General features: G+C 39.3%; 8 protein-coding genes across 25 annotated transcripts; 3 read left to right on the top strand and 5 right to left on the bottom strand.

The window, feature by feature from the left end:
• Window positions 1-18703: 18703 nt before the first annotated feature.
• On the bottom strand, window positions 18704-42312 carry VSX2 (visual system homeobox 2). Its single transcript, XM_063293580.1, has 6 exons — window positions 42279-42312; window positions 41859-42197; window positions 40617-40701; window positions 36490-36613; window positions 20942-21122; window positions 18704-19036 (listed from the first exon to the last, which is right to left on the bottom strand). The coding sequence occupies exons 1-6, from the start codon at window positions 42310-42312 to the stop codon at window positions 18705-18707; spliced, it is 1095 nt and encodes a 364-aa protein (XP_063149650.1). The 3' UTR covers window position 18704.
• A 61456-nt stretch (window positions 42313-103768) lies between these two features.
• LIN52 (lin-52 DREAM MuvB core complex component) lies at window positions 103769-158245 on the bottom strand. Its single transcript, XM_063290094.1, has 6 exons — window positions 158104-158245; window positions 156510-156584; window positions 154525-154562; window positions 152300-152366; window positions 149767-149850; window positions 103769-106557 (listed from the first exon to the last, which is right to left on the bottom strand). Exons 1-6 carry the CDS (start codon window positions 158120-158122, stop codon window positions 106502-106504), a joined length of 339 nt encoding a protein of 112 aa, XP_063146164.1. The 5' UTR covers window positions 158123-158245; the 3' UTR covers window positions 103769-106501.
• Window positions 158246-158465: 220 nt separating this feature from the next.
• On the top strand, window positions 158466-174764 carry ALDH6A1 (aldehyde dehydrogenase 6 family member A1). 2 transcript variants are annotated; one of them, XM_063290092.1, is made up of 12 exons: window positions 158466-158575; window positions 160795-160854; window positions 161347-161421; window positions 163151-163312; window positions 163684-163762; window positions 165556-165858; window positions 166758-166879; window positions 167772-167961; window positions 168999-169180; window positions 171603-171782; window positions 173180-173278; window positions 173474-174764. In XM_063290092.1, exons 1-12 carry the CDS (start codon window positions 158519-158521, stop codon window positions 173576-173578), a joined length of 1614 nt encoding a protein of 537 aa, XP_063146162.1. In that variant the 5' UTR covers window positions 158466-158518; the 3' UTR covers window positions 173579-174764. The 2 variants fall into 2 exon arrangements, with proteins under 2 accessions (XP_063146162.1, XP_063146163.1); XM_063290093.1 differs by lacking the exon at window positions 158466-158575 and adding an exon at window positions 160173-160267.
• Window positions 174765-179040: 4276 nt separating this feature from the next.
• BBOF1 (basal body orientation factor 1) lies at window positions 179041-194291 on the bottom strand. Its single transcript, XM_063288946.1, has 11 exons — window positions 194248-194291; window positions 193892-194141; window positions 192675-192740; window positions 191916-192059; window positions 191128-191208; window positions 190957-191027; window positions 190355-190499; window positions 185446-185939; window positions 182949-183053; window positions 180930-180992; window positions 179041-179438 (listed from the first exon to the last, which is right to left on the bottom strand). The coding sequence occupies exons 1-11, from the start codon at window positions 194289-194291 to the stop codon at window positions 179330-179332; spliced, it is 1572 nt and encodes a 523-aa protein (XP_063145016.1). The 3' UTR covers window positions 179041-179329.
• A 92-nt stretch (window positions 194292-194383) lies between these two features.
• On the top strand, window positions 194384-217828 carry ENTPD5 (ectonucleoside triphosphate diphosphohydrolase 5 (inactive)). 6 transcript variants are annotated; one of them, XM_063290086.1, is made up of 15 exons: window positions 194384-194470; window positions 195749-195859; window positions 197659-197780; window positions 198525-198802; window positions 201479-201558; window positions 202110-202253; window positions 203152-203227; window positions 205125-205160; window positions 205346-205434; window positions 208953-209032; window positions 209252-209313; window positions 212239-212337; window positions 212498-212638; window positions 214410-214466; window positions 215232-217828. In XM_063290086.1, the coding sequence occupies exons 4-15, from the start codon at window positions 198586-198588 to the stop codon at window positions 215501-215503; spliced, it is 1353 nt and encodes a 450-aa protein (XP_063146156.1). In that variant the 5' UTR covers window positions 194384-194470; window positions 195749-195859; window positions 197659-197780; window positions 198525-198585; the 3' UTR covers window positions 215504-217828. The 6 variants fall into 6 exon arrangements, with proteins under 6 accessions (XP_063146156.1, XP_063146155.1, XP_063146160.1 ...); XM_063290089.1 differs by lacking the exon at window positions 197659-197780 and having other exon boundaries at window positions 194385-194470; window positions 215232-215347; window positions 215997-217828; XM_063290085.1 differs by lacking the exon at window positions 197659-197780.
• Window positions 203129-231274, bottom strand: COQ6 (coenzyme Q6, monooxygenase). Of its 4 annotated transcripts, XM_063290079.1 has the most exons (13): window positions 231074-231274; window positions 229806-229940; window positions 228530-228588; window positions 227131-227254; window positions 226718-226848; window positions 226056-226163; window positions 225902-225964; window positions 225524-225631; window positions 223380-223582; window positions 221944-222059; window positions 220039-220205; window positions 218663-218711; window positions 203129-203234 (listed from the first exon to the last, which is right to left on the bottom strand). In XM_063290079.1, the coding sequence occupies exons 1-12, from the start codon at window positions 231267-231269 to the stop codon at window positions 218682-218684; spliced, it is 1440 nt and encodes a 479-aa protein (XP_063146149.1). In that variant the 5' UTR covers window positions 231270-231274; the 3' UTR covers window positions 203129-203234; window positions 218663-218681. The 4 variants fall into 4 exon arrangements, with proteins under 4 accessions (XP_063146149.1, XP_063146153.1, XP_063146150.1 ...); XM_063290080.1 differs by lacking the exon at window positions 203129-203234 and having other exon boundaries at window positions 218584-218711; XM_063290083.1 differs by lacking the exons at window positions 227131-227254; window positions 231074-231274 and having other exon boundaries at window positions 229806-229939.
• A 146-nt stretch (window positions 231275-231420) lies between these two features.
• FAM161B (FAM161 centrosomal protein B) lies at window positions 231421-250297 on the top strand. The gene is made up of 9 exons (XM_063288933.1): window positions 231421-231582; window positions 232076-232395; window positions 234280-234833; window positions 239920-240251; window positions 244866-244993; window positions 245433-245600; window positions 248049-248148; window positions 248344-248480; window positions 249112-250297. The coding sequence occupies exons 1-9, from the start codon at window positions 231421-231423 to the stop codon at window positions 249194-249196; spliced, it is 1986 nt and encodes a 661-aa protein (XP_063145003.1). The 3' UTR covers window positions 249197-250297.
• On the bottom strand, window positions 250296-271146 carry ZNF410 (zinc finger protein 410). 9 transcript variants are annotated; one of them, XR_010066912.1, is made up of 15 exons: window positions 271016-271146; window positions 268994-269182; window positions 267248-267383; window positions 265747-265956; window positions 265340-265531; window positions 264867-265026; window positions 262754-262935; window positions 261140-261229; window positions 260662-260787; window positions 258570-258707; window positions 255442-255574; window positions 253264-253334; window positions 251998-252073; window positions 251725-251846; window positions 250296-250979 (listed from the first exon to the last, which is right to left on the bottom strand). XR_010066912.1 is itself a non-coding variant. In XM_063290084.1 (12 exons), the coding sequence occupies exons 2-11, from the start codon at window positions 269024-269026 to the stop codon at window positions 255450-255452; spliced, it is 1392 nt and encodes a 463-aa protein (XP_063146154.1). In that variant the 5' UTR covers window positions 269027-269182; window positions 271016-271145; the 3' UTR covers window positions 250296-250979; window positions 255442-255449. The 9 variants fall into 9 exon arrangements, 1 of the variants encoding a protein (XP_063146154.1); XR_010066913.1 differs by lacking the exon at window positions 251725-251846 and having other exon boundaries at window positions 251998-252097; XR_010066911.1 differs by lacking the exon at window positions 251725-251846.
• Window positions 271147-272813: the final 1667 nt, after the last annotated feature.

The following is a 272813-nucleotide window of genomic DNA, read 5'->3' as shown; positions in this document are numbered from 1 at the left end:
GCTAAACTTATATAAAGAGAGCCAGTTTGGTGTGGTGTTAAGGCACCAGGCTGGAAACCAGGAGACCGTGAGTTCTAGTCCTGCCTTAAACGTGAAGCCAGCTGGGTGACCTTGGGCCAGTCACTCTCTCAGCTCTACGAAGCAGGCAATGGCAAACCGCTCTGAAATCTTGCCAAGAAAACTGCAGGGACTTGTCCAGGCAGTCACCAGGACTCAACACTGACTCGAAGGCACCCCCCCACACACAAAAAATACCCCTATATAGGCTTTTTCTGTTTCAGATCCTGTTACTCATTAGCAATACAGGCATTACGTTGGGAGAACTGTGGAAACCAAAAGGGGTAAATATTTGTGTCTGTCCGAAGAACCCTCCTTATCTTACTTTCTCTAACCTGCACGTGTGATAATGCAGTAATAGTATCTGAGCTTCATGTTATCTGTATCTGTATCTGTATCTATCTACGGTGCAGTAGTATGTAATACAGTAGTGGGGCAGTAGTGCAGATTAATTAGACTGCATATCAGAACAAAGCATTTGAGCTGCAGCCACCCACTATTTTTGGCTTCTAAAATGTGAAGCCAAAAGCATACTTGGACAGAAAGAAAGATGTGTTAAAATCCTGCTTTGCTTTGCAGGATGCAAGCTTTTAATTTTTAAATGTTTTTAATCGGTCAGGCAGCAAGAGAGATTCCCAGGCTTAATGCTATATCTGTACTCAACCAATTGTTAACAAAATAATGCAGCATAGTGTGTGAACTGGTTCTAACTATACCTGCCAAATGTGCAGGTGGATTTCCCTAATCTGTGTAATGCAGAGCTTGATCCCTCAGGTCACATTCAGACTCCTTTCACATACACCCCTATGTTTTATTTTATAATCAAATTCACAAAGTAGAACATAGAGTTCAAAGGGGCCATATGAGTCGAACCTCCTGCAAGCATCCAAATTACAGCATCCCATTTTTGAAGACAGGGATATTGGCTTTCCTTCAGTCATTTGGCATTTGATCTGTTTTCCGGGAATTTTCAAATATATTAACTAGTTTCTTTTATATGCTAAAATGCAATTATTCTAACCCTGGAATTTTAAATTCATTGTAAATAGGTATTCTCTTTCGTGTCTCTAACAGTTTCAAGGTTCAGCCCTGTATTTTTATCCTGCTTTTTAAAATTCCTTGGTAGAATAGATAAGAATTTGGTGCTGAATCTGGTGTAGCCCCGTCTAGCTCAGCATTTGGTTTCTTACAGTGGCCCATCAAATGCTTCTGGAGTGCTGTCTGCAAAAGATGAAGACATACGCTCTTCCACTGTACCTCTCCTGCAACTTGTATTTGAAGGCATGCTTCCCCAATCCCAGAAATAACACTGAGTCTTTAAGATAAATAGATTTTGATAGACTTGTCCATGAATTCATCTAATCCATTTTTAAAGCCATCCAATTTAGTGGCCATCATGTCTTGAGGTAATGAAGTCCATAGGTTAATTATGTGCTGTGTGAAAAAAACCTTTCCTTTATTTTGAATTCCCTTCCAGTGAGCTTCATTGGATGATCCCTGGTCCTAATGTTTTCAGAGAAGGAGAAAAAACAATTCCCTGTTCACCTTCTCCATGCCATGCATGATGTTATATATCTCAACCATGTCCACCCTTAATCACCCTTTTTCTCAGGTAAAGAGTCCCAAATGTTCCAACCTTTCTCATAAGAAATCTGTTTCAACCTGATCATTGGTTCCCTCTTCTGCATGTTTTCCAGCTTTTATATCCTTTTCAGTTGAGACCAGAACTGCATATAGTGGTCTAGATACAGACAGCTTGCTAGATGCAGATAAATTGCTGATACTGCAATGACCTGAGACAATTTAGTATCTCAGGTCATTGTAGTATCAGCAATTTCAGTTTCAGTCCCTTTTCTGATGATCCCTAGCAAGGAATTCATCTTGAACAGCTGCCACACCTTGAGTTGACACCTTCACTGAACTATCTACCATAACCCCATATGATTTATTTACGAACAATGAAAGACTCCATCAGTGTTTATGTGAAATCCAGTTACATTATGTCAGAAGGGCCATCTTCATTCACATGCCTGTTGACAATGTTAAAAACCTTCAGAAGCAGTAAATAAATATATCTAAAATAAGGAAAAATAAAAACTCAATTAAACCAATCTAAATAATCTTTAATGTGTTTATGCATGTAAATGTATATCTGTGTGTGTCTGCGCATGTATGCAAGAGTGTCTGCAGGTATGCATTTTTCTCTCTCATTTATAACAATAGCTATGGAACAAAACTTGGCAATCCTTACAAAGATTTCTGGATATAGTCCTCACCTGACTTACCAATGCAATTGAACAAGGGAACATTATTAAGTTTGCATGCCAGGCCATATAGAATAGGCAGCACAGTTACTGTCTCAATTTTTTCCCTAGCCATGGGCAAAAATGCTCATACATTTTTGATGTCATATCTCCCTTCCATTAACATGAATGGCTGAGCATTAATCTAGCCTAAGAGAAGGATCTCTGGTGAAGGAAACACAATATATTATCAGAAGTGAAAGGTCTTTGGGACAAACCATTAGCTGGGGGTTCTACTCAGTTCTTTCTGATGATTACTATCAAACACACATTGCCTTGACTCCCTCTTGCTTTCCTGAAGTCCACAGTATCTTAGATCAAATTCAATCCCTTTCTTCCAAGACAATAGAAAACTATTCCAAAATCTGAAAGAGGAAAGGGATACATCAATAGAAATCAATTTTAGCCAAAAATTTTAGTTGACAAAGCAGTATACGAGCCTCTCGAGAAGCTGCTCCAGATTCCTAGTGCAATAATGAGATGGACACATTCCAAGAAACTTGGAATACAGTTCTTGGAAATTTAGATCATATTGCTTTTAGAGGTCTTAGGTCTTTATAATTGCAAATCAGCAAGCCAAACAGCATGTGACTGATCACCTTAGCTTTAAAAAAATAGCAGTAATGTAATTACTGCCTCTGCTACTAGCAAAATGAGGAATAGCATTAACATTGGTGGGCTGGGCTCTTTCAGTAAAAGCTCTCACTTGTCCTTTCCAAACAGCAAAAGACTGAAAAGTAACTCCCCAATATTTAAATGCCTTAATTTATTCCTGTTATGTTCACTGTTTCAACGTGCACTGTACATCGTAACGTTTCACATGCCATGGTGCTGACGCACGTTTCTGTTGGGAGGGAGCTGCTGGGAAACCTTGTGCCAAGCTCTGTATCTACGTTCATTTCAATGGAATGTGTTTGGGTTATGGGCTCTGCTCAAGGACGTTTCCCACGGACCAGCAGAGGCCGTTAGGAGCACCTGGGATTGTGAGCCTGGGAAGATTCTGCGGGGGGAGGGATCTCGTTTGTACCGAGGGGTTTTTAGTTTGCATTTGGCGCACTTTTTCCATTCCCAGCTTTCTTTGTGATCCTGCATACTATTCTTTAATAAATCAGATATCTTTATGAACCTGTTCATGAGTCTGATGGTGTTTTAGGATAGACAATCATTACATAAAGCTGAGAATCATCAAAGTTGTACCGTTAGCTGCTGCCAAGATTAGTTTCTTGTGAGGGAAAACAGTTAACGATGGCCAAAGCCAAACCCACGACCGGGAGACTCGAGGAGCTGACTAGCTTGATGCCCGAGTCAACGGTCAGGAGCGAAGAACAGAGCCTCACCCCAGAACCTTCAGCCTCATGGCAGCATTCAAGTTCCAGCCCGGAGGGAGAGGGATCCGAAGAGGGGAGAGCACCAAAGCAACTGGCACCCAGCGAATCACCCGCAGAGTTGATCACCTGGGATGAAATGGGAGAACCCTAGCCAGGGATGTCTCAGGCATCCTGGAAGGAGGAATCTCAAACCCCTGAAAGGCTAAGAGTGGTAGAGGCCGAATTAGAATCGATGGAGTTCATGCTAAAAGCCCTGTCTCTGTCGTGGGGGGGTGGGGGGGGGGCAGCCAAGGCATGAAGGAGATTCCAGCTCCACGCAATCATCCTCCATCCCCTCACCCGGACCACCGGCAGAGCGGGGCCAGAGACAAAGCCGGGATGAATCTCCACCCCGCAGAGCCCGTCCATCAGTGTCCCCACCCCGAGACAGGAGAACTACTGTAACCTGGGGCCCAACCACTCAAACAGCCGCTAATTCAGCTCCAACAGGAGTGGGGGTGAAAGACTTTTCTGTCAAGTTTGATGGGGATCCAACTAAGTTGTCTTTCTTCTTCACTAATGCAAAAAATTATATGAAACAGTTTGGACCCTGTTTCCCTTCCGAAGAGGCTAAAATAACTGCTATTACCACCAAGCTGAAGGGACGAGTGGCTGATTGGTATGTCCAATTAAGCGAGGCTAGCTCCCCTGAGCTTGAGGATTTTGAGGAATTTATGTGGGCGTTAAAGCTGCACTTTGAAGATCCGCTAGCCAAAGCCAGGGCTAAAAGGGCACTGAAGGATCTTAGCCAGGGCCAACTGTCTGTAGCTGATTATGCCCTGGAGTTTAAGGCTTTAGCTGGGAAGATTACCGACTGGTCCCAGTCTACTGTAATAGAACGATTTAAAGAGGGACTCAATAGGGACGTCCTGCGGTGGGCGTTGTGCAGAGACGACCCAGAGACATTGTACGAATGGATCTGTCTGGCCGGCAAGGCTGAGCATGCCCAGCATACCTACATGCAAACCAAACAACCTGAAAGGCAACCAGCCACCATGAGTGGACCCCAAAGTGCCGCAACTGCTGCCCGGCCAGGCTACAGAGCCTGGGAAGAGGAGAGAGATCGGCGCTATGCGAAGGGTCAGTGTCTCCGATGCAGAAAGGAAGGACACCGAGCAGCTGATTGCCCAAAAGTCAAGGCTGGAGACCAGGCGGGCAAACTGCCGGCCAAATCACCGCCCTCATCACAGCGGATGACGGCAGCCAAGCGGGCAGCCGACGCTGAAGAAGTACCCTACTTCTCAGGAGAGGTTGAAGATGACTCTAAGGAACTGGCGGAAAACGCCAGCCACCTGCCTTGAAAAGCGCCTGCAGGCAGGTGGAGGAGGATGGGCGGGAAGATGCTGTGGTGAGTGCTGACTGTCCAACTCTAGCAGTAAAAGTGAAATTGGGCTCCCGCACAAAGACTACAAAGGTCTGGGCTTTAGTTGACTCTGGGAGTTCCAGGTGTCTGATTCACCCTGATCTGGTTGCTGCTCTGGACCTGCCTAGCTTTCCCCTCCAGCAGCCTTTGATCTTCACACGGTTGGATGGTTCCCGGCAACCCATTTCACTGGAACTGTTGCAATGCAAATGGGCAGCCACCGTGAATCTTTGTAGTGGTACCTGTTGGCAATCCCTTGGTAATTCTAGGGATTCCCTGGTTGGCCTATCGAAACCCATATATAAACTGGGAACACAGAACTCTGACTTTTAAGGATGGGTTTTACCAAGCCCCTACAGCGGACAGAGCTTCACGTGTGGGGGTTGGAAGGGCTGCAATGGCCACACCGTGCCTTAGCTTGACACATTTAGAAGGCTTGCCAGATCGATACCAAGGCTTTGCAGACATCTTTGGGGAAATGGAAGCGGATCAGCTACCCCCCCATTGAAAAACTGACTGTGCAATAGAGTTGGTTCCCAACGGTCAATTGCCCAAGCCAAAAATTTATCCAATGACTCAGAAAGAGCTTGAGGCATTGCGAGACTTTATTGACAAAAACCTGTCAAGGGGGTTTATTGAACCTGCAAATTCCCCAGTTGGGGCCCCTGTGCTTTCCGGGAAAAGAAGGATGGCATGCTTAGACTTTGTATGGACTATCAGGGGTTAAATTCCATCTCAGTCTGCAACAAATATCCTCTGCCACTAATGAAAGACATGTTAGCCCATTTGTCCAAGGGCAAAATTTTTTCCAAGCTTGACCTTCGTGAAGCCTATTTTCGCATCTGCATCCGAGATGGAGACGAATGGAAAACTGCTTTTAATTGCCCATTGGGTTCATTTCAGTACAAAGTCCTCCCTTTTGGGTTAGCAGGGGTGCCTGGGGTCTTCATGCAATTGATTAATGAAGTGTTACATGATCATTTGTTTAAAGGGGTCCTGGTTTATTTAGACGATGTTCTCATTTACACTGAAACTGAGGAGGAACACGAACGCATCCTCAAACAGGTGTTAAGCAAGCTTAGAGATGCCAGACTCTATGCCAAGCTTTCCAAATGTGAATTTCACAAAACCCAACTTGACTATCTAGGCTATAGGGTATCTGACAAAGGCATTGAGATGGACCCTGAAAAAATTCAGGCGATTTTAAGTTGGGAACGCCCCCGCACCCGGAGGCAATTACAAAGTTTCTTAGGGTTCAGTAATTACTATCGGCAGTTTGTCCAGGGATTTGCTGAGATTGCTTTGCCCCTTACTGACTTACTACATACCAAGGGTTTGGGAGAGACACGCAAGGTGAAAAATCCTGGGGCAGTGCTGAATTGGACACCTGAATGCCAGGCAGCATTCAAAAAGTTAAAAGCCCTTTTCACTGCTGAGCCTATTTGACAGCACCCCAATCCTGACCACCCCTTTGTGGTCCAAGTTGATGCTTCTGACTTCTCAATTGGGGCTATATTGTTACAGAAAGATTCTGAAAATCACTTAAAACCCTGCACTTATCTGTCCAGAAAATTTTCTGAAACGGAACACTGGTGGGATGTTTGGGAAAAGGAGGCTTTTGCTGTAAAAGCCGCTTTGGAAGCCTGGCGTCACCTCCTGGAAGGCGCTAAATGCCCTTTCGAGGTTTGGACCGATCACAGGAATTTGAAAGCCCTCTGCACCCCCCGGCGTCTCAGTCCTAAACAAATTCGCTGGGCTCAATTTTTCAGTCGCTTTAACTTCCAGTTAAAATTTATTCCGGGAAAGAAGAACTTTCTGGCCGATGCTTTGTCACGTTTACCTCAGGACTCTGACCACGTGGCAGATATATTTGGGACTGTTCTCACTGAACCACAACTGGGCTTGGTTGCTGTCACCCTGAGCCAGACCCATGCGCAGGCAACCCCGCCCCCAGCTCCGTCTGGGAAGCGGAAAATGCAAGTTCCTTGTCAGTTACAAAAGGACTTTCTCCAGGCACTGAAATCTGACACTTGGTTGCCAGCTAATAGAGACAATGTTTCCTTTGAAAACGGTCTGGCGTGGGTGGACCACCACCTTTATGTGCCTGAAACTTTGAGGGCTGATATCTTGCAGCGTTCCCATGATGACAAACTTGCTGGACACTTTGGTTTTGTCAAAACCTTGCATCTGGTTCACCGCCAATTTTGGTGGCCAACCTTAAGGCGTGATGTAAAAGACTATGTTGCTTCCTGTCCTGTCTGTGCCATGTCAAAGCGGAAAGGGGGTAAGCCACAGGGGCTTCTGCAGCCAGTGGCCAGCCCATCCCATCCCTGGGAGGAGATTTCTATGGATTTTATTGTGGACCTGCCTCCCAGTCAGAAGAAAACTGTCATTAGGGTTGTAAAGGATTTTTTTTCCAAACAAGCCCATTTCATTCCATGTGTGTCCATCCTGTCTGCCCCGCAATTGGCCCACCTCTTTCTCATCTACATCTACCGTCTCCACAGTAGCCCCTCCCGTTTGGTCAGTGACAGCGGGACACAGTTCACTTCCCAGTTTTGGAAATCATTTTTAAAATTGATTGGCACCAAACAGCGTTGTCCACATCATCACATCCTGAGACTGATGGATCTACGGAGGTTTTGAACTCCACCCTTGAACAATTCCTAACAGCATACATAAATTACCATCAGGACAACTGGGTTGACTTGTTGCCCTTTGCTGAGGTGGCTTACAACAATGCTGTCCATCAGAGCACTGGGCATACCCCTTTTCGTGTGGCTTCTGGTCATGACTTTGTTCTGATCCCTGAGCTGCCACAAACCCCTCCCCAGTCCTGTTCTGCCTCTGACTGGGCTGCTCAGCTGGCTGATTCCTGGCTGGTGATTCAGCAGGCTTTGGCTGATGCCCAGTCTGCTTACAAATTCCAAGCTGATAAAAGCCGTTCTATGCAACACGATTTCAAAATTGGGGATCAGGTTTATCTCTCTACCAAATTCATAAAGTCCCCACAGCCATCAAAAAAGCTTGCTCCCAAATTCATTGGTCCTTTCCTTATTGTTGGCATTGTCAATCCAGTTACTGTTAAGTTGGAATTGCCTCACAATTTGAAACGTTTGCACCCTGTTTTCCATTGCAGCCTGCTCAAGCCTGTCCACCACTCTTCCCACTGGCATCCCCAACCTCCTCCTCCTGCTCCAATCATGATTGACGGGCAACAACACTTTGAAGTCAAGGAGGTCATTGATTCTCGCAAGCTTCGGGGCTCCCTCCAGTACCTGATTCGCTGGAAACACTTTCCTCATCCTGAATGGGTGCCTGCTCGCCACGTTAATGCTCCTGATTTAGTTAACCGTTTCCACTCAGCTTACCCTTTGAAGCCTGCCGCTTAGAATTTTCTTTCTTTTGGGGGGGGCGGTATGTCATGTTCACTGTTTCAATGTGCACTGTACATCGTAATGATTCACATGCCATGGTGCTGACGCACGTTTCTGTTGGGAGGGAGCTGCTGGGAAACCTTGTGCCAAGCTCTGTATCTACGTTCATTTCAATGGAATGTGTTTGGGTTATGTGCTCTGCTCAAGGACGTTTCCCACAGGCCAGCAGAAGCCGTTAGGAGCACCTGGGATTGTGAGCCTGGGAAGATTCTATGGGGGGAGGGATCTCGTTTGTACCGAGGGGTTTTTAGTTTGCATTTGGTGCACTTTTTCCATTCTCAGCTTTCTTTGTGATCCTGCATACTATTCTTTAATAAATCAGATATCTTTATGAACCTGTTCATGAGTCTGATGGTGTTTTAGGATAGGCAATCATTACAATTCCATTCAAATGCCCTTAATATTGTAATAAGGTCTATGACTTGCAAACCTCTTAATAAAGTTCACCATCCTTGTTTTAGCATAACCAGTTATCAAATATGAGAGATGTCAAATATGAGAGAAGGGCTCAAAGGCTTCTCCATAGATCTATTTGCACTGTGGACAGGATGGCTGCACCATCAATGTATGGAAGAATGGAGATTTGCCAGCTTTGAGGGAACTGGTTTTGTCAAAGCTTGACGTCTGTAACAGTGATTCTCGAACTGTGAGTCTTGACATCCTCAGGGAATTGTCTGCAAAGTAGAGGAAAAGTTGCAAAAAATACATTCAAGTCCTGTCAGGCTTGTATAGGCAGAACAGGAGCTCTGTCACAACTTGCCCCTGTTTTGTGTGGGCAAGCCTATGGCAGGCTTTTGCATGCAGCCCAGGGCAAGCTCTGAGAGATGGCTAAACCTGTGGGTCTACCCATCTATCAAACTAATCACAGGAGTTTTATTATTTATTAACTTATCATTTAGTTTTATTCATGAGGAGTGGTCATACAAATTTAATTTATAATTTTGGAAGGCCTTGGTATCACAGAGTGTCAGAACCCTGGCCTTATTGTAAAGGTTTTGAATTGAACTTCCCAGGCTAGCCTACCTGGCTTTTTGGTGGTCTCCTATCCAAGTATTAATCAAGGCCTGACCCTGCTCTCCTTTTTTGAGATCAGCCAAGGTTATCTATATGCTGCCATCTTTTGTGACTTCTGCCTTAAACCATAGGAAGTTTAGGCATAGAATAGTTACAAGATCGTTGTCTTTTGAATAAGACAGTACTAAACTGACTTTATATTTGTAATATATGTTTTGGCAAACATATGATGCAGACCTAATTGCCTAAATTAATACAACCAGTTTCCTATAAAATCTCATGATATAGTGGTATTCCCAAATCAGCTTGGGCCAAAGACACAGTGGAGGTAGATTTGCTTCAACTTGTTTTCAAAATGGAGAAGGTTGGGGCTGCATCTACCTCCAGGCAGAGAAAGAGTTCCACCAACTGGGACCACCACAGAGTGGGCCTGCCTGTCATCTTGTCCACACCCATGTATTCCACAAGGACGGGGAGGGGGATCTCAACAGGCCCTTTCTAGATGAGTGTACAAGACAGGCAGCTTCAATTCTGGCAAGGCATGCGAGATTGTTTAAGAGGGACTTATTACACCTTTTATTAGTATTCTCATAGCAAGCGTAGCATGTCTATTGCACTTTTGACATTCTAAAGCAGAGGTTCTCAAATTTTGTGGTGCCCTGACCCTTAAAATGATAAATGACTTTGTGTGACAACCCTCCTCCCCCACAAATATGAATAACGATTTTTGCCATCCCAATGTCCCATTTTTGTCTCAAGGAAATACAGTCAGCCTAAAGCTAAAGCAAATTCCCTACAGAAGATGATAGAATTGTTAGGGATTGATCAGTTTCATTCAGTTACCTCATAAGCTGAGTGTTGCAGTTAAGTGGTTCCAGACACAATTTAAAAATAGGGAAAGCAGGTCAATTAGTTATGAGGAGAGAAAGTCCCTATACTGAGTTAGCAGATCTGAAGAAAAGAAAAAATTGAATGATGCAGGCTACTCAAAGAAAACATCACGCCCAGAGAAAACATATAACTCTACTGAAAAAGGAAAGAGCGAAACAGGGGTAAGTGATCCATTTTTTGTGGGGGGGGGGGAACCTGGCTGTTATTTGAACTCCTAACTGTACCATAAATGATGCACCATTGCTGACAAAAAATATATCTTCTAAATTGAAGGAGCATGATGTTCAAAGGTCGGGGGTTCTTGTTTATCATCACTAAGGAATCACTTATGATTCCTTAAGATAAATAGTGAAATTTGGTCAAGGCACATTAATTGAGACAGTCCAGGCAAAATGGCTGAGGAAAGCCTGGAGCACAGTCTGACAAGGCTCCAGCTTTACAGGCACAAGCCTAATGTAATTTATGTGCATTCAGCATCATATTGGTGGTTTGACTGTCCCAAGCCAAGCAGCTATACCAGCAAAGGCCTTTAAAACTGGGCCTTTTTTGCAGGCTAAAGGCTTCAACACTAGTAATTTATGGTGACTTATAGCATCTCCTAGTTATTGCATGGAAGAAATAAAGTCTACCTTCACTCCTGATTTACAGGCACAAGGATGGCTAAATGGCGCTAGGAAAAATTAGTGTGGAAATGGCCTTATTCGAAGGCTCAGATAAATGTCACATTTTTAATGCAAGCTTTTTTCAAGCAAGCCTCTTGAGATTTCCAGTCCCACCCCTCTTCAAGAGAAATATGGGTACCACTTCATTGATATCTTTTAAGAGCAGCAAGAAAGCTTAAACGCCCTCTGCCCCCACCAAATCTTCTAATGCAGGAGTGTTTGCAGGGTGTGGTTAAAAAAAAAGTCGAGATGATGGCCATGACTGTGAGCAACATTCAGCCTGTTTTTTATGTGTAGTACACATACAAAATGGGTGGAGCTTTGATCACACTGTTGTGGCTACCATCTTCATTTTTTTTTAAACCCCATCCAGAGGATATCCATCATAAAGCCTCCTCCAGTCCCAGATTCCCAGGAGCAATGCAACAAAGAATGGGTGTGGGAGACCCAAACCTTGCCCAATGCTGCCAGGCCTTTCAACCATAACCAAGGGCCTCAGGGGCAGCACAGCACCTAGCTGGCAAGTTAGGCATCCTTTCCATCTGGGAAGCTGCCCTGATGGTTTTACACACAGAGATGGGGATGATGTTCTTTTCCTGCAGGGCCACAGGCCCAGGACCTCAATGAAGAGGAAGCAGCAAGCCATCCAAACCTCCAGAGCTGATATTGTCATCCAGCAACAGCTCTTTTCACAATCTGGAGAACTTAGGGCAGATGTACCTGCAGCTTGCCCCATTCTACTTTCACCATCAACTCCTCTATCACAAAGCTGTCCATATCCAGGCTGAAGCAGTAGTAGAGTAGAGCCATCATTGCTTCCTGCCAGACTGGGCTCTCACCACTCCCACCCTACCACCAAGAAAGGAGCAGGCAGGTATCACGCAGCTCCCCACAAAGCCCCTTCCAAATGGCTTTCTAGGTCACCCATCCATTGGCATTCCTGGGAATAGTCCATCATAGCTGTGCTTCCAGTGAAAACATGCAAATCTGGAGGGAGCCCTGTCAGACCATGTGCACTTGCTAGAGGCTCTGCTATGGCTGGTGGCTGCTCCCACAAGTGCTGTATTCACTTGGCCTGGGTGGCTGTGCATGACTCTTCCAGCATCCCTAGTGCTGTACCAGTGGGCGAGCAACCTGCAGAGATAACTGAACAAGATGCACAGGCTTTGTGTGGGCCTGCAAGCTCTGGACCCCCCCCCCCCAATTTGCTCCACAGTTTGGGAACCCCTGCATTAAGGCAAGGAGCATTAAATAATACAGTTAGGGGAACCAGACAGTAAGTTTAAACAATATTCTTTTTAGCCTCATATAGCTGAGCACTACCATGAGGGGAGCAGAGCAAAAAAACGGCAGAATGAAGGTATTTTAAGTTTGGGCCCAGGTCACAGAGGGATGAAGTCATCATTTGATCTCCCTACTTCATATAGCAAAATGTTGTAGGCCAGCCCTACCTCAAACTTCTGACAACTGAGTATTAAAATTTAATATTTCTTGTTTTTAAAAAAGGCATTATTTATATAGCACTAACATATCTATAAATGACAGAAAAGGTAAAAATCATTTTTGCTCTTTATCATCTGCGTGCCTATTTCTAAACAATCCTAGACTAAGGGTACTTAAATAATGGTGCTCATACAACATACGGCCTTCTTTAGTTTTCAGTAACTCCGGTGATTTAGCGTCATGTATACCAAACATCTATTGGTGAGATGTCAAGATTAAAGCTAGACATTTTGGGCGTCAGTGAACTGAAATGGACTGGAATGGGCCACTTCACATCAAATGACCACCAGATCTACTACTGTGGACAAGAGGACCACAGAAGAAATGGAGTAGCCTTCATAATTAATTGTAAAGTGGCTAAAGCAGTGCTTGGATACAATCCAAAAAACGATAGAATGATCTCAATTCGAATTCAGGGCAAGCCAGCTAACATCACAGTGATCCAAATATACGCCCCAAACACAGATGCTAAAGAAGCTGAAGTAGAGCAGTTCTATGAGGATCTGCAGCACCTACTGGACAACACACCTACAAGAGATGTTATTTTCATCATGGGAGACTGGAATGCTAAGGTGGGCAGTCAAATGACACCTGGAATTACAGGTAAGCATGGCCTGGGAGAACAAAACGAAGCAGGACATAGGCTGATAGAATTTTGCCAAGACAACTCACTCTGCATAACAAACACTCTCTTCCAGCAACCTAAGAGACGGCTTTATACATGGACTTCCCCAGATGGACAACACCGAAATCAGATTGACTACATCCTTTGCAGCCAAAGGTGGCGGACATCTATACAGTCGGTAAAAACAAGACCTGGAGCTGACTGTAGTTCCGATCACGAACTTCTTATTGCACAATTTAGGATCATACTAAAGAGATTAGGGAAGACCCACAGATCAGCTAGATATGAACTCACTAATATTCCTAAGGAATATGCAGCGGAGGTGAAGAATAGATTTAAGGGACTGGACTTAGTAGATAGGGTCCCGGAAGAACTATGGACAGAAGTCTGCAACATTGTTCAGGAGGCGGCAACAAAATACATCCCAAAGGAAGAGAAAACCAAGAAGGCAAAATGGCTGTCTGCTGAGACACTAGAAGTAGCCCAAGAAAGAAGGAAAGCAAAAGGCAACAGTGATAGGGGGAGATATGCCCAATTAAATGCAAAATTCCAGAGGTTAGCCAGAAGAGATAAGGAATTATTTTTAAACAAGCAATGCATGGAAGTGGAAGAAGATGATAGAATAGGAAGGACAAGAGACCTCTTCCAGAAAATTAGAAACATTGGAGGTAAATTCCAGGCCAAAATGGGTATGATCAAAAACAAAGATGGGAAGGACCTAACAGAAGAAGAAGAGATCAAGAAAAGGTGGCAAGAATATACCGAAGACCTGTATAGGAAGGATAACAATATCAGGGATAGCTTTGACGGTGTGGTCAGTGAGCTAGAGCCAGACATCCTGAAGAGTCAAGGCAGCAGGAGACTACGGCATCCCAGCTGAACTGTTCAAAATCTTGCAAGATGATGCTGTCAAGGTAATGCATGCTATATGCCAGCAAATTTGGAAAACACAAGAATGGCCATCAGAGTGGAAAAAATCAACATATATCCCCATACCAAAAAAGGGAAACACTAAAGAATGTTCAAACTATCGAACAGTGCCACTCATTTCACATGCCAGTAAGGTAATGCTCAAGATCCTGCAAGGTAGACTTCAGCAATTCATGGAGCGAGAATTGCCAGATGTACAAGCTGGGTTTAGAAAAGGCAGAGGAACTAGGGACCAAATTGCCAATATCCGCTGGATAATGGAAAAAGCCAGGGAGTTTCAGAAAAACATCTATTTCTGTTTTATTGACTATTCTAAAGCCTTTGACTGTGTGGACCATAACAAATTGTGGCAAGTTCTTAGTGGTATGGGGATACCAAGTCATCTTGTATGCCTCCTGAAGAATCTGTATAATGACCAAGTAGCAACAGTAAGAACAGACCACGGAACAACGGACTGGAAAGGAGTACGGCAGGGCTGTATACTCTCACCCTACCTATTCAACTTGTACGCAGAACACATCATGTGACATGCTGGGCTTGAGGAATCCAAGGCTGGAGTTAAAATCGCTGGAGGAAACATTAACAATCTCAGATATGCAGATGATACCACTTGGATGGCTGAAAGTGAAGAGGAACTGAGGAGCCTTATGATGAAGGTGAAAGAAGAAAGTGCAAAAGCTGGCTTGCAGCTAAACCTCAAAAAAACCAAGATTATGGCAACCAGCTTGATTGATAACTGGCAAATAGAGGGAGAAAATGTAGAAACAGTGAAAGACTTTGTATTTCTAGGTGCAAAGATTACTGCAGATGCTGACTGCAGTCAGGAAATCAGAAGATGCTTAATCCTTGGGAGAAGAGCAATGACAAATCTCGATAAAGTAGTTAAGAGCAGAGACATCACACTGACAACAAAGGTCCGCATAGTTAAAGCAATGGTGTTCCCCGTAGTAACATATGGCTGTGAGAGCTGGACCATAAGGAAGGCTGAGAGAAGGAAGATAGATGCTTTTGAACTGTGGTGTTGGAGGAAAATTCTGAGAGTGCCTTGGACTGCAAGAAGATCAAACCAGTCCATCCTCCAGGAAATAAAGCCAGACTGCTCACTTGAGGGAATGATACTAAAGGCAAAACTGAAATACTCTGGCCACATAATGAGAAGACAGGACACCCTGGAGAAGATGCTGATGCTAGGGAGAGTGGAGGGCAAAAGGAAGAGGGGCCGACCAAGGGCAAGGTGGATGGATGATATTCTAGAGGTGACGGACTCGTCCCTGGGGGAGCTGGGGGTGTTGACGACCGGCAGGAAGCTCTGGCGTGGGCTGGTCCATGAAGTCACGAAGAGTCGGAAGTGACTAAATGAATAAACAACAACAACAAACATACAGAACTGTTGATCCAGAGAAAACTATTTGCTCAAATCTTTTCTACATACATACATTTCTGTATGTATTTTACATAACCAGCTTGAACAAAAATCCAAAGAGGTTAATCAATAGAGCAAAATATATGCATGAAAAAGTGTGAGGTGCAACAATGTAACATAAAATGTGGAATATGTAACTTTTAATGAAATTTAAATTTGTAACTTTTTAATGGACTTGTAAATTCTTAATATGAACAAGGAAAGTATCAGTGAATGGTTCTGGAATATCTAATGCTTCAACATGTTAACAAATCTAGACTGATTGGTAACTACTAGGAGCTCAATATATATAAACATGGTAAATAAACATTTAAAACTCATGTTTTAAGCAGAAAAAGATATCCATTATATAATGCAAATATAAGCACAGAAGACATCAAAACACAATAGGGACAAATAATCAGTGACTCCATATCTACTCTCTCCTCCAATAACAAGAAAGGTGGAGGGAGTGGCAATAGGATTCAGCAGTCCATTTTCAAAGATTTAGCAGACTACTCTCAGTCCTCCTTCAAACTGATTTTCCTGTAAAACTAGGTGAAGGCAGAGTATTAAAACTCAGCTGTTCTCTGGTATCTTTATCTTGTTTTTGGTACTGAAGTAATGATGGCTGATGAATTTGTCCCCAATGGCTTTCTCTCCTAATATTAGTAAGGACTGAGTAAGTTTATCAAATTCATAGGCTGTTTTGAGAAATAATGTTGGGGGGTTTTTGCTGCCTGATATAAGAATCTAGATCAAAAATGGACATAATGTGTCTTGACACTTTGATTCAAGTGTTGGAAACAATGCAGTCTTCCATGGTGCTTAAAGAGAAGTGTTGGAGGTGACACATCCCATTTAGCATCGAGTCAGGGTGGAGTCATCTAAACTGTTTCCTTCTCTTGAAAGCTTCTGTGTTTCTTGGCTCCAGTCATGCATAGAAGGGCCAGAAAAACAGTGGTGGTAATCAAATCACCTTATTGAAGCTTTCTACAGGCTTACTAAATGTGCTGTTTCTAAATTTCTCTTTTGTATGAGTAGCTTTCCTCTCATGCTGAGATATAGCCTTCTCTGTCCTAAAGACCATTAAAAAAGTTTTGATTTGATTTGATTCAGATACTGCCTATCTTGCAATATCTAAACAGCACTTATTAGTTACACTGCAGCATCATTCTTGTTCATCTTGAGTTCAGATTTATTCCGATTTGTATCTTTACAGAAAATGGCACACAAAATCACAAGTTTCAAAGACTAGTTGTTACAACTTTTTATCTTAAACACCTCAAATACCAACTTTTTTCACCATATGTACATTATTTACACACCGTGGGTTATAATCTAAAACACCAGATAATTGGGGAACATAGAAAGGGATTATGTCAGCAAAGATCAGTCATAAACAAATAAAACAGCTCTTGTTAAAAATAAAGACAAGAAAAAAGGAGGGGCTTGCTGTCCTGGCCTTCATCGAAAAAGAAAAGAGCAATGTTCTTATGGAACTGAATTTCTTAGGCAATGTATGCGTGACCTGGTCGCTTAAGTGACCATAAACTGACTGTAAGAATTTGCTAATACAGTATTGTGTTTCTATCTTTACCATTTGCTGACTGCGACATCAAGCAAAGATATGCACAGTTAATGAATGATCACTGATGATCAAACACTACTGATAGAATTTTCATATTAAGGTAAACACAATGCAGTACTAATAAGTTTCTAAAGCACAAGTGAAAATTTCTTTCTCAAGAAACATCACTACTAGAGATACTGTAACTCTTACATTCCACTTCTTGACTTCCATTTGTGAACCATGAGAAAGCCATCCAGACTCAAGAGCAGGTGAAGCCAGACTCTTGCTTAAGTCAGCGTTCACAATCCCTAAAAGGATTTTGAACAACAAATAAAATAATTGGAATTTAACTTCGTCTCTTAGATGCATTTCTCGCACCATCAACTAACCCCATCTAAAGCTATACATACAAGATTGGGACAAGTGGCTAGGATCTGAGATACACAATATGACATCCACATAGTCTTGGTACCCTAAGTGCTCCTTTCCTAATTCATAACAATCCAAGATTACTTTAAAAATATATGGAAGATACCTTCATTAGCATCAACTCAGTGTTATACAAGTATATTTTATTTTATTGATATGATTTATCCTGAAATGCCCTAGTGAAAAAATGGCACACCTATTTCAAGACAGTAAGCAAAGGCTGTGACATGCTGCATCTGGGTACTTAAACAGTCCAAAAGTAGGCATTATTCTGCAAGGTTCACATTGTGTTAGGGCACCTGAACCTCTTACGCCAACGACACTGATGCTGTAGTCAGGAACACACTCAATATGAGGTAGGGATGCCACCTGATCAATTTTTAATTTGGGGTTGATTTTTGGAAAACAGTGGTTCTTTATTATTTAGCCTTAATGCCAGGCAATGGGCAGTTTTAAATGAAAATATAAACATGCATAATTAAACCTTTTGTTCTTTTCTGGGAAAGCTAACCCCTGACTGAGACAAGAAGACAGACTTATTTTGATCATTGAATATAGTGATTGGGTACAGACATCATGGTAAGCCATTCTGTGGTTTGTTCACTTTGGCTTAGTGTGTTGTATGAACAGCCATTGTGATTTGTAAAGTATGGTATATATGACTTAAATGTGATGGCAAAACCTAGACTTAGAAGCTTAATCAAAAATGATGGTTAAAATGAAGCATGGCTTATGACAATGTGTGAACCTAGATAATGAGATGAATATTTTTAAAGGTGAAGTGAAAATGTAATAACAGGCTGAATGGAGGGAGAGGGGAGAGAAAAACCCAATATTGGTTTAGTAAATTGTGAAGGTATTCAATTTCCACCTCCCTCTCCCTGCTTGAAATGGAGGAAGGCAGAGCCCAAGGGCTCCTGAGGACAGAGATTGCAGGGACAATATGCTCCTGAGGGAATCAGTCTCTGGACACACCCAACACAACATGGCCTTAGCCTGTGACTTCCTGAAATGTACAGAGCCCAAATGGGTCCACCCTCCATGTGAGTAGGGACTGCAGGGAGGACCCCATTAGTCTGAGAGGAGGCGGAAGCTACTAGATGAGTCAGTCTTCAAGAAGGTGGCTGATTTCCCATCAAACCTTCCTTCTAAACCAGCTTTTCATCCTCTTGTGATAAATCTGATTTTTCCATTTGCCGATCATCCTCTGCCGTGGCTGCCTCTTCCTCTTTCTCTGGCTTCCTGACTGGGGTAGGAGGATCTCCAGGGATGGTCCCCAGGACTTTGGTACTATGCTCCTGAGCTTTGGCCCTGAGGGCAGCAATGCTGTTCTCTCTGAGTTCCTCCTGGGAAATGGTGGTTTTGGAATCTGGCCCCCTCTCTTCCTTGTCACTCTTGTCAAGCTTGGGCAGGGCCTGGCGTTCCACCTCCGGCTTCCTTCCTGCCTCAGCCGCTGCCTCCAGAGACTTTTTGTGCATCCCTAAAAAGAATTGTTGGTATTCGGGTTTAGAAAAGCGCCTGGGCATGGGAAAGCCATCTTGAACTGAAAACAGTAAAGATAAAGAAAGGCCAGAATTAAGGAAAAGCAGAAAGTCTTGCTTCAAACAGCAGTCACACAGAGAGCCCAATGAACTGGGCCCTGCATGAGGAAGACCTCCAGCCAATTCTCTGACAGAGACAGCCAGGCCTGAGGAGGAAACGTACACCCATGCTGCACCTACATTTATTTATCTTTGCATCTGAACCCTGATGCCAAATCTGCACATTTTAGATTGGAGGAGGAAGAAGCATCCTGTGTGGGGATGAACTGTCCTTAAATAGAGCTAAAAGGAGGATTACAAAAGGAATCTAAGTTTATAAAGCACAGCTGAGAAAAAACAAAACAGATTTTTAAGATAGCAAAATGACAAAACCTCTACTCCCTGCAGTTTAGTGGAGAAGGGCAGAGGACCCTAAAGAGTCAGCACCACCTGATTCTAATAGGCTGCAGAGTTTTCACCAAATACAGATTAAAAAATGAAGTGAATGTGGTTCTCATGATAAATCTGTATGTGAAACAAAGCCTTGATGAGGGAAATGTTAACTCCTATAGGCTGCTTTTTTTTCTAACACATCCCACCCACCCCTCTCTTTTCAATTCTCACTTTCTTGTAGACTGAAGTATGAAGCAGTACATTTGTAAGAAGCCAGGTGTTAAATTTGAAGAATTAGTCTGAAAAAGCAGAAAAGAAAAGCCACGGAAGGAGTAGGAGTGCACAAGAAAATCTGCTACTACATTTAAATAGCTTTAGAATATCAGGCAAATTTGTCATAGTTAAGTTACTTGTATATGGGGCTTGTTTACTGTTGAGCCTCCACAGTGCTTGGCACATGGAAGGAAGGGGAGAAGAGAAAAAGGCTTCTTTATGCACAATCAACAGTGTTCAGAATTGACTTTTCATCTGGCTGTTCTACACAGCAAACTGTGCTCCAGCCACCAATCTGCCATGCCAGGCTATTCCTGAAAGGAAGGCCTAAGAATGGAGCCAAAAAGGAATTTTCCCCCTCTGGTCCCCTCTTAAATAATAGCAAGGCTGGCCCAGAGTTTTGGAATTTGAGAAGACAATTGTCTTCAAGATTTGTTTGTAAACTTCCAGGGACATCTGGTTTGTCAGAAAGAATGCTAGACCAGAAGAACCCTTAGTCTGATCCAGCAGAGCTCTTCTTATATGCATAGACATACCCAAACCCTTAAACATATTTATTGTGCCATGATCTGTGACAGATTACTATTTTCTGAATTAGAAAACTTTTTTAAAAACCTTTTAAGGATCTCCAAATTTTTTACCATGTTATCAAAAGTTTACATTCTCAGCCAGCATGAATATCTGGCAGGGGACTGGGGACGCTCACCATAACAACAGTTTTCCATGTGGTAAACTGCTGAAAAGACATGAAGAATGTTTTTTGACAAAAACATTGTGGGAGCGTAATATAAAACACAGAGTATCACCATTAGACATAAAGGTTTTATATTCTGTAAAGTTTAATAAAACCTTCCATTAAAAAGCACTACTGGTAGCCATGCTTTCCGATCTGTGCCTGGTGAGCAACCTCTAGATTCAGTAGGGAAGCCATAGTCAAGCTTCATGCCTATAGCAATACATGGTCAGATATTCCTCCCCTATCCCACTTACTTTACACAATACAAGCTTTCTGAACAGGTCTTCCAGATGTGTTGGCCTAAAGGTCCTATTATCTCCCTTCCAGCATGGCCAGTAATCCAAAACACAAGGAGGACACAGTATCAGGGAATACTACTTTAATTCCCTTCAACTGTGTCAGAACCCTGTCAGGGACAATGGCTATACAAAATATAGATCTGTTCTCAAGACTGAGCTCTTACCCAACAGCCAAGGAGCACAGGATTCCATTATGCCATCCTTGGCTGATTTCAGAATGGATTCTGGCAGTGGGATGGAGTGACGCACCATTGCACCGTACAGCCCATACTCTGCCATTACACTGCTTCTTCCCCAGCATTTCTCTCTCTTCCGCCATTTGGCCCGTCGATTCTGAAACCAAACCTGCAGTAAGGAAGATCATTTAATAAGGAAAGAACAATTTTTTGCCATGCAATTGCTGCACCCTAATGAGTCCAATTTAAATAGCTAAATATGTAAAACAGAGTGAAAAGCATTGGCTAGTCCGTAAAGGATTCTTTGTATTTTAAAACTAGTATGCCTAAAGATGATTTAAGGCTATTTCATTCACTGGCTGGGGATGAGATGAGGCCAATGTTTGTAGGGCCAAGGGGAAGACTGGTACAGTTAGAAGATGACTCTGTCATGGTGAAGTACAAGTGGGAATAGTCTGTAATGCTAATAAATCATTACTCTTTCACATTAACTAAAGCAGAATTTACTTTCCCACTGTCAGGTATTATTTTGAATGTTTATCCCTTTATGTGCCAATTACATCATTTGTTGTAACATTAATTCTGTGGGTGGAAAAGGAGAAGATCCAGTTAAACCAAACAGCCATTTAAAGGACAAAAACTAAGTGGTCCTTCAAAAAATAATTACATATACGAAGCACTTGTTTATTCAAGCAGGTTTGACAATTACAGTCCTTGAAATATTTAAAAAGTTAATATTGGTGTTTTAATGGTAGTGAAGATTTGAATTTTAATTTGGTAAAAATAATTTAAGTTAACATGATAGCATTATGCATACACATACATGCAATCCTATCTCAAAAAACATTTTAACTATGAATTTTAAAATGTATCTGTACTGCAGCACGGGCTATAGAGAACGTTTCCTCGATTATTATACGTTTACTTAAAATTACATCTACTTAAAGCAGGGGTGTCCAACTTTAATGAATGAGAGCCACACTTAATATTTTTTAGGGTTGAAGGCCACATGGTGTAGGGCAGTGATAAGTAGGGCTATATAGGGCAAGGACTTTCTGAGGGCTTATGTGGGAGTCTCAAGCATTTTTTTTCTCTTTTTTGAAACAGTTTAAGTTTAATTTAGGATATATAATACATTTTTAGTGTTTCCTACTCTAAATGGCAAGAAAGCTTGCCACTGAATTTCAGCAATTGTGATCAGAGGGGCTTAGTGGACTGCACGTGGCATCATGTTGTCCACCACAGATAGAAGAGTCATGTGGTATACTGATGACAATTGCAAGATGTATAAGTTCTTCTCAAACTAGTTGGAGTTTTTGTGGCAAAAGGGAAGACATACTAAAACATGATTAGATTCCCCCCACAAACACACAGAGAGGTACACACAAATGTGAATGAACAAGCTTTGGTAATTTCATGTTAAAAAGCAAATGCAAGTAAACTTGTGCTACCCAAAAGTCAGATTAACATTATAAAGTACTAATAAGCTGAAACTACCATATGGGTATGGGTGTTGGCTTATTCTTAAGCATAATTAAAATATTATATGCAATAGAGAGAGGCATGCTTAGTTCCCTGGGATGGCTCCTCCTGAGCCTTCCCTCACCACTTGTTCTGGTGCTGTATCTGCCATTGTGCCACCTGATTTACCACTACCTTTTCTTTCAATATGCAAGCCAAAAAAGAGTTGATTGCCTCTGATATGGCTGGTGTGGTGGTGGAGAAAGATTGCCACCCTGACCATACTATTAAACTGCACCTTACCATGCCTGCCCACTTGGCCATTCATATATACAGTAGGTAGGATAAAAAAGGCAAACCTAAATTGACTTGTACTGATTACAGGATAGAACCCCTTCCCACTTCGCATCAAGAACTTACAAAAAAGGACAGCTACTGTTCATGTACAGTCTGATTTGTTTTCCTCCACTTGGCCTGATTGAGAATGCAACCAGCACACAAAACCATTCCCTTTTCTGATCCCAGAGCATTCTGTCTATCTCTCTATCTCTATCCTTTCCTATGTTACAGCTCCCCAGTCAGTCATATGGCAGTTTGTTGCTCTCCCAATTGTCACCAAATACAGCTAGATATTTTCTAGCAGCTTTTAGTCTCATTACATCTATTTGTATATTGCCTCCCCAAAAACTCAGTTTTGACTGAGCAAAGTACAAGTAGCACATGGGAGCATAGTATTTTGATGAGAAGTCAGACACACACAGAATTAACTGAGCCATGGTTTGCTCAATTCAATTTACAGAACACATTGGACGAGAAAGTAAAATGTAATGGCTGAGTTCACATAACATTCTAGTATAAATATAGTTGGCTAGTTCAGGGTCAAGCAAGCATAATTTCACTGTGTTCTCCCTAAGTTTGGTTTGTAGCAATCCACATACCCTCCCCAGCTAGCACAGCCTGTACAGGTCATTGCAGAGTTGCCAAAGAATTAGGCAAAAGAATGCCATTGGACAAACAGCTTCCCCTAATATCCCTTTGCTCACTTCTAAAGTACCAAGACTGTAATGCCCCAGTATGTGAATTCTTTGTCTTGGTAAATACTGAATTGTTTCATGTTTAATCACTTCATATTACAGTCCCATGGTGGAACCAACTCAATGTGATTTGCACATTCCAGTGGGCTCCCTTTGTACAATCCCAGTCTTCACTTCATACAAGGTCTAGGTAAAAACTGTGCCTACTTTCCCTTCTGAACAGTAGCGGTAATCAGCGTCTGATGGCTCAGTGCAGGGCTATAATTAATTCTCATTATGTCTTTTGTGCAAGTGTCTATTTAAGAGAGGTCAGAAAGAAAGAAAGGAAAAGCGAGCAGTGCTTGAATGTATGGGGAATACAAAAAAAAAAAACTTCTAGAGGCCACAGAGCAATGGAGAGAAATGGGTGAGGTCGGCTGCTTTCTAACCCACTTGCAGAGCACAGACACATCCCGTTGGCGGCACGAGGTTCCCACAATTTCGGCCGCGAGCCCAGCAGAAATCTATTAGCGCCCGGGGGCGCGCGCACTTCCCCTCTCCTCGCCTTCTTCCTGCCTCAGAGAGAGAAGCATCAGCTTTGAGATGAAAAATTGCTCGCGGTCTATTCAGGAGGAGGCAAAGGAAGAGTCAGCTCCAGGGGCAGCCCAGGCCTGATTGAAAAATAAGTTAATTTCAGTTTGAATCGATGGGCCTCAGGCACTGAAATACCACGGGAAATTAAAGCGGCTGCTCCCTGGGGATCGGCGCCATTGACCCGCGCTAATTAATGCCGTGGCGATGGTGAAGTTCTCGCTCGCTTCTCTACGAGACAGCCGCCCCTCCCTTCAGTGGCAAGCATAGCCCCACACCCCAGCCACCAGCTTTTTCTCATTTAACTAATTAAGCTAGAAAATTGGGTGTTAATTTGTTTAGGTTTTTTTTAAGACCCCCTCCCGTTCTCTTTCCCTCACTTTCCCTCTCCCTCCTTTCCAAGGAAGGCACGCGCCGTCCCCGGCGGAATGGAAATGAATGGTGGGGGCTCGCTGGCAGATGGATGCTCGGGGGGTCACTCAGCAATCTTCTCCGACTTGATTGCTTGATTAGGTCGTTAGCACATTAAAAAAATGCTCTCCGTCTGGCGCTGTCCTGATGAGTGGGACGAGGCGGGAATCGCCTGGGTAATTTATCTTTTTATACGGCAAAGAATTTGATTTCAATCTGCAGATATATCGAAGCGCCTCTGACACCTGTTTAACATTACAGGGCTGACAGCTTAACCCTGTGATGACTCCGCGGGGTGGCAGCAGAATCAGGCCGAGTTCGGGAAAGGGGCGTAGCTGGAGGAGACCTCAAAAGGGGATCCTCATAATAGAGTGAGATTTTGGGGTAGAACCGGGCAGAGGGAGGGACACCCTTCCCACTGGTAGCCCCTTGAGGTTTAACAAAATCCGTGTTTTGTACATATGAATTATTGAATTGTGTTGCAAGTTGGATATTATAATAAGGTTGCAAACCTACTTATCCTTACATGAGAGTTAACAGGTAAACACACAGAGAGAACAAATCCCCTGTGACCTTTTTCTTTCTGGTATTTTTCTGTCACCACCACCACCACCTGTGCTCATATTTAAGCATACATTTCCTTTCCTATAGCAATGAGGGTATGGAGAGTTGTTATGCTTGGGTTAGACAGAGGTAGGAAGGATATTTGTAGCACTAATTATACCATAATTCTCATTGAATTTGGTGAGGCTTATTCCTAAATAAGCATTCTTATAAATCCAATATTAAAAAGTACTGAACTGCATAAGTAATCCAAATGTTCAGTTAGAACAGAAATATTCCAGAATTCTCAACAAAGTAGCAAACAACAGAGTGAATTATAGGAACTAATGTTATTTGGTTGCAAGTCTTGGGTCATGACAATGATCTAAGCAGGCGAAGATATCTGAGGCAGAATATCCTTACTCCTATTCAACAGTTTTTGCTGCCTTTTAATGTAGTCCAAAAATGTGCTATTGGAAGTGAACTATATCACCTTTTCTTACAGTGGAGAGAGAGATCAGTTATTTAAAGATGATGTGGGGATATTGCCTCGATAGAGAACTTACGTTTTTATTTAATTATTGCTGTTATTATAGTTCTTACTTTCAGTATTGGGACCAATCTTGAACTCATGTGAAAAAGGTAGCATATATTTTAAGCTAAAACTGATTAGGCTTTCTTAATAGGCAGGTAGACATCACAGGTAATGATAATTTCCAAGAGAACTTGGTACTGTAATATCTAGTCAAATGAGGTTTGTACCAGGCTCAGGGACAACCTGAACAGGGTTCTGTTCTGGTCTATCCACCTCATTCATATACACAATATTAATAAGAACAATCATTTAGCAAGAGGTAATTTACCACTATTGTTTGTGTGTAATCACATTTTGATAATAAGGCAGATGTGAACTAAGTAGGGAGGAACTGTCTGCTATACACCTGTGCACTTAACCAGAAAACTAAGACTTAAGGGTAAAATTTACCATATAGCTTGCCAAACTGTAACAAATGAACAGTTTATGAAGAAATTATATGCAACTGTAGCATGTTTTCATTTTATATATGTAACTTGTATTTTTACGTGTATCAGAAGTTCAGTGAAAGAAATCTGAATATGTAAGCAGACTTATATGCACGTAGCTGACACACACACATACACACCCAACACAAATTTGTGTTTGCATCTACGTTGTTCCATATAATGATTTGTGCATCTAGATGGACTGTTTTTTAAATATTACTGGGAATGCCTGTCTAGACGTATTTGTTGCATGGAGCTATATTGAATGTGTCTGCATTCTCATCTGAATGTATGGTCAATATTACAGTAGAATAGTTACCAGAAGATGCATGTTTTTTTAAAAAAATAAAGTAGGTATTCTAATCAATACAAATGTTATAATAGCATTACAAAACAGTTCATACCAAAATGCTTTCTCATCTGAAAATGTCCACATACAAATCTTCACTTAACCCACCCTGATCAGGCTTGCATATAGTATATTTCTTCTCTTCTTCTCCTTCTTGTCCACTAGATGGCTCCATGCAATGAGATTTTACATTGTCCAGTTTCCTTTCCTGTTCCATTGATGTACAAATTCAGACATGAGAAGTAGTCTGTGTTAACGGGCAAATTCTACATTGACAGAATGAATCAGATATGCTTTCCTGCTTATTTCAGAGGAAAAGATATTGATTCCAGAGCTTGTCAGAATTATGAAACGTTGGGAGAAACATCCAAGCGTTCCCAAGGTCCTTTAAAAACATTTAGAAGAGCTCCTACTGACAGCCATATGTTTTAAATCTAGTCTCATTTTTATGATCCCAGAACTTGAAATGTCTGTAATGTTAACTGTATATCTTCTTCATGAACAGAGATTTAATGAACATGACTATGTATCAGCATGGTATGTTGTATATTCAGGGTTATGTGGTAATATTTTATAGTATATCTATAGAGTACAGAAAATATGGGCACTGCATTCCTGGGAATAGGAATTATTCTAGAACATGCTTAGCACAGGAAGCCAATTTTTATATACTCATAGATTTAATATCTGTTGTACGACCAATCTGTTTTTGGCAGATTGCAGTGTGTGAAAAGGAAATTAAATTTTTAATCCCAAAATCAGCATGATAAATATAGCATGCAAAGACAGACCCACCAAAAAACTATTAATGGTAATGTTAATATAACTGGTATGATGTCTGGTTTAAAATAAGTATGCAGCAGAAACAAATCTAAATAATTATATTACTTTTTTAAAAATCCAGCAAGTAAGCAAGCCTGTAGAATGATCTTTCTCAATGATCTTGACCCTGGAGGAACCCTTGAAATATTTTTCAGGCCTCAGGGAACCTCTGCACATTCAGGCTCAAATATAGGCCAGAAATTACAAAATTATTATATTCATTTCATGTGTAGGCTTGAATATATGCATTAAGGGTGTTCTTAAACTGAAACTAAAGAATGAAACTTACCTCTTTAATGTGAAATTGCCCTGATTTGAAATAATTTGTTAAATCATGATCTCCCAGGGAACCCCTAGTGACCTCTTGCAGAACCCTAGGGTTCCACAGAACCCTGGTTAAGAAACCCTGCTGTAGAAGGATGGATGTCTGTTGCATGAAAACTGGTCTGCTTCTGCTGAATTAGGGTTAATACTGGTATGCTGTTTAAAAAGTGACACCTGTTTTTGCCACTTTGACAAGCTTAAGTTTACCTTGTACTGAATTAGCCTTGAAAATGACAATTCCTTTTTTTTTTTTTTTAAACCAGTATATTACTCTTTTTAAATCTGTGGTGCCTTTTGTCAATGCAAACAATTTCCAAAATAGAAAATAAGTGATTGTGATTAATATCTCCCCCCAAAATTAGGTCCACCCAATCTAACAAACTCTCCTTCAAAATGGAAGGCCTGGTAATCACCTTAGGAAATGGGGCTTATCTAGAGAAAATACTATATTTATAGGGTATGAGGCTTCTGCATTACTTACAAAACCTTTGTTACCTCAAACTACATCAGGCTTTCATTTGTCACAACAAACCATATTATCACTGGGCTAGAATCAGAAATACAAGATACCTCTTGTATCTTGTAAGAAAAAGATATTACATGTATATTACCCCTCACTTTGCTTACTCCTAAAACTTAAACTGGCATTTAATTCTATAAACACAAGCAAAGGCTATTCATGGATGAAATGAAGACTGAAGGTGGCTCTTTCCTAATTATATTTATTGGTATGTAACTGAAGGCACTCCCTCTTACATTTTTCAGGTTATAATGCTAATTAATTTTTATGTGTTCTGCATGTAAAGGAATTTTACTCCCAGGTAAATATATATCCTGCACTGCAGCTTCCAGATTCTGCTTTTCAGTGACTCAGAGACTGGCCTTCAGTACTGTGATTTCTGTATTTTGGAATTAGTTCTCCTCAGCAGTACTGTATACCAGATTCCAACATGATGTTTTTATTTGTTTTTCTAATAATTTGCTTTTTTACACTGGCTGTCTCCTGATATTTCTGTATAAATATATTGTTTTTATTCTATGTTTAATATTTTGTTTATTCTTTGTACTGTTCTAGCTTGTTTATTTTAAAATAGCTTTACAGTGTTTATAAACTGATTTAAGGTTTCTTTAATGCAGGAGTGGTATTTTTTTTTTTTAAATCATTAAACTGCAGCTCTCTTGGCTTATAAATGGAAAATTAGATTCAGAATCCTTGGAACATTTCAGCAAAAAAGTATGATAATGCATTTAAATAGGTCTTTGACATGTTTGCTTAATTTGTCCACCAGAGGGCCTAATTGATATCCAATGTTCTCAGATCCACCAACAAAATGTCCACCAGAGGGCCAAACTGATATCCAAAGTTCTCAGATCCTCCTTGTACTATGTAATGAAATCCATAGATTTCAGGAGTTTGGATATTCATTTAATACATAGCTCTTCCTTCATTACACAGTATATATTTTTCCTTTGGATATATACATTACGAAACTCCATGTGCTTTCTAGTAGTTCCACCAATGAGCTTTGGAGAGCTTACTTGGCAGTAATGGACAGCAACAGCATAGGAAAAGTAGAACGCTGCATTATGTAATGTCAGACTATTTAGCTCCATATTGTTCACTCAAGGGTAGAGTAGGGAAACTTTTTCCTTGAGGTTCTGATATGTTCTAATCGCTTTACGTTATTTCTGAAACTTGCCTCTTCCTCCTCTTGTGTTGAAATCAAGGTAATTCCTCTTATTCCAACAAGTTCTTATAAGCCCTGTCTTAGAAATATGAAATCACTGTACTATTCCACTAATCTGAGCCCCATTAGTTCCTTTGTAATCAATATCATGCCAGATCTTTTCCTCACTTTACAAGAACTTGGGTATATTTCCTTTTGCTTTAACTGTTTGTTTTACTTACTTATACTGTATCTGATAGAACCAAAAGGGCTTCTCAGTGGTTTACAATACATCCATACAAATATAAATGTCCATGGTTTAATCAGAAAAATGAATACTAATCTACCCAAATTTATAAAAAAAAAATTAAATAATTGATGGCATCAATTCATGCTTCCAAAGCTCTCCAGAATGATAACACACAAGCTGAGTGGATCAAAGCAAGTCATAAAAGGCAATGGCACTCCAGTGCCAAATCAAGTAAAGCTTTAAATGTCAAAAACAGAAGTTTCCAACTGGCCCTTGGAAACCAACTGAAAACTGGTACAAGGCCCAGAACACCAATGTAATGTACTTGTGTTAATGAGCACCCTCAAACAGCTGAGCAACTGCATTCTGAGCTAACTGAAGCTTCCTGGTGGTCTTCACAGCATTTCCACATACAGAGCTTTGCGGTATTTTAAATGAGAGGTGATGAAGGTACGAACTACCATTGCGAGGTCCTCATGCTTCAGGTAAGGCCACAACTGGTGCACCAGCTGAAGCTGGACAAAGGCATCTCTGGCCACAGACTCTACTTGGCCATCCAGCAATAACTACAAGTCCAGGAGGAACCCCAAGTCATGGAACCTATTCCTTCAGGGGCAATCAAGAAACAACATTGGAGCCATCAAGGAATCCTGATGGGCAAACAGCAGGTTCATCTTTTTGGCTTCAACCATTTTGTTGCAAGACTTTGCCTCTTTCACCACAGCAGAGTCCATCCATTAGGAGCAAAGATTCTGAAATCTGAACAACTTTATTGACAAAACACTGTGCAAAACAGATACAGCACCAAGCCAGGAGTTTTAAAATGGAGTTGGACACCCTAAACAAGGCCACCTAAGCAATAAAGGAGTGGATATAGCAACACTGCTGTTACTGTATAGGATTGAACTTGAATTTGTAACTGCTCAGCCAAGTTCACTTTTCCTCTTCCTCCATCAGCACTCTTCTATCATTTTGTCTCCTGGGATCCTTGGTAAACAAAGGAGCAATCAATATCAGTGAACGAGGAGAGGCTGCTTGGGGTCAATCATGTTGAGCACTCAGGCCAGCTCCTGTTGCCAGTGGCTAACCATGGACTGACCAGAACTGCTTATAAATACCAGAATGAAAATCCCCAGTTACCTGCCATAAACCATCTGGATCTCTAAGATTCTTGAAGCAGGTAAATTTAATTGCCCTGTTCAACCTGCCAAAGTCTTGATGGCCACTAATTTCATCTGGACCAGGAAATCTGATCTGACCACAGCAAATGGCAGATGGAAATGCCCTCAATAGCCCACTCCAACCCCATCCTTGTGAGATGTGGACAGAACCCTACACATCTGCTCCAAAACAAAACCACAAGTCCAATGTGTGAACACCAACATGCATTGGATCTCAGATTACTTTGGACAAGCTCATGGTCACCTTGGAGGCCATAAATTCTCTGCTTAAGCCTCCCCCAAAATTTTGGAAATTGAAGACACTCAGCAGCCCAGATGTCTCACTAGCAGGGAACCTGCCAAGCAGCAAGGCAGCTGGTATAACAGCTGGATTCCCAGCTTGTCCCTTTGGCCCAATTTAATATGTAGCCTTCCCCACTCTGTTACCTCAGAAGCAAAGTCCTTCAATAATTCCCTCTTGTAGCTTTTGCAGAACATATTGTTTAAAACTTTTCTCTCATGAAGTACATTAGCTATCTGGCCTTTCTCTTATTATATGATATTTTTATCCTCAGTGTATGATCTGAATGCATATCTGTGTATACAAATACATGTACATTTTACTAAATAGACCTTCCTACTACTAAAAAAAACTCCAGTTATTTGTTTAGACTAAAGCACTTTGCACCAGGTTTCATTTCTTTCTTTCTAGAAATCACAATATAATGATAAAACCAGTACTCAAATATTAATTCAATAGGTCTACTCTTAAGTTTACCTAATCTGTTATTTAACACATATTCTTCTAGATCAATGTTTAAGTGGTCCATTTTCCAGAGATTTTAATTTAGCTTATAATTAATGTTAATTGCATCTTAAAAAATGTTTCTGTACTAAAATAATACTGTACTGATACTTTTGGGGAACATGAACATCTGTATATGCATATATGTATATGCATATGTATATATCTACATTGCATATGTATATATCTATATGCATATGTATATATCTACATTGCAGAAACTATGCTTTGTTAGAATTGACATGTCAGCACTTTGGGAGAGTTGCAGGCAACAGGTTGCTACTGGACTTCCATAGAAACAACTTACTTATTCAGAACTATCTTGCCTCAGTAAAAGGTATCCAACTATTTTCAGTTCTCAATTAAGAAAAATGAGTTTAAATGAGACATGTGTGTTTCTTAAACCTTCCTATCTGCTCAGATTTAGACTGTTTAGAAAATGTGCACTTCTGAATGTTATTTCAGAGATCTGCAAAACTCTTATAAACCATGAAGTAAGTTATGTCTGCCTATTCATATGCTGTATCAAGGTTATTTGCAATATTTATGGTGCTATCATATTCTATGACCCTGTAAAAAAGATATGAAGTTAAATGAGGAAAGGAGGCACATGGTCTGTATAGCTGATCACAAAATGGATAACTGCTCTTACTCCTGTTGCTTTGCAGAAGCACAGGAAAGCTAGTATTATTACAGCATTATTCAGTACTTTTTAAACCTTTCCTGCCAGTGATATCACTAATTCTAAACCTGGAAAGAATTATTTGAGATTGGTATATCCAAAATTCCCTTGTTACAATTCCAGCTAACATAACTGACATCAAAACAGTAGTTTAGATTCATTTATGCAAGTGATGTCACCAGAATATTACATAAATTGCAATATACTTCTTGATTTTTTGAGATGCAATAGCTAGTATTGGTGCCTTGCTTTGGTAATGAAAGAAACCTGGATGAGAATCACTAAGGATAATGGAAGAAATTACCCAAAGAAGGAAAAAATGGTTGTGGGTATAAAACATTAAAATGTGCTTCACTTTCTAACATGAAGATGGATTTATTATTAAGCAAACCAAATGAATACAAATCATATCCTGAAGAATAATAGATGAAAGAAAACACATACAGTATTTGAAGAAAACAAGAAGTGAGTGTAGGTAGAAAAAAAATAACAGTGGAGAACAGATACATCCAATTGTAAAAGTCCAAGTACTTTTCCTAAAGCTAAATTCATATCTGTTCTTGATGCAGTGGTTGCAATGGATATTGTGGGATATTCAGATTAGTGGATAAAGAGATCTATCATAGTGCCCACAGCTAATCAGGTCATTTCAGCAAAAGTAGAAAATCCCCTAAATACTTCTTTCCAACCCCAGCCTTAAAATATAATACGAACAATTTAAAAGCCAATGACTTGCACTCCTGCCTAACAATCTGACACTCCTGTCTGAGTTCTCTTCTAATAGTAGGATTGGACTTGCTCCTTAGCCAGTCAAGAAATACATGAATTGGACTGAGGATGAAACGCTAAAGGAGGTCTGCCATCTCTTCTGCCAATTGTTATCCACCTAAGTCTTTCTGAATCAGTAATGTATTGTCTTCCTCAGTGTGAGAAGAATTAGTGAAACCTGATTTACATTTAATTCCCTGAATTGATTCTCAGTCTAAAGGAACTTATTTGGAACTAATATATGATAAACATGCCCATGACTATAATCCAAGAGGTACTATTTTGTTCATTCTAATTTCTGAAGTGATGCATCCGTGACACTCAGTGCAATTCATATCAACCATAGTACTGTAATATTAAAAAATACAGTATGAAATTAAATATCAGTGTCAATTAAAACATCTCAAAAAGTTTAAAACAAATATATCATGCATAACAGAGTTTAGCATCCTCATTCTCCAGATTTTATTGGTCTCATTAAAAATAATCTCACCTGACAACGGAGTTCAGACAAGTCTTCCTTGAGAGAAAGTTCCTAGCAAAATCACCATTAGGAAGGCCTGATTATGTATCCTATGTATCCTATGTATTTTGTGACACAGGACTGTCTGCCAACCATTAAGGTTGTTAAATTAATGTCTGTAAGGAAGGACATGTACCCAAACCATTCTGGGCCTAAAAACACTGGAAAGCTAGCTCAGATAAAATTTATTTTTCTCTAACACTGCAACTTAACAATTCCATGCTCCTGTAATTGGGCAAGCTCCCTCCCTCTGCATTGCGGACACAGCAACCCACACCATGCTCTCAAAATTCCAAATACACCCATTGGCCAAAAAAGTTGCACAGCTCTATCATGAGCGATAGAGAATAACCAAAAAAAAAAAATCAAGTGTTAATATAACGTAATCGCTATGATTGAAAAAAAGGCAGTGAGGTACAGTCTGATTTCAAATGTAAGCCAATATCAGTTCAATGTTACCTATGACCTTCAAGGACAGAATTCTTCCCTCCCCCTCCATTTTCCATTCTTGGTACATTGCAATGCACACTTGATGTCTTGTTACCAGGTAGATTGACAAATTGAAGGAAGTTCAGCAAAGAGCAACCAAATGATTAAAGAGCTAGAGAGGGGATGATTTATTGTGCATAATTTAAGTAAACAGTTTTATAGCTTTGTTAAGCATTGAATTGGGGGATGCTATAGGAAGATGAGATCCCAAAATGTATTGGGCAGAAGGGTGGCAGAATATATGCAAATATCTGAGAAATGCAATTGTAAAGAAGAGGAGATTTTTGTAGTCCTCACATAGTTATTCTAATAAAAAATGCCAATGTTATAGTGATACTTAAGAGGGAAAACCCTCATGAAATAATGTGTAATATCTAGAATATAACTCTTAGTATGGTTTAGCCAACTATGATTCAGGCTGTAAATTTTTAAATAATTTCTTGATGAAGTAATTCCTTTACAAGGAACAAGGTGGAAGGAACCATAGCTCAATTACAGAGAATCTGCTTTGCATGCAGAAGATCACAGGTTTAACTATGTTTCAATCCTATTGAAGCCTGAAAGTTCTATATATTCCATTACCATAACTGCAATGAAATATGGAGCAACATATGCTAACATAGTTATGTGATTCTTACTTAAAAGAAGAAGGGCAGATCCATCCCCTTATGCAACTGCACCACAAGGCTTTCCCACAATGTATCAAGAATGTATAATTATCCCTATGCAAGCTGCCTCAGTCTCTGAGCAACTTAAATGCTTCTATTAAGATGCCATATATGTGACTTCTGTGTCATGCGGAGATTAAGTCCAGATTATTATCATATACTAGTATCCCACTGAATTGATTTAAAATGCAGGATCAGCTCAGACTGCCAATAGCAGAGCACAGGTCACAATTTCGAACTGATTTGCTAGCAGAAGTAGTCATTTAAAATTTTAAGTCTGCAGTTCTAGAAGAGTATATATAGTTAACCACTAGCCAGATACGCATCTTAAATGTTAGATCAGTCTTTCAACTGCAAGTGGAATCATGTAATTGAATGTAGTCTAAAGTTCCCAGCAATCTGTAGTGTGCATGCGTGTGTGTGTGTGTGCGCGCATGTAGGAGTATATATACTTTATTTTGTATAAAGGAATATTCAGTCAGAAGAGGCCCTACTTAAAATATGAAGTGACACAGTCCAGCTACATCAACTGGATTTGATGTAGATTTTAATCAACAGAAACACTTCATTTTATACAATCATAATATCCAGCTATGTGATATATTGTAATATTTATAGTTTAAATAGTTAGTTTAAACTAGCTTAAATGGTTTGTTAGGCAATATAGGTATAGAAGTCAAATGTTGAATGCCCTTAAGTGTTAAAAAGTCATAACATGATGAAATCTGAAACCCAGTTCAAAATGTAACAGAGCTGAGCCTTTTTGTTCATCAACCATTATTCAATATAGCAACTACATTGCTATATGGAAACTGTAACCTCTGGCTATACTAGTTATTTGATGTTTGTCTATTTATAAACACTTCTATAACATACAAAATCTGAATGACTCATTATTTCCATTGTGAAGAATTACAATAAACTCATACCTTCATGGACATTTATGTTAGTTTTTTAATATTGTATGCCTCTCCAGAGGAAATTAAAGTAAAACTAGTTTGGAAATAATGACTTATTCTATTTTTCAATAAACTTTTTTACAAAATGAATTAAAAATACAGTATTTAAGGGGAAAATCTAGTGAAGATCCAAAGTACTGAGTAACCAATTCTTTCCTTCTAAGGGTGCTTTAGGCATGATTTCCTATCACATCCAGTAGTCCCCACTTCTCTTAGGTGTTCTTTGAATGTGTGGATCTAGAAAGGGTTCCTAATTCTAAGACTTCACTACATTACTTCCAGTACCATCAGCATTTTATTCCCATTGCAACTGGGTGTATGAGTTCTGGATGTGAAGAGCACCATATAGTTGCAGTACCAGCCTTTCTCAATGTCAAGACATCTAACATGAAGGACCAGTCATAACTCTCCATCTTATGAAGGTCTATTTTTCAAGCTGATTCAACTACTCTGACTGCTACTATGCTTTGGATATCCCCTAGCCTTCCTGATCCTTTATTACTGCCTTGATCCTGATTCATACCTGTTTGGGACAATATGTCTTCCTTTTATTCCATTTGGATTAATAGCCAGTCACTTAAAACCTTGCAGTTAGAGAAATTGTCATGCATCCTGAATCCTGATGAAGCCTTATGGAAAACTACTACTTATTTCAACATTTTGTTAATTTGCAGTGTGCAAAAACAATTACATCCTTTTATATAAAACATCTAACTAATAAAATCTAGAACAACTAATGCAGACTTTGGCACATAAGAAAGCACACCAATTCAGTGTTATTTTCTAGTTTTGGGATGAATCAGTTACACAACAGTCCTTTAAAACAACCTTTCTGAACCTGGTATCTTCCAAATGTATTGGACTACAATAATCCAGTGGCCCACATTATCAACTTCACTGGCATCAAATGTGAGAAGGCTTGTCTTACAGAGTATATCACTCTTTCCAAAGAAAGCAAAGTATGTTGAAAAGAAAATTAGTGAGTAGTAGTGATATGTAATGATTGAATTTCACAGCAATATGATTACCTGTATCCTGTCTTCAGGAAGTTCTGTTTTCATAGCCAGCATTTCCCTTGCATAAACATCAGGATAATGGGCCTCATTGAATGCTTTTTCCAGTTCTTCCAGCTGGTAGGATGTGAAGATTGTCCTGAATGGAATAAAACTCACTGGTGAAAAAAGTAAAAATGGGAGAAAAATGAACAAATCCTTAAAAAGCACAGCACCAAAGGAAAAAATAAGACAATGAATACATCACACAAAAGACTTGTTCGTAGGGTGAAGAATACCAAGAAAGTGTATTGGGTCTTCCCATTCACTGTAAAGGGAAAGCTGGGGGCATAGAGGATTACCATTGAAACCAATGGGCTTAGATTGCACCCTTTCCATAAAGTATATTAGCATTGAAGTGGAGAGGGTAGCAAAGCTGTAACCATTGTGGAGTGTTGTTTAAAATGGAGCAAAGGGAGAAAGGAAGATGGGCATCTCATAACTAGTGATTTACTACATTAATCATCTTTTACCAGATTCTTTCATTAATGGCCAATAAAGCTATCATTAAAAGAGCTACGTCTAGCAGAAATTATTCGACTGTTTATATGAAAACAAAGACATCGTTTCCATAAAAAAGAGGAAGAGGAGGAATCTTAAGTAACTGTCCAGCTTTTCCAGCAAAAACTTGGGGAGAGAGAGGAGAGATACATACATTCAGAGTCACTGTGTGAGAGTTGGGCAGCTGTATAAAATTGTTTAATAAATAAATAAAATTCACCATCATACTATCCCATACTACTCCTAATAATTCAGAGTAGCTATCATATAGCATGGGTTACTTCATACCATTTCTCTTCCTATACATTCTTCTCTGAGATGGTAAATAGGATCTGTTTTTGCTTGTGTATACTGTGATCCTAAACATTCCAGTGTGAATGTTAGTGAGTTTGCATCCAAATAAATACATTTTAGTCTAAATTTAGAAATTAAATTTGGTATCTGTATGTAATATATACAGTGTCACCAAATATGAAAGCTGTTCCTGTTGGTCTTTAGATTGCTTACTAATTAAGCCATCTTTGTTTTCTTCAAACAATAATTTGGCATCTTACTGAAAATAAGGAGCACAAGTTTGTCAGTTTAGTTCCAAGTACACAGAAGCAGCTGAATCAATAATAGGTATGGCCTAAAAACAACTCACAAATTAGCATTAGCATTATTTCTTTCTGTGAAATATGGCATTAACACTCATGAAGAGCTCCAGAGTGCTGCGACAAAACCTAACAAAAAGATTCCACGTTGGCAATTTATCACGTGCAACTCCGTCACTGGGGATCCAGCTAAGTAGTTTTAAATTCTGTGAAATGGAGAAATGTGGACCTTCCTTATCTGTAACCAGATACTGAACCACAGATTTTATGGCAACATTCAAATTTTCAAGAACAAAGCCATCTATTCTTTATTTTTCTGCTTCTGTTTTTGTTTTTGCAAAATATTGTTCACATGAATCTTTTCAAAGGAAATTATTTCACGTCCAACCCTTAGTAAACAGAGCAGAATAACCAGTGTGTTACTGATGGAGTAACATCATCCCCATTATCTCCTTGGAAGATAATTTGGAACATTGGAAACTGCCTAGTCCTTCCTCATTTGCTAATCTTTTGTTTCTAAAGGACATACTAAAAAACACTTTGCACTGTAAGAGCATCTATCTCCAGGAATTTAGCTTAGTTTTTCACCCTGTGACTCTTCCACTTCGAAACAATTAACTTCATAGTAAAGATATACTTCTGCCAAATCTGGGTAGCCAAAATAAGAAATTCCTTCTCACTTCAGGCAACAAAAATTAGCACTGGAATTGAAAAGAAATGGAAGCACAACTCCAAAAGGTGACAAGAAATTCCTGCAGAGGAGAGAGTGTGTGGATCGTGTTGTGCTCTAAATCTGAATGAACATCCAGACCAATTTCTGAAGCATGGAAAATTTCCTGATTATGTGATTAATCTACCTTGGAAGCCAACTGCATTTCGATATGTTTCATCTCGGTCTAAAAGCATGTCTGCACGTGCACGAGCACACTCACACACAAGCATATAAACAAATTGAGAATAATATGAAATCAACCTTCCCAGGGGAAAAAAACCTGCTTCAAAAAGAAAAAATAATCAAACCCAAGATTCTAAATGTAAAACATTGATTTTTAAATATTTACATATTTCCCAAGAGGACAGCCAAGAGATATCTGAATTACCTACTAGTATGTAAACGTTAAACACTTCTATCAGCTTAATAATAGTAACAATGTGAGGGGCTCCTTCTGCCATCAAAGCTGTGTTTTGGTGTCTTCCATCCTGAGGTCCCTCCTCTTGCTCTCCCAGAATTATTGCCCATAAAGATGGAGCAAGCTTGTGCAGCCCCTCACTGCCTTTCTCTCAAAACAAATTGCTTCTCTTATTGTGTATTATTTTAGGAACAGGGAATGGTGGCAGGATTTTTATTTTCACTTTGCCCACTTCTTTTGAGGGGAGACAGAATTCCTGTCAAAAATAGCAAGCAAAATCCACCTTTTTGAAATACAGCCTTAATTTTTTTTTGTAGGATTCTTTCAGATTCTCTGTAAAAATAGTAGTAACAGCTGACCTTCCCTTTCTTGCTCAGGATATAGAGAGGTGTAGTTCCTCTCCACTCTGCTACTACTTTTTGGACACATATTTCCTGAAGGAATTGTATTTTTTTTTAATGCAAACATGAAATTATTAACGTATTCAACACTAAAATTCTCAGATTTCTGAACCAGCTCATTCCAGATTCAAATATAAAATGCGCCAGAATTCTAATCTTGATCTACTACATAGCAAGTGCATCCCCTTATATTGGCCCAATTCATCTGAAAAGTCCTTGCCCCTATTTGTTCATACATCAGTAAAAGTGTGAGAATCATTTGTTGCCATTTCAATGCCATTTTTTCTTTTTTCATTACAGCCAGCCTTGTGTGCAGACATTTAACATAATACAGATATTCTGCCCATTAGCAAAATTAATCTAACTTTTCCCAAATCATGTCCAGGAGGACTTGCTGCTGAATACACAAAATAACAGGACTAACTTGCAAAATGGGCTGCCATGGCTGACCCAGACCCTGGTTTTAGTTCTCTGGATTACTTTGGGAAAAAGAGAGCAAAATGGCAGGGCCATTGTTGGAGCCTGAGTCAGTCAGAAAGGAGAGCAGACTTTTTCTTGGGTGATCTCCCACCTTCACTGTTAAGTGGTGTGCTTTTCAGTCTCCAAACTGTTCTACCTGGAACATTTTCAGGTAGTTTTTATCCTGTCTAAAATTCTCCAGATGGGTTGGACTACAATTCCCATTCCCCCAGACATGTATTTTATTGCTAATCACACAAAAAAATCAGCATTCTTGCCAGGTGAGAAAGAGGAATTAATTTATTTCACGCACAAAGGAATATCTTGATAAACCAGTGATGCCCTTGTTGACCACAAAGCCTTTATAGAAAATTAAACACCAATTAAAAGCTAATCTGGTTAGGTAAAACAGTTTGATTTTTAAACTGCCCTAGCAATTGTAAATAAGCACTAATTTCTTTGGTTTATTCACAACCCTTAATAGCTACGTGGAAAGAAGAGTGTATCAGGACGCTTTGGACAGCTCCCTCCGGGAGGTCTGGAAGAAAAGTGCTGGAGATCAGCGAGAAGTAGGCAGATCCCCTTGAGATTTTTGGATTTGATGGTTCAACAAACAAAAGTTAGGAGAACAACACATGCGGAGCTTGACGTGGAGAACATCTAGCCCCTAATACAGTCTCTCTCTTCTTTGGAGTTGTGCTTCCGAGGAAAACCTGAAGCAGAGGGACGCGTCCAGGCTCTATTGACAGAGGAGGCGACGCTACTTGCAGAGACATCTCTGGAGCGCCGCTCTCCCGCCCTCCCCACCGCCCCCACCAGCACCACCGACGACGAGCGGCCTGGTCCGAAGCGGGTGCGGGTGGGCAAAACCCAGAGCTCGCAAGGCCCAAAGGCGGAGACGGAGATGGCCGCCGGCGAAGCCGCGGCGGGCGCGGGGCGGGCGGGCAAATCCAGGATGGGAAATAGTGCTCCTGCCCCAGACCGGTTCCCTCCCGGCCTTGAAAACACGGTTGCCTTACCTGTGCCGTCTCTTCTTCCGCTTCTTACTCTGGTTTAAGGTCGATTTTGACATTTTTCTGTCGCTGGAGGAAACATCTTCGGAATCTGAAGACAGAAAGGCGGGAGCGATGGAGAGGGCAGCTGCTTGGGGTGGGGGGGTCTCCCCGCCCGCTCCGCGGAACACGTCAGGCTGTCCCCCGCAGGCCTTGTCCGAACTTTCTCGGATCGGGGCTTTTGTGGGGAGGGTTCGTTTGATCGGATTTCGCTTCCTGGGGCGCCCCGTAAACCCTTCCAGCCGGGAGATGCCTCGCTCTCTTCGAGCTACTTTTCCACGTCTTTTCTCCCTCCTGGGCCTGGGTCCTAGTTTTCTTTTCAAATAAGACCATTCTCCCACATTGAGATTTCGTTTGCCAATCGTTAAGAATTTTAAAATATTAAAACAAAAAACGAAAGAGCGAGCGAGACGGGAAAGCAAAAGTTATGTGGAAGAGGGGAAGCTTTTACACTCGATAGGCAGGAAACAATCTTTCAGGGAAGTTTTTATTTTTCTAATCTTCCCTGAATTTATAAGTCGGGAAAAGAAAACCCTGGACTTTGGACAAAGGGAACAGAATAAAGCAGCGGGGCATTTTCTTGTTAGGATCCCTAAAATAACACGCGCCTCTCTCTCCTCTTTAACAATTTCCGAGCGCTTTGTGTTATTTTTCATGCTTACCGTTACTGCGGTTCTCTTTATATTGTTCTGGTTTAAACTTGAAAACATCGAATTATTCGTTCCTATTGCCCTAGTGCCTATTACTATAAATGGGACTGTTAGTGTAGCTCAAGCCGCACCGCGGCTGCATTTTTGTCCAGAAAAGGACGAAGAGTGTTTTGAGCGAAACACTACTTCTCACCGTTTTATCTCTCGGTATTATTAATTTTGATTGTGATGCACTGTGTGACTGCAAGGCGCTTAGCCGAAAATTGCTCACGTCTGACAAAAACGGGAACGTCTGAAACGAGGTCGAGCTGGCTCAAAAACGCATCCCTGGCATCGGGGGGACTCTCAAGCCCTGCCGGATAGGCTGGGACGCGGCGGTCGCCCCTTCGGGATCAGCTGTGACAGAGATGTGGTGGCCCAGCAGGTCTGGAGTGGTTCGCAGCACCTTGCCAAGGAACAGAGATCTCTCACCTCCCAGGATAGCGGCTCCCAGCTGTCCCCTTCCTCCCGGGCCCAGGGCCCTCCTCCCCACTGCTCTGCGCCGCCACAAGAGCTCTACCTGAGCTGGCCGTCTGGCTGGTGTCTAGCTGCGCGGGGGCTCTGCCCAGCGGCTGCAGGTGGACGCTGGGCGGGTCGGCCAGTACCTCCAGGAAAGTGGGCTGCGCGTAGAAACCGGGGAGGCTGCCGGTGCTCAGCAAGCCCATGCCCACGCCGCCCACCCCGGCCGGGCTGAGGACGGAGCGGGCCGCCAGCAGGTGTCCGGCGGGTAAGGAGTCCAGGGCTGCGCGAGGCTGCGAAGGCGGCTCCTTGTTCAAGCCCAAGATTTCCTGGATGCCGAAGCCGGTGCAGCGTGGTGCTGTAGGGCCCGAGCTAGGCTTGGCCCCCGCGGCTGAGCCCCCTACCACACTCCCTGCCCCATTAGGACCGGAGGCCGGCGGAGGAGGCGCGCCTTCGGGGGGTTGGGGTTTGCCGGGCAGGCTGTGGGCCAGCGCGTCCCCCGCTTTGCCCGTCATGCTGTGGCTGGTCCCTTGTGCCCGCTCCGGGGAATGCTCGGGAGCCCCCGCCTCAGGCCCTTTTTATACGCCCAGGCTGGTGCCCAAGCGGGATGAGAACCGAGCAGCCAATCACAGAGGCCACCCGCGATTAGGAATTCCAAAAAGCGGGGGGGGGGGCGGCAAGAGAGAGAAGGTGAAAAGAGGGGAGGCGGGGGAGGCTTGTCGGCCTGGGGCGCGCCGCGAGCAGAAGCGCGCGGAGAAGCCGAGCCCCAGCCGCGGGCCGCCTCCCTGAGAGGAGCAGAGGAGGAAGGCAATAGAGGGGGTGTCCGCCACAAAAACCAGAAAGAAGCCCTGCGCGGCTGCCCAGCTGGCGACAGGTGTGGGTGTGGGAGCGCTTAGGACAGGTGACTCTGCGGGAGAGAAAAGCGAAAGCAGCGGAGCCCCTCAAAAGGATTGGCCGGCCTGGCGCTGTGCAAGGCCGGGCCCTCGGGCGCTTCGCGGTTGGGGGAAAGCCCGTCTCCGCGGAGCACCGGCGACTACCAGCGAGGAGCATTGCCGAGGGACGCCCTCCAACGCGGACGGCTGGAGAGAGGTCCGGAAGGGGCAGAAGCAGGAAGGGAAGCGAGGGGGGCTTCCCTGGCTAAGCTAAGCGAGGAAAGAAGTGGAGGGGGGAAAGCCAGGGGCGCTCTCCTCGCCTTCCTTCGGAGGGAGCCCAAGAGGAGAAGGCGAGCGCTGCCTGCTCGGGAGGGCGCCCAGCCACCGGGGTGACTTCTTTTCCCCGCATCAATAAAATCGCCTCCCGCCGCCCGAGGCTTCTTCAAACGCCAGTCCTGGCCGACTCCTGACTGTTAAAACGGGTCGCTGGAGTGGCGGGCGCGGCGCTTGTCTGGAGAAAAGGCTTCACTGCTGGGGAGACGCACCTCTCCGCAGAGGGTGCTGGTTTCTAGCTCTGACTTTCGCGGACAGTGCTTGGATAACCTGAAGTTCCCGCCACCCACACCTATACCGTTTCCGAAAAATCGAAATTGTGCGTACAGGCGTGTTTTAAAAGAACTGCGACTTAACGAGAGACGATTAGAGATTGAAAATTAAATCATGAAAATCATAGGAGTCGTCTAGAGTTTTTGGACGATGCTGACACTTTGAGCTTTGCTCTGAATGGGTGCTATCCTTGAATATTAGATTATTTGTTCAGTCAACATTTTGGCTGAATGCAAATGTGAAGGAGTGTGTAAGAGCTAGAAAGAGTTAATTTAGTCCACCTTCAAAAAAGGTACTTGAATTCGTTTGTTGACTTGCAGTAATTAGACTTTATCATGTAAATTCAGTGCTGTCCTAATTTTATATATACTTTTCAATAGGATAAGTGAAAAAAAAGATAAATTTGACTATTGGGCAAGGTTTTTTTTAATAGCAAAATAAATCAGATGTTGAAGGAAATATATAAAATACATTAAAACGAATTATATATTTAATAGTGTTTACTTCAACTGAAAATGAAATAATTTTCAAAAATTTTCAGTAATCTTCATAATCAATTTAAATTTGATTTAATGGATTCAGAATTATTGCATCTAGAATTTTAATTAAATATAACTAGATCACATTTAGATTAATATACATTATTTTTAATTTAGTGGAAGATAAAATGAATTAACATTATGCTTTCTTTTTATGTATCTGTTATATTCACTCAAATGGTGTTTGTATCTACTCAAACAAAAATGGACTTTAATTTGTAAACATAGACAAGCTTTTTTTAATTAGAAAAGTTTACAGTTATCCATGAACCTCCATGTTTAATTTAAAAATATAGCCTAATTTTAGCATTTAGGAGTGTATTTTTAAACATCTTGCCCACAATTTATTTAAACTAAAGTCATGTTTACAACAAAAGAAAGTATGTTCAAGATACACTAGAAAGTGCAGCTTACTATATATTCCTGCTTTTCAGGATCTTTGAGCTGCTGTCTTTTTTTTTTAATGCTTAAGTTGTATAAACTCTTTGGAAACTGTCTGTTTTATCTGTTGCTTGTCACTCTGAGTCACTTTATAATACCAAATTTCCTGTTGGAATTGTGTGGAACTTTAGTTACGTAGATACCTATGCATTCATTTTACAGTAAATCCTGAATTTAACAGATGAATGGAGAAAAAGATTGTCTGTTAAAGCTGAATGTCTGTTAATTGGTGAATGGGATTTTTGGTGCACCCAACCACCAGAAACCCTTCTTTACTGATAATGGTGAATGCTCATTTCAGGGGAAGCAGTGAACATTATCCAGACTGATTTGCTAAATAACAAACAGTGCTATTATTGTCTGAAATTTGGGCAGAACTCTGATCCAGCAAATTTTGCCTATTAAGTCTGAAGTCTGCTAGAACAAAGTCTGTTAAATAAATGACTACTATATGTGAAAAAGTACTCACATGGTTCATATTATTTCCTTCACAAAAGTAACCTCTATGCTGCATATTTCTCTCATAGAAATGACTTTGAATCTTTCATCCATGAGTGAAATATCTAATCTACATTATAAAGTCATTGAACAGCACAGGAAGATGCTGCTTTACTAAGATTTTGAAGTGACACTAAAGACTTCATTTGGGCCTGTGGTAGTATTAGAAATATGCCCAATAATTTTGTAAAGGTGCATAGAAGTTAGAAAAGTGTAGTAGCTGGCAATCCACATAAACTGCTTGCCTTGCACCATCCTTCCCTCACTTCTTACCTTCCAACACAAACCCAGGGCCCATACAGGGGCATAACTTAGAGCTCTCTGGGTTCCAAGGCAAACTTCTCATTTGTTCTGGTGCCCATGGATTGCACCCACAAGTTGCTTTTAGGGAGAAACAGCAGCAATGGCAGCTCACACTGCTCTCTTGTAGATGGAGCAATGCAGGCAGGTTAAGTGGGTGCTGGTGCTATTAGATTTGCAGTAGAAAAATCCAGATGGCTATTAGATGGCAAAGAATAGCTAGAGTTTTCTATATCTCTTTATCACGTTAGTCAGTACACTCCAGTCCATACTAATTGTCACACTAGCCCACAGCCTGCTTCTACCTGCTGCTCTGTGCCCCACCTATGGTTCCATCCTTGGAAAATTCCTAGATGATTCTGGTTATGCATGTACCATAACACCAGGTCTGGCTTTTTTAAGACCAAAGGACATGCTGTTGGCCCCTGGGCCTATGGGACCCTAGGCAGCTATTCCCCTTCCTTGACAATATTCACTCCACTGACTTCGAACAGTTTATCTGCTCCTGTTGCCAACTTATCTGTCCATCAACACTAACAAACCTTCCAACTGCTCCTCCATTTCCCCAATTAAGCACTAATACTCAACTACCAGTAACTTCAAGGCAGAGGCTTCCATAAAGTAGTCAACAATGTACATGCTTTTTGCTCCTTCAAGTATTACAAAATTATAAATACAGGCTATAGTAAATAAGAGAGCCAGTCTGGTGTAGTGGTTAAGACATCAGGCTAGAAATGGGAGACCATGAGCTCTAGTCCCGCCTTAGGCATGAAGCCAGCAGGATGATCCTGGACCAGTCACTCTCTCTCAGCCCCAGGAAGGAGGCAATGGCAAACCACTTCTGAAAATCTTGCCAAGAAACTGCAGGGACTTGTCCGAGCAGTCCCCAGGAGTCAGCCCTGATTTGAAAGCACCAAAAAAAAAATACATGAGCATAAGAGAAAATGAATCTTGCCAACTTCATATGCCTTCTGTAACAGACATTAATTCACATATTTGCACCTTTTGATCTATACTCATGGGGTCTAAATATATAGAGTTGACTGAAAATAGAAGCAAAGATTCTTATGACTATTTAAAAATACTATTTAAAGTATATTATTTAATATACTCATATACTCATATACTATATACTAATATACTTATATACTAGTATACTGATATACTACATTATTTTAAAAAGAACAAATAACCTCTAAATATGAATCTGTAGATCCTGGCAATAGCTTGGCAATTTTCCAAGTCTCCAATAGTTCATATGCTTTATCGATTACAAAGTGCTACTGTTTTCCTAACAATCAGATAAATAACAACTGCAGTTCTTGCAGTTTGATGCACACTTTCTTCTTAAAATGACTTAGTTTACTGGGAAAATATTTTCCTGAAGGATGAATTATAAATCACACACTACCACATAATCAATCAGATTATAGGCAGAAGGGTGAAATAACAATAATAACAACAACAACAACAGTACAGGCTTCTATAAACTTATATCCTGTGTGTGTTAGACAACAATTCCCATTACCTTAGCCCCCAAAATTTGGAAATCAACAATTTGAGACAGATTCAGAGAACAGTTTTTGATAAGCTCTATGAGTTCCCACTGTGCCATTTTTGATGTGTCCAGCAAAGCCATCTATTTAATCGCTTTGCTATTTTAAAAATTATCTTTGTTTTAACAGTAGAAATTAGTAATTCTACCTACTGACAGTTACAAAAATACTCAAACCATGGACTCATACATATGTTTTGTTCACTGGTTAACTTTTATTAAAGCCACTAGGAATTCTGACTCTTGTACTGAGTTTGATATAAGAAGGTTTCAAAGGCTGCTGAAAATTAGTTACAAGACAGTTTGTAGGGCCAAATAAAGAAAGGGGTCATAGTGCAGTGCATATTCAATGAGTTTAAGAACACTTCTCTTTTAACCAGTAATTTGTTTCTTTAATCTCTGTATTCACTTTGTATTTTCTGCAGTGATTTCTAATACTTTATACACTCAGAAACAGAATTTTTCTCTCGCATGGCAATATATATATTTCTTGGAACACAAGAACAGAAAGTACAGTCTCTATCTATAGCAGGGATAAGCAATGTTGTTCCTTCCTAGTTGGACGATGCTATCACAGGCTTCTGCGTTTACCATGCTGTCTTGGGCTGATGGAAATTAAAGCCCAACATATCTAGGCAGCACCAGGCACTCCAGGGAACAGGAGACATGCTTAGATGGCTCCATTGTTGAGTTAGCTATCCATATTCTCTCTTGCCTTGGGTTTGTATATTTGTTTTTTTAATCATATTTATCTTTTAATACTGATTTTTATATTTTTTATACTGATTGTTTATGTATGTGTTGTTTTTACTGGATTGTTGTAAGCCGTCCAGAGTCGCTTTTCTGTAAGATGGGCGGCTATACAAATTTGATTAATAAATAAATAAATAAATAAAAGTAAAATAACTGCATTACAAACTAAAGAACAGATTTTTTTAAAAAAATACTATATCTAAACATATCCTGCTGTTTCACTGAATTGTTTGCAAGCTAGAGAGACAGGCATTTATGTCATTAACTTTATTTCTCACTATTAGCAATAAGGATTTGTTCATTAATTCACTATGATACAGGTGGGAGTCTACACATTCTCAGCCACTTTTTTGCTAAGAATCAATGTATGAAACTGTGTATGAACTTATCTTCTGTCAAAATTTCATACATTGATTCTTCTGTGATTCTTTCCACTGCATGTCTATGGAAAAAGAGGGTGGCATACTAGAATGTATACTAGAATTAATAGGCCCACCTTTCTTGTAAATTTGGGTGTCTAGGAAAGTGTTCATAATGTTTCCAGTTTCTCATAAAAGAAGATAAGTATGTTTCTGCATTATTAAAATAGCACATTAATTCTCGAGTTCATTAAATATTGTAAAGCTTTATTTAAATTCCATACTACCAGGTGGCTGAGAATATCTACAAGCAAAGTCAACATTTTTTGTATAACTTAATAAACTAAGAATTAGGATCCTTTGATTAATATTTTCCTTCATTTAATCTGGTTTCTGCATGTGCTGACATACATTGATAAATATGGTTAGATTGTGGTATTGTGAAGTTACATATACATATGAGAGTTGCAAGGTGCCACTTTAATTATTTTAATCATAGCTGATAGAATCTAAAATCATAGCTGATAAAATCTAAAATAAATTCATATAAAAGGTAATACCTCAATGCACTGTACTTAAAAAATTGAACATTATAGAGTCAAAATATAAACTCATAAACGTAATCAGGAACAACTACCTTCTCCAATAGACAGCCTGTATAGAAAACTATGAGGATCATTAATTAAGGATGACATTTCAGACCAGTAGGACAATTACCTAAGTTCTCAGTTTTTTTTTAATCTCCTGAAGCAAAGCATCTAAGACACAGAATGAAGCTGCTTTAGAATTCCATATATTACCAGAGCATTATTAGATGCGAATTTAGATCTATTCACTAAGGCACTTCAGTTGATGCCGTTGATACCACTGATCAGTTGATGCTACTGATGGATACTTAGCCATCTTCTAGATCCCAATTTCCTCCTGCTGCAATCACAAGGTTTTAAGTCAATGTGGAATCACCATTGCAAGCAATGAATGGCTTTGAAGAATCAGATGCATTTCACACTACTGTACTGCATGGTACTGCATGTGTGAGGCCATTGGAAGGGACACCCTGTTCATCCTGCCACCACCTTCTGTTCTTCTCATGTAGCAGCTATGCAGCAAGACTGGGTAAAGAAGCCAAAACACAAAATTGCCATGCCAGGAGATATGCCACCAGGGTGGATAGAAGAAGCACTTGCTATTTTACTTTCACCTACTCACAACTCTTTTCTTGTGAGGAGCAATACGTTTAGTTACTAGTCAATAGCTAAGCTGTGATTAGTGAAGCCATTAGTGGACAGCTAGGACCACTGAATGGAGCAGAGCTTAACACAGAGAAAGATGCGCACAGAAAAAGAATATTATCTTAAATAGCATTAATGAGCACATTAGAGAAATATAGGTTATTGATCTTACATATTTAGCCCACCCAAGCATAAAGAATTATACACTTAGACAAAGTAGTTTCAAAAGTAAGTAAAAAGAGTCTTACTGATTTATTTGGTCCAGTTACATCCATTTCAATAGAAAAATGATGATTCTTTCTTTCCCTAAACTGAATTGACCCTCAGCCCTCATTGCTGCTGAAGGCTGCATGGAGAAAGGGGGAACCTCCTGAATTCTAGGCCCACTGCATGACCCAAGATGGAAAGAGATGGAGCTGCATGATCCCTTCCCAGATGGTGAAGAAGGAGGAAGTGAGGAATGTGGGAGGGGCAACAAACAGCTTCCTCCAGAAGTACTGTATATAGAGAGTTTGCATCCTAGAGAGAACTCATCCACATGCGATGAGGCATGCTGATTTGCTGGTACCTCCAACAATTAGCTGTTGGTTGAGTGTGGCATATTCACACAGAAGTAAACCTATCCATTCCAAGACAGTTCTGGTAACTTAAATAACAAAATAGCTCACACAAGCCCTGCTTCATTTTAACTGGGAAAACAGATTACTTGGGTGGAAGAAAGTCTGACTGTTTGAAAAAAGCAAGTCAGCCCCATGGAAAGAATTTGGACCAGCACTTTACACTGAGCAAGAAACTAAACAGCAACTGTTTTTAACTGTTGCAAAATCAGCCAGTCATTGCTTTGGTTTCACCTTCTGATGCTAACTTAGGAATGCATAGTTTTTGGAGCATGCCTAGTTGAATAAGTCTGCATTAAGAGTTTGGCAGCTGTAGCTTAACCCAACTATGGCTGCTGGATTCTTTTAATGGGGTGCCCCATATACTCTGTATTTTAATAGTCTTTTTAAAACAAATTGGCCAGGCAGGTGTTCCATCCCCTTTCCATAGAATGAAAGTAGACCAGGGAAACAGAAGCTATGTATAGGTCTGTAATGCTTTGAAGATGATTTAAATTCAAGTTTTGTTCTTCTGAAAAAAATAGTTTATTGCCAACTTCTCAAAAGATTTCTGCTTGCAGTTTGAGAGAGTAGTCTGAGTATCTTTTCAGGAATTACAGATTTCAACACTAAGTGAAAACATAAATTAGCCTTCTCCAACATGGTGTCTTCCAGATGTGTGAAGTCTGCAGTTTTGAGGATTGCAGGGTGTCAAGTCATACCATCTGCAACTTCTGAGAGCTTCATTCCCAGCATACCTATAGCCTATATACTTAACAGCCTTTAGGCATGATCCATTCTGAATCAGCTATAGTAAACATCTAAGCTAAAGTGCCAACCACTCTAAAAACCTCTGGCAAGATGGTCTGAAATAGACCATATTGATCGTTCATTTTCTCAGATGAGTTTCTGCTGTGGTGAGTAGGCATGCTCCCACCCCAAATTCATTGACTGCCAAATGTACATAGAATCTACATCTCCATGAGAGATGGTTGCATGTGCTGGGTCATGAACAAAGTCAAACTACTCAAAACCCTCCCTTTCCCCATGAAAGAAAAACAACTTGTCTTTTTAAAACAAAGGCAGAAATTGAGAACCAAAGCTCTCCAGCATCCTCAGAATTAAGATAAAAAATAAATACATAAATACATAAAATCCTCAGAATTAAAGGACGAAGTCTCTCAGGGATCTAGAAGGGACACCAGGAATATATAGAGAGAGGGAGATCTGTTTAAGGAAAAACAGTTATTTTTGATCAAATGTAAGAAAGTTTAGGTAGTTATTTTGCATAAGTTTACTTTTACTTTGAATGTGGGGGGTTCAACCTTAAATTTATTTTTCTCTCAATACAGGTAAAGTCCTGTGTTTTACGCAAATTCGTAGCTTTTTATATCAGATTTTATTTAAAAAGTAGCAGATCTATCATCTTGTAGCAGATCTATCATCTTGTAATCTGCTCAGAGCCTTATGATTTTTTTTCTTGGAGGTACTTTTCAGATGCTGCCTGTGCTTTGAACAGCTCTATGTTTTTCCCCTCTGCCTCTGAATGTTTTGCATGTGACTACTTAAAATGAATTCTTACCTTTTCTCTTTTCCGTTATTAAATCAAGTTTGATTCTATTTATATCTTGTGAAAAAATGATCTAGACAGGCAGTTACTGTTTGGCTGCAAATGGTGGGGGGGTCGATCCCCCAGCAGTTGCAGGGCTCAGGCGAGTCTGATGCTTGCACCTCTGCCCAACCACACTCCCTCTGCCCCAACTCACCGCTGCAGCACCTCAAACTGTCACTTCTGGCTAGAGGATCAACGTGCTTCAACTGCCAGCCTTTTTGCCACCATGCGTCCACAAGGAAGATGACCTTAACAGAGATAGGCCAGATCTGTTATCAAAGCAACAAAGAGAAAAACATAGCTTAAGTCCAAACAACTAGAAAGTATGCAGAAGTGGCTTGGACAGACACCTCTCTAATTCACATGTGAATAAGAAGGGGAGGAGGTACAGCACAAACTTGCAATGTTCTGTTTTTATAGCCACTCTCAATAAAAGTAGCTTTAATCTTCCTACAGAATAGATTTCCTGGCCTGATCTACCTGGTGGGGTTGACATCATGACTCCTCCTGGCCTGCTGCATTTGTCAAAATGGTGAGCCTGCAGCCAAGCCTCCTCCTCTGTGATGCTGGTATGAGTGCACCAATCCTGAGCAAAAGTCCTACTCAAGGGTCTGTTTCCTTCCTGACACTAGAGGGTTGCCTCCTTCTTGACACCACTCTGAAGATCTATTGACATTTTTGATACAGACCTTAAAAGTTTCTCATGTTTCAGACAAAATGGGGCTCTACTTCCTTATTCCATTCAGTCTTTCAAATGTGCATGTCAAACTGGTTTATCAATAACAAGTATTTATAAAGACTAATTGTGGGCTTTTTTCTCTCATTAGGTTTAATGATTACTTCTAATAATTCAGGTGTTTTGTCTCTGAAGCTGAAAATGCCACTGGTTCAAATGGAGATGTCAATAAATATTCTAATCGTAAATCCTGCCAATCCTGTAAATCATCACTATCATCCAATAATTGATCTGAAGTAAAAATCCCAAAATCCATTCAAACCTTTCATGCAACAGGTTGCTTAAAATTAATTTTAAAGTCTGGATTATGCCATAGGGTCAATTTAGCTTGAGAAAAGGTATCAAGATGCAAATTTCCACACATAGTATACTACAATTTTCAAATCAAGTTAATAGTGAAACAAAATAAGTCTAATCTATTATTTAGAATTCAGAACTTTGAAAACTAAATGTGATATGTGTTAATATTCTAAAAAGCCCCAGGAATAATTTATACTAAATGGCACCATCCAAAGCTTGGTACTTATTATATCACATAATAGTATAATTCAAGCTTTGGAAAACCAAATACCATATGAATCTGACAGCATGCAAATGTAGAAAATATTATTTTAAAAAATTAGGGGAAGACAATTACAGGAATGAAATTTCTTTTGTATGTTGTCCTCCTGAAATTGTTTTTAAAAGACCTTCAATATATTCTATATTCCTTCTTCCAATTATACAAAATACCTTTTTCCTCTGTGTACTGGAAAATAAGCAGCTTACACGGAGGGAGAGGGACTGTAATTTTTTTTATCTCATTTCAGTGTTCAGAAACTGGTTTTGTTTTTTATTCACTTTAGACCATTTTTAAGGGAGTAGCATGTGAAACCAGTCACACTGACAGTTATAAAATTTTTAATTACACAGTACATGTGTAAATAATAAATAAATAAATAAGTACATGAAAATACACAAAGCAACTTGTGAATTTTAGTTGTATAGCTAATTACTGTACAGGACTTTGTATAGAAATTTGATGCAGTTAAAAACAACAATTATTTACTCATGGAAAATAATCCAACTAGTGTCCAAATAAGTCTATACTGTAGTTATGCAGACTTCATTTTCACGTGGTAGAGCAGTCTTCGTATTGTGTAAACTGACTAAGCAAGAAAGCTAAGGCATTTAAAGATTTTGGGATTTAACAGAAATCATTGTTATAGCATGACATTATATGGATTAATCAATAAATGCATCAATATGTGGCTGCACAAGTATGAGGTTGGAAAAGATGATGGTCATCTACAACTTTTGGTCCCTTTAATTTCCTAATTAAATATGTTTCCAGATTTACCATTGTAACTGAAATAAAAAATGAGTTGATCCTGTTACTTAGAACATAGTGCTAGTGCACCAAAGCAATTTCCATCTAAAACAATATTTCATCTTAAAGGCTTGAAAAATTAAAGAAGCTTTTTAAAACAATTTTTGGGCAAAAGGAAATATTCATATTGTTCTTAATCACTGCAGCCCAAACTACTATAACTGAATATCTAAAAAATTACTTCATTTCAACCAACAAAGACTAGAGTTGTAACAGCTTTCAGACCATCCACCTAAAATCAAAGTAATCAAGATTCAAACATCTATAGTTCTACAGTGCACTGAATTATCTTCTCAGATGTGAAATATTTTGAAAAGTCTAAATTTTCTGCATGACTGATATAAATGGCTGCACTGTTGCCTTGTGTCAATGTGTTAATGAACCAAAAGGCACAAGGTTTTTTTTAGTGTAAAAGTGTACATTGTACTTAGCTCTAGTTTAATACACTGCAGTATGACTTCAAAAAATGTCAAGAACAATTCCTAGCAATGATTTTCAATCAGTTATGCATAATTTAAATATGTATTATATTGATAAATTAAAAATAATTCATATAAAATTACTTTTAAAGACTTAGGTTAAAATCGTCTCTCTGAACCTAATTGTTCTATCACAAGGCACTTCAAAGCAGATACAATCATTGCTCACATAGGTTTGACATCAAATGTTAATTGTTTTCTTTCAGAATTTTCCCATGCTTATATAAGGAAAGAGAAGCAAAATGTAACTATTTTGTCATAAAATAATATGTTAGCAACAATGGATAGATGACTAACGGAACTGCACATCTATTTATAGATGACACAAAAACACATGAAGGTTGATTTGTGACCCCAATATCCAATGTAGCAACAGTTAAAAAACTGAGGAGTCAATGCATTTAGTATTGAGTTACCATACCTAAGTACTCTGTTCATAAATGAAATATTCATCACTGCAGACCTTTACATTATCACATAGCTAATGCAAGGATAACTATAAAGCACTTGAGAATCAAAACAGATACCAATTATTAGTGTTAAGTTTCATTAAACTATTTCTGAGACTCCAGTGGGTTTCAATTTCTTTTTCTTTAACGGTTATATCCATTTCCACAAATGTTACCTGACAATGCTTTAAAGTCTGGGAATTAAAATGTGTATTTTAAGTTTGGGAGAAGGAAGGAATACTAGTTGTACAAAGCCAGATATTCCACTGGTTTAATTGTAATCTCTTATGTAAATCTTTGAATCCAAGGTAATCATTTTTTTACCATCATAGAATTCACTTCCTCAAACTGTTATAGTGATACAGACTCAATATTCATGACAGTAGTGTGATTGTAGCTCACTAGAAATACTCTGTATATTACTACTTATTAGTAATAACATTTCTATTGGTCTTCAGTGTTATTTCCTAGGGAAGCAACCGCAAATCTGCCTGTAACAATTAAAATCAAAACTAAAATTGAAAAAGTCAGAATGAAATAATCAACTAATTAAAATTCTCTCTGTGGAATTGGAAAAATTTGCCTGGCATCAAGAGGTGCAGATTCTCTGTAAAACAACAATAACAATAATAATTTGTTAAGGTGGGAAGAGGTGTACAGCACTTGCTTGCTTAATAAAAACAATTAACATTTAAAACCATTAATGAATTAGAATGGCATTCTTGAGGAGTAAATACTTTAATTTTTCATTCTTATTATTAGCTGCATAATTACTCTTGTTTGGTAAAGCAAATAAAAACTCTGCAAACTTTTTCAAAACATAAATTTGAAAAGAACTGCTAAATGATGTGAACAAATGTGAGAGAAAACAACCTCTCATAATAAATGATATCAGAAGCAATTCTAGATAGATGTTTATGCCTCAAATTTCCATGCTGTCTTAAATAATGACTAAAGTTTAGTAGCAGTTGAATCATCATGAAAGATTTTAAGAATAAAATAAAATAATATAAGATAGATTGTTAGTGCCAATCAGGTTTTCTTATTAGCCATCTAGAATTCAGAGATGAAACAGACAATTTAGAATCCGTAACTATTTTCTGAACTGTACTGATTTGGAAGGAGTTGCAGAAAAGAAAAAGAAAAAAAACTTTAAAAGGTTGGAAAGGCGCTGCTGGGATCCCTTAGGGAGTGAAGTCCAGCCAGATAAAGGCCTGAGAGGAGCTCAAGACAAGTCAGGTGCTACATCATCATCGTCAGCAAGAAGAAGAGCAGCCCACATCTTCCATTGTCAACAGTGCTAACAGAAGAGCCAGCGCCTGGATATCCTGCACATTTCAGGAAGAACACTAATACTGTGCTTAAGGGATCACAAATAGAAACTTGTGCTATTATTAAGGCTCCCACTCTCAGAAAAACTGAGATGGAAGGACACAGGCATAAGCGAGAGATAAAGCATCTACTTTGCCAGGTTCACTTGGATAATTTGATTAGTCTTCTCCAGGTGCTAAATATGAGAAAGCAAAGACTTAAGAGTATGAAGACCTTCTGCCAATCACAGTACAGTACTGCAATAGATGGACAAAGAGCCTGATCTAAGCCTTCCCTATAAGTTAAGGCCACCCAGTTAGTTCAGTACCAAGCAAGAACTAAACTGAGTCTGAAGGGAAGATCTCCATCACTCAAGGATCATCAAAGCTTAAGAGTATCCATTCCACTGGATTTTCCCAGGGACTGGCATTAAAGAAGATATGGCAGCAACAAAGGAAGTACAATGCATATGTAAGAATAGATTTTTAATAGATAAGAATCATCATCCAGTTTGGATAACTTTTTTTTTCAATATCCTATGCACACCTTTTAAATTCTAAGTCTGAACAGATCCCCCCTGAGCAAGCAGGGAATAAGAATATCAGTGGAGTCTCATTTGCATACTACAATTTTTTAGAGGAAACTTAATGTGTATAAATGAATATTTTTAATTTGTCATGTTTTATCTCTTTTACTGTTTCATCTGATTTTAAATGCAGCTACACCCTCCTGACTGAATTTCATTTGCAACATTAGGAGTAATTCTCTTCCAAAAGGGTTAGACATTTTCTCTCCATATAAAAGTTGCTTATTTTGGATAAAGAGACGATTAGATTTATTTTTAATATTTTAATGGCAGTTCGGATTATTGGGTGGGCAGCCCTGGTTTCGTTGCTGATGAGGGATTAGACTCTAATAAACTCTTCAGATTGAGATTTTTTTCCCATTATGCACAAAGTACTTGTGTTTTTTAAAAAATCACTTATTTTAAAGTCATAAATTCCATTTACTGTTTCCTATTAGTATTAAATCAAGTTGATTACATTCATAGTGACTCTCAGTACATATATCTTTTTAATTTTAACATGCACAGCATAAAATCTTTAATGGTGCAATTGCAAATAACTGCAACATGCATTCCTCTTAAAACAGATGAAAATGAGACTACTGAAAAGCAAAGGATACAGTTGAGATGGAGAGGAATCAAAAGTGAATAGTTTCCTTTATTGCCCATTTGATCCTTTGGCTAAATTCTTGCCTTATTCTTATATAATATATCTCCCTGTGCTTGACCCTTCAGTACAGTTATTTTATTCCTGATTAATACATCATGAAGACTTAATTGGGAAGGTTACAAAACAATTGGCTTTCAGTTTTCTGGAACAGGCATAAGTAGAATAATATTGATATGATTAAGACATGATTACTTGATATGTACTAATTGCTTTTATCGCACTGTTATCTCTGGTCAAGAAAGTTGATCAGAGTTTTTCAAATAGTAGAAAAACATGTGAATAGTGAAATAAATTTACTAATAAAAGAAAACTTTGTACCACAAAAAATAGAGTTCAACTATCAATCCTGAGATAAAGATACAATTATTGGGAATGGATGAAATATGAGTTTATTGTAGGAAAGTTCCAAAAAATAGGAAGGGGCTTAGTTTACAGTCTCTCACACAAAAATAATTATTCCAATAATACCATTTTGACTTTTAAGAACTGTATTCCTATAAACGGAGATTGCAGCTGTCTTTCGACTACTTGCATACATATACACACAAACATGTGTAAGTGCAGGTGTGTGGGCCTGGGTTAGTACAGACATTTTCTCTCCTTGACAAAGTGCCAATTACTTTGAGATTTTGACAGGTATTGCAGAGAGCTGATACACTTGCCCCTCTCCTCTAAAAAGGCACAATCTGGCAAAGTGAGAGATTTCATCACCTTAAAACCAGTGGGAAAATAAATGCCCAATGTCCAAGTCTTCTCTGCATCCCTTCTATTTTTGGTCAGGCTAATCATAAATTTGATAATGGAACAAAATGTCATTAAAGTAGGAATCAACCAAATGCTAATGCTGCAGGACTTTCACTGCTAGGCCAATCCGCGGTCTTTCCCTCTCTGCCTCCCTCTGATCCCCCCACTCAGCCACCCGCCTCGTCCTGCCCCTTTGAGTTCAGCCCTTTCCCTAATCCCCCGCCTCATCAACTCTCGGGAAGGCTTGATCTGCAGCAGAAAATCCCTCATTCGGGCGAAATCAGCTTAATTTGCAGCAATTTGTAGCAGGTCTTTGCTGGGATTTGATTCTCAAATTATCCTTACGGGCGGGGAGGGTAGGCCGTGCAATATGGGCCGCCATTTCCCTGGTCCTCTCGATTGGCAGAGATTTGTCTAGAGAATATTTACAGCCGCTCCGCTGCTGAGGTCGCCTTCCTGGGCTCGCCTCCACCCCGCTCCAAGCCAACTTCCGGGGCTGGAGTAGGCTAACCGCAAACACGGGGCCCCCCGGATTAGCAGCATTTAAGGCAAATGCAAAGCATCAATTAATAATTTGCTGGAAAATAGGAAGGTAAGCGGCTGGAGTTAAGCGAAAGAAGGCTCGGCAGTCGGTTAGCCGGCTGTTGCTGTGCTATAGGGGAGGAAAAAGAGGCAGAGTTGGAAACGTCGGAACTGTAACGTCAGGATTGGAGATCTGAGCAGGAAATGGCTTGCTTCTAAAATAGATTTAGAGTGTACACTCTAAAGCCGCATAAGATTTTTGCAGCCCAGATATAGCAACCTTATAAGGTAGGGACTCCTGTTCATTGCATCCAGTTACAGTTCCTGACAGGGTTTGCAAAAGGGGTTTGCCAAGGCCCTGGCCTGGGCTGATTTTTCCATTAACAGTCCCAGGCTACTGTCAGATCAGTGTCTGCGTGGCAAATCTTGATGAGACCCCCAGTGCATCCCTCCAGCTGACCCCCAAAGTTATGTCGCCTGTCAGCCCGCCCTAAACCCAAAACTCTCACATCTTGAATCTGATCAACAAAAACATGAAGGACTGGATGGTGAATGAATGGGATCCAACAGATTTCCTTAGTCTAGACTCTAGACACTAGGTTAGATGGCTTTAAAGCAGTGTTTTTCAAAGTTGGCAACTTCAACATGTATGGACTTCATACATCTTAAAGTTGCTAAGTTTGAAAAACACTGCTTTAAACCATCACACAATCTCTGCTGCCTAGTTTCTTTTCAGGAATTTGAGACAGGCACATAATCTTTCCCAGCACCATTATTTGATGTAAAGTAGCTAAATTGTTGGATGAGTCCTGTCAGCTGTGGAAGCGCACTGGGTGACTTCCATCCTGTCACTCACTCTCAGCCCAATCTACCTCACAGGGTTGTTGTTATGGGGAAAATTGGAGTGGATGGGGTCTATGTAGTTACGCTGCCTGAAAGAAAAGTGAAATATAAAACACACAAAAATGCATAATACTTCTCCATTGTTACCTTCATAATAAACTCCTGTGAAGTAGGAGACACTGGAGCTTCCCAGTTTTCCCAACTTTTACAGTGTTGTGCCTTTCACTCAGTACTGACACTACAAACTCAAATGCCCCATTTGAAAATGACTGAAAGATCATTTTGAAAGCCAGTTCAAACATCTGAACCCTAATTACATTACTTTTGCCAAATACATCTTGCTAGCAACATGCAGCCAAGTTGCATATTGTGCTCTATCTGCCCCATCCTTGATAGTAAGCTGTTTTTTCCTAACAGACCCACATGGCATCATCATGTATAAAGCTATAGTTTCTTTTCAATATACTGGAGGGTTGTGCCTCACAGTAAATATAAAACAGGCATGTGTAGTAATAAAGGGTAGGTTACTGAACCAATGGGACACTCTGTGTTGTGGAAGTACAACTCCCAACCTCCCTAGGAAACATGCCCAGTGATGAGAGACCCTGGGAATTGCAGTTCAGCAACATCTGGCATACCATAGGAGGCCGTCCCCTAGTCTGTACAATACGCTCATTTCATCTAGCCAGAAAGGCCTTCCCGCATCTCTGTCACCATAAGGCCCCTCCACACAAGAAGTCTTGCAGTTTTTCTCTCACTCATAACTCTTCTCAATTAATTTGTATCAAGGGACACTTCACCTTTGAAAAGAAGGTGGCACCACTTTTTAATGTTCCAGGAGTGGGGGAGATGAAAACCATTGGCTGGCTCTGTTGTTAATTGTGACTGTTATTACTTTCTAATCCAGCCAAAGTAGGGCAACTAGTTCCTGTGAAGGTAGTGGAAAAGCGAGGTGGCAAGGGGAAGGCAACAGAGCTGTATTTGTCACATAGCCTCCTAATCTGAGATGGAGTGGAGGAACTCTGTTAGTCTGTTACTTACTGAGGTAAGGTTCACCTGCCAGTCTGCTGGATGGAGTGGAGCAGACAGTATCTGTTCGGCTTCAGACCAGAAAATGTCTGAGGCTAGTTCTTTCTGGATTGCTTAATGATTCAAATTGTGTAAGAACAGTACAGTAACCCCTTTTGAAGTTTCAGAGAGATAAAACTATGTTGTGTGACAAATAAACATTTTTGGAGATGATGGAGCAAAGTGCAAGGGAGATATGGGGACAGTTGGACAAGCCTATCCATCATATCAAAAACATTGGATATTTTGTCACAGTAAGCCCACTCGATCATTCCTGTGGCCTTAACACTTCAGAGTTCTTATTTTATACAGTACACCAATTACATATGATTGTGGAACTGAGATTTTAAAAGCTTACCTCAAGGAAATGGAGAAGGTAGCAATGATAAATTACCAGTAGCTCCTAGCCACCGTGGCTGTATACAACCTCCAGATGATACGAAAGGGTCAAACATAGAAGTGAGGTGGTAATTTTCCACAGTAATCTCAACTATCTCAACTGGGAAAATGCCTTGGATTCTGACTAGCAAAAATTATATTCTGTGGCTCCTAAAAGAGGTCCAAGTGTTTTAGCATTGAATATATAATGGAGTGTATTTTCCAGGATGGAAAGGAAGAGTATTAGCCAAATGAATAATTATATGAACAGTTGGTTGTGTTCACCATTGCATTGTGGAAGCTTAATTGAGATGTATTTTTGTGGTTGAGGGGTCTGCATTATTGCAAATTTACTCTTGTTCTATGTTCCTAGTGTGGATTCCATTCCATAACCTATTGTTAACAGAGTGATAGACTTTGGGAAGATATTTTTTTTTAAAGTTAATTAAACTGTTCATTAGTAAATACTCCAGACTCCACTGTTAGGCAATACTTTTGAATTAGGCAACCAAAGTGCCATGAAGTCCTACATTCTGTGTCCTAGGCTCCATCTACTACTGGCTTATCTAAATAACATTGGCTATCCAGTGAAGATCTTTTCTTGAAACAATTTTCAAACAAGGTTCAGCTATTAAAAGCATCAATTTAAGCAACTGTTTCTGTATTCTTCATCTATAAAATAAGAAACATTAGATAAAAATAAAATCCACTTGAAAGAAAATTCAGAGCAAAATTTGTTAACATCACAATTCTGAACATTGCTGACTCTCATTTGTCCAGAGGCTCAAACTGTGTACATTGTATGCCTTCCAATTTAAAAATAATGATTCCAATCTAATTAAAGTTAGTTGTGCTTAAGTCCTACTGGAATCAATGAGTCAATGTTATTGCAATTATGTTAAAACACTTTAAATTCAATGGGACTTAAGTGTGACTGTCTTTAATTGGACTCTGGCCAGTGTCCTCGGAAAAAAAGCAGACAGGACAGAGCACAAACTCTGGATTTACAAATCAAGGAAAGATGAGTGTTAATTTACAAAGAAAAAAATCTTCTATGTTTTCCCTTCAATTACTGTTCCGTGATCCTTCTCCTCTCCTCAATTGCTACTACTCTGTTTTACATCAGGTTTTTTTTAATTATACAGTTTGATTGTTTTCATTTATTTATATAAACATATTTAGAAAATTATCTTTGGTCTTAACAATATTGTGCTATACTGTATATTGCTTTGGGATCTGATAAAATGATAAATTATATTTTCTATATTTTTAAAAAATAATATATTACTACTCCTGACAAAGGAGAGCCAGCATGGTGTAGTGGTTAAGGCATCAGGTCAGAAACAGAGAGACCGTGAGTTCTAGTCCTGCCTTAGGCACAAAACCAGCTGAGTGACTTTGAGCCAGTCGCTCTCTCTCAGCCCTAGAAAGGACACAAGGGCAAACCACATCTGAAATCTTACTAAGAATAGTGCAGGGAGTAGTCCAGGCAGTCACCCGGAGTCAATGCTGTCTCAAAGGGACCAAAAAAAACTCCCAAACACATAAAACATGTAAATAAAACACACCAGGAAGCTGTCTGGCTGCACTAGTCTTGCACAGTGAGTATTGTGGTAATTGATGATGATGATGATGATGTGCCATCAAGTCATTTTCGACTCCTAGCGACCACATAGATTTTCTCCATGACAATCTATCCCTGACCTGTTCTTTTAAGTCTTCCAGCGGTATACTCATTGCCACTATAACTGAATTCAAATAATAAGACCACCATTAACTGGACTTCCGTACAACAAACTTTGTATGCGACAGACTAAATTTTTGCAGTGATTTATGGCATTTGCAACCTCATTACACAAGTGGCATAAAATAAGGTAAGTGACATAATTTGCATCATTTACTTAACAGCATCATGCAAGTGACATAAACTGACACAATGCTATAGTCTCTGGTTTAATCAACAATCACATATATCAGACACTCAGTTTCTGTGGTTATTCACGGTTTAATTTATGTTTTTTGAAAACCATCCTAATATTGGAACTGGTCAAAAGTGAAAGCTAAATATTTTAAATATCCTTTTTTCTTACAATATTGATTCCTTATGTTCCCAGTCTGTATTACTCTGATTTGCATCATATCCACTTCTTCAGCATTCAGAATCCAAATGAGCCCCCACCCATCATTTATTCCTTAAACCAGAATAAATGGGTTTCTCTCCTAGACATCTGAAGTAGAACTAACATCTCTAAGCCCTACTCTCAGTAGTGATGGCAGTACTAGTCCCAAGTACAGATGGCTTCCATATGTGAGAATTAGAATTGGAATGGCTTCTGTGCAGACTTTGACGTATCCAAAGTTAGCAGTCCAGTTTGGCACCACTGTTTTGAATTACCAGTGGTCTTTTCCAGGCAGGCATTCTCTTGAAGCCCTGAAACAGTCATGCTCACTGAGACATCAGTGAGGCAAAGGCTGCCATTTATTTTTTCAGCTTTTATTATCAGATTGATACTAATGTGAAAAGTATGTTTTTGCCAAATGCCAATCCTGAACTTCCTTGTCAACATTTTTTTCTAGGACTCCTCAAACCAAGTTTGAGCTCTGAATATTTTCACAGAGAAAGCATTATCTTCTTCACAACGACGTCTCACAAGCTCAGACTTCAGGATGGCATTTGACTCCTTATTGTTCTTTCTCTTCTCATTCGAACAATCACCAAATCTGCCAGCTTTTTCACTGACCTCAGCTGCAAAATCTTGCCCTTCTTTCCCAGCAACAATTGGTAAAATACTTGTATGCGTTGTTGATTTGCCTTGTCTAGACAAGTGTTACCCTCTCTCTGCTAGCTTTCCTTTTGTGATATTCCTCTCTTTATTCGGTTTACAGTGCCACTATTAAAATCATTTCTCTTTCCTTCCATTTCCATGATCATATCATCCTTTTAAGGTACTCAAGTCTCTCTCTATGCATTGTAAGATTCTCATTCAGGAGTGTACAGAAGAGAGATTGGGATGTACTAATTGGATAGGTTTTCAGGAAATCTGCAAGAATCCTTTCCTCTTCTTTTTTTTTCTCTTTTTGCTTATAGCATTTAAGAAAAAGAAGAAAAGATGTTGGGCTCCTGATCGTTAGCTGTAGCAACAGCAGAATCACTCTTCCTCCTTGCCCTAACTTATGCTATGATTTAAAAAAAAAAACTGGAAGAAAGAACTAACCAACATTGCTTTGTGCGGAAGAACTGCAGGTTCCATTAGTTCAGGTTCAGAAATCTTTAATTCTAAGCAAGCTTGGGCTGCTGAATCATAGGGCTCTGTAAAAGGCAAAGTAGATCCTACTAATCTATAGTCTGTTCTCTCTTGTTATTGCTTGTAGACCTCTCCATTTGTGCTCCCCAAATCCATGCTTTATTACTTGGTTGTTTTGTTGTGTGCACCCAAGTTTATCTACTATTTCCTCTCTTGTCCCCCGTGTTCTACACTGGAGCAGTTTTTCTTCTGGGCTTAGCCCACAGCTTCCCTGTCTTCCTCAAGACTAACGCCTCTACAGTTTTGATAATTCCTGTACCTTTCTTGATACCTGGTCTTCCTAACAGTTTTCCCATTTCTCTTACCTATTTCTCCATCCATGTTGTCTATCCAGCATAGATACTAATCCCACCAAACCATATTTCATAGCACGTAATTGCAAGTGCAGTTAGTAGTAAGTACACTAAGCCTACAGGTATGCTAGGAGAGGGAAGAGAGAACGTCATAATCTTACATGAAATATATGAAGGAATAATTGTTGGAAAGAAGAGACTGCCAGAATTTCTTCTGCCTTGGATGGTAGTCAAAGCTCTGCTGTGAACAAATGTTTATGAATAGGGTTAAGAGTGTTTATTCTTCTTAATAAAGACCTGTGTGCAGTAAGGAAGAGAAAGTGGAGCAACGACACAAGGTTGGCTTGGGGGAAAAAAAGGAAAAGAAGTTTTTGAAAATCAAAAGAAAACTGAACTAGAGAAAGCAAACACGAGAACATAAAAGGAAGGAGAAAAAGAGGGGACAAAAAGAGGGGATTCAAGGTGGACTGTGGGAGGAAGAGAGAGGCTGTATTTTCTATAATTATTGTAGATTGGCTTGTATTAAGGACAACTAACTATCTCTTGGTTTTTCCTTTTTATATAACAACTAATATCTTTCTAATCACTTATTAAATTATATTCCATTTTTAATTCATCCACAGATCACTGGTAGCACAATTCGGTCAACTGGACAGATAATTGAATAGAACCAGTTTATGTAAATGAGGAACAGTGGTGCACAGAAGTGTGGGAGGTGCTTTTATCAGGTTGGTGACCTAAGCAAGGAATCTCATAGAGTGGTCCCTGCTTCTTTTCAGGACCTGGTGGTTTCAAGGCCAAGACATTCCTGGGAGGACACTCAGTGAATAAATGAAAGCAGTAAAAGGAGGAGAAGTAGTAGTTCCTGTAAGAGGAGCTGGTGGTGCTGAAAGGTTGCTGTTGTATCAAAGCTTAGAACAGCTGGTTGCTGTATGGCTTTCAGCTCTGAGTTTTTCTCTGAAGAGAAAACTGATGTCTTCCATAAGAAAGTAAATTGGAGGAATGGCATTTTCTTCCACAGACGAAACACAGCAATTGTATCCATTAAAAGCAGGGCTTTTCACCTGCCCTGAGATATCTCTTAGGTATGTTCCAAAAATTCCTCAGAGTACGTAAGAATGTTGTCAGTTAATCAGTCCTATGGACTTTTACCCTCTTCTTTCAGAAATGTGAACATCAGATCCAGTAGCTCTATGGAATCATACATTATATCAGAGGTAAACAATCTGGTATTCTCCAGATATTTTGTTCTTCACCTTGCTCAGCCAGTTTCCATGGCCAAAGGCAAGTGATGTGCCTGAATTAATGTGATGTGCCTGAATTAATGTGATGTGTGAACCCAGTTATTATATGATCTGAAATCTTCAAAATTAAGACCATTCAGAAATATACTCAACAGGATGACATAGTCCTTCAAATATATAGCACCTTTGCCTTGTATAAAACTATCCTGTGTATCAGCTTTGCCGGTGTTAAAGATCTTTATATATAGTATATAAAAATGACAAGGCACATAATAAATACAGACAGTTACTTCTAATAAACCATGGTAGGTAGAAGGATGTTCTTTCAATAGAAATTATTTTTTATTTATGTTTTATTTCATTATTTACAAGCATTTTTTAATGTTCCCAGATAGATTACAATAAAAGTTAACAATTCAAGTAAAATAATAGCATTAATTTTAAAATATTACAACAGGGTAGATTTAAACATGGAAAGAGGACTTGTCTTGAATCTAACTCAGGTAGATTCAAATCTACAATCAAATAGGTATTATATGCTTTCATATTAAAACCTTGAAACTTACCATTATATGAAGACTTATGGTTATCAACTTATCAAGCATTATCAAGCCTTTTGGGAAGCAAAAAAGATTACTGTCTAATCCTGAAAAGTTAGAGCAATTTTGATTACACATATGTGTTCACTTTCTGTTAATGAGCAGGCTGTTTATTGACATAATGAAGAGACTGGTGAATATTATTTTGTGTGGTCAGGTTTTAATGATTAACTGAATGATTTATTGTATGCAACATTTTTGTGTTATATCTCTTTCTGTTTTTGTGTTTTTGTGTTTTTTTATTTTTTATCTTTTTTGTATATTAAAGCAAAAATAAAAATATAATAAATGTGCTATTTTTTAAATTGAAGAAAGGTGGCAGATGGGGAAAGACTGGCTTAGAATTTAGTAATCTGTTTACTATAAGAAACAACATTTCTGGAGGGAACTGGGCAGACTTAATGGGAGCAGAAAGGTCAACTTTCTTCACTGAAATAAATGGTCAGAATCACTCTGTGTTTTCTACTATTTTTTCTCTAGTCATCATCAACTTTGTTTCTTTAAGTCAGAGATGTATACCTTCCACTGGTTTGAGGGTTTGCACCAGTTGAGGGCAGTTTGCATGGCATGTTGAGGGCTGTACTCCAGATATAGGCAGGGCCAGAGCCCATATTGGTGGAAGAGTTTTATATTCTATATTGGGAGCATATATTTATATTTATATTTATTTAACCCAATTTCAAGGCCACCCAATTCCATGGCAGCTCTGGATGGCTTACAAATAAAAGAGTATAAAAAATGTACAAATTGTGACAAATACAAGTTCATACTTAAATGGAAAGTCATCAAATGTCTGTTCATACTCTCAAGTGCTACTCCTTAACTGCCTCTCCTTGCAATACCAATAGAAGCTGAGACAATAAAAGCCCATAACCTCTTTCAGCAGTTGTGCTCTGTGCTCACCAGATCCAATCAAGTTCCTCATCCATGGTCAGATTGTGCATGAAGGATCCTTTATTTCTGTTTTCTGATATTAAAAAAAGAGTAGAAATGAATTCAGCAGATGGTTGATGTGTCCCACCAGCAGCAGAGATGCGGATTAGAAGAAGGTTATAGCAACCCATACATTCCATCCTGAGAGAGAAGTCCACACACATTTCTTCAGTAACCAGTCCGCAAGTGATTAACTCCTCAGGGTTCTGGCTTAGGAATCAAGCTGTAGTCAAAATTACATTCTGTTTTCAACTTGGCATATTTTGCAAGGGTTTGGGCAATAATCACAGTGCAAAGGCCAAATTTCACTTGCCAAATGTAATGCAGAAATAGCACTTAGGAGGCTCCCTTTGCTGTCAGAATCATTACTTATTTGTTATTATAAGCTGAAAGCAACAGTGGGTATAATTCTAGCGCATGTTTCATGGGCTTTAGTTTGGAAGCATCAAATACATGTATAAAAATAGGTAGAGGCAACAGTGAGAAAACAGACATAATCTGCCCCTTGAAGAGCATAATTGTGAAAAACCAGCAATATTTTTAGCATTTAGCACCAACACAATACATTAAATGTCCTTTACTGAGCCATTTACTTTGGGTTTGTGATTCTTTCATTTAGGATAAATGCTTCCTTGAGAGAAAAGAATTAAAATTCTCTTCTTGGACTGATCGACCCAAAATGTAATAGTTTTCCGTTAGGCTACTAATAAATCAAAACGTATCATTCCATTTCTTCTTTTTGCTTTGAAAGGCAAAGACAGAAGTGGGAAAAATACAGACAAGCATGTTGTGTGTGAGTGAGGAGAAGACAGTTGACAAAAAAGTAGTGCTGGAGTCTGCATCAACTCTTTGCACTTGTGAGCCTTTTTGACCACTGGGACAAATGGTGAGAGAGAGATGCAGGGAAGGGTCTTCTGTCACCTACTTTCTTATTAATTAAATGAGTCTCTGTATTGAAGATGAAAAGGGGACTTTCTGTCACTGTCTATCTTGTGCTTTGCTCTCTTCAAGAGACAGTTTAGGTAGAAGTGAGGCTTTGCTAGCTTTATCTGTCTCTTAATAAATCTAGCTTTTATTTTGGATATAATGAGTATCTATTAGCATTCACTGATACTTGAGCTAAGCCCATACTGTGCATTGATGACAACTACATTATGAACATATTTTTTACGGATGATCAGAAGTGGGTGTTCACTGGAACACAGTCCAGAATCAATGCATTGTATCCTTCCCACTTGGGGTGCGCCATGTGAGCCAATGCTTTTGGGAGTGACAGAAGAGGCTGTTTCCTACTAATAAGCCTTAGTCTGACACCTTTGTCATTTACCTCACTCCATCCAAGTTTTCCAAGAGTTTCTTCCCAGCCTGTCCTATCTACTCTCATGCAAGCATTGAAGTCACCACCTATTCTGACTAAATTCCCCTTGGGCACACAGTCAAAAGTATTTTGAAGCTGTGTGTAAAAATCACCTTTGATGTCATCTGGGATAATGTGGGTAGGCACATAAATAGAGACTGTGTCTGCAACTGTCAGGATAGCTGAGCAGCTCAGGAGTGTTAAAATGCCAGCATACTTTTAATTGCTCTGCCATCCAAGGTGAAGTCAATGCCCTTTGGATGTTTTTTGCCACCAGAGCAAGGCAGTGTTATTTCTTTATTGGTGTCTAATACTTGCATGGTTTTGGTCCTTGATTCAGCTAGGTTCAGTTTAGATAGTTCCACTACTGAAATTTTGTTATTTGGTATTCTCAGGCAATGAATTATTTTTGATCAACTGTTCAGTGTGTACCTTCCAAGTCGCAGTGTCCAATTTTGGCATAATAAATTCGTTTCGTTCTATTCTTGATTCTTTGGTCAGTTGCAAACTTTTCACCAGGAATTTTGCCACAGTTGCTGCCAATAGTTACTCCAAATGCAATAGCATTTCCATGTTTGATTTGTCTATTGTCAGTCTTGCTATACGGCTCTGAGATAATGAAAAGTGTTAAAAGCAGACCTAAACAAGCTTTTCCTGATGTGGTGCATATGGTGTATACTGGGAGCTTCCTACATTACTGATTCCAGAATGATACCATTAGACTGAGATGCAGTGAACAACCTACAACTGAGGATGAAATACAAAAGCTGAGACTCAGATGGTTTGACCATGTATGCAGAATGGCAAAACACTGCCTGCCTTGCAAACTACTCTGGGGAAAGTGACCACAGTAGAAGGTCCAGTGAACAGCACCAAAGAAAATATGGGCAAAGCAAGTTGAAGATGATCTGAAAAACCTAAGTCTCAGTTTAAATGATGCAAAACAAGCAGTCCTCAGTTGGAAAACATAGAAAACTGTTATAAGAGATGTCCCTAGTGCAGTGGCCCTCATGGCAACATACTGGCTCTGAGGTCAGCCCTGCCCAGACACTTGCTAAGGGAACAAAGAGGAACATTTTTAATGGAATGTCCTGCTACTTAATTACTCAGTATTCTTTTAGCATTCTGCTTATGTTCAGGAGGATATTCTTTCACAAAGGCTCCTGCTGAGTTCATATCTCTAACAAGGAGACAATTACATTTGACTTTTTTGTAAAGATCTGTAAAGGAGGCAGGGGTGGTTGGCATGACACAACATTCATATTAGATGTTGATGCTTTATCATTTACATTTTTTTTCCTTTTCCAGCACTTCTGAGTGCCTGCTGACACTTGCTTTTATTTTAGAGTAACTGGAACAGGGTACCCAAATGGATCATTTGTATTGATTTTAGGGAGCTATGCAGTAGGTCTATGGCATTAAAGCTGTAGGCCACAACAGTGGCAATTGCTCAGGGCCCCACAAAAAGAGTGGCCATATTTTAAATGATCATATGGATTGACATACTTTGTTCAAAGCAATGCAGCTAATCAGTTAAAATACCTTTCCAAGATTTTAGTATTTGGGGTTTCCCAACACATTCTGTTTACTAGATATTGACTTCAGTTGATAAAAACCAATGGAGAAATAAATTACATTGATGTAAGACGCAGAAGAAAGAAAGGTAGAATCAAATGAACACTTTACTTCCAGGACACGCCAAATCTGAAGATTGGTTAAGGTATTTTCAGTTGTGATAGCTGACAGAGCAACTCAACAATTGTGAGGTTTGAATCTGATCCTGACTCTGAAAACGAAACTTGTCTTGAGCCAGAAGGGGAAAACAAAACTTATCTGGAGGGAATTGGGGAAATAGAAACCAGGAGTGACTTAGCAGAGCGGGAGAAATCAGAGACACTGATTGGACAAACTTCGGAAGGAGGTTGGCTTCCTCCAATCAGTGCTTGAAAGAGAAGAACAGAGAAGCGCGTGAAGCAAAAGGCAGCCCGATTGGCTGCAGAGGAGAAACAGCGCAGAAAGGATTGCTTAAAAAGGCACGCGTGCCAAGAGCAAGCTTCCAGAGACAACCGATCCTTTGAGCTCACAGCATCTGCGGAAGACTCCTTACTGGAGTTGGGAGCCTCGCCTGTAGCCAACATGGAATCAGAGCCAGCTCCTCCTGCCGTCATGGACCTGCTTCCTTCAGTCGAGCCTAATCTTGCCGTTCCAGCCAAGCACAGCCGAGCACAGACTTGCTTCCAGTTCCAAGCCTTGTCTTGCTGTTCCAGTCCAGCCTTGCCTCCAGTTTCGAGCCTTGTCTTGTCACTCCAGCCAAGTCCTGTCTTGTCTCCAGATCCGAGCCTTGCCTTGATGCTCCAGTCGAGCCTTGCCTAGCCTCTGTTGTCAAGCTTAGTCTAGCCTCCGTGCCAAGCCTGACACTTGTGCCTCAAGCCTCCTCCTTGCCATGCATCCTAGCTACACTGGGTCTTGCTGCCTCATTGAGAGGATTAGCTGAGTTCTGCCTTGCTGCCTTGCCACAATCTCCTTCTACTTCTCAGTCTGCAGCCGTGCCTTGCTATCCTTCACTGCCTGGGTAGACTTGATTGAACTGCACTGTCTAATCTATTTTGAGGACTTTCATTGTTGTAAATAGTTAATTGTAAATAAAGAATTTAATAGTAATTCTGCCTGGCCATCTCATAGTCTGAACGGGACAACAATGGAACCAATCAGCCAGCAAGTTTATTGACTTGCTTTTATTGGGTATGTTTCATCTTTAAAGATGCTTTAGTTTGGATTCCTTCCCTAAACAGGAGATGACCACATGGCCTAAATGGGACTTCCAACTCTATGAATGAACTTACACTGTATTTACCATGCCTTTTTTGCTCACTTTAATTCTCTGCCGTTGCCATTGGTCATTCACTTTTTGCCCTGATATCATACAAGAAACTCATTATGTGATAAAATTGGCCACAATGGTAGAACACCATTTTCTTTTTGCATCCAAAGCCACATTTTTTGTATATGAACAGTCAATGTCAGAGTTCCATGAGTTCATGCTGAAGATGGTGCTAAGGATAAATTGGTTTTGGATTTCCCCTGAAATCCTCCCTAGATCTGGGCTACTCCCCTCATATTTCAAAACAGAATTGCTGCCAGTAACTCTGTAAATGTATAATCAGCCCTTTTAATACTCTAAGGATATGTGGCAGATGGACATTCTGGTATGTTTATTTCCCATAGCCTCTCCTCAACAGTTAGGTATACAAACTTTTATTTAATTAGTATTAATTTTGTTCTTATGAGATAAATACGTACACATACATATGGAAAACAGATGATTATACCAACATCTTACTGCTTTGTCTATTACTTTCCCTTGAGCTAGTTCTGAATATTCACTATATATACTGAATCTAACTAGAATACATGATAATCTGCAACACTGTTAGAACATTATAGCTCCATTTATACAAGACTTATTTTTGTATGGAGCTGTAGCAGCGGTTACCTCCAAGGTAACTAGTTCATTTTGGAATCCTTCAGACCAAGAACATTCATTTAAGTTACTGAAGGAATAATAGATTATCTGGTATTGCACCCTATTAAAGAGAACTTAGTTGGATACTCAGTACAACAAGCCCCAGAACGTTCTTTAAAGCTTCCTCAAAGTAGGGGCGTCTGACTGGAGCCCATGATATCACTTTAATAAGTACTACTACTACTATTTAAATTACTAGTAGGGAAATCTGCAGGATTAGCATGTCTCTAAAATTTCTCACCACTTAACAATTCAGATTATTTTCCTCATTATAGTTTTTTATCTTAAGACCAAATAAATATATACATGGGGAAAATGCAATCCTCAGGTCATTTGTTGTGGATCAAAACTGTTGCAGTTAGTGAACTGATTCCAGAATGCAATAATAAGTATGACTGAACTTACAAAAGAAAGGAAGAGTAAAGTAGATTTACAATCTCAGTAATGCTTTAAATATTGCTCATCTTTCTGTTTCTATTTACCTTCTTTCATTCTTTTCCTTCTTTTTTCCCAACTGGTCATCCAAAGTCTGCCTACTATTTCTCTGGAGCAGTGAAAATTTAAGCCAGCTCTAAATTCCTGCACTCAGGAGCTGTAAAACAATGAACCAGAGTTCCTATGTAATTAACCACATTTATTTCTTGCTATCCACTCTATGAAACATCAGAATATTGGGGTTGATATCAATAGCCCTCAGATGCATACAGGGAGAAAGAAGAACAAAATGTCTAGGCATCTAGATTCTTAAATAGACTGTGTCATGTTCCCCGTTGCAAGGCATAAGTGCATCACAACGGGGAACATGCCCATCAGGAAAGAGGAAGGGATAACCATTATCCTTTAAACACACACATCATCCCTTAAGCACCCAAACTCCTAAAACAATCACCAGGACAATAGAAGCGCACCTCGGACAGGACATGGAAACCATTAACAGATCAGGGGAACTCCCACACATTACCCCAGGGGACGCACCTGCACCGGACGAAGGCAAAGAGACGAAACCATCGGAGATCACCCGAATCGCCCATCGTCAGACCCATACCAATTCAAATCACCCATCCGGACCCGGCTTGGGGAACAATGGGGGGTGGAGGAGGACAAGGTCCGCCACCAGGGTATAAACAGGGTACCCTGCTACCACGCCCGCATTCCCGTCTTTTTCTCCGTATGCATTCTGCTTCAATAAACCCGGAAATCCTTAGATGTAATGGTTGCCCTAGCCCAAATACTCAGACTCACAAGAGGCTGCTATATGAAATCTGATTTATTAAGGAACTAAAGGCAAATACAGAGAAAGCTGAGAATGAGCAAAAGCGCGCCAAATACAAACTTAAACCCTTGGTGCAAACGTATCCCGCCTCCCTCGTAACAGCCCCGCCCGTCACAGGTGCTAGCAATCGTCAGAGCTGCTAGCCTGGGAAAGTAACCTTGAGCGCAGTAGATAATGCAAATACATTCCAGAGCGAAGCCAAAAGATAAATACTCCCATCCTCCCGAGAAAGATGAAACACGCATCCAGCTAATGACATGAGAAACGTTACGATGTATCCAAGACATTGGAACGTGAACATGACATACCGCCCCCCTAAAAATAGCCCTAGGGACCCGGCTTAGTGGGATAAGCAGAGTGGAAATGGGCAACCAGGATAGGGGAAGCTACATCTGGTGCAGCGACCCACTCGGGATGAGGGAAATGCTTCCAACGAACTAAGTATTGCAGCGTATTGCGAAGGCATCTAGAGTCCAAAATTTCTTTAACTTCAAAGTGTTGCTGACCGTCAATCATGATGGGGGTTGGAGGTGGAGGTTGGCGATGCCAGCGGTCAGAAGGAATAGTCGGTTTGAGCAAACTGCAATGAAAAACAGGGTGTAAGCGTTTGAGGTTATGAGGCAACTCAAGTTTAAAAGTCACAGGGTTAATTTGAGCAGTAATTGGGAAAGGACCCACAAATTTAGGAGCCAGTTTTTTAGAAGGTTGTGAGGACTTTATGAACTTAGTGGAAAGGTAAACCAAGTCTCCAACTTGAAATGCTGGCTGAGGGGCACGTTTCCGATCAGCATACTGCTTGTAATCCAATTGTGCATCAGCTAGTGCTTTTTGAATCATCGGCCAGGAGTCTGCCAGTTGCGTTGCCCAATCGCCCGGAGTGGTTGCCCCGCCTGGAGGTTGTGGCAGATCCGGGATAGGTACAAAGTCTTTGCCTTGGGCAACCCGAAATGGGGTTTGGCCGGTGCTTTGATGAACCGCATTGTTGTAAGCCACTTCAGCAAAAGGGAGGAGGTCTACCCAGTTGTCCTGCTGGTAATTCACAAACGCTCGAAGGTACTGCTCCAGAGTAGAATTTAAAGCCTCTGTGGCCCCGTCCGTCTGGGGATGCCACGCCGTGGACAGGGCTTGCTTCGTTCCCAACAATTTGAGAAATGCCCGCCAAAATTGGGAGGTAAATTGTGTGCCCCTGTCCGAAATTAAGCGGGAGGGGCATCCGTGTAGCCTGTACACGTGTACCAGAAAGAGGCGGGCCAATTGACGTGCCGACGGAATGGACACGCAAGGGATGAAGTGGGCTTGCTTCGAGAAATAGTCTTTGACCACCCAAATGACCGTTTTGCGTTGACTGGGTGGTAATTCAACAATAAAGTCCATGGAAATTTCATCCCAGGGGCAAGAGGGGGCAGCCACCGGCTGCAGGAGCCCCTGAGGCTTCCCAACCTTGCGCTTAGACATCGCACAAACAGTGCAGGAGGCAATATAGTCCTTAACATCCTTGCGTAATGTGGGCCACCAAAACTGCCTCCGAACCAGGTGTAAAGTTTTAACAAACCCGAAGTGGCCCGCTAGTTTGTCATCGTGTGAACGTAGTAACACCTCTTTTCTTAGGCTTTCAGGAACGTAGAGGCGGTTAGATTTCCAAGCGAAGCCTCGATCAAAAGTAACATTGTCTTTATTTGCAAGCAACCAAGTATCAGTTTTCAGCTCCTTGAGAAACTTTTGTTGCAACTGGGAAGGAATTGACAAAGCGCTCGGCTGGGCTGCGTCTGCCGCGGGTGGCTGCTGTGCGCGCGTCTGACTACGCGTCACAGCCTGCATGCCCAATTGGGGCGCCGTCCACAGGGTGCTAACCACCTCTGGCGCTGCCCCAGAGTCCTGAGGTTGCCTTGACAACGCATCAGCCAGGAAATTCTTTTTCCCCGGAATGAACTTCAATTGAAAATTGAACCGATTAAAAAATTGAGCCCAACGGACTTGTTTCGGGCTTAGTTTTCGAGGGGTGCTAAGAGCCTCCAAATTTTTATGGTCAGTCCACACCTCAAAGGGATGATTTGCCCCCTCTAACAGATGTCGCCAAGCTTCCAACGCGGCTTTTACTGCGAATGCCTCTTTCTCCCATACATGCCAACGTCGCTCAGTCTCGGAGAACTTGCGGGACAAGTAGGCACATGGCTTGAGGCATCCTGTCCCGTCTTGTTGCATCAACAATGCCCCAATGGAATAATCGGAGGCATCAGCCTGAACCACAAAAGGTTTTGAGGGATCAGGATGTTGCAAAATGGGCTCTTTGATAAAAGCTGCCTTTAGCCGCTCAAACGCCGTTTGACAAGCAGGCGTCCAGCGCAACAGCGCCCCTGGGTTCTTTACTCTCCGAGTGTCTCCCAAACCCTTGGTTCGGAGCAAGTCGGTTAGTGGTAAGGCAATTTCAGCGAACCCCCTTATGAATAATCTGTAGTAGTTACTGAACCCCAGGAAACTTTGAAGTTGCCTGCGGGTGCGGGGACTTTCCCAGTCCATGATAGCCTGGACCTTGGCAGGGTCCATTTCAATGCCTTTATCTGAAATTCTATACCCCAAATAGTCAATTTGTGTCTGGTGAAATGCACATTTAGACAGTTTGGCATACAATTCTGCTGATCTGAGTTTACTCAACACCCTTTTCACCAGAGACACATGCTCTTCCATGGTTTCGGTATAAATCAATACATCATCCAAATACACCAATACCCCCTTAAACAGATGCTCATGCAGTACTTCATTGATCAATTGCATAAATACCCCAGGGGCCCCGGCCAAACCAAAAGGTAACACCTTATACTGGAATGCACCCAACGGGCAATTGAAGGCAGTTTTCCACTCATCGCCTTCCTTGATTCGTACACGATAGTAGGCTTCTCTTAAATCGAGTTTGGAGAAGATTTTCCCCTTAGCCAGATGTGACAACATGTCCTTGATCAATGGCAGGGGATATTTATTGGAAACTGAGACGGCATTTAATCCGCGGAAATCGGTACAAAGTCTCAATGTCCCATCCTTTTTCGGGCGAAAGAGAACCGGCGCCCCCACCGGTGAATTCGCTGGCTCAATGAATCCGTGCGCCAAATTTTTGTCCACAAAGTCTCTCAACAGAGTCAGTTCCTTTTGGGTCATGGAATAAATCTTTGGCTTGGGCAATTGGGTGTTGGGCACCAGTTCAATGGCACAGTTCGTTTTTCGATGAGGGGGCAATTGGTCGGCTTCCTTTTCGCCAAACACATCAGCAAACATCTGGTACTCCGGCGGCAAGCCCTCCAGAGGAGGGGCCGGGAAATGCGGAGTCGCAGCTGCCGCAACCCCCACCATCTCCTCTGGGGTACCCTTCCCATCTGTCGCTTGGTAAAACCCATCCCTAAACGTGATAGTCCGGTAAACCCAGTTTATTTGGGGATTTTGCTGAACCAACCAGGGCACCCCCAGCACCACCAAGGGACCCCCTACTGGAGCCACGACAAAAGACAAACCTTCCCGATGGCTGCCCAGCTGCAAGGCTACCCGCCCTGTGAAATGGGTGACCGGTTTGCCCCCTGCCATGGACCCATCCAGCTGTGTAAAGGCGATGGGTCGCTGTAAAGGGAAAGTAGGTAGCTCCAGAGCCGCTACCACATCGGGGTGCATTAGACACCGGGAACACCCCGAATCAATCATGGCCCATACTTCTACAGTCTTGGATCGGGAGCCCAACTTCAACTTCACCGTGAGAATGCGGTAACTGCCACTCACCGAGGAAGGCTCACGCCCTTCTTCCACCACCTGCCCTGCGGCGCCCTTTAAAGCAGGTGGCTGGCGTTTCCCACCGGCTGCAGTAGTTCGGGCTCGCCCTCATCCTCGTAGAACATCACATCGTCTCCCTCGGTTTCAGCCACCGCGGCGTTCTGCTTCCTCGGCAGGGCAGGGGACTTCGTCGGCGGCTTGCCGAGCCGTTCCTCTCCCTTTGCCTTCGGGCATGCCGCCACTCGATGCCCCTCCTTACCACATCTCAGACACAGCCCTTTTGCATACCGCTTCTCTGGCTCCTCATCCCAGGGTCGTTGTCCTGGTCGCCCCCCGGTGCTCGGTGGGCGGCTGGGCTTCACCTCCCGCCCCGATTTGGCAGTCTTTCGATGGGCGAAGATCTCATGGGCATGCTCAGCCCTCCCCGCCAGCTGGATCCATTCATACAGCGTATATGGGTCGTCCCTCCCCAAGGACCAGCGCAGCACCTCTGTGTTCAGGCCATCCTTGAATAACTCGATGGGGACCAGTCATCCACCTTCCCAGCAAGCGCTTTAAACTCTAGCGCATAATCGGCCACGGATCTTGACCCCTGCTTAAGTTCTTTCAGAGCTCGCTTTGCCCTCTCTTTCGCCAGGGGATCCTCAAAGTGTTGTTTCAATGCCCAGAGAAACTCGTTGAATTTCTCCAGTTCAGGCGCTTCCGACTGGCACATCTGGACATACCAGTCTGCCGCCCTCCCTTTCAGTTTGGTGGCAATGGTGATGATCTTTGCCTTTTCCGATTGAAAAAGCGACCCCCATTCTTCCATGTAGGCTTTAGCATTTGTCAGGAAAAATGAGAGTTTGGTCGGGTCCCCATCAAACTTGACAGGGAAGTCTCTCATCCCGCCCCCCGCCGGGCTGCGCCCCGCCACCGGGGCCACCAGGGTTTGTGCTTCCCGGGCTCGCGGTGGCGCAGGGCCCTGGGGCGGCCGCACCGGCGATGCTGCTATTTCCATCTGGACCGTCTGGTCCCCCTCACGCCTCCGCGCCGGCCGTCGCCACTCCGGGGACTGCCCATGGGACGAAGGGGTCGAATGCTGCTGGCTCGATCCTTCCCGGGTTTCTCTCAACGAGGTCACATCAAGACTCAGCTGCTTCAGTATCGTTTCTAACGAGTCCATCTTTGACTCCAGCACTCGGATACAATCCGGGGTGGGGGATCCTTCCGTTGGCTGCACCTGAACCACGGTGGGGGATAACGGGTATCTCTGCCTCCAGGATGGGCCCCCCGCCACCGTGACATCCCCTTGGGTCTCATCTCAGGTGACCAGCTCACCCGGGGAAGTTACGGTGGTCTCCGGGGCAGTCTTCATGCCCCCGGCTTCACCCTCCGACTCGGAGCTCGCCTCTTCTAGGATGGCTGACAGCTCCCCCCCTTGGGACGGTCGGTCGGGTGGCCTCACGGTTGAGTCCGGTTCCCCTTCTTCCATCATCACGATGTCGGGTTCAGTCATCGCTGGCGCTCTCCCTCACAGGGTCAGACAACTTGTCTTTTCCCGGACAGGGGCCAGCGGAGTTGGGATCTTAGATTCTCAGCTTTATGTAATGGTTGCCCTAGCCCAAATACTCAGACTCACAAGAGGCTGCTATATGAAATCTGATTTATTAAGGAACTAAAGGCAAATACAGAGAAAGCTGAGAATGAGCAAAAGCGCGCCAAATACAAACTTAAACCCTTGGTGCAAACGTATTCCGCCTCCCTCGTAACAGCCCCGCCCGTCACAGGTGCTAGCAATCGTCAGAGCTGCTAGCCTGGGAAAGTAACCTTGAGCGCAGTAGATAATGCAAATACATTCCAGAGCGAAGCCAAAAGATAAATACTCCCATCCTCCCGAGAAAGATGAAACACGCATCCAGCTAATGACATGAGAAACGTTACGATGTATCCAAGACATTGGAACGTGAACATGACATTAGACCCTCTAAGTGAGTCTGTGTCTTATTCGAAGTTAGGCTACCCTGACAACTGTTGCCAAATAGATTGGTAACTGGATTGTTGCAAAAGTAGGCAGATATTTCTACTTGTTCTGTGTGCTGTAATGTTTTATGTAGCATCTAGCAACTTGCACTGGGTGTCGGTGTGCTTCCGGGTCCAATTCAAGGTGTTGGTTATGACCTTTAAAGCTCTTCATGGCATAGGCCCAGGTTACCCGAGGAACCATCTCATCCCAATTACATCAACCTGTCCCACCTGGTCCGGCAGGAAGGGCATGTTACGGACCCCATCAGCTAAAGAATTCTGACTGGCAGAGTTGAGGAGAAGAGCCTTTTCTGCCGTTGCCCCTGCCCTGTGGAACATCTTGCCCCCTGAGGTGAGGTTGGCCCCCACTCTTCTGGCCTTCAGGAAGAGCGTCAAGGCCTGGCTCAGCCAACTAGCTTGGGGATCCAAGAGTGCTAGGCAGCCCTGGGGGTGGTTGGTGGCTTAAAGACGCTCTCTCTGCCTTTTAATTACCCTCTATCTTCTTCTATTTTTTTGTATTTTTTTCTATTTTTATAATGGTTTTATAACTTTTATTTGTAAGCTTCCCAGAGTCACTTTTAAGGTGAAATGGGAGGTGTATAAATTTGATAATAAATAAATAAAATAAAAATCTTATTCACTCATCTTATATCATTTTTCCCAACATAGATCTTTTTTCTCTTGCGTTTTTAAGAATACTTTGAAATGACAATTTGTACTGCTATAATTATTACTCTCCTGCTTTAAGCCACATGTGGAATTACAACTGAGTTTCTGCATTAATACTCTTTTTAAAACCAGAGGGTCATCCTAGATTTGTTCTGAATGTAATAATGGAGGAATATGATTGATTGATTGATTGTCTAATCTTCTTTTGGGATTGGCTGTCTTAAATTCAAGATCACCTTCATTTTGGATACTATTTACATTTTTCTAAAAAGATGGTGGCAAATCCCTTATTCATTCCACAAAGTAGCCAGGAAGAGTGTAAAAAGTATTTTTAGCAGAATAATCCTGTGCATGTTGGGTAAATTTTCTCAACTATACGAGTTGTTTATTTGTACTTTAATTGGGAGAGCTAAAATAAAGTTTTGTGGGCTATGGCACTTTAAATTCCACCTTTAGTTTACATTCTTTGTTATCTGCATACCTCGCGTCTACAATAACTCAGCTTGTCTCAAAAAACCCACAGCTGATATTATGCTGTATGCTTCAACTAAGCTCCTGCCCAATGTTTATATTGTAAATTTTAAATTTATCTAGAGGTGCTCACATACATGCCGGCTTCTGCGTTGCCATCCCACCAGAAGTCAACTTCTTAGTATCATCCTATGCATGTTTATTCAGAACTGTCATTAAGTTCAATTTGTGTAAGTTCGTATATAAGTAGGCCAGTCATACCTGAGCTGCAGCCCACATGTGGTAACCTTACAGTTACACACAGGATTATAGCCCAAAACTAGCATTAAAGAGGTAGGCTGTTACAATTTGAATTCATCTTGATTGACCAGCTGTTGCCGGCAAGAGTCCTGCTGGTCGCAACTGGCTTTCCATTGGTCTCGAATCCAATTTGAATTACTTAATAATTTTGGTTTTTATCAAATTTTGTTTCTTTTTAAATTCTCTTTTGATTTGTTAGTTACTTTAAGTGCTGTCTTAGTAAAAATGTGGGATATAAATCCAAAGCATCATCATAAGTCTCATAAAGATAACTTGTGGATATTGCGCTTCAGTACTTCACTAAAGTAATATTATGATAGATTATTGCTTTTACACTGGACCGTTGACTATGTATCAATATTTGCTTGTAATGGTAGTATATAGAAAATAATAAACATTTATAAATACTTTAGAAAACTAGACTGTGTTTTGAGAGTTTGTGATAAGAAAAGAGGTTAATGTAAACACCACATAGCCACAGCTAAAAAATAACGTGAGACAGATTAAGTGAGCATTGTGTTCCTGGACAGGCTAAATTTCAGGAGTGATTCCTAGTATGAGTGAAGAAGTTGGTCCTAAGAACATGGTATAGCCATCTTGTGGACAAGTAGGGGAACCGATGAGAAGAGGGCTTGTGAGAGTACTGCATAATCATGATGTGCCTAATGAATAGCAACCCTTTGATAAGATTGTAGAAGTTGGCAAGAAGCAGCATGTGAAAACTACAGAGAGGGTTGGGAGCGCCTCCTCTGTTTCGACCATGCTTGCTTGTGGCTGGCTGTCCAAAAGTGCAGTAATAGGAGTCTGGTGGATGAATGCGTGCATGAATGAATAGGGGATTAGCATTTATCTGTACTCAGTACTCTTGTCAGTAAAATGTATATGAAAAGTGAGCAAAGACTAACAGTCTAAGTTTATTCCATCTTAAACCTACCACGAGCCAAAAAAGTATTTTAGTACCACTTTAAATGTTAATTAAAACAACTAAGCAGATTAAGCAAGTGACCTCTAAAGGTGTGCTGTGATAGATTCACTGCCTCACAAGGTCACAGGTCATGTCAAAACCTCGTTTTATTTATAAAAATAAAGAGTAGCACTAAGAGCACTTACACTGTGAAGACAGTGTTATTTTTTCATCATTCTCAAAAAGTGAAACTTTCTTTGCTAAGGAAAAAAACAAACAATCTAGGAAAACCCATGAAGGATGACACTTCAAAAACAGTGAGCAGCTGATCCATGGCAATTTGATGAGCAGCTATTCCCCTTTTCATCCTGATTTTTCCTCCTCATGATTTTCCTCTTAATTTCTAGCTTTTCCCTATTTTGTGTCCTGTTTCCCTTTTTATGCAGTTTTCTCAAGTAGTTTTCCTTTGAGTCTTAATGTAATTTGAAGCAGGGCTTTCCAAGCATTTTCTCAGGAATGTCTTTTAGTGGTGAGATTTTTTTATTTTTTATTTTATTTATTTATTTATTTATTTTCTATCCCACCTTTATTATTTTTATAAATAACTCAAGGTGGGGAACATACCTAGTACTCCTTCCTCCTCCTGTTTTCCCCACAACAACCCTATGAGGTGAGTTGGGCTGAGAGAGAGTGACTGGCCTGAGGTCACCATCCAGCTTTCATGCCTAAGGGGGGCGGGGACTAGAACTCACAGACTCCTGGTTTCTAGCCTATTAAATATGGAGCAGTGTGCCTAGCTGGGTCAACATTTTCTTCATCCCCAGGTGTGCTTCTGGATCAATATTTTTTGTGCAACTACCTTGTCTCGGGTAGGAAACTTTACAGAATATTCAGATGTTGACATTTTCTGATGCTTAAAAAAAGAGGGATGGGGTGGAGTTGGAGTTGATCCTTTCTCAGTCCAAGGGAGAACTTTATTTATAAGGAACATGAGATGCTACAATGTTCTTAAAAGCAAAAATGTAGTGACCTAATGGGGCAAATGATTTTATTCATACTGAACTGACAGCGTAGGGGGAGGACTGTTGCTCAAAACTGGAAAAAGAACCAAAATAATAATCTGCGTATTCTTTAATAACAGCATTCATAGAGCACCTACATCTAAGCACTGGAAATTAAATAATAACATAATATTCTGTGTGAAAATCTTCGGAGATTGAAAACAACCTATTACTGGTATAGTTATGAAATAAAGTAGAGGTCTTTTTTCTATCTTCCTCTTTCTTTCTGCCTTTGGAGAAAATTTTGCTTTAGCATGCTCTGAATATTATTGTTGCTGCTTTAACTTCATTCAATAGTCAACCTCATTTTAGTTTGTAATGATTTCTGTCTCTGTCACCCCTGCCCCGCCGCAAACTTGCCATATTGTTTAACTGAATTATATTCTACATGCCTTGCTAAAGTGCAGTTAGCTTTACTGCCCCCAAGAGGAATGACAGTCCCCCTCCCAAGCTTTGCTGCCTTGGTCAACAAGCTCTCCACTTTTTCTCCCGGTGCCTTGCCACAGAGATACCCCCTCCTTTAGACCCTGATACACAGACACCATTACTTAGTTCTCCTTTTCCTCTCTCCTTCTATAATCTAGCTACATATTAAAATGAGTTTGTCCCTGATTTACATGCATAAGAAGGGATGTAATAATGAGGACGTAGATTAGAAGATTTAGCACAATCGTTTGTGTAGATTGTGTCCCATCAAAGGGCAGCTCTGACAAGCTGAGATTAAGGAGCAAACAGCTGCCGCTGGAATTCAGTCCATTTGTTTGTTTGCTGTTTTCCCTCTTGACTCTAGCAAACAGTCTCATTAACATGCAAGTGATTTGCTTCTTAAGCCTTTTTTTTTTTGCTTCCTCCTTCTCTTCTTTATTATTGAGGGAGTCACTGACGAGCTTTAAAGAGACTGTGTGGCCCACTTCTAGATCTGTATGCAAATCAAGATTAAAACAAGCAGGAATTAAAACATAAAGAGAGAAGGGACTTAACACCTTTTGAAGAGGGAACCTCAGGGTTAGGGTAACAATGCAGAAAACGGACTAGTACCCTATTTTAAGAATAACAGTCTTTTGAAATATGTGTGTGTGTGTGTGTGTGTATGTGTGTGTGTGTGTGTGTGTGTGTGTATAGTATTGATATTTTATCATAATTCACCATGCAACAGGAACCTCTGACAATGCAAACTTCATATTCCTGAGCAAGAACAACTCCCTTCCCCTTGAGGTTAAGTAGCAAGGGAGGAGCTTGCTGGAGGATTTTTTTCCTTTCTTGCTCTTTGGAATTCCTCCTTGGAAGAGTGGTTGGCTGTTCAAAAGGAAAGAAACTAAGCTAAGTCCCCAACTTCCAAATTATAAGTGGAAAACTTCTAGGACAGAAAGAAATCATAGTGACTTCTAAAGTCAGTGAGTAGATAAGAGTGGCACTAAATTCAGTTTTATTTTGAGTAATCAACTCAGATTGCCTTGCTGATTTCCTTCAAAGCTAGCCATTTCTCGGAAGCCTGATTGCCGCCTTACACTTGCAAGTTGCTGTTGCATGTTTTAATAAATTCATAATACTATTTTAGAAAGATGTATTTGCTGCCAGTTTACTGAAGGCATAGTCCTCTCCAGACTGACTACGAGATACTGGACTTAAGGCACTCTTGTGTTCCTCAGTTAGCAGAAAGGGAAAAGCCTCAGTTAGCAGAAAGGGAAAAGCCTTTTCTTTCTTTTGGCTGAGTGCCTGCAGCCCAGGTTAAAAGGAAGGGAAAAAAGAGTATTTAGGAATAACTGCTGCATCATCCCTGGTGGTCCAGTTTAGGCGGGGCAATCCTGCTGATAAAGCTTCGAATTGAATTGGCTTTAATAGGCTCATGACTGACTTAGTTCACATAGCCAGTTATAGGAATGGCCCCTATCCAATTCTCACTTCTGGAAGTCGATTCTGCCTTCTACACTTTGACATGTCCCTTTCTTTATATGCAAACTGCATGTGATTAGATCTTGTCCCTGAATTTTGCTCCAAGCAAATAAAAGAATTAATTTAGGTTTCTCTGGAATCATTTTCATTAACAAAATTTAGTCCCAATGTTCTGGGAATAAGGAAGATGCCTTCAATTTGACATACATGTGTTTATTTTACATAGTGACCTATTTTTAATGGCAAGATGGTTTTCTCAATGAATATTGATAGATGGTGGTTCTGAGTGAGGATATACTCTATATAATTCATCTGGAGTAAGAAAATAATGTGTACTTACAACATGATCAGCCAAGGAATAGGCAATCTTTTATAGTTGGCAAGAAGCAGCAGCCAATAAGGATGCATTTCTCCAAGTAAATGCTGCTTGCTTTTGGAAAAATGGATGCTTTTGTCAAAATGAGCACTCAGTCACATTTAATATATTTCTCACTTTGACTTCTATGTTAGTACATTTCAGATACTTCTGATTTGGTGAGATGTAGGTAACATGTTGGCTGATAAGATCAGTGTTTTCCAACCTTGGCAACTTTAAGGTAGGTAGACTTCAACTCCTAGAATTCCCCAGCCAGCATCTTAAAGTTGTTGAGGTTGAGAAACCCTGCTCTAGATTAAAGATCATGGCTTGCATCAAATAGAATGAACATGATTGGGGTAAAACTGGATTTTGCTTATTTTTTGGCATTCTGGCCAAAATGTTGTAGTAGTAGTAGTAGTAGTAGTAATTGCTATTAGCAGGGAATACCGCATACTGCATGTGACATGTGTACAGTTATGTTATAGAGCTGAACTGAATTAGAGATGTCCATGGGCTGACTCAGCATAAGGGATTCCCTATGTTGCTCTGATTCACTTTTGTACACAGATGTTTTAGAATGTTGTTCCCTTGGTCCCTTAGCACCCCACTGCCTCAGCTCTCTCTCAAACTCTGCACTTGCACCTGGACTCTTGTTCCTTAACATGAGCCTCCCCTTGCTGGATTTCCCAGACCTGTTGCTGGAGGGGACTAAGGGCTACCCTTGCCTCTACCCAGACTCTGGCAGCAGTCTGTCCACTGCTCAGATGTGGCTGGTGAGGAGGGGCAAATGTTCCTAAGACACTAACACTCTTGGGTCACGAGTACTGGGGTGAGTTCCTGGCTTACATCACCTGAGAGATGTGCCATGAGTGATATTCATGTGACTCACCGGCTTGCCTTCCGCAGTTCTGACACTCACCATGGGCCTAAATACTGGCCATGTTTAAAAGAGCATTCAAAATCTGGCTCTTTCCCCAGGCCTTTGGTAGTGAGTGGCAGGTCCTGTGTGTTTCTTATTTAATTGGTGTCTTTCTTCCAGCATTTAGGTTATGACTGTTTTTCCTGTACAGTACACCACACAGTCATTGTAGAGTTCGATGGCTTTATATATTTACAAATGAATAAATAAATAAATAAATAAATAAGATAAATAAGTTTGACAATTGAGGTATACACAGAATACTACTGACAGATTAATTCAGCAAAACTGGATGCTTTCTTTGGCAATTGTTGTGAGTTGAGAGAGATTCAAATAACCTCTTAGCAGCTTTTGATACCATCAACCATGGTGGAGTCAATCCAGAAGGATTGGCTCCAGGGAATGGGGGTGGGCGGCACTGCCTTGTGCTGGTTTGCCTTCTTTCTCCAGGGTCGATACTGTTGGTGGTGATTGGGGGGACAGATCCTGCCCTCGGCCCCTACTGTGTAGGGTTCAGTGTTCTCTCCGCTCCTATTCAACATCTACATGAAGCCACTGAGTGAGCTCATCTGTTACTATGGGGTGAGCACACTGATGATACCCAATTATACATCTCTGCCTCTGGCAAATTAAGTGATGTCATTAATGTCTTATCCTGGTGCCAGGAGGCTGTGAGGGTCTGGATGGGGAATAAGACGCTTCAGCTGAACTCTGGCAAAGCTGAGTGGCTCTGGGTTTTGGGGCCTGCCAGTTGTGGGACTATGCCATCTTTGGTGCTGGATGGGGTTGCATTGCCCCAAACAGATCTGGTGAGCAACTTGAGGGTCCTTCTAGACTTGCCACTCCTGCTTGAAAAGCAGGTGGCAGTCATGGCTAGGAGGGCCTTTGCACAGCTTCGTGTCATGCACCAGTTGCACCTGTTCCTAGATTTGGAGGCTCTCCTCATGGTCACTCATGCCCTAGTTACCTCCTGAATGGACTACTGTAATGTGCTCTACATGGGGCTGCCCTTGAAGAGTATCTGGAAGCTTCAGCTGGTCCAAAATGCAGCAGTGTGGGCTGTTATGTATGTCTCTAGAATGGCACATGTTATACCTCTGCTCCACAAGCTGCATTGGTTGCTGGTTTGCTTCTGGGTCCAATTCAAGGTGCTGGTTTTGACTTTTAAAACCCTTCATGGTATAGAGCTGGGCTATCTTTGGGACCGCTTCTCCCATCACATCTGGCAGAAGAGGTATGCTGTGGGTCCTGTCTGCCAAGAAGCTAAATTTGGCAGGACCCAGGAGACGGGCCTTTTCTGCCCGCATTATGGAACATCACCCTCCCTCCCAAAGTGAGGTTGACTCCATCCCTGTTAATTTTCCAGAAATCCCTCAAAACTTGGTTATGCCATCAGGCCTGGAGGCACCAAGAGACCAGTGAGTTGCTGAGGTGGCTCCATTGAGATTAATATCTGCTGCCCTCTTTGACTTTTAATCACAATTTTTCATTCTTTGGATTTGTTAATTGTTTTTTATATTACTGTTTTATAGTTTTTATTGTTTGCCTCCTAGACTCACTTTTTTGTGAGATGGGCAGCTATATAAATATGATGAATGAATAACTAAATAACCTCTGGCAGGTGTGTGTGTTCATGACTGCAGGGAGCTGAGAAAAAGGTGATTACAAGCCATCATCTTCAAGCAAGTGTTTGGATCCTTTCTGATACTGTAGCAAGTAGGATGATTATTATTTGTATATCTGTTTTTATGTCACAAACTGACATCCTGTGTGCCCCTCTGTTAACCTGGCATGTTGATATGATGATGATGATGATGATGATGATGATGATGATGATGATGAGCCATCGAGTCATTTTTGACTCTTAGCGACCATATAGATAGATCTAATCTTGATCATCACTGATTCAGGATGGTAATCCATTTTTGGATATTTAAACAGACTTAAAGCTGTTCATTTTTTATTGCTTAAGACATTTAACAGAAGCATTTATGAAATACTTTTTTTGGTCTTTGTCCCACATTCCATTCTATGGAAACCATTGATGTGAGGAGAAACTGGTGACATCTAGTGAGAAAGAAAGTACATTGCCTATAAAAGAATTCCCTTTCTCTAAAAACAAAAGCAAAACAGGATATAGGAGTTAAAAATAAAACTGGGGCAACCTTGTGTTTTAGCCGTCTTTTAACACATATATTTGGCCTAAAACAGAAAGATGCAAAGAGAAACTGCTCAATACTTAAGTGAAGTGCAATAGTTGTATGCTTGTGGCATACCATATCTGCACTGCAGAAATCCCTGTGAACACTAGATGGCAGCAAAGAGATACTGAAACATCTGAATTAGTGTTGGCTGGCTGGGGAATTCTGGGAGTTGAAGTCCACACATCTTAAAATTGCTGAGGTTGAGAAACACTGATATAAATTTTTGCTGCCACCTATTCAACATTGGGATTTTAAAGCCCAGAAAGGGTATCTCTACACTTCTCCCTGATCCCAGGTCTTCAGATATTATAATGGATGGATGTTCTAACTTCTGGTTCATATCATCACTGATACTGCTGTTCTCTTCCCTCTTCACCTACCAGACTAAATCGTCTTCCGGCTTCCATGCAGCAACCCTGAGAGGCACCCTGTACCCAGCTATTCTGTGGGTCTTTTCCTTCGCTTCAGAGTTAGCGCTGGACACTGCCTTGTGTACTGGCCCTGCACCCTGTAATCACCCGGAGAAAATTCCAGGACAGTTGCCTCCTCCTTCTGTCTCCAATATTTATGTAGATATGTATGTATGAATGTACTTTGACTTGGAGGCCGCCCAACTCCCGAATGACTCTGGAAGCTTAAAATTTAAAAACAGAAAAAAAAAGGAGAAAGAATCTGGAGAGTCTGGACAACCATATCCTATATACATATGCGTACATATACATATACTGTACATATACATACACATACACATACACACATTTTATGTGTAGCAGTTTTCCAGTTATGAATTATTTTTTTCCAGCCACTTCAGAGAGAGTGTTCCAAGAACAGAGATCCTGAAGGTCAGCTGAACAAGATCTAAAGTGCATCCCATTAACCAATTCTTTCTATCCAGGCAGGACTGCAGCTCTTTCTATCTTGCCAGGCTCAACATTCCCTCTTCTTTTGCTGGCAACGGTGCTGCTCCCTGCCACAGAGCTGCTATGGTCGCTCTCCAAATCCCCAGAACTAGTCGCTCAGCAGCTGCGATTGTCCTAGTTCAGTGTTTCTCAACCTTAACAACTTTAAGATCTGTGGACTTCAACTCCCAGAATTTCCCAGCCAGCTGTCCTAGCTGTTGCAAGGAGTTTAGAATAAGGTAAGTAACACTCCCTCCAGCTGACCAAAGCGGGAGTGCACAGTCCCCTATGGCGAGCACCTCACTCTTCCGCATCCATACTTGATTTGGATCATGTTTGATTTTGAGGCAGAGAAGAAAAAATAATGCAGGTCATCAGCATCAAAGCTGGAAAGGCAAACAGGAGAGGGAGGTTGGTGGATGCTCGCATAAATGGAAACGGGCCAGGTCCCAAGCCCCACAGGCTAAGCTAGGCCACAGCTGAACCAGGAGAAAACGGTCTCCACTGCCAGAGGCCAACGATGGCATGAGATCCCAGGGCAATAGACCCAATGAGAACAGCATTTTTTTCCCAACATCCAGAATTTGTGAGTGGAAGTAAAAGAAATAAAGAGCTGTATGCCTTTAAGAATTGCTTGGCTGTCCTGGTATCTGTGATGTGGTGAGGCAGGGAATGCACTGCTGATACTAACCAAGTTTGCCAGCTATGCTTTTCTCATGGTTCCCACACAATGGACTGTTTTTTGCCCACCTGCAGATAATGCTTAATTAGGCAAGAAGTTGATTAATTTGAGATAATTGACAGCTAATTACAGTCCTGAGGACTCATTAATTTGACTTCTCATCTCGGTGAATTGGCTGAAGGGGGTCAGGTGATCTCCCCTCCCCAATACGCCTCTATTTACTTGTTAGTCTCAAGGACTGTGGAACTGAAGGAGTTTACCTGCAGATATTGCTGAAGGACCGGTCAAAGTGGGAGTGAGGCTTCCTGCAAGGAAAGGTAGAATATTCTGAGGCAGCAGGGATACAAAGTGAAGTTGCTTAAAAAGATGGTTTTTACCTTAATTACTTAATATAAGTTTTTTTTAAGAGAACAGATGTATCTACATATTTAGAAAAAATGCACTTAAGGTGTATACGAAGCTGCGCTGGAATATCTACAACAGACTATCATGTTTGGGATACAATAGATGCTCTCCCAACTGAAACAATAGAGCATCAGTAAGAACATAATCAGCTAGCTGTGGATTATGGGGATTGAAGTCTAACACAATTGCAAGACACTTGGTTGGCGACAACTGTCACACAATAATACAAAAATACAAATAAATACAAGATTGCAGATTGGGAAAAATGTTGGTGAGTTGGAAAGAAATCAAATGCAAATACTATAAACAATTGATATTTCCATAAAAACTTAAAAGTAACCAAAAGGATTTACAATGATCATTTGCAAAGTAGTATTGATGAACATAAATATGCTGGCATAAATGTGATAAAGCAAGATTATAAAGTTATGCCTTAGAGGAGCCATCTTCCACAATGAAAAGATCTTTCCTTTCCTTTATGAATCTGGTAAGTGTCCCCAGTAATCGTTGTAATGTTAAGATATAGCGTATGTGAATGGATAGCCGTGATGTCCTTTGTACAACGTATACTCTTCATTATAAGTGGCATTCCTCTGATTTCACAGAATGCCCACTAGTAAGTTAAAAATAATCAATCCCTAAATGCATTTCAGTTTTCTGAGAATCCAGTTGGACAGAAAACAACACTGAAAGAGCTGAAAAACAATCTAGGCATTATTGCTACAACTTAATGTAGCTTATGTTGTCTGTTCTCCTATATCCCTAAAGTAAACCTAGGTTGGCTTTCTCTTTATAAATATATTTCAGTGAGTTAGCTGTATCATCTAATAATACAGTTGTGTTGTATTATGGGTTAGCTGCCCAGAAATGCTGCTGTGAGATAGGCAGCCATATAAATTGAATTAAACACTTTTGTAGTTTTGTAGAAGGACCTTAAAGATGAATACATTTGTTATGGTATAAGGAGGATTCACACAAACTAAAACAGGTTTAGAGAAGGGGAAGAATGATTAGAGGATTAGAAACAAAATCTTACAAAGGTGGATTGAAAGCTGGGGATGTTTAGGCTTGAAAAGAGAAGACTGAAGAGGGAATATGGCAACACTCTTTAAATACTTGAAAGGAGTTCATACAGAAAAAGTCAAGATCAGTTCTCTGTTAACCCAGAGTGCAGGACATGGAACAGTGGATTTAAGTTACAGGAAGGTAGATCCCAGCTGAATATTTAAAAATCTTCCTAACAGTAACTTGCTTATTTCCATTCTATTTGCTGTTTTATTTCATATTTTTAGTTTTTATTTGATATATTTATTTTAGGGCCTCAAAAATGTAAACATTCAAGGTAATGCAGTGATTTGGGATCCCTTTCACTGAGTGTCCACTAGTTGCCCAGAAATCCAAAACCAATGGATTAGAAATTAGTCTACCAGATCTACTGACCCTTGGCCAGTAGGGATGCCTCCTTCCTCCTATCTCACTCAAAAGTACAACCCGTTTAGTTCACAGCTACAGCTACAGCTACAGCTACAGACAATTCAGGTTATAAGGTTCAGACTAGCAACTTTACAATATACTTTGTTGTACTGAAATGCAACCAGCTTGACAGGAGATAGGAGACAGAGGCATAATTTACTATCAGGAAGTTTTTTTTCTTATATCTAAACAAAATCTAGATAGCTGCAATATATATCTGTTATTTTGTCCTAGTTTCTGTGGCCTTGGAAAATAGCTGTTGACCATCTTCCCTCTACTTTCTTTTATGTGGAGCATGGCTTGGAAAAAGCTATTTTTCAAGATGGCGCTTGGGAGCAATGTGTGTGTTAGTGGGTGATCCGGAATTCTGGGGAGAGCAGGTGGAAGAACAGAGGGGAGTAGGTTATTAGATCAGCTTGTGCTGCTGTTTGGTCTGGTTTTGGAGGCAGAGGGTTCTGGTCATTTGTGGCCTTGGAATGCAGAGCCATGGGCATTGTCCTGCTGCTGGGCTGGGGTCAGTCCACATCTTCTGATGCAGTTTGGAGTGGAACCTCGATCCTTCTAGCAGTATCAGCCTGGTTTACAGATGTGTATACTGTACAGTTGTTTGCGGAACTGCCTCTCCCTGAGGGTATCTGCTCATCCTACTAGGTTAGATAGGGCTGGCGTGCTCCAGATCCCCTCTCTTAAATGTTGTCATCTGAAGAGTGCCTAGGGGGAAAGGTGGTTTTGTTTTTACCCTGTCTTTATTGCTTCTTATGTGCTGCCTTGAATCATTGAATGAGATAGGCAGCATGTAAGTTATATAAATAAATAAATGCCAACCATGGTGGAGGAGAGGTGGGGCTGGAGTTTCCTCATTGGAAGCATGACAGACTGGGTGAAGCATCTGTGGGAGCAGTTGGATTATCACCATTAGAGCCCTGCCAGCTGTCCAACAGAGGACTATGGCCTGAGGCATGACAATGAGGACTTACAGCAGTGACCGGACAATGAGAGCAAGGCTGGGCTGAGAGACATATTTGTTATCAGCCCAGACCCTGCATTTCCAGGTCTGGTCTTTGAAGATTGTTTCATCAAATTTCTTTGCCATCAGCTGAAGGTGGGGACTGTATGCCAACTGCCTACCTGAATTTTATCTGAGGCCTGGATTGGCCTGGAGGGAGTGTGGGATTTGTAGAAGGAATTAGAGTGGTTTTCTTTGGCTCTGAGAGCACAAACAGCTAGGGATTAGGGTAACTTGGAAGGGTATGTGGAAGTTGGTTGGGGAGGATGAAAGCGGGTCTGGGGGAGCTAAGATTTGGGGAAAGGTGTGGACAAGTGATAATACCAGTGTGCTGAGGGGCAGGGAGAGAGATGGGAATCTGAAGGGGCCCATTCACAGGGACAGTGGGATCAATGTCTTAGATCAATTCCACCTCATGGCCCTGGTCTCCTGGTGTTGCTATTAAATGCCAGATCAGCCTGTCCTTATCCATGACTTCATCAGGGTGGAAGCAGCTGATGGTATGTATAATCAAGACTTGGGTGGTCTCAGGCACTGTTCCCTTCTCACAGTAATGCCGGTCTGGGTTTTGTTGGGGGCATCATCTGAGACCCCGGGACAGGGAAGGCAGGGTAGCAATTGTCATCTGGGAAGCTTTGATGACTTTCACCAGAGATAACTGAATGTGAGACCTTGTGGTTGAAGTTGGGCTCTAAGGAGCAGTTTGGTTTATTGTTGCTGTACCAGACTCCTTGCTGTGCAACAAAATCCCTGTCTGAGCTGCTTATTTGCCACTCTGGTGGCAGTGGACCTCCTGAGACTGATAGTTCTCAGAGATTTTAACTTTCCTCTGAGTTGCACAGAGCCTGGGCAGCCCAGGAATTCTTGACCACAATGGCGTCCATGGACCTGACCCATATCTGGGATTGCTCACTAGATCTGGTTTTTATCATAGGTTACTCTGATTGCTTGGCAGCTTGCTGGTACTGCCCTCTCCCCAAGGAGGCATGACCTATTAGATTGGTTCACCCCGGGTGTCTCAAAGGCCCTGAGGGATTCCAGCAAGAGCTTGGGAGTTTTCCTGAGAATCTGGTGGCCTTAAACTGTGCCTGGCATGGGCAGTTGATGGAGGTCTTGGATCAGATTGATTGCTCCTATGCAGCCTCTCACTGTTTATCAATCCTGGGAAGCTTCCTGGTATAAGCTTCCAGGTAACACTGGCTTTCCATGATGCTCCAGGAGATGAACCATAAAAGATGGCTAGAGTGCCATTGGAGGGAGATTGTCAGCCATATAAGGTAGACCAGACTAAGAAACAAATGCCATGTGGATCTAAAAGGTCTTTTATTGGAAAGCTATGGCAACAGAATCTTTCAAGCTTGAATGTACTTTCCTCCTCCCTAGGGTTACCAGACATCCAGCAAAAGGAGAGTAGTCCTCCTTTTTGTCCTCATGTCATCTGTCTGGCAAGCATATCCTTAAAATCAAATATTGTCCAGCTTTTTGTCTATTTTGTGGGGAGGTTGGTTTGTTTGGACTGTTTTCACAACAGTAGTCATTCAGACTTTTGTGTATTGTGACCTTGTAAATTGTCTGCTTTTTTTTCTTTCTGTCGACAGACTCAGCAACCTAGATTTATGTTATTTATTTCCTGATTCCAGCAGTCAGCTTCAATCCGACCCCTTCAAATCTATGATCACAGAAGTCTGCAGATCATGTGACTTGTCATACGTTTCTACGGCGAAATTTGAAAAGCTTGTCGTAGTCGCTTCTATATTATTGCTAGCATACGCTCTTAAAAATAAAGATTTGTTGGAAAAATATTGCGATTGAAAAACCAGTCTTTCTGATGCTGGAAAAAGTAATTTCATATACATGTGGGCCTAAGTACATTTTTTTTGCTGTAACAATTAATATGTCCTCTTTTTCCTCCCATTTGAACTTCTTTCCATGTCCTCCTTTGCCTGTTCAGATATCTGGTAACCCTACTCCTCCTACACTTTACCTTCATGTGAATTAGCAAGGGACCTGTCTGAAGTGTTTCTTAAGTTTGTTTCTTGCGATGGGCTCAAGCCATGTTTATCTGATAGTTGCCTCAGCAATGGATCTTCCCACTGTCCTTCAAGGCCATTCTGTATGCCCTCTACAGAGATGAAGAGTAAATCTGATCAAGCACACATAAGAGCCTGTATTAAGGGATATATCACGGCAGTAAGAACGGCAAGATATAATCATTTCTCTGTTCTTATCATGGGCTCAGATAGCTGACCAATGGTGAACTGTTCCTTCTTAGGGGGGATGGACCACAAGATCATCTAGTGCTCGTTGTCAAGAACACTCTAGGCCTGACCTAACAGTCAGGAATCACGCTGAGACGAGGAATAGGTCTCTAGTGTTTATTACTGCTACATAAGACAGAAAATCCTAATGAACTGAAGAAGCGTGGGAAAAACCAGACAGATAAACCCCAAAAGTTAAGGCGGGTCTGATCTGTGTCTCTTTGAATGGCTGCTTAATTCCTCAGTACTACGCATGCGTTTTCCCCCCTGGATAGAGGCCCCCTCCTGCTCGCCATCAGTACTCATGACAAGGCCTCTGGCAAACAAAGTCACTTGAATTAGCTCACAGTTGGACTCCGACTGGGTTGGGCTGGGCTGGACTAGTCAAGATGATGGAGGCACAATTGGTTAGTTGGTTTTAGAAGAGTTTGATTCTGTACTTCTTGAAGAAGTGGACAGGATCCTTGGGACTGTTAGCCCAAACATTTATCTCTTAGATCCTTGTCCCTTCTGGCTGGTTAAGACCACTCAGGAACCAGTCACCACTGAATCCATGTAGTGATATCAGCCTTCTTGAGAGAAGGGGTGGTACAAGCCTTGAAGGAGGTGGTGGTGTACCCCTCCCCTCCAAGAGGCCATTGCTGGACCCAACTGTTCTGAACAATTTAGGGAAGCTGGTGTCCAGAAGGTGGTTGGGTTGCAGCTGTAGGGGGCCCTGGAGGAAACAGATGATCTAGATCCTTTTCAGTTGCGTTTCAGGCTGGGACATAATACTGAGATGGCACTGATCACACTAATTGATTACCTATAGCACAGCTGGGACAGAGTAGTACAATTGTCCTGGCCCTCCTTGGTGACCCAGTGACCTTCAGTATCATTGATCATCTTATCCTTCTGGACTAACTGCAGGGATTGGGAATGGGAGACATGTTCCTGGAGCAAGAGACCACCTTTATAGTCACTCATGCCTTGGTCACCTTCAGGATAAACTATTGCAATGCACTCTACATGGGCTGCCTTTGAACAGTGTAAAGTTGTAATTAGTCCAGAATGCAGCAGTGGTGAGCAGTTGTGTGCAGGTCTCATTATGCCCATGGAACACCTCTGCTCTGAAAGTTGCACTAGTTGCCAGTAAGTTTCTGGGTGCAATTACAGGTGCTGGCTCTCACCTACAAAGCATGACATAAGGACTAGTTATCTGAGGGACCATCTATCACCCATGATTTCTGCCCTCAGAACTCAGACAAAATTGGTCTGCCCCAGGTCCCATCGATTAAATAGTGTCATCTAGCAGGGCCCAGGAAACATGCCTTCACTGTCACAGCACCTGAGAATGGCATCACCCAGAGATTCAAACTGCTTCCATCTTGCAAACCTGGCTCTTCCTCTGGGCTTTGGACAAGGGGGGTTGTTGGTCCCCTTATGGTTGTATGAAAAAGAGGGTTTTTATTGTTCCCTCTGGATAACTCTCATTCTTGACATTGTGATGTTTCTTTTTTTTAAATTGTAAGCCACCCACAATCATTTTGGAGCAGAGCGGGCCTAGTAATGTTTTAAATAAACAAATGGCTAGAAATGTGCTTTATAAATAAATAAATGGTTATCATGTCTCCCCTGTATTTTTTCCCCCCCAAACATGGCATCTTAAATTTCTTCAGTTTAACATAATAGGGCAAGTGGGGGCTGTGATCCTGGTCCTAATCTTCACCAACTTGGTTGAAGAAGTGAAGGTGACTGGCATCTTGGGGAAAAGTAATAATGAATGTTATCCTTAAATTTGTATATTTTGAGGAGATGGAGAATAGAAGAATAGAATGCTGTAAATTTTGCTCTTAAAAGAGAGCCAGTTTTGTCTAGTGGTTAAGGTGCTGGGCTAGAAACCAGGAGGCTGTGAGTTCTAGTCCTGCCTTAGGCCTGAAAGCCGGCTGGGTGACCTTGGGCCAGTCCCTCTCTCTCAGCCCAACTCACCTCACAGGGTGGTTGTTGGGAAAATAGGAGGAGGAAGGAATATTAGGTATGTTCCCTGCCTTGAGTTATTTATAAAAAATAATGGAGGGATAAAAATAAAATAAATAAATGTAAAAGAATTTTGATGAATTCACCAGAAGGATAGTTGAATCTGATGGCTTCAAATCCTCAAGGAGAAGGGTATCCAGAAAGGATGGGAAATCTTATGAAATGAGATACTGGAGGTGCAAACAATTCCCAAAATAAAGAAAAATGGGAAGAATCTACAGTATAAATACATGCAGAGCTCTACAAAATGTTGGAGAGAAAAAGAGACATGTGCAGAAAATGGAAGGTGAGGAACATAACCAAAGAAGTAGTAGTCTTCAGGAAGCATAGGAAGATGAATAGAGTGACCTGAGGCTTGGGAGAAATACCAAAAACAACAACAGAAAGGGTTTTTTGGCTTCTAACATACTGAAAAAGGCCATAGGTCAATTGTGAGGAGAAAGTGGTAAATTGGTTCTCTTTCATTAGAGGTCTTCAAAAAAGGCTGAATGGTCATTTATCAGAGATGCTCTAGCACATCCTGAACTGAGCAGGGGACTGGACCAGATGACCTCTAAAGTATCTTCAAATTGTAGTTCTTTGATACGAACTTGGCACATCTAAATACATACGAGATTTCAGCACAGGTTTGCTTCTGTGCCTAAATCTGCAGGTAACTTAGATGTTTCTGTAGTACAACATCTAAACAAGGTAAAGAATGCATGCAAAGCACAGCTTCTGGGATTGTTTCCAACCCCTTTACTAGCAGTAGCTACAGGAGGCATCTGAACTTTCTTCTGTGCAACAAATAACATAGTAACAAAATTTTCTGCTTTCTTCTCATGTTGCTGTTTTCATTCGCACCTGCCAGGAAGCACAGTGTGGGCTACACACTTTCTAGTTCTTGGTCACATGACCAGGAGGGAGGGGGCTTACAACAGAACAGTCACCTACATTCAGAGCTGCTGCCCAACTGCCTCTCCCATAAAGATGCATTTGGGGGATTTTTTTCTGCTACAGTCCTGGTTGGATCTGCCCCATGTTCACATTCCATCTCCTTTATCGCTTCTCCCACCACACCCAGTTTGGTCCCATTCAATTTTTCCTGATGGACAGGGTGAGCCCCTCTTCGTTGTTTCTATCCAACATTCCATTCAATTGGAAAGAAATGCTGCATCAGAAGGAATCCATAGAAAGTAGTAATATGGGGTGACAGAATCTACATGAATGTTGAGAACAAGCCTACAGCTAATATAAAATAGAAACGTGCTGGTGTTTTGCCTAAGTTGGGATGCTAGGGAGTCACGATTCATAGATCAAGCTGTAGGAAACTAATCAGGAAAAAATTGAGGGTATTTAGTAAAGGCAGTGCCAGGAGGCGCTTGTGTTAATACATACTGGAACAATTTTGAAAGTAGAGTCATAGGAATCTACTGTATTTTGCAAGAATAGGCAGCTCATGGACCTAAGGCCTGATTTGTGGCATTAAGACCCCACCCCACCCCACCCCAGTTTGTATGGCTAAAATTGGCAAGATACCTTAAAATGGTGCTGTGATTTTCTACTGGTTTTTGATGGGAAATCCAATAAATGTGTTAATGCTCTTGTAGAGAAAGAGAATATCTAGTCCCTCTGGTGACATGGTTAGATCACTGTGCTACTGGATCCTAGTAAAAGTACAGTCCTGGCTACAATATGAATCTTATACTGAGTCAGAGCAAGGCTCTATCTAGCCCTGTGTTGACATTATCTCTAGGCTTTCAGGGAAGATAGTTTCTCCTTCCCCAGCAGAAGACAGGAACTGCCAATTCTACCACCAAGGTCTACTACTAGATCTAATCACAGGACCTCATACCATGCAAAGGCAAAGCTGCATTTCAGTGGTGGACATCTAAAATATGAGAGATCCCTACATGAAATATCTTTCACAGGAAATGATCCCTCTCCTAGTCTTAGAAGAGGAAGAGGTATGTCTTTCTTTTGAGAAGAGAGATTCCATCAAAAATAGCCAAAATGAACTACGCTGAAAATTAGTTTCCCTCTTTCTTCCCTCCTACCTTTCTGTGCAGGGTGACTGGCCAGAGTCTCCCTTTCCTGGTGAAGCCCACCAACCGATGAAAAACCTACTCAGCTAATCCAGACTGAAAGGTCTGGCAGGATGTACAAGAGCAGTATCCAGGAAAGACCAAAGTGGGTGTGTGAAATTGTAGGGAGAAAATAAGTCACCAATCATGAACACAGCAGGAACTTGTACAGTATAACCAAAATTGTTTTGCACTTTGCATTATCTTTTCAACCTGGAGATTTTACCTCTCACATTAATTCAGCCTTTCTAAATTGGTTGTTCTTTTACTGTGTAGAATTCTCCAGACACCACAGTGGTTGGGAAAGGATGAAACACAGTTTCCAACAGCAGAGAAAACAAATTGCTGATGATCTTGGAAAGAAAAATGCAAAAGTTCAGTATTACAGAAAGTATACTTAACCCTACTGATTTCTGTAAATCTTGTATCTGTCTCTTTGAAAGGCTAATGCAGTATACTGGTGTACTGCATTAAGTGTTAAGTGTTGATCTTTGTGTGTGTCTTTTATGGATTTCTCTAAAAAATTGTATCTTGTTATATCAGGGCAAATGTACAAATCCCCAAAAATGTTACATTCACCAAAACAAAAGGCTAAAAATGTAGTATGGTGCTGTATATTCTCTATTTGCAGAATCATATTTAAAGATTAATTTAGGATGAAATATGTACTATGTTTTGTAACCTGTAAATGTTTTACGAAGTAATCCAAACTACATGTATTCAGCTTTAATAAATGTTAAGAAATAGGGGTAAATTCTGCTAGCAATTTAACTGGTTCCTACCTTTCCTTCCTGTCACTATATTAAGCAATTCTTTTACTAGCCTATATAAGCCATATGGGCTAGAAATCTGTTTCTAAAATATTGGACCTAAATTGAGCCAACATTCCCTCCTTGCTAAAATTCTGACCTGATTAGGGCACAGAATATTTAGATCCCTTCATATAAACACGAGAGCAATTCAAAGGCTTTGATCAAAACTGAAGGACTTCTTCTTTGTCTGCTGTCAGTTTTCCTAGATCCAGTTGTCAACAATGAAAGCAGTAACATGCTGAAGGCTGAAGTTTCTTGCCTGTTTCCACCTGCAGCGTTAGGTTACATTCAGGCCCATTTCATGATTTGAAAGGATGTGTTAGATATAAGCAGATTCCTTGTATTTATCATAAAGAAACTGGGATTAAGCGAATGAATTCTGCAGTACCCAAACTTCAAACAGGCCTGCTCTACCAGTCATCTCCTCAGTTTCATGTAGCCCACCAGACCAATGGCTTTCTGGAGATATAAGAAGCGTTTAGTGGTTGCTACTTTTCTGAGCCTGGAAAAAACTTGAAGGTGGTCATTCACCTGGCAAGCCTGACTAGCAATTCTGACTTTGGGGGATCGCACAACCCTGCTTTCAAATGACATAATGGTTTTGTCTCTTCACATCAATTTCCTTAAAAGCTTAGCTATTTTCTCTGGAGCATTCCCCTTTCCCTCAGATGACCAGCTTGCTCCTCTCAGAAGGCAGTTGAGGTTTCAGAGTTACAGGACACAATGGTTACCAGTGTTGGTTGAAGCTTTTCCATGAGCCTGTTAATTAGCACCATAAAGGTGCTTATGTTCCATTAGCCAGTCCATGTAGGAAGATCCCCTCCCCATCCACCAGCCTTTCTCCTAATGAGAGCTGGAAGGGCGACACTTACAAAACATTGCTTTAGAATAATATTCTGCTTTGTCCCTGCCGGTAACAAGAGCTGACAGGATCACTACGTCCATTTCTCTTCTAATTAGCACACTTCCAGCTTGGTCTGAGCCAGCAGCCAGAGAAAAGCGATCAGACAACCATACCGAATCGCAAACATAAAGAGGCCCATTCCCCCTAATTAGGTGAGACAATCCCTCAGTCTTTTCTCGGCTGGAGCTTGCCCATAAGACTCTCGCTGTTTTGGTAAGTCCCAGCAACACAAGTTACATGTCGCCCCAGGACACTAATAAGCCCCTAATTGTCTTCCGCTTCACACGGCTCTTACTGTGGGTCCGACTTCAGGGAAAATTCCCCTAACAAGCAACTGCCAGCATGGCCTGTGGTATAAATACAACACTAAATTTTTAAAAAGTGAACAGGCAGTGAGGAAACAACCCCTTGGCCATAGGGATGCAGAGGGACGGATATGAGCATGCCAGACATCAATTTGTAATTGCCAGGGCAAAGTCTGTCCTTGACCCTTCCCATTCATCTTCCACCATTGGGCCATCAGTCCACATTTCTCATCTCCTTGCAAGTCTTTTACAACCTCTCTCTATCCTCTTGTTCCTTTCATTTTACTATACGCATTTCCTCTGGATACTGGAATTTGGACCAAAGCTTACTCCTGTGAACAAATCCTTGGGAGTCTGGAATGTTATACCACCACACAAATTCTGCTAGTAAGGCAACTTTGCACATCTGTTGCTTGCATAAGTTCATATTTGTTAGAAAACTATTGGAACACATAGAAATGCAGTAGAACACATGCCCATAGCGATGGAGACTTATGGACTGGGAACTATGGAATGACTAGCAGTTACTGAAGAATTGTTACACAAAAATTGGGGTTTTGACTTTTGAAACTCAAACAATATACTCACCAGTCCAACCTATTTCCATTGTCCTCTGTTCAATGATGCAGATTTTTTGAGTTTGACTCAAGTTGCTGAGTATCTTATCATGCTGTATTTTGTATTCATGGTGCAATCACGACTATCATTTTACAAAAGGAGAACTGCTTTTAATGCATTCACAACAAAGGCTGATGTTCAACCAATCGTGTCATGGGTGACACAGAAGGAGACAGAAGCTAACACTGTAAGCAGGTTAACTGCAATATGGACTTACCTTTCTATTTTTCTAGTCTAAATACTTCTTATGCATCTACAAATAGAATTATAAGCTTCAATTTCAAGTATTAATAACCCTAAAACTTCAGGAAGTTGGGGGCAATGACTCTGATAAAAGAGGACAAGTGCTGCTTTTAAAAAAGTTTCTTATTTATCATTACACAACAATTTATGAAGCTGAATCAATATTGCCCATATTATCCTACAAGAGTTGTATTTTTATAGTCATTTGTTCAATAAAAGGTCCCGCTTTGAAAACTGGGCAAAATAGGAGCCAAGTAAACACTATATGAGAATTGTCAACAAATATGGACTACTGGATTACTTTGAGTCATAATCCTCTGAATCTGAATGATGTCAAGAGCTATATTAGTCTGTTGTATACACCCAAAAGCTAGGGGTCTTATGGCATGTCAGAGATTAAATAATAATTTTCACATCAACTTTTGTGGATTCCAACTTAGTTTATCAGATATGTAAAGTCCAAAAAAAGTGAACTTTTTATGTACTCACAGTACTTGTTGGGGGTGGGAAGAGAAGTAATAAAATAACGAGGTATGGAGAATTGCTTTGAAGGTTGAAAGTAAAGACATGAAAATACTTAGGATGTTAATTACAAATACAGAGGGACATCCTTGTCATTCTTTTTGCAGCAAAAATAAGACTTCTGTATTGTTTCAAATTCATCACTGAGTGAGAAAGAAGTATATTTAAAGAGTTATTTTGGAAGGGAGATGAGGCTGGGGAGAGGGAAGAATAATGAAGGAAAAGTATTATTTTATAATATACAGTAATAATGTAAGTGTCTATTTAATACATCAGAAACTGTGTTAAATATTCTAATTTAATTAAGAATGGTTTATTCTCACATTCAGATCTGTCTGTAATTTTTGTCTTTTTAAGAAAAGTATTGAGAAATAAACAGCACTGTCAGACTTATGGAACTGTGAATAAGAACACTCAGAGTGAATTAAGACCAGGGGATGTTCTAAATCAGGGGTGGGCAACTTGTCCCCCCCCCACTCCAACCTGTAACCCACAAAGCTGAATTGTGGTAGAATAATGTTACACTGTTATCTTGTTTTTAATCTGTGACATTAGCTGCCCTGGATTTTCAGATGCTAAATTTTCCAAGGAAAGACAAAAATTGGTTAATAAAATGGTCTATGTGAAAAGATAAAAACAGGATTTTGTAATTATTTCAGAGTTAATAAATAGAATTCATTTAGACAAGATTCGGAAGACCAGAAGGTCCTATAATTTTGCATTATAGCAGTGCTTTTCAATCTTGGCAACTTTAAGATGTGTGGACTTCAACTCCCAGAATTCCCAACCAGCAAGCTGACTGGAAAAGTCTGGGAATTGAAGACCACATGTCTTAAAGTTGCCAAGGTTGAAAAATACTGCATTATAGAATGGCTACTCTATCTCCATTCATTCCATACCTATTTTAATGGTGTTTTAACTAGCTTAGAAAATAGTAATGACACAGACTTCTCAGGCTGCCTAGGAATTGTTAAATGTATTTTTACTGTACAGTATGTTTTTCTCTTTTGCCACAACAAAGGCATAATAAAAATTAATCTTCTCTCATATTCAGAGACATGTGGCCTCTTTATCCTGGAAGCATACTGCCATGATGACTAGTAGTGTTTAATAGAAACAGAACTATGAGAAGCCTTATTTAGCATTTCTGCATCAACTTGCCAGAGGACCTATGTGCATGCTTGTTAAAAACAAAACAAGCCAAAACAAGTAATAGTAGGGAACCTGCCATAAGGAATTATTAGCAGTCAGTTATCACCCCTATTCCTTTGGGATCAGTTGCTGGAAAGAGAAGGCCTACTAAAAACCTTGAAACAAAAATCTGCCATGTTGCAGCACTAACACTCAGTGATCACCAACATCAGATACTTCTAAAAAATTTACGGGGATAAACAGGGTATGTTTGAATGCAATACATTTCTTTTGTTAAATGTCTCTTATTCTCTAAGCTTGTTAAGGTATGGAAATGCAAGTGAAAGCTTTCAATTATCTCTGTCCTTTGGTGGCACTGTGCAACTATGATTACTGAATATTTAAAATTAGACTGAATTAATTGCTAATTAATAAGATATTCCCCCCTCCATGCAATATAACAAAGCTATACTTTCATTGTGGGCCATGGGAATGGACGTCATCCTGAGGGTGTAGAATTCCTCGTACAACTATCTAAAGACCCTAAATAATTACCAGACTTAGGAAAAAAATTAAATGAAAATTTGAAAAAACATCAATTGATACAAAATGAATGAATTATTTTGAAGACTATGAAACCAAATGAATTTAGTGGTAGAATACATCTGAGTGTTAAGATGCAAAACAAAAAAAACTTGAGGCTGTATGAAAAAATCAAGGACTGTGGAGGATATTAAGTGATATAGTACAGATCTGAAAAGAAGAAATACTTTCTATAAAGTAGCTGAATTTTTATTTCAAGTCTCAACTCAGTTGATGTTTATTTACTGCATTTTGAACATTATCCTTTCCTATAACGTGGAGCCACTCCAAAGATTAAGCTTTTGGGTTGTTCGTAAGGACTATTTTTAAAGTTAAAATAATTGTATTTCACTTCATAATACGTTTCTTTGCAGCTTCAGCTATGAATGCTTACTTGAATCAAAGATATACTGAGTTAATAGAGCTTAATCAGAAGGAAGTGTACATACCAATGCAGCCGAAAAGTACAAAATACACAATTCTCTGTGGAAACCATTCAAAGTTCAATAGAACTGGGATTTATTCTTTTTCAATTCCACTTTCAAAGCTTTATTCTTTTTAAAATATTGAATCATAAAATATATTTAAATATACCCCAAATGCAAATAAAATACATTAGTAAACAGCTTTTTGAGATGGCTGACATTTTCCTGTTAAAAGGATGAAGATACATTAACCTGTCTGAAGCAAACCAGCATGGTTTTTTCCTATTAATAATAAAAGTGTATGCATACTTACTTGAGAATAAGTCCCACCAAATCCAATAGAAAATCTGAACACACAAATATGCATAGTGTCAGTCTGAGATTTTTCTAAGAAGTATGATTCAACAGTCTAGATTTCATAGGAATGCTTTCAAAAATGTAACTTGTTTTGTTTTACTTACTATCAAAAGTACAGAACTGTAACATACAAATTACTGATGTAGGGCAATACAGCATGTACTAAATACTTATCCAGTGTGTCTATGCATGAAAAATGTAAATATCTCTAAAGGACATACCAATAATTTGGTATATGTTCAAAATTACAGATTTATAGAATAAAAAGAAATGTTTTCAAATGCAAAAGGGTTAACTAAACAGATCCTGGCAATATAGACTTTCTCTATAAATTGCCCATAACCCAGGCTCCAAATGTATTTTGTAGAGATTATAATACAGCAAAAGACAACCACTTTGTTTTTAATGTGAGATTTAAAATCTATCTTTCTCTCCCTCACCCTCCAATTATTAGCATGTTTCAAAATGCTCAACTTTGACTGGATACACTTATAATACATTAAAACCAATAAACAAAAAAGTATTCCTAAGCAGAAATATAAATATTAGGTTATAATTTAAAAAACAAACTTGCCTTTTTTTTTCTGAGCAGTAAACACAGTTTTTCCTGCTCTTAAAATCATTTTGCTAGCTGTTCACCATCATTTACAGTTTTGCTATCATCATGTAACATTTTCAGATGTGAATATTAGGCCTGAAAATATAGTGTCCTGACAAAAACTTGACTTGTCAGGACAAACTTTGTGAATTGCCATCTGATCTATGGCATATGTTTAGAATGAGAGAAGGCTCTATCCATTCTGTTCCAGAAAAAAATACAGTATATATAATAATAATTTAAAATGGAAATCTGGCTGATTTGCCCTACACCAGAAATCTCTTACCCACGTAGTTTACAAAGTACCAGAACACAGAAATGCTTAGAGTTCATATATTAAATTGCATATTTGTTTTGTTGCTTATATTGCATTCTTACATTTCCAAACTTGCCTTATAGCTTCTGTAAATTGAACAATGTACAGTTGCATGCTGAAAAGTTCAAAGAGTTGTTTGGATAGCCAAATAAATAAAAATCAAACTTTTTGACAATCCAATATTAAATGCTTGTTTTTGACCCAGAGAAAAACGGCTTTTACTAAAATATACAGGCCAAAATCCAAAATCAGGCTTTTCTTAATTCTGCTTATTTCACAATGGGGGATACTCTAATATCACTTCCAGATTAATGAGACATAAAGTGCTTAACTTTAGTCTGATTGTTCTCCAAATGTTACTAGCACAACCCTCCCTAATTTAACACTTTTTGGATGTGCTGATTTCAGTTCCAAGATTCCCCAGGTCACCATACCTAATAAATCTGACAAGTACCAGGTTCAGGAAGACTATCCAGTGCTTCATTCTAGAGAAACCAATGCAAGGAAAAGACTTGACCTGCTTTCTTGTGAACCAGTATTTTAAATATATTTCTGGAAAAGAAGGGGACTCAAACTGAAACCATGGCTCTTCTATATATAACTTGTAGTTTCTAAACACAAAATGTCTTCTATGTATAACTATATTGGAAAGAGAAATCCAATTTGGAGATATCTTTTCTAGAGCTATGAATATAATACAAACCAGGGGCACCCTAAAAAGACATTATTTGTGTTTGGGAAAATTCTGATATGGCAAAGATTTTATTTTGCCTTTAGACATATTTTAAGAGATCTGAAGCTGAGCCAAAGAGTGGATGAGTAAGCTGAGCACAGGCCACAGGTTTTTTTTTATATGGGAGTGGTTTTTCTTTTTAGTTTTCTCTTCACATTTCCACTCCAGTCACATTTGGGTAGCTTAAAATCAACCAGAAAGAAATTTGTTGGAATGTAGTCTCCCCTCCCATCCTGTATCTAAAATTATATGAATGTGCAAGAAAAAGAATGATACGATCTATATTTTTTCTGTAACCTTTGTACCTAGTAAAAATCAATATAGATTTCTAACTTCTATAATAATAAAGTTAGGATTATCTGTATTAAAGAACAATAGTCAGTTTTCATCCAGAATTATGCCTGTGTCCAGCAATGCAGTAGGTATTATAAAGTGCTTGTCTTGTAGTAAGGGATGGATATACATACAGAAGTGCCATGCTGTGTACTGCTTGGGGACATTATCACAAGATGCATATTATTATAGTTGTATGCAACAACCAACTGCAGATGAGCCCTTTCTTTTGACTGGATTGCAGGAAATTATTCTGGTAAATAGGGCAGGATCAGCTGGAGCCAGGAGGTTAAGAGAACTGATGGTGGTCAACGCTGAAATAATCTGGAATATTTATCCTCAAAAGAAAGGTGAGATAAGGAACATTTTGGCAAGCTTGGTCCTTTCATTTCAGCTTATGTGGACATTCTAGTAGTTCTGAAATAACAAGGTGCTGCTGCTTTTTTTAAGTGTAGTCCACATTCATTTACTTTTTGGGTTTCTCCAGGATGTTCAGGAATTTCCCTCTAGTCATTTCTCTTGCTGAAATCACAAAGAAAGAAAAACAGTTTAATGCATAGCATAAGAACTGGATAATTTCCAATAATTTCCATTTATGAAATTAATGTAAATGATTTTGCAATACCAAGATAAAAAAAGGATAAAAAAGATTTAAAGTAAAAGAAAACAAGTACTGAAGTTTAGCACTCCTAAAAGGCTAGAAGTACCAGCTAAGCACTGAAAGCATCAAAACTCAGCTGTAATGTCCATAAGCTGTCTCATTTTATCCTATATCCACTTGCTTTATTCTCATAGTGGTTATTTTTAAGAATTCCCTTTCAATTTTTCTACTATATTCATCTACAGATAGTATAATCTAGAATGCCATTGCTCCTTCTCAGAGCATCTCTTTCTGCAAGCTATAACCCCTTAGAGATTATGGACCTCTGTCTTCCTCTATTTCAAGATTACTTGTCCCAGTATACTTATGACCTTAAACATAAATGAGACAGCATTTCTACTCTCCCATAGTAATGATAGCCCCTAGATGCTATATCATAATGGAGTTTAAAATTCCCTCAAAGTAGTTCATCTATGTATACCCTGTTAAAGTAGAGTTTATAGAGCTTTACTCTACTGTCTCACGTTGCACTGTCATTCCCAGCAAGGCAAAGTTTGTATGTTTCCTCATATCATCAATCTCCAGTAAAAGCATTACAGAATTTTTACACAGCTACTTTCCTACAGGAAAAAAAAATCTGATTTGTGAATTCCAAGACTTTATTGCTGGCCTACTAAAAGTTGTCCATTTGATTTGAGAGAAAACACTTCAGTATTTTTTCTTCCTTGTCATCTTCACAACCTGTGAGGGTGTGAGGAATGTGAGGGTGACCTTGGGGAACAGAGGGAAGAGATGCTGCCTAAGGAACGATCAGATAAAAGGAAAGGGAGTCTGAGACAGGGTAACCGTCTAAGAAGACACTTAGGAAAGACCCGCCCTGAACATTCATGCGATAAATAGGGAGGGCGGGAGATCTGTACTTTCAGACTTGCAAGATTCCGTTAACGTACCCTTATAACAAAGTAGAATTAGTTCATCTGGTTGTGTTTCCTGTCTGGTTTACCTGGAAGGGCTGACAACAATCTTGCAAGTCTGAAAGTACAAATCTAGTAATGGAAGAATTGGGGATGAGTTTTCAGAAAAAATTGTTCAACACTCTAAATAAATGCAATCCAAGTGAAAAAAATTCCTCTTTTCGGTGACATTAATAGGCAGGTGGGAATGGGATGAGAATACAGAAGAACTATATTGACTATCAGGTAGGTATTTGCTTAGAAAATTGTTTGGGAGAATTGTTTGGAAGAATACAACAGGTGACAGAAGGCAAAATTTGGGAAATGAAATGTGGATTTATGCAGAACAGGGCATACAGACGAGATTTTAGCTCGTAAACAAGTAATTGAGAAATGTATGAATGTGAAAGCTTATTGTATAGTTGTTGATTCAGTGAAAATGTTATATGTGGATGGTTTGGAATTATGGAATATGTGGCATAAATATACTGAAGGTTGGTTGCTGAGTGTAATAAAATATATAAAGTAAGTGTGAAAATAAAGAGAATGCTTACCGAATAGTTCAATACTGAACAGGGATAAGATAATCATGTTTGATATCTCTGGATGTTTAATGTATTTATAGATACAGTGGTGCTTAAAAGTTTGTGAACCCTTTCAATTTTCAATATTTCTGCAAAACAATATGGCCTAAAACATGATCTGTTCTCCACACAAGTCCTGAAACTAGATAAAGAGGACCCGGTTAAACCAGTTAAGTCCAAGACATTATTTAAAGAACAAATGGTTATGTATCACTCAATGTATGCATGTGGTGCAACCAAGGTCAGAAAGGCATGGAGAAATGCAATAAATACTGTTGGTATAAACTAGAAAGTGTTAGATTTTCGTTTCTCTTATCTTTTCCCTTTAATTTCTTTTGTTTCCTACTTTTCACTCTTCTAAACTTTGAATAACATTGCTTAGCTCAAAATGTCAGTGGTAGGTATGTAGTTTAAACATGAGGGGATACCTTTTTTAAGATGCTGACTCTGAACAAGCTATAGCCCACCACTAAATGTGGCTTGCCAAGCTGCCCTATCAGGCCTCAAGCTATTACTTCTTTGTCCTACTTGGAGGCTCTCCTCCAAGACATCTAGTTGGTAGCTATGCAGTCAGGTTGATGGCCTATAAAAGTTCTTCCACAAAAAAGGAATGGTAGCAAAGAAGAGACATTCATCTATCATGTTAAATGCCTCAAACTACACGACTGAACTTTCATTTAGACTTGACATATGATTTTGCAGTCTAATTTACAATATATAGTCCTAGTGAAATCTAGAGCACACACATTACAGTACCCATTCCTTATTTAGAGGCTGTGTGGCAGGCAGCTTAACACATTTGGCCCAGAAAACTCCAAATCTAAGCTAGCTATATATATAATATGAAGAGCTTAATTTTCCAAGATTCAATTTATAATAAAATATTTGTTTCATCTCAACCACATTATATCATGTATAGACAATGGAAGCAATGCAATTTGTCATACTAGACACATACATTCTGCAGCAAATTAAATCATCACAAAAGAAAATGGCACCTTTTCTCACCTCCTCTGCTCTTGCTCATCCCCAGTTCTCTTGGAAACTAACTCATCAACACTAGGTCTTCATCTTCCAGTCTTCATCTTCCTTAAATTTTCTGTAATCTTTTTCTTCCAGTGTTCTTTCCCCTTGGTTCCCTCCCAAGTGAACTGCTTTCTTTCACATCTCCCATCTATTTCCTTCCCTTTGCAGCAAGATCAAGGCTTTTTAAATAGAGAGGGGCTGGAGAATATCCCCCAGATTTTGCTTGGGCAAAACTCCCCCTTCTCCAGAGGCTAGGATTCGAAAAACACTTAATGTTTCCTTCTCTATGGCCAAAAGGAAAGATCTGTAGGTCAGTACTAGTCTAAGTGCTTGCATTTGAAGTCATTATGGATTCTCCTGCCTGCTTGCTAAGGTCCTTGGGATATGAGTATTGGCAGTCTAACTGAATGTGGGGGAGGAAAGGATGTGCCACACCTTGCCTGAATGAATGGGAGTTTACCTATTCACTGCAAAAGCCAAACTTCAAACTCTGGTTTATGGCAAGGGTAGACAACATATGCCCATGACATCAATGTACTTGTGGATGTCTTCCTTGCTACCTGTCCCTACCCGCTTCAACATATATAAATAAATAAGAAGTTGACATGCTACAAGTGTTAACATATCTTTATTTTCAAGAATGACTTAGGGCTCCACACAGGCCCCAAAGGCATTCTCAGAAAATGAAAGAATTTCATTTAAAGAGAGGTTTAGAGAGCTGATGAGAACAAGGATCATGCATGTAATCCTAGATCACAGATTTGCTGCATTATGTCCAATCCTTGCCTGTGTTATATCATCTTGAGTATGCATTCTTGTTAAAAATCTAAAGAACATAAATATCTTGGAGAAACAGATTGATGGCCAAAGACAACACTGTTATTAAATGTGTCTGGTTTGCTGCAAAGCTTGATAGGAGAACATTTTGGCTAGTGAAAAAATCTGGAACTAAAAAGCAAATTCCAGGTATTCTACAGAATGACTATCATGGTGGGCACAATTAGTAAAAAACACACTCTGTACCAGGAAACAGGAATTTAATACATTCATACATAACTTCAGCATCACCATATTTCTCTTACTCTTTTCTCTCACAAATATATATGTAGGAATCTAAAAAACTGTTGGAATTGATTCAGATTCAAAACCCAAATCCAGATGAGCTGCAAGAATTTTGCTGTTCAGAATTATCAGCAGTGGATTCTGACCACATCATTCAGAATCGTAGCACAGAAAGCATACAGTTGAGCAAACAGTGAAAATCTAGTGCCTCTGAATTCTATGCAGATGAGTACTAGTAGTTTTATTTATCATATGGTTACAAATAACTGATAGGCATACAATAAACCAACTATTGATTTAATAACGTTGCAATCATTTATAACATAAAACAAGGAGTCTCTAAATTAGAAGGTCCATGACATCAACCTGTACACATTCAAACAGTTAAGAATTTACTTGTTTTTCAAACAACCTTGCAAAGGTCCATGGAAAAGTAATTCTTTTAGTACTTTTTAAAAATATGTCATCCAGTTCCAAATGTAATGCTGGTGGAAGTCTATTCCAAAGAATTGGAGCCAGATGAAGAAAAGCTCTTAACCATGTCATGACTATTTTCATACAGGGTAGAACCAAATGCTTATAAGCAGGAGAACCTGATTTGATAATTGATCAATCACGCACGTACACAAGCCAATCTTGTTGCAAGTCTTATAAACATCTGGGTCCCCAAGTGTGGAACATTATTTCTCAACACCATCAATCCGTAGTGGTATCTTCCTCAAATCCCCAACCAGTATCGTGACTCCCTGTGCATTAGCATAGCAACTCTCCAAAACATGAACAGAACAGGACTAAATTTGATATGATGGGAGAAGCTGGCAAATGAAATGGTTAGTTCAAAACTGGGCCAGATCTGACTCAGGGCTGCAGAGAAAAACATTCTAGAAAAATTCCCACAATGTATCCCTTTGGGAGAGGCAGCAGCTCAGAATATGCCTGATTGCTCCATTCTAAGTTCCCTTCCCTCCTTGTCACATGATCCAGAAAACAGCATATGCAGTATTCTCTGTGCTTTATAGTACACGCGTGCTCACAAAAATCACACAAGCACAACTCAAGGGGAAAGCAGAAACAGACACACAGACATAATATGCTAATTTGTTATACAGATGAAAATATAAACATCCCCTATGACTGTTGCTAGTAAAGGGATTGGAAAGAATTTAAGAAGCCATGTTCTGCATGCTTTTCCTAATTTGTTACTTCCTAAGAGGGTTTACAAGGATTTCTTGAAAATAAAGATAATGCCAATGCTTCCTTTTTTCCCAAACCACCTGTCATAAGTCACTTTTTAAGATTCTTAATCATAAGGATTCCATCCAAAATTCTGTGATGGCATATTTTTTTCTTGTCTATTAAAAGTGCAAGCCTAGAACTTGATACAACTAGAATCTTAACTCAGGTTCAACTGACAAATTGTTGAAATGAGATGAATGTAGCTCAGAAAGTGGCCATATGAATGTCTTTCCACACTCTGATTTAGGCTGCTGCAGTGCATGAGTTAAGTGTGATGAAAACACAAGACCAAAATGGACAGGGGAAGAAAGAAAAGATGGGAAGTTGTCACACAATCACTGTGTGCCCAGAATCAGGAAACTTCAAACCATATATACTTAATATACATTTCACTACATGAAAATGGTTATCTAAACTGGCTTTTGGGGTCATCGAGTCATCTATTTCAAAATGTTCTTGTTTATGGAGTGTTCTTAACTCTTAAGTATTTTGAGACTTTCCAAAATGTAGAAGACACTCATGTTCTACAATCATTTCTTTCTGTAAAGGAAAAAAAAGCTAGGTTTAAACACAGTCTCAGGAAATTTGAAGATTAAAAAAATCACTTTGAATTAAATCCCGCACCCTGTCTTGCTCAAGTAATGTCAAACTGAAGCATTATCTGCTGATGGAGTAGAAGTTTTTCAGAGCACCAGTCCCATATAGGAGATATACGAATGTGTGACAACTATGTGCCCCTGAAGAGGGCTGCACCTTATAAATCAAGCTGCAAGCATTGACTAGTACTGCACTCCAACTGAAATTACTATGAGTTGGGGGCTGCTCCAGAACACGTGCCCTCCTGTTCACTTGTCATCGGAGATGTTAACATTTCTGATTAATTCACAGACCTCTCATTTTATTCTTCATTCCTTTATCCTTGCTATCCTGCTCTGCTGCAGCTTAAAGATTCTTACCAACCTGCTACAATAATCACCACTCGCTTGTCCTCCCCCCCCCACCTGGTGAAATTGTTTAGTGATGCCAACCGCGCTTTTAATTTGCAAGACATCAGACACAGAGGTAATTTATACCAACATCTGTTCATTTCTGACTTCTGAAACAAACTCACACATGCTGCTACAAAATCCCATTAGAAGCAAGACAGCCTTCTGCTATTCTGTATTCCTCTTCTCAATACACATGAAGGAGTCAACTAAGCTTTAAATTTTAAAACATATGAAACAAAACCAAAGAAGTCTTTACAGCTATCAAATAACCCTTTCACGTTCATCAAAGCCATCCAATTCGTGTAGAAAAGTTTCTGAATTTTTCTGCCTACTTTTGTTTCTCTGCTTATCTCTATTTTGTAGAACAGTATCAGTACAGATACTGTTGATAACAACAGGAAAATAAAGATTGCGAAGTGCTCTGTCCCAGTGTCTCAGTCATTCCTTAGTTCCCATTCCCCAGTCTATGAATATGGGAGGGACAAAAAATTGTCCCTAGTGGACATGCCTTCTTGTTTCATATTATTCCAGTTCAACGCTCTTTATACCTTATTAGAAATTTTAATTTAAGACATCCTATCATCGTTTCAATGAAAAAAGCAAGCAAGAGGATACAGAAACAGCTGCCCACATCCTAGATGCAATTGCTGTCAGGGAAACTTATAGTAATAACTGTCATCAGTCACTACCCATGGAAATGAGGAAAGCCACTTAATGCACAGTGGTGAATCTCTAAATGAATAGATAACAAAATTGTCCTAGAAGCCATAGGTACATTGTTAAAATATGCTTAATCCCATGGACTTACCCACTGACAATTGGATCTAGTACCAATTTCACAGTATTAACAGGCAACCATAGAATCTGAGCAGCATAAACATGAATTGCCATGTCAAGACAAAATTTACAGTCTATCCTATGCAGTACATCTATCACTACAATAGAAGATCAACAATGAATACAAGTGCAATAGCTCAGTTACAAATTAATCTCCTCAGTTAGATGGAGAAGTGAGAGCACTGAAGATCACAGAAAGCACCAATTTAGGATGTAATCGGCCTAGGTTACAATAAAGCTGAATATCTGAACAAATCCACTTTCTCCTGTGACTACCTACAAGACAGCTATTGGGTTGCTATAAATAACGAGTGAGTCTTGAACCAGGAATTAAATTTTCTGCCATAGAATAGATGGAGTGCAAACCAGGAATTGGACAAAAGAGGCAGGAGCCAAAAATGAAAGCTTAATTTACCAGTTGCTAGGAAGGTGGAGCACAGTTTAATATAATCTCCTCTATGGAACTTCAATCCCTCAATTCTGTATTTAGCCTTCTTGCTTTGGTCTCCCTTCCTACCACAGTCCCCAAACTGCCTCCTACAGTAAATTTTGTGACTGTTGGTTGAAGATATTCAGTAGTACAGATTGATTTCTTGCAAGTGAGGAGATGAGGGATTACCAAAAGCAGCCCCGGTTAACAAGATTGGGTGCGGAATCTCTTGTGAGAGCAGCCCACTCTGCCAGCACTTTGCATCCTTCCACTATGACATATGGGTTTCATTACACAAAGATTTTCCTGATTTTAACACGGAGGAGATTACATTAGAAACTCAGGGCTATCTTTACATCTGTAGTAATTTAAAGGTTAAGTAACATTTTTAATCAAATGACAAAGACTCATAAGGTTTGGCTTCCATCCCAAGTAGAAAACGTAGCTGTGGGTGTTCCTTCTAGCAAGCTATTTAGTTAAAAAAAAAAAAAAAAAGGACTATTGGGTTTCCATTGTCACTGGCCCCCCATATCTCATAAAAATCTTTTTTTCTGGATATGGTAACCGTGGGTTACAGTATATTATTAGAACTGGGTAGTCATGGGATTTATTGTGGTAATGAAAGTAATGACTTCCACTTATGTAAAAAGCTATGATCCTAAAGGGTCTCTATTAATGGGGGAATCTTTAATGCATAAAGTTGGTCATATGCATATAATATGATTTCATTTTAGAGAAGGGTTGCAGCTCAGGGATAATGAATGTAACTTGCAGATAAAATTCTCAAGTTCAACTATTTGTACTTCCAGGTAGACTCCAAAGACACCTGAAAGTGAAGATGCTAAGCAGTACTAAATTAGAAGGACCAATGATCTGACGCAGTACAAGGTAGCTTTCTAGGCTCCCAAAGCCATATAAATACACACACATACACATCAATCATCCTGTGCAGGATACTTATGGGATAGAATAAATGTAGAAATATATTTCTGAAGGTATTACTGAAACTGCTTCTCTGTTAATCAATAAGTCACAGCTCCATAATGCTGTTTTATCCTTACACAAAACCTCAGCTATCTCTCTGAAGTGATTTACCTTCTTTCCCCACACACATATTTACATTTGTTCTTACTTAATATAATTTTGTTTATCAGTTATCCAAAATAAGGATCCTTCCTGTACACTCATAAGCAGAGTGTTTGTTGTCACCTTCTACACTCAAATCACTGTTGAAAACAACACCATTCTTCTATCCTTCCAATGTTATCTTGATCCATAAGTTATTTTCCTTGATTTAAATAACTATGCTGCCTTTAAAAATCTAGGTTGCATTACTATATTCAAGACTCTTTTTTTAAAATAAAAAACTTCGTTGAAATTCAGGTAGAAAGAAATTGGTACAATCTCTTAAACCACTACTTCTTAAAGATATACTCCTCAACATTTCATGGATGAAAATAGTGGCAGCATTCCTATGCATGACTAGGTGACCGAGGTACATATTCTAACAGTGCAGTGCCCAACAAAAATCTAGAGTCAAATATACCATCAACAGAAAAAGCAGGAACCTAGAATGCATACAAGAAGGTAGCTGCAGCTAACAAAAGCTGATAGGGGAGTTGAGATAGATAGACAGACAGACAGATAGACAGACATGCATGTGTATACCTACCTACCTACCTACCTACCTACCTATTGATTTACAGTGGCATTTAGATTATTCCTAATCTGTTAGGAACACTGTGATGTGATACAGCAAAAAATCATTAGATAAGTTTAGTAAATACACCTATGATATACAGAACTTAAGAAAAAGTGCTTTTCACTTACACTACCTCTTTCCCCTCCAAGCATTTAGAGTTTAAAAAAGGGGATTATACTCTGAAGGCATATCTCTTGGTCAGACTAAAGACCTAACATTTCTCTTTCAGAAATTAAGTATTAATCAGTTTGTTAGTAAACTATAACCAGATAACATATATATTCTTGTTTTGTTCAATACAATCTACTTCATTTATTGCTGCTTTTCTTCTATCAATTTTTTTTAAAGGAAGCTTGTTATTTTTTACCTTAAAAATTTAGTAATTTTTTTTTACAATTTTCTTATTATTATAGCAAGGATGTGGCCTTTTCTGACCCCCATATTCCCTCAGAATTTTATGCTGAAATCTGGCAGCAAACTGTCAGGTAATGAGATGAAATAAAATTACATGTACAGTATACAAATCACCTTGATCACCTTGATTGACCAGACTGTCGCCGGACAGAGTCTTGTTCGTCGCAACTCGGACCTGACTTGCAACATGTGTACAAATACTAGGAGAAAAATGAGCTGAAAAAATCGCCTTCCAGTGATATCATATCACTACCATATCCCTTGCAGCCTTTAGTCATGGAAAAATTCAATAGAAAGTATAGTTCCCATATCCCAAAAGGTTGAGCACATTTGCATTATAGGGTGATTGTACATCCTTGTCCTCTATAGACTTGTATTAACAATTCACTAGAGCTCAGCTCACAAGTCATGATTTCATAATGAGAGATAAATCTTGAAACATGAGAAGAATATCTTCTGGCAAAGTATCTTCATATTCCTGAAGATTTCTGTTCCTTTATAATTCAGGAGAAGGTTGTCATTGAGTATAAATAACTGATTTCAAAACCTGAGCTAGAGTCATGTAAGAAGGTCCCATACAAATACTTCCAATAAATACTTAATTTTCATACGCCTCCATACAAAAAGCTCTCTCAGTCCCTCATTTCTCCAAACATCTTCATTTCAGTTGCCTAATTCACAATGGAAAAACTTTAAAAATTGCCAGAATGGTAGAAGAAAGCATGTTTCCATTTTCCAACATCTCTGTTGATAGAATTTATCCACATATTTAAGGAGAAGGACAGAACGTAACTAAATTTCTCTTCCCCTTAGTTTATGCCAACCCCAAACTTCAGTTGGGGTTTCAACTAATATTTCCCAATTTCAATGGTATAGGAGAAGCAAAGACAAAAATATTACTTTTTAAAAAAGTAATATTCATACTGAAGTTATGAAGAGGACAGATGGCTAACACTGCCTATGGTATTTAATGAATGTCTTAAAAGTGTTTCGAAGGCAATACATCCTCTAACAGTACAAGGCTACATACAGGGAATGCATATTTTTAAAAAAATCATCTACCTTGGATTACAATATAGTATTTACTGTTTTTCAGGCTGATTTGTAGAATTGTCCTGTTTTCTTACCAAGTAAACCTCCCTCACAAACACAAAACACAAACAAGGAATTAAGAAAATTCTAAGCCGTGTTCTCTGTAATTTTCCAAAAGCAAAGCATACTTAGACCATATTATTTGCAACATCTGAAGTGAAATGAGTCAATTAGCAGTACTCTTTTAATTTTTGATTCAATTCTTGATAACGAAGCACTGCAACTTAGTATTATGTCCAGTTTTAATATCTGGACTTCAATTGTCTACCCACTTCACTAGAAGTAAAGCCAACTAAACTCAACATATCAACTCTCTGAATAGACATTTTAAAGACTGCAATATTTTTCAACTTTTACCCTAATTCATCATGAAAACATTTCAGTTAATGGTGATTATCTGAAATAGTCATGCAACTGTAATACAGTACTAACTAGGCAATCATAGCGCCACCTATACAGTAGAAATGCTTTGTGCATTATTGGGGTTCTCTGAGCTTAGTTTTTGAATGGCACATATATTATTACCCTACCAGGTAACATTGTAAGTATAGGGATTCCGTGCTACCAACATAAGGATTATGCTACTTGAAAAAAAAAATAAAGAATTTTAACTTTTCTTAAAATAATTCTCTTCTAAAAGTTCTTTCTCTTCATGCCCCTTTCACAAGAATATAACAGTAAATCCAACATGGCAAGCCAAAGCACTGAGTGCAGAGCAGATCTGTCCATTATGGGCTGCAATAAAGATAGCCAGTGATTGGTATTTTTAACTAATACAGTCCTGGCAAAGATTAAGTACATACTGCTACTAAGATCAAATTTATTAAGATCATACGAATATAGCTATTTTATTTCAGCTGGTTTAAATATTGAGATGAATATTCTGAGAGTACCTCCTACTTCAAGAAACAGACCAGCTTGACCTCCTTGACTCTTGATCTCCATGACACTTGGTGTAGGGAAAGAGTTACATCTCTCCTTGAAGCCAATAAAAAACCCTCTTGATTATAATTTAGATAAGAGCCACTGGATTGAATAATAATGACTGAAACTCCCTTGGCTGTTTCACCTTGAGACGTCCATCACTGGGTTAAACATGATGCTAATTGCATTTGGATTGATTAATTTCTCTCACTCCTGTCTATTCGAATAATGCTTAACAAAATAATCACAGTACCCAGAGCCAAATCTTCTCCGTCAAAGGAATGAAGCCATCAGATCCAGCAGAGATGAAAGAAATGAAGATGACCCGTAATTACTGCTACGGTGATATCATTACCATATTATAGAAAATGAGTGTGGTGAAGGGGGAGAAAGGGGCTGTGATTATTATTTATTTTTTAATGGAAGCTTACATCCCAAGAATGCAGATTGGACACATTGGAGTGTATAAATGGAGAGAACTTGGGGAGAGAGGATTTTTTCCATTAAAGTGCAAAAAGCAGAGATCACTACACCTTTCAATATATGTGCTATGAGTGTTCTTTTGTTTTAGTAGTGTTTTGTACTTGAATAGCACAGATATTTAAGATGCCTTTCTCCCTAGTGAAGTTTTATGATAGCCACTGAGGAACTGTAGTTACCCTAATGTAGTTATCATCTTTTAAATGTTAAGCTTGCTTGTAATTGGATGGCCTTGTTCTAAATCTTGGACTATCAAATCCAGCTGATTCGTTGAACAGGATCAAAAAAAGGCTCTTGTTCAGGACATAGTTAGTTCCAATACCCCAATCTATAAAGTCAATAAATCCAGTTATTGTATATATTCCCTTCCCCAAAACATTAGAAGATCTTTTAAAATATTTATTGTGATGGCCCCAAATGGGTATCAAATTTTGGGGAAGATGGGCGATGATAAAATTTGATAAAATAAATAAATATTTAGAATTTGTATTGGAATTAGAAAGCAACATTGTCAGCCCAGCTGTTTCTTGAATACTCTCTTGTTTGAGAAAACAAAAAATAGCTTTGCAACAGTTTGGAACCTTGGACCACTTATGCTCTGTAATTATGGTTTTTATTTTTGCTTTTCTCCATTCTGCTTATATCCATTCCGAGTGGCTAAAGGCAAAAAGTAGAGAACAACATCTGTTGATTCTGGTGTACAAAGCTGTGCTCATATACAAAAACTGACATGGTATACCAGTCAATATCAAAATCTATGAGTTAAATCAAGATGGTAATAACCACACAAATATTATTTAAAGACAGCAAGAAAGAACCTGCAAATATACCCAAACCCTGTACTATAAAATCAGCAGCATGGTATGTTAGCATATTAGCATATCATCAATACTTCAGTATGATGAGTTTGACTACCCCACAAGTATACCACACGATGTGCTTAATTATCAATACCCATTTGATTTTTTAATAAAGCTTTATTAATTTTTTCAACATATACATAAAATACATAAACACTAAAAAGAATGAAACAAAGAATACTACAAGTAAAAAGAAAACTAAAAAAGTAGGAAAATACAGAAAAGACTATTACATGGTGGCTTCTGACTTTCTACAACAAAGTTATATATAACTCATTATCAATCTCTTACTCTAATTTAAACTGATAAACATTTCTATAAAGCATTTCCATCTCTATATGACATTCTCCTCTAAAACTATCTCTCCCTCATAAAAAAATAAAAAACCTTTTCTAACATAATTATTTGCCTAATAAGCAAATACTCAAATATTATCCTATGTCACTAAAATTTTACTCCTCTCTGCCCACTAAAATAATGAAAGATAAATTATCTACATTTGGTTAATGCCCTTTTACCCAAGATAAAATCATTATCCCCAAAACAAAAACATCTAAACCTTTAAGAGACCATCCTGACAAACACATTTAAACAATTATCCGACTTCAAAATAGACTAAGGCATTTACATATCTCAGAACTACACACAAAGCTTTCCCCTTACAAGTCTCAAATTCAGCAGCCAGCCTTGATTCTGTTGGAAGTCCTGGCAAATCCAGCATGCCTCATTAACATGTAAATTGAGTTGACCCACAATGCAACTCTGAGGAAGCTGTTTTTTGCCACTCCCACTTCCTCTCTCTCTCTCTTCCTTCTCCACCAGAAGCAAGCACACGGATGTGTGCTGCTCTCCTCCATTCTCGGCAACATGTGGTGGGCCTGGAATTCCCCTTTCTTCCACACAGCTCTTAGCAGCTGTAGGGCTGAGAGTTTTGGGCAAAACTAAGTATTTAGAAAGGAAAGAAGAACAAAAGAACTTCATCTTTTCCACCAAGATGGATGTAACAGAACAAGCAACAATAAAGTCAATAAGAAATTCTTTTTACTTCTTAACCAAATGTGTCTAAGCGTGTGATTCTTTATGCTTGGGAGGGCTGAGTGTGTAAGATCAAAGACCTGTGTTTCTCTGATGTGCTCATTGAAGCTATCTAATAATATTCTTTTTCTGTGCCAGCTTCTAAGCTGTGTTATAAACTCTGCTCCATTTCAGTGGTTCTAGCAGGCCACTAAGTTGGCTTCACATTCTTGGTCTCGATCTTCCAGGAACGCAGCCAATCGTATCTCTCCCTTTGCGCCAGAAATTTGTCTTTCTTCAGAATCAAAGTTAACTCTCCACAGTCCAGTTTTTCTCCCTTCACTTTTTGACTTAGAAACGTTAATCCTCATTTTCTTCTTTAAAGAAGGAGCACAACTCTCACAGTAGTTTTCACTCTTGTCTTCTTTTTCAAGTTGTTGGTAGGCTTTAGACTCCACAAGTTCTAGGAGACGATGCAGGGCTTGGGTGACGTCAAGACAGAGTTCTTTAAAGGTGGCTTTCCTTTCTTCCATGTCTCTCCACAGTATGTCATCAGGAGAAGAAAGATGTAAAAAAGAGCTGTTCTCACAGGAAAGCAGAAGTAGATAGCTCAAAATTCAACTCCGCAGATTCAACGAAGTAGATAAATCTTTAATAATCCTCAAAACATTAAGAAAATGGCAACAAAACAGCAAAAGATCTTTAATCCCAATATTAGAATTTAGATATTAAAAAAGCCAACTTTCCAAATTAATAAATTCCAAAAACAATGAAAATCACCAAGAGCTTCGCATTTCTTTGTTGCAAAAGGCCTCTCTTCAGTAACAAATAAACAAACAAATAAAAAAATATCCTTAGTGTTTTAGAAATGGGGTGGCAAGATTTAGTGTCCGTTTTACGGCTTTGGTGCAGCCCAGAAGTTGATGACATCCGCGCCTCCCAGCATTCTCAATCATGAATCGATCACAGGGACTCAGTTCTGCAAAACCCCACCCCTGCAAAAAAATGCTGTCCAGAGAACAAAAGGGATGATTTCCTGGATTCTCCTTACCTGGAGAATTCTTCAGGCTGCAGGGACCCAGCCTGTGCCCAGAAATGCTACGCCGTTGGCACTGCTTAAAAAAACAGTACCATTCAGTCTGCCATTCCCCACAGGAAGCCAATACCCATTAGATTTCCATGTGATTTCCTTCATAAAAATTTCACCATAAAATACTAAACATTCATATCACATTTACCAATACAAAACACCTCTTGCTTGGGGCGCACATTTCTTAGTTCAGCATAACTGGTTATCTAAAGGCCATGACAGTTAATTTTCTTGGTGATATCCTAACCTTGTAGCAGTTCCTCAACAAAGTATCACTGCTTGTTACACCTTATGAAAAAAATAATGTGGCAAAGCTGAGCCTCCCACTAAACTGGTGAATGTTTAAAAAAATAAAGAAAATAAAGAAAACTGCTATTGCTGCTTGAAATATGCTATATGAGAAAGGAGACAACTTTGCCATTGAGATAGGTATGGAAAGGTATGTACCAGAAAGGTATGCATGCATAAGCCAGGTAGAGTAATATTTGATCCAAATATAGAACAAAGGATATAATCTTTCACTTTTCTGTATGTATGTAGGCTTCTCATTAACAAATATTTTGTTGTTTATTCGTTTAGTCGCTTCCGACTCTTCGTGACTTCATGGACCAGCCCACGCCAGAGCTTCCTGTCGGTCGTCAACACCCCCAGCTCCCCCAGGGACGAGTCCGTCACCTCTAGAATATCATCCATCCATCTTGCCCTTGGTCGGCCCCTCTTCCTTTTGCCTTCCACTCTCCCTAGCATCAGCATCTTCTCCAGGGTGTCCTGTCTTCTCATGATGTGGCCAAAGTATTTCAGTTTTGCCTTTAATATCATTCCCTCAAGTGAGCAGTCTGGCTTGATTTCCTGGAGGATGGACTGGTTGGATCTTCTTGCAGTCCAAGGCACTCTCAGAATTTTCCTCCAACACCACAGTTCAAAAGCATCGATCTTCCTTCGCTCAGCCTTCCTTATGGTCCAGCTCTCGCAGCCATATGTTACTACAGGGAACACCATTGCTTTAACTATGCGGGCCTTTGTTGTCAGTGTGATGTCTCTGCTCTTAACTATTTTATCGAGATTTGTCATTGCTCTTCTTCCAAGGATTAAGCGTCTTCTGATTTCCTGACTGCAGTCAGCATCTGCAGTAATCTTTGCACCTAGGAATACAAAGTCTTTCACTGCTTCTACATTTTCTCCCTCTATTTGCCAGTTATCAATCAAGCTGGTTGCCATAATCTTGGTTTTTTTGAGGTTTAGCTGCAAGCCAGCTTTTGCACTTTCTTCTTTCACCTTCATCATAAGGCTCCTCAGTTCCTCTTCGCTTTCAGCCATCAAAGTGGTATCATCTGCATATCTGAGATTGTTAATGTTTCTTCCAGAGATTTTAACTCCAGCCTTGGATTCCTCAAGGCCAGCTTGTCGCATGATGTGTTCTGCATACAAGTTGAATAGGTAGGGTGAGAGTATACAGCCCTGCCGTACTCCTTTCCCAATCTTAAACCAGTCTGTTGTTCCGTGGTCTGTTCTTACTGTTGCTACTTGGTCGTTATACAGATTCTTCAGGAGGCATACAAGATGACTTGGTATCCCCATACCACTAAGAACTTGCCACAATTTGTTATGGTCCACACAGTCAAAGGCTTTAGAATAGTCAATAAAACAGAAATAGATGTTTTTCTGAAACTCCCTGGCTTTTTCCATTATCCAGCGGATATTGGCAATTTGGTCTCTAGTTCCTCTGCCTTTTCTAAACCCAGCTTGTACGTCTGGCAATTCTCGCTCCATGAACTGCTGAAGTCTACCTTGCAGGATCTTGAGCATTACCTTACTGGCATGTGAAATGAGTGCCACTGTTCGATAGTTTGAACATTCTTTAGTGTTTCCCTTTTTTGGTATGGGGATATAAGTTGATTTTTTCCAGTCTGATGGCCATTCTTGTGTTTTCCAAATTTGCTGGCATATAGCATGCATTACCTTGACAGCATCATCTTGCAAGATTTTGAACAGTTCAGCTGGGATGCCGTCGTCTCCTGTTGCCTTGTTATTAGCAATGCTTCTTAAGGCCCACTCAACCTCACTCTTCAGGATGTCTGGCTCTAGCTCACCGACCACACTGTCAAAGCTATCCCCGATATTGTTATCCTTCCTATACAGGTTTTCTGTATATTCTTGCCACCTTTTCTTGATCTCTTCTTCTTCTGTTAGGTCCTTGCCATCTTTGTTTTTGATCATACCCATTTTTGCCTGGAATTTACCTCCAATGTTTCTAATTTTCTGGAAGAGGTCTCTTGTCCTTCCTATTCTATTGTCTTCTTCCACTTCCGCGCATTGCTTGTTTAAAAATAATTCCTTATCTCTTCTGGCTAAGCTCTGGAATTTTGCATTTAATTGGGCATATCTCCCCCTATCACTGTTGCCTTTTGCTTTCCTTCTTTCTTGGGCTACTTCTAGTGTCTCAGCAGACAGCCATTTTGCCTTCTTGGTTTTCTCTTTCTTTGGGATGTATTTTGTTGCCGCCTCCTGAACAATGCTGCCAACTTCTGTCCAGAGTTCTTCCGGGACCTTATCTACTAAGTCCAGTCCCTTAAATCTATTCTTCACCTCCACTGCATATTCCTTAGGAATATTAGTGAGCTCATATCTAGCTGATCTGTGGGTCTTCCCTAATCTCTTTAGTCTGATCCTAAATTGTGCAAGAAGAAGTTCGTGATCTGAACTACAGTCAGCTCCAGGCCTTGTTTTTACCGACTGTACAGATGTCCGCCACCTTTGGCTGCAAAGATGTAATCAATCTGATTTCGGTGTTGTCCATCTGGTGAAGTCCATGTATAAAGCCGTCTCTTAGGTTGTTGGAAGAGAGTGTTTGTTATGCAGAGTGAATTGTCTTGGCAAAATTCTATCAGCCTGTGTCCTGCTTCGTTTTGTTCTCCCAGGCCATACTTACCTGTAATTCGAAGTGTCATTTGACTGCCCACCTTAGCATTCCAGTCTCCCGTGATGAAAATAACATCTCTTTTAGGCGTGTTGTCCAGTAGGTGCTGCAGATCCTCATAGAACTGCTCTACTTCAGCTTCTTCAGCATTTGTGGTTGGGGCGTATATTTGGATCACTGTGATGTTAGATGGCTTGCCCTGAATTCGAATTGAGATCATTCTATCATTTTTTGGGTTGTATCCAAGCACTGCTTTAGCCACTTTACTATTAATTATGAAGGCTACTCCATTTCTTCTGTGGTCCTCTTGTCCGCAGTAGTAGATCTGGTGGTCATTTGATGTGAAGTGGCCCATTCCAGTCCATTTCAGTTCACTGACGCCGAGAATGTCTATCTTTAATCTTGACATCTCACCAATAACCACATCCAACTTGCCCTGGCTCATAGATCTTACATTCCAGGTTCCGATGGTGTGTTGATCCTTAGAACATCGGATTCGCCGTTCACCACCAGCACCGTTGGCCGCTAGCTGTCCTTTCGGCTTTGAGCTAGCTGCGTCATCACGTCTGGGGCTAGTTGAGCTCATCCTCTGTTCCTCCCCAGTAGCATTTTGACCATCTTCCGACCTGGGGGTCTCATCTTCCGATGGTATACCGACATATCTCTGGTTGTACTGATCCATTTAGTTTTCACGGCAAGAATACTGAGGTGGGTTGCCATTACCTTCCCCAGGGATCGCATTTAGTCTGACCTCTCTGTCATGACCTTCCCGTCTTGGGTGGCCCTTCACGGTTTAGCTCATGGCATCATTGAGGTGCTCAAGCTCCAGCACCACGACAAGGTAACAATCCTTTGCCGAAGAACAAATATTAAATATATTAATTAAATTAAATTAAATTAAACATAACAATTGAGAGGAAACCCAAATGAGCAATACTGTTTTCTTTAAGAATATCTGATGAAAAATCTTGGAATATATGCTGTCGTAGCCATTTTTTCTCATAAGCAGTGCTCCAAAATTCAAGTTTACAAAATAGAAATATTAGTGTGTGGTATATATGAATTTTTCCCCTGTAAAAAGCTATGGATTTAAAACAAAACATGAATTTTCATAGTTAAAACTGAAAATAAAGACTGTGCTTATGGAATATAGACTGAGTAGTATCAAAATAAGTCTTCTGGCACTTTAAAAAGTAACAGGCTTTGACGATACTTTATGAGCTTTCATGTTACTGTTTATTTCTCTTCTGGTGCTGCTATGTTTCAGGGTCACAAGAGTAGATCTATTTTGTAAATGAAAATTATATGCTTTGGGTACAATCTGTATTATAACAAGAAACTTACCCCAAGGGAACATCCATCTTATACTAAGATCATAAGTCTAGTATTTTAAATGCAATATATATTTCCCAAATAAAATTTGCATCAGGGATGCTAACTGGAGACTCACAGAACAAATCTAAGCTATTCTCAAGAATATTATCACATTTTAATTCAGGTCTGATGGTTTTAATGAAATATTTTTAAGAAGACTTTTTCAAAACTTGTGAGAAAAATTTTTGCTTGAATATTACACTGTTCTCCAAATTTTAATTAAATGATCTAATTGTTTAATTAAACTGTGCAGAATATAAGGTCTTTATTAAGTCACTCTGTATAAAAATATACAGTATATTTATGTAACAGCATAGTCCATAAGTATTTAGAAAGGAATCAATCTCAGTCTACAACAAACCATGTCAGGCCAGAACAACATTATGGAAACTATAATGTATGGGAGGACTGTGTGCACAATTCCCAGTGTTCCTCTCTAATCTATCTCTGACTTTTCTGGGAACACCTGATGTGGGTTTCATGAGAGCATTTGGCAAAATGTGAGTGGACAGCCTCCTCCAAATCTGCATTGGACATAGAATGACAGGAAGGTTGGGAATGAAATGGTGGAATACTTTTACTGTCTTGCAGCAAGAGGGAAGTCAAAGCTATTTGCAGTTAAAACTTACAGAATCCATAAATTCTATGTTAATTAACAGAAGGTTTTTTTTTAAGTGCCTGTAGTTTCCAAGAACTATGAATTTTGGAAATTTGCTTCTACATAACTGAGAAAATTAAAACTCTCAAGAATCCAAATGCTGTATCTGGTATTACTGGATGATTTATTAGGCTATAGGAGTAAGGACGTTTAGGGAGCCATTCAAATCTCCGATTTTTATTCACATTGCAAGAATTTGTTACTGTAAATGTTTATTAGGAAAAAAGAAATGCTCACTTTTTCCCTGCTCAACCCAAAGATAGGCTTCCAATTCAGTGGGATAACAAATAGACCATCTATTAAAAAGCCAAATGACAGCTTGGCCTACAACCCAGATATATCCGTCACCCAAGGACTTTCAGCTGGGATTTGTGCTGAATGACGTTTACTGTAGGTTAATAATTAGTTTTTAGCATAAGAGTCCAGTATGGTCATTTTTGCCCCAGGAGAGGAAAACAGGCTGAGCAATTTTTTGATTATATGTTCTGATAAGACAAGGCTCCTGACTCCCCATATGCAATGCAGGCCACCTGCTCTAGGAACTGCCACAAGGGATCCCCTTGAAAGATTTAATAACAGTGCTCAAAGCTTGAGTTGAATTTACATCCTATATCACAAAGTAAGGCCTTGTAGACAAAATCTCATCAAAAGATATAAACTAAACCTCACCAGTACGAACATTATATACTATTATATATGCAGTCTGGTTATTAAAATTTAGCATAGCTAATATTCAAAGAAGTTATGAGTTATAAATGCTACTTGTTGCAAACTGAATTTTTAAAAGGATCAATCAGATTAGCTTAATGCATTGCTTATAAAAGACACACTTAACGGGAGGCTGAAGAAGGGCCACTGATTAAAATACACACAGAAACACAGTTGAGGGAAGAAGGCAAATGCAAGGAAGGGACTGAATGAATTCTTGTTATAAAAGTAAGCCCTGCAAAGTATGGGAGAAGAGAGAGGAAAAAAAATTACATTGGGAATGCCACCTCTCTGCAAGGCTGGTATCTAGTCTGGAGCCATGTCCTTTAGGCTTCTGATTGTAATGTTGCACACTCCCAGAAGGAAAAATGGGTATGAAATATGGGTAGAGGAAGATGCTATTTAGGATATAGGACCACATAGTTAATGAAGAGAACTGTAAGAAGGAGATGGAAAATTAATTCATGGAAGGATAACAAAAAGTAGTGGTATTTTTCGTAATAACTAACAAGTAAAAAAAAGGTAAAGATTCCCATTTAGTCGTGTCTAATGACACACTAGGTGGCGTTGCTCATCTCCGTTTCCATGGCCGAAGAGCCAGCATTGTCCAAAGACACTTCTGCGGTCATGTGGCCAGCATGACAATCACGGAAATGCTGCTACCTTCCCGCTGAAGCCATACCTATTTATCTACTCACATTTGCATGCTTTCAAATTGCTAGGCTGGCAAGAGCTGGGACAAATGTGGAAGCTCTCTGCCGTGTGGCACTCAGGTCTCGAACCACTGAACGTGCAATCTTCCAGTCAACAAGCCTGGCATCTTAACCACTGAGCCACCCGCCCTTACTAAAAATTAGCCTATTTTTTTTCCCTTTAAATCTTGACAGGTGCAACAGAATACAACAAATTCCCTGCTTTGTTTATATTATGTGGCAGAGATATTTTTTTTCCTTTTCCAGTCTGCTTTGTTGAAATTTTTTACTCCTGTTCTAATCCAGTCAGCAAAGATGAATACATTTCTTTAATTCATATAAAGCTACTTTAGGGATGCAATATTTTAACCAAAAAAGTTAATAATGTTCTAAGATACAAAGCAGCTAAATTTGTACTCATATTAAAACAGTTGATTTTAAGTCTAACACTTTTTTTCCATGGATAATACAGGTAATGTTAACATACCCATACCGCCAAATCAGTATGTATTTTAATTTCTTTAGTTTGGACACAAGGGGTTATAATCAGATTCCGGGATGGAGCTACTTGGAGAAGAATCTAAATTCAACTGCATTTATTTTAGTTTGACAAAGCACAACAAAGTGTTTAGATACAGGAATAATTTTACAGGCTTTAAATAATGCTTTCAAAATCATTGCTAAGATCTTCCTTCCTTAATATGGTGTCCTCCAATCAATATAGTTGTGGTCAGGAGCAACCACCAAAGACTCAATTTCTTTCTCTATGGCAAAAGAAAAACTACAAGTAAAAAGCAGCTGGAGCTATAGTTGGAGGAAGAAGGGACAGATGGGAGCAGGGCACCTGTGTCCAAGGGAAAGTTTTATCCTCAACTCCCACTGAAGGACAAGCTTATGCCAACAATTACTCTAGAGAGGGAACCACCATTAACTAGGTGTGTTACTTTTATGTGTACATCTGTTTCTTTTTTGTTGCTTTTATATCTGTACATTTTCTTCTATTAGTTTTTCTTGTCTATAAAATATTAAAGTAATATTATCTACCAGGACTGCACTGGAGCGATTCCTTACTCTTTAGATCACAGCCCCACCTTTTTCCAGCCAGATGCTAAGCAAGAGTATTTAGGCTGAGTTGTTTCCCTTGTTTTGCCTGAGGAGAGTGGGGAGAGTTCCCTATGTTTTTACTTGCAATTTGGAATTACAACTGCAAATACGATGGCTAGGACATAAGATGACAGCCTTCAAAGAGCAGTTCAGTCAAGGTGTGGAAAATATGATTTTAATTATCAAAAAAAATATTGCATAATATATTGTATAGCATGTTGAGGGGGGATTGTCCTTTTGAATCAGTCTTGATTCTTAGTGACTGTCTAGACAAGCCCATGCAGTTTTCTTGGCAAGATTTGCAGAAGTCATGTGCCCGTGCCTTCTTCCAAGGGCTCAGAGAGAATGACTCACCCAAGTTCATTCAGCTGGCTTTGTGCTAAGGCGGAACTAGAATTTGTAGTCCCTCAAAGTTTCTAATCTGGTGTTTTTAATTACTACCCCAAACTGACTCTCATATCTTAGAGAATGCTAAATATGTAGTAAAAGTAAATAAATAATGCCTCTGCATGTCCCTGCATTGAATTGTTTGCCCTCTTATTCTTTTCTACATTTCTACATTTCATACATTGGATGGTTATAATAAAAGCTGCTTTTGTAACTAATACAGGTAGTCTTTACTTACTGACCGGCTGCTTAAAGGCCGTTTGACATTACAATGGTACCCTAAAAGTAGATTTCTGTCTGGGGCCCAAAATTACACCCTCACAAAGCCTCCACGATCCCATGACCCAGATTCAACCATCCCAGGAGCAGCAGCCATTTTGGGTCACATGACCACCCTTTGGTACCAGGAAGTCCTTCAAGCTTAGGATGCTGGATTTCTGAGGCAGCAGGCCCAGTCATGTGGTCCACTACTCCTTGTGATTTAGCAGCCAACAAAGGGAGCCTTGTGTGTGCCTTACAGTACTGTGCAGAAAAGGTAAGTACTTTTTCCATGCAGTACTATATGCTTGCCTTTAATTTTTTTCCCAGTTTTTAACTTAAGTAGAGATTTATATGGTAGCATGCATGTTCCATCCTCTGCCTAATTTTTAATTATATTATATGCTTTGGGTACAATCTGTATTATACCTAAAGTACTATCATGACATGACTCAGTGCTTGCCCAGGGGACCTTTCACAACATACTCAGATCTTTTTTAAGGTCAACATCCTTTTGAACTGGAAATACTAACAACCATTACAGATAGTATAGAATTAGTGTAACATGATCCATTTAGTTCTATCAATGATACAGACTGAACAACCATATTCTGAGCCAGCTTAAATTTCTCAGCACCCTTCAAAGCCAGAGCCAATTAGAATGCAGTTTTTGACCTGTCTGTTCTTGCACTGGGAGTAGAAGTTTAGTAGAAAATTATATCACAAGTTAATCCTCCAAATAAAACTGATCTTGCAGAGACTGCTTGGAGAAGATAAAGTGATTACTAGATTCTGATAAATAGCACAAGTTGCAGTGACTCTAATCAGAAGAAACTCTTCAATGAATCATCAAAACAACGTTTGTCTTCCTGGGAAATTATAAAATGTATCAGATTTATCAACACCTATATTCTTAAACAGAGGGATAGTACTAGACAGGACCCTTTAACCTTCTCTGCTATCATGATCATTCATAGAAAACAACATGATTAAATTAATTCTACTTAAATGCTTCAGGAGAGGATTTGTTACATCTCTGAAATCCAGGCACAAATGAAATACCTAAATCCTTTGTATCTTTGGCAGAATCTTTTTCATTGACTCAGTGAAGTTAGCAAAATACTGTGCTGCTTTAGAGTGCATAAATTGTTTTATATGCACAGAAAGCACTCTTCATATCAATACGAATAGCTATATCAGGTACAAGTAAAAGACAGTAGATCGCTAAGAACAAAATTTGAACTGGCATCATAGCTCAATTTCTTAGTGACAATTAACCTATATTATGCTAATTTGTCTAGGCCAATCTGAAAAATTAGCTGTAGCACTGCTTCACATTGGACATAAGGTCCAATCTGAAGGCACACAAGTACTGGCAACCATGTCAAACTACCATGGGTGACTACACAGAGAGCCTGCGAAGATCCATAAACATTCCAATAACTTCCACAGGAAGGAGGACAGTTTGGAAATCAACAAAATATGGATCCCAGCTTTATGCTACACCAAGACTAAATAGCCTTTAACTTATCAACAACAAAAAGAATTTATAGCAGCCTCACCAGAAAGAATACCTAGCAGTAGCCTGGGTCAAAAACAAGCCAATCAGGAACCAGTTAACTTAGACTTTTCCAAAATGGGTCAACCAGAAGTCTACCAACCCAAAGAACCAATTAGCATCCTGGGTCAAGGACAGGCCAATCAGGAACTGATTCTCTTGGACTTTCTTCAAAACAGAACAATCAGAAATCCACCTAGAAGAGGAACCAATCAGGAACCAGCTGTCTTGGGTGCCTGTGACATGGACCAATCAGAGAACAGCTTGCTAGGTACGAATACAAGAGCCAGGTCAGTCCCTGTTCAGTGGCCTGTGAGCTATCAAGAAGTGCACTACAAAGTAGCTCACTCTGCCTCTGAAGATGCCAACCACATCTGCTGGCAAAACATCAGGACACCAGAAAACTAATCACAAGTACTCAGCATGAAGACTTACCACTGATCGATGTTGGTATTATTTATTATATATAGCAACACTTACATCAGTTCCCAGAAAACAAGCCACATTTTCCCAAAAAATAAACTTTTCATGTTGAACTCAACTTATGATAGCTTAATGAATATCTCCACATACGGGGTTTGTTTGTTTGTTTTTGCAACATATGAAGATAGTTTGCCACTGTCTTCTTCCAGAACATATGCTTAAGAACTTAAGAAAAACAAATTATTTTCGGGCATAAGCTTCTATGCAAGTCTCTGAAAAAAAATATTTTTTTTTATCTTGCTCAGTAAATTTCCTTTACTATTTCAAATATATATATATGTTTTATCCCGCCTTTATTATTTTTACAAGTAACTCAAGGCAGGGAACATACCTAATACTCCTTCCTTTAGGATATTTTCCAATCAAGTAAAATTACCACATGCTTTCAAATTCCACAAAGAATCAAGCAGGACTGGGATATTACTTTCAAACCATTCTCAATGTGATCTAGGTGTGGGCAATATTTTTACCCTCAAAAGCTGCATTTTGTCAGGGATGTGTCATGGATCTCCAAGAGCAGAGAATTCCTTTCTTTCTTCCCACATACACACTATCACAGGTTTAACTTTCTTTTCTTTATGACTTATACCCCACTTTCTGCAACTATCACATCTTTACCTAAATTAAATAGCAGCAAGAACAGTCATTATTTCTATACTGATGGATGGGAGCACCCCTTCCTGCAACATCAGGAACATATTTTGGAAACATAGCTCCATCAAATCCTTTGAGATTACTGATCTCTTCCTGTTTGGGCAAGGAGGCTAAGAAACAGTTTGCTAAAGAAGAGCAGGCTGCATAACCTGGTTATAACATTTAGATTGCAATAATTGCTAGTCATCATTATTTCCTCCATGGAGCAACTCAGGAGCCAAAAGCAAGTAATGTCAGCACTACTTTAGTAGTCTAATTCAATTTTTAGTAATCTAGCCAAAAACCAAAATCTGGATTCAAGGTCCTAAAAGTAATCTAGATACACCTGTAACTATCTCCACTGGACATTTCTTACATCCTTGTATCTGTACAACGTTCCTCTGGCTTTAATTTCTCCCTAGAGGTATCTAAAAGCTCTTAATTGCTTATGCACGATCACAGAAGAACATATAATATTTCAAGTCTCTCTCTATACTACGAGGAAATTACGAAGCGTAAGAAAATTGCCAGAATATAGTTAAAACATGCTATAATTCCACTGCTTTAAGGAACCAAACACACACACATACACACACACCACCCTAGCACAGAAAACATCAAAAACAATATAGACAGACAAAAGCAAATCTGAAAGGTGAGCAAACCCCATAAGCCAGGCAGCCATTATTAGCGTGTCGATAGCATACTTGTTAAAAATGTATATTTTAATTTTCTGTATTGCTAAAGGTCCCAATTTGCCCAGGGATCTAGCTAAGCTACCACTTTCTACCATGACACAGTCTAATCTTTATTTAATGGATTTAGCATCTATCTTCACTAGAGTGGTCTCCAAGGGAAAGAGGAGGGAAGAATAAAGGGGCCTAGAAGAGACGATCAGAGCCCCCCCTTCTCTTCATCCATCCGGCGCTCATGTTTGTGTTCAAAATTCAATTACCTCCTTATTGATACTTCACAGAGATATTTAAGCTGCAAACATGAAGCCCTGATTTCCCAGGGGGCCATGCCCCTCTCTATTTCACTGCTCTGCTTCCCCCCGGGTGAATTCCTGAGGCGTCCATATTAATAGGTAATCAGTCACAATTCATTTATTAAACAGCTAGCAAGGTTTATCAGCCTGTCCTGATTAGCCGAAAGAAGCCACTGAATTCCTAATTTATTTATGAAAATATAAGTGTCTTCTTGAATTCCATTCAAGAGAAGGGGTTCTAAGGATATGGCATGCTGAATTCTAACAGGGAAGCAAGCACCAGGCAAGCCTAGGGAAAATGTGATTCATTCTGAGAAATTTAGTGCCACAGGGATCCACAGCAACAGTCAGTGATTTAGGGCTACGGAACTTATTTCCCTCAGATTTGTTAGATTGCTCATCACTAACTGGACATCATTGCGGTTATAAAAATTAGAAGCCTAAAATACTGCACACAGATTGGCTGGCAACTGAGAAAGAAATTGTGGATCTTTAACAACAACAAAAACAAAACCTTGGTTGAAGCTAGGACATTTTTTAAAAAATGCCATTAATATTTTTAAAAATTATTTAGTGCCAGTGGATCTTCTCAGTGGAGGTGACTTTACTCTGGAATACCCTCCCTATGAAATTCACAAATCACCTAAAATTAAACCTTTTAGTGCAGCTGAAGATCAACCTCTTCCTCCAGGCTTTCCAAATATGAATGCTGTATGTACGCTTTAATATTGTTTGTATACTATTTTATACTCTTGTAATGATTCCTTGTGCTTTTTAATTCTTGACTGTAAATTGCCTTGAAATTAATAATTAAGAAGCAGTTTTCAAATATATGAAATAAACCTGAGAGGAAAAAAGTAGGCCAGAACACAAAGCCTTGACTTTGTCAAGGGGTATGTTGTGCTGAAGTCAAACTATTTATACATGCCAGGGCTCTGACAGTATGAATGTTTGTATTACATTAACTGCATCCAGGTCAGGTAAAGTAGAGGCTATCGGAATGATATATAAATCCACCTTTCCTTAAGCTCTCAGAGCAGAGACATACAGATGTTACATTATGCCTCCACATATGGGGTTTTACATGACTTCCACCCCCCACCCCCACCCCGGAAATTCCTGAGCTCAATTCCCAGGAGAGGGTTTGAACACCACTGAATAACATCCAGCGCTCTGTGTCTGATATTTCCCAGTCAGGTAAAGTAGTTTGCCTTCCCCCTCTGTTTATGAAAAGAAAACATGACCATGGCCACATGGGGGAAATTCCAATTTTCATGTCACTCCACTATAATTCATATGGTGCCACAGGAAAAAGCTTCTTGATGCTGGTGGAAAAAGATTCTTTATGGGGTTGTATCAACTATGGAGAAACAAAGGCCCTAATGCAACATCACTGCATTATGCAAAAACATCAGTTTGGATTGCTGCCTGTAAACGTAGGATTTATTGAAATATCTATAATCCTAAACAGATTCAACAAATACAGCATTACTCTTGCTTTACAAATATGACCCAAATTTGGTCAAATCATTTATTTATTAGAAATATCTATAAACATTTTTATAGTCTTCTTCCTTTCATAAAACAATGGGATCACCTGTCCTATCTATGGTATTTCATGCTGCTCCTCTTTAAATTTACATTTGCATCTCTCTTCTTAAAAAATTACATTTAAATTGTTACATATAGCAATTAAATTTAATTCTACTGAAATGAATGGGAAAGAGAAACTTCCTAAACTACAATCCAATCTATCCCCAGCAATTTCTAAAAAAAACAAGCAAGGAAAACCTTAGGATTTTATCCATCAGCCTGCAAAGACCATCATACTGCATTACCAAAATTGGCCAATTTTTGTTGACGTATTTTGTGGATGGGGTTATATATTTGGAAGAATAAGGAAAAAATAAATGAGTCAAGCTTCTGTGAAGGCTTTCAGTCTTCCAAGTCCTCTCCCAAGTTACAGAAAGGGCCCCACTCACTTCAGTATTATCACATCATCAGCTATGCTCCTGGTGGCCCTCAGAAACCTAAATAAATAAAATTTAGCAGCTGTTGGCCATTAAAAGGTCATTCACTCCCTATTTTTGGTTTCTGGCCACTCAAACTAGCGGCTGTTCTTTCCCAGAAGTGTTGGGAAGACAGGGTGTTCTGCAGGGAAATTCGTACAACCCCTCCCTTCTAAGTTTTAATACAGTGTCCTGTCGGGAAGGAAGAAGAAAAGAGCCTTTTGCTTTTATATGACCAGGAACTATACCCTAGGAAGCATGATTCCTATCTCTCATCCCCAACCTTTTTGAACCTGATTTTTCTATGAAATTCCATTCTGTTCATGCTTCTGTGGATCAGGAATGACAGAATTCTAAATAATGTTTTAAATTATATATGAAGTTATATTACTGGATGGGTTTTGTTACTTCCATTTTTATAAAATTGTTATTTACTGCAAAACAACTTGGTCTACAGGGGACAAGAGATATTTAAATGTTTACACATTACTCTTCAGTAGACAATAATAAATACGCATATTACAGATAAAGTTTCATATGGCAAACTTGTTATATAACTACCAAGTAAGAGTTTAAATGGAAATAATCCAAAGCATTAGAACTTGCAGAACTAAAGTGAAAATCAACTCATTCTACCCATAGATGTGCCTTATGTGAACACAGCTTGAAATTTATTCAAAATATATGCAAACTGCTTAAAACAACAAAGTCTAAAGGTACCACATTAAAGTCTTATTTGTACAAACAGTGCACTGGTTTAACGAAAATTGATTTTAACATTGATTTAGTTAAACCTGAACAACATACTGAGGAAACATGATTGTATAAAACTAATTATAAAGAGTGCATTTGAATTTGGCCTTATTTTTTCCTAAAGAGATAGGAAAATATATTATGTATATTTAAAATTATCCTACAAACACACAAACATTTCCAGAACATTCTAAAAAATAAAATGAGTCGGACTGAATGTGTGAATATACATATGTAAAAGAAAATCAGCTCAAGTCCCAGATGAGATTTAAAGAAAATACCATTACTGTTAATAGACAAAGAAATTAAGCTCCCTTCCATCATCGCCCAAAAAAGTAAACTTCTGATAAGATACTGTGAATGAAACAAATGTAACTAACCCATGTAACTAACTAGTATTTGAGTGGACTCATCAATTTTATGTTTCAGTCAACAAAAAAAGGAATATCTATATTGTTTCTACAGTAAAAAAAAAATTAAGTAGAACCTGAGGATATCAGCAGAAGAAAATGAATATATCTTCTCCATAATGTAATTAATCTAGAATTAAATATCTGTGAAGTCAAAAATGTATCCACATGCAAGTACCTAAGCAGCAGCTCAGGACAAACTGTGCCTGGCAACTACAAATTGTATCCAGCTATTCCATTTCTTTCTAAGCATATGCTATCTCAGTACTTTATCTTAGCTGCAATTTATAGGTAGTGGCTAGACAGAATTCATCTTTCTGCAAAAAAAAAAATCTCAGGTAGTCAGGGCTGTGCTAAAGAAGAGAAAGAATAAGATTCCTGAACTAGGATGTTTCAGAAAACTCTTTTGGCAAAAAAGGATAAGTATATTTAAAACTGCTTAAACTCAATATTCATCAGTACTCAGTTTTAACTTTCTTTATGGAATTAAGTTATAATAGCAAAATTCACATTAATTAGAACTATGGTATGCCTCAAATTTATCCACAGTCAAGAATACTAAGCTAATGGGTGAATTCAGAAATCATAAAGCAAAAATAACTGTATTATTGTTAAACATGTTAGATATTGTCCAGTATCTAACATTAAGTTAGATGATGCCATATCATATCAGAAATAAAAGGCGAAAGAGATATTTGAGGAATTGCTTATTAATAGGAATAACTACAGCAATGATCTTTTAATATCTCTCAGTGATGTACATGGACATGTCATGGACCCTTCATGAGCAAGCATCATAAGAACTGGCCTCTACACCTGCTGATATATTCCCTAGGCAAACATACACCACTGATGGAAACTTCAACTTCTTTCTTCAACCTCTTAAGAAGCTGTTCCAATAATTGTACCAAGTGAAATCCTGAACCTGGGACCTGGTTTACACATTGAGTAAGCAGTAATATTTGTTTGTCATTGTGAAAACCCAGCTATTTTGCCTTCTAAGCCATAGTTGTTTACCATATGGTAAGAACTCATCCAGTCAGAGTTTATTCAATAAGATTTAACCAAATCATGTCCTAGCACATGTATGAACCCAGTATTTTAAAAGATACATTCGTTTCACCAATAGTCTTCATTCTGCATCGGAATACAGAATTTATACACCAAAGGGTGAATGTAGAGTGAATATATACACCAAAGGGTGAATTGCCAGTTTCACTATTTTTCTTCTATTCTCAGAGCAGAACAATTAGATACCTATCTTCTATCATATAATGATGCTACTTAAAGCAAAGTATACTAAGCATTTTATAAACAGTATAAGGGAACATGAACTCCTTAAAACAACTTCTAACTGCAGCAATGTTAGAGCGTATGAACAAGCCACGAGTTGAATTTTCAGTAGGGCAAGTGTTCTAAGAAGAGCAAGTTCACATTAAAATTATTTAAATTGCCAATTTAATCTAATTGGCATTTCATACATTTTAGAAACTAAATAGGTTTGTAGGCTAGCACTTACATCTGAAGCACTCCTGGTTGCCAGGACTGAGGAAAGAAGAACAAAAGGACAGAGCTAATTGTTACTGCCTAATAAACTGGAAATGTGGATGGAAGCAGGATGGCAGTAGAGGATTGGGGGTTATCTGGTAGAGTGGGAGGAGGAAGCAAGAAGACCAAGGCTGTAGACCTCAATAGAAGATACCAGTTTAGGTGGTCAAGTGGAGAAACTGATCCTGAAACAGAAATAAATGAGTGAAAGAGGTGAGCAAATCTTATGGGCTGAGGAAGTAAAGTGGGGAAAAAGAAGGTATTTCGTGGTAAACCTTAAATTTGAATAAGAGAGGATAATAAGAATATTGCGAGTGCCAAGAAAAAGGTTTGTGATTTGGGCAATGATGTATCTACTTTTGCTACATATTCACATTTTTTTTATCATGTTACCCTTTACCACCAGCAATATGCCTTTCTTTGAAGTTTCTGTTTGTTTGTTTTTTGTGAAACTGATTGGATTCCTGGCCAAACATTTTATGCTGACATCCATTTTTCTCAAAATTTTAAATGCACCTACTGGCCTAAAACGCTTCATCCTCCTATTTTATTCCACCATCTCTCATTTCTGAAGCCCACTATTATATTCATAATATGAACCTGGCAGTTCACATTTAGACAGTTGATGTGAAAAGTGATTCAACTCTACAAAAAGAATCTAAATACCACTTTGGGACAATATATAAAGCCTTTCCCAAATCCAATTTGGCTTGAATTTCTATTTTTTTTCTCTTTTAAAAATTAAATCTTAAATGATCCACAATGCATCCCTAATGCTTAGCTAATAAACAAGCTGACTGGATCATGACCTTCCCACTCCAAATCAACTGAATTATGCTGCTGTATAAAGGTACCTACACTATGTGTCAACAGAGAGTATAGGGCAGAAACCTAAGCAGGAGGCAAACAATTGTACAAGGTCTCAATTTTTTCGAAGTAGAACAATTTTTAAGACAATGCATGTCTTTCCCTAGTGTGGAAGAAAAAATCGGTTGCATTACCTATAAAAAGAAAGCATATTTGGGAAGTGTAACTAGGAAAGTAGAGCAATTAAAAATCACTTCTGAGCCATTTACAGGTCTCTACCAGCCACAAGTGCCTGAGAGCATCATGTTTGGTGTGAGTCCCCAGAGAGTGATCACATTTCAATTACTATCACTAACATTAGTCATTACTGAGGTTGGCTCAGGTCCCCAGGGAAGGCAGCTTGTGATGACAATACCCAGTTTCTCCCTGTAATGCAATTCATTAGGCAAAACAGAACAGCTGGGGCAGGCACGTGTGGGTTTGAAGAGGGCCCGCCCCAGTGAGACCTCTTGCTCAAAGTCTCTCTTGGTTAGTAAGGGAGGGGATCCACTCCAACCCCCATGACAGCTGTAGATTCCTCAGGGGACACTCCATGTTTAATCACTGCTCTTTAAGCTCAAGGAAGGCATTTGATTGAGAATTTAAGCTAATGGCACTCCAGCTTGCAGCAGATTATCAGGCATCTGATAGGAACTTGATGACATTTTATCGTGTTCTAGCCTACAAAAGTTAATGAGGCACTTAGATATTGTCTCAGATCCCTAGTCCAATATATTCTATTCTACAAATGCTCCTTCAAGGCTAAATGGACCAGGAATGCATAAAAAAGGAAGCTGTAACTATTTCTGCAAGGCCTCATTTTCCAACCTAGTACAACAGTTTCCACTGAGATAATAGTGACAAGTTGTGTTCTAAACTAACAGTAAGAATCTTGGCTTGTAGAAATCTATGCAAGAAAAGGAAAGATTGTGCAAAATGAACCTGCTTAAGAGCTAAAAAGAATCTCCAAGCTCAAATATTTCAAGCATACTGAACAGTTAGACCAGAGTCAATATGCATAGGTTTAGGCTTAATATCCATGTCCTAATTAATTGCCAATTAAATGTTGTACTCCAGAACAAATCAGGCAAGGAAAGCCAATGAAAATGTTTTTATATACTTTGCCTTTGGGTAAAAAAATTGGGAGTGGACAAAAAGGATATATTAGAGTACATAGTTGCCAACTAGAACAAAATGATAGTTCCAAACCAGTGTCCAGGAAAATCAGTGTATATAGTATTACTATCTCTAGCTATTTTGTGAAGGCTTACCTCTGAGATTCAAGTCCAGGACTCCCAAAATATCAAACAAAAATAAGAGCAGCAGATGATGGGATAGTGGTAGTAAATAAGAGGCACAGCATCAGCAGCTGACATACTGTTCCAGAAAGACTGCTTTCCTCACAACCTGAGCCAACAAATCCTTTCCCAATTTCAGAATTTGGAGATTCAGTATTAAACAACCAGTACACATGGTTGCTATCATTATGGCATCATAATGTCTTCATGAATATCAATTTTAAAACAGAATGTCTTAAAATTGAAATAATAATAACTAAATACATAGCACATCTAAGGGAACTTGTCTCAAAAGCACTGTTTTGCATTCAAGCAAGAAATGCATCACTGTACCCAGGAAGGAATATTTTCTTCTGCAAACTACTCTTTTACTTCATGCATAAGATTCCCATGACTTAGGGATCTTTGCAAATTAAATATTTTTATCTACTCTAATCACGATCCTGCCAATGGTGCTTTGGATCTGGCCCACTGACTACAATAATCTAAGCAAATAGTACTCAAACATTACATAAGCATCCCCCTTAAGTAGAAGTTGCAAAACCTAAGCAATTTTACCTCTAGTTATCTATTTAAAATTAGATTTGTGCATTTATTAAATTATATTTATTTAAAAGATAACATCTATACTCACAATAAATTGGAGCACATGTTCTTGTTAATCCATGTAAGTATTGATGATAGCATTCACTGCTTAACAAAGTTGAATGATGGTAATAGCCCATTATACTCAAACATAGCCAAATATAAGTTTATTTTAAGTTTTCAATCTCTACACTCTCAATCTGTTTGGGAGACTAAAATGCCGAACTTAGTTTACATTCTGGGTTTCTGACAGCTGAATGAGACATTCTACAGAAGCATCATGAATAATTTCCACATGTCAGAAATCAATTTTGCCACTTCAAACATTCCATAGTCTGTAAATTAGCAGACAAGCTACAAAGCCTCAAAAATGTCTTTGACTTTTTTTTTGCCAATGATCCCTATCCAATGATACAAGCTGAAGTAGAAGCATTGTTTACTATATTATTTACAGCATTTACCATAGTATTTGCACATAATTTTACATATGAACAACATAATATTTTATACTGCTACCAACCACATCACATTTTCACATGAAGCTGCTTTCTTCCTGTTTCTTTTGTCTTTCAAACGTAGCTATACCATTCAATTAATTATTCATTCATTAGTTAACAGTAAGAAAAAGTGGAGTGGGCAAAAAAACAACAGTAACCAATATCTAGCTTCAATTTCCACCCCAATCACTGCAAACTAATCTCCTGATACGTTAATATAAACTAAAGTATGAACACTACTTTGCCACTAGTAGCAAACTGTTCTTCCCCAAGAGAGCTCTGTAAAACAGGACAGTCACTGACAGCAGTACAATTACTGACACAGATACAGACTTTATGGACATGTTTATCTCTGCTGTAAATCCACACTCTCTCTCCACTCCAATTCACAAGTCATAAAGAAATTGCAGATAATGAAAAAGTTGGTGAAATTTACAGCATGTCGGAAACCTCAGACAGCCAAAAGAAATTAAAGAGCTGACTAGAGATAAATCACACAGGTACAATTAAAAGTTCCCATACCACCTTCACTTCTAAAACTGGCATACAATCTAACACAGATGATACAAAGCTGAGGTCATGATCCCCAGGCTGGAGGTAGTTAAGAACATTACATACCAAAATTAGCCAATTTAAACATCTTGTGTATATCCTAATTTCTACCTGGCATTTGAATATATCAGTTTTGAGGCAATAATCCTTACAAGGAAAATCTCAAGTTTTCATAAGTGAAATCAACAGCAAATAGAAAAGTAACCATTTCGTTTCCTCCATAGCATCAGTCAGCATAACATAAGCAGTCAACATAAGCATTAAAATTAAACTTACCAAAATCAGAGTGAGATGAACTGATTATAAAATATGAATACTTTAAATAAATAAAATAATGTGGATACAGAATCCTACTGAACTATTTATACCAAATGAAGTTTACAACAATTTTCAGAAATCCCCCCTTTCCTTGCAGCTCTCTATGATCTCTCCAAATGTGCTTTGGAGGACTGTGAGAATCTCTGAAGCAAATATGGGTAAGCTGGAGAGCAAGGGAAATAACTGAAATCACAGCCCTCCCTATTCCACTCACAGAAATCTTTCACTAGTACAGGAATCATGTCCTTGGTTCCTTTCCCTTTGCTAGAGGGGAAGAAGATAAATAATAAAAATATTACAAGACTGCTCAGAGATCCAGTTGGACAATTGGGTTTAGATGTCACTGCTACCTCCAGAAAAATATAATGCAGATAAAGCATCGGACTGAAAGTTTTGTAACGTATGCATGTAATCAGAAATATTGGAAAATGTTAATAGTCTATGTAGCTGGAAAGAGTTCATTACAGATATATAGAACTGTTATTTTGGAGAAACACCCTCTATCTTGCTATATTACATAACTGCTTTATTAACATGTTCACTGTTGGAAGATCTGAAAGACCAGGTTAGGGACAGTCTGTTAGGGATGGCACATAATCAATCAATCATTATCATGTTCAGTCAGTTGTGATGCTGTGGAAACATCAAAAGTATACATAACATTCTCTTTCTTAGGCAAGAAAGAATTTCTAAGGCAAAAACTTATACTTAAACATGCACTCGTGTCTTAAAGCAATTATTTCATGGCAGCAAAGAAAATGCATAACAGCTTTATTAAGGGAAATGTTAATAAAGAGTATTACAAATTTACAGCTGGAACAACTGAAGGACCAGTTCAATTTCAAAGAACTAGCTTTGAAATCTAAATTTTAGCAGATTACAAAAATGGTCCTAAATTTGCACAACTCCCAATAAAGGATGACAATTCTCAGTAAAAGTTCCACCCAAGAATAGAGGACCATTAATAGGAAAGTATTTATGTGGGGAACATGTATAACACAACTTATAACACTGTGCAATTCATCATCTCTTAAAATTGTTAAAGAAGTTCAATGGAGCATCCAAATCTTTAAAAGCCACTAATCTATTTCCCAATATCACAATTCCAATCAGCTATCTGCTGCCACCCAGAGGCTATGTAAAGTCTATCTTGCTATGATCTTTTGAACATTTGTTTCACTGTCTTACAATCAGTAAGGCAGTATTTAATCTTGAATAACAAGGGTCACTGTGAAGTGTTCTGCCATATTTCAGTTTCCTTGTGTCATGTTCACTGATTCAATGTAGTTTATACATAGTAATGTTTCACATGCCATGGTGCGTTTCTGTTTGGGAGGGAACTGCTGTGAGACCTTGTACCATGCTCTGTATGTGAAATCAGTACAACGGAATGTGTTTGGGTTATCTTCTCTGCTCAAGGACTTTTCCTGCAGACCATCAGAGACCGTTAGGAGCACCTGGGATTGTGAGCTTGGGAAGATTCTATGGGGGGAGGGATTTCATTTGCACCGAAGGTTTTTAGTTTGAATTTGGCGTGCTTTCATCATTCTCAGCTTTCTCTGTGATCCTGCATACTATTCTTTAATAAATCAGATATCTTTGAATTCCTGCTCATGAGTCTGATAGTGTTTTAAAATAGGCAACCATTACATAAAGCTGAGAATCCCCAAGGTTGTACCGTTAGCTCCTACCAAGATCAGTTTCTTGCGAGGGAAAATAGTTAACGATGGCTGAGTCCAAGCTCACGACCAGGGGACTTGAGGAGACGGCTAGCTTGATGCCCAAGTCGACAGTCAAGAGCGGAGAACTGAACCTCACCCCAGAACCTTCAGACTCCCGGGATGAATCGAGTTCCAATTCTGATGTGGCGGAATCTGATGATGGGGAAGAGCCAGAGCAACCAGCACCCAGAGAACCGCTCGCAGAGTTGATCACCTTGGATGAAGTAGGGGAACCCCAGCCAGGGACGTCGGGGGCATCCTGGAAGTATTGGTTCCCGCTAACCCCAGACAAAGAATCTACTACGGTGTCAACAGAGAGAAAGCTGAACACGCGAGGGAGGGAGGACTCTCAAAACCCTGAGAGACTAAGAGTGATGGAAGCCAAAATAGAATCAATAGAGTACATGCTAAGAAAACTGTCTCTGTCACTGGAGGGTTAGGGGAGGTGCAGAGGAGATCCCAACTTCCCGCAACCATCCCCCATCCTCCCATCCAGACCGCCGGCGGAACGGGGCCGGAGACAGCTCCGGGATGAATCTCCACCCCGCAGGGCTCGATCACCAGTGTCCCCACACTGAAGAGGGAAAGCTACTGTAACCTGGGGCCCAACCACTCAAGTGGCTGCCGATTCCACTCCAACCGGAATGGGGGTGAGAGACTTTTCTGTCAAATTTGATGGGGATGCAACAAAGTTATCTTTCTTTTTAACTAATGCTAAAAGTTATATGAGGCAGTTTGGAGCATGCTTCCCTTCCGAAGAGGCTAAGATAACTGCCATTGCCACCAAGTTGAAGGGCCAAGCAGCTGACTGGTATGTTCAATTAAGTGAGGCTGACTCCCCTGCACTTGATTATTTTGATGATTTCATGTGGGCGTTAAAGCTGCATTTTGATGATCCTCTGGCCAAGGCAAGAGTTAAGAAGGCGCTGAAGGATCTTACCCAGGGCCAAATGTCAGTAGCTAATTACGCCCTAGAGTTTAAGGCTCTAGCTGGGAAGATCCCTGACTGGTCTCAGTCAACCCTAATAGAATGGTTTAAAGAGGGACTCAACCAGGACGTCCTACGGTGGGCGATGTGTAGAGACGGCCCAGAGTCATTGTACGACTGGATCTGCCTGGCCGGAAAGGCTGAGCACGCTCAACATACCTTCATGCAAACCAGGAAATCTGAAAAACTTCCTGCCACCATAAGGGGACCCCGAAGTGCTGCGACTGCTGCCCGGCCAAGCTATAGAGCCTGGGATGAGGAGAGAGAGCGGTGCTATGCGAGGGGTCAGTGTCTTCGATGCGGAAAAGAGGGCCATTGGGCAGCTGATTGCCCAAAAGCCAAGGCTGGAGATCGAGCTGGGAAGCTGCCGGCCAAATCGCCCCCCCCTCGCAGCGGATGACAGTGGCCAAAGGGACAGCCGATGCTGAAGAAGTACTGTACTTCTTGTGGGGGGGGGGCTGAAGATGACTACAAGGAGCCAGCGGGAAACGCCAGCTACCTGCCATGAAGGGCGCCACCGGGCAGGTGGACAAAGACGGGCGCGAAGATGCTATGGTGAGTGCTGACTGTCCCACTTTAGCAGTAAAGGTGAAATTGGGTTCCCGCACAAAAACTACAGAGGTATGGGCTTTAGTTGATTCTGGGTGTTCCAGGTGTTTAATTCACCCTGATCTGGTTGCTGCTTTGGAACTGCCTAGTTTCCCCCTCCAGCATCCTTTGATCTTCACACAGTTGGATGGTTCAATGGCGGGGGGGGGGGTGGCGACCCATTTCACTGGAACTGTGGCAATGCAAATGGGCAGCCACCGTGAGACTTTGAAATTCGTTGTAGCACCTGTTGGCAATCCCTTGGTAATCCTGGGGATCCCATGGTTGACCTATCGAAGCCCATATATAAACTGGGAGCACAGAACTGTAACTTTTACAGATGGATTTTACCAAGCTCCTACAGCGGAGATGATTGCACATGCAGGGGTTGGAAGGGCAGTGATCGCCACACCGCGCCCTGACTTACCCCAATTAGAAGGCTTGCCTGCTCAATACCAAGAATTTGCTGACGTTTTTGGGGAGATAGAAGCAGATCAGTTACCCACCCCCCCACCCCGGAAAACTGACTGTGCAATAGAGTTAGTCCCTAATGCTGGGTGTTGATTCTGGGTGTTCCAGGTGTTTAATTTTGGCCCAAGCCAAAAATTTATCTGATGACTCAGAAGGAGCTTGAGGCATTACGGAACTTCATTGACAAAAATCTGGCAAGAGGATTTATTGAACCTGCTAATTCCCCAGTTGGGGCCCCTGTGTTATTCCGGGAAAAGAAAGATGGCACGCTTCGACTCTGTATGGACTATCGAGGGTTAAATTCCATCTCTATTGTCAACAAGTACCCTCTCCCTCTCATGAAGGACATGTTAGCTCATTTGTCAAAGGGCAAGATTTTCTCCAAGCTCGATCTTCGCGAAGCCTATTTCCGCATTTGCATAAGAGCTGGGGGTGAGTGGAAAACTGCTTTTAATTGCCCACTAGGATCGTTTCAGTACAAAGTCCTCCCTTTTGGGTTAGCAGGGGCACCCGGAGTCTTCATGCAGTTGATTAATGAAGTTTTACATTATCATTTGTTTAAAGGGGTTCTGGTTTACTTAGATGATGTTCTTATTTACACTGAAACCGAGGAGGAACACGAACACCTCCTCAAACAGGTGTTACGCAAACTTAGAGATGCCAAACTCTATGCTAAACTTTCCAAATGTGAATTTCACAAAACCCAACTTGATTATCTGGGCTATCGAGTGTCTGACAAGGGTACAGAAATGGACCCTGCAAAAATTCAGGCAATTTTAAGTTGGGAATGTCCCCGCACCCGGAGGCAATTACAAAGTTTCCTAGGGTTCAGTAATTATCGCCAATTTATCCAGGGGTTCGCTGAGATTGCCTTGCCCCTCACTGATTTACTCCATACCAAGGGCTTGGGGGAGACACGCAAAGTAAAACACCCTGGGGCCGTGCTGAATTGGACGCCTGAATGCCAGGCAGCATTTGAAAAGTTGAAAACCCTTTTCACTGCTGAGCCTATTCTACAGCACCTGATCCTGAACGCCCCTTTGTGGTCCAAGTTGATGCTTCTGACTCCTCAGTTGGGGCTATTTTGTTACAGAGGGATTCTGAAAATCACTTAAAACCCTGCACTTATCTGTCCAGGAAATTTTCTGAAACAGAACGCCGTTGGCATGTTTGGGAAAAGGAGGCATTTGCTGTAAAAGCCGCTTTGGAAACCTGGCATCACCTCCTTGAAAGCGCTAAATGCCCTTTCGAGGTTTGGACCGATCACAGGAATTTGGAAGCCCTCCACACACCCCAGTGTCTCAGCCCTAAACAAATTTGCTGGGCTCAGTTTTTCAGTCACTTTAACTTCCAGTTAAAATTTATCCCGGGAAAGGAAAACTTTCTGGCCGATGCTTTGTCACGTTTACCTCAGGACCTTGACCAGGTGACAGATGTGGTTGGGACCATTCTCACTGAACCACAACTGGGCTTGGTTGCTGTCACTCAGAGCCAGACCCATGCACAGGCAACCCCGCCCCCAGCCCAGCCTGGGAAGCGGAAAGTGCAAGTTCCTTGTCAGTTACAGAAGGACTTTCTCCAGGCACTGAAATCTGACACTTGGTTACTAGCTAATAGAGACAATGTTTCTTTTGAAAATGGTCTGGCGTGGGTGGAACATTGCCTTTATGTGCCTGAAACGTTGAGGGCTGCTGCTTTGCAGCGTTCCCATAATGATAAACTTGCTGGACACCTTGGTTTTGTCAAAACCTTGCATTTGGTTTGCCGCCAATTTTGGTGGCCAACCTTAAGACGTGACGTTAAAGACTATGTTGCTTCCTGTCCTGTTTGTGCCATGTCAAAACGTAAAGGAGGGAAACCACAGAGGCTTTTACAGCCAGTGGCCAGTCCTACCCGTCCCTGGGACGAGATTTCTATGGATTTTATTGTGGATCTTTCTCCCAGTCAGAAGAAAACTGTAATTTGGGTTGTAAAAGATTTTTTCTCCAAGCAAGCGCATTTCATTCCATGTGCATCCATCCTGTCAGCCCCACAATTGGCACGCCTATTTCTCCTCCATATCTACCGCCTCCACGGTAGCCCCTCCTGTTTGGTCAGTGACCGCGGGACACAGTTTACTTCCCAGTTTTGGAAATCATTTTTAAAATTGATTGGCACCAAACAAGTGCTGTCCACATCGTCCCATCCCCAGACTGACGGTTCTACTGAGATTTTAAACTCCACTCTCGAACAGTTTCTTAGAGCGTACATTAACTACCATCAGGACGATTGGGTGGAGTTATTACCTTTTGCTGAAGTCGCCTACAACAATGCTGTGCATCAAAGTACCGGACAAACCCCTTTTCGCATGGTTTCTGGTCACGACTTTGTTCCCATCCCTGAACTGCCACAGCCCCCTTCCCAAACATGTTCTGCATCTGACTGGGCTGTTAAACTGTCTGATTCATGGCCAGTAATTCAACAAGCTTTAGCTGACGCCCAGGCTGCTTACAAGTCTCAAGCTGATAAGCATCACTCTTTACAACACGAATTCAAAGTTGGGGATCAGGTGTATGTATCTACTAAATTTATCAAATCAACCCTCTAAAAAACTTGCTCCCAAATTCATTGGTCCTTTTCCTATTGTTCATCTTGTCAATCCAGTTACTGTTAAATTGGAACTGCCTCACAATTTGAAATGCTTGCACCCTGTTTTCCATTGCAGCTTGCTTAAGCCTGTGCACCACTCACCGCGCTGGCACCCTCAACCTCCTCCTCCTGCTCCAATTATGATTGACGGCCAGCAACACTTTGAAGTCAAGGACATCGTTGATTCTCACAAGCTTTGAGGCACCCTTCAGTATCTGGTCCGATGGAAACACTTTCCTCATCCTGAATGGGTGTCTGCCCACCATGTTAACGCTCCTGATTTAGTTAACCATTTCCATCTTGCTTACCCTTTGAAGCCTGCTGCTTAATGTATTCTTTATTTTTGGGGGGGGCAGTATGTCATGTTCACTGATTCAATGTAGTTTATACATAGTAACGTTTCACATGCCATGGCGCTGATGCGCGTTTCTGTTTGGGAGGGAGCTGCTGTGAGACCTTGTACCATGCTCTGTATGTGAAATCAGTAGAATGGAATGTGTTTGGGTTATCTTCTCTGCTCAAGGACTTTTCCTGCAGACCATCAGAGACCGTTAGGAGCACCTGGGATTGTGAACTTGAGAAGATTCTACGGGGGGAGGGATTTCATTTGCACCGAAGGTTTTTAGTTTGAATTTGGCGCGCTTTCATCATTCTCAGCTTTTTCTGTGATCCTGCATACTATTCTTTAATAGATCAGATATCTTTGAATTCCTGCTCATGAGTCTGGTAGTGTTTTAGAATAGGCAACCATAACACCTTGAGCAGTTCCTCTTGTATTAGATAGCACGAAGACATAACATGTTTTCCACTAAAATGCATTAAACATTTAGAGTTGTACACAGATATATTCTTCTAATGCTGCGGCCAGTGCGTTATTTTTAGTAATAATAAACATCCTGACTTTAACATGAATGTATTTAGGAATGGAACCCAAGAAGGCTGCTGCACAGTTCATAAAATAGTGGTGGTACAGACCCTGAAAAGTCTATGAAGAAACTTTTCAATATTATGTAATCCAGGTATGACATCTATGCTATCAGCAAAATGGTGCTTGTTCTAGTGTTTTCAGGAATGAATATAGTACTGAATTGCTAGAAATGAAGATCACATTGGCATATAGCAGCCTTCTTTATTCAGTGCCCTTTCAACTATGGTGGATTACAAGTTGCCAGAATTCCAAGCTACCATAATCAACTGGAGGGCACCAGGGACATGGAGGGATAGAGATTTACTTATTTATACAATAAATATTATACAATCATTTTAAAGGGAATGGTCACTCCCATTTTTAGGTAGATGATAGGAAAGATTTTATAAACTAACAGCACAAAATAGAATATATTGCTGTCATTTCTATAATAGCTAATCCCTACAGTTAACTAATATGAGCAGACTGAACATACATAAACATATGAAGTCTTCCTTCAATGACCCTACTGTATTTAAGGACCTGTACATTACTTACATTCATCCAGCCCCAACTGGTATGCCAAATTCTGTAAACCTCTAACCTTCTCCATCAGATTAGCTGTGGTGAGACTTCCCAGCTCTAAAATAAAGAGTGTGTGGTTTACAAATATTTGTTATTAAATAATTAACAATCAATGAATGACAATTTTATTATGGTCAAAACCCAGCAACATTAAGCATAAGACAAACAGAAAGCAAAGACAATTCGATACAATAATTATACCAATGCTGCATGTAATCAAATTCACTGCGCAAGAGTTTAGCTTTAGCCAGAATTTATAAATTGTCAGCCAAGCTCGAGTTCCCCCATCCTATGGAGCTCAGACTCTAGTTGGAGGACTGCATTTGGTGCACATCTGAGAAATTGGAATATAGCTATCAAATATGTATAATTGGAACATGACCTAAGCTTCACAGAGTAGATGTGGCAAGGACTCAGCAGCAAATACTTTGATGGCAGCAGGAATAATTCTTCCCTTATCAAGTAGAAAAACCTCAGGATTGCAGCAGTGCGTCTCTGAGTGGTCCACACATGGCACTTGAGCTTTCTTCTTGGCCAAGATTGTTTGAAAAAATCCATAGATATTAAACACCTTAGCTATTTGATATTACTACCCTGAAGATGACAGTTGCTTATTACAGGTCTCTTGGCAAAAAACACAATAGTTTTCTTCTGGTTATTTACATGAGATAATTATTGGAGTAATGCTGGGCAATCACACTCAATGCTGTCCTAGCCAGGGGGTCCTAAACTTTTCGCCATCACACATCCCTCCAACGTAATTTTAATGTACACAGCTCCCCTAAAATCCAAACACTGAAATGAACACAACCAAACAATGGAAACAATGCAATGAAACTTTGGGAAAGGTGGATTTATTGTAACAATGTAACTAAAAGGTTCTTCACCCCTCCCTGGACTTTGTCTGCACCTCCCCAAGGGATGTACACCTCACAGTTTGGGAAACCCTGGTATAAACCACTGCATTATCAGGATATAGACCAACTGGGTTCTGCTTGTAGGCTAGCTTGCTGAGATGGAGATCTAGATCAAGCAGATGCTTGACTAGGGAGTTAATGTAAAAATTAAAAAGGAGACTAACGTACAGCTCTTTTGAAACCTTCCCTTGTGAACGTTATCTTACACACACAGTTGTATTTTCATGTAACATATATGAGCAAGAGCATGTGTGCATCTATAGTTGCAGCCTTGATCTTTTCCCAAAGGGTTTCCTTAGAGATGGAATTCAAAGCACATTTACATAAAAAAAGCTGAATAATGTGATGTAGAGGGATAATTTGTCTATCATATTAGCTCTTGATCCATGGTGGACTGTCCTGCTCAAAAGCCTGCTTGCTTCTCAGCTACAGTTATCTTCTTACCCCATTCAATTCTGCAGTTTCCAATGTAAGTTCTTAGCATATAGGAACTTAGGGGAACCATTCTGCCCCCATTTTTAAATATAGGAATGACAACTGCTAATCTCCAATTGCTGGATATAAGGGCCATTTTGTCAATGTAAAACCTGAGCTCAGATTGTTACTCACCATTCAATACTTGCCTCAGTCACCCTGGCTGGAATATGATCATATCTAAAACTTTGCCTACTTTCAGCTGAGTAATCAGACTTTTAACCTCTGAAGTCAAAACAGGTGGTCACTCAAGAAAGTGTCTGAGTTTTACTGTATAATAGGCTCAGCTGGGGTGTGTTAACAATATGTCATGCTATATCTACAATACCATTGCTATTATACACGAAACTGTCATGTAATATGTATTTCATTATCAAATGTATGTCTTAAAATCAGAACTTCTGCTTTGTAGAAAATTACTCAGGTCTATTCATGCAAACTTACAGACCTAAAGACTTTATCAACAGAAATTGTCATACAGCTGTACAGTTTTAAAACAGATGCTAAATCCCACCATGTCAATCAAGTCAATTAACAGTCCGTGACCATCTCTACAGAAACAGCATATACACAATTGCCAATTTGTGTACATTTGTTCTCACTTATATCTTTGGGCTGAAAAAAAATGTCACAATTACAACATTTTTAAAAAAATGGAATTAGAAGAAATGACCTCTGCAGTCAGATCTCTGCTATGTTTCTAAAAGTCAGTCACTTTTCCAAATAGCTTCAAGAAGCTGCAATTCAAAGTTCAATTTCTGTATTTAATTTAATGTAATCTGTCTACTATTTTCTAGAAGCTTTATGTTCATAATGCAAGCTGTTCTCATTAACATCAAATTCATTCAAGAGTTCGGTTTGATGCATGGATCTTGAATTAAACCCATTTACCTCCAAAGTTTATACTTAAAAAGTGTCACAATTACTGGCCCTATTAATTATGTTGCTTTCTTCACTACATGGTGGAACATATACTCAACATGAAAGGTAAGAAACCTTAACAGATCTTTATATGACAATAAAACCTAGTATTAACCATATATGTAAGACAAAAAAGCAGGCCTGACTAATTCCACATGAACAGAATCTTTATCAAGCATTTACTAGAAACTCACCTCGCAACATGTCAATATCATCATTTTCCAATTCAGCCATCCATTTAGGTGGAGAACTGGTGATGGGCTATTAAGAACAAACATACATAAACAAGAACAATTATCTATTTTAAAAACCTTAAAAAATTATAATAACCAATTGAAATGCATAACTATAAATACGAATTTTACAAAATTCTATTCTAATTAAATAAAAGATTTCTAAATCGGATATCACTACATCCAATAGAGCAACTCTTCTAAAGGCAACAAATGAAGCATACTTGATTTTTTTAAAGCCAAAATTATCTTGCTTGGGTAAAACTTTGTTTTCCTACTCTGTGAGGAAAAATATACCCATAGTAAGAAAACAAAAAACAAGTGGTCCCAGTGTTTGTCTAGGCATTAATAATTTTTCAATTATTTTCTACTTTAGCTTTTTTTCATTATAATGAGCTCTATTTTCTACAGCATTTTAGGACTGAAGTGTCTATTCATGTCAAATATCAATTCTTTTACAATTTTTCCAGCCTAGTGCCCTTGAAATATATATTAGGCTATGATCCCCATCATGCTATGTAATACCAGTCCAGGGTCAATGACTATCTTTCTGTAGCACCCCAGAATTATTGCTACCATTTTAATAAGAGACCAAAATTCTTACTGAATATATATACCAAAATATATTCGTTTCAACCAGAAACATAGAAAATAATGAAACTTGCATACATATTTCCTTAAAATGCTCAGAAATAGAAGAATAGCAATCATATTTGCTTATAGAGTCATATTAAGCTTTCTTTAAAAAATTAGTATAAATATCAAAATAAAAATGGAAATAACTGTTGAAAGGTATGTTGAAAGAAATCTGAAGTCCCATAATATTTTGTGGTGGTAAAACACAATTAACTTTTAAAATAATGTTTGGCTGCTTTTTAGTATGGCAGATACTAAATTTCAAATGAAACAACGTGCAATAAGAATATGTAAACTACGGGATAGTTCAAAACATTTTGATCCCTGAGACATAAAATTTAAATATAAAATGTTACTAAAATATGATAAATGAAATAACTAGCAATGTCTGCTTTTTAAAAAAAATCTGTTTAATCGTGTCTGATTCTCAGAGACTGTCTAGAGTAGTCCCTGCAGTTTTCTTGGCAAGGTTTTTTCAGAAGTGGTTTGCCATTGCCTCCTTCCTAGGGCTGAGAGTGACCGACTGGCCCAAGGTCACCCAGCTGGCTTTGTGCCTAAGGTGGGACTAGAACTCATGGTCTCCCGGTTTCTAGCCTGATGCCTTAACTGCTACGCCAAACTGGCTCTCATTCTGCTCTTTACTGGTATCTTAAAATCTAGTGTTACCCTGGCTAATGGTAGGACTGGCTTTGGGAAGTTAGTCACAACTTCCTAGGCCAAGGCATGGTCCTCCCACTTCTATCAGACCCTGTCAAAATGGTAGTGATGAGATATGTTGGGAACTGCAGCCCAGCAACATCTGGGGAGATGCATGTTACCTATTTCTTCTAAGTTTAATGATAAGCAATTTTTAATTTAACCTCTGTGATTCATAGGTTGCCTTTGCTAGCTTAATCAAATATCAGATTTTTGAAACCACTGTGACATTAATGTACATAGATAAATATACACCCATCTATCTGACAGAATTTCACCCAAATTGGATTAAAGGCACAAGGTAAATTCTTCCAATTCTGCCCTATTCTATGATCTCTGAAAAGTTATTTTGGAGAGATGGAGTCTCTACTAAAGAGCAGCAAGAAATGCTGAAGGAGAGATTTAAAAAACATTAACTCTTCCATAAGCTTACTGCACTGAAAACCTCTACTGAATCTCAGGTTATCTCCAGGATGGAATAAAACTGAATTTCTAGGATGAAAGAAATGGCCAGTACCAGTTCAGTCCAGAACAATTATCTGGAGCTAATCATTATATAACATTTATGTAGTACTATTACTTAAGTTTTCCATCTTGTTCAGTGGAATCTCAGAAGGATAATGAAAGCAAGCATAGCAGAACACATCATCATCATTATATTTTCATTCTCTCTCTCTCTCTCTCTCTCTATATATATATATATACTGTGTGTGTGTGTGTGTGTGTGTGTATTAGAAGGAATACATTTGCAGTCCTGTATATACATACCAGGAGTAAATCATACAGAATTCAAGTTTAATTCTGAATAGATATGTAGAAGATTGCACTGTAGATCCAAGTTTGAAATTACTTACACTTTTAAAAGAAGCTGCAAATTCAGCAACACCTGGTACTGGAGACAAGACAGTCACAGTTAATGCAATTTAGGGTTTTTTTACATTTTTCTACAACTTCAAAAGCAATTACAATTTCTGTCACTCAATTAAATAGCGAAATTTAAATTCAGCACAAATGTGTATTTTATTTTACTTCATATTCAGTTCTGATACTGAGTCAAGCTATTAAACCATGTTTCTGTAACATTTGTATATAGTGTTTAAACTTTAGTGACTATTTGCATTATATTACTGTTTCCTGGTTTGTCACCAAGACATCTTTCCATCCACATCACTTTTTAAAAAAATAAAAACTGTAACACTTACAGTATAAACCCTACATATCTATTCACAACATTCAGTATGATTTATTTCTAGGTAAATGCACACAGGCTCAACAGAATTTACTTCTGAAATAAAATGTGCAGGATTACCTTCTTGAACTCTTTTAAATCTCTGTCTATGAATAAACATGCCCAAATCTTAGCATGTTAGAAGCAATATCTATTTTAATAGGACAGCTCATGAGAGATTCATCAGTGTAAACAAACATCATTAAAAGGGCACATCTGACTTATCACAGTAAAAACCCATATATATGTACCAGCAAGATCTTGTTCTTGCCTTATGACTTTTGTATCTTACCAAATTTTAATGGTTCATATTTTTTTCACAGATACAATTTTTACCCCAATCTCAAATATTTTAAGACAAACTCATAATGGTTAAAGGAGTCATTTGCCCAGTTCTGAAATTATTCTGATGATGTCTTTAATACAAGCAAGAAATTGCATCTGATTCAGACTGAAATATGCTGAACACATGCCTACTCTTTTCTTTTTACTTTTTGCTTCAATATATGAAAACAGCAGCTCTTTTGGAGAGCAGTAAATGCAAATATAATCATTTATGCAACATTTACTGCTTGCTTTATAGGAAGGCAATGAGATCCTACCCACCTACGTCTTCCAGCAGAACTAGAGCAAAGAAAACTTCAGGACAATAGACAATATTAAATTCCTTATACAGGCCCTGATTCTCTTTTGCACAAACAAAACATTTAGAAACATGAGAGAGAAACATAGAGATCCTTTTCCAGTTGTATAAAAATATACCTCACCTCTTAACTCCTGAATAAATAGGGAATAACCACATACTTCATTAACATAACTTTATTATATTTAAAAGTAAATTAAATATAATAAAATGTAATTTTTATTCTGGGTCTGCATAATTTTTGAAGCAAGAGTCCTGGCCTGCTACTCAAAGGTGGCATTTAGCTTTTTAAAAAGCTATGTAAGCCTGAACTAGATGAGCTATACAATTTTATACAATACTGAGTATACTTTTTGAATATATATTTTTAATGTCCTAGGATCTATTCAAAAACTTCATAAACTTAGACGCACCTCTCAAAAAAGGGCCTTTTTCCACATCTTAGGAAACAAGTATGTAAAAAGTCTAATTATTAATCCTTACAATAGCATCTTACTATACATATATATTATTTTTTTAATATAAGGGGAAGGAGCAATTGTACTTAGTGATTTCCATGTGTACTAATAGAATGATTTATAGAAATAATGTGACCTTGGTTTGATATAGAGTAAGAGATTGATTATGGAAAACGCTGTATATTTTTGTTGTTGAAAGTTGGAAGTCACTTATTTATGTAATCTTTAAAATTCTTTTTCTTGTGTTTCTCACTTTTTTAGTTTTTCTTTTTTTGTAGTTTTTATCTTTGCTTTAAACTCAATAAAATTCTTATAAAAAAGGAAACTTAGACATACCTCTCAAAAAAGGGTCTTTTTCCATATCTTAGGAAACAAGTATGTAAAAAGTCTAATTATTAATCCTTACAATAGCATTTTACTAGAGATATCAACACTTTAGCTGTAGGTTATAAAGTTGGTTCACACTATTGTAATCCACAATGATTTACTTGTCACTCAACTACTACTTACATTGCTCTGGCCACAGGTCTGGAGATGCCCTGTCCAACTTTTCAAAGCTCAGCAATGAGGCTTCCAAGTCTGAACCTAGAATTATATCAATGATCATATGTAGAAAACCAACCCTAAGCAAAAAAGCAGTAACATTATTTTAGACTAGTGTGTAACATTTACCTGTGGGATGCAGAAATTCTTTAAGATGTAGCTTGGAACATGAAAAAGGAACAATCTGCCTCCCAAACTGCACTATTTCAGTGACACTACACTGATAATACTATGCTCCTATGCATATTTCTTTGGAAGTAAGACTAAGCTGAAGTATTCTGGGTATGCATCCACAGAATATAGCTGCAATAGTTACTAAGAAGATATCAGATTCGGCAACTCCCAATTCATAAGAAGCACATGATTTATCCAAATCAGTTCATTAATTCATATAGCTCCACACTGCTTAGGTCAGTGGTCCTTAAATTGTTTGACACAATTACACCTTTTCCTGGTCTCAAATAAGTCATTACCACCACAAAAAACCCAGACTGTTGTTTTACACATGTGTCTCAACAGAACAGTCCCAAACTGGATCCTCAACTCACAAACAAGCAATTACAAATTGTTCCATTACTCCCAGGATATCTGAAATTACCCCAGGTTAAGAGCCATTGGCTTAGGTATTTTCTCACTGCTGAGTTAAGTGCTATCCACTCATCCTTGAATCTGCAGAATATACCAGCATTACCAATTCCTAACCTCTCTTACTCCCTTGTTCCCAGTCACTGCAGCCACCTGATTTTCCTCCAAGGAAATTAATGGATGACAAAGCCTAACAGATTTTGCACCCCTTTAGGCTATCCTTGGATAATGTCAGAATAAAGAGGAAAACAAGAATTTACCATTGCACAGTAAGGACAACTTACTGTCTTTTTATCAGCTTAACATAAGAAGAAAGCAACACCATGGGACAGAGAAAAGGAAGGACACATTTGTACCAAGGTTAGGTGTAACCATGAGAAAAGTACTTACTGTGTCTAGCAGCCCCTTTCCAAGATCCCAAGCAAAGAGAGATTTTTTTCCAAGCTTCTTTTATTAAGAAATAAAACATTTTACATGTAGCTCATATGTCCAAGGCTGATCTACCACAATCTTCCCTGGCCTGTGGCTTCCAGAATGCAAGGAACTGCAGGCTAATACATCGGGAGGCCAAGTTGGGAAAGACTGATTTATTCCATAATGCTAACTTTCACCTTGTGCTCCACTGTTGGCACTTAGTGACGCAAAGCACAACCCAACTGTTATTCCCCCGTAATAATTGTATAGTTTACTAAGAATAGGATCAAACCAACTAGAGATCAACTTTAAATCCTAACGGTCATTTTAACAACAATTTGTTTCTCAATGAGCTTCCATCGAACGAGACCCTAAGCACGTTCATTCAGAAGTGAAGTCCTATTATACCAAAAAGAGAGCGTTCCCACCTCCGTATACAGGGGCCTATGGCTAATTAACCCCAAAATCAATATATGCTTACTCAAATGTAGATAGACTGCAAGCATAATATGCAGGAAGACAGAATATTACAAACCTCTCCGTCCTCCTCAACATCTCTTACCTTCCGTAGACACCGCCATCTTATCCCATCACATGACAACAAATTCCCCACCCCTTTCACGCGGGAATCTACTATGACAGCTCCTTTTCGAACAAGCCAGAAACGCTCCGCCCCCTTTTTCTTATATTCTGCCTCTTTCCAAACTCTAGAGGTCGTAACCAGGGGAAAGAAATTATCCACTCAGGTTCCGCTTGGAGGGGGCGTTTACAGCCAAGCAGCCAATTGAATCCTCCACTTGACGGGGCAGGAGCAAGCTGGGCACTTTCAATATTTATTGGCTTGAGAGAGCACCCCGAAGTCGGGGGAGAGCTTGGTTCGGGTTGTGATCCCATTGGCCGAAAGCAATGTGTGGGCGGGGCCCAGCTGTTGAGCTGGTGGTGGGCCGGGCGCTTGTCGGCAGGTGGTCGTTGGCAGGATGGCGGTTGTGGCTGCAATTCGGGGGTCCCAGGGAGGGCGGCGCTTCTGGTTCGAGGTGAGGTCGCGTGAAAGAGACAGAGCGTCGCAGTTGGGCGGGGGGTTCATTTGGCCTGCACGTGCGGAGTTGAGGGCTGCCATTTGAGTGGCGTGGGGATCTTTCTCCCCGTGGCATCTTGCGCGCTGCTCTGCTCCGCGCCGCAGTTCAGTAACCTCTGTTCCCGAGACCGGGTGGGGAGGGTGTTCCCTAAAGGCGGTGGCGTTTTGCCCTGGAACGGGATAGACCCTCGACGATTGTCCTGCTGGCCGCCCCTCCGTGCAAGAGCCTTAACATCTGGGTCGCCCTCGGTGAGATCATGCAGCTGGCAGGACTAGCTTAGGGTTTTCTGAACTTCTGATCAGCGGCGCGTTAACTTAAGGGCTGTTTGAAAGAAAGCAAGCAGGGGTAGGATCTCAGGATCTGTGAAAAATTCTGTTCTGCGTATTCACACTTGGCTTAAGAACGGCCTTGTCGGATCAAACCAAAGTCCATTAGGTCTCCGTTGTGTCCAAGACGCTGATTACTCTGGAACTGCAGCACAAAACGAAAAGCTGCCTGTCCTTTAGTTCGTAATTCTCCTTAAAAGCTCTTCTGCATATAGGATAGTCTTGGACATGTTTACTTTGAAGTGTCTGCTCTCCCTGTAAGTATACCAGCTGGCGAGCTGCACTTGTTGGGGCACTCCATGAAGATTGGGAGGGGGGGCGAGGGCTTGTGGGCTGCAAGAGAGCGTGGACAGGATTCTTGCACCTCAGCTGCAGATTCCTGGGCCTCCCAAGAGGGGACTTTCAAAGGCTTTAAGGCAATAAGGCTCCTAAATCTTAGAGACGAATTTGAAGTGAGGTAAAAGTTGCATAAATAAATAAACCTCCAAATCAGTCCTGTTTTTCTCAGGGGGCGTGGGGTGGTAGTGGTGATTGTTAAGGAGCATTATGTTTCTATTAGAGGGAACATTGTGACTTCTCTTTTCTCCATACAACATAGTTATCTTCATTAGTTTCTTTGCTAGGAAATGTGAGTGGTAAAGAAGTAACATAAGGACTCTAGGCCTGAACTGTCAGGCCTCTTTCAATTGATAATGTTCCATTAATTTTAGTGTGGTATGGAATTCAGATGCAATATGAAGTAGTTAAGGTATTGGAGCAGAATTGATTCAAGTCCATTCTCGTGTGGAAATTCACTGGATGGATCAGTTGTATGCTATCAAGCGTGGTATTGTGGGGATAAAGTTAAGGAAGATTCTGATACATGCCTCTGAGCTCCTGGTGAAAAGGACAGATACAAATCTGATCAGTCAGTAAGTAGTGGAAATACTTTAGCACTGAATCTCCTACAAAATTGGGAGGAAACATTACAGAATTCCTAGACAGAAGCATCACTCCTCTTGGTATTCTTTAAGACCCATAACTAGAATGAAATATTCTTTTCCATGTTACCTTCTGCAATGAGAGAAAAAGTGGTAAACAGAAACAAGTAGTACAATACTTTGAAGTTCTGATAGCTTGTAAATATCTTTTCCTGCAATGGCCAAGTGCCAGAACGTGGATAGTTCCTAAAGCTAATGCATTGTATATAATCATCTAAAGCATGAAGGTCTGTGAGATCAATTACTAGTAGAGGCTTTGAACCCCATAAAAACATCTGGCTACCAGCATCTGATAATTCCCAAAAAAGATGAAACCAGTAATGTGATGGCTCCTGATGGTCAGTGTAAGTACAATATTTTATGACTGTACTTGTTCAGATTTACTCTTGCCTCTACTATACTGCCTTTCAAATTATATTGTAAATTTCACAGTTATCTTTTTGCATAAGAAGCTATGTAAAGCTTCAGTTAAACTGGTATTGCTGTGCCATTATTAATAGGAACAACCTTATTTCAATATTTTATTTGTTTGTATATGAGATTTATTTACTTCCTGAATCAGTTAGGGCTACTAATACTAGAATGTATTAATAACAGCATTATTTTTGTGAACTTAAAAGTAAACTATGGCAATTTGGAAAATCGAGTATGCAGTGTCTTCACTTCTCACTTCCGGGCAAATTTAAGTTAGCTGGATTTCTTCTTGAGATGTCAGATAGATTTTTATTTATTTATTTATTTGATTTCTATGGCCACCCATCTCAGCAAGTGACTCTGGGCAGCTTACAACAATAAAACTATAAAAACAGTTAAAACAATTACAATTAAGATGTGCTTACTTGGTTCTGTTTTCTTGCTTTTTGTCTTCTAGATCTCTAGGAAGGCAAATTTCAATTGGCATTCCTCATCTTTTATTTCATCCTCTTCAGTGGTAAGTTATTTTCTGAAAGAAAACAAAGATTGACCTAGAAGAAGGCAAATCATTCTTTTGAAACTCTGTTTCTCCATTATGCATTACTTGGCTCAGCTTGTAGGTGGAGATGAATAGCATTCTGGGCAACTTTAGAGTAAAACAGCAGTTAAGACTAGGGAAGCATCACTTTGCTTGGGATAATTCTGCCTTAGAGCAAAATGTATTCTTGCCAGCAGAAAGAAGAGGAGTAACTAGAGTGGGCATAACTGCTTACTGTAATAAAGATAGTTTTAACAGTCTTGCAGATTATACTGTCAGCAATTTTGGATTCACTTACTTTGAGTCGTTCATTAACTTTAAAATAAATGATACTGTTTCTGTAAAAGATACTGTGAATAGCAAAAGGAAAAATAGAATTAATATGAGTTTTATTAAGTGCAAGGAACAATCTGATCTTGCTGGTATTACAACACTTGAATATGGTATTAAACAGCACTTTGTATTCTACAGCCAACAACCAAATTGTTCATTGATGGCAAGTTTGTTGAGTCAAAAAGTAATAAATGGATTGATATCTACAACCCCGTAAGTAATATTGGTTTGTTTGTTTTTGAGACAGAAAAGAAATGGCATTCTAAACTGTTTCTAAGTAATGTAAATATGCAAATATTTTCCTCCTTGCTATAACAAGATTTTGAAATTAAGGAAAAGTTTATTTATTCTTAATTTCCTAAAGAGGATGGCTTAGAAGAAGCAAGCACCCTACAGGAAAATATGTGGGAGGAAAAATGGAATCCTTTGCATGAAGTTTCTCACTTCCAGTTGTGCCATACCAAGCCCAAACTAAACTCAATCAAAGAGCTATCCCCTCTGTAGAGAAGTTATGGAAGCTGGTTAAATTACTGATTATGGTTCTGGGTGATGCACTTTTTAGTGCAGCTTCTTAACACAAACCTCATTTTGTATAAAGCCATAAAAATATCACATGTTCTCATTGATGGGTCAGGAGAAGAAGCATTCACTCAAATCCAGTATTGTATACATGGAAATCCACTAATGCAATTGGACTTTCTCATCTTCCAACCATCTGCCATAATCCATTCCAGAGGATCCTCCAAAACAGATCTTGGAGGTGTTCAAAGCAGTTTTATTAATTCAACGATTAAACTTGGAAGAAGAATCTATTTCAGGCCAAGAACCAAACAGGCAGGAATGGATGGTATAACTTGTCAGGATGACATCCCAGGATTAGGTTGAGCCATTGTTTAGAGTGGGTGGGCCGGGCCAATAACCATAGATGTAGAGCTCCTGATACATTTTTATGGAGCCACATGCAGACACCACCCTTCTTGTTTCCCATTCTTTCACTCCTATCCAGTCCAAGTATTGAATCACTTCTCCCCAGACAGTCAGGGCTCCCTAGACAGAAAAAAAGTTCTTATTTTTTTTTCTGCCCTGAAAATAAGAATTGGGTTTTTAAGAACCACAACCGAGGGTAATGGAGGTTTTAGGATAGCCACTGCTGAGAAAAGGCAAGTTGTCATCTCCTTGCCATATGCTCTCAGACTGACCCAATGGCAATTTTTTTAAAGCCTAATTTCATCAAAAAGGGGCATTTTTTATTGGGAAGGAGGACTTCCTTCCCAATAGTGATCATCACAATATGGCCCCTTAGGGCATTTTTTCAAATGTCATCTTCAAGGTGACCTCAGCTGCTGGTGATTTCATGGCTATTTCCATATAGTTTTCTTGACAAAAGTACTGTACACAAATGTTTCCTCCTTCCAAAATATTTAATTATTGTGCAGCTAAGCTCTCTTGGAGGCTTTTAAAAGTTTGATTCCAGCCTAAAGTAGCAAAAACACTCTTATTTCTAATCAGCTGTCTGTGCCCAGTTAAGGGAAAACTCTTATCTTCAGTCAGCAACTGCTTGGTGATAAGATTTTTTCTCTGTCTGCAAAGAGAGGTGGGGCTGAAGACTAAACCTACTGATTGGACGTGCCTGCCTGCGAGAAGTTCCCCGTTTCTGTTTTATGTGGAGCGACATAAGTATTCTTAATATTTGCTTGGAAAACTATATGATCAGTGTACTGTCTGCAGAGTACACTGATTTTACAGTTTTTTATTACTACATCCTTAAAAACAGCAATATTTATACATTCTAAATAACTTTACTTTGAACCAGAAGTAGCACTGGGAACTCCTCCCAGACTACTAGAAATTCATGCTGTCTAACAAACTCTTGGATGGCTACTGGGAGAATTTCAGGTGTTGTAATTAATCATTTAATTCTGTGGGAATGTTATTCTAAAAGGCTACCAATGAAGTTGTTGGCCGAGTCCCAAAAGCCACACAGAGTGAGATGGAAGCAGCAGTGGCTTCATGCAAAAAGTCTTTGCCAACCTGGTCTGAGATATCTATTCTGAGTCGACAGCAAGTCTTCCTGCGGTACCAGCAGCTCATCAAGGATAATCTGGTGAGGAACTGCTATGCTCTTGACTCACTGATTTCCTTAAATAGCCAATGCAGAGAGGAACAAAGTTGGATTGATATGTCTAATTAAAGAATGTTCACCTATTCAAGAACCGTGTTGATATTTCATATTGACATAATTTATATAACTGTAGGAGAACATCTATTATATTCGTTCTTTTTCTTGCTAACGTTGTATCAAGCTTTGGTCTTTGGTTTTTATCAAAAAATTTGATTAAAAAGTAGCACTGTGAGTCATCTCTCCTTTTCTGGGATACTTGGCCTACTGCAGAACAGTGTGTTTTTCCAGAAACTTGATGGATTGTTGGGAATTTTTCCTCTTATTTGTGGATTCTCTTTACTTCTTACCTACAGAAAGAAATTTCAAAACTGATCACCTTGGAGCAAGGGAAGACCTTGGCTGATGCAGAAGGAGATGTGTTCCGAGGCCTCCGTAAGATGCTTGTGTCTGCCTCTTGCTGTACATGGAGAATAGCTTTCTTGGGCTACAGGAAGATGAGAATGTTTCCAAATAACATAACTCTCAGAGTCTTAGGAGCATAGCCCTCCCAAAATTTTTGTAGGAGGGATTTCATGCACCATAGTAATTATAAATAGCTTTTTCGTGGGTTTCGTTAGTTTTAATCCCATTTTCCTCCACTTTGCATATTATGCTGGTATCAGAAAATCATAGAGTTGGGAGGGACCGTGAAGACCATTTTGTCCAAACTTCTGCTCAGTGGAGACTGCAATTAGGGAATCCCTGTGTGATTATCAGCCTTTGCTTTAAATACCACCAGCAAAGGAGAACGAGCGTCTTCTAAGGCAGTCTGCTTAGGCTTGGATAGTTTATTTTCTTCCTTTTCCCTCTTATTTATTCTGTATTTCTTACATGCACTTCCTGCCTTTCTTCAAGGTTCTTCATCCGGATCATAGCACTGTGGGCCATCGTTTGGTGGTTTCTGGATGCAAGTTCCTCAAATCTAAAATAGTTTGAGGTGACCTGGACATGGCATTCCTAAATTGCTGAATTTTGCATGTCCCTCTTAAAGTCTCTTAATGGGGTATTGCAGAGTTAGCTATGATTGTTGAGGTTTGCATTACATTTTGGTATAACTAGGTCCTCTCCTTACTGATTTACTACTTTTGCTGCTACTACTGCCAGTTTGGCACAGGGTCCTATTCTTCCTGCAAGGCTTAGAAATAATTGAGTGTATATATTTGTATGTGCTTGTTCGGAGTGACGGAAACTTCAAGACAAGATTACTGGGCTATTGGGTTCATTGTCAGAGTTTAGGGGTATTAAACAGGACCCCTAACTTGGAATGTAAGTGCATTGTTGGCAAAAAACCAGATTTAAGACACAGAATTTTCACACGGATGTTGAGGAAATACTTGTGAATTCAGGGAGTCAGAGATAAATCAAAGAAACTATTGAGAATAAAGGAATGAGCAGGAGGTGGAGCTGACTGCAAACATCCCTGCTGAAAAGGTAGATGCATTTGAAGAGTACCCAAAGTATCCTTGTTTGGAAGGGAACTCTTGTTTGGGAAAAGTAACCCTTTCTAAAAAGGGCTTCTTATTATCTTTTCTTTCCCTTTCAAGTTACCTCTTCCCCTTGTCTTACCAGTTTTGTTTCCCCTGCCCCCAATTTTTCTTTCTTTTCAAACAGCAGTTAGCACTTTTTCTATCTCCATCTTGGGTTTTTTCCCCTTCTTTTTGTTGGAAGGAAGGAGAATATGTTGTGTGTTTCTGGGTGTAAGACTGGACTGTGTGTATGAGAGAATAACTAGTACAAGCAGAGGGTCGATCAGTTAATTTATAAATGCGATACACTATTTTACAGGCAAATAATTTCAGTCAATAGATATTAACTCGTTATTTTTTGTCCTGTCCCTGATCTTTTTTCGAGTGTGTCTTCTGGCAGATATATGCATATATCTACACTATGAATGCACACCATCAGTAACTCTTACACACATTTAGTGGGGTGAGGGAAGAGGGAAATCTACAGGATTGATTTCAGATGAAGTTGGCAACCCTAGACTGACCAGATGAGGAAGATGGGAATTACCCAAGATTTCTGTCTGTGTTTTTTCTGCCTACTTTTCTTATGGTTGGAGTGGCATTTAATATAGGGTAGTCTTCCATTTGGATAAATATGGTACTTAAATGATTTTAATAAAGAGTTTGGAAGCTAAAGAACAGGAGCTGAGGGAAATACTTTTGTATTCGTTCTTGTTGCAGAGGTGGTTGAACATGCATGTAGTGTGACATCTCTTATGTTGGGTGAAACCCTTCCCTCCATTACTAAAGACATGGACACTTTCACCTATCGCTTGCCTCTGGGAGTGTGTGCAGGCATTGCACCTTTTAATTTCCCAGCCATGATTCCTCTTTGGATGTTCCCCATGGCCATGGTGTGTGGAAACACCTTCTTGATGAAGCCTTCAGAGCGTGTTCCAGGAGCCCTTATGTTTCTTGCCCAGCTGTTGCAGGATGCTGGTGCACCCGATGGAACACTAAACATTATCCATGGACAACATGAAGGTAATTGCAAAGGAGGTTTTCAAAGGCCTCCACCCTTCAGTGTATAGATGGGTTGGAATATACTGTATAAGTCACACACACAGATAAGTGGTCAAGTTACATGTTTGTATTCCTAGTTTACCAGTTCAGAATAAGTGATTTCTCCATCATTCCCTCTCCAGCCGAAGTGTCCTCTTCGTAAGCACATTATCAAATGACTAGGAAAAGTCTACTTTCACTACTTTTGGATATCCCTGTTGGCACGTGTGATTGGGTGGTTTATGACTCTAGATCAAATAATTGTGATTGTGCATTTGTACTTTGATCTAATAAAAAAGAAGAATAGATGTGCCATTTGAGAAACCCAAGTAGCTGATGCAAAAGGAACAGGGTTTTAATTGTAAGGAAGTTAACTGAGAACATTGGAAGTCTTAGTGTTGATAAACTGGGAAGGGAAAAATGAATTACTTTTTAAATTAATTTTTATTGCTTTTTAATGAATAACAGAAAAAAGAAAAAACAAGACACAAAAATAATAATATTAAGATACACTATCAAAAAACATTAAAAAGTGCTAGTACAAAAATAATGAATTATTTTTAATTATTACTATTGCAGTAGTAAAGGTAAAGGTTTCCCTTGACGTAAAGTCCAGTCGTGTCTGACTCTAGGGGGCGGTGCTCATCTCCGTTTCTAAGCCTTGGAGCCGGCGTTGTCCATAGGACACTTCCGGGTCATGTGGCCAGCATGACTCACGGAACGCCGTTACCTTCCCGCCGAAGCGGTACCAATTAATCTACTCACATTGGCATGTTTTCGAACTGCTTGGTGTGCAGGAGCTGGGACTAGCAGTAAGAAGACAGTTTTTTACAATCTGTTGTAATTAACAATTTCTTTCTTTCTTTCTTTTTTGTTTAAAGCTGTGGATTTTATTTGCGATCATCCTGATATTAAAGCGATCAGCTTTGTTGGATCTAATCAGGCTGGAGAATATATCTATGAAAGAGGTTCAAAACATGGCAAGAGAGTCCAGGCCAATATGGTAAAACTCAACATATAAAATTTTACTTCAGTTTACAGAAAAGCTATCTACCAAAATATTTGAAATACTGATAATTTTGTGCTGTTCAGTTCTGATTTGCTGTTTCATTGAAATGACAGAATTTAAATGATTATCACTTTAAATATAGCTAAACAAATTCTTTAGAACTATGGTGTATTGAAAAGAGCGTAATGGTTTGGTTTCTAATACTAAGTTTTTCTTCACTTTGCATCATAGGTTTAGAAATCCTGACTTAAATGTTCTCTGTGAATTGAGCCATTGAATAACTCTTTAGTCAAAAAGTTTTTTTTTTCTTATTTATATCTCCTAGTTGTTCTCAGTGCTGGATAGGATATTATATTCCCTGTTCCAACACAAATTTGTAGGAGCCAAGGAATAATGTGCTTTAAAATTTACTTAAAATGTTTACATTCGGCCTTCCCACCTTCAAGTCCGTATCTTCATTTGGAATTGATTAACCAGCACAATGCTGATTGTGTTGTGCCACAAAGAATTCCAAAGTAAATAAATGCAGGATAGAAAACTCTAGAACAGCTAACTAGGGATTATAGGAATTGGACCAACAGATCTTGAAGTCTGATGTACATGACTAGTTAGAGGTTGTGTGACTGCACTATGTTTCCCATGTCAATCAAAACAATTACTTTGTACAATTTGGCCTGAGAACCAAAACATTGTGCATGAATTCATGACATATAAGGCTTTTCCAACATTTCTTTACCATTGTCAGCTTTTCATCAAGCATGAGGTGTGTATGTTTTATGTACTTGCTTGCATATTCAGGGGAAAGGCAGAAATTAGATCCATTAGATCTATAGATGGTTGTAAAATGTGAATACAGTATATTTAGGCCCTGTATGTTATATTTTAGGGAGCTAAGAATCATGGAGTGGTGATGCCAGATGCCAATAAGGAGAACACACTAAATCAACTGATTGGAGCAGCTTTTGGAGCAGCTGGCCAGCGGTGCATGGCATTATCTGCTGCGATCTTGGTTGGGGAGGCTCGGGAATGGCTACCAGAGCTGGTGGAAAGAGCAAAGAACTTGCGAGTTAATGCAGGTGTGCTTTTTATAATCTGGTCTGTTATGGGCAGTTGTTGGCATGTGGAACAGCCTTCCTAATCTGATTCCTTTAGATGAGCTGAACCATTTCCCAGAATCCTTAGCATTTTACTATGTTTATTTGGGGTTTTGGAAACTGAAGTTCAGGAAATCTGGAAGACATTCAGTTGAGGAAGGCTGATTGATGTAGACAATCAAGGTGTTCCACAATGAGTCTTTATTTTACTCATTTATACCCTGCTTACCAAAACTGTATTCCAAAGTCATCAATATGAACAAAAAAAATAAAGTTCCATCTGGCTTGCAGATTAGGAGGACATAATAGGCAGTTGGTGGCTCTTGTTCCTCTAGCTGATGGCACAATGTCTTTTCCCCTTGCTACCATAGAGTAACTAGCAGCTGGAACAGAAGGTTCTTTCTGCCAGGGAAGAGATAAACAAGTTCCTTGAAACCCTTCTCCTCTGGCAGATGTATGGGGGCAGGATGATTCCCTTCTTGCCATGTTAATCTTAACGTTAGACTGGTAGGCAACTTCTCAATGGCCCTTGTACTCCTGGCTGAAGGCAGAGGCCACTTTGCTTCCTTTCAGCAATGCAGTTCCAGGGCTTTGTAGAATAGAATGCATCTGATTGTGAAATACTCATTTTGAGCCCAAGAACGACCATTGCATACTATAAGCATTCTTCTTAAGGTGGGATAGTTAAATGCTGCTTAATTGTACAGCTACAAGAGGAACCAAAATGCTTATTACTTAAAAAAAAATAGAATGGCTTATCTTCCTAAGCAAATAGTTGGGTAAAAAAAGGAAGTACAGCATTTAGCACAATAAATAGTTTGAAACAATTTTCTTAAGCTAAATAACAAAATGGCTATGGTATCTTGGGTAGACATATCTTATATTTGATGAACAAATATTAAGTAGCAATCTTAAATGCATCCTGATGACCCCTTAATATTTTGTTTAATTGTGCATATTTTATTGCTTTTTTTAATGCAATAAAATTTTGGGCTCTGAGCAATTTTTGTGTATTATAGGAGATCAACCTGGAGCAGATCTGGGGCCACTGATCAGCCCCCAGGCTAAGGAACGGGTCTGCCAATTGATAGACAGTGGAGCAAAGGAAGGGGCTAGTGTTCTTCTTGACGGGCGAAAAATCAGAGTGAAAGGGTTTGAAAATGGCAATTTTGTTGGGCCTACTATCCTTGGTAAAGTCAAGGTGAGTTAGTGCATTGATCACTTCCTTACCAATTTTAAAAGGAAGGAAAAACCAAAATGGTCCAAGAAATAATTCTCCATTTCATATTGAAAGGATTGGTGTCCAATTATTTTTTGAAATGTTGAAAATGTCCTGAAGCTTGCCTACTTTGCAATAAAGTGGATTCTGACTAGATTGTAAATGGGCTGTCAATGAAATGGAAAAAATATGGTTTATGTATATCAAGAAGGGGGAAAAGTTAAGAAATTACGAAGGTAGATATGTCCAGTGGATCCTTCTCCTGAATAAAACATTATAAATAGGCATCATAAGTAATCAAAATTTAAATATTGAATTTTGGACTGTCCCAGAAATGGCTAACATACCAATATTTACACAGAGCAGCCAAGAATTAGACTGCAGTCACAAACACCCACATCCTGCCTAAAATAGTATAAAAAGAGTAGAGGAGGAACCGCTAAGGTTATCAGCACCCTACCAAGTAATATATAATGTTTGGAGAGGTGTTATGACACATTTTCAGTGATATTGTTGTCTTTAATGATATTGGTAGTGCAAATAATGGGGTGCTGCGGCAGTGACACAGCTGGTCACAGCAGCCCTTTCTGCTAACTTTCTGTGAAATTGAAAGTAGAAGTGACATGTCTTTTCCTCCTCTCCTGCCACGTTCAAGGACATGTGTATCTGAGGTAATTTGCTTTTATTTGTTTCAGCCTACCTCTCTATGATTTGAGGAGTATAGAACAAAAAAGAAAGAAAAAAGGCTTGCCTACAATGAACTTACTGCTGCTGTTAAAAATTGAGGGTTCAGATCTTCGTTTTCTTGTAGGATTGCATTGTTGACGGGGGCGGGGGGGATAGGAGAGTTTGTTTGTTTGTTTATTCCATTTATATAGCCACCCATCTCACATTTGAGGCTCTGGGCGGCTTACAATTAAAACATAAATATTACCAAAAAAAATAAAAAAATAAAACAGCCATACAAACAAACATTAAAAATAATTAACAATTAAAAGCCATACAGTACAGTCACTGGGAGAGCACAGGCATTCAAGAACAGTACAGCCATTTTATGGGCTCCACACCACTCTCTGATCCTCAGGCCAGATGGCAAAGCCACGTCTTCAGGCCCTTCTGGAAGACCAGCAAGTTCAGGGACAGCTGGACCCGGCGGGGAATGATGTTCCATGGGGCAGATACAGCAGTAGAAAAGGCCCTCCTCCTGGGTCCCGCCAAACAACATTCTCTAGTGGACAGAACCCACAATAATCCTCTCTGCTGGACCTGATGGGATGGGCAGATGTCACTGGGGAGATGGTGGTCCCTCAAATAACCCGGCCCCATGCCGTGTAGGGCTTTATAGGTAATTACCAGCACCTTGAATCGGACCCAGAAGCAAATTGGTAGCCAATGCAGCTGGAGGAGCAGAGGTGTAATGTGAAGATCTAGCTGCACACATAACTGCCCGCGCTGCTGCATTTTGCATTAAAAGAAGGGTCACTGTGAAGGGCAGAGTTGATAGGGGATGTCTGTTCCAAGGTTTACTCCTTTTCTGCAGAAAGATAAGAATTGTTGAAAAATGTAGGCAATGAGTATTACACAACTCTAATCAAGCTAGATTTAAAGATGATGTTGAAATGATGCAGGAGGAACAGTTAACTGGAAAAAAGAGCCAGTTTGTTCCTTTTATACCTGGCCATTACATCAAGGAGCACTATGGTTCTATAACAGGTGCTTGAAAATAAGCTTTATTGAGTTTACAGGGTCTGGCTTCTAAGTACGGTAGTGTAAGATAAGGTTGCAGATCATCTGCAGCAATCAGGGAAGAAAAGTCAGCTAGTGCACTTTGCATCTCAATTGGGATCTGTTTTCCACAGCTAAATTGGTACCCTGGCCAGCATACCATGCCAGGTCAAAGCATTTGCAGGTTGTTACCTGTAATATTTAAGTAAGACCTGCAACAAAACTTTTGCATGTTTTTCTTACTTCTGGTTTCCTAATTGGACTATTTTTGTTTGAGTTTCCAACCAATAAGCCTCTCTAAGCAAAGCAAAGCATTTTGTTCTTCATTTTTCTTTTCTAGTCATTATTCTACATTCCATTATTGCTGAGCCTGCTGAGTTTTTATTGGACTGTTTGGAGTTATGTACCCTACTTAGGAATTTGTTCCTTAATTAAAAAATATACATTAACATGCCTGCAGCTACCTCCCTCTTTTTTCTTAGGTGCTCCATTTTGAGTACAGTGTTGGAAAGAATGATAATCAGAACCTAGAGTGGTAGTCATTGCTTCAACCGTTATGCGCGGTGTACTCTGAACCATGTTTTGTGAAGGAAAGTTTTTTCTAATAATATAAGAAAAAAGATTTTCTGCATTATCTCCCTGAAGTGTATGCCAATTCAAGTTGTTTCTGTTTTGGTAGCCTAATATGACCTGCTATAAAGAGGAAATATTTGGACCAGTTCTAGTGGTTCTGGAAGCAAACAGTCTGGATGAAGCAATTGAAATGGTGAATAACAATCCCTATGGGAATGGAACAGCAATCTTCACCACTAATGGTGCCACTGCTCGGAAATACTCCCATTTAGTGGATGTTGGACAGGTAAATAAACAGGATCTTTTATGTAGAACTCATAATACCATAGTCGGTGGCAGAGTACATCCTTTCCATGGCAAACAACTTGAACAACTGCTGACAGTTTGAGTGGAAACTAGATGGATCAGAGTAATTTCCCAATGTTCTAATTTTTCAGATAAACTGTAAAGTAGTTTAGACATATAAATGTCTATTTGCTGTTTACTGATGATGAACTGAGGGCCAAATTAAATGAAATGTTAAATAATTTGTTGCATTAAACAAGAACGTATTTGTAATGGTTGCCTATTCTAAAACATCATCAGACTCATAAGTAGGAATTCAAAGATAACTGATTTATTAAAGAACAGTATGCAGGATCACAGAGAAAGCTGAGAATGATGAAAGCGTGCCAAATTCAAACTAAAAACCCTCGGTGCAAATGAAATCCCTCCCCCCGTAGAATCTTCTCAATTCCACAATCCCAGGTGCTCCTAACGGTTTCTGATGGTCTGCGGGAAAAGTCCTTGAGCAGAGAAAATAACCCAAACACATTCCATTATCCTGATTTCACATACAGAGCTTGGTACAAGGTCTCACAGCAGCTCCCTCCCAAACAGAAACGCGCATCAGCGCCATGGCATGTGAAAAGTTACGATGTATAAACTACATTGAATCAGTGAACATGACAATATTTTGATGTGAAAAGCACTTGAGGTGCCAGTAATTGTTAGGATTGAAATAACCGGGATGGGGATTTAGACCACAGTCCTTCGAAGGGTACCTCAAGGACCAGAGAATTGCTTAGGTTTCTCTTTTGGAGGACAGAGGTCCACCCTATGAAAAAAAATTAAAACTCTATAAAAGGATCCATTGACACATGTTCTTTGGATTGTCAGAACTCCTATGTCAGCATATATCACAAAATGGGAAGAAAAGGTGTCTCCCATGACACTATCAAAATTTACTTCCATCAGAATCAGTGAGTGGAAAATGACTGTGAAGAGCATTACTCCCCTGCCAGAAGGCTTTTTGCTATATCAGTGCAAGCTTGACAGGCAGGGAAGATCCTCGCAACTTTAAATTCTCCCACTCAGACTGATAGGATTGGTTTGCTTAATCTTTTTCTTTTCCAATATAAAAGATTTAGAGCATTTTTCATTAGGATTGAAGCAGGGGACAAAGACTTAAATTCCCATCTTCTCTTGCAGTGATCCAAATAATTATACATCATGCAAAGAGGTCATGTATTGCTTGATCATGAGGTGGCAAAACATCAAATTACTCAAGAAGTGTCTAGTTAATCCACAGGAGGGTATGGATTTGAACGCAGGACATCCTGATCACGGACTAGTTCTTTTCAGCATTCTATGCTGATTGCTACCTTTGCTATATTATGCATTGTTAATATGGTTTTGGTTTAGATTGGTGTGAATGTTCCTATTCCGGTGCCTTTGCCAATGTTCTCCTTCACTGGCTCTCGTGGATCTTTCAGGGGGGACACCAATTTCTATGGCAAACAGGTAACTACTTTTTAAAAAAAATATTTATGCTGTTGTGTCTATCTGTGGAATAAAATACTTGAACATGGGAGGACTGTGCTTAGTAGCATATTGTATTTCATAGCGAACTTGCAGGAGCTTAATTTTTTTTCTTAAATTGCAGTAATTCAGCATAAGTTGGCATAAATTCTATAGCTTACTATCTCTTTCTTTCAGGGGGTGCAGTTCTATACTCAGCTGAAGACAGTTATTTCTCAGTGGAAAGAGGAAGATGCCACTGTTGCCAAGCCTGCAGTAGTTATGCCAACCATGGGGAAGTAAAGCCAACTGTCACACTTGCTGGAGTTGTTAAAAGTATTTTTCACCTAGAATGGTGCAGGCTACTCTTGAGCTTTCTTGGGTTGCCATTCTTGCCTTGGAAATATAGACACCTCTTCATTTCAGGATCATTTCCAATCAGTTGAATAGGGCCGTTTAACACAACATTTAGTTTCTATCTATGTATGGAATAGCTTTTTGTTTTTTATTTTATTTTGAAAAAAGCATTGTTCTATGGTGAATAATCAGGTCAAAGCAGTATCCACTTCTTTTGTTCCCATTCATGAGATAGTGTTGAGAATTCAAGCTCTTCCAACAGAATGAGTTTTTTGAGAACCAGTTACTGTAATAATTGCTATCACTCCGGTCATGGGTGGTATCTCCTATTGCATTAAGATTTTTTTTTTGCAAGAAATTGTGCATATGCTGGAATAGGATGGGGCAGTAAATTTTGGGAGAGGCAAATCCTGGTGAAGTATCCTTTAAGAATTTCGTAGAGCTGTTCTGAGAACATGGCCTTGTGGAGAAGCAGTGAAGCCTTACCTTTGCTGGAATCTTAGCTCCCTTTAGCCATACAAAATCAACAGATTTTAATTTTATACATGAATGTGCCTACATATTATTTATGCACTGAATATATTTGGAACTAGAATGTGTTTTGTTTCATTTTTAGTAGTGCTGGACAAACAGCACAAGAAAGCAACGTACTTTTATAGAGGCAATATATTCTATCAATATTCCTTTAATTTGATTGGGATATTATTTCTCATTAGTTAAGTATATGCGCAGAAGGGTAGATTCTAGCACCAGTTACAAAGACATTTGTGATTTTGTATTCGTGAGGATACATATTATTATTGACCTTGAGATCTCTGGATTCCTTATAGCTAACCAGTATAGTACGTACTGGCTAGCTATGGCTGATGCACTTACGCCATATTTAGGGATAAAGGATACAGTAATACTATTTTGGGGCTACACATGGTCTTCACATGGATTTTTAAAAAATCACAAGATATTCTCTTAAATTTGGAAATTATGCTATTGTTTTCTATTGTCTTATCATACTAGCTTTTGTACCTAACAGGGGCTTAAGCTGATCACTGTTAACCTGAACAGGTTATTCATCTGTATGCTTGAAAATTGCATATTGATGTTAATCATGAATAAATGCTACTAAATTCAGAAATCTTTCGGTTTTCTTCAGACTAATAATCTAATAGTGGTAATACTTCTAACATTAAATAAAAGTATGAACCCTGGGTGTTATTTGAAGATGCCTTAGTTCAAGGATAAGAATCTGTGGCTTTGTAAATGTTTTGGATTAATCAGTCCTGATCATTGGGCCATGCTGATTGGAACTTTTTAAAGCATATGAAAGTCTTAGATGAGAATTTGTTGTTGTTTATTCGTTTAGTCGCTTCCGACTCTTTGTGACTTCATGGACCAGCCCACGCCAGAGCTTCCTGTCGGTCGTCAACACCCCCAGCTCCCCCAGGGACGAGTCCGTCACCTCTAGAATATCATCCATCCACCTTGCCCTTGGTCGGCCCCTCTTCCTTTTGCCCTCCACTCTCCCTAGCATCAGCATCTTCTCCAGGGTGTCCTGTCTTCTCATGATGTGGCCAAAGTATTTCAGTTTGGCCTTTAATATCATTCCCTCAAGTGAGCAGTCTGGCTTTATTTCCTGGAGGATGGACTGGTTGGATCTTCTTGCAGTCCAAGGCACTCTCAGAATTTTCCTCCAACACCACAGTTCAAAAGCATCGATCTTCCTTCTCTCAGCCTTCCTTATGGTCCAGCTTTAGCAGCCATATGTTACTACGGGGAACACCGTTGCTTTAACTATGCGGACCTTTGTTGTCAGTGTGATGTCTCTGCTCTTGACTATTTTATCGAGATTTGTCATTGCTCTTCTCCCAAGGATTAAGCGTCTTCTGATTTCCTGACTGCAGTCAGCATCTGCAGTAATCTTTGCACCTAGGAATACGAAGTCTTTCACTGCTTCTACATTTTCTCCCTCTATTTGCCAGTTATCAATCAAGCTGGTTGCCATAATCTTGGTTTTTTTGAGGTTTAGCTGCAAGCCAGCTTTTGCACTTCCTTCTTTCACCTTCATCATAAGGCTCCTCAGTTCCTCTTCGCTTTCAGCCATCAAAGTGGTATCATCTGCATATCTGAGATTGTTAATGTTTCTTCCAGCGATTTTAACTCCAGCCTTGGATTCCTCAAGCCCAGCCTGTCGCATGATGTGTTCTGCGTACAAGTTGAATAGGTAGGGTGAGAGTATACAGCCCTGCCGTACTCCTTTCCCAATCTTAAACCAGTCCGTTGTTCTGTGGTCTGTTCTTACTGTTGCTACTTGGTCGTTATACAGATTCTTCAGGAGGCAGACAAGATGACTTGGTATCCCCATACCACTAAGAACTTGCCACAATTTGTTATGGTCCACACAGTCAAAGGCTTTAGAATAGTCAATAAAACAGAAATAGATGTTTTTCTGAAACTCCCTGGCTTTTTCCATTATCCAGCAGATATTGGCAATTTAGTCCCTAGTTCCTCTGCCTTTTCTAAACCCAGCTTGTACATCTGGCAATTCTCGCTCCATGAATTGCTGGAGTCTGCCTTGCAGGATCTTGAGCATTACCTTACTGGCATGTGAAATGAGTGCCACTGTTCGATAGTTTGAACATTCTTTAGTGTTTCCCTTTTTTGGTATGGGGATATAAGTTGATTTTTTCCACTCTGATGGCCATTCTTGTGTTTTCCAAATTTGCTGGCATATGGCATGCATTACCTTGACAGCATCATCTTGCAAGATTTTGAACAGTTCAGCTGGGATGCCGTCGTCTCCTGCTGCCTTATTAGCAATGCTTCTTAAGGCCCATTCAGCCTCACTCTTCAGGATGTCTGGCTCTAGCTCACTGACCACACCGTCAAAGCTATTCCCGATATTGTTATCCTTCCTATACAGGTCTTCTGTATATTCTTGCCACCTTTTCTTGATCTCTTCTTCTTCTGTTAGGTCCTTGCCATCTTTGTTTTTGATCATACCCATTTTGGCCTGGAATTTACCTCCGATGTTTCTAATTTTCTGGAAGAGGTCTCTTGTCCTTCCTATTCTATTGTCTTCTTCCACTTCCACGCATTGCTTGTTTAAAAATAATTCCTTATCTCTTCTGGCTAACCTCTGGAATTTTGCATTTAATTGGGCATATCTCCCCCTATCACTGTTGCCTTTTGCTTTCCTTCTTTCTTGGGCTACTTCTAGTGTCTCAGAAGACAGCCATTTTGCCTTCTTGGTTTTCTCTTTCTTTGGGATGTATTTTGTTGCCGCCTCTTGAACAATGTTGCGGACTTCTGTCCATAGTTCTTCCAGGACCCTATCTACTAAGTCCAGTCCCTTAAATCTATTCTTCACCTCCACTGCATATTCCTTAGGAATATTAGTGAGCTCATATCTAGCTGATCTGTGGGTCTTCCCTAATCTCTTTAGTCTGATCCTAAATTGTGCAAGAAGTTTGTGATCTGAACTACAGTCAGCTCCAGGTCTTGTTTTTACCGACTGTATAGATGTCCGCCACCTTTGGCTGCAAAGGATGTAGTCAATCTGATTTCGGTGTTGTCCATCTGGTGAAGTTCATGTATAAAGCCGTCTCTTAGGTTGCTGGAAGAGAGTGTTTGTTATGCACATTGAGTTGTCTTGGCAAAATTCTATCAGCCTATGTCCTGCTTCGTTTTGTTCTCCCAGACCATGCTTACCTGTAATTCCAGGTGTCATTTCACTGCCCACTTTAGCATTCCAGTCTCCCGCGATGAAAATAACATCTCTTTTAGGTGTGTTGTCCAGTAGGTGCTGCAGATCCTCATAGAACTGCTCTACTTCAGCTTCTTCAGCATCTGTGGTTGGGGCGTATATTTGGATCACTGTGATGTTAGCTGGCTTGCCCTGAATTCAAATTGAGATCATTCTATCGTTTTTGGGATTGTATCCAAGCACTGCTTTAGCCACTTTACGATTAATTATGAAGGCTACTCCATTTCTTCTGTGGTCCTCTTGTCCACAGTAGAAGATCTGGTGGTCATTTGATGTGAAGTGGCCCATTCCAGTCCATTTCAGTTCACTGATGCCCAGAATGTCTATCTTTAATCTTGACATCTCACCAATAACCACATCCAATTTGCCCTGGCTCATAGATTTACATTCCAGGTTCCAATGGTGTGTTGATCCTTAGAACATCGGATTCGCCGTTCACCACCAGCATCGTCGGCCACTATACGTCCTTTCGGCTTTGAGCTAGCTGCGTCATCACATCTGGGGCTAGTTGAACTCATCCTCTGTTCCTCCCCAGTAGCATTTTGACCATCTTCCGACCTGGGGGTCTCATCTTCCGATGGTATACCAACATATCTCTGGTTGTACTGATCCATTTAGTTTTCACGGCAAGAATACTGGGGTGGGTTGCCATTACCTTCCCCGGGGATCGCATTTAGTCTGACCTCTCTGTCATGACCTTCCCGTCTTGGGTGGCCCTTCACGGTTTAGCTCATGGCATCATTGAGGTGCTCAAGCTCCAGCACCACAAGGTAACGATCCTTTGCTGTAGTAGATGAGAATAGAAGCTGCCTTTTAAGAAATATAAAAGTTGCCAGCCTCTGCCACTGCTACCCTACCTCCAGATATTCATACATGAAAGATTTAGCACATAAGCCTGAAAGAAAACTACATTTGTTCATCCATATATATTGTCAGACTAGGCTGAAACTGCCATTATCTAAAGATGGAGCAGGCACATAGGCAGAGAGGACAAAAGCCAGGAAACTTGTCTAAAAGATCCCTTCAGGGAAGTAGGTAAGAAGGAAGCAACTCATTAAGGAGACAAAAGAAAAATGTCACCTGAACCAGACAAAGGAAGTTGGGCCTGAGCACATGGAGAACTCCCCCATCCCATCATTTTTGGGGATAAAAGGGGTCCCAAAGCCCGCCCACTCCTTGGACCCAGACTTGGCAACTTCTGTCCCTCTAGCTAGTGCCTGGCAGCTTAGTTGGACGTGGGTCAGTGTGGATGAGTGTGTGTGTGTGTGTGAGAAAGAACAATGTATCTTGCAACCAGTAAAGTTTTGCTGTCACTTTAAATTCACTGGGTCTCCGTGTATTTCAAAGAACCTGTTGTGCCTCAGTGTTCAGCTGGAAGTTATTTGTGTGTGTCCCTAATTACTTCCCGGCTGTTGACCAGGGCTATGTGTCTTGTCTACTCAAGCTGCACCTATCTGGAAAACGCAGGTAGAAAGCAAGGGGGGCTGACAAGATGCGCGTGCCTCAACAGGCTGTGAGTCTGTGAGTGATTGACCATAAGCCAAACCTGGGAGCTTGTGTGTGTAACATTTTGCATAATGTCATAGTAATATTTTTTATTCCATTACTTTTTTCACAAAACATGTTTCAAAAACACTTGTTAGCTGTGAATATATTTTTATCAATTTTATTCAAGAATACACAGTCCTTCAAATAACTTCTTAAACTAAAAAACATACTGAGTGTAGGTTTCTACTTTTTGGAGAAAGTCATCAATTTTTTTTAAAGAAACAATTCTGTTATCTTTCAAGTTGACCTGATGTAGTGCCAAATTGTAATACACAAAAACAGTGATTCCATTGCTACAGTATTATTAGTCTTACACATCTGAAGTGGATAAAGATTGACAAAACAAGAATTGTAACTTCAGCTGTTTTGTGATTAACATCGATTTTAGTCTATTGGGGTTGTAGAACATGAATATCTGGAAGGGGTGATGATTTATGAGATGATTCAGATAGTGGTGCCTGCTGAGTGATGAAAGCATAGACAGGAACAGTATCATCTCTGTAAAAGATAAACAAGAATCAGGAGTGATGTAATTCTGTTCTCTGTATCTTAGCCTTAAGATCTCAAACGTCATCAGGATTACAGCTATATTTTGATTCTTAGAACAAAAAATTCTTAGATTGTAGCTTCATTCATGCAAGTTTCCATTTAAGAGAGTTGCTCTTTAGAAACTTGATTTTAAAGAATGAACCATAGCCAACTGATAGCTAAATGAAGAATAATTATTGCTATACAAACATTATAACAAACATAAACGTTACTGGAGGATTAAAAACGATGGGTAAAGACAATTCCAGTGACTATAGCTACTCAACACATTTAGTGCTAATGTATTCTCTTAACAAGAATAATTCATAGTGCTGTTATTCAGAAATTTTCCCTCTTCGCTAATATTTAGCATTTCCCTTCTTTGTGCAACAAAAAACTAAAACAGCTGGGACGCTCAAATGTGTTAGAAGTATTGAGCCCATTCTTAAGGCTAAGAAAATGCACAGACCTTATTTATCTTCCCTTTTTATTTCCAACTGAGTATTGGAAAGAATTTATGTAAAGTAGTTTTGGTCTCTGTCCAGAGTTAGTATAACTCTAAAACCAAACAAGTATAGTTAGTATAACTTTACAAAACCGAACAAAGTGGGATCAGATTTGGTGTGGGGGAGAAGCCAGTAAAAGAGAGGCTGAGTTTAGAAGTGAGCCTCTTTAGGCCAGGAAAAAAAAAAGATCCAAAAAAAATTATCCCAATTCATCCCTATAGGAAAAGTAGTTGGGCAGCAGCTAGAATGTTATCAACTCTTCCACTGTAAGCTCCCCTTCCTCCTCATGCAATCCAGAGTGAAAATGTTATTAAGGAATTGTTAAGAATTGCAGACACTATTCATGCTTTGTGTGCTTTCCCTATTTTGATCTTTGTAGCAATATAAATGCACATTATCACTAACAGATTATGTGGGTGCATCTAATAATTTTGGGCAGAAAGAGGAACTATGGTGCTTCATTCTATGCAGAGCTTTAAGGTTCTTTTTGATACATGCATCAGAATAGCCCTGCACTAATCTTTTCTCCCTATAGACCTATAAAAAATTGAATAGTTCATACTTCTTCCAACACTTCTGGGGTCTATACTGTGTTTTGTAGAAAGTACATCTAGTTATCTTGAAAGTTGTAATATAAATAATAATAATAATTACACACATGCAACAGCCAGATGCATAGTTTTTATAGAAGTCATTTTGACTTTACACAAGTACTATCTAAAGTAGTAATAAAATGTTTAAATTAGTTAGATAAAAGGTATTGGGAGAGAAAAACATATCAACAGTGCTATTTACATTGCCCTGAAAAGTTAACTACTTGTATACATCCAATTCTGCGGATAAGCATTAAACCAGACAAACACAACAAAACCAAAACAGTCATCCCTTAGAAGTGATACTCAGTTCATAAACTGCTAGAACGAACATTAATAATTAAATAGAAGTAGTCTCTTACCCAGATGTCTTTGTTTCTGCAAAGTTGGTTGGTGTTACTGGGACCAAAATTTGACTATATTTCCTATGAAACAGAAATTACAGAATAAATGCTGAGTTAATGAGGCCTGTGCTATTTTTGTTATTTGTATACTATAACCCTTGTTGAAAGAGTTGAATAAAATGAAAATAGATAATATTGATGTATTTTTCAATTTTAGGATTTTGTTTGAAACTCTTATCACTATGATTCAGCAATCAATATCAGAGGACTTATAATCTGCAAGGAAATGGTTGAATCAGTATGATAAAGTCTCTCCTCCTTTCATCCCTCACAAAACAGCAAACATGTCTCTGATCACCACAAAAAGAGCTATGTCCATTCTAGATTCTAATGCACCATGACCAATATAAAAGACAGTTCAAGTTGTTATCTAATTATTCACTAGGTGGGTAATCTTCTGAATGACCCCACTCCCAATTGTCCTTCATTACTCCATAACATTTATTAAGACTCTGGAGATACACAATTCTCTGCATGTTTTCAGTTAACATGACAGTGGCATGCAAATTTCATCAAGGCAACAGTTATAAACAACCAGAACTTTCCCATTGCCAGTTGGTGTAGTGGTTAAGGTAATGGATTAGGACCAGGGAAACCCATGTTCAAATGGGAGTTCAGTAGGCCAATCACTGTTCTTAGTCCAACCTATCTCACAGATTTGATGTGGGGAAAAAATGAGAGAGTGCTATATACATTGCCTTAAGCTTCTGGAGGAATGCCAGAATTATAGACCTTATAACAAATAAGTACTGTAACCTGAATCTTCTGTTTAGAGCCACATTTTCCCACCAGATTGGCTCTGCCTCACAGCATGGAAACAAAAGTCCAAGTTGTTAATTTCTGGCAGGAATTGCAAAACATGCTTTAAAAAGAACTATCTGGAAACCCTTTAGATATTACTAGAGAAAAAGGCAGAAGTTTGTAACACTCTACTTGTTTCAAGAATCTGATGCCATTTTCTGATCTTTTTTACCTATAAACCTATTATGAGGAGTAATAACATAGCAAAAATTGTACACATGGAATATCATTGTAATATTTTGTATGGATTCTTTTATGATTCAGGTTTTTTTTAAAGTCTGATTAATTTTCTTTTTATAATCCCTATTTTCTAAAACTAATATGTAAATTTACAATATAAAAATAGTCAAGGAAAAGTTGGAGCTATGCCATTTTTAACAACCTAATATATCCTCAATTTGATGTACAGGATATTGTTTTAATCCATTGCTAGACATTACTAGTTCATAAATAACCAAGCTCCTGGTGTTAATTCCATAGCAATTAACAAAGATAAGCCTTTCACTCTCCAGTAGTCCCCCAATTTCCTTTCTGTCTTATTTTCTTCTTTCATTTTTGTTTATGTAAATACTAGCTGGGTTCATACAGATGTTAAGATAACAGCAAAGAAACCACATAGTGATTTAACCTATTGTACAGCTCCACTCACTATCCTTTAGCAATTATGGTTTGTAACATAGTAAATTAATGTTAAACCAATGATGGATTAATTCAGAATGTGAACCAATCATTCTATCACACCGATACTCTATAAAGCTCACTGTTGGCAATAAATGTTAATTGTAATAGGTTTCTTCTTTTACTACTGTCTACAAGATCCTCTAATTCAGTACTGTATGTATGCTAAGAATGAAAATTATATCTATCACTCATAGTCTCTTTGCTCTGAAACTTTCATTTCTAAATATAAAAGCACATCCAATTCACAAGCAACTATATCTTTTTCTGATGTTTATTTTCTACCTATTCACACTGCAGTGGATAAGAAATGTACAGATGTCTATACTATAGCAGTCATATTTTAAACTCAAAAATAACCATCCTTTTTTTTTGAGAGAGCAATTTTCCATATTTCAAATTTAGCATACATATAATGAATTAGGAAATAAGAAACTACAACGTGGATGGACCCTCCAAATTCTACAACTATAGGTAATTTAGCAAATAGGACTTTACCGATGTCTTAAGCCATTCATTTTTGCAAAGAGTAACCTCAATACGCTTTCCTTCTGCTCCCAGGTCAGTTCAGAAATGTCCATCTTCCCCTTCTGGATATTTGTCCTATACACACACACACAGACACACACACAAAATAATAAATCATAGCCCATCAGAATAAATCTGCAGTGTATGTGAATCTTTATGGCATGACTCTATTCATCAATCTATCTATCTATATGGTTCCCAATAGGTCCTGCGAAAGCTTATACAGCCCCTCCCCCTCAAAAAAGTTACTCAACTGGAAATACATGCTGGGAAGTTAAATTAACACCTTGGACTAGAGCTTGGTGCAATTTAAACCTCATTACAGCTACTATATTTTGGTAATGTATGTGAAAACTAATATACTGTATAGAGAATATTTTGTCCAGAACTTCCTTACATGCAGGAAATTCATGCTTAAAATAGAAGTGTAGGTGTTCATGCTTGTGCATGTTTTATGATATTTACAGTCTGTTGCACTTTATTTCATCCCAATACACAAGCCACATAGGAAAACTGTTAGGAAGAGCTTAGATAGATGCTTCTCAAACTTGGCAATATTAAGAGGCATGGACTTCAATTCCCAGAATTCCCCAGCCATGGTTGAGAAACACTGGCTTAGATATATGGAGAAAGCTCAGTCAGTTTCTGTTGCTATGCACTCTGCCTGCATCTCAAATTATATAGAGCAAATCAGTGGGTAAAATCAACCTAGCTGGCTCCACTAAAAATTAATTACCAACCAAGAAACAACACCTGCATACATTTTTTGTAGGGATTTCATTAATGTTCCTGGTTTCATAGATCTTATCTACATCCTAGAATGGAGAAGATGTATAGAAAGATTAAGTTACAATGAATTTATTTTAAGTAAATTGTAGCTAACAACTACCACCACAATGATTTGCGGTATTTTCCTTCTCACATTTCTCTATGTATCTTCCTTATGTCTTTCAAGGTATGATATAGCAGGGTAGTCAAGACAATGAAGTCTTAATGGACACATTTTTAAGCAGTAATTTCTAGAGACATTTATAGACGTATTTTTAGAAACATCAATAAAATAATGGCAGATCTAAGAGGTGCACCCCAGAATCTACTGCAACATCACCGAAATTACCTCAAGTAGCAGCATTTGCTGCATACAATTAGAGGTATATCCATACAGATAGTCCTCATTTAGCGACCACAATTGGGACTGGCAACTTGGTCATTAAGCAGAGCAGTTGCTAAGTGAAACCGCAACTGTGCTTATAAGCTTCCTTCAGCTTTCCATTGCTTTACAGACCTGTGAAGGTTGTAAACATGAGGATTGGTTGCAAGGTTACTTTTTCATCACCGTCATAACTGCGAACAGTTGCTGCCTGAGGCAGTCGCTAAATGAGGACTACCTGTATTCTTTTTGACATTGTTAGTGATTTAAGACATGCTTATTTGGTCACAAAGATTTTCCACTTGGGGTAGCATATCCTGAATGTGCTTTTTTTTTTTTACTCTTAAAATGTCTGACAAAAGCTGTTTAAGTGCATAACCTTGCAATTCTGGACAATAGTACTGTCCAAAAACAAATATAAAGAATTACCTTACTAATCCAGGAAAAGAAAAGACAAAGATTTATCCTCAAGGCACAGTGTTCCATTCTGTCAGTATATGATTTTGTAGGATAGCAAGTAAAAAGCAAACACTTGCCTAAACATGTTTAAATTTCACCTACACAATAGTGCCAGGACCAAAACAAAATGAGCATATTTCATCCTTCACAATCTGATGAGCCATGTCATTGGATGAGAATTACCACTATATCATATTAAAAATGGTAAAATTGTAGAAAGAATATATAATAGAAAAACGGCATTCATTTTGTCTCTTATATAAGTACCCAGAAGTCTGAAAGTATAATTTGAATGTTTTCAACTCCCAAAGACCAAAACCTGCAGATTACTTTACATTAAATAGCCACAAATCTATCACTGCAAACCAGATTTGGTCATGTAACCTTATGCACAGAGTGGAATGCCCTGAGGAAAAACTTTGCCTGTGCCCTGAAGTTGGGCAGTACACCTGATAAAGACATTTCAGGTTCCTTCTTCCTGTCTAAAATACTGTTTTCATTCTAATGCTAATGGTACATATTTAAGGACTTAACTTTTGATGTTATAGAAGTAAATAAAACTTAGTGTTATCGCTTTCTAGTGAAGATAATGGAAACACTTATAAATTTTATATAGATGGAAATGAAGGAATAGGTGAATCTTTTTTTGATTCAGGATTCTTCTCTTCAATTGGGTTCTGCTCTTTTTTTACAGCAGTAGGCAGTATACTATATACTAGGTCAACATGGAATCTTTTCTTTTCCCTATCCCAAAATATTTCAAACCAAGCTATGTTATTCAACACGAACTTTCTTTCAGCTTTCATTTCTGACAGCCAAAGTGACCAGAAACTAAAACTTCCAAAATTCCACATGTACCATTTCTCTGCTTCCAAAAGGTCCATTTGCACACTATTTGTGCTATGTGCATTGTCATTAAAGGTTCTGATTTTGGGGTATTCCTCTTTCCCTGCAAACGCTGCCATCATTTTCCTTTGATATGCGGCTTGGGCAACCTGCTTGTAGCACTTTCTGCTGCTTATAATCTCTTGTTTTACTTGCTCCAGAGCATCTAAGAAGAATTTCTCCACTTCTGTCCTTTCGTTCAAGATGTTCCTGGCTAATTTCTTCACTCTGCTCATCTCTCTGTCTTTCATTTCCAGCAGCTGCTCCAGCTTTTCAATTTCTGTCCGACCTGCTTGGTTCTGCACCAAAGCCTTCTCTTCTGTTTTTTTTACTTCTATTTTAAATTCTCTGGCCATGTTATTAACAGCTGCTTCCAGTTTTTTAACCTTGTTTTGAAGCTCCTGAATTAGTGCTTTCTGCTGAGTAATTTGTAGAATCTTCTCCTTAACTAAAAGGTCTTTGGTTTCCTTAGAAACAAGGAAGACAGAAAATTACTGGTAAACATTAATAGATTTCTTTAATTAACAAAACTGTAAATGAGAATTGGTCATAAATGTATTATTTGCCAGTCTTGTTTCATCTGTTTGAAGTGTGTATCTTCTATCAATGCTGAATCCTTCCAGATATAATGTAACAGTATTGGATATTTATATTCTGGAATAAAACTACTGAAGCTTCCCTGCTAACTAACTGGTAATTGAAAGAGTGATTGTTCAACTGAAATCAATATCAAAGTACTTGGAAAAAGATGACTGAAGAGGAACATGTTTGAGGTCTATAAAATCATATATGCCATAGAAAAAGTGGACAGTGAGAAGTTTTTATCACGCTCTGAAAACACTAGAATCAGGTACCATCTAATGAAGTTGATTGGAAGGAGATCTGAAATAGATAAAATACTTCACACAGCACATAATGGAAATTGGAGCATTGTCGGCACTTCCTGTGGAGACGATGGCAGCTTAGTCATCTCTGTGTTAGCAGAGACGGCACCACAGCTAGATTGGTGGCTGGCAGCAAGCGCTGGCCGCCCAACTTGCTCTGGATCGAGGAGGAAGTGAGAAATCAACCCATTCAGTCTCCAGGACGGCCGTTCTTCAAAAGCTAATTGTGGAAACAGAAGCTTCTGCGAATGGCTTGTGAGTGGAGCGGCTGGGAGGTGGGGGCTCCATCTTTGTTCACAGCTGTGGCACAGCCTAAATATGGACACTAGAGCCAGCCAAACCCCATTTCTAAATCACTTTGGAATAGAACTATTTTTCAGAGTAAGAGAGACCTTCCTTTGCAATAGATAAGGAATTCTCTTTGTGTTTTTTCATTATTTCTGGGACTATAACTTTAAAAGAAGAATTAGAGTTTTATTGAAATTTGAATAATTTGCAAAAAGCTGGAAGATAAGGAAAATACAAAAAAGATACAAGTTAGGGTGAAAGGGGTATATTTATTTGTTAAAGGTTTAATTTTACAAAACTCCATCTGTATTAATTGGATTTGATTTTTCCATGGGAATACATTTTTTTGTTTTGTTTTTCTGTGATATACTTGTCGATTGGCTGAATTTTCAAAACAGGAGAAGACAGTAATTTGAGCCCTCTGTGCATCTTCTGCTGGCATGTGCCTGCAATTACATTTACTGCAATTAAAGGTACCAGAGAGAGTGAACTATTTCCTTACTTTCACTTATACAATACCTACGGTTACTTGCTTTGGGGGGAAAAATGGCTAGAAGAGCCCCTTTGGAGCAGCCGTTAGAAGATAAAATGACTTCTTTAAGTTTACTTCAAACAACATTTGATGAATTAAGACTTAAACTAGTTCAGTCACTCAAAACTAAATTCAAGTCCCTTGAAAAAATGGTAAGAGGAAAGATTGGATAAGATGGATAATTTTGAAACAGAGGTCGAGATTAATCTGGATGTGGATTTGGAGTTTGAAAAAATGCTGGATTATAAAAGTGGTATGAACAAAGATGCTGTGGATTTGAAAATGGATTTAAAAATTCCAAAGTGTAAGAGTGATACGGAAAAAGATCTCAAAACGGATTTACACATGAAACCAACTGATGTCACCATAATCAAAGGAGACATACAAATAATAAAAAAGAAGAGTGACTTGGAAATACTTTTTATCCTGGATTTGCAAAAGGAATGTGTTAAACTAAATGAAGCTGTTCCTGAGAAGAGACAAAGAGAAATTACTGAAGGTGTTTCTGAAAGAAGAGAAAATGATTAGCAATCAACTTGTGGGACACTATTTGAAAGGATTAAAGATTAAGCTTTGAAAGAGTAAACAGAAGGTCTACAAAGTGAACTTACTTGATATAATGTATAGGTTAATATATTAATGGATTTTATTTGTGACTAGGATTGAATGATGAGGTTTTAAGGATCTGTGTATAATGGGGAGAGATTTCATTTGCTTTTTTTTTTTTTTGAGAAAATGGTAAGTTGAATTGTAAAATGGATTTATTTTTGTCTAAGGTTAAAATACATTTGTTATTAAATTTATGGAATTTTGTTCTTATATATGATAACCGCAGTAAGGCAGAATGGATAGTGAAGTTGATGGAGTTATAGTAATAATGAGAGTTACGTTGTAAACTCAGAGCAAGAAATTGATGCATCCTGTTACTTCTATCTGTTGTGAGGAGGATCAGAGTCAATCCTTTCTCTTCCTTTCTCTTTCTTTTTCTTTCTAATATTAGTTTTTGGAAGTTTTTACTGTTTCTATTTTTAAATTTAATGAAGTTATTTTTTAGAAAAGAAACTGAAGCATTGTCATGCCCACTAGATTTCATAAGAGCCTATTTCAACAAGCCTAGAGAAATACTAGCAAGATCCCATAAACAGAAATCTTCTGGTCAAAGCGAATGCAAAAGAGTTGGGAACTTACCTTTGAAAATATGTTAGAAGAACAAATGCATACCATTCCAATGAGGGGGAAAAAGGGGGTGGCTTAAAGAATTTATGGGTGCATAGGTAGTTTTTGACTGAACTAAGTGTTAAAAGGACATGTATAGGAAATAGAAGATGGGCGAAATAATCAAGGAAGCGCATCAGGAAGAAGCTTGTATCTGCCCAAAATAAGAAAGTAAGTCTATCGTGCAAAAGGAATTTAGGCTCACATGAGAAGAAAAATTGTGGTTTTGGCCCTGTCGACAGTAAATGAAAGAAAAAAGGAGTGGCCCCAGTGCTTGGATGACATGGTAGAATAAGTACCAATGATGCAGAGAGGATAGAGTTCCTTAGCTTCTATTTTGCTTAGGTATTCTTTCCAGTGGGGAACTGTGATCCAATGAACCTAAGCAGAACAACTGAAAAAAGGACCCATGTAACCCAAGTTAAGTGAAGGGAGTTTTGAAACACTTGACTATCATGAATGAGTTTCAGTCTCTAAGACCAGATCAATGACATTCAAGAGTTTTAAAGAGTTATTTCTGTGATCTTTGAGATATCACCAAGGACAGCTATAGTGCCAGAGGATTTGAGATAAGCAAACATTCTTCATATCTTCAAAAAGAGGAAAAGAGAGAAGCCAAGTGATTAGATACTGGTCAACTTGATGTTGATACCAGCAACAGTTTGGAAGATTATTAAGTGATTGGTTTGTGAACATTTAGAAAAGAATGCATTGCTTGATAGAGGAGCAAGAATAAATGTTGCCAAACCAACTTGATACTCTTTTTTGACAGAGTGACCAGTTTAGTTCAGCAGAGAAATGCAAAGGACATTATATTCCTTGACTTTAGCTGAGCAATACAGTCCATGAAATTCTAATGGAGAAGATGGCAAAATGTGGGATTGATAGAGCTGGATGAACAATTCTACCCTATAAGTGTTTGTTAGTGGTTCTGGGTCAAGCTGGATAGAGGGAAACCAACAAGATGGTAAGGGGCCTGGAATAAAAACTTAAGAGGAAAGACATGAAAACATGAAAATTATTCTGAAGTATCTGATGATGGGGTAAACTTAGTTTCATTCCAGAAGATAAGACAAGAAACAATTTACATTACAAGGAAAACAGATTTTGATTATATAATATCCTAATGACTAAGAGCTGTTCAACACTGGAACAGATTGTCTAGGAAAACTTTATAGCAAATTTCAGGGATGTTGTAGTAGTAGATCCCTGCACTGGACAGGGGGTTGAATTAGATAATCTCAAAGGTACTTTCCAACCTTTACATTCTGTGATAATTGCCCAGTGAAATTAATTACCAGAAGTCATCGTGCTAGCCACTAATATGAATGGCTTCAAAATAAGATTGGATAAATTCATGGAACATGAGTCTATCAAGGGCTATTGGTTTTAAAGACTCAGTGTTACCTCCATGTTTGATTTCTATCTTGTCTTTCTTTTAGGAACTCAAGGCAGTGTACACAGCAGTCCCTCTTCTCATTTTTCTTAACTCTGCATGGAGCTGAAAGAGTGATTGGCTCAAAGTCACTTCCATGGCTGAGGATGGATGTGAAACTGGGTCACACCTGTGCCAGCCCCAGCCTATAGTATACTAGTTTCAGGGGAACAATGATAGGAAACATTATGTCTCTGTCTCCTATTTTAGAGCACCACAGAAGTATCTGGTTGCTACTGTGAGAAACAAAATGTGAGATTAAGATGGCTTGAACTGTAGCCTGAGCCAGCAAAGCCATTCCTATCTTTTAAATCCAAGTTACCTACAACAATGGTCTTATCTAAACTTATTCTGAAGCTGAGAGAGACTCTCAAAAATTGCCTGTCCACTTACGTAACATTATGTAACATCCAAGACATGCAAATGACAAATACTCCAATGTCTCTGTTTAGAAAAACTGTATTCCTAAAAACTTTCTGAAATATGATTTAGATCTTTTATTTTCTGAAGAACAAAAAGAATGAAAACCTTTTCCTGCAAGAGAAAGGCATTGTTCTCCTCCAATTTTTGCTTGACTTTTTGTAATTGTTCCGTCTCTTTCATGTGGTATCCGAGAGCCTCCTGAAGACGAACATTCTCTGTAAAAACTGCTCGTCCAGCATTATCCAACTGCCTGAATAAGAGCAAAACAATCCAGCAGTTGATATCACAAATTTTGGGGGCTAATAACATGTAAATGGAAAGTCTGCCTGCACAAAGTGATTTTACCTTCTTTTCCCTCTCCTGCAGTTTCCAGTGTCCCCTGAAAAATCTGCTCTGGAGGATCCCCAACAGTGGGGAACAGTTTTTGAGCCAAAGGCCAAAAGAAAAAGTGTCTTTCCCATATTTCATTAATTCTATCAGCAGGAGGATTTTAGCTCCTTTATGAACTATAACATTTCACAATACAAAAAACATAAATTCAGAATGAACTGATACCAGTAGCATTTATGGACATATTAGGATTATTTTCAGCCTACTTTTTTTTTTCATGAATGAAGCATGAATCATTCATACTTCATTCATTAAAGAATCATACATACTTTATCATCACCTTCAGGATAGGAATACAGAGGTCGATTAAGTCTTACACAATAGCTTCATGATGGGCTCTTTCAGCCAGCATTATAATCTTCTTTTCTGCTTCTCTTTCCAGACGTTGCTGAAAGAAAAAAAAAGTAAAAACAAGAGGGAGAGCTATATATTAATGCAGGGATTATATATATTGAAGCTATATATCTACTATTCCCAAAGTACTCTACCTTTTCTTCAAGGAACTTTCTCTCCAACATACAGATAGTTTCTTTATGTTCTTTTTTTGTGATATCCAAGGTATCTTTCAGCTAGAATTTAAAGAAGTATTTAATTTTAATTTAGTCATAAATTAGATGACTAGAGGACAATTCAACTAAAACTTCCTAGAGAAGACTACACAGGCCTGCACTTACCCCATCTCCCATCAAAATTTTCTCCTATTGTTTTTCAGATTTGTAGTCTTTACATATCATCATTTATATTGTTACAAAAAAAAAGTTAATAGATGAGTAACTCTACAAATACATATATCATGAGCTCTATTTAAATATATAACCGTATCTCATTTTAACATAGCTTTAACATAGCTTTTCCTCTTCTGGGGGTATTGTCCAATTGATTGTTCTTCAAGAAACCTGTTGAAATACCTGTTCTATGTTATATCACCCTGCCAGAGGAATTTTGAAGGCAACAAAATGGAGGACACCACATTGAGGTGCATTGCACTGTTGCTTGATACAATGCAAAAGATTTTCTTTTGCATATCTCTGATGAATAATGGTATCGTTAACAAGTTACTATCCAGTATAAAATGCATACATTGAATTATTCTATTAAATTTCATGCAAAGTAATATTTTACTGTCCTATTCTAATTTACAGACTGTTCTGATACATATTCCACAACACTATGTCACTACTGGAAGCTACATCAGTCTAGCATAGGAACTGGCAAAAAGGGGAGGGTATAAGGCCCTTCTAAAAATTAATGCAAGAGTTGTGAAGAATAAACTTACGTCTTCAAGTTCTTTCTCCAAAAGTGCTTTATTTTTGCGAAAATCCTTAATCATCTTAAGTTCAATCTGAATTAGACCAATTTCCTTGGCCTTTCGGTAGAATTTCTCCTCCATCTCTGCTAATTGTTTAGTGAATTGTTCTGCCTACAAATTTAAAAACTTTTAGCAAAAAGAAAATGTCTAAAAACAAATCTAAAATTATTTAAATAGTACTGAAAAACAAACATGACATTTTAGTGCAATCTTTAAAAGCAATTAAAAATAATCCATCACCAGAGGAAAGCTACTACTAAAGAACTAAAATAACTATTAAAAAAAAAGGAAACTGCAAAAGAAAGGCAAATAATGGCTTTATCAGTTCCAAGACAGTTCTACCTTGGTTTGTATGAACCAACTGTTGATGAGAATTACAACTTTCTTACAGCCTGATGCAAGGCATGTTTACTCAGAAGTAATTGTTGCTGAGCTGTCAAAAACAGTCCATCAAAAAAGTACATCTTTGGCTTTATTGCCTTGAGGAGAATATTATCATACTCTGGACCCCACTTTTCCATTTTTTTCCTAGCAAAACATATTCCAAAAGAATGATTAAGGGATTAGAAACACAGTAAGGTTTTCATAATAATTAATTTTGTATCTTTAGTGCAAAATTATGTAACAAATATTATATTAATCTGTGATGCCTGACTCCTAAGACATGCTAAGCCTGATCTGCAGCGTTCTTTGTTACCAAAAGTGTCAGAAGAAATGTCCATTCACCACTTGTTCATTTTCCACTTTGGCTCTGCACTTCAGTTCATTCACTTGCTGTTTCAGCTTCTCAATCTAAATATTAAAAACATAAAGTTGATAAAGAAATCAATAATTCCCCCAGAAGCTAGTAACTGTTGAACAAAGGGCTGCAAAAATTAAGATCCCCTGAAAGCCTTTTTTCAGGCTTAAGTACATATTCTCCATATTTTAGCAACTGAAGGTGGGTTCTTGATGTTATAAGCACTGAGAAAAATGTTCTTTACAAATGAAAGGCACACCAAACATGTAAATGCCATTATCTCCCTCTTTCAAAAGCTTACCCATAACTAATCCTAATTTCCAAAATGATACAATGAAAAGCCCAATAACTAGCATGGAGACCTTCCTATGAGGTCTTTATATTAAACTTACAGATGGCCTTCTCTCAAACCTCATTTTCCCTCAGAGACACTTTAAGCAGAAGTCAGATTGATTGTTTCCTACCTCCTCTTACACCAGGAAAGGCACCCAGGGAAGGATGAGGCCAGGAGAAAATATTCAACCTTTCTGGGCTTTCAAGGGTAAATTTTCTAACCCTGGGAATCATTAGCTACAGATGTGGAATCTATTATCAGATTCCCCTGGCCAGCGTCATAATCAAAGGAAACTTATAGATCTCTTTATGCTACCCCCGGGAATATGGAATTGCATTCTTAGTTACTCTCCTTTATTCTGATTGTGCTAGTCTCTTAATAGTAGTCAGTGCCATAATTTTTTTCCCCAGAGCATTTCTTCATTCTAATATGGTGCACACTTTATGATTACTGCACTGCATTGAGATGGTGATGACTCTATTTGTTTTCTATCCCGCCTTTATTATTTTCATAAACTCAAGGCAGCAAACATACGTAATACGCCTTCCTCCTCCTATTTTCCCCACAACAACCACCCTGTGAGGTGATTTGGGCTGAGAGAGTGTGACTGGCCCAAGGTCACCCAGCCGGCTTTCATGCCCAAGGTGGGACTAGAACTCTCAGTCTCCTGGTTTCTAGCCCATTGCCTTAACCAATAAACCAAACTCTCTCTATACATTACACTTAATATTTAAAGTATTAGGTGTAATGTAAATACAGTAATAATTAAAACCAAATCCACAATTTAAACAAATCAGTATCTGGCATATGCCTTGTTTTGCCCACTAAACCATAGCCTGACACATTAAAGAGTGGCAACTCTACACCTACCAGGTCTTCCTTTTCCAGGTCTTGCTTCTTGAGGCAGGAGAGCACTTCGACCGTATCCTTCTCCAGCCGCCGCTGCTGCCGCTCCAACTCTTCGTTGTTCTGGGCGAGGCGGCGAGCAGCCTCGCGGTACTCCTTGCGGGAGATCTCCGTCACCTCCAACCTGGCCTCCCATAGCGCCGCCGCGGCTTTAGCCCTCTCGGCCTCCGACTCCTCCTTCAAGTTCTTCGGGTCTACTCTGCCTTTCTTCCCCCTGAGAAGAGCAACGCGGCGCAAGTGAAGAGTTAAAGGTTGGGCTTAGCAGACTACCCCGGCCAGCAGCCCACCACGTTCGTTAGAACACTTTCCAGGGTACCTACTTCCCTCCCTTCGTGCCTTTGCTTTTCGCTTTTTTCCCCTTCATGTTACCAGGCTCCCGCTTTTCCAGCTACTTTCTTGCCTCCTAAAGTGACTCCGTTTCTATGGAAACTTCGCGTCGCGGAAAAGTGAGGGTAAAAAATGCGCCCCTGACGTACCGCGCAGTGTAGTGACGTGACACGCGGCACCGGCGAGATGTGGAAGGTTGAAGGTTCGGAAAAGAGGGTGAGTGAGAACTGGGCTCGGGACTGAATGAGGGGATTGGGTGGGTTCCTTCCTTAACCTAGGGCCACCGGGACGGGGGCCGAGTCAAAGCATGCGTCCTTTGCTCCTGTCTTTCGATGCATTCCTCACTCTGCTCTTAACCTCTTAAGTTGTCCCCATCTTGGTTTGGGCATAGCCAGTTTATGCTACTCCTTTTAGCGCCCTTTCATACTGACGACCATCAGTGCTATTTGTTCTTTTGAAGTTACTTTCCGAAATAAGGACTATGTATCTTTGCCAACTATGTACTATGTACATCGATTTGTCAACCAAGATAACTTGCCTTTCGCTTAATTAACTGAAGTTCTTGATATTTCTTGTTGCATATGATGTGTTCTAAATATTCCAGACTCATTTTCTTAATAAGAGTACTGTCTCATTTCACACACATTCAACCCACGATATGTTAAGTAATCCATAAATGGACGTTTCAAAGACTTGTCATTTCGGCATCATTAATGTTTCTATTCAAAACAGAAGAACTGGAAAGTGTACAATCCACCAACAAAATTCCAATCTTAACTCCCAACAGCAAAGTACAACACCAAACAAAATCTACTTTTTTTTAAAAAAGCTACTCTTGCTTATTCAATTTTGCCCCTTATTTCCATGTTTTATGATCCCACAGAACTCTATAGGGCTCAATTACAGATACTTGGCATATATTTTCCAATGCTAATTCAACCTTCCATCTACCCAGCCTGGAAATTTCTGCTTCAATATTTTGCATGAAAAAGAAAAATATAATTTTATCATTTTTGCCAATATTTCTCTTTTTTAAAAACATACAGGTCATTTACAGCATAAGCAAACCACATGTTATTTCTTTACATACAAATTGGTATGCTCAGTATATTGCTATTCTAAGGTTGTTTAACATAGCATTTCCAAGTAGCTATACCAATCTTGGGATCATAGGAGTTCTAGCTCAGTATTTGACAGGCATAAGCCTGGCTAGAAAAGATGAGAATTTTAATACAACACATCTTGAGCACATCAATTTAGGGAAGTATTTCATCCAGTAAAGTACTAGCTGGACTGCAGAGTATGACAGAATGTGGTAAGTCCCTCCGTTTTTCTGTTTTGACTTTAACCTTTTTGTTGCAATGAATATTTGACTTGGTAAATAATTTCCTAGTTCAGTAGTTTTCAATAGAACTTCCTACCTGAAATATGCCCCTTGTACTTCTGATAGAAAAAAAAAATCCAACTGAACATTTTTTTTCTTATTTGCCTTAGATAAATGATAAACCTCCATTCGCAGAAAATGGACTTACTGATATATAATATGCAACTTTCCTGCCTACATGATTAACAGCTGAGTATTTTTTAATTGCACCCATAGAAGAAGTAAGTGTACATATAGATTGTATTTCAGGTACCTGAATGGGGGAAAGTCTGGAATAGAAGAAACTGCCCGAATTGGATCTTTTCATTTGAATATACGGGGATGAAAGCTGCTAATACTTTGATATATTATAGTATCATAATATATATGATATAATATAATATAATCCAATATAATTGCTATATATGAAAATAAAAATTGAGAGCTAGTATGATTTAGTGGCTGAGGTGTTGGGCCAGGGAGCCCTAGGTTCAAGTGTACACTTGGTCATACAAATTCTCTGGTTGATTTTGAGATAATCTCTCTCCCTCTCCCTCCCTCTCAGCCCAGGCTACTGGTTGGTTTTGTCGGAATAAATGGAGATCTTCCATAAAAGCTAATTTGACCTCCTGGAGGAAAGCAGGATATAGCAATCAAGTATATCTTGTACTTTGTAAAACTAAAAAGAGAAAAAAGGAACTCAATCCACATATACCATATTGCAAAGTCTCAGTTCCAATGCATTTTAAGAAGGAATCTCTTAAGGGTAATGCAGTTCATAAAAAAAGTAACACCTTCCCAGTGCATATAACTAAATGATAATTACAAATAAGACATACACATTAGCCATTATTAAACAATTGAATATTAAAATGTTATTTTTTACAGTCCTCTGAAGAAAGGTTCTTCCTTGAAGTGCATTGGGATTAAGTTTGTGCAATAAAGTATATGTACACTATTCTCTTTTTCTTTGTTCTTTTCACTTCCTTGCTCCATTCAATGAGGAGAGGAAGAAAACAAAGACTGGTTATACTGGAAAAATGCCTTTATTTTAATTACCAATATTTATGTTATAATAGGGTAGGGAGATTAAGAGATTATAATAAAAGTTCTTTAGATGGAATTTGTAAAAAAAAAATAGAGCTAGATTATATTGCATATATTCACTTTTTTTAGATTTTGAAAATGTCCAATTAGATCAAATTTTTTTTAGCCTATCTAGAATCATTTTTGTAAACTAGACTAAAATTTCAGCAGCAGATTTTCTAATTATACTTTGAAATCCTATATACTTTGACAACCAGCTACTTGGAGCAACGTATGAAGAATAATTTCTCTAAGTTTTATGTGGATTAGAACATCATGCATTAGAAATCTAAGGTTTAGGTTTAAGAGTTGGAAACCCTTAATAAACTCTATATGGGATTATCAGAAGAGTTCAAAATTCAATTTGGTAAATACAAACTCAGTGTTCTGATGCCTGCCCAATTTCCAAAGATATATGGATAAGAGTTACTATATCCTGGGCATGTATTGGTATGAGTTTCTTGTCACTATTTTTCATTAATATAATAACTTGATCTTGTATCACACTATAAGAATGTTAATCCTGCTCTGTGGTACTACAAGGCAGAAATTAAACCAGCAAGTAAGAATTATAACAAATAACTTTTCAATTAATCATTAGGAGAAACTTTGTTGATAGAACTATTTGATTAAAAAGTAATTGCTATTTCTTAAGGGTTCATTTCAGATAGTTTGTGATTAGGTATAAAGTTAAAGGATTAGTACTAAAAGTTAAACACATGGTAGGACAAGAAAATGGAACAGAAGTAGAGCCAACTTGAGTTTTTTTAATGACAGGAGACAGAAAATGGAAACAAGTGGGAGGATGGATCCTAATTCAAATAAAGAATCCAGCAGTTAGGGATTCAGATGCTAAGCACTGATCACATGTCAGTGAACTGTTACAATCAGCAGATCATTCATCATTGTGGAAAATGATTGCATAAGGTAAACGTTAATGTTTATTGGAAAACAGAGTACACCAGAGTTAAGAACAGGCAAGGATCTACCATGAAATGAAGACAAATACCTGCAAACAGCAAAGTGAAACAAAACAGCCCAGCAGGGGGAATTGGGACCTGAATGGAGAAAGAAATGGTTCTAAATTTCAAATACCGTGTTTCAATGTGAACAGAAATCTGAAGTCATACAATGTGACACTATCATCTAGTTCCTTGATTGATTGTCTATTTCAGTTTGAGATTTTAGCATAATTTGGCTGTGCTGAGTAGCATTTAGAATTTTCTTTTAAGCAGTCATTTATTACCTGGGATTGCATATTACCTTGTGAATATTTTCTGCAATCTTATGGGATGCAGGTGTGCTTCTTCACATCAAACACAATTAATGGGAGAGTTTGATTTGAAAGTAAAAGCACAAAACAGGAATGATCCTGAACTATAAATTGGATATGGAGGGGGAGGGCACTGCAACTAAATGCATTGTTTTGTTCTGCCTATTTGGTACCATCAACAGCATGTACAATTCCCATTGTTGGTTGTCTTGAATGACATTTGTATTCTGTGCTTCCCCAGCCTTCTCAAAGTGACAGCCAGGATTATAGTAAAGCTGATTGCATTTATTCCTGTTTGGAATCTGCAATATTAACAAATAGAGATACTTTATAAAGAAGCAGAACTTTCATATTTATTCCATATGGAATTTTAAAACACAGTTGTAACTGTTCCATAGATTTTAAGAAGCAGACCTGAAGTGTGGTTTGTCCTTGTCTTGGTGATCAAATCACCATTTTTGGGATGTGGGAAGTTTCTATGTTGGCTAACTTATTTAACTGAGATTTAACTTCTTGATTTTTCTGACATATTATAACTTTATCTTTAGGAACCTCTACAATCCTGGAACTCCTGATTCAAGCTGCAGTTCTCTAAACTTCCCAACCATAATGGGTATTTCCTGGTTCACAGTCATTGCCATATTTGCATTTTCCTCCATTTATTGTATTGTTTCTCATCCCAAACCGGAGTTATGGTTCCAAGACCTCTTCCCCCTTAAGATGTGTCCTGCCAATGCCAGCATGGGAACATTTTATGGCATCATGTTTGATGCAGGAAGCACAGGGACACGAATTCATATTTACACCTTTATACAGAGAAGCCCAGGTAAGATTGTAGGAAGGTTCTCCTGAACATACCTACTTGTGTGGAGCCTGCTAGTTGGTTGTACTGATTGATGCATGACTTGTAATTTCCTGCTGATTATGTTTTGGGGTTTTTAATTGATTGTAATGATGTTCTTTGTGGTGCTGTTTTTGTATTTGGAATATTGTTTATTGTTTCTGTGGTTGTTTTTAATTATGTGAGCTGCCCAGAGTCACAAATGTGAGGTGGGCAGCTATATAAATTGAATAAATAAATAATAAAAATATGCCACAACAAGCCACTTGTCAATGTATTACAGTAGAAGCAATTAATTGACTAATTTTGACGTTAATCATCTTGTTTGCTCTCCAAAAGTTGTTGAATTAATTTTAGCAAGTCTGTAAGAACTCTTAAAACATAATTCAGATCGATTAAATGTTTTACTTTTAGGAATTTGTATATCCTTATTTCATAACCTCTTATTCATTTCCCAGTTTCATTCAGTTTTCTTCATTTCCTGATTTCAGTAACTTTTGATTGGTTGTGCAAGTCTCTTTTAAAGAATTTTTGGTTCACTTGCTTAAATGATGTACAGTACTTCCCTGAGAAGGATTCTAAAACAGATTAAGTTGAAAAGATGGAAACCAGATATGAATGCAACATAACTCTACAAGTAGAAAAACAGGAAAGGATCATTTTACTGGGAATGTTTAACAACATTCTATGCTTTTTCAGTTGTTTGGCATTTCCAGTTTGGTATGTTTTATTAGATTTAATTATGTACTAAAGTGTCTTAATCCTTTGATCTTGTTGATAACGCAATACAAACATTTGCCCTCCTTAATTAATTCTGGAATTGTACAGTTGCATCACTTTGATAAACCAAATGCAGAATACTGAAAACCTCCTCAAAAGGAGGAAGAGGGGAGATGGTTTTGATCCAGGATTATGAAGTATCTGGATTTCCATCTGTATTAGCAAATGAAATGAGAATTCTTTATCTAGAGGAATAAACAGTGGTATAAATTTACAAGGGATAGGAGTAATAAAAACTCTAGTAATATGCAATGGGCAGGGTAATACTCCAGGAAAATGATAGTGTGAGACTTCTAATCAGATTGAAGAATGGACTGTTTCCCTTTCAATTTTTTTACGTTAGCTAAGATACAGTGGAAACAAAATACTCATGAGAAAAATAATGACAGACCACAGAATAATAATTTTCTTGTGCTACTCTCAATATGTGCATTCTACCTTAATACAGTATGTCAAAAACCAAGCCACGCTGGTCCGTGAAGACCTGCATTGAGGGCTAAAATAATGAGTTAAATTCTATGAAATAGATTCATTCCATTCATAACCAGTATAAGTGTGTTAAGAAGGTGTTCTTAAAACTAATGCTAAGAATATGTAAAATCATAAGGAAACTTACAATCAAAGTTATGCATAACATTTGGGGTTCTTTACTGGTCTAACATGTGGGAATGCATTCTGGTGCCTCAATTTCCTTTGAGAGAAGATTCTGACCAGATTCTTAGGCTTCATTCTTCACAAAAACAAACATATCAAGACAACAGAAGCTTAGATGAGTTGTTAATTCAGAGTTTTACTGATAGACTTGATGCTCTTGATGGTGCATTCCTAAAGAAAGCGCCTCTCACAACCCCTGCCCCCTGGAATAGTATCCCCCCAGAGGTATGTATGGTGCCTACTCCCTTAGGGTTTTGGAAAGCCCTTAAGACCTGGCTTTTGTTTTTAGTTTTTGTTTATTATTTTGGCTGGGTGGTTATGCTTTATGGTTGTTTTTTAATTATTTTAAACTCTATATGGGATTATGTAAGCTGCCCATCATCTTTTGGGTGGGGCAGCTATTATAAATCTAAATAATAATAATAATACCACCTTACATCACAGTTTTGCTGTTGAGGCAGCACATGTTAGTGATATGCATTAGTTAAGTATTTTTCCTCATATCTCTTCATACTGCAGTCTCCTACAGTACACACACACACAAACATATACATACATACATATACATATACATATACATATACATATATATATATATATATATATATATATAATAGTACATGGAACCAACCACACAGAAGTTCCGCATTACGAAGAATTATGTATGTACCACAGAATAAATAAAATTGCAGTTTTCTACATGTTTACTGAGAGCCTCCTGTGGTGCAGAGTGGTAGGCGGCAGTATTGCAACCAAAAACTCTCCCCATGACCCAAGTTCGATCCCAGCGGAAGCTGGATTCTCGGGTAGCCGGCTCAGGTCGACTCAGCCTTCCATCCTTCTGAGGTTGGTAAAATGAGCACCCAGCTTGCTGGGGAAGGTGACGACTGGGGAAGGCCATGGCAAACCACCCCGCTATAGTCTGCCAAGAAAACGTCATGAAAGCGGCGTCCCCCCAAAGGGTCAGACATGACTCGGTGCTTGCACAGGGGACCTTTCACCTTCATCACACACGTTTACTGCAAATCAATTTTTCTGAAAGGCACCTCTTGGCTGAATCTTTGGGACCTAATTTGATTAAAGACCCCAACCTTCTGTGACATTAAGATATTTCAATTATTACCTAATTTGTAATCAGTAGAGCAAATTATCATTAATCTAGATCTATATCCTTAGATGTAAATAAGGCTATCTGTTAAAACAGCTTATTTTATATAATTTTTGCAGAAAATCCTGTAGAGTTAAAAGGGGAAGTTTTTGAATCAGTGAAGCCAGGTCTCTCAGCATACGCCAATCAGCCTGAGAAGGTAAGACTTCAGGTGGAAAACAAACTATGCTCTGTTGGTATTTGAAGACAGTATGTATCATAAAGGCAGACTACTGATCCCATTTGTCCACTATTGCTTATTCTCACTGGAAAATAGTACTTCTCCAAGCTTTTTCCTATTATCTCCTCCCTAAACATAGCTGGAGATAAGTGTGATTACAGCAGGAACATTGTCTGTGCAAGGACAGGTTTTGCCATTAATCAGTGCCACTCCTCTCACTCCCAGTATAGCACATCATCTTCAGGGTTCCATGAGGAAGAAAAATAGGCCCATAAACAGTGAGAAAATCCACAGAGGTTGGGGCAAGAGAACATAGATGGGACCAGTAGCTTGCCCAGGGACATGGGGACAGATGTCAAGGCAATTGCATATACCAAAAACTTAATTCAGGAGGAAAATTCTAAATGTCAAGCTAAAGCCTTCAGAAATAGGTTTGGAGGAAGGAATTGGAGAAGAGAAATACTTGAAATATGTTTGCAAACTAAAATTCTGCCCAGTCCTATCTGGTTTTTGTTTTTGTTTCTGTTTAGGGAGCTGAAACTATCAGAAAATTATTAGAGATGGCTAAAAATGCTGTACCACCACCTCACTGGAACAAGACCCCCGTAGTACTGAAAGCCACTGCTGGTCTACGGTTGTTAGCAGAACACAAAGCTCAGGCTCTACTCTCACAAGTAATGTTGGGTTATACTACAAAGGTCAATGGTGTTGTGCAAAAGTGGGGGCCTTTTTCAATCCCTGTCCATGTATGTTTTGCCATGAACTTGTCACTGTTGCTTTTTAAAATACCGTATCAGACTAATTGGAGGCACTTGTAAAATCCTTTATTATGGAAAGAACTATATCCTAGATTGGTCAGATGTCCCTTTGAGTACCATTGTTGATTCCAAAACACATACAGAGAAAGGCAGTGAGGATGATAGGATAACTGGAAACTTACTGGATACTGGATGTTTAAGTCCTCAGTCCTATAAGGAGAAATTAAGGAAATTGGGTATGTGTAATCTTAAAAAAAGTTGACTGAGGGGATATTTGATAATCCTTTTCAAGTACTTGAACGGATGTCGCACAAAATAATTCCATGACCTGTTCTGTATTTGTCCTAGAGTGCAGGACATAGTATATTAATCTCAAATTCCAGGAAGGCAGACTTTGGATGAATGTGAGAACAATTGTAATGCTAAGAGCAATTCAACAGTGGGATGAGGAAAGTGGTGAGCTCCCTTTTGCTGGATGTGTTCTAGTGGAGCTGGACAGCCATTGGTCAGGAATGGTTTACTTGAGATTCCTGCATTGAGCAAGAAGTTGGACTCAGTGGCCTAAATGGCTTCTTCCAACTCTTACAATGTTATAGCTATTTCTTCTATATATTAGTAAAGCTGGCATCTCAGTAATGCAGAAAGTAATCCGGTTTTAATAGTAGCGTTTAGAGGTTGAATAAAACCATTTAACCTGTAGCTGGTTTTACACTCCCCTGTTTTTTTGTAGGAGAAGAAAGTTGCATAATATGCATACTTCTTTTTGTGAATGGTTCCAGTTCTAGGAAGATCACCCAGTTTTTTCTTTCCACAGGTCAGAGTGGTCTTTGAGGATTCACCATTTTTAGTTCCTGATAATAGTGTTAGCATAATGGATGGCTCTTATGAAGGTGCGTCCTACAAACAAGGAAAAAGAGGAGACATAGAGGAGAGAAATAACTAGGGAAGTAAAAGGGGAAGAAGAGTTCCTTAGAACTGAATAAAACATTGTGATGCTGCTTTTAAAATGACCAAGATTATAATATCCTAGGGCAATAGGATGCCATATACAAGAAAATGAAAAAGTTCCTTGGCTGTATTAGTGACACATATTACTAGATGAAAAACAGATTCAAGTAACTATGCTGTCCTTATGGAATTTACAATTGGAACACATCCTAGCAAAGGACAGATTTAGGTAGCAGTGTCATAATGAATATGCATTTATTTTATTACGCTATTTATATACCTCCTTATTCCACAATGTCTTGAGTCAGTTTACTACAATAGAAGTATGCAAATAAAATACTAAATAAAACAGATCAAAAACAATTAAATAAAATACTATCAAAATCAAAAATAAACTAAAATTATGATTTTAAAAAGTTAGCTATTAGCGCTCTTCCCGTACAGGCTGTGACTAGTCACTCCAATCTGAAGACCCTTTAAAAAAGAACAGTTTTCACTGTCTTCCTGAAGGATATCAGTGTAGCATTGGATGGAGGGATGAACTTGGGGGGAGGGGAGACCACTGCAAAGGAATAGTCCATGACTGATAAGATCTGCCTCTTTGTCACCCCATAACTCTCAAAGTGTGAGGACCCAAAACATCCCCTCCTAGGTTGAACAAACAGGATAGGCAAGCACTTAAAAGCCAAGCCATGTAGGCCTTTATAGGTTAAAACCAGCACCTTGACCTGCACTCGAGAACCTATTACTAACCAGTGCAATATGAGTGTTGCATGGTTACAACGGGTCTCAAATCCCAACAGGCAAGCTGCTACATTCTAAACCAATTGCAGTTTCTGGGTAGTTTTCAAGGACAGTGGCATGTAAAGTGCATGTACCTCCAGCCCAGAGGTGATGAGTTATGAGCATGAGTTACTGTTGCCAAGGCCTCCTGCTCCAAACAGGAGTTGAGCCCTGTGGTTCCCCAACTGCTCATTCTACAGCATCACTGATTGGAACCTCTCATTCAGGAAGGAGTGAGACCAACTGTAAAACTGCCATCTACCTCCAACCCTCACAGGGAGTCCACAAGGATACCATTATCAATGGTATCATATGCAATTAAAGATCTAATAAAATTAGGAAGGTTGCAGGTCATCCCTTTGAGCAACCAATGCAGTTTTCATCCCATACTCATGCACCTCCTTTTCCACCAATTTTCTCAAAAAGGAAGATTGGAAACTGGGCAGAAATTGTCTAATATGAACAGACTGATGCTTTTTCTTGAAGGGGCACACCACTTCTTTCAAGGCAGCCAGATCAAATCTCTCTCCCAAAGAAGCATTAACCACCTGAATCTATCTAAACAATTCAGCTTCATGAAATTATAAGGGGAATCTAACTACAATATGAAATAGCTTTACCCTTTAGTTCAATATCTCATATTTCTCTAAGCTTAGTTCAGCTAAATGCCCTTAATCCAGACATTTATTCAGCTGAGTGAATTTATCTTAACTTGGTAATTAGTTAAAAATGTCCTTTGAAGTTGGTTTCAGTAAAAATTACACAATAATTCTGCAGGGTTTATCTTAAGAAACCTGATGGGAAAGTACAAGAACTGGAACAAAGAAAAGGCTGAGTAAATTTTAGATGGGGAAACAGTAATGAAGGTTAAAAGAACACCTCCATACCCCCCTCCCAAAAAATTAAGAAGCCAGACAATGAATGAAATGATATTCTGCTTGGACAAGTACTGATAATTGATCGGCAGAAATGCAAAGAGTGGAATAATAACTTTGTAGATTGTATTTGTAGTCTATAGATGGAAGGATTTTTAGTAGCTTTTTATTTCTCTTACAGGTATTTTAGCCTGGATCACTGTGAATTTTTTGACAGGTATTTACTGCCGCATGATTCTGTTTTAATAGATAGAATCCACAAAAATTGAATAGGAAGCCCATTGATAGCAGGATATTCATCTGTTATGTCTGCTATATCTGGCCGTTGCTGGAACCCTCCCAGAACATGGGATCTCTTGCTGCATATGGGTGGTCTTTGAATTTTTGCAATGTTGCCTGCAGGACAGCTGTATGGCCAAGACCAGCAGACAGTTGGAACTCTGGACCTGGGAGGAGCTTCGACTCAGATAACATTCCTGCCACAGCTGGAGGTGAGGAGTCAGTATAGCCTGACCTGTTGCAGGTTCCACATTTTGGATAATCATTACATCCATAGTCACTTTCAGCCTAGCTATCTTCCTTAACAGAGCAAGTAACTTTCTAATACTATACTTTTAGATTGCCCAAATACTCTGTGTATCATATTTGGAATTCATATAAAGGAAACTGCATGGCTTCCCTCAGTATGCTAAGCTGTTGTTTGTTCACTGAATAAACCTCTGTTAGTTTGGGTCATGAAAAAAGTCATGAACCATGGTTTGTAAACAAAGGCTGGATTAACACAATATGCTAAACTAAACCAAAATAAATAACATGATTGTTTTGTGCAGTTGTTTACAAATTCAAAATAAGAAAACAGTGATTGTGGCAATGCGGAAGTATGATATGTTCTAGTTGATCAGTGCTTTGTTTTTTATTTTCTGTAAGGTGGTTAGTAAGGCCGCAAAAGGTGATTGGCTTGTTAGGCCTACATTGAGCCAGATTTGGCAGGGAACAAATGCTTTTACCTTTCTAACCTCCCGGGTTGTGACTGTTGGTTCTATCTATTTTCAACAACGATGGGCTTCTTTAAGCAGCTGTCTGAGAATTTGAAGTGAAGATAATTCACTCTTCCAAAGTAAAGGACAGCTGTAAAAAATCTCTAAATGCTGCCAGCTAGCAATTTCAACAGTGAGAAACATTGTTAAGAAATAGAAGTTACACAGAGCTTGAAGACAAGGCAAGATTGATTAATTTATTTTATTTATCAAATTTTATCACCACCCATCTCCCCCCTCCAAAGGAGGGACTCTGGGCGGTTAGATCTGGAAGATCAAGAAAAATCTCTGCTGAATCTGCAAACCAGAACTCGCAGAACACTGCAAGCAACATGCTGAAAAGTTCAGCTAATTCTGTAGTAGCAGTCTACAGAACAGCATAGTTTATATGAGTATGATCTACATGTGAGTGTTGCCAGACTCTGTCCTCACCACAGAAGTAATTGTCTGGAACAGCCTTTCTCAGCTGCGGCTCTGGGGAATGCTTGGGTTCCACAAGAGGTCACCAGGGGTTCCATAAGTTATTGTGATTGAAAAAAACGTTGTTTTAACTTCTCATGCTGGACAATGCTAGCTGTAGATACAATTTTTATGCAGGGGTTCCCCAAGACCTGAGCAAAGCTGGTCTAGACTATACCAAGATAACTCTGAAACATTTTGCAATAAAGTACTGTGGACTAGTGAAACAAAACTTCAATTATTTGGCCACAACCCCATTTGGAGATCCATTTGGAGAAAAAAGGGTGAAGTGTTTGAAGAAAAAAATATTTTGCCAGTGCTAAACACAGAGGTGCCTTTATTATGCTGTGGGGTTTTGTGGCAGCCAGTGACACATGAAATACTGTGCAGGTGAACAGAAGAATGAAATCAACTAGGTATCAATATATCCTAAAAACGAAAGTGCCACAATCAGGGAAGATATTAACGCTTTGGATTTGGATTGGGCTTTCAATCCTCAGACTTAAATATCTTGAAAATCTTCAGGAGATCTCAAACCTGCAGTATTTCTTAGCTAAAAGCCTTCTGCAAGGTAGAGTGGAAAAGAAATCCAAAAGCAAGATTAGGAATCTTGGCAACAGGAAATATTTGGAAGCTGTTATTTTTGCCAAAAGAGGTATTACAAATCCTGACTGAAAGGGTATCCTAACTGTTCTGCCATATTCACTATTCTCTTATTTTGCCATATTCACTGTTCTCATATGCAACTGCACATAAATAGAGAGTATGCATTCAAATTTGCATTGACCATGACATAAAAAAAACCTAGAGATCTAAAAACATTTGGTCCTTCCTCTCAGGATTTATTAATTAATTTTTTTTAAAGTCATATTCCCACTTCCCATATCTAATTAGAAAGATATCTAATTGCTAACCAAACTTTTTTGCCAGGGGTATCTGCAAAGAGGGTCAAAAAGGTCAAGATGATGGCCATGGCCGTCATCAAAGCCTCACCCCTGTTACATGAGCTGTACACAGAATGTCTATAAAAAGGGTCAGGGCTTCAGTCGATTGATTAGTTGTGGCTGCCATCTTGACTTTTTTTTTTAACCTGCCCATAAAAAAAAACTGCTCTGATTTTTCTAGTTATTATGGGGGAAGGGAGGGTTCTTTGGTGATTGTTTAAGAGGCTGCCTCTCCCCAATCACATCTACCCATCACATCAGATCCAGTAGGAGGGACATGTTGCAGGTCCTGTCAGCCAGGGAGTTCCATCGAGCAGGACCAAGGAGAGCCTTTTCTGCCATGGTGCCCACCCTGTGGAACATCATCCCGCCAGAGATTAGATTGGCCCCAACTTTGCTGACCTTTCAAAACACCCTGAAAACATGGTTCTGTCAATGGGAATGGGGGGCCGGGAAAGTGGTAGAGCCGGCACAGTGGTTGTATTGAATCTTATTGGTAGATCTAATTACCTCAGCTATGAATTTTATGAATTTTTGTGGTGGCTCTTAATATGTTTTTGTATTATTTTTACTGCTTTTTAAACTGTTGTATTATTTGGTTGTTTTATATTGTTTTAACTGTTTGTATGCCTAGAGTCATATGTATGTACTGTATGTTTATGTATGTGGTGGATTTCGGTGCCTCTGCTGGTTCTCAGGAAGGAGGGAGCACATTCCAAGTAGATAAGAGGACTCACAGTCTGGAGAGCATTGGTGGGTAAACAAAGAGGTTCAGGATAGCTCCACCCTAGAGTCTCCCAGGTTATTTCCCCTTAGGTCAGTGAGAGTAACTATAATCTGGCAAGGTTATACGTGTGAGAAATAAAGAAGTGGAGTTTTGAATGCACTGACACATTGTTCTTGGGCTGGGCCTGACTGACTGACTGACTGACTGACTGACTATCTATCTATCTAAAATAATAAATAAATTCAGGGAGAGAATAAACAAAGGAAAAAAGCTAGATTTGACACAAGGTGTTCATGTCAATATATCTCAGAAGGATATGATAAACTTGAATTAGGGAACTTGTGGGTCAGTGATTACTTGATCAATAAAAATGCTTTTGCCTAGAAATTTAAAAAAAATCAAACCAATTCAAAACTTTGCTAATTACTGGCTGTAGGGAATAGATAAAAGTAATATATTGCTTAAAGCATTCCTTGGTGGACATTTTCTGATAAGCACATGAAGCTGGAGAATCTACAAATCTGCAAACTATATTCATAGTGCAGTAGAAGATTTCAGGAAATTAAACTGGAGAACAATAAATCTATTAAATTATCAAAATCAGGCTTCAAATGTGTTTAGCCTCTTTTTAAAAATTAATGGGTTATGCCTATACTTTTTCAGGCTATTGTTCAAAAACTGCAGAATATAAGAATATATTGCAATACTAAAGAATTTGTTAAAATCAATTTTGCTGATGTTGAAAAGTATTATTCATCCAGTGGTGCTTGGTCAGTATACACTAAAAATGCCCCTGAAATAACAATTTCTGAACGATTACTTTTCACTCTCATAATTTTTAGGAAACCTTAGCACAAACACCAGTGGATTTTCTTACCTCATTTCAAATGTTCAACAGTACTTATAAGCTCTACACACACAGGTAAGTGAGAAAATATACACAAATGATTAATTCTAAGGTTTTATTGCCTTTTGTGTCTAAAATATTTGCCTAAATCATTTGTGCAATTCAGTTTTTAAGACCAAATCTTTGCTGGTTATCAGAATTATTTGATTATGTCCAAATTTATAAAATAAGTTGATACATTGTCTTGGTTGTTAATTAACATGTTAATTAAGTGCTCCTTATCCTCTCTTACAGCTATTTGGGGCTTGGGCTGAAAGCTGCTCGGTTAGCAACATTAGGAGCTTTGAATATGGAAGGTACAGTCAGACAAAATAACTGTTCTTGTATCTTGTGGCAGCCCAGCAATTCATATCTTTTTGGCTGATGGCTCATGCTTGCTCTATTCTTATTAGAAATGAATTGCTAGAGATACTAAAACCACATTATCTCCAGTATAATACTCTTGTATGAAGAGGAGGAAAGAAGACTCATTGTAGTGTTGGAATGGGCTACTGGCAGTCCATGGCCTGTATGGAACCCCCACAACTCCAGAATTGTGGCCACCTGACATCCCCCCCCCCCATTCATCCTACCAGCATTTGACACCAAATCACAATTTTTATCAAACCCAAATTCTGGTCCATCTTTTCTTCTTTGAGCCTATATATTTTACATATATTTTAAATTTAAAAAAACCTTATTTAAAAATTATGGCTCTTGGTTACCAAAAAGTTAAACTATATCCACTGTATTCATTTGAGCACTGTTGCCTTCATTTTCCTGAATTTTGCTGGAAACAGTCCTGCTGGCGAGGGACTCCAGCCAGGGGTGCAGGAGTGGGAAAGCAGTAGGTCTCCTGTTTGTGAGCAGCTTAGAAACATGTGATTGGCTTCTTGAGGTAACAGAATGCTGGACTAAGAAGGACCTGGTGAAGTTGGGATAATAGGGGTCAGGGTCACATCACAGAAATGGGTAGAATTGGGGGTGGAACTGCTGGGGGTTTTACAGATTTACTTCAACATGGCCAATGGGACTTCATCTTCCATTGCACCTAATGGCAGCATTATCTTTAAGGTTGCAGAGCTGACCAAGTGATGCACACAGTTTTCTGTCTTGTTACCACTTGCTCATTGCTCTGCCTAGTGTTTGCTATTTGGCCTCTCAAACAAATGCTGCGGTACAGCAGTAGTAACATTAATAAGAATCATGCAGAATGATGTGTGATGCCTGCTGAAGTACATGGTTAGCAAGCTTCTTCTGTTCAAGCAAGAAGCAAGAGGTGCTTCCCAGTGGAATGTCTGGGGCAATTTTGAGAGAAGACAGGCCAGAAACAAGCAGTCAAGCACTGGCACTAGTTAAAGACAATGGGGATGGTAGGTGGGATGCTCAGATCTGTGAGAATTAATGAAGAACTACTCACCTCCTATTCAGTGTTCAGTGGTTCAGTGTTCTCCAGTAAGGGGGGTACGTGTTCCACTAGGTAATTGTGGAAAGGAGGAGGAAGTGGCAGGATTGAAATCTGAAGCTGGCAGAAACATGGTCAGGGAATACCTTGTAGGATATGAGTCCTGTAAGGACATTACCTATTGCCCTCTCCTCTTCCCTACCTTCTGTCCTGTATTGGTAACACTTGTTCAGTGCTTAATCCAGTAATGTGAGTAAAAAGAAACTATTATTTCCCAACCTCTATCCATCATTTTCATTTCCTTGCTATTTAGTCAGGGCAAAGACTCCTAATTTATTCAGATTTTGCACAGCCTTCCTTAACTTGGAAGTCTCCAAATGTGCTAGGACTGCAACTCCCCAAATTCCCAGTCAGCTTTAGAAGGGTACCATGTTTGGGAAGGCTGGTCTAATGTGATTCTTAAACTGTTTGACCCAATTACCCCTTTTCCTAGTCTTGAATAATGTCATTACCTTCTCACACACACACACACACACACCAGACTGTTGTTTTACACAAGTGTCTTGGCAGCATGTCACAGATTTTTTTAACCATGCCCAATTAGATTGACCCAGGCTCAAGAGAGAGACAGAAGCACTGGATCCTGGACAGGTGGTTTCTTTATACCTCCCTACAAGGGTTGGGGAGATGTTTTATTTTGTAAAAGGAAACATATAAAAATGATCTGTGAGTGCTTCCTGTATTCTATTCTATTGCTATCTCTATACTATTACAATGACAATTATGACAATTACTATTACTAAGACAGCTACTATTTCTATACTATTACTATTCAATATACTCTATTACTATTACCTATTATTCTATTATCTATTACTCTATTAGTTACCTATATACTATGCTCTATACCAGCCTTTCTCAACCTTTTGACCCTGAAGGAACCCTTGAAATATTTTTCAGGCCTTGGGGAACTCCTGCACATTCAGGCTCAAATATAGGCCAGAAGTTACAAAATTATTATATTCGTTTCCTGTGTAGGCCTGTATATATGTAGTAGCGGTGTTCTTAAACCAAAGAATGAAACTTACCTCTTTAATGTGAAGTTGCCTGAATTTGAAATAATTTTTTAAATAAATTGTGATTTCCCGGGGAACCCCTAGTGACCTCTGGCAAAACCCTGGTTGAGAAACCCTGCTCTGTACTATTACTAATACTCATCATTTCTTTCTTAAGCCTATTCTGTCTTAAGTCCCCTCTCTGAGATTTCTTTTTCTGTTAATGGCCAGCATGTAGAGCTCTTGCACCTTTTTTACATTGTGCTTTGTCTTACAGGGCCTCTATACTTCTTTTCCTCTCTTTTGGACTGTCCACTCCTTCTGAAGGAAAAACACCTTCTTTTGTTTGGCTGCTGTACTTAGTTCGCTGGTGGCTGCAGAGCTCCAAAACACATGTCTCCTCCTATACCTGTATCAAGGTTGCTGCTTTATTGGCAACTCTGCTGTGCTGATGCTGGGGAGAAGGCTCAAATGGGAGGGAAAGAAGGAAGCACAGTTTATTCCAAGCAGCCTCCACTTCCACACAGCAGCAGTCCTGAACTGGATGCTTGACTCACAAATGGCTCCTTTACCCCCAGGATATGCCCAAATTAACCCCCAGTTTAAGAACCACTGGCCTAGTGAATAAAGCATCCTACATAGGGAACTGAGTAAAGTGGAAGCACTTGAAAATGGAAAGGAAAATTCAGTTTTTCCCCCCATACAGTATTCTTGCAATTAAAACCAAATTAAAAAGCAAATATATAACTATATATCTCCCTCTTCCATATTCTCTCTTGCAGCAGTTGGACAAACATTCAGAAGTTCTTGCCTGCCAAAACAGCTGGAAGCAGAATGGCATTTTGGTGGAATAAAATACCAGTATGGTGGTAACAAAGAAGGTAATTTAAAAGGATATTGCTTTCTAGGAAAGTTTTTTTTAATTATTATATTCATAAAAGGAACAAAAATAGAAATGGGACTATATGAAGACGGGTAGTCTTAAGAGAAGAATTGGAGTTTATGATTCATAAATCTATACTTGTGTCTTTACTCTGGCAGGTGAAACTGGATTTGAACCATGTTATTCTGAAGTACTGAAGGTTGTACAAGGAAAACTGCATCAACCAGATGAGATTCAGAGAAGCTCCTTTTATGCCTTTTCCTATTATTATGATCGGGCTGTGGACACTGACTTGATAGGTGAATAGTAAATGTTTGAAAAATTATAGGAGCTTAATGACCTCCAGAAGTAATTTATTTGATTTTTAGCTCAATCTCAGGATAAATACCTCAGTGTGGATTATCATGTACTATAAATAACAAAACCATACAAATAATATATGAATCTGGTAAAAAAGGAAGTAAGACAATACCAGATGAAATATCAGCTGGAAGCTTGAAGCACGGTACATACTACTTAATGAGTGTAAAATATATACAGTTGTAATCAAAATTATTCAAACCCCATTGCAAATCAGGTTGATTGTCAAAATGTACAGACTTTCAGCTGTTTGCAATGAACAAAACAACAAAAGCAATTGACATAGCTCAACACAATGAATGCTTCAAGTGGTGTCCCCAAAGTCAATTGAAAATGCAACTTATAATGACTTCTCCAGTCTCAAAATTATTCAACCCCCTGAATAGAATCCATCACAACAGCACACATACAGTATGCAAAACAGGTGTTGTCTCAAGCACACCTGATGCAGCTAATCAAGGGCTTCATTAGTTGCACCAGGTGTGCTTGAGCTGGAACACAGGAAATTCCTGAACTGGCTAGGGGTTTGTTGAGTGTCACGTTTGACTGCATGTTAGAAATACAGTATGGCTAAGTCAAAAGAATGGTCCAGAAAGGTAAGAGAAGAGATCATCGCCCTTCACAAACAAGGAACAGGATACAAAAAGATAGCGAAGGCACTGAATGTTCCTAGAGACACTGTTGGAAGCATAGTTCACAAGTTCAAAGTTAAAGGAACAGTGGTTACACTACCTGGACGGGGCAGAAAAAGGAAGCTGTCAGTGGCTGCAACCAGATTTCTGAGAAGGCAGGTTGAGAGTAACCCTCGAGTGACTGCAAAAGACCTGCAGCAAGACTTGGTGGCAACAGGCACCGAGGTTTCAGTGAGCAGAGTAAGGCGTGTACTAAACACAGAAGGTTTCCATGCCAGAACTCCAAGATGTACACCACTACTGCCCCTACTGCAATGAACTACTGTTCATAAACAGCTGAAAGTCTGTACATTTTGACAATCAACCTGATTTGCAATGGGGGTTGAATAATTTCGAGTACAACTACAAATCTTTTAAACAATCCTAAAGGACAGCGAAAGGTGTCATTTGAAAAATAAGAGCCCTCCAGAAAAACCCATTACATTTGCTAATCTCATAGCTGTCAAAAGAGCAGGGCCGCAAGTGACATCATTGGCTACAAGGGCAATAGCTGAGGGGAGAGAGGAAGGGAAGATATGGTTGGGAGTGGGACAATGGAATATGCTACGTTGGGACATCAATAGCAGCTGCATAGAGAAAAAAATTGAGAAGTAGGCTTTTTTTTTTCCCCAACCGAGAGGCCTGTTCCTTTAAAAGTAAACTATAGAGGGTTATACTGTACATTATAAGGAAATAATCATATTTAATTTTGAAGATATTTACAAAATAAATTGTATTTTTTTCATCCTTTTGATATGTACCACTTCAGTCTCCAGTGGCCACTCAAAAGTCCAGTGTAACGCAGAAAAAAATTCCCCTGCATTATGGGAAGAAAATGCGAAAGCCAGCTATGCAAGAAACATGTCATTTTGCAGTTGTAATTCAAACACCTTTATTATTTTTTTTAAATGATCATTATTCATATTTTAACTGATCTGAAATGCTGTATAATTTGAACTGCAGATTTCATTGTGTCACAGCTGTGATTTTTACAGTATCTTTTTCTCAGTCAGAAGATGACTTTAACTTATCATTTCAGATTATGAAAAAGGTGGTGTTTTACATGTGAGAGACTTTGAAAGAAAAGCCAAACTAGGTAAAATGAGCTTGACTTATCTAGATTACTTCCAGTTAGTTTACTATCAATTTGAAATAATTCACTATATATGTTTTTATTTGGTTACCTTGTGTTTTCAGATTTTTAACCACTTAACTGTCATGTTTTTGATAGTGTGCCTAAACTTGAAATAGCAGTATAATTATTCATAAGAGATAAGACAGTTTAATGATCATACTGAATAAAAGAAGTCCTTGAAAAAGTATGCTGAAATGAAAGAAAACCAGTTGATAAGCACTGTAAATACAACAATCTAGTTGTCATTTTACAGGGTCACATTTCATCTGTTGTATGTATTATATATTTCAGTAACATGTGTTTACACATACATATCAACAGAATTACTCCCTTTTTTATGTTAAGGAGTAGGGAGGAAATAATCTACTGTAGATAGTTTGGATGTACAGTAGTTGGTCATCAAGTATGACTAAAGAATTGAAAAAAGTCTGTGGAATCATGGTTCCAGAACTCTAGCTGTGTTCATTAGTGCATTTCCACTGAAATTTAGGAAAGCCTGTTCCTGGGATGCCCCAACCCAGCATCTGAAATCTATTCCTGCACAAGAGTAGAGGATATAGGAGAAGCAAGTAGCCAAGACCATAGCTCATTCCAGATCCTTCAGACATTAGTAGTAGTAAACCAGCATTATGCAAAAGAGTTTCTGTGGTAGAAATGGTTATGTGTATGTTTTTTTAGCAGCTATTCTAATACTATTGAATATTCTTCTCAATTTTTTTCCTTTAGTGTGTGATAATCTGGATAACTATAGCTCTGCCAGCCCTTTTTTATGTATGGATCTCAGTTACATTACAGCTTTATTAAAAGAAGGCTTTGGATTTGGTGACAACACAATTTTACAGGCAAGTAAAAACTGTAGGATCCAGCCTAGCATTTCATCCCATAAAATTCAGGTGAATTTTATCTATTTTAGCAACATTGGTTGCAACACAGTTGTTGGACTATTTGTCAAAATAAACAGAAGGTATCCTGTTTTTATATCATTTTCACTCAGCTAGAATGTAAACCTAATAAACTTTATCCCTAATAGTCAAGACAGCTTTATTTCTTTTATGAAAATCTTAATAGTCAGCAGTCATCATTCATCTTGGTTATCTACCCTTAGATTTGTTCTACTCATTTTTTCAACACTATGCATAATTTAATATACCTCAATAAAGTCCATTTCCAAGCCTGAGCTAAATAATTACCAGTTTCTTCACAGTCGGTCCATCTTACTTTTCTGATCATTTGATCTTCCTTTCCTGCTTTTTCATTTTATAATATGTGTCCTTTTTTGAATGATCAGAACTGTGTCCAACATAAAAGTTGTTGAAATCTTAATGTGTGTAGGGTACCATTATGTTGAAAAATATTGGTATAGTGGCTGCTTCATAATAATGATAGCTATCTCTGTCAAATCCACGTAGATTTCTATTTTTTAAGATGTATTCAACCTAAAAAAATGTATGTACCATCAAGTGAATCAGATCTCTTAATTTTTCTTTTCAGCTGGCAAAGAAAGTAAACAACATAGAGACAAGCTGGGCTTTGGGTGCTGCCTTTCACCTTCTACAGTCCCTAGGACTCTCCCACTAAGGAAGCTGAGAATTTGCATTTCTTGCACGGGCCATTCTAATGAGCATATATTGAAATACAGACCAAAGGAGAAGAAATGGCACCTTTAAGAACTGCAGTACAGTGGGAATCCTTCTACAATTATAAGACCTAACTGATGCCAAAGAACCTTGAAACAGATTAGGCATCTTTTCAGTCAAGGCATGAATGCATATTTGGTACCAGCACATCCCAATGTTGGGGTGGCTCCACAAGCTCTTTGTCTATGTAATTTTGAATGTTCACATCAAAGAAACAGCTTAGTCTGATGTGTTAAACAGCAAAACTGAAGTGTACCAGTTACCTTTCCCATAAGTTGTTTGAAACCCAAGTAGATATGCTTCTAGGATTAGCTGGTTCTTAAGCATGGATAAAGATGTTATTTTATTCTATTACAGATGTATTAGCTGGTGAGGAATATCAGCAAAAAGATTTTAGGAATCCTACAAGGAATTGTTCTTGTCTCTCTACTTTTCTAAAGCTGAGAGAGCAAAGTCCTCTCTGTAGATGTTCTTATTTTAGACAAAGAGGTTTTCTTGGGTTAAATAGTCATAACTTGCTCCTCAGTCCAGTCTTACAGAATAATTTAATGCAAGCTGTAGAGAGCCTTTTTTTAAAGAATTCTATGAAAGGAAAAGCTTTTCTTTTTAAACTACCACATCTCCCAATATATATATATATATATTGGTTTGGAGACAGGTGCAGTTAGACTCCATCATGCAGCTAGTAATGTCAGATTAGTGCGCTACTTGCTGCAAAGCACTTAACTGGATCAGGAGATCTCTTCAAACTACAAAAACACAAAATATTCCCCTGAACTATGTACTAAATAAGTGAGACATCTTAATATTTTGCACATACTTCTATATAGTATACTTCTACTAAAAAGCTCTTGAACATAAATGTTAAAATGTGGTAATTATAGATACCTACATTTTTATCCAAGTGCTCTTAATATTAGAAGATAGTGTCAGTTCTGTGTATATTTACTCAGACTTAAAGTTAATGTGGTTTAATCCCAAGTATGGATAGGTTTTGTAGCCCTGTTGAGTGCATATGAATTTTGTCTTGTCTATGTAGTACTACACATTTCATTATGTAGTTAGAAAGTTTGACAAGAACTACCCTTTTATTATCACCATTTCTTTCTAGATCTTGGTGTTAATGGTAATTTTCAGCCAGTCTTTTTATGCTGAATTGACAAGACAAAAGCTCAGTAACTCCTCCTCTTGCTTTCTAGTCCTTCATAGTTAATAAAGATGACCTGTTTATTGAGAGATGCTTGCTTCCAGATAAAACACCTTAATTTGTTAAATCCAGCATAAATCAGTCTTCTGCCACTTTATTTGTAAACTCAGGCATATTTTGGTTTTTGAACATTATTCTTCTATATGAAGGTTAATCTAGGCTTGACAAATTCAGGATCTTAACCTCCTTGATTACAGTGTGCTTCAACAGATGTGGACCTCCTGCTAATTAGGAGCTCACTTCTGTATTCCTTATTTAAACAAACTTGAATACTAATCAGGGGCTTGTCTGTGTGAACGAGGCAAGATGCTAAGTTTTTTTTCCTCTGATGATCCCAGTACTAGTTTGAAATTAGTGCCCATGCTTTTCCTAATGTATTGAGTCTGTTTACAAATGTTATTATCTGCAAAGAATTGCCTTGTTGAAAAAGATACATCTGTATAATTGGTCGAGGAAGAGTTAAAGAAATAAACACCTAATAGAGGACTAAGTTAATTACTTTTTTAAGTGAAGGCAGAGGTTAGGTGTATAAATTACAATTAGCAGTGGGGCAGTTGGTTAATAAATAATTTAAATCTAAGTAGATAAAAGCTAGCTAAACTATAAGTGGATTAAGTCCCTTCCTTTAATACATGCCCATATATGTAGTACTGAACTGTGCAATGATAAATTTTAGAATGTTTTTTTTCGGAAACACATATTTTATTCTGAAATTATTTGTCAGAGGACAGCATGAATATCACTATTTGTATAGTCATATTCTTGTTACTTGGTGCTGTAATACAGTTACGTGGATACTGTCAGACCCAGCTGTTTGATACACAAAATGCTAGGATACATTTGAATGTTTGTTTTAGTAATTAAAATATTTCCACAATGTTCTTCGGCAATCTGTAATTGATATTCACTCTTGCTACTCTATTTTTAGATAATACACTTCTTAAGGTTGTAATCAGCAAGCAACATCTACCTCATATATGTTGTACTCCCCTAGACAATAAGAGGATAAGCTGATGAGAAGAAGCATGTTGTACTTTGTTCAATACTTGAACCTTAAGTTGTTCTTTACTATGATTGAAAGCAATCATATTCCAGCAATAGTCCTTTGCTAGGCCAATTTTTACAGTTTAAGAAATTGAGGTCCACTGGATAGTTTTTGGAATTCTAAGAGAAAACCAAATGATGTATTAATTGGAAGAAAGAGCAACTTCAGGCAGAATAAGGATGTCTAACAACCTTATATATCTCCTTTACTACATTCAAGTCTTTATAGTATGTAAGTGGATATCCAGCAATCATAAGTGAGCATGTACCTCTGGATTCACGGGGTTGTCACTTACTGGCAAATGCCATGATCTGCTCCTAAAGGATGAAGGAAAAACAGAAATCTTACTCAGTGTTTTATTCCTTCTACCTCTGTTCATAACAATGAGGAGGTGGTTTTCTATGGGGAAAGGAAAATACCAGAATAATTGTTATCTTCCTATGCCTTGCTAATTTATTTCAATTAGGTTAGATGTAGTGATGGGGTGGGGGATAGCCTCTTTTTTCCTGGCTCTCAGACTCTTCCCTCCCATTGACACCAATGAAGGAAAATGAAATACACCAGAAGCAGTATAGTTGTTGATCCATTGAGGAAGTATCTAAAATCCTGTGATTTTTTTTTAAGAGCCCTGACATATCACATAGATGGCAGAGTGCCATCAGGGAGGTCCTTTCTACAGACATCTATAGAAGACATCTAGCATTCAGCTTCCCTATTTGTGGTTAGAAAGAATAGTATGTTCTCTATTGCATTTAATAGTCCCTTAACCACTTTCTTGGTGTATATTTTGATTGGATTTAAGTCAGATCAGCACAATTACATGAGTCCTTGAAAGGAATCTTCTCACCTTAACCAAGGCAACAGCAAATTGTTTTATTAACAAAGGTATTAATTAACTTAACTAAATAATTGCAAAGTTTTGTGGTCTACAAAATAGAGAAAAGACACCTTTGGTCTAGTGGCTAGAAACCAGGAGACTGAGAGTTCTAGTCCTGCCTTAGGCATGAAAGCCGGCTGGGTGACCTTGGGCCAGTCTCTCTCTCTCAGCCCAATTCACCTCACAGGGTTGTGGGGAAAACAGGAGGAGGAAGGAGTGTTAGGTATGTTCGCCACCTTGAGTAATTTATAAAAATAATAAAGGTGGGATAGAAAATAAGTAAATAAAATTAAATAAAAAGAGTAGTATGAACAGTATATAAATGGTATGTGGTGTATCTTTCACACAAGATTGTACTTTAAATCAACATTCCCCTCTCCCCATTTATGGAAACTTAATGGTACCTTAGGAATTGAAATCAAATACACCTGGAAAGTACCAGGCTGGAGAAGCTTTATAGAAATGCTAGTTAAATTTAATGATTACAAGATCTGGGCTGCGGTAATCAACTGACTACAAGATGCAGCAAAGAGATACAGAAAACTCCAAACTTACCATCCAACTGAGATCTACTACTACATTCTGAGTAGCCGATCACAGAAATCAAATCAATACCATATGGAAAGGAGAGAACGGTTTAACGTTTAATAGAACATTTAACGGTTCTATTGTCTAATCACAAACATGCCCCTTTCCCATTATTTTTTTCTGGATTTAAATGAGTTATCAAATTCAATTAACTATTTTTTAATAAAAAGAGGTCTTACTTTAACTGGAGGTAGAGCATTGGTTGCTTGCAATCCCCATGTCCTCAGCAGCACAAAAGGAGCCATACTTGTAGAGTATAGTCTCTTTAACAAATCAGTTGTGGCCACAAGAGAAAGATTGTGCCTCTGTCGTTCTTTTTCATACTGTAGTAGATGACTTAAAGAACCTAAAAAGTTTATTCTGAAATTAATTAATTAGTAAATTGGTTATCCCAAGGGGGTCAGAGAAGACTGGAGTCAGGCTACAAAATTACTCAATCTGATAAAATGTCAGAGCTTACAAAGAAATAGTGTGAGGTGTGGTAATAGCATTCTTTGAATATTTGCACCTCATGTGGTCGTATGGCCTACATCAAGGGGTAAATCTGCTACATTCTGTAAGCCAACGAAAATCCCAACATGATCCAGAAAGTAGACACTAGTGTGTAATGTAGCATATCTGGATTCCTTCTGAAATTTAAGTTAAACTTTGATTATGTAAAGAGATAGATTTGAATATTGCCTTTTTATCCTTTCTAGTTTTATCCTTTCTAATGGATACAGAATTCTCCTTTCAAAAGAACGTTTACCCATTTTGTAGCAGCTGGAAAGTTTGGGCATGTTTGCCACATATACTAATATTAAGATAAAATATTGATAGTGTTATTATTCAATGTGGAATCTGGCAACTAAGTCAAACTTTACATTGAGAAGCTGAATAGCAAAAAACCTGGAAGAAATTGTTCATGTTGCCTTTAATCAAAGTGTGTTCCATCTTTTGGGACTGACAAGCACATCTGGAACTCTGGGTGCATACTGAGGACAAACAAAATGGCTACGGGGTAGGTGGGATGGGAGGTTAACTATTCCAATAGAAGAGATGTAGCTCAGGCTTGAACTGTAGAGTCCTTGGTGCTCTTTGAGCTTGGTTGTTTGCTTGCAGATATTTCATTACCCAACTGGGCAACATCATCAGTGTGAGTCTGGGTTTGCTCCCTGTTTATATACAATAGTTTGCACTGCCAGTGTTGGTGGGGGTGGTTTTCTCCTTGGTAGTTCCTTGATTAGGGTATTGTTTTCTGCCTATTGTTTGCCTCGCATTAATTCCTGCTTATTTGGGTATTGGCTACTGGAGAGCATGGTCTTTTTGTTTCCTTCTTAGCTTTTTTATTGTCTCTTCTGAATGGTGTGTAAATGTGGTTTATCTCAATGTGTCTATCGATGACTGATTTGTTTGAATGCCAAGTTTCCAGGAATTCCCTAGCAGTTTTGGATTTAGCTTAGTCTAGGATACTCACAATTTCCCAGCTGAAACAGTGGTTGAGTCTGACCATGTATTGTGAGATTAAGGAGTTCTCATCGTGTCTTCTGACTGCCATTTGGTGTTCGTGGATGTGCTCTGCTAGTCTTCTGCCTGTCTCTCCTACATAGTGGCTGTTACAGTCCTTACACTGTATGTTGTAGATGACTCCTGTTTTTTCTTCTTGGGCTACTGGGTCTTTTGGGAGCACCAAGGACTCCACGAAGTTAACTATTCTCAAAACATTGCTATTGTAAAAAGAGCCATTAAAAAGATTCATTTTCCAGAAAGTACACTGTAAGGTTACCTACCTCCATCCCTTGGAGCTCTCCTTATACTATTTTAGATTAGGTTTGTCTTTTTTCTAAGCAGGTTAGCATACTTCAAACAAAGCACCATGTTGCAACACACCTCATTTTTATTTCTGAAAAATGCTTATAGAGACAGGAAGCATGCTTCCAAAAAAAAAATTATGTTAGAAGTAAGCATTTTGCTTTGCAACATGTCTATATCCTTGTTTTAATTAAAAGAATTTATTCAAAATAAAGCCAGGTAGACTCCAAGAGAGATGGCCATTGGCACACTGGATGTTTTTGACAAAGACCTAAATTGTGTTAAATACTTACCCAGGTCTTTTCCTTTGAATGCTGCAGCACTTAGATAATTTGTCAAGCATGAAATATCTCCAAAACCCATATTTACGCCTTGACCAGCTAAAGGATGTACCCTGTGAGCTGCATCACTAAAAGGAGAGGATAATTATAATTTATACTTGACACAAAGAACAGTCCATAGTCTAGTCCTTGGTAAGAAACATGACTCTAATTCCCCATATTTCAAATTCTGCATCACTGCAGAACTCTCTTAAACTATGTCCCTAAACATTATAGGGTGGATACGGAAAATAAAAAGATGATCATATAATAGTATTTCCCTAGCTCTTTTTCCCACACACAGTAGAAGCTACTTCTAAGCGAATATTTGTAGCTCAGGGTTGAACTGTGGAGTCCTTGGTGCTCTCTGAGCCTTGTTGTTTTCTTGCAGACATTTCATTGTCAGGCTAGGCAACATCTTCAGTGCAAAGAGGGAGTGGACCTTGCTCTCAGTTTATATTACCGTGGCTAACAGGAGTTATTTACAACATACAATGCAAAGACTGTAACAGCCACTATGTAGGACAGACAGGCAGAAGACTAACAGAGTGCATCCACAAACACCTACTAGCAGTCAGAAGACACGATGAGAACTCCTTAATCTCACAACACATGGACAGACTCAACCACAGTTTCAACTGGGAAACTGTGAGCATCCTAAACCAAGCCAAATCCAAAAACGCCAGAGAATTCCTGGAAGCCTGGCACTCAGACAAAGCAGCCATCAACAGACACATAGAGATAAACAACATTTACATACTATTCAAAAGAGACAATAGAAAAGCCAAAAGACCAGTACACTTCCTTGCCAGCAATCAACACCCAGAGATGCAAAAATCAACACTAGGATTAACACCAGATGAACCATCAAACAGCACAATACACCCTAATCAAGGAACTATTAACTCAGGCAATCAACCAAGCAGCAAACAACAGCCCAATCAAAGAACTCCCAAGGAGAGAACAACACCCCCACCAACACAAGCAGGGCAAGCCACAGTATATAAATTGAGAGCAAGGCCCACTTTCCCTTTGCACTGAAGATGTTGCCTAGTCTGGCAATGAGACGTCTGTAAGAAAATAACAAGGCTCAGAGAGCACCAAGGACTCCACAGAAGCTACTTCTGCAAATGATATCAGGATGGAAAAATCAGAAGAATGTGCCCAGATTGCCTTGCACAAGCAGAAATGCTATTGCACCAATAAGACAACACTGGATTCTAGTCCCTATCTTCTAGCATAATCTACCAATCCCGATTAAGAAAGCCTCAGGTTATATAATCCATTTTTTTCTCTACTGACATAATAATAACGGTCTATTTTCATCATTCAAGCAACACTAATATCAAAAACCAATCCCTGCTCCCAAAGATTATTTAAAGCACTGAAGTTTCTCAAAGTGAAATTACCCAATAAGGGCTACACGATATTGGACATATTCAGTTGCGTGTCCCAATCCAAGAGGGAATACAGCTCGGCTCTTAGGATCGACTTTTGCAACACTTGGGGGTAGCTGTCGGGCTGTAGTCCCCGATGGCATCAAAAGAGAAACAGTAGATCGAAACATGGATGCAGCAGTATCAATGAAGTCCGAGTGATTTGCGTTGCTCCACTGAATAATGATAAAGATTTATTTGGTAACTATATGTTCCTAATTGACTCTGAAGTTATGACAGTTGATATTGAAAATCCAATTTTAGAATAACCATTCTGCCTAAAATTTGAACTGAATAGCAGTCACAAGCAGGAGAAAAATAAAACTTGTTAGAAGGAAAATGCTTTCTCCTTTTAATCCTGCTCTGAAAGCTATGAATGTTCCTTGCAAGCGGAACTCAAAGTAGCTCATAAGAAGCCTTCAATAAGTCTAGAAACAGAACAACCTCAGTTCTTGTAGTTACGTGTGGCATCTAACAATCACAATGACAAAATAAAGTCTGATACAGTTTGTCTTTGAATCATGAATTATGATCCATTGTTATCTGAACTTATCAACAAAAACGATGGTGGCAGGAATCAATAGTGTGGATTCCTCACACTGTCCAGCAACAGTTCCCATACTGCCAGGGTAATTAAACAGCCATCAGTTAGGCACAGAATTATATCAGAATAAAATATACTATGGTTAGGCAGTACTTCAGATTCAATTTCAAAAAGGTATTTGGGAGCACATTTTTTCCTGGACTGACTGGCTGCTTTCTCTTGCTGCCATATGACCCTAGGAAATGATATGGCTGCTTTAGGAATTGCAGACAGGTGCTACATTCATGTCCATGCACCATGAAGCTTTCTGGAATCAAAAGCTTTGCACAGCCCTCAACTATCAGATTAAAACAAAATAAAAGCTAGATAGACAACAGAGAGCGAGAGATGTTTCGCATCTGTTTTTCAACTTCATTAACAAGATACAGACTTTTGAAATAAATTTCCAGTTGGATTACTAGTACATGCTGTACACGGGGCTGCCTTTGAAGATCATGTGAAAATTATAACTGGTCCAGAATGCAGCGGTGCTTGTTTTAGCACCCCACAGTTTTGCCGTGTTACACTGGATACAATTCAAGGTGCTGGTTATCACTGTTAAAGCCTTGAATGGCATGGAGCTAGGCTATTTGAGGGACCACCACTCCCTGAGAGTATTTGCCCACTCTAGTAGGTCTGAAAAGGTGGCTGCACTTCAGGTTCCTTCCCTTGAATGTTGCTATCTAACGGGACCTACACAGTGCACCTTCTTAATACTGGCCCCTATCCTTTGGAACACACTTCCTCCGAGATCTGGGAAGCCCCTACCCTCCTAGCTTTCAAAAAAGCCTAGAAGACCTGGTTTTTCCCACAGGCACTGGGGTAGTGTGTGGCTGGAGCCCAAGAAGTTGTCTGTGGGATGTGAGGGGTGTTGGTTTTTGGGGACCCAGGAATTCTTGTGCTGGTTTTTATGGTTTTTATTATTGTTTATAAGGAGTCCAGGCTTATGTTACTAAGATAGGCAGCTGTATAAATCTTTTAAATAAATGAATGAGTGAGTGAAAGGCTGAATAGGTTAATGATACTTTCAGTGGCAACCTTTTTTATCCTCAATGGCCACAGGTGGTGAAATGCAGTGGAGTGGAGGGATGTGAGCACTAATGAATATGCCCACACACAAATATCCTCCACCCACCTCTGCCCCCACAATCATGCCAATATTATGGGAAGGAGAATTTGGAGATGACACACACGAAGCCCTCCGAGAACCGCCAGTAAGGGTGTTCTCAGAATAATTAATTATACATGACAGTGTTTTGAACTGAAAAGACAACTGGCAGCAACAACAACAAAAATAAATGCTATATTTGTAGAAGATCTTATATTTAGGCAGAAGTCTAATTTAGACTTAAGATGTAAGGAAGTATGGAACTAGAGAAAAAGAAAAAAAAGGTTCTTTTATCCAACCAGCACTAACATAGCTTCTATCCATAAAATTAATCAAACATTATACTGTTGCTCTTGATTACTTGTTTCTCATGTCTCCTATCAGAAAACATCAATAATCTGCACTTCATAAAATGAAAATACTCACAAATGCATAGTTGACTGAGTCCACAAAATTTTCTTCATCCATACTCTGAAGTTGAGCTGCATGTTCATGTGACGTGGACCAAACCAAAGAGCTGGCTGTATCAGAGAGCTGAGCCAATAAGAAGAGACAAAAACAAGATATCCCCTCAAAATGCACATAGCTGCAAGGACCTCACCACAACTCCAACATACAGAAGGTCTAACATGTTAATAAAACTATGAGAGGCAGTAAAGGGGGAAAGAAGTACATTCATAAGAATAAAAAAATGCATACTGTAGTAACAGATCTGTCAATTATTAATTAACGGAAAACAAGAACAAAGGAAATAAAAGACAATTACTAAGAATTGGGTCAGTTGAAAATTACGAAGTTCTTTACCGGGAGGAGAGCGATTGGTCCTGATGGAAGAAATCTCTGCCATGCCACATTGTTATCTGTAGCCTGCAATGTATGAAAACCAGTGAAGATTGCTAATTTTCTGTTGTTAGTTCTTTATGTTCAAAGTTGCAGCCTGATATTCTTAATAGCTGACCTCAGACAAGTGAAGAGTAGCAACTACTGCTGACTGATCGTATTGATACTGAATATTCTGAATACCAGCTGCTTTCCGGATCATAGAATTTTGGCCATCTGCCCCAATCTGTGAAGATAATAGAAATTAAAATAATTCTTGTTAACAGACTTAATGAAAAAACAAATCCTCCAGGTCTCATTAAGAACACTTGGTCGCTAACTAGATAAAGAGTGAAGTTCAATAATGTCTGCCTGGCAGCAAAAGAGATGCACCTTTTTTCCTGCATCGTTGACTACATCCTTCCCCAGTATCTCCTCTACGGACTCCTCCAGAACAGATCTGAAGGGTACATGTGGGACAGTAAGAGAGAACGGAGATAGAAAAATTCCCAGTATACCAATCCATTCATGTGACTTCTGATGTTGCCCACTAGAACCAGAATTTCTCTCTGCTCTTGCCCATGCAACCTGTTTACAAGTATATGTAAAATGGATACTCAAATTGGCACCATATATAATTACTTCAGAATGTATTTAGAATCACAACAACAATAGTTTCAACTCACCTCTTAACCCCTTCATGCTGGTAGAAATGCACTACATGACATTAGAACCAAATCCAGTAGAAAGGACTAGAAAAGAGATGGTGCCTAATCAAACAGAAAATAATATCTTAGTTACCAGCAGTTTGGTCTGAAGTCTGCGTCCATCTGTTAAATCAATTTGGACCCAAGGGCTTGAGTCAGAAGTTTGATAATGAAGGGGCCAGGTATACCCAACTGCTCTGCTCCTGTAGAGAACTTCCACTCGGTCTAATAGGGACACAATGTATCAAGGTCACAAAATGACAGAGAAGCAGCAAAGAAGTAAAATTCTGAAACCAACTAAGACCCAAGCCTTACTAACTGAATTAATAGCTTAAAATATATGTAGGAAGGGATAGTGACAGTTCCATACTTGAAAATAGTAAGCCTCAAGAAGCCTACTATTATAAACCAGATTATTTGCTGGACATAGATTTCATGGCTTTCTATATCTACCCTACTTTCTGAAAAAGACTAAAGTGAGCCAAAATTAGGAAAAACAGTAACTACCTGAAACTGCATCCAACTGTTTAGTTAGTGCTGATATGATAACATCATTCTCCACTATATAACCCATATCTTCCAGGTTATCATTATCAAACATTATCATGGCCTCAGAACAAGCATCCCACACCTACAAAAAGAGAAGCTCTACTTAAACGCAGCAAAGAAATGCATAAATATCCCCTCTATCAAGACTTTTCATTTACAAAACTCAACTGCTGAAGTGTCTAGCAAGTGCAGATTAAAGAGATTAATGTTGAAAAGCAGAAGACATTTAAAAGTGAGAAATTTCAACTCAAAGGTAGCACTTCACATATATTATACCATAATAGATTCATTAATCTAAAATGGTTTGTTAGAAGATTGAGCAAGTGGCAGGGGTATATTTACTGCCTAAATTCCAGGGAATCTTAAATAGTAGAGAATACAGGTATTTCCATTCCTTTGAGAATATACAAAGGGAGGATTTACAAAGAAACATTATTATTCCTGTAAGGCTACAGAACTGTATCAAATGATGTCTGCTCACTAGCTGAACAGTCATTGTGTGGTGGATTTCAGTGGTGCCGTTGGTTCTCAGGAAGGAGAGAGCACATTCCAAGGAGGTGGAAGAGATAAGAGGAGGCACAGTCTGGGAAGCAATGGTGGGAAAACAAAGAGGCTCTAGAGCTCTCCTAGGTTATTTCCCCTTAGGTTAGTTAGGGTAGCTTTAGTCTGGCAAGTTTCTGTCTATACGGTGTGAGCAAATAAAGAACTGAAGTTTGGCTGAACTGATTCGTCGTCGTTCTTGGGCTGGGCCTGACATATTGCTAGCAGTAATAATGCCTCTTTGTACCCTCCCCTTCACATTTTCCTCTACAATTCCCAAATCTACAGATTTGGCAAGTACACAAAAGAGGTGAGGAGGAAGAGGAGAAATTTATTAGGTGAGTGGATATCTGTTCACGTAACACTGGACATGGCCCATAGCTTCTTCCCCAGCAAAGAATAATTATTTTACATTTTCACACAAGTTCCTATAAAGTAGGGCTGTGTAATGCTTCATATTCAATTCCAAAATGGTGCTTCAGAGCACAAAGAGATGCAAATGTAGCATCTGTCTGCAATTATTTAAAATAGTGGCATTTTTTCACAGGATTCTGTAAACAGCTGCATACAGGTGCTATAGCCAAACTCCTCAGATTTATAAAACAACTTTTTCAAATTATGTCTGAAGCACTGCATAGCCCTCTTAGGAACGGAATGTATCATTGATTTGTATGGCCTATACATGATACATATAATTTTCTCTGGAGAATACACTGTCGCTGCTAAGAAACAAAGTAACTTAGGAACTCACATCACCTATTATTACACATTAACACATTACCACAGACATAGACTATATTTTTGCATTATCAGGCACCTGCATCCTCCGAAAAGGTTTGATTCTCATATTGCAGATATGTTCCCATGCACCAAAACCTAAAAAAGAAAGAATTATTCCACAGTATCAAAATCATACATTCCATTAACTTTTAATGGGAAGTCATCAGATCCAAACAAATTAAAACTCTCAATTATAATCCATTTTTTGAAATGGTCTTTGTTCCACTTTACTGATTTTTATAGCTTCACTTTGGCCCAATTGCCGTTTCTTGAGAAACTGACAAAAGCTTTGAAGTTCTTACTTTTTTTGCAGACGCTGTCAGCAGAATGACTAATAAAATGACATTTCTATTATTCCATAGATGAGGTTTGTAGCCAAGAACAAAGGGTACTTCACGAAGTATATTAGTACCTATAACCAGCTTTAAAACACTGACAAATGTATTTTATTTAAAGGCTTTATATTCCAAAGTTTTCAGGATGACTCATATAAAGTTAAGATTATATTAACATAAATTAAATTTCCAACCAGCACAACAGATTTCAAATTGACAAGGCTTAAAAATTACAAAAACTACAAATCAACACATTGAAATAACTAGAATATACTTGAAATATGTACAGAAAACCAAGCAATCAGTAAGAAGAAATTTGGAGAAGTGCCAGAGGGCAGTCAACCAGAACATCAATAGTCTGTATTTTGGGATTCTAGCACCAACACTGAAGAATAATGGGGCAAGAAATTTAATAGGCTGGTCATGATTCTTGGACAAATATATAAAGACCTAATTTTACAAGACCAAATTTTAATGGGCAAGAATAAATGAATATGAAAATGAATTATTTTAAGTAGCATTTACGTTACATGTGAATAATTAATGTCTCTCTTAAATCAAGGCTATATAATTTCATACCAAACATCAAACTCATTATACCCACTCCTCATTTAATGACTACCTCGGTTAATCACCATTCACAAATTCAACAGTAATAAATGGCAATAAAAAATTAATTTTCCAACCAGTGTGCACATTTACAACCAAATTCCTGGGCCTGATAAGAACACATGCTTGAGTATAATTGATTTGGAGTGAGAGTAACACTGGAGTAGCTGTACAAGAGAAATTTATCTGAATGAGATAGCAGCAGCTAGTGATCTTTCCATCATCTCTCTCTGTCACATGTTCACTTAGCAACCATTTTGCTTAATGACCTGGTTGTTGGAACAGAACTTGGTCACTAAACAAGGAGCACGTGTATGGCTACATACATTCACAGCCGGCAAACAGGTAACTGGATAATACTGTACTTACTCCTTAGAAGTGTGGCAGATCCAGGTGTGATAGAACTGACTCTATTACTGTAATCTGTTGATAAATTGTTAATTTGTTTCTTTGGACCAGCTTCAAGTAGTAGAATTTTCTTATCAGAGAAATGAACATCATGCCCTTAAAAAAGCAATCAGTTGTTTAACTTTTTTTTTCAACAAAGTTTAATCAAATATTTTTTAAAATCCTGAAATAGAAGTTCTTCAAAGAAATAGACTTGCTTTGGATTTTTCCCTGAATATGCAGAATTGCTTAGCATCCTAATTCTGGTGAAATGTCTAGAGGATGTGAGTACCAGAGTTATTCCTCCATCTATGTCAATGGGAAATCTGAAAGAAATTCTGCGTGCATGAGAACACTGCACAATCAGCCTTCCTGAATATGTACTGTCTATAACTATGTTCAACCAAATACAATTACTCCTTCTCTTGTTTTTCCCCAGCCAACACAGGACTGCCACATACAACCCTGTATTCCCTCTATGGTTTCAGTTTCACTTACACTGTCTTTGTAATTACTGTATGTAAATATAGTAAGTATATATTTATATATACTATATAACTATATATATATAGTAAAAATGTAAAGCTTATGTAACATTTATAATCTCTAAAAGTTGAAATTATTAATGGTTATGAATTTTCCTCTATAGCAATGTGACCTGTTTTTTGAAACAGCAGCTAAATAGCTAAAACTGCAGCATTCCTACTAATTTTATTCTTTTTAACTTCATTTATGTACATAGGGTGTCTAAGCCTATTTCAACTGGAGCAGCATGTAAGCCCTGCAAATTAATAAAATAAATGGTTTACACTGACAGAGCTATACTTCAATATCCAATCCATGAAAACTGTTACAAGATATAAAATCGGTATTTTCTTCAATATTTAAAATCAGCCAAACATACACATTAGCAGCATTTTAGAGGAAGCTATCTTTCTCTGGTTTTTAAACACTGCTTTTGGGAGGTGTACACTGAATTATGTGACCAACATTTCATTAAAATTATCTTCAGTATTTATAAATATTATGATAAGTTATGGAGACACAATAACCACCATAGGCCTAGAACCGACCCGATTCTCTGTATCAACCTTCCCCAAACTGGTTCTCTCTTCAAGTATTCGGCAAGAATTCTCAATGGCCATGATGGAGGCCATCAAATTAGGGAAAGCTGTGGAAATTTACATAAAGTCCAAATAGGGGATTCCTGCAGAATTCTGGGGTGCCTTTACGAAGATTTATTGCCATACCGAGTGCAGCAGCCATGGCGGCTCCCACCATGCCACCACCTGACACCACCACATCATACACTGCGTCCGAGCCATTGGTTCTCACTGAGCTCTGCCGTGAGAAAGAGCCGACAGGCCCAGCAAGAAGACGAAGTCTCTTCCTACGATAAAATCCAGCGCTTCGTCCTGACAACAAGCCCACCACGGCGGCCATCATTTCGGAAATGAGGAATTCGTCAGTATAACAACCACTCATTACCGGAACTGGCTTCACGAGTACCATGACAACGGATAGGTTAACAGAATCTGTCCAATGAGAACTCAGCAGGGGCGGAGCCTAACAACATGCCCCTCTATCATTGGTGATTATGCGAGAGAAACAAAAAAGAAGGGTGACTATTGGACAGAGCAACAACAGCACGGTAAGCTTGGAGCTGTTTAATACTGGAGGACATAACAGTAGTGGAAGAAAGATGACAGTCTTGGAAGTTACTGGCGAAGCCGAGTCTCTTCAAGAAGAGCCACAACGGGTAAGCAAACGCACGGGATGATGGATAGTGGATTGTTTATGCGGCAGACAGAGGCTGCTTTAACTCGACTTGGTCTTTTCCATGATTGTCCTTGGAGGTTTCCTCTGCCTGCATTAGCCACACCCTTGGAGACCAGCTGGGTGGGAGGCATCATGGCTGATGCCATTGGAAAAACCGACGGTGGCTGGCAATATGACATGTTTTAGTAACTATGAAAAATTGGATCTAGTTAATGCAAGTGTAATTATTGCTATTATTCAAAGTAATCCTGGCTGAATTTAGGCTCTTACTCTAAAATGTACATACATAGAAGTAGCAACATTAAAGTGAATGTAACATCAAAACAGATTACCTTGAAGGAAAATAGTAATTAATTAAATCAATGCACAGTTGAACCATTTGATAATACAATCAGTAAGTTTGAAATGAAAACATCTTTTCTAAAGTTCTTCCTTTGTTTTATACTTTGGTTTTACTATTCTACTTCGCTTAGGTATTTCCGATTAAAGCAGAGTCAGAGTCAGAATCAGAAGTGGAACTAAGTAGTAACATCACTGGGTCCAACAGAAATCAGCTACTGGATTTTCTTCAACCACAAGAAGACCAAGTAGCTACTTCAAGTTTATGTGATAAGCTTTATGACTCACTTCAGGCCCTCAAAAGGAGAAACAGGCAATGTTTGTTAGAATTAGGACTCATGTATCACGTAAAGCTGAAAAACAATCATCCATCCAGAAAAGACAAGGAACTAGAAGATTTTTTCCAGGGCAACGGAAAATTGGTATTGCCCAAAAAATTCCATAAAGGTCTGAGGTAAGATGAGTAGGTTTTTCTTCCATGGGATTAACAAATTATACTATGTAATCATGGAGATGGCAAAATTCATATCATACATCACTGTACAAGTACGTAATTATTTATTTAAAGGATATATAAGGCTACCAAAGTCATAATTTATGACTCTGGGTGGCATACAAGTACAGTATAAAACAAATATTAAGAAAAACCATGGAATACATACATAGCCACCCTCTTTCCTAACAAAACAGGCTCAAGTACTATCCTGGTCCAATGCACAGGAGAAAAGCTAAGTGTTCATAGCTGTATGAAAGGCTAGTAGGCTTGGAACTATCTGCACCTTGTGTGGGAACATGTTCCAAAGGGCAGGCACACCAGCAGAGAAAACAGTCTCATAGGTCCCATAAGATGACACTGTCTCAAGGAAGGGACTGTGAATATGCCCACCTTGGATGACCTAGTGGGGTGAGCAGAAATAACAGGAGAGAGACAGTCACACAAATAATACAGCCCTGTGCCATGCAGGGCTTTATAGGTGATAATCAGCACCTTGAATTGCACCCAGAAGTCTACCAGGAATTCGTGGAACTCACGGAGTAGTGGTGTTACATGGGCATATTGAGGTACTATGACTATACAGTATGTGCTGCTGCATTCTGGACTAGTTGCAGGTTCTGAGTGTTCTTCAAGGGCAGCCCCATGTAGAATACATTGCAGAAGTCCATCTGGGAGGTAACTAAAGTGTGAGTGACTGTAAGCAGGGCCTCCTGATCCAGAAACCATACAAGTAATGCACAAGACAATGTTGTGCAAAAGTTCTGGCCACATCTGCCACCTACTCCTCAAGTAGGAGTCGTGAGTCCAGGGGATCCCTGAATTGTAGATAGTCTCTGAGTTGGAGAGTACAACTCCATCCAGAGTTAAAGTTGGAAAATCCCTTGATCCAGATCCTGTGGGGCAGAAACTCAGGAGCAGGTTGAGTCTAAGCCTGTTCTTCCCCATCCAGACTCCCCATGTCCTCGAGAAACTGGAAAAACACCAATGCAGCATTACTTGGTCAGCCAAAGGCAAATATGTACAACTAATATCATCAACATATTGATGATAGTTGGCCCTGTGCTAACAGATGACCTTACCAGCCAAAATGGAGAGAGGGTAAAGCCATGAGGCACCCCACAAACAGATTAAGGGCTAGATTTCTGATCACACCCCCCCATCAACACTGACTAAACCTATCTCTCAGGAAAGGAGAACCACTGCAACACCATGCCCCCTATTCTTAATCCCCTGAGGACACCATGGTCAGTGGTATTGAAGATTGATGAGAAAAGGAGGAACACTTCTCTCCTCCCTTCTCCTACTGCCACAGGTCTTCAAAAACTGTGACTAAGGCTACCTCAGTGGTTTACCCCAACCTGACACCAAACTGAAAGTAGCTGTTGGAAGTTGTAACTCAACCATCTTCCCTAAAAAGAGAAGGTTGGCTATTGGATGAAAATTGTCCAAGTCTGCTGGATCCAGCAATGATTTCTTAAGGAGGAGCCAGACCACTGCCTCCTTCAGCAGTTGCAGAACTACCCCCTTCTTTCAAGGATGCATTCACCAGCACATGAATCCAATCACACATTACCTCCTGAGAGGCCCTGACCAACAAGGAGGGCCTGGATCTAGAACACAGCTGGCTGGATTTATAATCCCAAAGACTATTTCCTCAAGATTAACAGTCCCAGACTCAAGTATAGTATTTTAAAGAACATTTAATGAAATGTTTAATATAATGACAATAAAATAATAGCCTTGAAAACTTATGCTAATTATACCCTAGCTTATTTCATTTACCTAATGTAACTTGTCATCCTCTTTGCCTCTCTTAACATTATTTTTTAATCTTATTCTCAGAGGTGGTAACATAAGAAGCTGGAACTCTTTGTCTAACATTACTTTAGATAGCTCAAAAGATGAGCAAAATCGTTACTCATTTCTTCAGTCTTGTTCAAAACCAAAGAGTGCCTCTGCTACTTGGATTTCCTCTCTTACCATTCCTCAGCCCTTCAAGATGACCCTTCGAGAAACACACAGAAAATCTCAAATTCTAAAATCTCATGTGTTGCGTGAAATAGAGTCAGCTACATACAAAAGGCAAATGCAAGAAGATGCAGAATGCCAGAAACAGTTCAAAGCACAACCTGTGCCTGCTCATATCTATCTGCCACTCTACCAGGAAATAATGGAAAAGAATGAAATCCGTAGACAAGTGGAAACTCAAAAGAGAAGGGAGCTACTTCTTTCAATGCAAAAACCCTTCAGCTTTCAGGAAAGAGAAGAGAAGAGAAAAGAGGCCATCAGACAGAAGTTTTTGAACATATTAACCCCAGTTAAGAAAATAGTACCAAAGGTCAGGAAGAAGATCCCCAAGTCCATGTATGAGCCAATGCTTGGGGATAAACTCAAAGGTAAAGGATATTTATTTATTTGTTTGTTTGTTTATTTATTTATTTTGTCCCTGCCCATCTCCTCCTGTCAGGGGACTCTGGGCAGTTTACAGTAATCAATTAAAACAATAATAAAATCCACAATATAAAATTACAATAATAAAGAATATAAATAAGAATAAAGAATAAAAAAGTCCAAGTGGCAAAAGTATCTAAAGCAGTCCAAATGTGGGAGGAGTGGTCTATAGCAGCCATCCCCATGTAGATCTATTCCCCTCTCCGCCCCAAGCAAGGCGGCAGAACCAGGTCTTCAGACTCCTCCAAAAGGCCAGGAGCGATGGGGCCAATCTCACCTCCAGGGGCAGCATGTTCCATAGGGTGGGCGCCACTGCAGAGAAGGCCTGCTTCCTGGACCCCGCCAAACGAAGTCTTAGAGACGGGGTCCGCAGCATGCCCTCTCTGCACGATCGGGTGGGACGGGCTGATGTAATGGGGAAGAGGCGGTCTCTCAGGTAACCTGGCCTCATGCTATGTAGGGCTTTAAAGGTGATAACCAACACCTTGAATTGGACCTGGAAGCAGACTGGTACCCAATGCAGCTCATGCAGCAACGGTGTTACATGTGCCCTTCTGGGGGCACCAAAGACAGCTTGCGCGGCTGCATTCTGGACCAGCTGAAGCTTCCAGATACTTTTCAAGGGTAGCCCCGTGTAGAGTGCATTGCAATAGTCTATATGAGAGATAACAAGGGTGTGAGTGACTGTTCGAAGGGCCTCCTGATCCAGGAAAGGGCGTAACTGGTGCACAGCACATATATCACCACCTTGTCATGGTCAGATCACACCCTGGTGGCCTTGAGATTCTCCTATGCTGCCCCCCTCTGCAGGGAGGCAGGACGCATTTGACTGGTCCACCCTCAGTGACTGATGGACCCTATGGGGTTTCAGAGGGAGCTGGGGGTCATACCCAAGGATCTGCTGCACGGTCCAGTGGAGGCCCTGGCTGCTGCCTGGAATAGGGAGGCGGCCGGGGCCTTGGACAGGATCGCACCTGTGCGGCCTCTCTCGTCCCATCGAACCTGACACTTCCCATGGTTTACAGAGGAGTTGAGGGTTCTGAAGAAAATTAAGAGATGTCTAGAGCACCGCTGGAGAAAGACAAGGACCAAACTCGACCGAACACAAGCTAGAGCTGCTATTAAGGCCTACCTTGTGGCAGTAGGAGTGGCGAAACATCAGTATTTCTCAGCTCTTACTGCATCCACAGAATGCTGCCCAGCGACCCTGTTTAAGGTCACTCAATCCCTTCTGGAAAAGGGGGGCCCGGTGACCTATCTTCAGGGCTGTGCTGAGAAGTTTCCTGAGCATCTGCAGGATAAAATCGCTCAGATCCGCTCTAAGTTGGACTCCAAGCATGAGGCAGGGTCTGTGGAGATGCCCAGGGAATGTACTTACCCAGTTATCTGGGAACAGTTTGATCCTTTTGGGCCCGAGGAAGTGGACAGGACCTCCGGACTGTAAATGCCACCACCTGTCAACTAGATCCATGTCCCTCCTGGTTAGTGAAAGCAGCGCGGGAGGTGACATGCGGTTGGGTCCAAGAGATGCTAAATACATCTTTGAGAGAGGGGGTGTTTCCAGCGGCCTTTAAGGAAGTGCTGGTGCACCCCCTCCTCAAAAAGCCATCGCTGGATCCTACTGTTTAAGACAACTTTTGTCCAGTCTCTCACCTCCCCTTTTTGGGGAAGGTGGTTGAGAAAGTGGTGGCGCTGCAGTTCCAGAGGGTTCTGGATGAAACGGATTATCTAGACCCCTTTCAGTCAGGTTTTAGGCCTGGATATGGAACGGAAACGGCATTGGTCACACTTACCAACGATCTCTGGCGGGATGGGGGCAGTGCATTAATCCTTGCTCTTCTTGACCTCTCGGCGGCTTTGATACCATCAACCATGGTATCCTTTTGGGTCGGCTCAGGGAGTTGGGGGTAGGTGGCGTAGTTCTGCGCTGGTTCACCTCCTTCCTCCTAGGCCGGTCCCAATCAATGTTGTTAGGGAGTGAGAGATCTGGCCTGTGGCCCCTCCTTTGTGGGGTGCCACAGGGCTCAGTACTCTCTCCACTCCTTTTCAATATCTACATGAAACGTCTGGGCGAGATCATCTGTCATCACGGGATGAGGTATCATCAATATGCCAGTGATACTCAGTTATACAGTACATCTCCGTCCTGGGTGAAGTGATGCTGTGACTGTCCTCTCCTGGTGCCTGGGGGCTGTGGGGGTCTGGATGGGGAACAACAGGCTTCAGCTCAACCCTGGTAAGGCGGAGTGGCTGTGCGTAGGGGGCTCCTCAGTATCTGGGAATTTAACATCTTTGGTTCTGGATGGGGTTGCACTGCCCCAGACAGACCCGGTGTGGAATCTGGGGATCCTGCTGGACTCACAACTCCTGCTCGAAGAGCAGGTGGCAGTCGTGGCCAGGAGGGCCTTTGCACAAATTTATGTTGTGCACCAGTTACGCCCTTTCCTGGACTGGGAGGCTCTTCGCATGGTCACTCATGCCCTGGTCATCTCCCATATAGACTACTGCAATGTGCTATACATGGGGCTACCCTTGAAGAGTATCCAGAAGCTATAGCTAGTCCAAAATGCAGCCACATGGGCAATTCTTGGTGCTCCTAGATCGGCACATGTTACACCATTGCTTTGCGAGCTGCATTGGGTACCAGTCTGCTTCGGGGTGCAATTCAAGGTGTTGGTTATTACCTTTAAAGCCCTTCATGGTATGGGTCCAGGGTACCTGAGGAACCTTCTCATCCCCATTGAATCAACCCGTCCGGATCGTGCAGAGAGGGCGTGCTGCAGAACCCGTCTGTAAGAGAATGCCATCTGGCGGGGTCCAGGAAGTGGGCCTTCACTGCAGTGGTTCCTGCCATCTGGAACATCCTTCCCCCAGAGATAAGACAGATTCCATCTCTTGCAGCCTTCCGAAAACAATTGAAGACCTGGTTCTGCCACCTCACTTGGGGCGGGAAGGGAAGTAATCACACCTGGAGATGGTTAGAGCCCTAAAATGGCCCCTTTAGATACACGTGATGTTCTATTATCGTCATCTGGATTTTATATTGTATTTAAGTTTAATATTATATTTGTATTTATATTTATTTGTGGTATTTAAATGCTTTTATCTTTGTTGTAAATCGCCCAGAGTCCCCCCCTTGGGGGGAGATGGGTGGTGGCTAAATTTAATAAATAAATAAATAAATCTAGACAAAGATTCACTTTTGACTTTCCTGACATATTGTCCTAACAGCCAGGAACCACGCTGAGACAAGGAATAGGTCTCTAGTGTTTTATTACTGCTACATAACAGAGAATCCTAACAAACTGAAGAAGCGTGGGAAAAACCCAGACATATAAACCCCAAAGACTAAGGCGGGCCCAATCTGTGTCTCTTTGAATGGCCACCTAATTCCTCAGTACTACGCATGCGCTTTACAGCCTGGATGGGAGCCCCCTGCTCGCCATCCTCACTCATGACATCACCCTCCTCTCCAGATTCACATTCCATTTCAGCCCCCTCCCTTCCAGAGGCTGGATAAGATTCGACGTCTCCTTCTAAGGTCCCATGGGAACTGGGCAATGATGGAAAGTCTTCAAAGGAAAACTCCTCCAAACTTCTCTGGTAGACTACCCTGGGATCTCAAGACTACTGGCGGAGCTGCTGCTGCTGCTGGCGCCGGTTGTGGGTTAATCGGAGCTGGTTGTTGTAACTGCTGTAGCATGGCAGCTTGTAATGTGTTGACCTGTAGATCTACCTGTTGTTGGTGTTGTTGCAGGGCTGCTGCCAATTGTTGGATGGCGAGCCGAATTTCTTGGTTTTCTGAAGACATTTCCAAATGTCTCCCCTTTAAATTCTTTGTTCCTCCCTCTTTCGATGGGAGTAGGAGTTTGTTAGGATTGATGTCCTAACAGCCAGGAACCACGCTGAGACAAGGAATAGGTCTCTAGTGTTTTATTACTGCTACATAACAGAGAATCCTAACAAACTGAAGAAGCGTGGGAAAAACCCAGACATATAAACCACAAAGACTAAGGCAGGCCCGATCTGTGTCTCTTTGAATGGCCACCTAATTCCTTAGTACTACGCATGCGCTTTACAGCCTGGATGGGAGCCCCCTACTCACCATCCTCACTCATGACACATATAGTGATGGTTGTTAACATTTCCCCTTCATTTGTGAAGGAGAAATATTGCTATGCTAATCTGATTTTGAACTTTTGTCTCTCTTATTCAACCACAATACAAAGACTTGTCCAATGTAAGAGCAAGTAAATTAATCAAATAAACTGGGGAAAGCGGAACACTTAATTCAACAAACATAATACATACACTCAAACTGGTTGTATATTTCACAAAGAAGTTTTCTATTATATAACTTTAAATATTTTGGATTTTTAGTTTTCCTAGAGAAAATCTATGTGGTTGACAAATCAGTGGACACTGATTTGATAGCACATAAGCAATCGTTTATTTATCAATCAATCAATCAATCATATTTTTATCACCGCCCATCTCCCCCACACGGACCCTGGGCGGTTCACAAGAAAAACAATTTAAAATTCAATAAAATAAATAATACCAGTAATCAATAAATGTAAAATACAATGAAATCCAAGTAACAGCCGATCTAATCCAGCCCATAACGTGATAAAACCGGTCCCAGCAGGGCTAGGGAATCAACCAGCCCCTCCCCACTCCAAGAATAGTGGCAAAACCAGATCTTCAACTATTTTCTGAAGTCCAGGAGGAAGTGGGCTAACCTCAATCATTTTTTAATTTATTTCTGTCTTTTTGTTTATGAATTAAAGATTTCTGTTGTTATTATTTGGAAGCCTCAGTATACTTTGCTTTCTCAATCCCCATTAGCTTTCTATATCAGAAGCCTCTCTAGAATTCCTAGCCAGCTGCCTATACTGACTAGGAGTTATAGTTTCCACATGGCAAAAGGGGTACCACATTGAGAAAGACTGTTGTACTTTAATATTTCCCATTGTGGTATTTTACATCATAGTATGAATGTTCATATTTTTTTTTGTTTTTAATTCCTAGAAGCTGAACTCTTAAGACAAATCCGTATTCAGTTGAGAGCCAAGGAATTATTGGAAAACTCCTGGGCCCCCATTGAGCTTGGCAATGAACAAAGAGACAAAAAATCCCGAATTGCCTCCAAAAATAGGGAACAAAAGTTAAGCTTTCTACAGGACAACTTTAGTTTTAAGCCAAGAATTAACACATCAGTGCCTGATTTTGAAGAACTTTACTGGGCATTCCAGAGAGAAGTACTAAGCAAACAAGAAATTAAAGAAGCAACTCGTAATAAACCATTCAGACTGAGAACATCAAATCTCAGTTGCAGACATAAAATGTGTGACAAGATTATGGTAAAGGAATTGCTTTAACTTCTTTGTACTCCTACATATGCAAATATATCTTCAACATAAACATTTAATTATTCTCTATCATTCAGCACTTGGAAAGTTTTAGATTAAGCATACATATATTTGCTGTGGAATAAAGAACCCATAACAATATCAATTTATGTTTGAAGTTCAACGCTGATGGCATTTACAATAGAAAAGGATCCCTCTAACCATTTTGGACTGGTGGACACATTTAGATAATGTGTTGTACAAGCTTTTGCAATATGTCTTCTGTAGGGTTTCCTGATTCACAAAATGGCTGCCATGGTGGGCAAAGCACCAATTTAATAGAATGTTCCTTTTTGTTGGCAGATAGGCACGTTTCCAATGTGGAATGGTTAACCTAGTGGGAGCCAAAGGAGAAATGTGCTGGCATGTTGATGTTCCTGGGTGCCACACTGGAACTCCAACATAAAAATATTTGTTTCTATTGGGAGAAGGAATTAAAAAGTAGAGGCTACAAGACACTTATTTCCAATACAGCCAGAACAATCCTAATGGTGGGAGGAGAAGTCTTGGTCTTGCTAGCTGACATTATCCATTGTCAAAAGTTTTAACAGTTGAACAGTGTTTATTATATAGCAGGTTTTGAGCCAGAGTAGATTGAGACCTGAAGATATGCCAGAGAAACATGATGGCCTAAAACACTGTGGCTATTTGGCCTCCATGATATGCCTTGTTCTTAGCCTTATTAGTGGCAAAGCGCTGCCAGTGAGACAGCCATAGTGTCTCATTTTACCATTATCTCCAACAACCTCCCAAGGCAAACATCCCTCTCCACTTGCAGAGAGGAGGGTTGCAGAATCCTATGGCTTCTGGAATGCCTTACTGGAGACTTTAATATTGCACCCTGAATTCATTTTTTATTAAGAATTTATTTTTTATTAAGCCCTGTGGTTTTGTAAATACTGTTATTAATATTTTGTATTTGTATTTTACTTCCATTTTTGACCAAATGGACACAGCTGCTGAGCTATGGAAAGGACTTAAAATAAATTATTAAACATAAAACTAAAAGCTGGCACATCATTGCAAAGGCTTCCAAGTTATATCTGCAGTAGAAGGGAAAGGACTAGCCAGCATATTTTGCATAGAATAAATTTATTTTTCTTTGAGACTTGGGTAAAAAGCATTCAGTGAATGTTTTCTGTGTGATAATGATGGTATATTTTGGAATTTTGCAGGATGTATCAGTACATGTGTTGTTGTTTATTTGTTCAGTCGCTTCCAACTCTTCGTGACTTCATGGACCAGCCCACGCCAGAGCTTCCTGTTGGTCGTCAACACCCCCAGCTCCCCCAGGGACAAGTTCGTCACCTCTAGAATATCATTCATCCACCTTGCCCTTGGTTAACCCCTCTTCCTTTTGCCCTCCACTCTCCCTAGCATCAGCATCTTCTCCAGGGTGTCCTGTCTTCTCATTATGTGGCCAAAGTATTTCAGTTTTGCCTTGAATATCCTTCCCTCAAGTGAGCAGTCTGGCTTTATTTCCTGGAGGATGGACTGGTTTGATCTTCTTGCAGTCCAAGGCACTCTCAGAATTTTCCTCCAACACCACAGTTCCAAAGCATCGATCTTCCTTCTCTCAGCCTTCCTTATGGTCCAGCTCTCGCAGCCATATGTTACTACGGGAAACACCATTGCTTTAACTATGTGGACCTTTGTTGTCAGTGTGATGTCTCTGCTCTTAACTATTTTATCGAGATTTGTCATTGCTCTTCTTCCAAGGATTAAACGTCTTCTGATTTCCTGACTGCAGTCAGCATCTGCAGTAATCTTCGCACCTAGAAATACAAAGTCTTTCACTGCTTCTACATTTTCTCCCTCTATTTGCCAGTTATCAATCAAGCTGGTTGCCATAATCTTGGTTTTTTTGAGGTTTAGCTGCAAGCCAGCTTTTGCACTTTCTTCTTTCACCTTCATCATAAGGCTCCTCAGTTCCTCTTCGCTTTCAGCCATCAAAGTGGTATCATCTGCATATCTGAGATTGTTAATGTTTCTTCCAGCAATTTTAACCCCAGCCTTGGATTCCTCAAGCCCAGCATGTCGCATGATGTGTTCTGCGTACAAGTTGAATAGGTAGGATGAGAGTATACAGCCCTGCCATACTCCTTTCCTAATCTTAAACCAGTCCGTTGTTCTGTGGTCTGTTCTTACTGTTGCTACTTGGTCGTTATACAGATTCTTCAGGAGGCATACAAGATGACTTGGTATCCTCATACCACTAAGAACTTGCCACAATTTGTTATGGTCCACACAGTCAAAGGCTTTAGAATAGTCAGTAAAACAGAAATAGATGTTTTTCTGAAACTCCCTGGCTTTTTCCATTATCCAGTGGATATTGGCAATTTGGTCCCTAGTTCCTCTGCCTTTTCTAAACCCAGCTTGTACATCTGGCAATTCTCGCTCCATGAACTGCTGAAGTCTACCTTGCAGGATCTTGAGCATTACCTTACTGGCATGTGAAATGAGTGGCACTGTTCGATAGTTTGAACATTCTTTAGTGTTTCCCTTTTTTGGTATGGGAATATAAGTTGATTTTTTCCACTCTGATGGCCATTCTTGTGTTTTCCAAATTTGCTGGCGTGCATTACCTTGACAGCATCATCTTGCAAGATTTTGAACAGTTCAGCTGGGATGCCATCGTCTCCTGCTGCCTTGTTATTAGCAATGCTTCTTAAGGCCCATTCAACCTCACTCTTCAGGATGTCTGGCTCTAGCTCACTGACCACACCGTCAAAGCTATCCCCGATATTGTTACCCTTCCTATACAGGTCTTCTGTATATTCTTGCCACCTTTTCTTGATCTCTTCTTCTTCTGTTAGGTCCTTGCCATCTTTGTTTTTGATCATACCCATTTTTGCCTGGAATTTACCTCCGATGTTTCTAATTTTCTGGAAGAGGTCTCTTGTCCTTCCTATTCTATTGTCTTCTTCCACTTCTGCGCATTGCTTGTTTAAAAATAATTCCTTATCTCTTCTGGCTAACCTCTGGAATTTTGCATTTAATTGGGCATATCTCCCCCTATCACTGTTGCCTTTTGCTTTCCTTTTTTCTTGGGCTACTTCTAGTGTCTCAGCAGACAGCCATTTTGCCTTCTTGGTTTTCTCTTTCTTTGGGATGTATTTTGTTGCTGCCTCCTGAACAATGCTGCAAACTTCTGCCCATAGTTCTTCTGGGACCCTATGTACTAAGTCCAGTCCCTTAAATCAATTCTTCACCTCCCCTGCATATTCCTTAGGAATATTAGTGAGCTCATACCTAGCTGATCTGTGGGTCTTCCCTAATCTCTTTAGTCTGATCCTAAATTGTGCAATAAGTTCGTGATCGGAACTACAGTCAGCTCCAGGTCTTGTTTTTACCGACTGTACAGATGTCCGCCACCTTTGGCTGCAAAGGATGTAGTCAATCTGATTTCGGTGTTGTCCATCTGGGGAAGTCCAGGTATAAAGCCATCTCTTAGGTTGTTGGAAGAGAGTGTTTGTTATGCAGAGTGAGTTGTCTTGGCAAAATTCTATCAGCCTATGTCCTGCTTCGTTTTGTTCTCTCAGGCCATGCTTACCTGTAATTCCAGGTGTCATTTGACTGCCCACCTTAGCATTCCAGTCTCCTGTGATGAAAATAACATCTCTTTTAGGCGTGTTGTCCAGTAGGTGCTGCAGATCCTCATAGAACTGCTCTACTTCAGCTTCTTCAGCATCTGTGGTTGGGGCGTATATTTGGATCACTGTGATGCTAGATGGCTTGCCCTGAATTCGAATTGAGATAATTCTGTCGTTTTTTGGGTTGTATCCAAGCACTGCTTTAGCCACTTTACGATTAATTATGAAGGCTACTCCATTTCTTCTGTGGTCCTCTTGTCCACAGTAGTAGATCTGGTGGTCATTTGATGTGAAGTGGCCCATTCCAGTCCATTTCATTCACTGACACCCAAAATGTCTAGCTTTAATCTTGACATCTCACCAATAACCACATCCAATTTGCCCTGGCTCATAGATCTTACGTTCCAGGTTCCAATGGTGTGTTGATCCTTAGAACATCGGATTCGCCGTTCACCACCAGCACCGTCGGCCGCTAGCCGTCCTTTCGGCTTTGAGCTAGCTGCGTCATCACGTCTGGGGCTAGTTGAACTCATCCTCTGTTCCTCCCCAGTAGCATTTTGACCATCTTCCCACCTGGGGGTCTCATCTTCCGATGGTATACCGACATATCTCTGTTTGTACTGATCCATTTAGTTTTCACGGCAAGAATACTGGGGTGGGTTGCCATTACCTTCCCCAGGGATCGTATTTAGTCTGACCTCTCTGTCATGACCTTCCTGTCTTGGGTGGCCCTTCACGGTTTAGCTCATGGCATCGTTGAGGTGCTCAAGCTCCGGCACCACAACAAGGTAACGATCCTTTGCCGAAGAGTACATGTATTAACAGGGCATATATTAACAAGGCTTTTGCAAATTGGTAAAGTAACAGTTAAATAGTCATGCAGTGTACACACATATGAAAGAACTCATGCATTTAAAATTGTGCTCTCTATAGATGTTTTTTAAAAACTAGCCATAAGTATTTTTGCTTTCAGGACTTTCAACAACCTTCTAAGGCACCAATACAAAGAAGTCGGTCTTTGACTTGTCTTTCATCCCTCTCTACCAATACGCTTCCAATATATATTACAGATGCAGTGAGAAAGAGGGCAAGTGCTGTTAAGTAAGTAATAACATTTCTATAAAATACTATTGAGAAATAAATGTATTTATAGTAATATTTTTAGAAATATTTTATCACAAAATGGCATAATCTTTCTTAAGTTCATCATATCTTGACTTGGAACTGGAGCAAATAAGTTAATGAAGTCATTTGAATGCTGACCAAGTAGAAACACTGTGGTTTACACTGACTTCTCCGCCTTTGTTTCCTTAGTTCCAATCCAAATCAATATCTGATGGGGGTTACCTTTGAAAATATATTCCATATTACAAGAAAAAGCTAAGAATTAAAGGGTGCTGTCAAACACAATACAGAGTGGCTTAAAAAGTAAACGTTTAACAGTAAGAAATTAACTGATTTTACTTTGATCTTTGTTTTTATATACTTATGATTTCATTTTGAAATAAGTATGTTCTATTGGCCACATCTGTCTTTATAGACTCCTCCAAGAAAATAAGAAATACAAAGAGAATGAAGGAGCTCGCTGGGCAGAGCTACAAAGAAAAAAATGTCAAGCAATGCATAAATCAGTGAATTGTCGAGCAAAAGCTATGGATCCACATAAAAGTTTGGAAGAGACACACAAAGAAAAACTGAAGCAAAACTGGTCAGTATTCTAAATTTACCAAGTAATACTTGAAGCAAAATATTTAAATATAGTTTACTTAGTACTGTTTACATGTATATGTTTGTGTGTTCATGTGTTATTTGGATGGAATGGATTAGCTTTTGTTTGTGTAAGTGTTGTTAATTTATACTCTATTTATTTGTATTTATAGACTGCTTTTGCACAATTATTGCCAGAATTGTATGCAAGCAAATAAAACATACTAAAATTATATCAGAACAATATTAACTTAAAAGGTCAGACTAAAAAGATGTGTTAACTTCTTTACAAATAAATAAATAGAAAGTGGAGACCAATGTTATTTTTGAAGGCAAAGTATCCTATATTCTGGTAATTATGCAGGATAAAGCTGTTTTTCATGTATGAATAATAATGAATGCTATTGAAATGGTATTGAAAGCTGCCAAGAGGTCAAGTAGGAGCAGGATGGATGCCACTACCATCCTGATCCCACCAGAGATTATCAGAAAGTACAGTCAGTGCCATCTTGGTACCATATCCAAGTCTGAACCCTGACTGAAAGAGGTCCAAATAATCTATTCTTTCCAGGGGACTCTAAAGCTGCAACCAAACCAGGTTGAAAACAGGACAATATTACCCAATACTGTTTTGTCCAATGACAGATCACCACATCCTTAAGCACAAGTGAAAGCACTCACTCACGCAAGGATGAATTCACCACCCCCTGGATCCAACTGCATGTTGTCTTATTTCTTGAGAGGCCTTAACCAGCCAAAAGGATATGGTTAAGATGTATCTCATACATACAGTGGGTGCCATATTTATAGCCCCAACGACCCTACTTCCTTGGGACCAACAAATTCTTACCTTTTCTCTAGGAGTTCACTAGTTTTTTTGGAGATCTCCCTTTATTTTATCTCCATAAAAACCTTGTGGGATATGTGGAGTGGAAATATAATCACCAGCCCAAAGTCACCCAGTAAGGTTCATGGCTGAAGTAGACATGAATCTGGATGGTTCCAGTCCTAGTCCAACAACTTAGCCACTACATAACAGTGGTTCTCACTGTAAGTATAATATTGTGCTCTGATTAGTGGCCTAACAGCTATTTTGCACCAGCAGAAGCTTCCATATAGTGTTCAAGGGCAGCCCTACACAGAATGCAGTAGAAGTGTGATATTATTATTCCACTTTTTTTATATGTAACTCAAGGCAGCGAACATACCCAATACTCCTGCCTCCCCACAACAGAAGCCCTGGGTCGGGCTGAGAGCGACTAGCCCAAAGTCACCCAGCTGACTTCCATGTCTGAGGCAGGCCTAGAACTCAGTGTCTCCTGGTTTCTAGGTCAGCACCTTAACCGCTACACCATACTGGGTCTCAAGGTATCCAAGGTACTGAAACTTGCTGGATTAATGGGATTTATCTTCACCACTGAATGTACTTATTGTACTGATAGAGAGCTTCAGTTTACCAAATAACATTCTCCGATAGAAAAAGAATTCAAATTGAATCTAAAAGTTCCCATTGAGGAAAATCTTATTGCTATTTTTTTTTAAGTATAAAAAAAAGTATAAGGCACCATTTAGGATAATTCTCCGTCAGAAATATACAGGAAGCTTAATTATATATGTAAGATAAAGATGAATGCAATTAGAACATTAATATCTAAGACCAAATATACATTTAACAGGACCTCATAAAGGCCATAGTGAATTGGGCTGTCTTGAAAATGTGAAATGGTCTTGCAGATGACAGTTGGAAGAATTCTTGAGCAAGGATTGAGTTCATACCCCAATTGTTTTATCATCACTGGTCCAGATTTTAGGAAAGTACAGTTGCATATTGGCTTTAAGCAGCAGAGAAACTACACTTGTGGTATTAGTTTTATAGAATCCTGCCTGTGTTGCACCAAATTAGCTATTTGCCTTTCCAACTGTAATACCTTGTTTTTGTCAACAACACAGTAACAGTTGAAAAAAGCTACTCTAAGAATGTTTATTTATTTACTTAACTGGTTTATTTTCATTCCACCTATATACTACTGAATCAATGCAGACTCACAGTGATTTACAAAACAAGTGTGATTACAAAAAATTGTGCAAGCTTACACCCATGGAGCTTCTATCTTATATCAGAGGAAATTTGAGCTGTTCAATAAAAGTCTTTCAAAGCACATTTATGAAAAATTATATTGTTCCTGAGGTTTTACTTAAGCATTTCTATTGTCTTGGTCTGAGGACCAGCACTATGAGAACTGAAAATGAGTGTGTGCACTTGTGTGCATGCTTTAACAAAACTCTGCTTTCAGGAAACAGAGATGCAAGTAGACAGCAACATTCTATTATTGCATATTATTTCTGTATGGAAAAACCTATTTTGTGTATAGATTACTTTCCTAGCACTGCAAATTAATGAGAAAGGTAATTCAGATTATTTTAGACAGTAACTTAATTCTTGTTTCAGGCAAAATGGCCAAAAAAGAACAAGAGAATATAAGAAAGAACTAGAAGAGATGAAGATGCGAGTGAAAAACAGACCTTATCTGTTTGAACAAGTCACAACAGTAAATATTTTGCAATTGATGAGTTTTTAAAAATTACCTCAAACATATTACTTAGAACCTATTTTCTAGTCTTAAATGTCCACCTGTCCTACTTTAGACAGTTTACCTAAGAATAATTTTAATCTATTTTTGAATATTTCATTTACTCGTGAAAGAGAAAAATGTTTCTAAGATACCTCTCTTTTTACTTCATAGCGTAGTGCCTGTCAAGGAGCACAGAAGCTTTTCAGAGACACCTTGCAGCAGTTTGGGTTGAATGAAGAGTTTGTGAGAAAGAAGGGGAGAGAAGCCACTGACCCAGTAGAAAAGCAGCAGCAGTTTGAATCAAAAAGGTATGAAAAGGACATAATATATCTGTACTGAAAATATGCATAGCAAGGTTGAAGCCAGCCAAAAGGCTATTGATTGCGGTGAGACAATATATTCAGAGGCCCACACAAAGCCTCCGTAGATGTCAATATTTCACTAGCATTATCTCTGCCTGTGGTGGAATATGAAACCAGATATTCCATGCATCTTTTAAGGTATATTCAACCCCCTCATCTCTTCAACAGGTCTGCAAAATAGGCAGGCTGCACTGGCATTATCATTTTCCTTTCTGTTATTGCAAATGGATATGGAAGTAAGGAAAATAACAAGAGAACCTAGATGGCAACTGTTCCCTTCTATCCTGCCTGCAACAATGAACTTTAGAAATTAGCAATTCCTCCAGCATAACATTTGATGATCTTAGAACTGCCCTTTAAGACAGTTGATAAAATTTCCTTCCCTATCATAATCCTCTTTATCTGACTTTAGGTAAGAAGAGTGAGTCACAACTCACAAGGTTGTTGAAAGGATGAGAAAACTGCATATGCTACCATGAGCTTCTTAGAAAGGATTCAGATGTGATAATGTTGCAACTATAATTATCACTTTGGTACTTTTACTGACAATAATATAACAAATGTTTTTAATCAACAGAAATCACAAGTTCCAGAGAGGTACTGAGGCTGACATCATAAAACAACTATCTCAAGAGGGACTAAAAAGACTGGAATTAAAGTAGAAGAAACTGATAAAAGTCTCCATTTGCCTACAGCATATTATTTTCTTTAATCAAATGTAGTTTAGGACTAGACAGCTGCAGAAGAATTGAAGCTAAATCTTCAATTATGTGACTTTGAGGTATTGTAGTTAGCAATATGACTTATTGAGGCAATATTAAATTTGGTTAATGCTAGACTTTTGAGATCTTGCTTAAAAGAAGACTGCTCAAGAGGGTGAAAGAGGAGAGTATATATAGAGAGAGTGTATACATCAGTCATCCCGAATTGGTCTGAGTCAGAGGACACATTTGGAAGTTGAAGATGCTAACACTGATAAGTAAGTCTAGTCACAAAATGTGCATTTCCCATAAGCAAACTGATGCCCAACAACCTAAATAACAAGGAAGTCCCAGCAGAAATCTGTAACACGCACAGACAACTGGGAAAGCCTTTTGAGTAATGAGCCTTCCAGAAAATATCACTACCTTCTTCTAGGAGTGCTTCCCTTGTGTCTGTGGTTTACAAACACCTCTTTCAAACACTTTGCACAGAACTTTTAGCTGAGTAAGTTTCAATAAATAACCAACTTCAAAATTTCCTATAATTACAATGGGTCCAGCTCCTTTCAACCAAAAGACCTAGGTACAACCTAAAATTTGCATAATAATTAATTCAATGTGATCCAAATCTGTCATCTTGTATTTTATAGGAAGATAAAAATTGCTTAATGTAGATTCCAAAGCTTTAATATCGAGCCAAAAATCTTAAAATGCAAAGTCTGTTTCAAAGTATAGTCATGAGCCCTTGAGCGTTAGCCAAGAACACTGCACTAAATAATTCTAACTGCATCCCAGTTTTTTTCCTCTTGAGTATATTCTTGAAGCACACCAAGTCTTTATTAATAGGGTAAGAATTGAGTGACCACTGAGTGCTTCTCTCATCTGCCATTTCTATTTGTGTCTGCGTAATCATTTCAAATTAATTTTAAATTTAATGTTCCATTAGTGTTTTATACTGCATATAATTGCATTGTGTTTTTATGAAGTTGTAACTCATTTTGAACTTCTGTGTAAGGCAAACTATATTTGAAAAGCCACCAAATAAATACACGCTCAACCATTTTGGGAATGGAAGTATGTCGTTTATTTACAACAGAATGCCACTGAATAGTTTCTATCTTTGATTTTTTTTAAATTAAAACTCTAATAAACCTAATAATTAGAAATTAAAATACCACAGCAAGAAGCAAGAGTGAGCTAGGCAATCTGCTGAATAGTGTGAGGTCTTCAGTTTGGAGCAAAAGCAGTATTAGTGAACATATCCACACAAAGCATGGGGATGCAGAAATTCCAGCTCAAAGAGTACCACCAAACTGCCTCTATAATTCAGAAGTAAAACCAGAACTGCAGCACCTTGGTGCAGAATTTATTACTATCTAAAGATACTCCTCCAAGAAGAACAAGCCAATATAATGTTGAGCTTATGGTCACTTCAAGAAAGAAAAAAAAATAACCTGGCTTTGAACTAGGTACAAGAACATTATCTCCTGGCTTTTGGACACCAGGTTAAACGTGAATTCCAAAATTAATAGCTGCTGTTCCATCTGTTCTTAGGAAACAAAGTTTTTACTGACTGAAGTATAACCATAGTCCAGGCCTCTTCGCCTCCAGGTCATGAGAAGTACATCAGAGGCACTGCACATTCTGGGAATTCAAATTTCAAACAACTTGAGCATCACAATAGCCTGTTCTTTAGCTTCATGTCGTATATTTGGTATGTCACGGATTTGTTGTTCTTCTGTAACTGTGAAATAAATGCATTCATTTTATTTCTTAGTATCTCTAGCTCAGACTTCTGAAGAATGAATATAGCAGTTCAAATAATACTGAATCATTTTTATCTCATACTTTTAAAATTAAACATAATTACCAATATAGAAAATGTGAAATAACAAGATTAGTCAGTCCACACATTTCTAGTCACCCAAAACCAGGGTTCCCCAAAGTGATTAATCTTGACCCCCAAGGACTGATGGGACTATCCATTGTTGTTGTTGATATTTATTCATAGTACTATTAAAGTAGTATTTATTAGATTATTTTCATATAATAAATGTTTGGGGGTTGATGAGCAATCTGAAATTTTATGAAGGGGTTGATGAGCTGAGGAATTTGGGGACCCCTGCCCAAAATTAATGTTTGTAAGTTGAGAAGGAGCCAAATACTCAGATACCACATTCTCCCTGCCACTTCACAGTTCTCCCTGCAGCAAGCTATATTGTGCATTTACCTCCTAAGTAAATATTGGAAACCAGCTTTTGGGCATATTTCTTACCCAAATTTGGAAACTGAGCAAAAATTAGTTTATCTAATGCAACCTGTTAAGTTGTATTAGCAATTCTCTAGATAATCTGGGGAAAAAATCAGAATTACTTGAATTAAGGCACAAGAAAATATATTATTTATTTTACAGAATGTTTATAAAGCCCACTCAAAACCACTTTGGGCAGTGCACATCCTAAACTTAAAGCCATCCCAATATAACCCACCTGAACATTTATAATTAGAGATCCATCCAACAAGTTGTAAGGAATAGTTGCAAATGTCATTCTGTAAATACTTGTTGTTATAGCTATAGTCCTGAGATCAGATTGCCAAATCAATTTTCTACCTTCAATAAAATTTTGAAAAGGAATGTTGTAATCCTCCAATAAAATTTAAAATAAACATCTTCAGATAAATGTAAGGACTGTTACTACACTGAACTGATCAAATTCTTCAGTGAAATTACACCATACTTAGGAATGATATATTGGACTTACCATGAAGGTCCTTTTTCTACAGTGAGGACAGAGCATTCTGAAGTGGGTATCTCCTTCCCACTCCTCCAGAAGTGGGCTAGAAAAGATTCCAATGTCAGTTCTTGGAGGAAAATAAAAGCTCCCTTCCCTAGTTCAGAACACCAAGCCAGAAAGGGAACCCAGAAAAATAATACTTGAGAAAGTAATACAGGAAAGTTACATTAGACTCCTAGAATGCAAATATTGATGTCTCTCTCCTTTTTCTGACAATATCTTGGTGGGCTGAACACCATGTCTTTGCTATAAGAACATTCATAGTAAGTCTGATGTAGTTTTCCTACAGTAAAGCCAGTGTATTCTTAAGTGGAATATACCAAAGCTTTCACTGGGTGTAATATGTCCCAGGAAGTAGTCTTTGCTCAGAACTATTTCCTTTAGTATCTTCCTGCTGAAGAGTGCTACAGCTGAGGTACAAGAGTTATAAAGGACACAGAAGACAATGTTGCAGCCCTACAGATGTCTTCCAGGTGGGCTTTAGTATCAAGGGCAGCAAAGGTAGTTGCACTTCTAATGGAATGAATGACAATGAGTCTTACTCATTCCTATGTCTGTCTGTCTGTATCACATCATACCCTAGGCTACCAAAGTAGTCTCATTCAAGCTCCACACATATAGGTGTAATGTGCTGAGTTCAGAGTGGTTATATCTCCTTTGGCTCAGCAGGTTCCATCAGTGGGACGTTAATAGTTTGACAGACCAAAAACAGCCTCCTGGTCTCACCTTTACTGAGATCACCAGGCATCTGCAAGATCTTTGTGTTATAAAGCACTGGAATATGACACTGCAATGGGAAGGAGCATCCACTGAAGGGGACAAGAGATGGAACTCATTGACTGAGTCTATGCAGGCAATCATCTGGCCCTAGATACTAGGTGGCTGGTCTGAAAGATGACATGACCAGCTGCTGGATAGTCTCTTTCCTCTCCTCTGGCAGAGAGAACATGAGTCCAGGATGGCACCAAGATGCTGTAGTGTTATTGTCTCTGTTCCTTGAGAGTCTGCAACATGGTATGGATGACCCTCTTTCCCTGTTCAATCAATGGTGACTGGCTCTGCAGGTTATCTAAATAGGGGTACACATGGCATTTTTTTTCTTAAGATACTTTATCATGATCTAAAAGTTAGCATCTGATAGGGCAATTGTTTTGCTTGAGGTCCAGGATGATGTCCTATCATTTTTCTTTGGAACAATGAAAAATATGGTACATGAATTGAAGAATCTCTCACCTCATGGGACTTGCTCAATGTATGATCTGGAACTGGTTTTTGGACTTCAGCGCCAGCTGGTGTTTGATTGCCTTGCAAGAGTTGAGAAATGGGGTAAAATAATTTCAGGGGGCCTGATAAATTTGATTAACTAATCAGGCAAGACTGTATTTTTATCTTTAGTCTCAGTTAGGACATTATCTAGGGTGTCTCTGAATAGCTTGCCCCACTTGAATGGGCCGTATGTAACAAATTTGGAGACAAAAAGTTGTCTTGTGTGGCCACATTAGCAACCAAACCTCTGGCTAAGAAATGACCACTGTCCAAATTAGCATCATCCATGAAGGCAACTGCCTTGGCTAACTTATTCAAACCCTGTTTGAGCTACTATGCTCTAGAGATATGAATTCAAGTAGCTGTTTTGTTTGAACAATGGAAGTCTTGCTAAAAGTAACCAGGGAGGGCCTTGTGGCTACAGCTGTTGCCTCATGTGTTCTGTGCTATTAAAACCTCCATTTTCCTGTCCTCTTGATGTTTGGGGGTGTCCTTATCTTTAGCATGGCTTCCCAAACCAGTTTTGCCATGGGGAATCAACTAATGCTGCCTGAGGGAAAGTACAGAGTTTGGTAGCCAAGGAGAATCTATTCCTTATTCTCCCTGCATCCTCTCCACTCTCCCCCTGGACTTTGTTGAATACTTCTGGGAGGGGAAGCATGGGGAAGGCTACTAGCCACAGCATAATGGGCTGTAAGAGTATCCTACAGGAAGAGCCGCAACCAAGACCACGGTCAGACCAAAAAATATATATTGAGTCCCAGGCAGAAATATAATTTGAGAAAGTGTCTCAGGCTTGACCGTCCCTAGTTCTCTTGTAGATAAAGGGAGGGAGGGGAAAGACACATTCAGACTTGTAAGATTCTATTACTGTAACCTTATAATAAAAGTAGTATTAGCATTCATAATTTTAGTTTCCTAGTCTGGTCTACCTTGAAGGGCTGACACACGAGAAAGACCTTGGCCACCAGCAGATCCAACATGAGGCCAAGGAAGTGGACAGCTCTGATCTTTTAGGCCGTGGGTCCTACAGACTTTACTGAGTAGCATATTTTTGAAAAAGACTGGAGGACTCAGGAATTGTCTACTGGTTCTCTTCCTTATGTAGGGACAGATCCCCTCCCTCTCTCTCACTAGGTGTGAAAGGAGACATTCAAGACAGAATTGGTGTTAGGGAGGACTTCCCAATTAATGACTTGCCTTTTCTGCCTACAAAAATAGCCTGGTACTTGCCCCTGCAGCACAGTCAGCAGATGGATCCTCCAAGGAAGCAGAGGGGATGCTCTTCCCTTCCCCCACTGTACATTATCCTGCTGTGGGGGCAGGGAGGCCTCCAAAATGGGACTTCTGGCCCTTTCTGTTCTTCCTAGGGTGTGAGATCTTGGACATAGGTCTGCTCCACAGAGGCCATGGATTTCCTAAGGTTCTCTGAGGATCAAAAACTCACTGGGCCTTTGAGAGGGGATATTACATGACAAAGCTAGTTTGAATGATGTCTTTCCATTTGTGAAGAACTGTGGGCGGATAAGGTACCACTTGCTGCTGGCTTTCATCCATTCCAGCGCCTACTCTCCAGCTTCTCAAAGGAACTGCCAGCTATTAAAAGTGGGTGGTCCATGGCTGGTGATTCAGGAGCAGGGATCTTGCCCACCTCAGGGGATCATGGTGGGGAGGCAGACATATGTCACTATACACTTGGAAGCTAAACCTCTCTTTATCTCCCTGTCAGAAAAATCCTAAGAGACAATGCATTACTGTTGCTTAGCTCAGCATGCTGAAGCAAACAGAAAAGGAAAAAAAAAATAAAGAAAAACAAGGAAAAATAAATGTAAAAATAACAGAAATCACTGGCTGAGGTAGTCTGTGCCATGAGGTCAGCAGATAGAATGTGTAGGCATGCATTCTCTCTGAAGCAAGGCAAAGCTGGACCTGGGAAAGGGAATTCTCCTGACCCGCAGGAACTGAGATTAGAATTTTTTCTAACTCTGCCTCCTGAGCAAGTGGGAAGGATATGTGTACTTCAGAATGGCCTGGTTCCTCAGTAGGAAAACAAGCAAATTTCTCACCTTCAATCACAGAAGGAGTGAATGTTTTCTGAAGTTAAAGAGACTAGCACTATGTTTTTCAAAACAGAAACCTCCAGACCTGAAAATTTATTGTAGTAAAGATGACACGCCGTAAGAGTGCCTTGATGTTGACATGGGCAATAGATGATGAGATGGCAAAACCACATCAGATGCATCATGAAGAGAATTTGCTGCTGCTTCAGCTAGAACCTCTATAAGTGAAGCAGAAAAGTAAATGATACTTTAAAAAACTCTCAGTCTACAGGTACAGCATCTGCTGTATAGAATTTAGAAAAGAATGTATGAGAGTTCCAGTAAAAAAAGGAATACTAACATACAGTAGACATTGGCAACCTTTTCAAGTGTTATTTATACAATGATAACAATCCATTGTATGGGCAACATCTTGCAAGATTTCAGTGCTCTCATATGCAACTTCATATGCAACGCGTAACAATGATCATACCCCTGACCTGGTTTTTCTTTCAGAGCAGTGGCAAGGTGTTCTGGATTTGGGGAGACACTGGTTTCTCTCCTGTCATGGACAGACTCCCTGGTAAGTTTGCAATTCTTTGGCATCACCCCCCACCACAGGGAGGCTGGATTTATTTGATTGGTCTGCCCCAGGCAACTAATGGACCCAAATGGATTTCAGAGGGAGCTTGGAATTATTCTGGAGGGTCTGCTTTATGGCCCCACCAAAGCCACCTAAGGCTTGGGATCAGATCATGCCTCAGCAGCCTCTCTTCCCCCATGCATCCCAGAACTACTCTAGTTTATGGAGGAGCTTAAGGAGATGAAGTGGGAGAAGAGAACATAGAGTGCCACTAGTGGACGACAAGGAACAAACCCAACCAAATGTGGGCTAGAGCCACTGTCTGAGCCTACCTCATGGTAGTAAGGGTGGTGAAACATAAAGATTTCTGGGCCCTTATTGCATCTGCAGATAGCCATCCAGCAGTCTTGTTTTGGGTGACCCAGGCCCTCCTAGGAGAGAATAGCTCTGAGGTTCACCTACAAGGGTGCTGTGAGGAATATGCCAGGAATATGACAGATAAAATTGCTCGGATTTGCTCTAGGTTGGACTCCAGCATTGAAGCAGGGCCAGTGGAGGTTACAGGGGCTGGGTCTTGCATGATTATCTGGGAAGAGTTTGATCCTGTTGAGCCTGAAGTGAATAGGGCTCTCACAGCTGTCAGGTTGGCCACCTCTGGATTAGATCCATAACCCTCCTGGCTAGTTAAGGCTGCCTGGGAAGGGACATGTGGTTGGGTTTGGGCAGCAGTTAATTCCTCCTTCAGGGAGGGAGTAGTCCCACTGGCTCTTAAGGAGGTGGTGGTGTGCCTCCTCCCCAGGGGGCCATCGCTCAACCCAACTAGTCTGGTCAATTTTTGTCCAGTTTCCAATCTTCCCTTGTTAGGGAAGGCTGTAGAGAAGGTGATCACGCTGCAGCTTCAGAAGACTCTGGAAGAAACAGATTATCTGGAACCCTTTTAGTTGGGATTCAGGCCTGGGTATGGGACTGAGAAAGCACTGGTCATGCCCCTGGTCGTTTCTCTCCATCCTGTCCAGTCTGGCAGGATGGGCATGCTCCAGATCCTGTCAGCTACAGAACGTGTAGCCTCGTGTGGCCCAGAAGGCTTGACGTTTCTGCCATAGTGCCTGCTGTCTCCTTCTGGAGATCAGGTTTGTCCCAACCCTGCCGGCCTTTTGTAAGGCCCTAAAGATCTGGTTCTGTGCTCAGGCCTGGGGCCATCTTCTGGCTATGCAAATGACTTGTTCTTCTCAGCTGCTGTGTATTTTAATTTTTGTATATGTATCTGTTCTTATTTTTAATCACTGTTCGCCACCCAGAGTCATTGCTGAGTTGGGCAGCTATATAGATTAAATAAATATATAAACATCACACCACTCTCATCACAATCTTGTATCTCAGCATTTTTGCCTGAAATTTTGTAAGGTCTCTTGCAAGAACCCCAAAGTCTCCCAGGGTTTCAACCATTTGAAAGAACTACTGAATTTAAGGATTCCACTGATTCCACTTGGCATCGGTGTTGGAACTGTTATGTTGGCACCACATAACATACAGCAATAAATAATCCAATACTGCAGTAAACAAAATAAAATACTTTTTAAAAAATACGTTGGAAAGCATATTTTGGTAAAGGATAAATCTTTTTTCAACATTCCTCATATAACTCACCTTAGGCTAAAGACATTGTGCAATTATGATTTCTGCCAATTAGATTTACATTTTAATAACAATAATTTTAATAATTAGGCAGCAACAACGTGTGCTTGGAATAATCAAGTTTTCTCAATTTATGTCCAACTCAGAGGATACATTAGACAATCTATAAAGTACATTAATATTAACCAGTCCAGGCAGAAAATGGATTGCAAAAGAAGTCACAAGGTAAGATAAGATATTACAGAGAATGAAATGACCATCCCAAATAAGAAAGCATCCAGTCTTAAGATGAGACAGTTGCTTCAAGGGACAGAAAATATCTGTAAGAAAATCAAAATTCTTTTCCCAAGTCTTACTTCTCAGTTTCCCAAAAGCATATGCAATAAAATTGGCGACCCAAAATTATTCCACTACTACTATACAATTATCAAGGAAGATTTAAAAGCCACCTCTTCTCGCATCAACTAATGGCTAACCTTTCTGTGCTGTAAGGTAAAGGTAAAGGTTTCCCTTGACATTAAGTCCAGTCGTGTCCGACTCTAGGGGGCGGTGCTCATCTCCGTTTCAAAGCCGAAGAGCTGGCATTTGTCCGTAGACACTTCCGTGGTCATGTGGCCGGCATGACTGAACGGAACGCCATTACCTGCCCACCGAAGCAGTACCTATTAATCTATTCACATTTGCGTGTTTTCGAACTGCTAGGTTGGCAGGAGCTGGGACTAGCAACAGGAGCTCACCCCGTCACGTGGATTCGAACCGCCAACCTTCTGATCGGCAAGCTCAGCAGCTCGGCGGTTTAACCCGCAGCGCCACTACTATACAATTATCAAGGAAGATTTAAAAGCCACCTCTTCTCGCATCAACTAATGGCTAACTTTTCTGTGCTGTACTCACTTGTATTCCATGTAACCACATTAAATTACACTGTACCATTAGAAACACAAGACCATCTGTCCTCATCTTTATTTTCATGTCATACAGGGCCTCCTTCTGATTAGACAGAAACTATTTCTCACCTTCCTTTATACCAATGATTGATTCCGGATCCGGCAAGTGCAAAGATTCAACACCAAGGCTAGGTGGAGAGTTCATTGACACCAGGTTCTTACTGTGTAGTTCAGATTCTTCCAACAAATTGCTGCCCATCAGTGATTCTGGTTTTAAAGAAAGATGCCATCAGTTGAGCAATTACTGTGCTCTGCAATGTTATTCTAGTGTCCACAAAAGGGGTTTATATTATTACTCACAAATCTGAATACAAAAAAATTGTGTTGCACTCATGAGATTTTCTCTTTGAAGCACAGAAGAAGGGGGTGGTGGTTTAGCAACAGGTAAATGTTGATGTGTGCATAGTTCAAACAGTTAAGTTTTATAAGGAGACTGTAACTAAAGAAGATTAGTATCCTTCAAAGATTACTTTTGTGAAAGAGAAACTTCACTTTCTAAATTAAAACTTCAAAGCTATGAAATTTTAATACTTTATTATGATACCCTTTTACTTTCATTCAAAAAATTATTTATCCATCTTTGCAATCCACAATTGCTATAGTGTCATTTGTTGGAATGATATCTAAATCATCAAAAAGACATACTATGGAAGGACACAAACAGCCTGCCGAAACATAAGAGCATCCATGTTTGAGCAGAAAAATGACCTTTATGAACACAGCATATGACTGATATGTTTAATGAGATATCATACCAGAATGATCCATTCAGCTGCAAACACAACCGATTAAAGGAATCGTGCCAGAAGGAACCAGGACTGGACATGCCATTCTAAACCAGTGATACTGCACCAAGCATAGAATAGCAGGGAGGGTATGAGAAATGAGGCCCAGCAACCAAAAACCAAGCTGCTCATTTTGATGGAAGAAGGTATTGTGGCCACAAGTATCCAAAAATAACGTTTCCCGAGGTCAGAAGAAACAACATACCATAATTTATTTATTTATTTGATTTCTGTAGCCGCCCATCTCAACAAGAGATAATATCAGCTTTTCAAGAAGACGAGTATATAATGTAATATCATCCAGATTTAGATTAACTAAAAATTACGGTCGGAGTCCGATGTATTACTCTGCTTAGTGATATAAGATGTGATATAAGAGAAAGGATGGAGTAAGGGTGTTCAGCTTCTCAGCTTTTTAAAAGTTAATCTCAACTCAGTTCCATTAGACTTCATTTCTTTTGCATTTCTTCCCTTCTCTACCACTTTAAACATATGAATGCATCTGGAATTCAGAAGCAGCAGGAAATGGTCATGCAGAGAGGGCATGTTACGGATCCTGTCGGCAAGGGAGTTCCGCTTGGCGGGGTCCAGGAGGCAAGCCTTCTCTGCAGTGACGCCTGCCCTTTGGAACATTCTGCCCCCAGAGGTGAGGCAGGCCCCTTCGCTCCCGACCTTCCAGAAGGGTTTGAAGACCTGATTCTGCTGCCTCACCTGGGATGGGAAAGGCAGTAGCTCTTTACCTCCCTACTGAATGTAATCTCCCCCACTTGGATTTTATATTTATATTTATTATTTTAATATCTTGGTTGTTTACTTTGTAATTTTATATGTTGATGCTTTTAAAAGGATAATTTTATTGTAAAACGTCCAGAGTCCCCCTTTTTGGGGGGAGATGGGTGGTGATAGAAATTTGATAAATAAATAAATATCTCTTTGGTAACTATATAACTAATAGATAGAACCTCTCTGTTTACCTTTTTTCAGAAGGCAGTATTAATCAACTATGAATATCCTTAAACAGTTTGGGCTAGGATTGAAAAGTGTACTAAAGGGGCAATTATACCATACCACAGCCCAGCCTAGCCCAGCCCGCCCTCCCTCCCTTCCATTATACCAACCTTCTGTCTCACCGCAGTGACTCTGGGTGGCGTACAAAGATTAAAAACATCTTGACAATATAAATCCATAATGCCCTGGTTAAAACAGTAACCACCAAAACAAAAAGCCACATCACTCACAGAGCTCACCTAACTTCCTGGCCCAAATGCCTCAAGGGGGTTATCTGTCACCATTCCATCACCCTTGAATTTCTATGGATCCATTCTCTTACCAATATTTGGGGAATTCATGTTAGGTTTTTCTATCTTAGTCCCTACCTGTTTGCTCATGTTGCCTACTGCTAGTTGTTCCAACTCTGGAATGATGTTTCTTCATGTGTACATTTCTACTACCACTCTGAGAAAATGTCTTCCCACAGATTTGACATTGGTGTGGCTTTAGTCCTGAAACAAGGCAGAAAAGCTTGTAAAACAGAAAGTTAAATATTTATTATGTGGTCAAACAGATTGATATCACTCAAATTCAGTCAATATAAAGTATTAGCTCTAGAAAAGGTTGCCAAGTTCAAAGCATCATAATTGCGAGTTGTAAACCTCTTTGATCTGAAATCATACAGAACATGGGCCTGGATGAGACTTTACATGCTTGAAGACTGAGTGAGATATAATATGAACAGGCTGGGAAATTAAGAAGCAAAAAAGAGGGACCTTGGAATAGGACCTAGGAATTATACAGCTATCTCCAGTAAATACTCTCTGCTGTGTGAATTTCATCTGAAGAAATAAAGTGCCTTACCTGAATGGACAACTAGATGTTTCCGAAGGCTGGAATATTCAGCAAAGGAACGACCACAGCCCTGAGCCTCACATAAAAAGGGCTTTTCCCCTGTGTTATATCAAATTATAATTAGATTATCTGCTTCATTTTTTAAAAGACCACTTAAATGGACAACTATAGAAACAATTTACTTTATTTGGATTTTCCAAAACTACTTGGGTACTATAATATTTGTACCACGTGGTATTTTGTGTTACCCAGATTTCTCCATCTACACAACGTTCAGTCTTTAATACTTGGTATATTTTTAAATGGAATCCCATAATCACTCATGTAATCAATTCAGAATGTCTCCACAAAAAGAACATTTGGTATGCACAGGAAGATGTTATGACCACATCACCCTTATCTTCAAAATAGTGCAAACTAGTGTATAGCTCTCAATACAGAATTCCTAGGTTGTTTTTTTTAGAAGCCTCATTTTCATAGTAATTCCTTAATTCTCTCTCTTGTTTGCATATTACAGCTTATCACTGCAAACATTCTGATCTCCTACTTTCTTTCTCACACAAATGACTAGTTAAGGGTTTCTCTGTCTTGCATTAGGATATTATTTTGTTTTATAGGTTGCTTACAACCAAAATAAGTCTTTTGAGTCTTGCCAGTGAATCTTCCTTATCTGCCCACAAAACAGTTCTCTGCTTTCCTTCTATCTTCAAAACTACCTTCTCCAGCAAAGCTTCCTCCACTATAGTCCATTTCATCTAAAAGTATTCATCAAGACGTCCACTTTTGCCAGGATCATCTTACGAGTTGAATATCAGCTTTTACTATGAATCTATTTTTAAACCCTCTTGAACTTCCTTTGGGGCTGAAAAGTCAAATGAGATGTTTAATATAACAGGCAGCGCTTGCTTAACAACCATGCATTTAGCGACTGTTCAAAGTTATGATGGTGCTGGGGAAAGTGACTTGCAACTGGTCCTCGCACTTACGACCGTTGCAGCGTCCTACAGTCACATGATTACCATTTGCAACCTTCCCAGCTGGCTTCTGTCAAGCAAAGTCAATGGGGAAGCCAGCAGGAGGTTGCAAGTCGTGGTCATGTGACATCTCACTTAATGACTGTGGGTGGTTCACTTAACAACCGTGGCAAAAGGCCGTAAAATCAGGTGCAGTCACGTAATGCCTCACTTAACGACCGTACCACTTAATGATGAATTTTCCAGTCCCTCTTGTGGTCATAGGTTGAGGACTATCTGTACTGATGACAACAAGGACAATTCCATGGCACTAACAGGCTGTCTCTAGTGGGCCCTCAGAAAAAATGATCTGTTTGGATCTCATCAGAAAACTCTAATACAACACAATGAATAATTTTGGATTAAAGTCTGTGAATAGCAGATCTGATTTACTGTTACTATTTAGCAGCGAGCAAATTAACACAAGAGGAATATCCACCTTCCATTTCACTCAAAATAAATTTTCAGACAGAAAGGGAACAGCAGCAACGCACAGGAAGAATCGTATTCACCAATAAGAATGTCTATCAAAACTTGTATAGCACCTTATGAAAGGTGGTCATAAACATGTTCGTGAAGTATTTTTCTGAAAAATATGGGAAGAACATACCAGTGTGAATTCGCAGATGATTCTTCAGATTCCCAGCTGTTGTGAATTGCTTCCCACAGCCTAGTTCAGTGCAAATGAATGGTTTCTCGCCATTATGTGTTCTCATGTGCACCTTCAATCTTTGTAAGACATAAAAGCTTTTCCCACAATCTTTTGCTGGACATATGAAAGAACGATCATTCCTGGAAAACAATATTACTCTCATGCTGAATGTATTGCTAAAAGCAAGTTATACTTTCTCAGTGTTCTGGTTTTACATAATACAACATGTGTGATTTTATTTTAATTCAAAAAGAGATGGAAAGTGATGCAACCAGAACAACACTAAAGTAACTATTAACATAAAAAGACAAAGACTCATATTATAAAGACATTCTTTGTTTAAAATGTCATAATGTCACATTTTGATCAAAAAGTTTAGGTTAGACAAAGCTAATGGAAAGTAAGGAAAAAATGGTAAAAGAAAGAATCCTTTATTATATCAAAACTCCCAACACTTTTTGAGGGAGTACCTCAAGGGACTGAAAAAACAAGTAATGTATTTATGAAACAAGTTACAACTATACCTAAACAATACACAAAACATAGATTAATACATACAGGAAATATGTATACAAATACATATACCTCAAAAGAAAGGTCAGAGTAATATTTTTTAAAATGTAACACATAAATAAGAAAGTCAGTGAAGTGGGTAACACATAAATCATTTCTTGAAGATCATTGTATGCTATATATGCAGATTATGTATTGAACTAAACAAAATAATATACACATAACAAACCAAAAAATGGACAAGCCATAAAATAAATATAAAGGGAATGTGAAAAATAAGCTATGAGACAAATAATTGCAAAACTATAAGGGCTGCAAACACATAAAGAATATTCTGACATAAAAGAATAAACATTGTTACTATAGAAACACAATTAATGTAAAAACCACATGAAACACCATACAATTAACTAGACAAATAATGCTAATTAAAAAGAAAAAGAAAAAAAACAGATGTGTAATAAAAAGCAGCAACCTTACAGAGTATAAATCAAAGAGCTAGGAAGAAATGCATCCACTGAAATTGCAAGCTAGAGACACACCGCATGTTAGTTACAGGAAGTGGAGAACAATCCAGATGCCCTGCGAAATTCCTAATCAGTGAGGATGTTAAAGAAGTTGGTTCTGTGAATAACAACACATATTGGCACAAATTCTTGCATAAAACCCTCAAAATCAAAAGAAATAAGAAAATAGTTGGTGCTCCTTAGTTGTTTTATGTTCACAGCCCCTGAAATTTTGCAACTTTATTTACGTTTCATGGCTTATGCATTTTCACATACCCTTTACATTTGACTTATGGTTTGTCTAGTTTTGGTTCTTTATCTATACATTATTTCTGTCTAGTTTGATACTCAAATAGCTATAAAAACTGACTATGTAACATGTAATGATATTTCCCTTATGGAGTAATTAGCATGTTATGCACTTTGTTTATTTTCTTATATTCATTTTATCGTCTTTTTGTATTTCTCTATCCATACTTTTTGGGAATATGTACATGTGTGTACATGTTATATGTGCATTAAGTATACTTGCAATTTGTTTCATATTATTGAAAATGTTACTTCAATTGCTTTTCCAGTCCTTTGAGGAAGGGGACTGGAATCCCTTGAAATGTATTCAGCTTTGATATAATAAAGAATACATTCTTTCTCTCACCAATGTTTGCCTGTCTTTCCACTTGTTTGATCGGTGTGATTCCTTTTGCGCACATATATAAGAAAAGCCATACAATTCTTATTCAGGCCAATGAATTACAAATCAAAGCAGCTGGCAGTTCTTTCAAAAACTAAGCTAATATTAAAAGACACACTGAATGAGCTTACAAAATAGTGATTAACTCCCTTAGTTTGACTGACTCTCCCCAAATTTGAAGTGAATTTTCCCCAATTTTAAGGAGAAATTAGTTACGTGCTGCATTAACACACACACACACACACAAAACCTGTGGAACCCTGATAAACCTCAGCTATTTAGTTCTGTTATACACAGGGTTGCCATGGGTCGTAAACAACTCGACGGCAACTAACAACAACAACATAGCAAGTCTATACACCTGTGGGTTTTTAGATGATATTTGAAGTGAGCTGGCCATACAAATGTCCGATCACAGCCTTCAACAGTGCACTTCAATTTTTTTTCTCCACGGGGTAGGTGAGGAATGGGGCTGGATTCCTTCGGCTGTGATTCTCCTGAACAAACATGGACAATTTCACCTGGAAGAGGAAAGAAAAATCCTATGGTTAGACAACAATGCCTACAAATAAAAATATTGAGTGAACCAAGCCTATAAAATCAGATACATTTCTTAACACTAAGTCTGCTCACTGCTGCTTTTTTCTATATTTCTAGTTAATAATGTTCCGTTTTTTAAAGAAATGTGACTTTTACTGTAAGTTATTTTCAGGAGGAGTGTGTTACAAAGGAATATAAATGAAAAAATAAATATGAGTTAATTTTTCTACAGAAAGTATCTTGAGCTGCTTTAATTTCTATCTTTGAAAAGGGAGTAATAAAAAAAAATCTTACCATTATTGCTTGCTTTGGCATTCTTAGCGAGCTGTGCTCGAGTGGCAGCAATCAAACTATCATGAGCCAGTTCCTGCACTCGTAAAAACCATGGGGTACTGCTGTCTGTGCTATTATTCGCAAAGAAATCATTCCCAGAAACCTCCGCTTCACCCTGGACAAATACCAGGTGCTCTGAAGGAGACCCTAGGCCTGGAGAAGAAAGTACCATAAGTACAAACAAGATACGCAAAATTGCTTGTTTATCCCAAGACTGTAAGACATTTCAAGTGGCCCTTCTCGGTGGGAAGCTGCTGGTTATACACTCCCATGGGTGAAAAACCTCACCATACCTTTCAAAGCAGTGCATCTCAAATAATATATCTTGTTTTCAATAGTAGAAACTGATCTACCTAGATGGAAATTACCTGTTCGTGTTAAATTGAGGAGAATAAAGGAAGTGTTATCACTAGGCTGAAGATCTTGCAATAAGCTAGAAGTACTTGGAAGAAGTTCAGGTGGTTTCTGTACTGTTTGTGCCCTTGTCTCCTCACCATCGGGGCCAACATTTACTTGAAGGCTTCGCAGAACAGCCGAAGAAACATCCTTGGAAGGGTCAGTATGATTTGGGGAATCATCTGAAAGTTTAAAAAGCATCTAACTTGGAGCTTTCAGCACATTTATTACAAAACCAGGGCTAAAACCAGCAACCCTGGGATCACAGACATTATTAATCAGTTATGCCAGAATTTTCTCTTACTACATGTGTATTTTATTTATTCATTAGATTTTTACCACACTTCAATCCCAACAGACTCTCAGCGGCTTAGAGGTAAAGTAAAGCAAAAATACTGAGATACAAAACCATTAAAAACCATAAAACATACAATACACATATGAAAACACATCACGAACTAAATGCCCCCCAGAAGAATTCAGTCCTCAACATTTTCCAAACATGGTCAAGATACGGGAGATCTAGCCTCAGGCAAGAGAACATTCCAAGGGACACCACCAGCAGCAAGAAATGTTTCTGAGCATTGACCTCCCTGATCTCTACTTCTCCTGACATAATTGAAATGATTGGGCCAGCTCCTGGAGGACAATGTGGCCCCACAGGTAGCCTGGCGCCAAGCCATAAAAGGCTTTAAAGGTTAATACCAGTACTTTAAATTGCACTTAGGAGGTAAGAGGCAACCAACGCAGGGCTCACAATATGGGTATCTCATGCTCTCGGTAATGACTTACAATAAGCATCTGGGTCACTGCATTCTGTACCTACTGAAGCTTCCAATGGCTTTTAAAGGCAGCCCCATTGCAATAGTCTAGACTTAATGTGATAAGGGCATGAGTCACTGTCACAAGTTCCTTGTCCAAGGAAAGGCCAGGACTGATGCACCAGTCGAAGCTGGCTAAAGCCCCCCTTGACAAAGGCTCCACCTGCTGCTGTAGCAATTGCTACAAGTCCAGGAGGATCCCCATGTCATGGACCAGTGACCAGTAATCACTGGGGTCAAAGGAGAACACCAATGTACAAACAGCATCTCCATTTTGCTAGGGTTCAGTTTCAACCTGTTCTCTCCCATCCAGACACTCACAGCCTTCAGGTGCCGAGACAGGATTTCAGTGGCATCCCCAGCAGAACCTGGAGTTGCAATGGAAAGTACAGTCTAATTGGCATACTGATGATACTGGTCCTCAAACCATCAGATGAGCTCTCCGACAGCTTCATGTAGATATTACCATTCAAGGAAGCTGAATGTCCAATTGTATATTATAAAAACAGCCCATATTCCAACAAAACATTCTAGTCACAATGGGTCTCTTCAAACCTAGGGTGTCCTCTAAAGGTGTGATCTTATGCACACCATTAATTTTACAAAAACATAATACAAAATATTTTTAGAATCCGCAGACTTCCGGTTTTACCTGGCAACATCAACCTGTTGCATTCTGGGGATTCTGTAACAGGAAGAAGAGACAGACAGGTAATATCTTTAGGTTCTGATTCCACGAGCCCCTGTCCTAGTGGGATAGATGTGTTCTGAACAAACTGAACCAGCAACTGAAAAAACAACACAAAACAAATGTGTTAAGGCAGCAGCAAATAATGTAGGCCTGCAATAACATGCTTTTTATATAACACTACCTCTCTCATTCATCACCTCTGCAAAAGACAGTAAAACAGAAATAATTTCTCAAGTATACCTGCAAACTACAACATTTAATCATTCTAATATCACCAAAGAGGAACCAAGAAATAATAAAAATATGAAAATTCTGCACATGTAAGTATTAACATCATTTAAAATTCTGAAATTTTACTATTCTACTAAACAATACATTTACTATCTCATTAGGTAGTTGTCACAAGTCCTGTTCTCTGGCTGTATTTACAATCAATATTACTTTTCTATTGTGTAAGAACCAGCCTTGAATTTTAACTGAACAGCTGCAGTGGACAATGCAATTTACATGACCTACCCAGTAATTTTTGTGGGATTGTATTCATAATGCAGCCCAAATTACATGTGATGTGCCTAAATAGCATGTGTATCATTAAAAGAAAACATAAATATCAGCTATGAGGAGCCCACTAAACATTAGCAAGAAGGAAGATTTTTTTTTCTACTTGCAGTACAGGTCATAGAAATACAGAAGCAACTATACACTGAATCAAATACCTAATCCAGTACTGCTAACAGTTACTAGCAATGGCTCTTCGAGAGTACACATAGGTGTACTTGCAGCACTACAGGAAGAAAATACCAGAGTCTGAATTTTTTTGGTCTCAACAACAACAAAAAAACAACCCACCCCTAAAGCTGATCTTTGTAATGGAAGGGATGTTGCCAGCAGCACTCACGCCAACTAGCAATTTGGTAGAAGGGAGCTCTGCAGCACAAGAGGAATTTTACTGCAAAGATAATCAGTTAAACTACATATTGAATATATGTAATTGGACAGTACATAAAAACTTGTGTCAAAGGGTTATTTACTAGTGTTGTTTTGGAAGAAATCCTATAGAACACAATTCAAGTACCTGTCTCTGAATCAATGTTCTACTTCTATTTCTTATAAAAGACATCAGCAGTAATTTGGGTCATTGTAAACGATGATAACAATCCAATTCTCAGACAGCTTGTTTATAACTTAGACAAGCATTATCCTCAGACATACTATAATAAGGAAGAGTAGAGTACATAATGCAGGAGTTCCAACATCTTGCCTTCATCACTGAACATTTTTATCTCCAGCATGTAATGTTTTACAGTACATATTTTCAAGCTTCTTTGAAAAAGACCTGGCACATACAATAGCAGTTTCTGAAAAACTTACGTTTAATGCAACCATTTGCCAAAATGCCAATTCATTGCAGTAGTCAAGTTCTATAGAAAAATAAACTCATGGAAGGAAAAAGTACTTTGCATCTGGACCAAGAGCAACTTTCTAACAAAGGCAGATATATAATTCTATAGAAGTTTACTTAAGGATATTTCCCATTGTAGTCAGTGGAGATTATTCCCAAGTAAATGTGCTACTCAAGTGTCATCTTAAGACAACAGACTTTCAAATGACACTTTGTAGATTTAGTCAGTTGAGTAATGTTGGAGTCTAACACTATACAAATATGTAAAGTATATAGATAACCAGGAATGCAAATCTGGTGCTAACCTCTGGTTTAGATTCTAACTCATCCGATAACATCGATTCAAGTTTCCAACTCCCAGAGTAGATCTAGGTAAGGCATATGTTTAGGAGATCAACTTGAACAATTATCTGTGTTTATACACATATTCCAGCCTCACAGGTTTGTGAGGGTCATCTTAAGAGAGAGGATAGTAGAAAGCAATTCAATATAACCTGGAAAAAAAAGGAAAATTAAATAATTATACAACAGATATACAGTACTGCCATATTATTTTAATAAATCATAAAGTGATACACATGTATACTCTGCACAACTGCACTGTACTGAGGGTTTTCTTGCTATAAAAATATCTACTTCTACACTGCTACATTTTTAACTGGAATCAGGACCCAGATAAACTTTCTTCCACAGAGATGAATATTTTCAGTACAATGGCTTACTGTAGGACTTTGAGTACATTTCATTTGCTCCTACCGAATTTATAAAATAGAAACTTAGAGGTTTCTTTGGGAACTAAAACCTGGAAACAAAAACATTAAAAAATAGATCTTTAAATACTAAAGTAACTTCATTCTCCTTTGTTTCCAATTTAGGTGTTTCTAAATTTATTTAGAAGCTCCTCTCAGCACAGTATCAGAGTTTTCTATATTTAAAACTATGTTAAAACCTTTCAGGACTACCAACCACCTTGAGTAAGTTCTTAGCATGCTGCTGCTGCTGCTCAAGAATATCGCCAAGCTTAAGTTGGCCCTCGGCAAAATACAGCTTGTAAGTGTCATGGTAATCACCACACTTTATCCGGTGTTTCTCCCCGCCCCTTTTCACGATATTACTGTTCATTACACCACCATACAACATCTACAGATCTGACATTAAAAACAGGAACCACTAAATAAAATTGCAATCTTATTACTGGGTAGGAACAAAGGACTGAGATCGATGAATAATGGTAGCAAATGTCACCAACAATTTATTTTCATGACGCACAAAACCCAAAAGTTGCCTGAGTATACCAAGCATTCACTAGGACTATTAAATGAATCATGGACAGATTTAATGGGTACAGGGTCTATTTTTATTAAATACTAAACTCCTGGGATCCAAGAAGAATCAGATGCAAAAAATATATACTTGGAATAAAATAATTCTGAGATTTCAGATGCTAGAACTATCACAATCCTTCCAATCCTGATTGTCCAAGCTCTATTCACTCCAGTAAGATGTTGGAGAGGAGGTTTGGGAAGGGAGGATGCTGTTTTGCTCCTATGTTAATCTGAAGTATGACATTTTTTGACCATCTACTACAAACTGCACATTCAGATCTTCTTTCTGCCTGCATCCATAATCCTTACCCACAAATGAAATGAAGTTTGTTTTCAGTTTACCTATCTGTGGCCTTTGTATTAATGGCCTTATCTTTCCTTCATGGGTCTCCAACTATTGACAGACCATAAACTCTTTGTGGAATGAGTCTGACCTTTTCTTTATACAAAACGATATAGATCCTGACCCAATTATATAGAACCGCACTATCCTCAGGGACTTCAAAGCAGGTTATGCCCTAGATCTTTTCGTTTGAAATGTTAGCCATTTAAACAGTTTAAGCAATTCCTACAAAGGCGCAGATAGGAATTATCGGGCAGGATGCGCCCACTCGATCCCCCGCAAAATGCTGGCGCATTGTCAGTTACCAGGCCAGCTTGAGAATTCAGCAGCTGGTCCACAAAACGGGCCAAATCACCCGTGCGTGCGGTCAAGAAAAGCTCGGCGGACGCTGGGAGGCGAGAGAGTGACCTTCGCCGACTCTGCTCTCTTACGGCAAGGCCAAGGTCGGGCAAGGCCTCTTCCATAACACGAAGACCAGCGAAAAAGAGGGAGCGGCTCCTCCTAAGGCTGGACTCCCCAAACGAAAAGGAAGGGGACGGCCGCGCTGCCGTGGGAACATTCACCCCGTAGCTGTTCTCTCCTCCTTTCTCTCCGTGCCGGGAAGGACGCGAGGGACGGAGCCTAAACTCTCGCTTTTTCCCGGGACAATCGTTTCTTACCGGCATCTCAGAACCGTCCGGATATGACGTGTCCAATTATCGGAAATTCCAACATCCCCTCTAGGACAAACCATAGACTGAGGAGGGGGGATGTCTGACACTTCTTCGGCTCAGACCGAACTAAATGACCCGCGGTTGAAAAATTAGATCAGTTGCCGTGTATTACCCACTTCCGGTTCCTATTGAAGTACCTCTTTATGTAGAGGGCTGGCGCGGAAGGTGGAAAGAAAAAAAAGAGACCCAGAGTACTTTAGAGGCTAGCCTATGACATAACTCTCAGGATCCTGGGTAGGTTTTGCTGCACCTCCCGCCCTGAAATGCAAAATGAGGGAACCGTTCTCTTCATGGCGTTGTGTGTCCATTGCATTGCGTTTGACTCCCCGCACAGTTTAGAACCGGAAGTGTTACTTGACTAAGTCTGTGACTCTTCGCTTTATTAAAAAAAAGCCGGATTTAGGTCGTCGAATTGATGGTAGGGTCCTCTTTTCACGCCAAGTTTTGCCTGATTTTTCTGACGTATTGATCAGCAATATGTTTGCCGAGTGCAGTTACCGATGTTTCGAATCTATATTCATCGGAGTAGAATGCTTTAAGGAAATTTTGGGATAATTCCTTTCTGCGGATCTTATTTGCATCTGAGCTCTGACTAGGCATATCAGTGGAGAACAGCTATCTCTTATAGCACTGGGCTTTCACTTGGTTCCCTTTCTTTTCTTCTGTCTGTACCTTCTACAGAACATGTGCATAGATGGAAATGTGAGAATAACACTTCACTGCATCTTACAAAGAGTTGTTTATCTACCCATGACTGCGCTATGAACACCACCAAGAGGTGATCCTTTTGCCACAAATGATTCCGGAAGTTGTCAAAATTACACAGCATATAAGAAATCTGAATATAACTTTAACTTATTCAGAATGATAGTAATGTAATAAAATCTTACTTGAAATAAGCCCTGATTATTGAAGTTCAGTACACAACTGTAAAACAGTCAAACAATTTTATTTTAATGTGTTTAATAGTCAGATATATTTTCGAACTATAATCCCACGGTTGTTTGCAAAATAAAAATATAATTCCACAAACACATTTTTGAATTTATATTAATTCTATTAAATATGACCAATGTTACATTTAAAAAGTTACAATCAGATATAATTTGAAAATACCTGCCATCAATACTATTTTTTTACATTAGAAGTTAGGGTACCTAATGAATTTAAAAACTCTTTAAAACAATCATTAGATAAGGCCAGTTCTTACACATGTTCAATCAGTTATAGAAGTGGTATATATTTATTTTCATGCAAAACAATCTAATACATATTTATGAAGAAGTTAAATTCTTGTAAAGTGAATTAGCAGGCCAAGATTTAACAGTCCCAATCTTTTGCTTATATTTAGGAAGGTGATACTATTGGGAGCAAATATCATTCAGTTAGATTTTCATTCCAATCACATAATCATGAAAGGTAGTGCAGACAATTTGTTATTTTATAAAACAGACTGCTTTCACTGATATTTCTGAAGAGTTTATAAAATTTTCTGTTTCCTATTTCCCTGAGAAAATCACCAGACTGCTCTTAAATATTTATCTCTATTCAGCCCTGCCAGACAGATGCCTCATCCTGATTTTGACAAATGCCCCAAGTGGCTCTTAAACGAGTGGGTTACACCTGATGTGCATAGAATTATAGATTGCAAAATGCCTGTGCTAAAAGCATGTCTACTTGCTCATTCGTTAGAGACTTTAGAAAGATATCCCTGTTTTTATATATACTAGGAATGTATATCCAT

This window comes from Candoia aspera, chromosome 1, assembly GCF_035149785.1.
Source record: "Candoia aspera isolate rCanAsp1 chromosome 1, rCanAsp1.hap2, whole genome shotgun sequence".
In the NCBI taxonomy this organism is placed as follows: Eukaryota; Metazoa; Chordata; class Lepidosauria; order Squamata; family Boidae; genus Candoia; species Candoia aspera.
The sequence above is the reverse complement of the archived record's forward strand: the minus strand, read 5'-3'. Positions and strand labels throughout refer to the sequence as shown.

What these genes read in the sequence shown, in the direction of transcription:
- LIN52 (XM_063290094.1), bottom strand. An exon ending in TTGCAGCTTCTTTTAAAAGT is followed by an intron (nt 152,367 to 154,524) that starts GTAAGTAATTTC and finishes TGTTCTTAATAG; the next exon opens with CCCATCACCAGTTCTCCACC. An exon ending in CCAGTTGGGGCTGGATGAAT is followed by an intron (nt 106,558 to 149,766) that starts GTAAGTAATGTA and finishes TTGTGATTTCAG; the next exon opens with CAAGAGAAATGACTAGAGGG.
- ZNF410 (XM_063290084.1), bottom strand. Translation starts at nt 269,026, where the DNA reads ATGTTATCGGATGAGTTAGAATCTAAACCAGAG. An exon ending in TAGGCAACATGAGCAAACAG is followed by an intron (nt 258,708 to 260,661) that starts GTAGGGACTAAG and finishes CTTTAAAACCAG; the next exon opens with AATCACTGATGGGCAGCAAT. An exon ending in AATCATTGGTATAAAGGAAG is followed by an intron (nt 255,575 to 258,569) that starts GTGAGAAATAGT and finishes CTTCACTTATAG; the next exon opens with AGGTTCTAGCTGAAGCAGCA.
- VSX2 (XM_063293580.1), bottom strand. Translation starts at nt 42,312, where the DNA reads ATGACGGGCAAAGCGGGGGACGCGCTGGCCCACA. An exon ending in GGGGGACGCGCTGGCCCACA is followed by an intron (nt 42,198 to 42,278) that starts GCCTGCCCGGCA and finishes GGAGTGTGGTAG; the next exon opens with GGGGCTCAGCCGCGGGGGCC. An exon ending in TTCCTGAAGACAGGATACAG is followed by an intron (nt 21,123 to 36,489) that starts GTAATCATATTG and finishes TCCTTACTGCAG; the next exon opens with GTTTGGTTTCAGAATCGACG.
- ENTPD5 (XM_063290085.1), top strand. Translation starts at nt 198,586, where the DNA reads ATGGGTATTTCCTGGTTCACAGTCATTGCCATATTTGCATTTTCCTCC. An exon ending in ACGCCAATCAGCCTGAGAAG is followed by an intron (nt 201,559 to 202,109) that starts GTAAGACTTCAG and finishes GTTTCTGTTTAG; the next exon opens with GGAGCTGAAACTATCAGAAA. An exon ending in CATTCCTGCCACAGCTGGAG is followed by an intron (nt 205,435 to 208,952) that starts GTGAGGAGTCAG and finishes CATAATTTTTAG; the next exon opens with GAAACCTTAGCACAAACACC.
- ALDH6A1 (XM_063290092.1), top strand. Translation starts at nt 158,519, where the DNA reads ATGGCGGTTGTGGCTGCAATTCGGGGGTCCCAGGGAGGGCGGCGCTTC. An exon ending in GGATTGATATCTACAACCCC is followed by an intron (nt 161,422 to 163,150) that starts GTAAGTAATATT and finishes TTATTCTAAAAG; the next exon opens with GCTACCAATGAAGTTGTTGG. An exon ending in CCAATTTCTATGGCAAACAG is followed by an intron (nt 173,279 to 173,473) that starts GTAACTACTTTT and finishes TCTTTCTTTCAG; the next exon opens with GGGGTGCAGTTCTATACTCA.
- COQ6 (XM_063290079.1), bottom strand. Translation starts at nt 231,269, where the DNA reads ATGATGGCCGCCGTGGTGGGCTTGTTGTCAGGACGAAGCGCTGGATTT. An exon ending in CTACTCTTCACTTGTCTGAG is followed by an intron (nt 225,965 to 226,055) that starts GTCAGCTATTAA and finishes CATACATTGCAG; the next exon opens with GCTACAGATAACAATGTGGC. An exon ending in GACCAATCGCTCTCCTCCCG is followed by an intron (nt 225,632 to 225,901) that starts GTAAAGAACTTC and finishes TTATTGGCTCAG; the next exon opens with CTCTCTGATACAGCCAGCTC.
- BBOF1 (XM_063288946.1), bottom strand. Translation starts at nt 194,291, where the DNA reads ATGAAGGGGAAAAAAGCGAAAAGCAAAGGCACGAAGGGAGGGAA. An exon ending in AAGTGGAAAATGAACAAGTG is followed by an intron (nt 192,060 to 192,674) that starts GTGAATGGACAT and finishes TTAAATTTGTAG; the next exon opens with GCAGAACAATTCACTAAACA. An exon ending in GAAAGTTCCTTGAAGAAAAG is followed by an intron (nt 191,028 to 191,127) that starts GTAGAGTACTTT and finishes TTTTTCTTTCAG; the next exon opens with CAACGTCTGGAAAGAGAAGC.
- FAM161B (XM_063288933.1), top strand. Translation starts at nt 231,421, where the DNA reads ATGCGAGAGAAACAAAAAAGAAGGGTGACTATTGGACAGAGCAACAAC. An exon ending in AAGAGGGCAAGTGCTGTTAA is followed by an intron (nt 244,994 to 245,432) that starts GTAAGTAATAAC and finishes CTGTCTTTATAG; the next exon opens with ACTCCTCCAAGAAAATAAGA. An exon ending in TGTTTGAACAAGTCACAACA is followed by an intron (nt 248,149 to 248,343) that starts GTAAATATTTTG and finishes TTTACTTCATAG; the next exon opens with CGTAGTGCCTGTCAAGGAGC.